This window comes from Pongo pygmaeus, chromosome 1 (genome assembly GCF_028885625.2).
Source record: "Pongo pygmaeus isolate AG05252 chromosome 1, NHGRI_mPonPyg2-v2.0_pri, whole genome shotgun sequence".
NCBI lineage: Eukaryota > Metazoa > Chordata > Mammalia > Primates > Hominidae > Pongo > Pongo pygmaeus.
In genome coordinates, this window is record NC_072373.2 from 36,106,293 (window position 1) to 36,374,558 (window position 268,266).

At 37.7% G+C, this 268,266-nt stretch overlaps 1 protein-coding gene across 7 annotated transcripts; it reads right to left on the minus strand.

Annotated features, from left to right (window-relative positions):
• Positions 1–9,224: 9,224 nt before the first annotated feature.
• Positions 9,225–230,025, minus strand: RPS6KC1 (ribosomal protein S6 kinase C1). 7 transcript variants are annotated; one of them, XM_063672232.1, is made up of 16 exons: positions 229,577–229,659; positions 209,717–209,752; positions 207,764–207,880; positions 202,960–203,080; positions 175,893–176,008; positions 167,230–167,323; positions 154,712–155,074; positions 119,104–119,219; positions 110,568–110,660; positions 51,383–51,430; positions 49,721–49,853; positions 40,135–41,730; positions 39,774–39,863; positions 20,832–20,914; positions 19,657–19,752; positions 9,225–10,168 (listed from the first exon to the last, which is right to left on the minus strand). In XM_063672232.1, the coding sequence occupies exons 7-16, from the start codon at positions 155,001–155,003 to the stop codon at positions 10,058–10,060; spliced, it is 2,658 nt and encodes an 885-aa protein (XP_063528302.1). In that variant the 5' UTR covers positions 155,004–155,074; positions 167,230–167,323; positions 175,893–176,008; positions 202,960–203,080; positions 207,764–207,880; positions 209,717–209,752; positions 229,577–229,659; the 3' UTR covers positions 9,225–10,057. The 7 variants fall into 7 exon arrangements, with proteins under 7 accessions (XP_063528302.1, XP_063528300.1, XP_054335213.1 ...); XM_063672230.1 differs by lacking the exon at positions 229,577–229,659 and adding an exon at positions 210,058–210,075; XM_054479238.2 differs by lacking the exon at positions 207,764–207,880 and having other exon boundaries at positions 229,577–230,025.
• Between the last annotated feature and the right edge of the window lie 38,241 nt (positions 230,026–268,266).

Sequence of the window (268,266 nt, forward strand, 5' to 3'; positions counted from 1 at the left end):
CAGAGCCTCATCAATGATGACAAGAGTTAATATGGCCATGCTTGAGGTCTAGAGAGGCTAGCCTCGGAAAGACCCTTCGCATGGAAGAAATGGCCTTCACTCCAAAAGTCAACCATCAGAAGACATGGAAGAGCTGAGTTTTTAAAATGCATTTTTTATTATTCAGCCTTCAGCAGAAATGTCACCTTTCTAAAGCAAGCTGTTATCATGCACTCCCTGTGCCAAGCAGGCGCCTCTGAGGAGCAGGATTTTATCTCAACATTTTTAGTGATTTGTGTTTCTCTTTCAAGGAGTTCCATGCCTTAAGGCACCTGAAACACTAACAGCACAAGAAGGTAAGGTTACACAAGAAGCCGTCTCCACAACATGAAACAGAAATTTTTGCAAAACAGGTCCAGGATCAGCATCAAAGCTATAGTCCGCAGTCACCCTGCCCAATAATTCATGTCCTCTCCACGCAGCTCATTGTTTTCTGGTGGGCTCCTTGGTTGAAACCATATTCTCAAAGAAACTCTGTTTTGTGACAGGGACCCCATCAGCAGGCTCAGCCACATGACAGGCCTAGGAGCAGCCAGCACAACTGCCGGCAATGCTTGCCAATAAGCCAGATGCTGCCACATATTGGCATCTGGGTCCTGGAATAGCAACCATGTTCTCAGTCTGGCTAGGGATTCTGACCCTAGCTTCGGAAGGAGACAAAGGAAGGAAAGAAAGAGACGGAGCAAGGGGAGGGAGGGCAGACTGTGGAAGAGTCTCTTGGTAATTTCCCTACCATGGATTTAGAGCTTCCACAACAAAAGACTCGTTGGAAAGCTGCTACCAATGCTGCAATGGGCGGGAGAGGTAGAGACGGGAGCATTCTAAACCCAGCGAGTTGTTTTGGCACCTGGGGAGTGGGGGTGGTTGATTCAAAAGGAGACAGCTGCAGCAGGCAGCAACTGCTCTCCCCTCCTTTCCTTCAAACCATGATAGCCCACAGTGGAGATAAGCTACGGGATATAGCTTAAATCTGCAGCAGAGGGACAGAGAGTGGCAACATCAGGATGGCTGTCGCTCCCTGCTCTCTGGGTGCCAAGATTTACCAATGCCAGCAAGGCCAACTAAACGGCAAGGGCGAGATGCAGATCACAGTCTATAATCAGGAAAGGTATGATCAGGGGTGCTCTGATCACAGGAATGGGGTGCAGGCAAAAGGCAGCCCTGTGCCTTGCTGTGACTTCTGCTGGTAAGGAAGTACCTGCCTGACAGAGGCTTCAGGCCCTGCCCTAATCACATTAGGTGGAGGCATGGCCCAGAAAGGGTGGGCTGAACCCCAGTTTAGGGTTTGAAGGAAGAGATGACAATAAAAAGCATGTTCTCAAAATAGCAAATTTTATCCAATGTCCCCTTTCGCCCATATCATGTTTATGAAGAGTTCCTCGGAGCCTTACACTTGAAAGACAGGTATATGCGCAAGTGAGAATAAGAGACAGACTATATGGTGAAAAGCACCCGGGCCTCTGCAGTCTGGAGATGGGGGAAATAGCCCCTTAAGGTCATTTACCAGCTGGAGGGTTGCTTCTCCTAGGGTCAAACTGGCCTCTCTCTGTTCACCAGATACTACATTTCCTAACCAGAAACACGTGAGTGTGCCTCTGGTCATAATCAGTGTGTGTGTGGGTCGGGAGGGGAGGGGAAGGACATTTAGTGGGAATCCCTGCCTACCACTGGAAAAAAGCAGTGCAAAGCCTGTTCTATCAAATGGTGATTTTGGCAATAGTGTCACCTTAAAAAAAGAACAGCACATTATTATTAAGGCTGAGTTCAGGCACAGCATAGAGACAGATGAAGCAACTGCTGACTCTGAAATCCCACCTGTTAAAGACACAAGATTATCTAAACATTTTAAAGGTGCCCATTGAGAGGTCAAAATATACTTTATTAAAAATTTCATCTAATAATCTTGGCCCTTTATAAACAAAAGATCCATAATTTAAAGTGAAAGATAATCACCCACATTCCCCTCACCCCACACATACACACTTAACCTTCAGCAAACATCTAATTTCACTTTACTACTATGAAGTCCATTTTTAAAAGGTAAAACCAAGCCTACCCAGAAACCATCACCTGCTGAGTTCCCCAGTTTTAAAGAAAACACAGAGCAGCTCCGCTACAAGGTCAGAATCCAATGAGAACATTCTGGTATCTTTCCCAAACTTGGTTTTGATTCTTTGCATTCAGATTTTGAACAACACAGGGACTAAATACTGAATTTCCACTGTGGTTTTGCTTAAGCAGCAGCAGAAAACCCAACACTATACAAGTCATCAAAGGAATTATAACTATAATTTGACGTTTATGTCATCTATTTCTGAAATGGATAACAGAAGCTGTCTATAAAGGGTGAGTTATTTGATTATAAGTAACTCTGACAGACTGCCTGAATCTCTTTGGGGGAACTGAACCACTGCCCATCAAGTGCTCTTCATTTTGCCCCCTGATTTTCTCTTTATCCAACTGCCTGATCCCCTTGTCTTTTCCCTTCCTCCTTGTCTTCATTATCTATCTTCTCCCATCACCCTTTCCCACTGACACAAGGACAACTGGGCAAGCTTCCTAGGAAATATGATAAACACTGAAAATGTCTTCAAACTCAAAACATATACCACAGGGTAGGATGCCCATGATCAGGCAAGGCAGAGGCGATAACCTGAATTCAAACAAAGCTAGTAGCTCCCAAACTTGAGCAAGCATCAGAATCATCTGAAAGGGCTTGTTAAAACACAGACTGCTGTGGCAGCCCTCAGAGTTCCAATTCAATAGGTTTGGGATGAAGACAAGAATTTGCATTTCTAACTAATTCTCAGGTAATCCTAATGTTGATGATCTGGGGATCACTTTTTTTTTTTTTCATTTTCTTAAAGCTTTTATTTGGAAATAATTTCAAATTTAAAGAAAAGTTGCAAGAAGAGGAAAAATCATCCATATTCCCTTGACCCAGATTGGGGACCACTTTTTGAGAACCACTGAGCTAAGCTAAATGTATGTCAGAGGTCTGGTACAAAGAGAGAAGTCACCTGGCAGGATGTAATGTCTTCTAAGAGCAAAGATCAGAACACTATCCAAATAGAAAGCAAACCAACTATTTAAAGCAAAATGTGGGAAAAAGTGCCACAAAATGATCAAAGAGTGAGTTGGGACCCAGGGGTTTTAAGCTCTGAATAGTGAATATCATTATCAACCAATGGGGGAAAAAGTGTATAAGCTTTCCTGGTTTGTCTCTCTCTCTGGTGATTCCTTGGGGGTGATTTTACAAACAACAGTCCATAATCTCCTAGTATAAACTGACTTCAAGAAAAAGGGAAAGCAATTATTTGATAGGAACACTCTACCTCTATACACTTGAGAGAAATAGACGAGGATGATTAAGTACCCCCTCATTTATACTCTACCACCTTAACTGCGGACTTTATCTCTTGCCTGAATTTCTGCAATAACTCCAAACTGCTTTCCCTGCCTCTAATCTCTCTTTCTCCAATTTATTCTCCATTCTAACCCTAAAATTATCTCTTTTAACTGTAGGCTGCAATAATGCCAGCTCTCGAAGAAACTTCACTAGTTCCCCACAACCTAGAGAATGAAGTCCAAATGTCTCAGCATGGCATTTAACCTGGCCCCAACCTACCTTTTAAATTCACGTTACCTACGAACCAGCCAAAACAGAATACGCATAGCTTTCCATTTTCCCATCTCCATGCCTTTATACACAACAGTCTTTTTGTCCCCCCGAGAACTTTCCTTCTCTCCAAACAAAATATAAAAAAAAGGAAAAAAAAATCTTATGTTTAAAAATCCTATCTACACTTCAAGGTCCTGCTCCTATACAGGAAGGCTTCCTGCAGCTCCTCAGATCTCTCCTTTGTATGCTGTCCATACTCCAGTTGTACTTTATAACACTTGCCACATTCTGCCCTACTTATTATTTATGCTTCTTTCTTTCCCCTGTGTTTTATAAGATCCTTGAAGGCAGGTGCCATATCTTTTGTTCAGAGACCAGAGAAGCCCATAATGGGAGGGAGGGGTGGATGAAGAGGGGATGAAGAGAGAAAGAAGAATTGAGAGAGCAGTAGAAGCATACAGTTGGGGGAAGAGTTCAATTTTAAAGAAGTTTTCTTAGTCATTTAGAATCCTTTTGCTAAAGACAGACCCTTCAAATATCTAACACATTTTCTTCCTATAACAATCCTGAGAGACTCAAGTGTTCTACAAATTATCTTAAACGTCTTGCAAACATTACCTCTCCTTTTCTTCTTGTTTTCCATTGGATCAATTTTATATGTATATCCCACATAATAAGGGCAACACCACACTTCAGTCATTATATTGGCACTGAAATAGGCTCCAATTCTTCTACAGTCCCCTTTGACATGTCTCTTGGTGGGGTTAATCAAACATCTGTCTTGTGGATTCCTAACCAAATACCCAAACTTTAGGAAGTTTTGTTTTTTGTTTTAAGTCTAGGTCGCAGTCTGTTGCCCAGGATGGAGTACAGTGGTGTGATCATGGTTCACTGCAGCCTTGACCTCCCGGGCTCAAGGAATTCTCCCACCTCAGCCTCCCGAGTAGCTGGGACTATAGGTTCGCGCCACCGTGCCCAAGCTAATTTTTGTATTTTTTGTAGAGACAGGGTCTCTTCACATTGCCCAGGCTGGCCTCAAACTCCTGGACTCAATCAATTCACCCGCCTTGGCCTCTCAAAGTGCTGAGATTACAGGCGTGAGCCACTGCACCCAGCTTTAGGAAGAATTTGATCAACAGAGTTGATATGAAATTTTTGATGTGTTTCAATTTGAGATTTACAAAAGCAAGATGCCAGCAATTCTAAATGTGCCCCAAAGCTGGCTCATTTGTCATTCTTTCCTACCACATTAAGAGGCATTCCTGCCCAAAAGAAATCACAACAGCCCTTTGCAAACACTCATGGCCTCTGCCTTAACTACCAGTTGTACCAGCTGTCTTTAGCAAGGAGATGGAGATAGAACTGACTTAGGATAAGCATGTCAATTAATTCTTTCCTAAAAGGCAGGTTGGCCATCTCTTTTCCTGGGATAGTAGAAATAGTGTCAGTTTTTGCCTCACCCTTCCTTGGGGAAGAACAAAGAATTAGACTTTAAATCCAGATCCACAAAGAAGGCTCTTTATTGCTCCAGGTACCTGGGCCAACATGCCTGCCAAGTGCTCTGCTGCATCTCCCTGGCCCAACTTACTCACTCAGGTTACTTTCTCTCTTACACCGCCACAAATTCTCTCTGCCTCCATTTCTCCCTGAGATGAGACAGCTAGATCAAGGGGGCAAATCATGTGATAGGGACCAAAAATACAAGGCCAAACCATCTGACTACATATCACCACCAAGATCATAAATCTTACCAAAAAGGAAGCCTGCTCTCTGGTTTCCTATTTACTGTCCTTGAGAGAGTAAGTGATGCTGAGTCACAAAAACCTGTAGTACTTTGCTTTCCATTTCCCTGCTGCTATTCTGTTTACAACTTTATTTAGAAATAGCTGACTTCACAGCTTTTGCCATTCAGTAACCCTTCAACATGAGGGCTTAATATGAAATCCTTAAAATGAGCCTAGTGGACATAAAATAATCAAAAATCTAAATTACCCAGACTGGTAGAGGTTAATGTTCTGCACTAAATAGGAACAGAAAGTATCCATTTTTTACTCTGATTATGCCTGCCAAAGGACTGAGTCAAATAAACACACAAAATATGATAGATGAGGGCAACAGGTGTACCAATACCACCATAGTTACTGAGAAAGGTCTAGGAAACAGGCAAATGTAGGTGTGGTCCTAACCTCCTTTCACCTCTATGTACTGCTATCTGGACCTTCAACTCTCCTTTTCCAGTGTAGAACTGAATGAGAAACAACATTTTAATATCTCATTTTAATTGTAATTTTATAACCATATAACCACCAAGGGCTATGCTACTGAGCAGGTGTATGGCAGCAACCCAAGCATCTAGGATTACTAGAAAAACAATAAGAAAACAGTTAAGTACCAATTTAAGATTTTCATTAACCTTGCCTTTCCTATAATGTTGTTTTATCAAATTAGCTCACTCTGAAAAACCGAAAATCCATCATATACTTGTAAAGCTTAGAACTCACCTACCCTTTCATTCTATAGGTAGGGGAACAGGTCCAGGAGAGTGTTGTTTGATTAAGGTTACACGGCTAATTAGTCACAGAGACATGACCAGGACACCACTCTAGACTTTGCATTATTGCACAATTCTCGAAGAAAGAGCTTGAAATACCAGGCTCCATTGCCCAGACCATTTAGATATACCAGAGTTTAAATCAACTCCTCTAAAGAAAAAAGATGATCAGTTTAATGCTTAGGCCTTTACTAGAAAGATATCCCTAAGTGAATCCAATAAATATGCTCTGAGGAGCCCTTGGGAGGCAGAATCTCGGGGCTCTAGTCAGACCTCTTGCTATTTGGATTCCAAACTTGTGGGCAAGTAAATTCAATCAAGGCATACTAGGTGTGGAGCTCTAATATAGTGTTACTGGTTATAGCATGAGTATTATCTATACATTTTATGCTCTTCAGTACATGCACCATTTGAAAGCAAAGATCAATCTTTGTTCACACTGACCTTGAAATAAGTGAAGACAGGAAAAGCATGAAGGTCCAAACACAATAGGTATTGCAGCTGTTTAAAAGACAGGTTTAAATATATTATCAACAGTTCAGTTAATTAATAGAAGTAGAAAGTAAAATGGTGGTTACCAGAGGCTGGGGGCCAGGGGAGAATGAGGTAAGGGGAGACGTTGGTCAAAGGGTAAAAGTTTCAGTTAGACAGGAAGAATAGGTTTTGGCAATCTACTGCATAGCATGGTGACTACAGTTAACGACATATTGTATATTACAAATAGCTAAAGGAGTGGATTTTAAATGTTCTCACCACAAAGAAATGATAAGTATTTCAGGTGATGGATAAGTTAATTAGCCTGATTTGATCATTCTACCATGTATACATGTATAGAAATATCACATTGTACCCCATAAATATACATAACTATTATTTGTCAAATAAAAAAAAAAGTTGTCATTATAACAAGATGAAAAGGTCCATGTCTCAAATAGTATTATTTCATGTCACAGTTAAATGGCTAAAATGACATTCTTTTCACTTTTGGGAAGCCTAACTTATCCATCTTTGACACAGAAACAGTAGATTTTTATATTATATCTTAGGATAAGTGGCAGTGCACCATAATGGCATTTGCAATCTATCTGGAAAAACCCTTCTATAAAGACTGTGGTAGAATAATAGTGAATGATATTGCTAATTTTACATAAAAATAAAACACAAAATTGAATGACAGAAAGCAGACTCAAATATCTGTACATCAATATTCATAATGGCATTATTCACAACAGCCAAAAGGTAGAAACCATCCAAATGTCTATTGACAGATGAATGGCTAAACAAAATGTGGTAATACCTACGATGGAATATTATTCAGCCTTAAAAGGGAGGAAATTCTGATAAATGCTACAGCATGGACGAACCTTGAAAACTTTTTGCTAAGTGAAATAAGCCAGGACAAAAAACAAATATTGTATGATTCTGCTTATATGAAGTACTTAAAATAGTCAGTCAAATTCATAGAGACAGAAAGTAGAATAGTGGTTGCTAGGAGCTGGAGGGTGGGATGGGGAGGAGTTATTGTTTAGTGGGTACAGAGTTTCCATTTGAGGTGATGAAAAAGTCCTGGAGATGGATAGTGGTGATGTCGCACAAAAATGTGAATGTACTTAATGCCACTACTGAAGTGTATATTTTAAAATGGTCAAAATGGTGAATTTTATGTTATGTATATTTTACAATAAAAAAATCAAATGAGAAACACTCATGGCAACTTCTTTTATGATTTTGACCCCATATTCCACTCTTCTGCTTAAACAAAATATAAAAAAAAAAAAAAACCACAAAAATCAGTACCATTCACAGAAGTACAGCTTAAAATATGTACACATCATAAAATAAAAACAGACTCTGGTTTATCACCCCAAAGCCATTTATCCTGTGTTTATTACTAAAATAATTAATGTCCATTCTAATTATGAATGATGTATTTATATTAGGCACAAGCTCCAACCAAACATATAGAGAGAAAAGGGGAGAAACTGAAGCAATGGAATTGTGTCAACAGATTGACATGGCAACCATCTGTTGACATTAATGTCCTTCGAATCCAAGAGACTCAGATCATGTGGTAGGGCAGGGATCTTTACCTTAGTTGTGAAGTCTTACTTTCATGTCACAGGGCACTTCTGGAAGGAAGTTCTGTAATGGCCAGCTCTAAGTACTTGCAGACTTCCTACCAGTCCTACACAGGAAGTCATTCTTGTGTCTCACCTGCATAAGTTCCTGTTATGAGGCCAGGGGACTAGTGAGTTGAAATCTAGTTCCAGGGAGTGATGTCATTTTGACTGAACTATGATCCTGGTGACCTGCTCCCCAACCTGGTGTTGTTGCAGCCTTTCAGCTGGGGTTTGGATTATAAGGGGGCCAAAAAGGAAAAAGGGAAATAGAATAATAGAAAAAGGAAAAATGCTTGCACATTTCCTTTGTTTCACTAGAGCATTTTCTGTTCCATTTAATTTGATGAGAGGACCTGGTCGATGGCAGATGGAAGCTGTACAGATGCTCCTGGAGTGGGGGTGGGCTCTCATACAGATCTCAAAAATACAAAGAAGATTAGAACATATCGAAAATTTCAATTATTTCTGGTGGTTTCTAACTTGGAAATGGTGACTTCTTCTTTGGCTAACGTTTAAAAAAAAACAGATGTTAACACTTTTAAAACATTTGTAAATTTTTGCAACAATGCATAACTACAGGAGCTAGCTTAGCAACAAAAAGAAGTAACAAATACAAATGTTTGGAGATGTGTGAATACTTACATTCTTTCTACATCACGTCAAATAGATTAGCTCAAATCTGAAAATCTCATCACCATAAGTAACAAACTAGGACTGCCATTCAATTCCATTTAGATGAAATCCTTTGCTCCTTAGTATACCAAGCCAAAAAGTAAAACAAAGTCAAGCATGAGAAGCAATGGTAGAAACTGATAATATTTCACAAGGAAAGGAATGGAGGCATTTCTTCAAGGAAAAAAAGGGGGGAGGGTTATTAAATGAAGAAGAGATCTAATGTTTCACCACGTTTATTTGACATCATGATTTCTTAGTCCTTACACAAAGGGAAATAAGCACTCCCTTCCCTTTTTTGTTGCATGTGTGTTAGCAGGAGTCGGAAGAACAGAATATGAGGGAACAAGCAGAGGGTGCAGAAAATGGAAAGATGGGGAAAGAAAGATGCTGTTGAAGACACAGAGTGAGTGTTTATATGAACCCTTCTCTAAATAAGCAGTATCAACAAAGAGTACAAAGCTGACAACATGGAGTGTCTTCTTACAGAAATAATCTGGGACCACATTCAACATACATTAATTATACAGCATCAGGGTACAGGTTTTCCGTCAGAAATTATGTGTATATTCTTTTTTCTCACTTTTAAGTTGCATTGATGACATTGTTCATGTACTTTTAGTGTATTATTAAGCAAATATTAATTTAATCATATAAACCAATCCTGGTCAGCAAAAAGCACTGTTAGCTGCCATGTAAAGGTCCTTCTTTCAAGTAAAACTTCATTCTACACTTCTAGCTTCCTATCAGAGGAATTTCTAGAAGGAACTCTTTCAGTTGGCTTTACAACTCATCTGCAACACCAAATGTGGATTAAATTCAGATCACACCTTGGTTGAAGATATGTATATAACAGCCCCTGGCACAATTAGCTAATATCTTGTAATTATAAACAAATTGTTCTCTTTTAGCCATTTCCCCCCCATTTCCTATAATGGTCTTTATCCAAATGCTTTGGTGCTCCATAAGTAACTGTGAAGCAGAGGTGCCTCAGTGCTGGAGATGCCTGTCACAGAGAAGATCAGAATGTGTGAAGATAACCCTGCATTACGTTCATCTCATCAGTTCTGCCCAATCCACAGGGGTAAAAAATGGATGAGATTTGATATCTTCAACACCAGCAACTCCAGCACCAAGTCGTTCCAGAGGATTGAACTGCAAGAGCTAAAAAAAGACGGACTTAGTGAGTAACAGGAATCCAACTCTCAAATCAAAGGAAAACCAATATTTGAAAAGAAACAACTTCTAAATTCAACCCTGGTAACAAATAGTCTTGATTAATAGCCAAGAGACCATTTTTCTTGAAAGGGAGCTATGTCTAATACCATTCTAGCTGTGGGGTGTGAGAGACACCTGAACTGAGTTTATAGCTTTTCAACTGATGGGAAACATGGCCTTGAGTAACTTACTTTGTTTCCCTCATCCTCATGTAATATAATAGGATAGTTATACCTATCAATTTCCTACCCCAAAAGTACACCATGACATTAATTAGATATTGCACTAGATTGAGATAGCCAGTTACTTCCTTCACGATTAGAAAATTTGGGAAGCACAGTAAATCTTTCCACCACTAATGAACTATGTATGTATTGAGACTAAACTTTACCTAAAGTGTGAATAAGCTGATTAGTATTCCAAAATCACTAGTCTTTGGCATAGTTGACACAAAAGAAATAATTTAATCTAATGAATGAAAAAAGTTTTGGTTTCTTCAGAAATAGGAATCATGTGTAAAATAAGTAAAAAAAATTTTGTGGTTTAATAATGTCAAATTTTTGTGTTAACAATTTTACTGAAGGATAATTTATATCGCATAAAATTCATCCCTTATAAGTGTACAATTTGATGACTTTTAGTAAACTTAAAAGAGTTGTGCAACTAGCAACACAATCCAGTTTTAGAACATTTTGATTACCCTAAAAAGTTTCCTCATGCCATCTACAGTTAATCCGCACCCCCATCCCCAGCCCTCGGCAACCACTGACCTGCCTTTTGTTTCTATAAAGTTGCCCTTTCTGAACATTTCATATAAGTGAAATCATAAAATATGTAGTTTTTTGCTGCTGTCTTCTTTCACTTATCATTATGTTTCTGAGATTCATCCGCATTGTAGCAGGTATCAACAGGCCATTCCTTTTTCTTAGTATTCCATTGTTTGGATGTCCGCATTTCATTAATCCATTCACTAGTTTTTAGACACTTAGACTTTCCAGTTTGGGGCTATAATGAATAATGTTGCTATTAACATTCATGTACATGTCTTTGTGTAGACATATATTTTCATTTTTCTTGATTACATTCCTAGAAGCAGAATTGCTGGGTCACATAATGAGTTTATGTTCAACTTTTTATAAAATTGCCAAATTTTTCTAAAGTAGTTGTACCATTTTACATTCCCACAAACATTTATGTATGAGGATTTCAGTTTCTCTACATCCTCAGCTCTTGGTACTGTCATTTTGATAACAGCCCTTCTCTTGATAGTAGTAGTATCTTGTTATGGTTTTAATTTACATCCCCTAACAACTAATAATGTTGAGCATCTTTTCATGTGCTCGTTAGCCATTCAAATAGCTTTCTTGGTGAAATATCTAACTTTCCGCCCATTTTAAAACGGAATTGTCTGTCTTACTTAATTACAAGAGTTCTTTATATATTCTGAATATAAGTCCCTTATCAGATACATGATTTGCAAATATTTTCTCCCAGTCTGTGACTTGTCTTTTCTTTAAAATTTTTATATTTTTATTATTTATTCATAGAGGCGGGGTCTCACTATGTTGTCAAGGCTAGTCTCAAACTCCTGGGCTCAAGAGGTCCTCCTACCATGGCCTCCCAAAGTACTGGGATTACAGGTATAAGCCACCACACCCACTCTATTGTCTTCATTTTCTTAATAGTGACTTTTGAATGCACAAGTTTTTAATTTTAAGGAAACCTACTTTATCAATTTTTCCTTTTATGGACCATGCTTTTGGTATCACATCTAATACTTCTTTGCCTAACTCAACATCAAAGATTTTCTCCTTTGTTTTCTTCTACAATTTTTATGGCTTTAACTCTTATATACAAATATATGAGCTATTTTGAGTTAACCTTTGCAAAAAGTATGAAGGGTCTAAGTTCATTTTGTTTTTAGCATGTGCATATTCAATTTCCCAGTGCCATTTGTTAGAAAAACACTGTGGTCTTAAAACTATCGTGGTTTTATAGTTAGTGTGGAAATCAGGTAGAGTAAGTCCTCCAACTTTGTTCTCCTGCAAAATTGTTTTGGACATTATAGGTCCTTTCCCTTTTTATGTACAGTTTGGAACCAGCTAAAGGTTTCCCAATTTTGCTGATCTTTGCAAAGAACTACCTTGTGGTTTTATTTTTCTTATTCTTCTGTTTTCTATCTTACTGATTTCTGCTTCCTTTCTTCTGCTTGCTTTGGATTTACTTTGCTTTTTACAGTTTCTTTTCATAGTTTCTTTCTTTTTTAAATTTAGAGACAGGGTCTCACTGTGTTTCCCAGGCTGGTCTTGAACTCCTGGACTCAAGTGATCCTCACGCCTCAGCCTCCCAAGCAGCTGGGACTACAGGAGCACACAACCACATCTAGCTTTGTTTCATAGTTTCTTATGGTGCAAGCTAAGATTCTGATTTGAAACCTTCCTTTTTTTTCTGATATAGGCATTTAAAGCCATAAATTTCCCTCAAAAATTGATTTAGCTGCATCCTATACATTTTGATATATTGTGTTTTCCTTTTCGTTCCATTTAAAACCTTTTTTAGTTTTTCTTGATATTTCTTCTTCTGACCCGTACATAACTTAGAAGTATACTGTTTAATTTTCAAATATTTGTGGATTTAGCAGATCTCCTCCTCTTGTTGATTTCTACTTTGATTGTTATGGTTATTATAATCAGTGTACAATGTAATTCAGAATACAGTGTATGAATTCAATTCCTTTAAATGCTAAAACTTGTTTTATGACCTAGCATGTGATCTATCTTGGAGATTGTTTTGTGTATACTTGATAAGAATGTGTGTTCTGCAGTCACTGGGTGAAGTGTTCTATACATGTCAGTTACAGTTTGTTCAAGTCTTCAATGTCCTTGCTAGTTTTCTATAAATCATGGAGAATGGGGTATTGAACCTCCACTTACTATTACTAAATTGTCTATTTTTTGTTTCCTATATTTTGAAGTCATTATTAGTGCATATACATTTGTAACTGTTACAGCTACCCCTGTACTATCACTATGAAACATGTATCAGACCCTAGTAAATCTATCTTAATATCCATTTTGTCTGATATTTAATATTGCCACTCCAGCTCTTTTGTGGTTACTGTTGGTATGGTTTATCCTTTTCCATCCTTTGTCTTTCAATCTGTTTGTGTTTTTGAATTTAAGGTGTGTCTCTCACACACAGAAGATCCAGCTTAACAGAATCTGCCTTTGGTTTGGCATGTTTAGATATCCACTTTATTGACATGGTGGGTTTATATTTGCTATTTTGCTACTTGTTTTCTAGATTTACTGTCTTATTTGTTCTTCCTTTACTGCCTTCTTTTGTGTTAAATGCTTTTTGCTGTACCATTTTAGTTTCTCTACTAATTTTCATTTAGTATTTAGTTTTTAGGTTTTTTTTTTAAGTGGTTGCTGTATCCCTACAATATGCATCTTATCACTTAATATATCACTTATCTTATAAGATCATTTATCTACTTCAAAACAATAGTAGCTTTAATTTAGCAAAAGGTAGAAACTTTGCTCCACCATAGCCCCCTTCCTTTGTCTATTATTGTCATAAATACTTAGATATTGCTTCTATATATGTTAAACCCAATAGCATGGTTTTATAATTGTTGCTACATGCAATTTTATGTCTTTTAAATAAAATATATATATTTATATATACAATATATAAATAAATATATATAAATAAAATATATATATTTTTTAGTCTTTTCTATGAACTCATATCTACAATTTTCAGTGTTCCTCATTTCCTCCTTAGATTTAAGTTACTACCTGGTGTCATTTCTTTCCAGCCTGAAGGAATTCCTGTGGTATTTCTTGTAAGGCAGTTCTGCTAGCAATAAATCCTCCCAGTCTTCCTATATTTGGTAATGTCTTTATGCACCTTCATTTTTGAAGAATAATTTTGCTGAATTCTTGGTTTACTGCTGCTTCTTGATTTCAGCACTCTGACTGTGTCATTCCAATATCTTCTGACCTCCATGTTTTTGATAATTAGTTAGACATTAATGCTTCCTTCTTTGTAAGTTATTTTCCTTTTACTGTTTCCAAAATTCTCTTGTTTTTATCTTTCAACAATTTGGTTAAGTGTGGATATGTCTAAACATGTCGAAGTGTAGACCTCTTTGTATTTTCCTACATAGGGTCTGTTGAGTTTCTTGGATGCATAAGTTAATGTTTTTAATAAAATTTGGAAAGTTTTTAGCCATTATTTCTTTTTGCTGTCCCTTTCCCTTTCTGCTCTCCTTCTGGGACTATCATTATATGTACACTGGTACATTTGCTATTGTCTTACAGATTTCCATAGTCCTGTTCATTTTTTTCAATTTTTGTGTCCATTTTCCTGATTCAATAATTTCTATTAATTTAAGTTCATTTATTCTTTCTTCTTCTATCTCAAATTTGCTGTTAGCCGCTTCAGTCATTTTTTTTCTAGTGAATTTTTCATGTCAGTCATTGTATTATTCAACTTGTGACTTCTACTTAGTTCTGTTTTTTAAAAATATACTTTCTATCTCCTTATTACAGAATCTCTTTGTTGATTCATTTTTGTCATACTTTCCTTTAATTATTTAAACACAGTTTCATTTAGTTCTTTGGAAATATTTACAATAGCTGCTTTAAGGTCTTTGTAAATCCAGTGTCTGGGTACACTCAGAGACAATTTCTACTGATTTTTTTTTTCTGAATATGGGACATACGTTTTTGTTTTGGTGTATGTCTTACATTACACTTCACAGAAAACAGGACATTTTAGATAGTATATTTTAGCAACTCTAGAGTCTGATTTTTTCCCCATGAAGTTTATCATTGCTGTTGGATTGTTTGTTCTTTGTTTGGTAACTTGTTTCAGTTAGATCTACAAAGCTGCTAAGTCCCCTTCCCACTGCATTGTAATGTGCAGCTGCTGACAACTTTCCACATTTTTTTTTCTTTCTAAAGTTGGCTTTCTCGGGGTCACCCCTGTGTCTGTATAGCTTACGAGTCAACCAGTGACTGAACAGAGGTTGTATTCAAATATCTCAGCCCTTCAAGCTTCTGTTCTCTGCCAATGCATAGCAGAACACATTCAAAGTTTAGGTCACAAAACCACATCTGCCCTAGCTTTTACTTTCTTCTGGGCCCATTCCCTGTCCTGTGCACATTTATGCAGCCTCAGGATCAGTCCTCATGGTTTACCCCACCCTGGCAGAACCTTTGCACCTGACCAAGCAGGAAGGGAAGATTGAAAGCAGCCCTGGGTCAAGAGTCCCACTGTTCTTTCCCAGAGTTCAGCTGTTTTTTGTTTGTTTGTTTGTTTGTTTGAGATGGAGCCTCACTCTGTTGCCCAGGCTGGAGTGCAGTGGCGCGATCTCGGCTCACTGCAACCTCCGCCTCCCAGGTTCAAGCAATTCTCCTGTCTCAGCCTCCCAAGTACGTGGGACAACAGGCGCCCACCACCACGACTGACTAATTTTTGTATTTTTAGTAGAGTCAGGGTTTCATCATATTAGGCTGGTCTCGAACTCCTGACCTCAGGTGATCCACCCGCCTCGGCCTCCCAAAGTGCTGGGATTACAGGCATGAGCCACCGTGCCTGGCCAGTTCAGCTGTTTTTTAAGCATAAACACCTTTCAGATTGTTGTATCCTTTGATCCATTTCCAGAGCACTGAAATGATTGGTTTTTTACCAAATCTGTCTAACTTCATACTTTTTGGGGTAAAGAAACTCTGCCAACTAACTCATGAAGCCACAGCCACTCAAATTTAAGAATACTCACAGTATTTTTTTTCCACAGAAAGTAGTCAAGTGCAACTGAAATATTAAATTATTTATTTACAACATTTGTAGTCCAATACATAGGAAATTCCACTCTTGGATGTTAACCAAAACTTCTATTTCTTCTCTTTCTTTTTCATTATTTCTAATTTTTCTTTCATTCATAATTCAATTATTTGTATAAGTATCAATTGTTTGCCTATTATATGCCAGTCCACTACTTTTTTGGAATTTTGTTGACCTGTGTCAATAGCAGTAGCCTCATTCTTCATTAGCAGCCCTATAATTCCAATACATGCTTCATCAAATTGCAAATTACTGTGTCATGAATGTTTGTCACTGTCCTATCAATAATAGTAACAAAGATATACATGACACTTATCACATGCCAGGTACTATTCTAAGTGCTTATGATAGGTTAACTCATTTAACTCACAACTCTATGAATAGCTACCATTACCTCCATTTTATAGTTGAGAAAATAGAAGCTCAGGGAAATTAAGTAACTTGTTTAAGATCACACAGGTAGTAAGTGGCAAAGATTTGAATTCAAGCATTCTGATTCCAGAATCCATGCCTTAACAACAACATTACACTGCCTCACAAAAGTGAGATCTGCAAATGCTAAGAATCTATTACTTCACTTGGGTATTACCAAATCCATAAGGGGAGTGAAGTATACACCTCAAAAGACTATACTAACAGTCTTTTACTTGAAATTATGTCTAGCACTCAAATTGAACCATACTACACTGTTCATTAAACCTAATTGCTCAAAGACTTTTCATATTAGTAGTTGCTACGATTTGTTAAGAGAAAAGCTATTATTACAAAACAAACATCACAGGAATATCCTACATGTATCAAATCCACTTTCACAATCAGACAATTTATGTCTACTGACTGAAATGTGGAAGGCACCAAACATTTTAATATAAATCTAACATTTCAAATATTTGTAAGAATTAACTGCAATGACAATTATATTTAGTATTTCAGGAAACATATAAACATGTAAGTTCTTTCTTCTTCATTATAAACAACTGGCTTCTTTCTAAAATATTACTTTAAATGTGAAATTCTAAAGGTTCATATTTTGACTTTTACTAAAGTCAATTTAATTAGTTCATGAATTCCTCTATATATCTGCAAGTATAAGTCTACAGGCAAAAGTATAATTGTTTTAACCATGACTATCTTGTTTATTCTGCCATTTTAAAGGCTATAACACACCTCAAGAGAGGTCACACAAAGATTCTACTGCTTAAGAAAATGTCAGCCAGTGGCACATTCAAGTTAATGAATCCAAGACAGCAGCTGCCAACCTCCTTTCTCCTGAAGAACGGGCAACAGAGCTGAGCAATGAGGGCACGAAAATTTGTTTTGGTCTTTTCCTCACATAATTTCTTAAAACTGATTAAGCAACTGCGTCATAATTAACTAATGTACATGCTAAAGCACAAACATACATGCTCTGAAGGATTTTTTTAAGATTGCATTTAAAATATAATTATGTTTACTTTGGCACCATTTACTTGACTTGGACAGATAACTGAACCAGGGGTACAGGGGATTATGAAATCTAAGAACAAAGCAAGGAACTAAAAGACCAAAGAGGAGAAAATTTCCCCCACGTAGAATTATTTCCATATAAATCATTTTGTGATTTTTTTTTTTAAAGTGACCTCTATGACCTGTGAGGTAGTGGAAAAGGAAAGTCAAAATGACAAATTGCTAATCATGCCAAGAGACCCCTTTTCCCTTTCCTGATGATGTTTCCTCAACATGAGTGGTAGTTTCCTTAGGCAGGCCAATGACATAATGCTGATTTACTATATAAGCTATACATATCTGAGTTTGGGGACTTACCATACCTAAAGCCTAGATTCCTTTACAACATAACTTCTAATAAAGACAAAAGCAGAACTTGATAACTTATTATGAGGAATTCTATTTTTAATATTATATAATAATGACTACTTCTTTAAGGAAGAGAAACAAAAAATAGCAGTTGCTAGTCTTCCCTAAATTACTTACTAAAAAATACTTTGAATTTATCTCGTGCCACAACGAATAAGATGAAATCAAATGAATAGCTGTTCTTTTTTTCTCCATTAGAATGAAATGTTTTATGTATCTCTTCATTACCTCTTAATCTAAAGTGCTCTAGGTATTCTCATCTCAGCATTTCCAACCTGATTGTTTCTTTATAGTTTGCATGCTCTGGGCAAATTAATCTTCCTGAAGTACAACTCTAAACTTTTTACTCTTCTCCACAAACTCCAAATCTCAAATTTTAATGAATTAAATATTATCACTTTACTCTTGTGTTTGGGATGATAGAACCCCATAAGAAAACCCCAACTTATTTTTTTATGCTCACCTACTACCCATACCTTTATTTATCTCTCTATTCCAGATAAATCAAACTTTTGTTTCCTAAACTTGGGTCTTTCAGACTCCTTCCTTGCCTTTGTTCACACCATTCATTCCACCGAGACTATTCTCCCCACATCCTTGCCATGCTGAAATTCTAAGGCCCAGCAAAAGTAGCATCCATTCCATAAAAACTTTCCCTAATACTACCACTCCACTGATTATATCCGCCCCCTTCTTTTGACTTGCCACAGTATTTTTTACAACTCTTTAACAGCCTTTATCAATTCCCATGTGGTACGGTTATTTACCTGTCTTAACCTTTGTAGCTTATAGCACTGTGTCTTGTATACAATATTTGTTGAATGAAAGCAAAATCACTCTTCAAGAGAATACTAGTTAATTATCTTCCTAATATATGCTCCCCTGCCCTCTTTTAATTTTTGTTTTCCCTGACTTTTTTTTTTAAAAATCTATGTTTCATTACATAATTTTAGTTCTTGATCTTTTTCAAAGAACTTTTTCCATTATATTTTTCATAAAAGTATAAGGATCCCAAGGCCTTCTTGTTCCTGCTGATGGCCCAGCAATGGGCCTGTCACACCAGAGTACTAACAACCCTCAATATCAGCAAAATTCATTACACGAAACTAGAGGAATAATTTAAGTATGAGGAATCAATCTAAGAAGCTCACTGGAGTTCCAAGCCTGTCTCTGGGATACTGAACTTTAATTATCAATGGTCTCTTTCTTCAAAGCCACCAGAAATGTAATCACTGACACCAATGCCCAAGTTCCACCAATGATGAAGTATCTAACTTGACAAGATTTTCTAATATGTCTCTCCTAAGCAACCTGAGTAGCTTTATAAATAACCTGAGTAAACTTATAAATAAGAATTAAAAATTGAAAATAGCCATTCATATAAGGTTACAAAAGGTAACTGCAAAATTAGAGTAGCCCCAGACAAGCTAAAAGCAATACTCAAATCACAGAGTTACACAAATACACAGAACTGACTAACTGTGAGCCCTAAATTTTGGGAAAAAAAATTAATACCAAGCAGTTTTAACTATACTCTCTAACCCCATCAATACTTTGATGATAGCAAAAGCCTGAAAATATACAGTATTAATTCTGAATGCATCTTTGTTTTAGGTTAAATGGGTTTTTCTTGCTCCAAACTAATCTCTTTTTGAAGTTTTGGAGGTGTGGGCTCTGCTAATCTGCATGGTTGATAAACCTGGCCAATAGGTCAATTAAATTACCTGTTGAATGAGTGAGCGAGCCTCTTCAGAGACACATTCTGGCATGTTCAAAGTAGTGTGAGTATTTATTCCTGCTGGATGGCATTCAACCAGAGTCTGAAACAATCAATCAGGTACACTTCTTATCCCAAATAACATCATATTTTGTTCTATCATAGGATTTATGGACAGCAAGTACAGAGAGCTCAACAACCATTTTAACTGAAGTGTAGTAATCAACACAGTGCCGCCTAAGCAGTTTAGGATGAGGGCTGTGAGCCTATAGAACTTTTAACTGAAATGAAGACAATCACCATGATCACATCATAAGCTTATGCTACTGTCCCGTCGTCCTTAGTTATAAAATTAATGGCTCAGAATATTATAGAAAAGCTTAAATTATACGCAAAACTAAAAAGGGATTTGATACCTTTAAAATGTTTTAATGTTTTAAAAACCCTACAGAGTTTAGAATTTGTTAGTCATAATACTTTACATACATATATAGCACTTTACAGTTTAAATGCATGTAAAGGTGATTTGTAAACTCCCCAGCAATCTTAGGTCAGTATTATCTACACACGTAAGTAGATGACTATTTACAAAAATGTAACTGTTCATTTCCTTCATTTTCTTCATTTTCTTCCCAGGAGGCAATCCGCACAATACTTTATTAAAGTCTACTAACTCAAACATCATACTCAAAAGTCATTCATCTGAGAGTATAATTTCTGTCCTTAAGCTAGAACAGATAGGAAAAATTTATGGTACTGAGAAAAAGATAATGTTAACTTTAATATCTACGTTAATTTTCTTAAATAAGAATTCTCTCCTGGTTTCAGACAATATGTTTAAAACATCCAGAGAATTTTAATACATCCTTACATAAACCTTACAGATTTGACCCTGTTAAAGCTGAATCATGGAAAATTAAAAGAAAAAAGGTTTAGTCATATTTCACTATGAAATGTTATGACATAAAATAACTTTACCATCAATTGATTCAATGTAATGCAATCCAACTTTAAAAAAAAATCTGGACTCTTGATAAACTTGCATTTCTCTACTTGCTTTCGATATCAAAATTTTTCTTGCTTAGTCCCTGACTTAAAAACTAAGGGTGAAGGCTAATGTTCTCAATTTGAAATCAAGGTAGCATCTGAGTAAATTTATTAAATGTCCAGGCCACTGCTTACCTTGCCAGTGAGAAGTTCAAAGAGGACAGCACCCAAACTCCACCAATCACAGGCTTCAGTTTCTTCAGTGATTGCTCCAACCTCTAAATACACCAAAAAAGGTTGATATTAAAATTCCAAAGGTCAATTAAACTTTCAAAATTAACATGTATTAGCAAGGTGACCTTTTAAATGCTGAGAGAGCATACACTAAATACTACTGGGCTTTCAAAATTCCTGAAAGTTACTTATCCCTTTGGTCACCTACTGCGGTTGCATTTTTTTTTTTTTTTTTGATGCAGTCATATATTAAACTCAGACATTTGTTCGTCAGTTGATAGAGGGACACCTTCAAGATGCTTTACTTAAAAGTTACGTGAACCTACTAGATCAGCATTTTGCTTAATTTTTTACATTTGAGAATGTATAGCCAATTCTACCTCATGGGTGATTTTTTTGTTGTAGAAATAAAGACCCTTCAGGTTCTAAAGGAACTTTAAAAATTATCTAAACCAGTATTAATCATCCTTTTACTTGCAGGTTAGAAACCAGAGAGATGAAATGCCTTGTCCAATGTCATATTGTAGCAGAAGAAGACCTAGTTTACAGTATCATCTTCCCTTTCCTATGTAATCTATTGTTTTCAACCAAAGGAGGAGCATGTGAAATGCAAATCCACCCATTTTGCTAAAGTACAGATAGATACATTGTTTTAAGCCACGGCTGAAACTATTGGCTAAGATAAGGGATTTTAGAATATCTACAAATTACACTTTTATCTGTGTTATCCCTATCTCTCACCAGCACAAGTTCCTGAAATGTAATTTGAGTTTTCAGGTGTCACCTTTCAGGTTCCTGCACCAATCAGCAACAACTCCTCATTTCACTTTTTTTTTTTTTTTTTTTTTGAGGCTTTTAGCCCTTACGTTATCTTGTGCTTTCCTAATGGCATTAAATTAGTCCTGAAACCTTGCCAATACCTGCCCTTTCATTTCCAATTGACTGAAAAAAAAAAACCCTACTATTTGACTATAGGTAACCCACAATTCATAACTACTTTCAAGTTTATAAGTAGTTAGGTTGGAACTTGGAAAGTAAAACATGTAAGTGGTACTCAGGTGCCTAGCCTTTTAACCAATGCTTAGTCATTCTACTTGTGTGGGAGAACCCCAAACTTACAAAATAGCTTGAGCAATAGTCTTAAAGCAAAAGTCATATGGACCAGAAAAAGAAAAAGAGCCATTCCTGTGCAAAACACTGAAATTACTCCATTCAGCAACCTTTTTCTACATCCCTTTTCTGAGGTTCAAACAGCCTATATGGAACTCTACGACTTCACAGCCCTTCCCGAGCCCACCCTCTTCCTGAAGTGCTTCATGCCAAATCACAATTTCCATTCTCCAACTAGCTGCTCTCAACTAGGTAGTAAAAAGAAACCAGATATTAACTAATTCAAACTAGTATGTGAATGACTCGAAGTCTCCTAACGTTCTTAGAACTATTTGCATTTATAAAATAGTTGCTTGTTTGAAAAATTGAGAACTACCTAACAATAGAGATTTAATCATATATGTTGTGGCACATCTGTATGATGGATTACTACTACATAACCATTTTAAATAGGGCTGGGTGCGGTGGCTCACACCTGTAATCCCAGCACTTTGGGAGGCTGAGGCAGGTGGATCACCTGAGGTCAGGAGTTCAGGACCAGCCTGGCCAACATGGCGAAACCCCATCTCTATTAAAAATACAAAAATTAGCCATGCATGGTGGCAAGCGCCTGTAATCCCAGCTATTCAGGAGGCTGAGACAGGAGAATCGCTTGAACCCAGGAGGTGGAGGTTGTGGTGAGCTGAGAGCGTGCCACTGCACTCCAGCCTAGACAACAAGAGTGAATACTCCATCTCAAAAAAAAAAATAAAAATAAAACACCTACATATACTTAAGTGAATGTTTGTATATATAAACATATAAAAAGCTATAAAACAATACAATTCTAATTTTAAAAGTACACATTTAGAAAAAAGACTGGTAAGAAAACATGACAAGACATTTTACCGATTTGCCTCTGGGGTGGTGAGTTTTTTTTGAGACAGAATCTCACTCTGTAGCCCAAGCTGGAGTGCAGTGGCGCAATCTTGGCTCACTGCAACTTTCACCTCTGGGGCTGAAGCAATTCTCCTGCCTCAGCCTCCCAAGTAGCTGGGACTACAGGTGCATGCCACCACACCCAGTTAATTTTTTTGTATTTTTAACAGACATGGGGTTTTACCATGTTGCCCTGTGTGGTCTCAAACTCCTGAGCTCAGGCAATCCACCCGCCTTGGCCTCCCAAAGTGCTGGGATTTCAGGCATGAGCCACCGCACCTGGCCAGTGAGATTTTTTTATTACCTACATGAATATGTAATTGACACAAATGTTTAAATTTTTAAAGTACAGCAAGATGATATGAAAACATTCAGGCTTGTTGGAAAAGTTACTCTGGAGCAGGGAAGAAAAACTACGTAAACCAATCCTCCCTTCTGTTCATCTGCATAGTTTTTTCCACAACTTTAATGCATGATAAAGAACAATGAACTAGGAATCAGGAGTCCTGGGTTGAGTCAAGGAATTCACCTGATCTCATCTATAACATGAGGGTTAGAGCTGAAGGGCTCTAGGAACTCTATGATTTGATACTCAAGGATTCTCTAAAATAATGATACTCATGAAGGACATATCCCTGGGTGCTCTCTTTCAAAGTACATATGCTACTCCTCCCAGATTCAAATACATTACCCTCACCCCCATTCCTGTTTCACAGGGAGCCACTATCACCTTTGGAAGTCTACTCTTGGACTTTATAAAGGGTGTGTGTTCTTAGAAATGTTAGCAAAGTAAAAGGGAAATTTATCATAGTTCTATCATAAAATATAACCTTTTGTACATTTCCTTCTAGTCTAAAACAAGCGATGAATGACATCATTTCCCTGCTCAAAATTCTCACTGACCATCAGATAACATTCCAATTTCTTGCTTAATCAGGTATATATATACAATTCGGCTTCCATAATAAGATATCAACCCATCATATTCATTCAACCAACACACATGAAGCAGCACAAATTAGGCACTGTACTAGGCACTATTCCTCCACAGAATTCTATGCTTTGGCCACATTGTTAAATAATGTGAAGCTAAAATCAGTTTTTCCCCTAGTATAGTTAGTGGTTTTATTTCTTAAGTATCTTTTTGTTCAAGAATTTCATTTGCTCCATTTTCTTTAATCATATCACAAGCAGTGTATACTTTTTAGTATTATAAGGATCACCTGAAGTCAGGAGTTCGAGACCAGCCTGGCCAACATGGCGAAACCCCATCTCTACTAAAATACAAAAATGGGCCGGGTGCAGTGGCTCACGCCTGTAATCCCAGCACTTGGGAGGCCGGATCATGAGGTCAGGAGATCGAGACCATCCTGGCTAACACGGTGAAACCCCATCTCTACTAAAAATACAAAAAATTAGCCAGGCGTAGTGGCACGCATCTGTAGTCCCAGCTACTCGGGAGGCCGAGGCAGGGGAATTGCTTGAACCCAGGAGGCAGAGGTTGCAGTGAGCCGAGATCATGCCACTGCATTCCAGCCTGGGCAACAGAGCGAGACTCCATCTCAAAAAAATAAAAAATACCAATACAAAAATTAGCCAGGTGTGGTGGTGTGCACCTGTAGTCCTAACTACTTGGGAAGCTGAGACAGGAGGATCACTTGAACTTAGGAAGCAAGGGTTGCAGTGAGCCAAGATCACACCACTGGACTCCAGCCTGGGCGACAGAGTAAGACTCCATCTCAAAAAAAAAAAAAAAAAAAAATGTTTTACCTGTTTACAATTCAAGATCCAAAGTTATCTGTCAGCCATCAGTTTTGAATGTGCCACCAACCAGCTTTACTTCCCATTTATAATGCTGCTTTGTTCACAGTAGGTACACATTGCAATAATGATAGCAGCAATAATAAAACAGCAGCTACCATTTCCTGGCTGCTCACTACATGTAAGAAACCATGTTTAATACTTTACATGAATTATTTACAATCTCTAAGCAATCTTATGGAAGAACTTATTTGGGTATGGTGACTTTGGGAGAGAATATTGTTATTTATGTGCCCAAGAAGAAGCAGGACATCTGATCCAGTTAACTTAGAGATGTAAAAATTAATGAGATGGTTTATAGGGTCTAATAACATGTGCTAAGGAGCTCTAGACTGAAGCCCCATTCTAAGTCTCTGCTCATGACGTTCCAAGTTAAAACTGAGCAGAGGATTGCCCAGATGGGTCTGTCTAATCAATGGCTAACATATTTATAAAGGTACCTTTTAAATTCAGCAAAAGGTCCAAAGTGCCACCAACAACGTAGCCTAGATCCTCAAAAGCTATACATTATGTTTGTTTTCCACACCACTGCAGGGAACATGCACCCCAGATGAAATGTGTTAGTAGGGAGGCCGAGGGGGAGTGTGTTCTTGAAGCCACAAGATAAGCACAGTCCATATTCCTGAGCCTCAGAGACTTTTGTATGTGGGGAGGGGATGGAGTATTGTTTTACTATTAATATTTTTTAAAATAAATAGATCATTATGGAACACAATGTAAAATTTGCATGGATTTGCAAGATAAAAAGACTTCAAAGAAACCTCAGAATCTTATTTCACTGGTCCCCTGGGATACTCATTTCATATCACTTCTATAGTCAAGTACATAAGCAGAAAAATTTGAGAGGCACTCATGAGACAGACAAGGTGGATTCCTGTATTGGTTTCTGTGAACTTGCTCAACTGCAGCGTCTAAGAACTAGGCTTTACGCTGCTTTGAAATCCCTAAGTAATCTTCTGCCAGGGTCCTTAACAGGTAAATAATGACCAATGTACTGCTCCAAATGTGGATTGCCACAGTGTCTGATGAGCCCCAATCTGAATGGGAGACAACACAAGCAGCAAGAGACCTAAGAATCCCCTAGAGGAAGCCTGTGCAACCCACAGCCTGTGGGCTGAATGCAGCCCAATGCAAATTTGTAAACTTTCTTAAAACATTATGAGATTTTTTTGTGACTTTTTTTTTTTTTTAGCTCATCAGCTATCGTTAGTGTTAGTGTATTTTATGTGGCCCAAGACAATTCTTCCTTCAATGTGGCCCAGGGAAGCCACATGATCGGACACCTCTGCAAAGCTTACTTACATTCCCACTCCTCAGTGGGCTTGCTAGCTAGTCCGAGACACCAAGCGGCACCTGAGATAACTGCTGGAGACACTTTAGCTAAGCTGTCAGCCACAGTCTACCTCTTCCACTCCCCATTTTCCATCTTTCCTGGATCTTCATCTCCTCTCTTCCACGGACAGCCTGCTTCATTTCCTCCCCATTGACTTTCTTTCTTGCCTCCTCTCGGATATGATTAGTTCAGCTTTCTAACACACTTAGGCCTAAAGACACTGCTGGTCCCATCTAAGGAAAACTGCTTTTGAAACTACGAAGGCAGCTAGGCTGAATGTCATCTTTAATCTGACCGGAGTAGTAGAGGAGGATAAGAACTGTAAAAAGGTAAATTGGTTTTTCATGGATACCAGAAAAGAAGACATTGAATAATTTTTAAATCCATCCCCTTAACAATGCAGCTTGAAACTGTTCAAAATGACTTTATATCAAGCAGGGATTCATTAATTAATGTGAAATTGGTATCATGACCGACTGTCCTTGATTTTCATACATGACTCTAAGCTACGATAAAGAGTTCTGTATTTAGGCTGTATTTAGGTAAGATATAAAGAAGAACTTCCTAACAGCTAGGAAGCTTAAATATTAGAACAGGTGAAGGTAAGTAGTTGTAGAATTTCTTTATAGGTATTAAAACAGAAAAAAAAATTCTTTCAATTATCAGAACAAAGGACTTTATTTGGTTGCCCTTTTAACATCCTTAAATATCAGTAATTCTTAGATTAAAAATTTTAAGATACACACTGAAACTGTATTGCCAAAAAGAAGCCTGAGGTTGTGTGGCTGTCAAAGACCACTACTCTAAAACTACTTTACTTGCAAACTCTATATAAAAAATCTAAGCATAAACCAACAACACTGATTTATATATAAGGCAACATGATAGTTACTACAAACATCAGGTATATGTGCCTAAAATCAAAAGTAGAGAATGAAAAGAAATACCATATAAGTCTCTGAGGCTATTTTAAAAGAATAATACAGTGAATTTGAGAAATCCCCTTTAACTCCTACCTCAAATTTGAAAAATCTCTAGAAACAAGTAGAAAAACATTTTGTTTTCCTTTTTTTTTTTTTTAAGGTTCTCATCCTGTCACCTAGGCTGGAGTGCAGTGGCAGGATGATGACTCACTGCAGCCTCGACCTCCTGGGCTCAAGCAATCCTCCCACCTCAGCCTCCTAAGTAGCTGGGACCACAGGCATGCACCACCACACTTGGCTAATTTTTTTATTTCTATTTTTTGTAGACAGAGGATTTCACCATGTTGTTCAGGCTGGTCTCAAACTCCCAGGCTCAAGTAATTCTCCTGCCTTGGCCTCACAAAGTGCTGGAATTACAGGCACGAGCCACCACGCCTGGCCTAGAAAAATATTTTAAAGGATAAATTCTACCACTTATTTTTTTGCCGATTTTCAAAACATTTTTCCTATAAAACACAAGGTGTTAAGTTTCTGGGCATGCCCCATTCCCTATCACTACATTCTATAATTGCAATTTCTAGGCTTGGTAAACAGTATCCTTATTCTCCACAAGTATAGTGGCACACTACAGGCATTAAGAAACATGATCAGAGAAAAACAAACTATTACCTCAGAAAACAATTTCTCAGTTTATTCCCACAAAAACTCAAAAAGAGATGGTGATATCAAAGAATCCTGGATTTTTGTCCTTAAGTCAAACAGATGTATTGCCAGAGCTCTGGTTATGCTGCTGTTTGAGCTTGGCTGAGTATATCACTATGCTTCTCTGAAAATGAGAAGAGCCAGACCTCTAACATTCTTTCAGCCTCTTATAATCTGTAATTTTATGATCCTGAAAGTGTTTTCAAAAGCACTCATGAGCCTTTCTCATAACTTCTTCTCCCTCCATTAACCTAAGATGCCCAAAGAGTGGATTATGCTAAGATGAGCAAGCATTCCTCAATCTTCTTCCTTTTCTCCTTTCTATACATAGCCACTCCTCTCTTTCCCTAAAAGACTAATTACCTGGTGGTAAATGAAATGAATCAGGGTCACTAAATCTAACCATTATCATCTTTTAATGTAATGGAGACACAGAATCAGCTCCTGATTAAATTTCAACTCATCCATAAATTTTTAAGGACATCAAACATGTGCAAACTGTTTAATAAAATTCTAGAAATTTCACTTCAGTATTCTGATATTCTAACTACAATATAGAATCTTACTGATTCACTAATGATTCAAACTATCATATTTCACAAGTGAATAAATAAGATTAAATAAAACAAAGATATCAAAACATAAAATGTGCTTTGCCTACCTTTGCTTTACTCATATTTAACACCTCATAGAACACTCTTCAATAAGCCAAGATATTTTTCAGAATAATAATGCTGTCTTGGTAGCCCATATTGCCAAAGAGCTTGCTAAAACACAGAATAACAAAGTTTTATAGTCCTTATGATATTCAGAGTCTTCCAAGTCTCCCTCTTACAGCCAAAATAATAATGTTTACCCTAAATCCAGAACTGCAACTATAATAAGCTTGGCTCCCAAAAGTAAAGGAGCAAAAAAGCAGAAAGCTTGGACTCAACCATAAGATGTCTATATAGCGATGGGAAAGGAAAGGAAAGAAGAACAGTACACACTCTCAGACTTGAGGAAGTTTGAAAGACATTGGAGAGACTATGTGATTCCAACATACTAAAATCATGATGTAGGCTTCATGATGTATGCTTATCTAAGGGTACAGGACTTGCCTTTTAAGATTATACAATTTAAACTGCATGGATTTGTCAAAGACATGACGCAAAAATAACCAAAGACAGATCTAACATTATACTGGAAATTGAATCGAAAATTGAGAAAACTAGAAACTGCAAGTTAAACTCAAGCTTTAAACGAAAACGTTTCCATAAAGTTTTATAAACAAGAACCATCTTGCATTTTAAGCAATTGCGGGGCCTTCAACATCCCAAATTCAGAATTTATTTTTCTTTAAAAGACATCACTTTTAAAATGCTTAATAAGGGAATCTGATATTCCACATTTACAGATATGTGTTAAGACACACCGTCAGACTGGTGAGGCCATCTGACTCAGTTCCCTGGTTTTTCCACTAAAGGAGCACCACATAGATCATCTCATTCGTCACTTTACCTTTACTAACAATATAGTTACCCATCCCCATTCCAAAAATTCCCAGAGACAAGTCCATAACCTCCTTCTGGCAATATATTCTGTTGTTGCTATCTTCTCTCCCCAAGATACAGCAGGAAATACAATATGTTCAGAATCTTCTTAGAAGAGAATTTCACTTATAGAGAAATTCTATTGTAATTTAGAACTCCTAAACTATTTTTCTTAACTAGGCTTTTTTAAATGAATAGAATCTTAAAAGACTCATTTCTTTTCACTCTCAAAGTTATAGCAACTGTGGAACTGTTATTAAGAAGTCATATAAAATTTAATTAAAAAGCAGCCATCATTGTAAATAAAGTGTTCATGTAATACTCAAAATAAACCAATAGTTAGATGCTGGAAGAATTTATCACATAAGTAACATAATGCTTTATCCAAATATCAGAATGATAGGCCAATTTTAAGGCCACAAGATCCATACAACACATTAAAATGATAATCAGTAGTAAATACACTAGGGAAGAAGGTGAAAGATAAATATAGTTTTCTAATGCCATAGGATTTTTTCTCAAAATAATAAAAAATTTTCACTTTAAATATCTGACCTTAAGGATTCCAAAGTTCTCTTTGGGGGAAAAAAACCATAAGGAACAAAAATATATTAACTTTCAGGATCAAAAAAAGATCTCTGGTAAATAAGACAACATAAGAACAAAGGCAAATTCTTATAAACCTTAAAATTAAGCACAATGTATACCTTTATACTATCAGAAAGGAAGCTGGAATGTCTAAACTTTTTATAAATTCTGTAAGTGTTCAATTAGAAATGCTGTTACAATTGGTCAAGAATTTAACTTTCTTCCAAGGGAGTCAGACTTCATTAATGGATTTAGGAGTAGAGAAAGGTTAAAAAAATCTAATCTGTCATTGGTGACAACTTCAACCAAGGAAAAGAACATCTTTCTTTTTGCAATGAGCATTCCATGTCAGCTAGGGCACAGAAACATTAGTACTGTGTTCCTACACAGACAATCTTTCCCTGCAGCATCTGTTGCTAATTGAAAGGGACTAGAATTACAAAATCCTAGTCAATTTCTCTCACCAGCTCTTGCTGTGTATAAAGATTTTCTATGCAGGGGCTGAGCATTAGTCTTCCACTGCAGCTGATGACTAAAGAGCAAAGAGAAAGAAACACAGAAGAAAGCATTTTTTGTATCCAACAATATATGGAACTAAACTGTGGGAAGGGGGACAGCTAAGCATGTCTTTTGTTAGCTCAGAAAATTATCATTCTATAAATACAACTATTCACCTATAAAGGTCTATTAACATCCTAGTTAACCAATTGTATATTTCTTCTGTTTGGGTAGACTCCTTTTCATGTAAATCTTCAAAAGTAACGTCAATATTATACCAATTATGTCTTTTATTTCTGGCTCCTAGGCACAGTGCCTGGGACACAGGAGGCATTTAATAAATGTTTGTTGAATAAATATATCAATCTTGTATTTTGTAGCACTGTCCATTCAAGGCATTCAAAGTACCTCCAAAGCCCTCATCACATTCATTTTCTTTAAGTTCCATTGAGCATGCAGATCTACATCAAGTCCTTTTGCACTTTTACAAGTTGTAGGCTAAAAAGTTTAAAACATTATCTAAAACATACTCAGTAGCAGGAAGAAACAAAGATTAGAGGGTGAGAGTGGAGGCCAGTCAGCTGACTGCACTATTCCAGGCAAGAGATGAAGGCAGCCTAAACTCAGGTGGTGGAATGGACACCTTCCAGTGCTCCCCATGCAAAGCACAATGACTGCCTCTGGATGGTACAGTTTGCTCTGGCACAGGTGGCGTGTGCTACATCAAGAAAAGAAAGCTGGGCTGGGAACGGTGGCTCACGCCTGTAATCCCAGCACTTTGGGAAGCCCAGGCAGGTGGATGACCTGAGGTCAGGAGTTCAGGACCAGCCTGGCCAACATGGCAAAATTCCGTCTCTACTAAAAATACAAAAAATTAGCTGGGGCATGGTGGTGGCCACCTGTAATCCCAGCTACTTGGGAGACTGGAGCAGGAGAACTGCTTGAACCCAGGAGGTGGAGGTTATAGTGAGCCCAGATCACACCATTGCACTCCAGCCTGGGTGACAGAGCAAAACTCTGTCTCAAAAAAAAAAAAAAGCTGAAAAACCCTGGGGGAATGAAGAAGACAGGACTGGGAGATAACTCAAGGTTTTTTCTATCCCTGTTCAATTAAAGGAATTTAGGCACCTAATTCCATAAAATGTGCCACAAATTTGTAAGCTGGTTCTATTTTGGCTGGTGGGCTGGTGAGATCATTTGTATCAATTAGAAATATTTTTTAAATGTTATCAAAAACAAATTCATTTAAATGTATTGTAGGACAACTACACTACCTAGCCAGGATATTATTTTAAATACAGAGACAATTTTTTTTAAGTTTTTGTATATGACAATAGAAAATGTTACAACCGAAAGCAAAACTAAAAGCCATAGCAACTATGAGAATAAAATTTCATTTTAATTCCAGGTTTGGAATGTTCCTCCAATAGTTATAAACTAAAACATCAAAGTTTAATAGCTTAAAGTTTACAAGTTCAAAGGCACAAAGCTGTTCACAGGGGCCTTGTACTTGAAATGAGTCAAGTCAGACAGAAGAAACCTCCCTATAGTCTCACATTTCTGAGGCAGATCTTCATTCTTACATGATAGACTAACTAGAGCCTGGAATTTTCATTTCCTAGCCCATCCTTTCAAATGGGCATTTTGCTCCTTTTTTCTTATTTTATACTATTTCAGAAAACATTGACTGCCTAATTATCCATTCTATATTCCATAAAGTCCTCCAGCATTGTACTCAATTGCTTATTCAAATGCTGTATTTGTTGAGCAGGGTACATGAACTGTTTGAAAGTTCCTGGAATCACATTACTCTAATTAGCGTATTATCCAGAGAAGACCAATGACAGAGACTGGCACTTTCCAGAGAGAGAAGTCTGCAGCAGCTGGGGCCCCCGCTCTTCTCCCAGTGCTGCAAGGTGACAGGGGATATGTGGTGCTGCTCCACCCTATACACATTCGCTTTTTTGGCTCACCTCCGTCTCTAGCCTCGCTTCCTGCCACCACCTCATCATTTATTCAGTTGGTTTTTAGGTAATTCAATTACCTGAATCCCTGGGCCTGCTGTATTGTGGGGAACTGGATGTGAGTGCAGACCACACTCAGCTAGTTCAGGCTAGGCTTGGCTACATGTCTAATTCCACTTTTCTCCCACTACCTAGCTCTGAATTTCTTGTTGTCGTGGTGACCTGGCAACCATGTTCTGAGCTTTCCTGCAATTACCTGTACAACTTAAGTCAAAACTCCTTAATTTCACTTGATTCGGCACTCCAGAGCCAAGAATTACTTGTTCAAGGGAGTTTATAGGTATCATTACTATACGGTTTTCTTGTGAGATAAAATAAGAAACGAGTAACTACCACATGATTCTGGTTGACTGATTATAATTATAATTCTGAGCTGTAAACAATCTTGCTTACTCTCTCACCCTGTATTTCTAGTAGGAAAAAACCAACAGCATGCCCCATTTTCCATTGATCATATCACAACAACTCCATTCTGAATAGCCATTAGGTGTCACAGTGTTACCCAACCAAAGCCATTACAGTTGATTGATGAGAAAAAGGCTAACTAAAAATTGTGAGAATGACAGGCATAGCTCTCTCGCTTGCTTGCGCTCTCTCTGCTGCTCTGCTGCTGTGTTAGGCAGAGAGCTACACGCACGGCTATTAAAGGAGCTTCAGAAATCCTACTTGCCTTATCCTCACTCATTTTTAAAAACCTTAGCATTTTTAAACATTTATTCAAAGGAAGAATTTGTGAAGAATTGCTTAGAAGGAATAAGACCTGGTAACCTAATGGAGATTAAAATTTACAAAATGTTATGGGATACAGAAACTGATGATTTGATAAAAGTAGTTAGCCAATTGCTCTGGTATATAATATTTAAGACTCAGCATTACATCTTTGTTAAATATCAGAGGCAAAAGACAGTTCACTTCTTTATAATAATGCAGTGGTGAGGCCAATTACTGAATAGTTGACAAAAGTCAATTGAGATATGAAAAATAAAATGCATTACACTGTAGCTAATACTTTAAACTGTAAGTCTCTAGTCTCATGTTCCTCTTCTGAAAAAGAAATTTGCCCAAGATCATCAAGAAAAAAGGTTTGGGGTAAATAAAAGGTTAAGATTAACTTATTTTTAATAATCTGAAGCTTGACATAAACCCTCCACTCCAAATATCAGGTAGTATTATGAAATGTACAGAGATATTGTTTTTCACCTCTTCTGTATCAAAACATCAGTTCATTAAACTTCTCTTGGGATGTGCTAATGTGTCATTTGCTAAGACGCCAAATAACAGGGACTGAATTCTTTGCTCTTACTTTGTCTCATTCTCACCACTAGAGACAAATCACATTCTGGCCTGATAGGAGAATCATGATTTCAGAATAGTCTGTTTCAATATGGAGCAACCTTAACTGAGATGTGATGGTGACTGGCCCATGGATTCCAGCGTTCTAGACCCTCAAGTCCTCCTAAAGTGATCCTTTAATCTTCTTTGCACCACAAGGGCCTTGCCTAGACAAGGTAAGACTTGTGTTAACTTGAAGTCTTTTTTGCTTGTACTCTATACTCACGTTACAAGTTTCATGGATATACAGTGGTGAAGTGTATCAATAAATTTTCTTCAGTGGAAAAGTCTCACTATTCTATGGCAAACTGAAAAATTACCTGGTTCTCCTGAAGAATAAATAGATTTGGTTTTTATGACGATAAGAACTGAGGGCAAAGGACTAAACATACTTGTTAATCATTCAAGGAAAACATTAAAATACTATGTACAAGATAGCTAGCTATTGCTGAAGTTTTGCTTAAGGGTAAATAAAACAGTTACTGTCTGAAACATAATATTTAAATATTAACCATAAATATTTTACTCAAAATTATTCCTATAGTTCCCTCTTGCTGCCACCTTCTTCTGTTTTAGGGAAAAAAGTAGTATCTCCTGGTTATGTCATTATTATTTTGAAATATACATCTGTATTTATTTGCTTTCTCTATCAATCTCACATTCTTAAAATTAGATTTCTCATGTTTGCTGAAATTATCCAGGTCCCATAAATTATCATATCTAAATATTTCTTTCTTATTTAAACAATTTTGTTTGTTGAGAATCTTGACATTCAACTTTCACCCCAAACAAAAGTTGTTTTGGCTTCATTCCTCTAAATGCAAGTATTTTCCATAAATCCCTTATTTCCACATGATATACTTTATATACAAACTCTATAAATGAGTAAAAATATATACTCAGTCATCCTAATGAAATAATTTTTTAACTCTACTAACATTAGATAAGAAATCAATATTTACCCTTGGGGGAAAAATCCTGCGTTAATAAGATAAACTTCAATTTTGAGTACATTTTGTGTAAGGATGATGTCAGATGATCTGACATCTGTGATTTTACTTATATCCAACAAATCTATTTTACTACTGTTAAACTGAGGCCTAGAAAGTCTTAAATAAATTTCCCGAGGTCAAGCAATGAGTTAATACCTGATCTGAGATAATATGCAGGTTTGGTAGTTCTCAATTCCGTCTAAATATTCTAAACCTTAAAAACTTCTGATAGCCTCAAGATATTTTAAACTCCATCCATGGTCTGAGTCCTAGTTTTAATTATCAGATACATAACTATTACATGGAGCTCCAAGCCTAAAAAGAAACAAATGCCATGGAAAGCATGTTTATGGAGAAGGGAAGGGGAAACTATTCCCCAAAATATATTCATCGGTTATTTGATAAAGTCAGGCTAGAAGAGCAAAGAAAGGTAGTCAATAAATGTCATGCTCTAAAACTGAATTTTTACAGATAGTTTTCAGCATGATTTTTCTATGTTTCACTTTTCACCGTCAGCTGTGAGCTGTTTCCAAGTGTGAAATTGCCTAAGAGAGGAAGCAAAGCTGTCATTTGACATCTGGGAGCATGGAGATCGGGCAGCAGTGAAAAGCATTTTGGACTTCTTCAATTTACACACATATGCACCTATAAATTCTCAAGTCTGAAAAGTATTCAATGACAAATATCAATGTAAATTTCAAGCATTTAAAATTAAAGACTCATAATGGGGCAGAAAATAAAAGTGAAGGACACACACTGACAGGATACCATATCAACTTGTTCAAGACTAGAATGGGAAACTTAAGTGACTATATTAGGTTAACTAACACAAATAATTTTATGCACTTGTCTCAGATTGTATATTAAGCTTTCAAATATCATTTTCTTGTATTTTTGTTTAAGAGACAAGGTCTTGCTATGCTGCCCAGGCTGGAGTGCAGTAGCTATTCGCAGGCATGATCATAGCACACTGCAGTCTCATACTCACAGCCTCAAGCAATCCTCCCAGCTCAGACTCAGTTTTGTTTTTTTTTTTGTAATTTATATGCTTAGTAGTACAGGTTCTATCTTCTAGCTGTTTTTGAATGATAAGAGTCAAGAAAAAAAAGTAGTAAAAAAAATACTTTCTTGGCATTTTATTTTTCCTTTATACTTAAAACACTATAAACAAAGGTTTATCCTTTATTATCATAAGTTAATAAATCAAATGATAAAGCACATAAAATCTTTTGGCTAAAACTTTTGTATGTATGTGTATAAAAACAGATATAAAATCAGAGTAACCGGAAGAAAGTCCTCCAGAGAAAAATAACCAATTTACTCCAGTTTTTATTCTGTAATCCTTCACAACAAAAAAACAGAAGAACCTGTGTAAAAGTATCCTAATAAAGTATCTAGAAGTCTCCTAATGTGGAAACCAGACAGTGTTATATTTATATTGTCATGCTATACAATCTGTTCTTACTTTGTGGACTATTTCTTTTGCCTTTTCTCTTCCTGAACTCCATTCTGTGTTTCTGTGGTATGAAAGGAACCCATTTACCATGAATGATGTTTATTTAAAATAAAACCTTTCTAGAGAATCATCCTAGATAATCTAAGGATACAAAGTGAACCTAAAAGGAATGGCTTCTACTTTGAAAACAGGGCTGGGTTTGATCAGTGAATTCGTATTCTCAAGACCCTCTTGATGGGTCTGCAGCTGCAGCCATTTATGTGCTGGCTTTTTCACAGATGTAGACAGAGAAAGCTCCATGGTTTTTGTCTTTTTGTTGTTGGATTTGTTTTCTTTAATATAAAAAAGTGGCAACTTTTTAAAAAGTTCTCAGTTTTGTTATAGAAACTTGTGAATCTCGGGCATCCTTGGGAGTATACATTGTTGAAATAATTATGACTTTTTAAAATCTAGGATCACAAAGTTGGCAGAAACTATACTTAAATAACAGAAGGTGATCATTTGCATTTCAAAATTTATCTGTCTTGCTTTTCCCCTCAATTAGACCAAAACATGTTGATTCACAGGTTTCTGTGTGTGTGTTTTTTCTTTTTTAAACTTATTTATAGAGCAGAATAATGGCCCCCCTGCTAGTTTGGCATTTGCTCAAGTTTCTGTCCATGCAAATCAAATCTGTTACTGGAAATTTTTCTCAAAATATAAAGGCACATCATCCACAAGATAAAAAGATACACTGCTGATATTATAAAGTACAGGGCAGGTGGATAATGTTTTCAGGACAAATATGTGATAAGGATTCCCGGGAGGTGAAGTGGCAGGGTAGAGGGTGCACACTGTTTAAACAGAAGTGAGTTGCTCTCATCATAATCTTGTGACAACTTTTCTTTCTAACCAAACATCAGCTGCTTAACATGCTTTAGAGTTACTTGGACAATAATACTAAGGTTAGACTTGGGAAGTAAGAGGGAGGGGATCACATGAAAGGAAATTACTTCAACCCTTAGTGTTCCTAAGGGTAGATCAAAAGGTGGTTAAACAATATATGCCCCATGTAGTTACTGATTTGTATTTTTAAGCATTGAAATATTAACATATTATCATTGCTTCCATCCTTTGAGGAGAGGAAAACCTATTTGTAGTTTTGATTTATCAGTAGCACTGCCTATGAACTTTTGGGGCAAACTAATTCACAAATTTTTGCTCCAATTTCCCTTGAGTTATAAGTAAGGGGTACGGGCACATAGACTTAACCAAGTTCTATAACTCTCTAGATGTAAGGTCATCTTAATAAGAACACTGGTATTACTTTTCTGTTAAGGCCATTACTTGTTTTGTTTTACCTGGTTGCTAAAATTAACAGGCCCAATGAATGGAAAGCCTTTCCACATTGTTCACAAAGCATGCCATAACACTAGAACACTTTTGCAACTCACAAAGCTTGGAAGTACAATTCTTTTATGCAAATAATGACAACAAAGCACCTCTTCAGACTACAGCTTTTTTCAAATGCTAGTGAAGGACAACCTGGAAGAGGACAGCAAAATCCATTAATGGTAGACTGCCACCTGCTGGTCAACTAAGAGAATTGTAATTTCTGGGACAAGACTTAAAAATTAGAACTTAGAAACTGATCTGTATTAAATTCGGTATTTCAGTATATGAAATTGGAAGTGTGTATCTGTTGATGAATGTAATATGGTTCTGTTCCACATATATTAAAACTCTCAGGATACCAATATGTTATAGATATTAAAGTAAATATGACTGTGCTTGAGAATAAAGAAAAATAATCTGCTAGAATGCTCAAGCACAAATTTACAGATAGTTTCCAATAAGTAACAATATATACACTTACTAGGAACCAGGAGAAAAAAAAGAAAGTAACAACAAAAATAGGAAATAAGAAACTACTTACAAATATTAAACAATATTCCATAAATGTGTGGTTTTGTTTTGTTATATGGTTCCCATTGCACTTCACTTTAGGATGTAACAGGCTTGACTCAGAAAAACTCCCAAATTAAGTTTGATTCTAAAACTTCCAAATTCATTATAATTAACAAATATATTTCTAAGTACACTGGAACCTAAAATGTTATTTCTTATCAAATTAGAAAGTCGGGAGGATCTGTTTTTTTTTTTTAATCGAGTAACTGTAATAAAGTGAATTCAACATGAAATTTTTTATCCTATTAACTAACAGGATTTCAAAACATAACATCACATTATCTATTTGAGAAAAAAAATGTAAGTGTGCTCTATTGTCTCTAACAATAAATAAAAACCAAACAGTCTTAATTTGAAAGAAGAAGGAGGAAAGAAAAGAAAACCCTAATAGTTGCTTTCAGGAACGTTTTAGGAATTTATTTTATAGACTGGAAAACTTTGGTATTCTCTACTGCAGAAATAATTCTTAACAATGAAAGTTGTAACTAGAAACAATCTAGCTCTTTTAATCCTTATTATCATCACTTCCCATTATGCAGAGAAACAAGGTTAGCATCAATATATTAGTTAGCTGTTAAGTATTAAATACTATATTGATCAACACCTAAGCAGATTATGTCAAAAAAAAATCGGCTTGAAACTCCTTTGAAGGCCAATAGGGTGACAGGTGAAGTGACTCTGGCCATCCAAAGAGGCTAAACGGTAAGCAAAAGGTGAACAAACTTTGGATTCATAATACAGCCCTGTCTGCACTGATGACTGAGAAAAACCAACTCAAATGCAATTCATATGCTTATGCTACCTATAATTGTCAATAAAAGATCTAATACCCACAGAATAAATCTCTAATTTTTAAAAAATAAAGACAATACAGAAAAAGCAAGATAAAACTGTTTCGTCTATAAACATTTGTTATAAAATGCCAGGTTGGCACATCACTAAAATCATATTGCGTTTTTAAAACCTCCATTGTGCCAGGCACCATGGCTCATGCCTGTAATCCCAGCTATTCCAGAGGCTGGGGCAGGAGGATTGCTTGAGGCCAGGTGTTCAGGACAAGTCTGAGCAACACAGCAAGGCCCTGTTTCTATTTTAAAAGAAAAAAAAAATTTAAATTAGCCGGGAGTAGTGGCATGCACCTGTAATCCCAGCACCTTGAGCCCAGGAGTTCTAGACCAGCCTGGGCAACACAGAAAGATCTCATCTCTACAAAAAATGCTTTTTAAAAAAATTAGCCAGGCATGGTGGTGCACAAATGTAGTCCCAGCTACTCAGAAGCTGAGGCAACAGGACCGCTTGAGCCCAGGAGTTGGAGGCTGCAGTGAGCCATAACAGCACCACTGCATTCCAGCCTATGTGACAGAGTGAGGTATGTCTCAAAAAAAAAAGAAAGAAAGAAAAAAATCACGCATCTAAAGAGGGTCAGGGTATTTAAAGGTCCTTGTAAACACTAAGAAGTTAAGACATTTCTAAGAATTCACTGCAGTTCTTAGGTATAAACTCATTTAACAACAATAAATATGTGGACACACATATATACATACACATATATACCTATGAATTAATTGGTTTAGCCCCAAATTTTCTTTTTTGAAGGGTTAAACAGATAACCAAATCCAACACATATATAAACTGCTAGTGAACAATACAAAAATACAACTTCTATAAAGAAATGAGAGCTGCCGAACCACTTTTTCGAGGGAAACATTTTAGGAGATTGCTCTAACCTGGGGCACAGTACATTCTCTCTACGGCATCGCTGTCACAGGAATCTTCAACCTCACTCCACCTGCTAAAATACGTTAGCTGAATGTGTCCTAAAAACAAAACGACAGGAGAAATCAAAACATTTTTCTCTTCCATTTTCTGCAGAAGTGAACTGTAATTACTCCTTTTGTAGCTAAAAACAGTATCATTAAGAATAATGGCATCATTAAGTACTAGAAGCTATTACTGGGGGTGAATTTGCTGCACTGATAATGAAGCTCTAGACAGGAAATGAAGATACTAATTACAAGATAAAACGCCTACTCAGTTAATTGGAAGCAACAGCGAATAAAAAGAAATGCATTTGCAAAAGTTCCTGACCTCTATCATTCAATAAGATGTTGTTTGGGTTCAAATCGCGGCACACAATTCCCTCTCTATGTAAAGCATCAAGGGCTACCACCATTTCAGCTGCCCATCTTTGAATGCAGCCCTCTGGGATGTAAAACCTGGAGGTTAGTGCTAATTTTTTATCAAGGTCCTCAAAAATCTGATGTATTTCCTTGTCTCCTTCTAGCGCTAAACCATTTTCTCCCTTAGTCTCAGAGTCTCTCTGGAATAAAGAAGTTGGATCCTCTTTAGCCAAATCATCAGTCTGATCTGTAAACAGCAATACTTCTTCTGTTTTTAAAGTGTCTGTGCTTGCAATATATTCATTAGCACCTGAGAGTGGACTACAAATACGGAATAAGCTTTCTTCTGTGTTTTTTGCAGTTACTGCTGACTCAACCACTCCAAGTCCTTGAAACTTAGGATCTGAGCTGGGTAACAAAGACATATCTCCTGAACTACTATGATCAACAGCTGCTACAAATAACATCCTGGGATCCTCCTGTGCATAGTGTTTCTCTGTTATACTATAGGATTTGGGCCCAGAGGGATCACTCAGTTCCTCTATGCCTTTCTCCTCATGTGCTTGGCATTGTTCAGTACTAAGCCTGAGGCATAAAACATCAGGGGCTTCCAAGAGTTTATTTTCTATTATCCCTATATTAGTTTGTGTAAACTTAGTAGGTCCCATTGCTGCAGCTTCTCTTGTTGACTCCAATTCACCAGGTAAATTTACAAGAAGATCAGGTCTTCCTTCATCAGTACCACTGACATCATCAAAAGCAGCATCTTTAAATGAAATAACTGGCACTGAGTCATCTGAGCCCCTGCTAATGGTGTCCTGAGCTTTAAACTCTACCTTGCTTTCACTAGTATTAAAACTCCTAGAAGCACTGTCTCCATCTGGAAGAGTAAAGAATGGTTTCAAAGGTTCTGATTTTAGACTATACAATTTTTCTCCAAAGTCAAGTCCCAGGAGTTCACTTGCGCTATCCTTACTGTCTATCCTAAAGAATTCCATGGGGCTATTTTTTGATCTACTGAGGGAATCTGATGTTCTTGGAGAACTAACTGCTTCTGGGTCATCGTTGGGGAAGAACTTCAGCTCGTGAGCTCTCAGCTCTGTGCTGGGGCTGTCACTGTCAGCAGCAAGGTGTGCTGGGAAGCTTTTAATAGCTTTAGTATCAACAGCATTCCCTTCAGTCTTCATGAAGGGCTCCTCATTCAAAGACCCTGGTTCAATCTTTTCTTGCCCATATTCATTGCATAATGTTAAATAACTAGTAGTACATTCTTCTTCTGAACTTGAACCAGAATCTGGCCACTTTGGAGAGCTATCTTGGCCATCATCTTCCTGGTTGCTGTCATCTTGAGAACTTGGAGTAAGACTACTCTTCAAAGGCAGAGCTTTAAGCATGCTTCCACCATCACTTCCTCTGGATTCAAAGCTACTGCTGTCCTGAGAACTAGAAGTTGGCTGTTGCAGGTGAACTTTTTCAAGTGTAGGTTTTTTCACTTCCTTGATGTCAAAGCTTTCTTCAGGACTTCTGTTTAGAAATTTACTGATATATGACCACAGTTTGCCACCTGTGAACAAGTATAACAAAACAAACAAAAGTATTAAGATCTCCAAATTGACAGTTATTTAAGCCATTAGAAAAACAAAAACTATCTTAAAAATCAATCAAAACAAGTCAATAATACCCATTAATATCAAGTGTGCCATAAGATAAGCATATTTAATAAAATACTTGTTATTGCTGACTGGTGAGTATGGTTTCAAGTATATCTCCTGATATCAATTTTTTTTAAGTGACAACCTATTTCTTCCTTTGAAGGGAAATTAGTTATAACACATACTAATGTGAAATTTCACAGCTAAAATTCTACTCTAAAGTTAAATATCATTTAGTCTTAGAAACATCTGATTATGTTCTGTTCTGTTTATATAATAATTTTTTCACGCATGGCCCCTTGGTCAAGTGGAAATACATAAATAAGTGCTGTTTAAAATTGTATACTACAATGGCGGGAAAAAATCAACAATATTATTCCATTTTGAAAATGTCCAGTCCAGGAATGGAGGAATTTGGCATGTGGTATATAATTATGCCTTTATAAATGACATATTAATATTTCCCCTTTTATGCCCAGCCTTACATGTAATATGTTATATAAGTAAAGCTATTGAGGAAAATTAATTGGGCAACCATTAATGAAGCAAGCTATGGAAATTCTGACTGTGTATTCTGACATACATCTTTAAAACTAAAATCATAAAAATCACTTTCATGTAAATCAGAGAAATTAAAAAAAATCCAGTATTTTACCAGCAATACTTGTAGTTATTATTTCACCATAGTTTTCTTTCATTTTAACCATTAAAACACCTCAATCCCTTTGTCAATTATAATTTTTACATTAAACAATTATAGCTAAGTACCAAAAACCTGCTATAACAGTAGTGACTAGAAACAGTATTAGAAGAAAGAATAATTAATTAAATTTGATCCAGAAATCTCAAAAGCAGTAACTGCAGAAGTATACTTTGTGGAGACAGAATTGTAGTTGCAAAGAAATGAAAAATTAAGAATAATGTGTTAAAAATAAATCCCTCTATTCATATAAAGAAGACAATTTTTCAGCACATATTTATTGTAATCATTAAGCATCATATGCCTAAACCTTAAGGAAAATAACCACTGACAGTCAATTGCATGTGTAAAAAAGTCAATGGAAACATCAAAAATACCTCTTCCTACTTCACATTTCATTTCAAGAAATTCAATAAATACACATAGCACCTGATGTGGTACCTAGCAAAGAATAAATGCTCAATAAAGGCTAATTGTCATAATATTAATCCTAGGATTCTCATACACCTCTTTGTAGCAGCAATCTAGTTAACCATCTTCCCTATTTTATTTATTTAACTTTTTTTTTTTCTTAGTCTCACTCTGTAGCCCAGACTGGAGTGCAGTGGCGGGATCTCAGCTCACTGAAGCCTCCACCTCCTAGGTTCAAGTTATCCTCCTGCCTCAGTCACCCAAGTAGCTGGGATTACAGGCGTGTGCCACCATACCCAGCTAATTTCTGTATCATCTTCCCCATTTTGATAACAGTTAGTGGTACAGGATATTACGGCATTTAACTTTTTCCTCTCATTTTTTTCTTAGCTAATGCTTTCTGTCCTCTTTAGAGTATACTCAGTGTTTCACATTTCCCCATATTTCAACTGAAGTTTAAAAGGAGCTATGCATTGAGTCTATATTCTTTAGTCTACTGACAATAATACTCACATTCTCTTACCACAAATACCTATATTGTGGCACTCTAACAATGCTTGAACCTAAAACTAAGATTCTTTTATGCAATCCAAATAAAATGATTTGGGTGGTTTTCAATTCTCCTAGATGATGACTACTTTGAGGAAAGGATCAAGTCTTTTTCAACTTTGCATGTCTACTGCCTACACAATGTGCAGGACATAAAAGTCACTGCTTGTTAAATCAGATGATGAGATGTACCGTATAAGCAATCCATAAAGTTCCACTGATCAGCAAGAAATGGTACCTTTTAATAAAGTTCTAAGAAAAGCTTCATTCATTCCTAGGCCAATTCCACCTGAATAAACTACTGAAATCTAAAATTCAATGTACTTAAAGTCTTCTTTTTTAGGGATAATGCTATAACTACAACTAGATCCTTACTTTAAGTCCCTCCTGTATCACTCTACCCTACTAATTGCTGCCTAATTAATCTTCTATTTCAGCACAGATCTTATGCCATTTCTGCATTCAAGAAGCCAAGTTCCCTCCATCTACTGAATCACATACCAACTCTGCATAGGCATTTGAACTCCTGAGTAATACAGTTATCAACCCATGATTTGGTCCTCTCTCCCTACTCAACAAAGAATTCATGATGGGCTTTCCTCATACCATGCTTACACTTGGAATGTTTTTCTCCTAATAGTTTCCCCAGTATCCACTTGTGAAAATCTTACCTATTCTTGAAGGTCCTTCAGAATCTGTTCTCTTTTACCAATTTCTTTGTATCCCTTAACTGGACACAATATATATATTCTCTCAATCCTCTATCATCCACCTTCATACTCCTTATGACATTTACATCATATTAATATTACTTTTATGCTTTTATTATCTCCTTCATGAGACTGTAAAGTCTTAATAGCTGCAGGCAGAGGACTCTATCTAGCATGTAAAACAGGTATTAAATAAATATTTATTAAACTGAGTTATAAAAAGATAACATCTTTACAAATTTTTTGAAAACCTTTCAAGGAAAAGAATCTATGAGTAAGAATCTATAAGGATCTATAAGTATAATGTCGTTTTGGGGGTCATATGTTCTTCCAAAGACATATATTAACCTTAAAAAAAACCTGTTATTGCTAAAGTACATAAAATTTGTCTAATTTTTAACACTCTAAGACTGTAAATGATACTTTTCTAAGTCTTTTTGAAGCACATAAAATTGTAGATATTGAACCATTTTAAGATTTAAAAATTAGAATTCATAATGTTTAATTAAAACTCTTTGTCTCTCCTCAGATTTTAAGTCTATTGTTTTTCTATAAGATTGCAAAGTAAGTTTGTTAATTTGCTTGGTCAGAATTAGGACTTAAATTTCATATGTACGATAAAACACTGCTATCACAGTAATCAAAATCATCTTTTGGCCAAGGAATTCAACTTGAAAAAAATGCAAGCTCAAGGCAATATGTAACACCCATTTAAGTTTTTTAAAAACAGACAGGTAGAGAGTGAATGTTTATAAACATAGAAAGTTATTGGAAGATATATAATTACTGTTAAAAGAGTGCCTATTTCTGGGGAATAGGTCTGGGCAACAAAGTGAATAGGAAGGGATAATTTTTATTTTTACTTTACAGACTTCTATTTTGTTTGAATTTATTTTATAAATTAGTTTTATAATTTTAGAAAACTAATTAATAAAAGGAGAATCATTTTACTCCTTGGGGCCTTAAGTAACTTGGAGAGAAATTCTTTTCTACCTCCTTTCTATTTTGTATATCCACAGTCAGAGACTTTTGCAACTTCTGTCTTTTAATTTGGTCTTTCATCTTTGACTGACCCAGTATTCAACAATTATACACTGAGCACCTTCTAAATACCAAGTATTTTGCTAATTTATCATACATATGATGAATATTACATAATCCCTAATCTTAGAAACTTAAACTCTCATGGCCTTGACTGAATACATTTTGTTTCCCCACCTTTCTCTCTCAAACAGTTTAAGAAAGGGCTTTATTAAAAGGAATAGTAAATATTTTAAACTTCTCCCCTAAAATCCTGACTGATATATCCTAACTGTCTACTCAACATCACCTGAACATTTAATAAGAATCTCAAATTCACATGTCCAAAGTGGAATCCCTGATTTTCCTTCTAAACTTACTTCTCCCACAGCTTAGCAAATGGAAACTCCATTATTTCAATTATTTGAGCCAAAAACTTTGAAATCACGTAAAACAGAATCATGCCCGTTCTACCTTCAAAATACATTCAGACTCTAATAACCATTCTTCACCACCTATGCCAGCAGTTCCCAATCTTTTTGGCACCAGGGACCAGTTTCATGGAAGACAATTTTTCCATGGATGGGGACAGGGGTGGGGGTGGGGGGTGGAAACTGTTTTGGGGTGAAACTGTTCCACCTCAGATCATCAGGCATTAGATTCTCAGAAGGAGTGTGCAACCTAGATCCCTCGCATGTGCAGTTCACAATAGGGTTTGTGCTCCTATGAGAATCTAATGCCACTGCTGATCTGGCAGGAGGCAGAGCTCAGGCAGTAATGTTCACTTGTCTGCCACTCACCTCCAGGTACCTGTCTGTGACCCGGGGATCCCTGACCTACACACTAATACCTTGTCCAAGCCATCAGCATTTTCACCTGGGGTGCTGCAACAATGTCCAAATTGGTCTCCCTGCTTTTCCTTCTGCTCTCCTATGTTCTGTTTTCCACAGAGCAGCCAATGATCCCTATCTCATCACTCCTTTGCTCAGCATGCCCCAATAACATCTTATCTCATTTAGAATAAAAGTCCAGTTCTTAACGTGGCCTACAATGCTATACAGGATCTGCCTGCCTACCTCCTCACTTCTCTAAGCATTCTTCCTACCGCTCTTTCTGTTCTGCTCCAGCCACACTGATCCTGCTGTTTCTTGAACACCAAGCACACCCCTGCCTCTAAGCCTGTGGACCTATTTGTTTTCTCTCACCAAGACATCCTTTCCTTACACATCCACAATGCTCCCTCTCTCGCTTCCTGAAGGTCTCTGGTCAAATGTTCCTTCTCAATAAGATGACCACCCTATATAAAATAGCAAACCACCCCTCTCACCCCTTTGGCATTCCCTTCCCCTTTCCTTTAATTTTTCTCCATGGCAAATTTACCTCCATCTGTCATATATTTACTTAAATATTTGCTTATTGTCTGTTCTGCCTCTATAATGTAATGTAATGTAAGCTCCATGCAGGCAAAGTCTTCTGTTTTGTTCACTGCCAAATTAGAACTATGTTTGTGTCCCAGCAAGCACTCAATACATTTCTAATGAAATGAATTAAAAATGGAAAGAAAGAGTCCAAGAGACTCACATAAATCATGAGTAGTTCTGTAAGCAGTAGAAAGCTAAAGCCACAAATCATAAGTATTCAAAGCATTCATGTTATGGAGAAAACAACTGTTCAAGGTTTGCTATTCACACATATGAAAAGTTACTTTTCTATGACATAGGCCAACTTCCTAATCTACAGAGGTGCCACTGATGTGTAAAAGAAAACACACTGTTCATCACCCAGTTCACTGCATTGCTCAAACCAAATCTGAGAAATTACTGTAGATTTTCCTCTTCCTAATCTCAAATCCATCACAGGTCCCATTGACTCTACTCTCAAACATCTTGACTGGTGCCCCAGAAGGCCAAGCTAGCAGCACCTTTTGACTAGCCTCCTGTATTAGCCTTTTTACTGCTTCTATTCTTGCCTTTCTACAACCCATTCCCCATACAAAAGCCAGTGACCTTTTTAAAATGTAAATCAGATTCTGTCAACCCTTAAGAAATCCAATGGTTTCCCAAAGCACTTGAATAAAAGCCAAAGTCCTTACTCTGCTGTACAAGGCTCCTGCCTACTTCTCCAACAGCCTCATGTACCAACATGTGCCTCACGTTGTCCTCACTCTACTCCATTCCAACCAAAGGATGCCTTTCTTGGTCATCAAACATCCCAAGTTTGTTTTTATACTCATCCCTGTACCTGTATCTTACATTCAAATGATTGTTTCTTTTGCCATTCAGAACTTCTCTTAAATGCCACCTTCTCAGAGAGGGCTCCCTCAACTACTTAATACAACATAGTCCCCCAGTTGTTATCTATTAGATCTCTCTTTGTTAAAGATCTGTATAGTTCCTTTTATTATCCCATGTTCTCTTGCCTTTTGTTTTTCTGTTTGACTTTTCACAACAAGAATTTAAGTTTCAGGCCTGGCGTGGTGGCTCACACCTGCAATTCCAGCATTTTGGGAGGCTGAGGTGGGAGAAACACTTGAGGCCAGGAGTTTAAGACCAACTTGGGCAACACAGAGAGACCCAATCTCCACAAAATATTTTAAAACTTAGCCAGATGTGGTGATGCATGCATGTAATCCCAGCTGAGGTGGGAGATCACTTGAGCCCAAGAGTTCAAGGTTACAGTGAGCTATGATTGTACCATAGCACTCTAACCTAGGAGACAGAGCAAGACCCTGACTACCCCCCAACCAAAAAAAAAAAAAGAATTTTCTTGTCTTGTTCACCTAAAAAGAAGCCTACTATACAGTACATGCTCAATAAATTTGCTGAATATTTAATTAATCCAGAGTCCCTATTTGCACTATAATTTACTATCTTTATATTATAAAACCATCTTAAAATTAAACAATAGACACCTAAAATGAATGGTCAAAAGAGACAAATTTTATGGTCATGTGACCATTCAAAGTCAGCTATGGTCAATAGTAAAGAAGGATCTAAAATAGCAGAAAATTTAAAAGTCATAAGTCTATGATTTTAAGAGATTATAAAAATTTTCTACATTATTCAAGTAAAATCAATTGAAACATCAGTTTCAAGAGGTATATGGGATGGTGAGAAGATGGTAGAAAAAAACTGAAAAATGATTTGGAGAAGGAAGAGGAAGAAGAGGAAGATACAGCTACAAATAACAGAGGTAAGTTAAGATTGAAAATTTTGCCATAGATAATCTCCAACATGAATAATCCACACTGGGTAATAGAATATTGACTATAATTACATTCATCCTACTGACCTTGTTCTAAATTATTATGGATTATTACTACGCAAGTTATTTTGTTCCACACCAGAGGTGGCTGTATTTCGCTATCAGATGACACGACCTCTAATTCAATAATGTCTGTAATGCACTGGTATCCTCAGATAAAAGCTGTCTATAATGTCTGAACAAAGGTGAATTAGTTATCCAATTCACACACACAATTAACTCTCTTAATACCTGAGAGCCCATAGAGCCCCTTCTGAATTTCCTATTAAATACTGCATATGGAGGTCTTCCCTCCATCTGTAGTTATCTTGTGCTGTACTTCCCAATAAACAATATTAATTGTTTATTGCCCACATCAAAAATCTTGCATTCGTTATCATATGAGACCTCATTCCAGAAAGCAGTGACTTCTTTTCCTAAAAAATTGTATTAAATACAAATGTTATGCCTATTAGTAAAGTACGATAGTTACATAAAAATAATAATGCCTTCACAAAATACGGAAAACAATTAAACTTTTTTTTACTATTTTACAAACACCTCTTAAAAGCCAAATGGCAATATGTACTAAATGAATTTATATTTATATGCTGTTTTCAGTCATCCTAAATAAAAGACTATTTATTTAAATTCAGGTATTAAAGGGCAAAAAAAAATCAAAACATAATATTTTTTGTCACCTGTTCCCTCTACAAAGAGCTGAAATTTCATAAATAGTTTGAAGGCAGAGACCTGTGCCTCTGCTTTGTACCCATATGTGATGCCAATGGCTGTATTCATAAAAACTCAGATCAGAATAACTAGGTAATGTCAAATGTTAAGCAAACACCCTTGCCTTCTAAAAGACGGAGGTAATTAATTAATTCTTCAGGGGATGCTTTTCATTTTAGTCATCTAACATAATGTATCCTTTTAGCAGGGAACAAGCGAACAAAATACCACTAAAATAAAATCTAGCTCTTTTAGCACACATTCACATTAAAGTTCTCATTATATTAGGTAAATTCCATGAGAAAGTAAGTAGTGAAGTAAATCTACAAATGGTACCATAGTCCACATGAAATCTGCTGTTCACCTGGGTTTTCATTTTCCCTCACAACTCAAAGTAGGGAGATAGAGCAGAGGAATAAGAAATGGTTTCTTAAACATGTTTCACATATTCTATCTGCTCATGAAATGACAGAGAGAAACTGGAAGCTAACTAGGTGACATTCTTCACTGCATAAACAATCCAAACTACAAACCAACCTTCCGCATGCTGCAGCACAAGAAATACTGACTCCTCAGAGATGATGTACTTATGCAGACACACCATGTTGGGCACACAGCGGGGGATGATGGTCTTTCTGTTCCTGCTGTATTCACTGCTTTTCCTTAGACCCTGACAGAGAACAAAAAGGTCAGTTGTATCCTCAGTTGCCTTTGGAGCCTGCTGTGCTCTGTGTTTATCAACCAAACTAATCTATCCGAGTTACTCTGGGCTTCAGAGAAACCACTCATCTGCTGCTCTATGCCCCCCAGTCCCTGGAGGCTCTGCTGATGGCATCTGGCGTGAATCCAGAGAAGGAAGATGCCACAAAGCTGCCATTAAAATCAATTACGTGGGTCAGTGTTTTTATTAGAGATGCTCTCAAACTAAGTCATCAGGATGACACACAGTTATTTCTCTGTGACCTTTTCTTAAGTTTTATTTTACTTATCTATGTCTTTAAAGCAGTAGACATTGTAAGACCAATGCAAACTCCTGAGACACAAAAGGTATTCTTAGATTTAAGCAGGCAATTTTAAAATCCTATCCCCCAAAAGTACAAACAATATTAAGTCTTCTTACAAGGAATAAGGTTTGTCTATTTTCTGGTGTCATACTCTGCTTTTAAAGAAATGTCAATGATAAAGTATATTCACACACACACACAAAATGTGTTTCAGTATTTGTCAGTGTGACCTACTGCCATGCCTTATCAGTAAAAGAAAAAGCATCAGAAAAAGAAATATAAAATTAATAAATTCACCTTCTGAATGCTGTGGAAATGCTTAAATTAGGATATTTTCAGAATATGTACTATCACAGTCCATTCCAAATACAATTTCAAAATTTCAAAATTGAGGGTTCTTTCTCTCCTTATTCATTTAGTTATAAATTGCATTATGTACAGAGTCAAAATTGAATTTAGATCAAAAAGAGGACCAGGAATGTAGATAACACTTTCCCAAAATACCCGTAACAAGACCTTAAGGCAAAATTTTAGCTCTTAAGAACTGTAGTGATAATCGAAGGTGAGACTGTGTATAGTCCTCACAATTAAACAAAATGTTCTTGAGATGTATTTAAACAACACACTACACATTCAAACAACACAAAATGGTTCTTCAATTTATCCAAATTATTTCCTCCATACTCTGTATCAAAAAAAAGTTGTTAAATACATGCTATCAACCGTGATGAAAGGATAAAAAGAAAAGTAAATAAACATCACCAGAAACAACATAAAAGGACATTCAAAACCTAGGGGGGGAAATATTAACTAAAATATTAACTTTTCTTTCAGAAGCACAATTTGAAATTAAAATTTTAAATTCATTAAACATATAAATTTTACTTACTCTTTTTTTTTTTTTGAGACAGGGTCTCACTCTTGTTGCCCAGGCTGGAGTGCAATGGTGCAATCTTGGTTCACTGCAATCTCTGCCTCCTGGGTTCAAGCGATTCTCCTGCCTAAGCCTCCCGAGTAGCTGGGATTATAGGAGCCCACCATTATATCCGGCTAATTTTTTTATTTTTAGTAGAGACGGGGTTTCACCATGTTGGCCAGGATGGTCTCGAACTCCTGACCTTAGGTGACCTGCCTACCTCAGCCTCCCAAAGTGCTGGAATTATAGGCACCACACCTGGCTACAAATTTTACTTACTTTTAAAATGAAAGTCTGTTCTGTCCTTGTGTCCATTACAAGTAAAACCTACATAAAAGACACAAGTAATAATTTATTAACAATACAATGAAACATTAACTCTTGGCTTTAAACTAAACTGTAAGAGTAGGGCAGGGCTGAAATTTAATCCCCTCCCCAAAATTGTTCATTTCTGAATAAATTTTTTTAAGTCAACAAATTATAGGATCAAAATAATCTTATCCAAAATAGGTTTTATTATGGTTTCCTTTTCTAAAAATGCCATATTTTAGAAACATTACTGTTTCCTAAAGTATTTTCAAATGTATTTCTTAAAAGTAAAGGAAATATTATTTTAAACAGAGTTTTTCCTCTTGGAACATATATGATCAACAGGAAGTGGTTCAAAAAAATTGTTCAAGTCTCAATTTTCTTCCTAACACCTCCTATGTAGCAACTTGCTATAATGTGATCTCAATAACTCAGGCTCTAGCCTAAGGCATCCTTTTGGTATCTCTTCACCCTGGACTCACCTTAACACCCCTTTCCACCACCGGCAAATCCTGTCAGCTCTGTCTTCAAAATGTATCCAGAATCTGAACTCACCTTACCACTTTCACAGTTATTACTCTGATTCAAGCAAAGACCAACTCTTACCTAACTTGTAACTACGGTGTTCCAACTGATCTCCCTGCTTCCATCTTTGCTGCCCTGTGGTCTATCCTCAAAACAGCGGCCAGAGTTTTCTTTTTAAAACATAAGTTAGAACATGGCACTCTTCTTATCTCACTAAGAGAAAAAGCTTAAGCCCATAAAATGACCTCAAGACCCTTCACAACCTCTCACACATTGCCCCCTTAAACTACTCATTCCCACCCCTCATCTTGATGGATAAAATAAATTAACAGAAGTATGAAATTATCCTACCCTATTAAAGCTTTATTATTTTGGAAAAACTACCGTAGCAAAGATTGGCAAACTTTTTCTTTAAAGGGCCAGACTGTAAATATTTCAGGCTCTGCAGGCCTATGCAGTCTCTGTTACAGCTTTTCAACTTTGTCATTATAGAACCAAAGCAGCCACAGACTGAAATTGGCCATGGGAGGAGGATTTGTACTACAGAAATCAGCAAACACTGCAAATGAGCCTTCTTCCCCCTACCAGAGAGCTGACTGTCAAACATTTACCAGCCCACCACTGGGTAAGGAAAGACAGAAATTAAGGATGAAAAAAAAAGATGTTAAGCTTGAAAAAAATAAAAGAATTTTTAAAAGGTGAGAAGAAACAAGGAAGTTGAGATGGGAAACCAGTTCGAGAAGATGGAAAATTCCATTTTAGATATTAAAGTTGAAAAAATAGTGACAACTTCATCTTTGTCTTCTGAGTGTTTGACCTACACTATTTAAATTTCCATTAATTTCAATAAAATATTCTCACAGGTACCTCAAATCCTCTTCCCAAGGCCCTGCCTTCACCAAACAAACAAAGAGCCTGCTGCTCCTCCTATAGTACTAAGTAAGACCATCTTCCATGCATGCTCTGAAACCAAACATGGTCTAAGTTACTCTGAACTGTCTCCTGTCTCCCACCTTCGGAACAAGTGACTGATCCAGCATTCAACAATTATACACTGAGCACCTTCTAAATACCAAGTATTTAGAATCAATTCTAAACCAATCAAATCAATTCTACCTCCTAAGCACTTCTCTTATCCACCCTGTATTCTCTAATCTGCCATGTTTTAAGCATTTACTATGTGCTATACTTTACCCAGGTGTAATCAATATTAATCCTCCCAAAAAGCCAATGATTTATTTTATTTTATTTTGTTTTATTTTTATTGAGACTGGGTCTCACTCTGCTACCCAAGCTAGAGTGCTGTGGTGTGATTTTAGCTCACTGCAGCCTCAACTTCCCAGGTTCAAACGATCCTCCCACTTCAGCCTCCCAAGTAGCTGGTACTACAGGCATGTGCCACCATGCCTGGATAATTTTTTTTTTTTCGTAAGACAGGGGTCTCACTATATTGCCTAGGCTGGTCTTGAACTCCTGGGCTCAAGCGATCCTCCTGCCTTGGCCTCTCAAAGTGCTGAGATTACAGGGATAAGCCACCAGGTCTGGCCCAGGGAAATAATTTTACCATTCCTATTCTACATTAGAAGACATTACAGACATGTCTTCTTATGGACATAAGACATTCTTATTATGTGGAAGCTATAATAGTTGGTAACAGTATCTAACACTTGTGAGGATTTCAGTAAGATAATCTTATAAAACTACAGCCAGTTGCTATTACTGCTATCACTATTATTGCTTCTTTTTCCCTGAAATGTTCCCCCAGGCACTTATCAAACAAGTATGCATCTTTCCATACACAGCACAAATATCACTCTATCTCTCAGTAACACTGACTACTTTCTTCCTTTCTTCTGCTGTCTTACACAGCACCAGCATCTATTATAGCATCTCTAACCCTTCGATTTGGGGGTCTGTCTCCTATTGAGACTTCGAGCTCTTTATGGATATGCCGTAAGGCAGGATAATGGGCCCCAAAGATGTTCATACCCTAAGAATCCCCAACATTTGTGAACATGTTATGTTACTGGCAAAAAGGCCTTTGCAGATGTAATTAAGGTACAGACCTTAAAACAGAGAGATTACACTGGATTATCTGGGTAGGTTCCAAAATATCACATGAATCCATTTCAAAAACAGAGAACTATCTTCTATGAAAAGAAATGCAAAGCACAGAAATGATAAGGCTGAAAGGGAAATCATATTCAAAGCATGAAAGAGATGCAAGGTTGCTGGCTCTCAGGTGCAAAGGCCCACATGCAAGAACTGGAGAGAGGCTTCTAGGATCTTATAGCAAGCCTAAGAAGGAACCTAGGCAACTTCTAGGAGTATAGAGCAGTCCTTGGCTGACAGCCAGCAAAGAAACAGAGTTCAGTCCTACAACTCTACGAAAAGAACAGAATTCAGCCAACAACCTGAATGAGCTTGGAAGCAGATTCCTCTCCTGAGCTTCCAGTAAGGAATATAGTCTTGCCACCATCTTGATTTCAACCCAGCAACTGTGTCAGACTTCTGACCTATAGAACTTTAATAATTTAGTTGTTATAGGCTGCCAACTTTGTGGTAATTTGTTATGACAGCAACAGAAAACCAACAGCATAAAAATTATTCTATCACGTAACACACTGTTCTCACACAGTAAATGTTTAATAAACATATGGTTAGTGAATTCAACTCTAAAAGTTTGTAAGGTAGATGACGACATGGGAATAGAGCTTAGAAAATAAGTCAGTACTAATGATTTATATTTGAGCATTCTCCATAAAGATAAAAACTAAAGACACAAGAATGAATCCCACTGGGACACTTCCTTTATATCAGGCACTGTGCTGGGCTTTAAGGAATTAAATCATGTAATTCTCTCAACAATCCAAAGAGGTAGGTATCTTTTATTAATCAAGTTTACAGATAAGGAAATAAACATAAAACTGATTGTACTCTCTGGAGTGCACTCTGAAACACTGGAACTTCTTTAACCTCAGGACTTTGTCCATACTCACAAAGATAGTAAGTGGTAGAGGGCAGTCTGGCTCCAGGTTTCTTCCTCTTTAACTGCTAAGTTATACTATTTATTTCTGAATTTTGAAAATATACATAGTTGAAATATTGTGAGTAAATAAGACAATAACCAAAAGTGTAGTGAGAAAAGTACAAAGAGAAAACACAGTGGTTCAGATGACAGAGAAAGAGAATGCTTAAGATGAGTGTAATCTATGCTAAACAACAGAGAGAAGCCATGAAGAATGAGGACTGAGAAACCATCACTGGTTAGGGCAGTTAGGAAGTCATGTGTAACTTTCAATACAGCACTGTACAGTTCACTGTACAATGAACTGAGGATAAAAGCCAGATTGCACAGAGTTAATAATGAGTGATAAGAAAATAGAGGTGACATATATAAGCCTTTCAATAGTAAAGTCTGTCAGAAGAAGGAAAAACACTAAAAGGAAATAGTGGGATCATCAGTTGAAACAAAAGGTTTGACTTTTATTATTTTTCAGATAGGATAGACTTATTCTCTCCATAGCTGCCCTTGGAGTTATAATCAACACAAATCTTGAGCCTCCAAAACATGAAAACACATTTGTGAACTTTAAGAGTTAAATCAACATATCAAGAATGTAAAAGGAGGCACCATGGCCCTCCTTCTGCAAAGGAGAGCTCAATAAATATCTGTTGAACATCTGTTGAATCTGTGAAGACATTTAGTGTTCCTTAAGTCTCATTTGTTTTTATATGAGGTGTGACTTTTTTTTTTTTTTTTTTTTTTGAGACGGAGTCTTGCTTTGTTGCCCAGGCTGGAGTGCAGTGGTGCGATCTCGGCTCACTACAAGCTCCGCCTCCCGGGTTCACGCCATTCTCCTGACTCAGCCTCCTGAGTAGCTGGGACTACAGGCGCCCACCACCACGCCCGGCTAATTTTTTGTATTTTTCGTAGAGACAGGGTTTCACCATGTTAGCCAGGATGGTCTCGATCTCCTGACCTCATGATCCGCCTGCCTCGGCATCCCAAAGTGCTGGGATTACAGGCATGAGCCACCACACCCGGCCTATATGAGGTGTGACTTTTAAGTCACTTACCAGAAAGCCAATTCTATTTGAACAAGACATATCTATATGAAGTAGAACACATCTTACTAGGTAAAAGGCATGGAAGCTGTATAACCAAAGGAAAGAACTTCTCCCTATTAAAAGCCCCTTAATTGACTCAACAAAATATACCTGCACAAATCAGGAGTGATACCTCCTTACTGATCTCACTTAGTCATGAAGCATGGAGCAGATCAGATAAAAAGGCCAAACAGGCTGGGTGCAGTGGCTCACACCTGTAATCTCAGCACTTTGGGAGACCAAGGTAGGTAGATCACCTGAGGTCAGGAGTTCAAGACCAGCCTGGCCAACGTGGTGAAACCTCGTCTCTACTAAAAATACAAAAATTAGCCGGGCATGGTGGTGGACACCTTTAATCCCAGCTACTCGGGAGGGTGAGGCATGAGAATCGCTTGAATCAGGAGGCGGAGGTTGCAGTGAGTTGAGATCGCGCCACTCCACACTCCAGCCTGAGCAACAGAGTGAGACTCCATCTCCAAAAAAAAAAAGCAAATTAAGATGGATAAACATGGCTGGGAAACGCTGCTTTGTTTATATTTACTTTCTTCTCCTACGAAGTTTGTGTGCAACTAGACAACGTTCACATTGAGGCAATAAACACAAGAACATATGTGATTTTTTAAAAATGTGCCCTTTGACTGTCAATTTCTCCCAAACAGGTGTTGGCTAAATGATTATAAATTGGCCTCTGGATACACCTCTTCAACTGAGCCGTACAGGGCTGGTGATAATATAATTAGACCCAAAAACATCAGGCTGGTGAATGCTTTCCATCTGTTTGGCAATAATGTTTAGTTAACAATAGTCTTTAAAAGAAGCACCTTCAACTTCAGTTCTTAAAGTTATTTATAGAGCCATTCTTAACACACCAGCACTCCTGCTAACAAGAGCTTTAGCCGCTTGGAAATTATTAGCCATACAGCTGTACACAAAGAGAAACGACTGCATTTAACATCTATATCTTTCCAAATTTACATGCTTCAACCTCATTTAAAGTCATTTCTTAATGAACAGTGCTATGGTGCTGCATTAACATTATAGTTGCATGCACAAAGATAATAAGGAGCCAAACTTTTTTTTTAATGCCAACAGTAGGCCAATCTGTAATGAAACTGTCAGCATAAAGGACAAAATAATAGCTTCTTTAACCCTCAAACAGAATTTGTTCATTTGTAGACCAGAACACATCAATTTAAAAACTGCTCATGGGTTTGATCACCTTTATAAAGACAAAAATCTAATTTGTACTAGCTTGATACAATTGTCTTTCCAATAAAAGGCTCCTAAAACAATCTTTTATTTCATGATAAAACAAGTACTATAACTGTCATGAAATAATTACCTTGGATATCATACCTTATTGAAAGAATACAATTAACATATTTCTCCCTTTCATTTTTCACACTTACTTATCAGCCCTATATTAGCATATGGTCTAACAGAAGAGATTACTTCATCTTTGCCCATACTAATACATGAAATAACTGCTCCTAACTGGGGGAAAAAAAAAGAAAAAGCAGGCAACTTATTCCTTAAGGATTAGCCTCATCTGTTCTTCAATTCCACAAGTTTCACTTTTCCCACTTTTCTGTCATAATAGTAGTAGGAAAAGCTCCAACTGATTACAGGTTTGAGTCTATTTGTTAACTAGAGTTAAGAAAGGACTAATATTTAAGCAGGCAACCATCTTTGCAAAGAAAAGAGGGAGAAGGGATATACCAAAAGTATCAAATGATGATTATTTTTAAGAAAATAAAGAAAAATAATATGGAGAAGAGAAAAGAGATATGCTACTACCAAGACAATATGACTGTGGTGAAGAAGTGTGGAGAGTTCCCTTCAGTGGGGATTCAGTGTCTCCCCATTCATGAATCTTTTTAGATATTTAATTTAAATGTTGACATTGGAAGTCTGGAAGTCCCTGAAAATAACTTCAGCTCCAATTCCTTTTAAAAGAAAGATTACTTGGGTAATTTGAGGGACTGTCTGTCTCTACTTTAGTGCCAGTTACTTCATGGGACTCCAGAACAATTAATACAAGTTAAAATAATGCTTAAGTATACAGAAAATTAGTACAACTACTATGGAAAACAATATGGAGATTCCTTAAAGAACTAAAAGTAGAACTACCATTCGATCCAGCAATCCCACTACTGGGTAGCTACCCAAAGAAAAAGAAGTCATTATATTAAAAAGACACATGCATATACATGTTTATAGCAGCACGATTAGCAACTGCAATGATACCGAACCAACCTAAGTGCCCAGCGACAAATGAGTGGATAAAGAAAATGTGGTGTATATATACTCCATAGAATACTACTCAGCCATAAAAAGAAATGAAATAATGTCTTTTGCAGCAACTTGGATGAAGGTGGAGGCCATTACTCTAAGTGAAGTAACTCAGGAATGGAAAACCAAGTATCATATGTTCTTGTAAGTGGGAGCTAAGCTATGAGGATGCAAAGGCATAAGAGTGATATAATGGACTTTGGGGACTCAGGACGGAAGGCTGGGAGATGGGTGAGGGATAAAATACTACGTATTGGGTACAGTGTACATTGTTCAAGTAATGGATGCACTTAAATCTCAGAAATCACCACTAAAGAACTTATCTGTGTAACCAAAACCACCAGTACCCCAAAAACTATTGAAAAAAAGAAAAAAAGACTACAGGACAAACACAGAGCATCCCTTAATAGTGTCGCGTATAACCTGATTTGTGTTTGCTGCTTATAATCTGAATGAGATATCAACTGTGACTTGCTCCTGGTAATTCACATATACATAATGATAACAGAAAGAATGAGATCAACACAATAAAGAAACTAGAGAAAACAGTACAAGACTGATTTTGCAAATAAGTTTTTTCCAACATACTTTCATGTGAACATGATTGTACTTACTATACTCTCTTTCAAAGATAATCCATACTTGACTAGTATTAGATCTGAATTTTTAACCAGATGGGCAAATTTACAAGAGCTGGTAATGTTATCCTTCTACAGAAATGGATTTGAACAACAAACCTAGAGCATTAAAACTTTGCTTTCCTCCCCTAACACCATGCATAATTATCAAATGTTATTCATATTTTCTGCTAAAATAAATCTCATTTTGTATTCTTAAAACATCCAAAATATGTTTCTACTCTTAATTCCACCCCTTATTCTCATGAGGCATCTTCATAAAAATTCAACTACTAGAAAACAAGGAATAGTACTCGGCAGGCTTTAATATCAACAATTCTCCCAACTGGGGTCTAACTTCTTTTTCTTTGGCATCAGAAGGCCAGCAATGTTCCCTGTACCATTGCCCAGCAACTCCAAAAGCAAAAGATGTTGCACCTACAGCTTTAGTCCATCAGAAGCTGCACCATCAAGAGCATCAGCATGAACAGACCATGCAGAGACGCTTCTCTCATGTTATGCCATGAAACCAATCTGTCCTTGGTTTTGTAAGTTTTCCGCTGATGAAAATTCAAGCATAAAGAGTAAAATTTGACAGGGATACTTATAACTCTAGTCTACAAGATATTTTCAGCTATTACTCTCAAGGATACATTTTCAATTGAGAAAAGTACATAAGGTACCCAAGATTTATGGGTAACAAAGAAAATCCTTTGGAGCCTTACCAATGTTTTATTTGTGCTAGAACTTCCCACATAGCAGATTATCATGAAGTGAACAAATAATCCAAAAAGGTTAGCAATGTACCCTGTACCCACTGCTCAGTAACTCCAAAAGCAAAATATGTTGCGCCTACAGCTTTAGCTCATCAGAAGTCGCTGCATCAATTTCTGCAGAGTTAACAAAGTTAAGAACGGCAGAGTCAAGAATCACCAACTAATTTAGAACAAAAGGAAATATCTCTTTGAGGCAGGTTGAGTCCTTCAGGCTCCTATTTGATCCAGAAATACCTTCAAAGGTAGAAGAAAACAAACCAAACCAGAATTGTATGAAGATTGTACTTAAAATCCACATCTCTTCTCAGTTATTAAAATCCAAAATGCCATAATTCAAAATACTTTGTTTATGCAAACATCCAAGATTCCTAAAAACATCCTATATTTCAATTTATGTAGTTATCTTATTTATCTTAACTACCAACAAACTGGGGTAGAAACAGAGGAAAAAGAACCAGGTTAGGAACAGCAAGTAACGTAAGACTAAACTGGTAAATAACTACTTCTATAAGAACACAACTAATCGTAGATTTCTTTAAATGCCCAGACATTCACAAAGGTTTTAGTATGCTAATTTTTAATTAAAAGATATTTCGGCAGTGAAAGCTCTTTCATATGCACTACTGATTCTTCATCAAACGTTAACTTTCCAACTTAACACCAGTCTAGCCGGTGGCAGCCTGAAGGTTTACCATCTGCTGCTACCCAAAGTCACTGTGGCCACCTTCAGAACATATGCATCAAAGCCCCAAGATAAGAGACTGAAGAAATATTGCCTAAGTCAGCATAAGGGGGATGACGAACCCAGAGGCAGGCAACAGGCAAGCTACCAGAAAATACAGAACATCATGAAGCATCAGTTAGCCTATGGAAAAAGTACCCAAGGTCACAGGGGACTCCAACGGCTGAACAAAAAGACAAGAGAAATACTACTCCTAATGGAATATACTTAAGTCATTATGTGATCTTTCTATTAAAAAAAAAAAAAAGTCTAGTCATATTTAAAATCACCTGTAATTTTATTGAAAATAGGCATTATGGTGAATAAAATGAAACATAAAATGTAAGATGTTTTATTCAGTCTATGGATAATAATAAAGATTGTATTTTTTATGGAGTCATAAAAGTAGAGTATTTTGTTTTGAAAGGCTTGTTTTTCTGGGTACTATCATACCCATACTTCAAACATAACATGAGAAAATAGACTTTGAGACAGATTTAACAAAATCCACGAAATACCACTTTAAAAACCTGATGCCATATATTTAAGGTAATGATCACGTTTACCATAATACTTCATATAAAAACAAAATACTGTGGTGTCTTTTAAAAACAGAATCTCAAGACTCTAACTATATTCAATTCTAATGCTGAATAACTGGCATATATTCATTGTAAAAGAAATATATTCACAGGAAATTTGCTTAGACTTCATTTTTGCTTTCTGCTTTTTAAAATGTATTTTAAATGTAGTTAGAAGAAAATAAGTATAGAAGATATTTTCTAGAAAATTACACAAAAGCATCTTTTAATTCTTAGTTTTAAAATGGCAACAGAATGCCGGGCACAGTGACTCACATCTGCAATCCCAGCACTTTGGGAGACTGAGGCGGGCAGATCGCTGAGGCCAGGAGTTCGAGACCAGCCTGACCAACATGGCGAAACCCTCTTTCTATAAAAATACAAAAATTAGCTGGGTGAGGTGGCACATGCCTGTAACCCCAGTTACTTGGGAGGCTGAGGCACAAGAATTACTTAAACTTAGGAGGCAGAAGTTGCAGTGAGGTGACATCACACCACTGTACTCCACCCTGGGTGACAGAGCAAGACTCCATTTCAAAAACATAAAATAAAATGGCAACAGATGCATTTTTTTTGCGTTAATTCAGATCTTAATTCAGATTTTTAAAGATTCTTCAATGCTTCCACAGAGAATTAGTTATAAACTAATTTAAAGATAGGGGATTATTAAACATTCATGTACCATAAAAACTAGTGTAATAAAGCACATTTATTTTACCCTATATTTAAACTTGATTAATACAAACATAACCTGTTGGAATGTAAATATCAATATTTCTATGATACAATACTGTATTGTGTGTGTATATCCCAACTGAATTAAATTCATACCTATAAATATTTAGTAATTTGGGTAAGTATGATTTTTTTTATTATTATACTTTAAGTTTTAGGGTACATGCGCACAACGTGCAGGTTTGTTACATATGTATACATGTGCCATGTTGGTGTGCTGCACCCATTAACTCATCATTTAACATTAGGTATATCTCCTAATGCTATACTCCCCCTTCCCCCCACCAAAACAGGCCCCAGTGTGTGATGTTCCCCTTCCTGTATCCATGTGTTCTCATTGTTCAATTCCCACCTATGAATGAGAACATGCAGTGTTTGGTTTTTTGTCCTTGCGATAGTTTGCTGAGAATGATGGTTTCCAGCTTCATCCGTGTCTCTACAAAGGACATGAACTCATCCTTTTTTATGGCTGCATAGTATTCCATGGTGTATATGTGCCACATTTTCTTAATTCAGTCTATTATTGTTGGACATTTGGGTTGGTTCCAAGTCTTTGCTATTGTGAATAGTGCTGCAATAAACATACATGTGCATGTGTCTTTATAGCAGCATGTGTTATAATCCTTTGGGTATATACCCAGTAACGGGATGGCTGGGTCAAATGGTATTTCTAGTTCTAGATCCCTGAGGAATCACCACACTGACTTCTACAATGGTTGAACTAGTTTATAGTCCCACCAACAATGTAAAAGTCTTCCTATTTCTCCACATCCTCTCCAGCACCTGTTGTTTCCTGACTTTTTAATGATCACCATTCTAACTGATGTGAGATGGTATCTCATTGTGGTTTTGATTTGCATTTCTCTGATGGCCAGTGATGATGAGCATTTTTTCATGTGTCTTTTGGCTGCATAAATGTCTTCTTTTGAGAAGTATCTGTTCATATCCTTCGCCCACTTGTTGATGGGGTTGTTTTTTTCTTGTAAATTTGTTGGAGTTCATTGTGGATTCTGGATATTAGCCCTTTGTCAGATGAGTAGATTGCAGAAATTTTCTCCCATTCTGTAGGTTGCCTGTTCACTCTGATGGTAGTTTCTTTTGCTGTGCAGAAGCTCTTTAGTTTAATGAGATCCCATTTGTCAATTTTGGCTTTTGTTGCCATTGCTTTTGGTGTTTTAGACATGAAGTCTTTGCCCATGCCTATGTCCTGAATGGTATTGCCTAGGTTTTCTTCTAGGTTTTCTTTGCTTGTATCCACTTCTATTTCATTGAGCAGTGGTTTGTAGTTCTCCTTGAAGAGGTCCTTCACGTCCCTTGTAAGTTGGATTCTTAGATATTTTATTCTCTTTGAAGCAATTGTGAATGGGAGTTCACTCATGATTTGGCTCTCTGTTTGTCTGTTATTGGTGTATAAGAATGCTTGTGATTTTTGCGCATTGATTTTTTATGCTGAGACTTTGCTGAAGTTGCTTATCAGCTTAAGGAGATTTTCAGCTGAGACAATGGGGTTTTCTAGATATACAATCATGTCATCTGCAAACAGGGACAATTTGACTTCCTCTTTTCCTAATTGAATACCCTTGATTTCCTTCTTCTGCCTGATTGCCTTGGCCAGAACTTTCAACACTATGTTGAATAGGAGTGGTGAGAGAGGATATCCCTGTCTTGTGCCAGTTTTCAAAGGGAATGCTTCCAGTTTTTGCCCATTCAGTATGATATTGGCTGTGGGTTTGTCATAGACAGCTCTTATTATTTTGAGATACATCCCATCAATACCTAATTTATTGAGAGTTTTTAGCATGAAGGGTTGTTGAATTTTGTCAAAGGCCTTTTCTGCATCTATTGAGGTAATCATGTGGTTTTTCTCATTGGTTCTGTTTATATGCTGGATTACATTTATTGATTTGCATATGTTGAACCAGCCTGGCATCCCAGGGATGAAGCCCACTTGATCATGGTGGATAAGCTTTTTGATGTGCTGCTGGATTCGGTTTGCCAGTATTTTATTGAGGATTTTTACATCAATGTTCATCAGGGATACTGGTCTAAAATTCTCTTTTTTTGTTGTGTCTCTGTCGGGCTTTGGTATCAGGATGATGCTGGCCTCATAAAATGAGTTAGGGAGGATTCCCTCTTTTTTTATTGATTGGAATAGTTTCAGAGGAATGGCACCAGCTCATCTTTGTACCTCTGGTAGAATTCGGCTGTGAATCCATCTGGTCCTGGACTTTTTTTGGTTGGTAAGCTATTAATTATTGCCTCAATTTCAGAGCCTGTTATTGGTCTATTCAGAGTTTCAACTTCTTCCTGGTTTAGTCTTGGGAGGGTGTATGTGTCGAGGAATTTATCCATTTCTTCTAGATATTCTAGTTTATTTGCATAGAGGTGTTTATAGTATTCTCTGATGGTAGTTTGTATTTCTGTGGGATCGGTGGTGATATCCCCTTTATCATTTTTTATTGCATTTATTTGATTCTTCTCTCTTTTCTTCTTTATTAGTCTTGCTAGCGGTCTATCAATTTTGTTGATCTTTTCAAAAAACCAGCTCCTGGATTCATTGATGTTTTGAAGGGTTTTTTGTGTCTCTATCTCCTTCAGTTCTGCTCTGATCTTAGTTATTTCTTGCCTTCTGCTAGCTTTTGAATGTGTTTGCTCTTGCTTCTCTAGTTCTTTTAATTGTGATATTAGGGTGTCAAATTTAGATCTTTCCTGCTTTCTCTTGTGGGCATTTAGTGCCATAAATTTCCCTCTACACACTGCTTTAAATGTGTCCCAGAGATTCTGGTACGTTGTGTCTTTGCTCTCGTTGGTTTCAAAGAACATCTTTATTTCTGCCTTCATTTCGTTATGTACCCAGTAGTCATTCAGGAGCAGGTTGCTCAGTTTCCATGTAGTTGAGTGGTTTTGAGTACGTTTCTTAATCCTGAGTTCTAGTTTGATTGCACTGTGGTCTGAGAGACAGTTTGTTATAATTTCTGTTCTTTCACATTTGCTGAGGAGAGCTTTACTTCCAACTATGTGGTCAATTTTGGAATAAGTCCGGGGTGGTGCTGAGAAGAATGTATATTCTGTTGATTTGGGGTGGAGAGTTCTGTAGATGTCTATTAGTTCTGCTTGGTGCAGAGCGGAGTTCAATTCCTAGATATCCTTGTTAACTTTCTGTCTCGTTGATCTGTCTAATGTTGACAGTGGGGTGTTAAAGTCTCCCATTATTATTGTGTGGGAGTCTAAGTCTCTTTGTAGGTCTCTAAGGACTTGCTTTATGAATCTGGGTGCTCCTGTATTGGGTGCACATATATTTAAGATAGTTAGTTCTTGTTGAATTGATCCCTTTACCATTATGTAATGGCCCTCTTTGTCTCTTTTGATCTTTGTTGGTTTAAAGTCTGTTTTATCAGAGACTAGGATTGCAACACCTGCCTTTTTTTGTTTTCCATTTGCTTGGTAGGTCTTCCTCCATCCTTTCATTTTGAGCCTATGTGTGTCTCTGCATGTGAGATGGGTTTCCTGAATACAGCACACTGATGGGTCTTGACTCTTTATCCAATTTGCCAGTCTGTGTCTTTTAATTGGAGCTTTTAGTCCATTTACATTTAAGGTTAATATTGTTATGTGTGAATTTGATCCTGTCGTTATGATGTTAGCTGGTTATTTTGCTCGTTAGTTGATGCAGTTTCTTCGTAGCATCAATGGTCTTTACAATTTGGCATGTTTTTGCAGTGGCTGGTACCGGTTGTTCCTTTCCATGTTTAGTGCTTTCTTCAGGAGCTCTTGTAGGGCAGGCCTGGTGGTGACAAAATCTCTCAGCATTTGCTTGTCTGTAAAGTATTTTAATTCTCCTTCACTTATGAAGCTTAGTTTGGCTGGATATGAAATTCTGGGTTGAAAATTCTTTTCTTTAAGAATGTTGAATATTGGCCTCCACTCTCTTCTGGCTTGTAGAGTTTCTGCCGAGAGATCAGCTGTTAGTCTGGTGGGCTTCCCTTTATGGGTAACCCGACCTTTCTCTCTGGCTGCCCTTAACATTTTTTCCTTTATTTCAACTTTGGTGAATCTGACAATTATGTGTCTTGGAGTTGCTCTTCTCAAGGAGTATCTTAGTGACATTCTCTGTATTTCCTGAATTTGAATGTTGGCCTGCCTTGCTAGATTGGGGAAGTTCTCCTGGATTATATCCTGCAGAGTGTTTTCCAACTTGGTTCCATTCTCCCTGTCACTTTCAGGTACACCAATCAGACGTAGATTTGGTCTTTTCACATAGTCCCACATTTCTTGGAGGCTTTGCTCGTTTCTTTTTATTCTTTTTTCTCTAAACTTCTCTTCTCGCTTCATTTCATTCATTTGTTCTTCCATCACTGATACCCTTTCTTCCAGCTGATCGCATCGGCCACTGAAGCTTGTGCATTCGTCATGTAGTTCTCATGCCGTGGTTTTCAGCTCCATCAGGTCCTTTAAAGACTTCTCTGCATTGGTTATTCTAGTTAGCCATTCGTCTAATCTTTTCAAGGTTTTTAACTTCTTTGCGATGCGTTCGAACTTCCTCCTTTAGCTCGGAGTAGTTTGATCATCTGAAGCCTTCTTCTCTCAACTCGTCAAAGTCATTCTCTGTCCAGCTTTGTTCCGTTGCTGGTGAGGAGTTGCGTTCATTTGGAGGAGGACAGGCGCTCTGATTTTTAGAATTTTCAGTTTTTTCTGTTCTGTTTTTTCCCCATCTTTGTGGTTTTATCTACCTTTGGTTTTTGATGGTGGTGATGTACAGATGGGGTTTTGGTGTCAATGTCCTTTCTGTTTGTTAGTTTTCCTTCCAACAGTCAGGACCCTCAGCTGCAGGTCTGTTGGAGTTTGCCGGAGGTCCATTCCAGACCCTGTTTGCCTGGGTATCGGCAGCGGAGGCTGCAGAACAGCGAGTATTGTTGAACAGCAAATGTTGCTGCCTGATCATTCCTCTGGAAGTTTTGTCTCAGAGGAGTACCCGGCCATGTGAGGTGTCAGTCTGCCCCTACTGGGGGGTGCCTCCCAGTTAGGCTACTTGGGGGTCAGGAACCCACTTGAGGAGGCAGTCTGTTCATTCTCAGATCTCAAGCTGCATGCTGGGAGAATCACCACTGTCTTCCAAGGTGTCAGACAGGGACATTTAAGTCTGCAGAGGTTCCTGTTGCCTTTTGTTTGGCTATGTCCTGCCCCCATAGGTGGAGTCTGCAGAGGCAGGCAGGCAGGCTTCCTTGAGCTGCGGTGGGCTCCACCCAGTTCGAGCTTCCCAGCTGCTTTGTTTACCTACTCAAGCCTCAGCAAGGGCGGGCACCCCTCCCCCAGCCTTGCTGCGGGTTTGATCTCAGACTGCTGTGCTAGCAATGAGTGAGGCTCCGTGGGCATAGGACCCTCCGAGCCAGGCACAGGATATAATCTCTTGGTTTGCTGTTTGCTAAGACCATTGGAAAAGCACAGTATTAGGGTAGGAATGACCTGATTTTCCAGGTGCCGTCTGTCATCCCTTTCCTTGGCTATGAAAGGGAATTCCCTGACCCCTTGCGCTTCCCGGGTGAGGCGATGCCTCGCCCTGCTTCAGCTCACGCTCGGTGCGCTGCGCCCATGGTCCTGCACCCACTGTCCGACAATCCCCAGTGAGATGAACCCAGTACCTCAGTTGGAAATGCACAAATCATTCGTCTTCTGCATCGCTCACACTGGGAGCTGTAGACTGGAGCTGTTCCTATTCGGCCATCTTGGAACTGCCCCATTATGATGGTTTTTTAAAAATCATAGTTTGTCATTGTGATAATAGCTGAAAACAGAGCAAATGCTACTAGAGTTAAGTTTATCTTCCAAGATATCAGTAGATTATGAATAATATTAGAAAAAGAAAATAAGCATATTTTGATAGTACTAAAACAGATTTACAAATAAAATTTACTCAAAATTCAAAAGCTAGTCATTCCTACATTGTTTCATTCCTCCAAGGGCCAGTGAAATATGATTGGCAAAGTTTTTCATGGACAGACTAATATCAGAATCATTAAAGATAAAGAAAAATTTTAAATGATTTTCTAGTGGTTATCAATGAACTGATTCTAAACTTCATGTAGAAATGCAAAAGACCCAGAATAGCTAACACAATACTGAAGAACAAAGCTGGAGGACTGATACTACCTGACTCCAAGGCTTCCTATAAAGCCACAGTAATCAAGACAGTGTGGTATTGGCTAAAGAATAGACAAATCAATCAATGCAACAGAACAGAGAGCCCAGAAGGAGACCCACATAAATATACTCAACTCACTTTTGACAAAAGAGCAAAGGGAATACAATGGAGCAAAGAGCCCTTTCAAAAATGGTGCTAGACAGCCACATGCAAAAATGTGAATCTAGAACAGACCTTACACTCTTAACAAAAATTAACAAAATGGATCATAGAACTAAATGTAAAACATAAAATTATTAAAATCCTAGAAGATAACACAGGAGAAAACCTAGATAACTTTGAATATGGTGATGACTTTTTAGATATAATATCAAAGGCAGAACCCACTCGTATGAAACAATTGATAAGATAGACTTCATTAAGATTAAAAACTTATGCTCCATGAAAAACAATGTCGAGAGAATGAGAAAACAAGCCACTACCAGAGAGAAAATATTTATAAATGATACGTCTGATAATGGACCATTAGCCAAAATATACAAAGAACTCTTAATAATTTTAAAAACCTGATTTAAAAATGGGCCAAAGACTAACAGACACCTCACCAAACAAGATATACAGATGGCAAATAAGCATATAAAAAGATACTCAATATTGTATGTCATCAGGAAAGAGCAAATTGAAACAAGATATCACTACATACCTACTAGAATTGCAAAAATCCAGAACACTGACACCTCCAAATGCTGGCAAAGATACAAAGCAACAGAAACTTTCATTCATTGCTGGTGGAAATGCAAAATAACACATCCACTTTGGAAGACAGTTTGGCAGTTTCTTACAAAACTAAACATACTCTCACCATAAATTAACCAGCAATTACACTCCTTCGTGTCTACTCAAAGGAGCTGAAAATGCATGTCCACAAAAACCCCTGCACATGGATGTTTATAGAAGCTTCATTCATAATTGCCAAAACTTGGAAGCAACCAAACATTCTTCAATCGGTGAATGGGTAAACTGGGGTCATCCAGATAACAGAATACCATTGAGCATTAAAAATAAATAAGCTGTCGAGCCATGAAAAGCATGAAGAAACCTTAAATGCATATTACTAAGTGAAGAAAGCCAATCTGAAAAGGCTACATACTGATTCCATACTGATTCCAACTATATGACATTCTGGAAAAGGCAAAACTGTGGAGACAGAAAAAAAAAAGATCAGTGGTTACCACATGTTGGCAGGGAATGAATAGGCAGAGCACAGAGATTTTTAGGGTAGTGAAAATACTCTGTATGATATTATAATGCTGGATACATGTCATTATACATTTGTCCAAACCCACAGAATGTACAACACCAAGAATGATCTTAATATAAACTATGAACTGTAAGTCATTATGATGTGTCAATGAAAGGTCATCAATTGCAATAAATGTACCACTCTGGTGGGGGTTGTTGACAATAGGGGAGGCTATGCATGGGTGGGGTCAAGGGGGCACATGGAAAAACTCTGTCTCTCTCTCAATTTTGCTGTCACCCTAAAACTGCCCTCAAAAAATAGTCTTAAAAAACAAAACGCTTCTCTACTTCCCATCTAAAAATCACTTGGCCAGATCCTTGGATTACACATCTTTACACAAATAACTAAAACGAGTCCTGCACTAAAATGATGCAAAATCCAAGTCATTCTCCAATAAATAAACTACAAACACAAATTTAAAATCTCTCATATTCATATGAGCCAAATGTCAATGAACATGAGCCATTCCTCAATGATGTCTCATACTAAAGTGTGAAGTTAACGATTTAGTGAACAATAAACCTATCAAAGAAATATCTTTTATATGTATGTAAAAAGAATTTTACTTTGTATAATTTTTCAAATTCTAGGCCTATACATCTATTACTTCATAAAACCTGCTTCCAAAGGACTTGGTGTGTCTTTGTAAGGAAAATGGATATAAATATAGCAGAAGGCAGAATATAAAAGACAGAGAAATTGGGTTTAAGACAGAATTGCTAAAGAGCTAGGAAAAACAACCACTTAGGAGGCTCTTCTCAGATCCAAATGCTTTAAAAGCTAGATCTCTCTACACCTTTGTCATTCTCATTTTGATTGTCTGTTTTCTGTTTTTGTGAAGAATCTGCCCAAGGCCATAAAGGGATTATGCTAAAGAGAGGTTAAAACTCTAAAGTTCTGGGTTTATAGGCCCAAGTTCAGCTCATGCCATTCAATCCCATAATGAATCCATTTATTCTATTTCTAGTTTGAATTCTGAAGTTCACCTGGGATGATAACTTGACACTGTTAAATTTAGATGAAAATTAATTCAAAGTATAGTCTATTGTATTTAGCTTTAGTTCCTTATTTGCATTTGCTAGAAAAACCAAATACTCTGATGCTGATGTAAACTATTTCACTGTCCATTCATACCCTAGTTTAATATTTTCTGTCTGCTGCTAGATGTGCTCTATAAATACACTTAAAATAAGTCCCTAAAAAGCACCAAATACATCCACATAGTTCTCGTTTATAGAATCAAGGCAGTATGTAGTCACACAGTTAATAAATGTTCTCTCATAATGATAACAGACACAGAAGCAACATTCTCAAGTCGATCAATACATATCCAACTAAGCTGCCAATGTCAAAGGTAGCCTGATTCCAATTCAGAAGAAAATGCCTCAAGGGCAAGGAAGCTTTAAATGCTATTATTTTAAAATGTGTTTAGTGAGTTTGTACTTTCATAGCAGATGGAGCCAAACTTCTGGTATTGATTAAAATTTAACAGTATTTTTAAATGACCTAGAAAATTTATTGAGTATAAGAACACAATGTGTTCATGTTCTGAAAAATTCCAAAATGTTTTAAAGCACATATGAAACACAAAGGCACAATACTCATTCTCAAATTGACAAGTTCATTGACTCCAACAAAGTACTCTGTCAACAGTCTACAGGTATACTCTGTGAGAAAAGGTGGAAACAGGAGAAGTAGGAATGTTTGGATGGTTTTCAGTTTGTAATGTCCTCTTGCTCTGATGCTTCAAGTGTAATATATTTTGAGGCACAGATTTACAGATTATTTGAAATGTTAAGACACGATTTTGTCTCTTTTTGTTACCTTCAAACTTACTCAACAAGTATACTTGGTCAAGTACACTTCAGAAATCTGAAGACTTATTGGAAAAGGCACAGAAATAACATCAAAAACTACTGTATAATATAGATAAATATTATTGTCAGGTGTTCAAACCAGAGCAACTCCACCTTGAACAGGGGTTGGGTAAAAATGAGGCAGACTCCTGCTGGGCTGCATCCTCAGGAGGTCAGGCATTCTTAGTCACAGATGAGATAGGAGGTTGGTACAACATACAGGTCACAGAACCCCCACTAATAAAACATGATGAAGTAAAGAGGACAACCAAAACCCACCAAAACCAATATAACAACAAAAGTCACCTCTGGTCGTCCTCACTGCTCACTGCACACTAATTATAATGCATTAGCGTGCTAAAAGACACTCCCACCAGCACCATGACAGTTTACAAATGCCATGGCAATGCCTGCAGGTTGTCCTATATAGTCTAAAAAGGGTAGGAACATTCTGTTCTGGGAAATTCACACCCCTTTCCCAAAAAACTCACAAATAGCCCACCCCTTGTTCAGTTTCTACAATCAAGAAATAACCGTAAGTATCCTTAGTCAAGCAGCCCATGCTCCTACTCTGCCTACAGAGTGACATTCTTCTATTCCTTTTTTTTTTTTTTTTTTGAGATGGAGTTTTGCTCTTGTCGCCCAGACAGGAGTGCAGTGGCATGATCTCGGCTCACTGCAACCTCCACCTCCCAGGTTCAAGCCATTCTCCTGCCTCAGCCTGCTAAGTAGCTGGGATTACAGGCATGCGCCACCACACCAAGCTAATTTTGTATTTTTAGTAGAAATGGGATTTCACCATGTTGGCCAGGCTGGTCTTGAACTCCTGACCTCAGGTGATCCACCCACCTCAGACTACCAAAGAGCTGGGATTACAGGCGTGAGCCACCACACCTGGCCTCCTTTATGTTCTTAATAAACTCGCTTTCACTTTAATCTGTGGACTCACCAGGAATTCTTTCTTGCGTGAAATCCAAGAATCCTCTCTTGGGGTTTGGATCAATATACCTTTCTGGTAACACTACCAAAGATAAGTTTGAGGTGGTAAAAGAATACAGGTAAAAGATATTTAAATCAGACAGTAGATGAAAGTGAGGGGGGCTACTGAGAGAAAACAACAATTAACAATAAGAAATTGTGGAAGAAAATGAAAAGAAGGCACTCCAGGTAGAGGGGTACATCACGTGTGAAATGTGATGCATTTGTATCCCTCCAAGTTCAACGGGCTGTAGCCAACATAGTATGTTGTGGTGTGGTCTTAGTTCATCCAGAAGGGGAAGAACCAAATTAAGAACCAACAGAGAAAGGAAGGACTAGATCACAAAGAACTTTATAGGCTTAGCTTGAAGTTTAAACTTTACCCTTAAAACTGTGAAAAGGTTTTAGATTTTAAGTATATTCTGAAATTATCTCCTAAAAACAGGAGGACGTGAAAAAAGTATATATACTCTATGCCACTGCACAGCCAGCGAGATAGCCACCCTTTTCCACACAAGCAGAAGACTAAAGGTTCAACCTCTGAAGATGTGGAATGAGACAGATACTACAAACAGCTAAAGGTGGGACTGAAGAGTGGTACTGAAAACAGAGGCATTATGTGAAAACCTGCACACCAAATGGTGAGGACATCATTCCTGCTTCCACCACTGGACTCCCACAATGATGCTGGTCTTAAACTAACTCCCTGAGCAGCTTATGAGGTTCTTCTCTAAGAAAACCAATTGGCCCAAGAGATAAAACATACAGATACTGACATTTGTTTGATCTCCCAACAAAACATCTAGATTGTTACCCAAATGGAAAAAAGATAAGCAAAGACACAGCTCAAAAAATGAAAAAGATTTCCACACCACAACATCACTGTGAAATTATAGAACATCAGGGACAAAAAGAAAATCCTACAGGCCTCCAAAGAGAAAGGCAGAGGAGGAGAAAAACAAGTCACATACAAAGAATCAGGAATTGAAAAGTAATACAGAAGACTGGTGAAGAGATTCCCAGAATAACAAAAAGTGGAAGTATAAAGAGGAGAGCTAGGTAGTATGCCAAGAGAGGAAACCAACGCAGACTTGAGCAGAATAATGAAAGAATCCAGAAGAGGAGGTTCTGAGGAAACCACATATCTGATGGATTATTTGAGGTGTTTGTACTTGATAGATATTGTAAAATTCCATCAGAAGGTTGGGAGATAGAGATAGATACATATAAGAATACGCAAATGGGGGAAAAGGTAACGTATAAGAGCAAAGGAAATTTTAATTCCTCCCCCTTCTGAAGGTTTGATAATTTGAGTCTATAAAACAAACTGACAATAGACAGATTAGCAGAAGAAAAGGTATTCAAGGCCGGGTACGGTGGCTCGCGCCTGTAATCCCAGCACTTTGGGAGGCTGAGGCAGGCAGATCACTTGAGGTATGGAGTTCAAGACCAGCCTGGCCAACATGGTGAAACTCTGTCTCTACTAAAAATACAAAAATTAGCCAGCATGGAGGTGGGCACCTGTAATCCCAGCTACTTGGGAGGCTGAGGCAGGAGAATCACTTGAACTCAGGAGGCGGGGGTTGCAGTGAGCTGAGATCACGCCACTGCACTCCAGCCTGGGCAACAGAGTGACACAGTGTCTCAAAACAAACAAACAAAAAAAAAGGTATACAAATTTATAAACATGCACATGTGCAGGGGAGCCACACAAAATATGAGACTCTAAGAAAGGACAAATGACTGAAGTTTTTATACCATACAGAAAATACAGAAAAGAGTGATGGGCTTGGAGCTTCAGGGTGGGGGAAGATAGCTTACAGGTTGTGGAAGGGTGAGGGAAGGAAATGCAAGCTGAACAAAAGCTATTTTGTATTGCAAATGAAATCTCTCAGGTAGCAGCCCTCAGAAAGAATAGATGGTAGCCTGTTGAAAAAGTTTCTCTGTCACACCTTTAACAGTGTCAGACCTTCAGTCTCTTTTTTCCTGAGAGTTAGTTTTTTCCTAAATCCAAATAAGGCAGATAAGGGATTCTCAAAGAAAGTCCATTTCTGTCTGCTGTTTACTTTCCTAGTGTGGATTTCTACCAGAGATGCAAATCTCCCCCACAAATGGACAGCTTTTCAGAGCTATTCCTCTTTCTGTAGCTTTTCTGAACAGCCATCTCAAAATATGCCAAAGCAGTATATTTTGGGGTGGCATATTTATTCCGCAGAAGCTATATATATATATAGTGAGTCTCACTCTGATGCCCAGACTGGATTGCAGTGTTGCGATCTCAGCTCACTGCAACCTCCGCCTCCCAGAGTTGTGATTCTCCTACCTCAGCCTGCCTAGTAGCTGGGATTACAGGTGCACAGCAGCATGCCCGGCTAATTTTTGTATTTTCGGTAGAGACAGGGGTTTCACCATGCTGGCCAGGCTGGTCTCAAACTCCTGACCTCGTGATCCGCCTGCCTTGGCCTCCCAAAGTGCTGGGGTTACAGGTGTGAGCCACCACACCTGGCCCTAGAAACACTATATGAACCCCAAGAGAAAAATTTTGTACAAGGAAGATCCAAAAATATTTAACAAATTGTAATTTAGGCCAATTTTAAGCAAGATAAAATTTTAAAGAAATTAACATACAAACAATACCAATCAGAAATATAACAACTATCTTGAAATAACTGAAAGATGATCACTGGAGAAGGGCGGTATTTAGACCTAAAGAAGCAGTATTTGGCTCAAGAGAAAAAAGGACTTTCTAAGACTTTGACCTGTGTAAAATGAAATGACTTTGTGACATTAAGTGGCTCTGTCTTTTTTCATACTTTTTTATGGCCTCTTCTGTGCTGCTTTACAATTTATGTATTTACTTATGTCTTTCCAACTAGACTAAAAAGTTAAGAACCATGTCTGATATACTGTAATATGTCCAGCACCTAGCACAGTGCCTGCCCCAGGGCAGCATTCAAAAGGTATTTGTTAAATTGATAAATAAAAGGCCCTGAAGCGGAAGAGCCATTTAATGGGGCACTGTAGACAGACCACAAGATCTGTAATGCACTGGGTCAGATAACCTTAAAGCCCTTTCTAATCCTAAGATTATAAAACCCAAGCCCTAGGAGGTAAAAGGAAACTAGTCCTTTTATTTCAAAATTACTTAAAGGTTGTCCTATTATAAAAGTGTCCATACAATGCTATCTCTAAAAATGTTAGGAAACCATGCTTTAAATACTAAGGGAATTTGAGCTCTTTGGACTAAAAACACCCATAAATCCAAATATAGTATCCAAATGCAAGTATAGAATGCACTGTATATACAAGTTGAGCATCCCAAACCTAAAAATCCAAAATCCGAAATGTTCTAAAATCTAAAACTTTTGAGCACCAACATGATGTTCAAAGGAAATGCTCATCGGAGCATTTCAGATTTGGGATTTTTGGATTTGGGATGCTCAACTGGTAAATATAATGCAAATATTCCAAAATAAAGAAAAAACACACCAAAATCTGAAACACTTCTGGTCCCAAGCATTTCGAATAAGAGATATTTAACTTGTATACTCTTAATTTTAAATAATATATACATTTAACTGATAGGGATACAGAATAAAATATCAAAGCATTGAATTGAAGAAAAATAACTATAATTTATGTCAAAAATATATGGTTGCATCTTATTTTCAAAATAAGTATACTAGATGAAGTCCTTAAGATGTTATCATTAATTATAATCAAATACTACGCTGATTCTATATATAAAACCTATAGGACTGCTACATTCTTTTGAAATATATACATATAAATTAGTTTGTTGTTATTAACATTATCTGCATAATCTGGTGGTATAAGTAACTATTCCTTAGGTTCTTGGTCATTCTTAAAGCTTTGATTAAGAGGGCTACCTCCCACTATCCACATCACAGTGACTCAAACTGCTTCATTCATTACCTTATCACTTTCTTCACATCACAATGACTGATGTTCCATGGGACTCTTAAAAGCATGACTTATCTTTATCTAGCTTGCTGTCCTTCCAGAATCACAATATGTAACAATTGTCTTCAGCAGAACATCTCAAGTGTCTCACCATGGCTGTGTACTAATGAATCAGTAGAGTAGATTAAAAAGTAGAAAGTACATTGTGATAGCAACTTTCTTCTGGTGATCCTCAAACAGACAGGTAAAAATTTAATGGATTAAGCAAGGTATACAACACAATTCTACTTAGAGCATGGATCCAAAGAGAGGTATCCTATACTATAACATACCATAAGCAGCCTGAGAGTAGTAAAATGCTCACAATGCCCAAAAATACTTTGGCCACTAATCAAAATGAGATGTATTCATGTGCTAAATGCTAGGGTACTTTTAAAATAATCAAACTGATTTAAGTCTATTATAAAAAGTGAGGCCAGGCATCGTGGTTCATGCTTGTAATCCCAGTACTTTGGGAAGCCAAGTGGAAGAATCTCCTTGAGCCCAGGAGACTGAGACTACCCTGGACAACAAAGCGAGATGCCATCTCTATAAAAAATAAAATTAAAAAATTAGCCAGGCATGCTGGCATACACCTGTGGTCCTAGCTACACAGGAGGCTGAAGTAGGATGATTCCTTGAGCCAAGAGGTCGGGGCTGCAGTAAGCCGTAATCATGCCACTGCACTCCAGCCTGGGTGACAGAGTGATACCCTGCCTCAAAAAAAAAAAAAAGTGACAATTAAATTAGAAATTGTTTAATGGCAAATTATTTAAAAATGTTTTCTTTACAGCATGTGCAGATTTAGGCTGCTATAAGTGAGAGTTTAGAGGTATTTATATTGTCTATTCCAGCATACTCTAACAATACTAAAATGAGATTTTTCAGGAATACCAACATGGAAGACAAACTTTATTGTACTACAAATAAAGAATACAAAAAGTTATCTTTCTGGTTATTAAAAAGAAACTAATTAATAGCACCAAAGGCAAACCGTAAAGGAAAAGCATAAAAAGATAAAAGAAAAGAAATTGACATCATACATATACTTGGACGTATGATGGGAAAGTGTGCAAATAGGAAGGTGTCTAACTCTCCAATAGAGTATTAAAATTCAACAAAAGTCAATTCAACACATATTTACTGAATGCCTGCTATGTACACACAGATATCAGACATAAAGAAAAACCATGAACACAGCAGATAGGGTCTGTGCTCTACAAGAGCTGAAAGTTTAGCATGGAGGAGAGGCAATTAAAAACAGTTTAAGAAGTGCTATGCTGAAGAATTATAGGTGCAACTGGAACAAAGAAGAGGGGTGTCTAATTCAGACATGGACCATCAGGAAACTTCTGGAGGACTGGAAAATGGCAGAAGAATAGGAGCTTCCAGCAGACACACATTCATTCTCAAACTTATTTGAGACCATACTCTCAGAAATACTTCCGGGATGGGAGAGGTAGAAAAGGACATCCCACTAATTAACAGGTAAAAGCTACCAAGTCTTTATAATTTATATGTTAATGTCATTATGACCTTAAGTGAAAACACAGGCTAATGGGGCCCTTAACAGCGTATATATGTGCAGAAAGAATACAGCAGGAGTATAAATCAAAATGTAAAAATAATTTTCAGTAGGTAGCAGGGTTATAGGTGAATTATATCTTTTTTTAGCTTGTTTGATTTTTCTACAATGAACATGTAAGAAACAGAAAATTTTTGTCTTGAAGGAAAATACCCCTGTATATTCAAGACAAAAGTTTACATATTCTTATAAAGAGAGCTTCCGAAAATTCAGTAAGAACATATAAACCTCTAATAAAAAAATTTAGGATAAGGACTTAAAACAGGCATTTCATAAAAGAAGAAACACAGTCAATAAAAAATTTTAAAAATACATCCTATTAACAATTAAAATTGTACATTAAAATGATAGTGAAATCCAAATTTTCATCAGCAAATGGCAGATGTTGTCAGTAAGGATATGAGGAAGTAAACCTTCTCACATACAGGTTGATCATCCCAAATCTGAAAATGCAAAATCCAAAATGTTCCAAAATCGGAAACTTTTTGAGAACTGACATGACACTCAAAGGAAATGCTCATTGTAGCATTTCGAATTTCAAATTTTTTGATTTGGAATTCTCAACCAGTAAATATATATAAATACAAATATCCCCAAGTCTGAAAAACTTCAAAATCTGAATCACCTCTGGTCCCAAGCATGTCAGATAAAGGAAACTCAATCTGTACTACTAGTAGGAGTTTAAAATAGTGTAATATTTCTAGAGAGGTTAAAATATGCATATATACTGTTTGACCCATAATCTCCAACTCCGAAAAAATATACTAAAGAAAACATAATAGAAGATGACTGACCTCTAAGAATATTAATCACAGGCAGAAAAAAATAGGAAAACAACATAAAGAGAATGAATTAAATAAACCACAGTACATAGTAGAAAACTATGAGACCATTAAAGAGCATTTAGAATAGCGTAATAATGTTATATGTTTCCCATTTTTAATTTTTTAATCAATAAATACAATCATAATAAAAATATTTTTGTCTTTTAAAATGGTTTGAAAGCATCGAGGTATTTATAAAACACGCAATGATGGTGTCTAGTAAGGATAAAATAAGACCCTAACTCAGCCATTCAATTAACCCTATTTGTCACTGTAAGGGGTTTTGACTGCTGTCTTTTTTGGTTTGTTTTTTGGTTTTGTTTGTTTGTTTGTTTTTTGTCTTTGAGACTGAGTCTCACCCTATCGCCCAGGCTGGAGTGCAGTGGAGCAATCTTGGCTCACTACAGCCTTCACCTCCTGAGTTCAAGTGATTCTCCTGCCTCAGACTCCTGAATAGCTGGGATTACAGGCACCCGCCACCACACCTGGCTAATTTCTGTATATTTAGTACAGACAAGGTTGCACTATGTTGCCCAGGATGGTCTTGAACTCCTGATCTCAAGTGATCCACCTGCCTCAGTCTCCCAAAGTGCTGGGATTACAGGAATGAGCCACCACACCCAGCTGCTGTAGTTTTTTTAAATGCTATTATTCATATTGTAAATTCATTAATTAGGGCACACTGATTTTTTAAAGGAAGTTTAATGAATAATGATACTGTAATACAGTAAGTTGAGAAGGAATATAAATGTTATAATCATCACAGAAATTCAGTTCTGAATAATGATAAAGAGCTATAGTTTTGGAAAGAGACCTGAGTTCAAACCCTTGATCTATAACTTAGTGTGTTTATACAAAACACTTAAGTTCTCTGGCTTCAGGTTTTTTATCTGCAAACTGTCTGAGAGCATTAAATAATTTATGTAGAGAGCTTAGAATTCTGCGTGGTGTACACATAATATGTAATCCTAAGACTTTGACCCCAAGCAAACTAAAAACCACCTAGAAACACAGTGGTCTGTCCCACATCTGGAATAGCTAGCCAGCTGTCTGGGACACTCAGCTCAAATTTCTCCTATATCTCTTAAAATTTTAACATCAACTACAGTATCACAATTTTAGATGAAGGCACACTATTGAAGGTACCACATGCCTTTCACCAAACATGGTAGTGACTGTATTGATTTTTCTCCTTTTAAACAGACTTCATTTTTTAGAACAATTTTAGATTCATACAAATGTTGAGCAGAAAATAAAAAGTTCCTTTGGCCTCAAACACGCACAACCTCCACAACTAAGAACATTCTGTACCAGAGTGGCACATGTGTTGCAACTGATGAACCTACACCAACGACTCATTATCATCTGGAGTACACAGTTTCTATTAGGGATCTATCTTGCTGTAGTATATTCTACAGATTTGGACAATCCACCATTCTAGTATACAGAATAGTTACACTGCCTTAAAAATCCTCTGCACTCCACCACTCATCCCTACCTCCTGCCCAATATCTGGTAACCACTAAACTTTTTACTGTCTCCATGGGTTTGCCTTTTCCAGAATGTCACACAATTGGAATTATATAATATAAAGCTTCTTCATGCTGTCATCTTTCAATTAGTAATATGCATTAAGGTTTCTCCATGTCTTAAGGCTTGATAGCTATTTTTTTTCTACCAGTGAGTAACATTCCATTGTCTAAATGTACCACAGTTGATTTACCCATTCACCTAGTGAAGAACAACTTGGTTGTTTCCACATTTTGGCAATTATGAATAAAGTGGCTATAAACATCCTTGTGCAGGATATTGTATGAACATAAATTTGTTTTTTTAAAGTTCAGGGGTACTTGTGCAGGTTTGTTACATAGGCAAACTTGTGTCAAGGGGGTTTGTTGTACAGATTATTTCACCACCCAGGTATTAAGCCTAGTACCCATTAGTTATTTTTCCTGAACCTATTCCTCCTCCCACTCCCCACCTTCTGACAGGCCCCAGTGTCTGTAGTTCCGCTCTATGTGTCTGAGTGTTCTCATCATTTAGCTCCCACTTATAAGTAGGAACATGCAGTATGTGGTCTCCTGTTCCTGCATAAGATGGTTGGCTGCATGTATGTCTTCTTTTAAAAAGTGTCTGTTCATGCCCTTTGCCCACTTTTTAATGGGGCTGTTTTTTTCTTCTTGTAAATTTTAGTTCCTTATAGATGCTGGATATTAGACCTTCGTTGGATGCGTAGTTTCCAAAATTTTCTTCCATTCTGTTTGTTGATAGTTTCTTTTGCTGTTTAAAGTTTGCTCTTTAGTTTAAATAGATCCCATTTGTCAATTTTTGTTTTTTTGCCATTGCTTTTGGCATCTTTGACATAAAATCATTGCCAGTGCCTATGTCCTTAATGGTATTACCTAGGTTGTCTTCGAGGGTTTTTATAGTTTTGTATTTTACATTTAAGTCTTTAATCCATCTTGAGTTAATTTTTGAAAATGGTGTAAGGAAGGAGTCTAGTTTCTATCTTCTGCATGTGGCTAGCCAGTTATCCCAGCACCATTTACTGAATAGGGAATCCTTTCCCCATTGCTTGTTTTTGTCAGGTCTGTTGAAGATCAGATAGTTGTGGGTATGCAGTCTTATTTCTGGGTTCTCTATTCTGTTCCATTGGTCTATGTATCTGTTTTTATGCCAGTATCATGCTGTTTTGGTTACTGTAGCCTTGTAGTATAGGTTGAAGTCATGTAGCACGATGCCTACAGCTTTGTTCTTTTCGCTTAGGATTACCTTAGCTATTCAGGCTCCTTTTTGGTTCCATATGAATTTTAAAATAGTTTTTTCTAGTTCTGTGAAGAATCTCAATGGTAGTTTAATAGAAATAGCATTATCTATAAACTGCTTTGGGCAGTATGGCCATTTTAACAATATTGATTCTTCCTATCCATGAGCATGGAATGTTTTCCCATTTGTTTGCATCACCTCTGACTTATTTGAGCAATGGTTTACAGTTCTCCTTGTAGAGATCTTTCACCTCCCTAGCTAGCTTTATTCCTAGGTATTTTATTCTTCTTGTGGGAATTATGAATGGGATTACATTCTGGATTCGGCTCGTGGCTTGACTGTTGTTGGTGTATAGGAATGCTAGTGATTTTTGCACATTGATTTTGTATCCTGCGACTTTGCTGAAGTTGTTTATTGGCTTAAGAAGCTTTTGGGCTGAGACTATGGGGTTTTCTAGATATAGCACTGTGCAAACAGGGATAGTTTGACTTTCTCTCTTCCTATTTGAATGCCCTTTATTTCTTTCTCTTGCCTGATTACCCTGGCCAAGACTTCCAATACTATGTTGAGTAAGAGTGGCAAGGGAGGGCATCCTTGTCTTGTGCCAGTTTTCAAGGGAAATGCTGCCAGCTATTGCCCATTCAGTACGAGGTTGGCTGTGTCATGGATGGCTCATATTATTTTGAGGTATTTCCTTCAATACCTAGTTTATTGAGAGTTTTTAGCCTGAGGAAATGTTGAATTTTATCAAAAGCATTTTCTGCGTGTATTGAGATAACCATGTGGTTTTTGTCCTTTAGTTCTGTTTATGTGATGAATCAATCATGTTTATTCATTTGCATATGTTGAACCAACCTTATATCCCAGGAATAAAGCCTACTTGATCGTGGTAGATAAGCTTTTTAATGTGGTGCTGGATTCGGTTTGCCGGTATTTTGTTGAGGAATTTGCCTTGATATTCATCAAAAATAATGGCCTGAAGTTCTCCTTTTTTGTTGTATCTCTGCCAGGTTTTGGTATAAGAGTGATGCTGACCTCATAAAATGAGTTACAAAAGAGTCCCTCCTCCTCAATTTTGTGGAATAGTTTCAGTGGGAATTATATCAGCTCTTCTTTGTACATCTGTAGAATTTAGCTGTGAATCTGTCTGGTCCTGGGCTTTTTTTGATGGGGAGGTGTGGTAGGCTATTTATTACAGCCTCAATTTCAGGACCTGTTACTGGTCTGTTCATGGATTCAACTTCTTCATGGTTCAGTCTTGGGTGGATGTATGTTGAGGGGACTGAAGTTTTAATTTTATTTGGGTCAATTTAAAAACTGGTAATAGAATAATGCTGGCCTCATATAATGAGTTAGAAGTATTCTCTCTACTTCTGTCTTCTAGAAGAGATTGTAGATAACTGATATAATTTATTCTGTAAACATTTGGTAAAATTCAACAGTAAAACCATCTGGTCCTGGTGCTTTCTATTTTGGAAGGTTATTAATTACTGATTCAGTTTCTTGAAAAGATACACACTTACTCAGTAGTCTATTCTTCCCGTTTGAGTTTTGACATTTTGTATCTTTTCTTCCTTCCTCCCTCCTACTCTCTCTGGCATTCCTAAGAAGAGAAATCTAAAAGTTTGGAAAAGTTATTTTAGGGAATAATCCAGGAAAACTTCCCCGGGCTTGCCAGAGATCTAGACATCTAAACACAAGACGCTCAAAGAACACCTGGGAAATTGGTTGCAAAAGATCATCACCTAAGGCACATAGTCATCAGGTTATCTAAAGTCAAGACAAAGGAAACAATATTAAGAGCTGTGAGGCAAAAGCATCAAGTAACCTATAAAAGAAAACCTATCAGATTAAAAGCAGATAGCTCAGCAGAAATTCTATTAGCCAGAAGGAATTGGGGTCCTATTTTTAGCCTTGTTGAACAAAATAATTATCAGCCAAGAATTCTGTATCCAGCAAAACTAAGCTTCATAAATGAAGGAGAGATAAAGTATTTTTCAGACAAACAAATGCTAAGAGAATGTGCCACTACCAAGCCAGCACTACAAGAAATGCTAAAAGGAGTTCTAAATCTTAAAACAAAACATCGAAATACACCAAAATACACCTTCTTAAAGCATAAATCTCACAGGGCCTATAAAACCATAACACAATGAAAAAAAAGGCCATGGTTTTCAGGCAACAACTAGCATCAGGAATAGAACAATACCTCATATCTCAATACTAACATTGAATGTAAATGGCCTAAATGCTCCATGTAAAAGATACAGAATGGCAGAATGAATAAAAATCCACCAAGTATCTGTTGTCTTCAAGAGACTCACCTAACACATACGGACTCACATAAATTTAAGGAAAAGGAATGGAAAAAAGTATTCCCTGCAAATGAAAGCCAAAAGTAAACAGGAGTAACTACTCATATAGCAGACAAAACAGACAGATCATATACCTAGAAAACCCTAAAGACTCATCCAAAAAGCTCTTAGATCTGATAAATGAATTCAATAAAGTTTCAGGATACAAAATCAATGTACACAAATCAGCAGCACTTACACCAACAGTGACCAAGCTGAGAATCAAATCAAGAATGCAACACCTTTTGCAACAACTACAAAAAATAAATACATACATACATACATACTTAGGAATACACCTAACCAAGGAGGTAAAAGAGCTCTACAAGGAAAACTACAAAACACTGCTGAAAGAAATCACAGATGACACAAACAAATGGAAACACATCCTATCCTGATGGATGGGTAGAATGAATATTGTGAATATGACCATATTGCCAAAAGCAATCTATAAATTCTGTGCAATGCCCATCAAAATGCCATAATCATTCTTCACAGAACTAGAAAAAAAGAGTCCTAAAATTCATATGGAACCAAAAAAGAGCTTGCATAGCCAAAACAAGACTAAGCAAAGAGAATAAATCTGGAGGCATCACATTACCCAACTTCAAACTGTACTACAAGGCTATAGTTACCAAAGCAGGATAATACTGGTATAAAAACAGGCATGTAGAGCCCGGGCATGGTGGCTCATGCCTGTAATCCCAACACTTTGGGAGGCTGAGGCGGGCGGATTACCTGAGATCAAGAGTTTGAGACCAGCCTGACCAACATGGAGAAATCCTGTCTCTACTAAAAACAGAAAAACTAGCCAGGCATGGTGGCACATGCCCGTAATCCCAGCTACTCGGGAGGCTGAGGCAGAATTGCTTGAACCCAGGAGGCAGAAGTTGCAGTGAGCCGAGATCGCGCCATTGCACCCCAGCCTGGGCAACGAGAGCAAAATTCTGTCTCAAAAAAAAAAAAAAAGAGGCATGTAGACCAGTGGAACTTAGAAATAAAGCCAAATATTTACAGCCAACTGATCTTCAACAAAGCAAACAAAAACATGAAGTGGGTAAAGGACACCCTAGTCAACAAATGGTGCTGGGATAATTGACAAACCACATGTAGAAGAATGAAACCGGATCCTCATCTCTCACCTTATGCAAAAGTCAACTCAAGATGCATCAAAGACTTAAATCTAAGACCCAAAACCATAAAAATTCTACAAGATAACATCAGAAAAACTCTTCTAGACATTAGCTTAGGCAAAGAGTTCACGACCAAGTACCCAAAAGCAAATGTAATAAAAACAAAGATAAATAGATGGGATGTAGTTAAACTAAAAATTTCTGCACAGCAATAGAAATAATCAGGAGAGTAAACAGACAACCCACAGAGGGGGAGAATATATTTGCAAACTCTGCAACCCACAAAGGACTAATATGGAGAATCTACAAGGAAGTCAAACAAATCAGCAAGAAAAAAACAAATAATCCCATCAAAAAGTGGGCTAAGGACATGAATAGACAATTCTCAAAAAAAGATATTCAAATGGCCAACAAACATATGAAAAAATGGTCAACATCACAAATTATCAGGGAAATGCAAATGAAAACCACAATGCAATACCACCTTACTCCTGAAAGAATAACCATAATTGAAAAATCAAAAAAAAATAATTTTTTGGTGTGGATGTGGTGAAAAGGGAACACTTCTACACTGCTAGTGGAAATGTAAACTAGTATAACCATTATGGAAAACAGCATGGAGATTCTTTGAAGAACTAAAAGTAGAACTAACATTTGATCCAGCAACCTGAGTACTGGGTATCTACCCAGAGGAAAAGAAGTCATTATATGAAAAAGACACTTGCACACACGTTTATAGCAGCACAATTTGCAATTGCAAAAATACGAAGCCAGCCTACATGCCCATTACCAACAAGTAGATAAAGAAAATATGGTGTGTATATATATACACACACACACACACGCCATGGAATACTACTCAGCCATAAACATAATAAAATAATGGCATTCACAGCAACCTGGATGGAGTTGGAGACCATTATTCTAAGTGAAGTAACTCAGGAATAGAAAACCAAACACCATACGTTCTCACTTATAAGTAGGAGCTACGTTACGAAGACGCAAAGGTATAAGTATGATATAATGACCTCCGAGGACTCGGGAGAAAGGCTGGAAGGGCAGTGAGGGAGAAAAGACTATACAATGGGTACAGTATACAGTGCTCAGGTGATAGATGCACCAAAATCTCAGAAATCACCACTAAAGAACTTATTCATGTAACCAAACACGACCTGTTCTCCAAAAACTATTGAAATAATTTTAAAAGACAGACCAATAAACACATTGCAAATTTTTAAAACTTTTTATTTCAGAAATAATTGTAGAGTCACTAGAAAGTTGCAAAGATTGTACAGAAAATTCCCATGTACCTTCCATTAAGTTTTCTCTAAGGGCTACATCATATGTATCTACAGTATACTATTATAGGCAGAAAATTGACACTGGTATTATGTGTGTACATATTAATAGTTCTATGTCATCTTATCAATTGTATACATTCTCATAACCACAAGCACAATCAAGACCCAGAAGTGTCCCACCAGGATGCTCACTCTGTGATTCTCCTGTTAAATAAATGTGTTTGCCTTTTCTCCAAAAGGAACAAAAACAAAAAACTAGAAAATTAAAAAACAAGTGTTGCACCACCACAAACCTCTCCCTGATGCTAACCCTTGAAAATCACCCCCCAACACACACACACACCCTTCTCTGCTCCACCATCTCTAATCTAAACACTGGCATCCATAGATCTGTTCTCCATTTCCATAATTTTGTCATTTTAAGAATGTTATATAAACCAGCAGTCACCAACCTTTTTGGCATCAGGGACCAGTTTCATGGAAGACAACTTTTCCACAGACTAGTGGGGGTGATGGTTTTAGGATGAAACTGTTCCACCTCAGACAATTTCTCTTGGGGGCAGGGGGTACATGTAGGGCATGGTTTTGAGATGAAACTGTTCTACCTCAGATTATCAGGCATTAGAGTCTCATAAGCAGCACGCAATCTAGATCCCTCGCATTCACAGTTCACAATAGGGTTTGCGCTCCTATGAGAATCTAATGCTACCACTAATCTGACAGGAGGCAGAGCTCAGGTGGTAAATGCTCACTTGCCTGCTGTTCACCTCCTACTGTGAGGCCCGGTTCCTAACAGGCGATAGAGTGACACATGTCTGTGGCCCAGGGATGGGGGACCCCTGGGTTATAAGGCAGTACTTGCAAGCTTCCTGGTAACTTCAAATCAAAAAACTTACAATGGATACACAAAAAATAAGAAGCAAGAAATTAAATCATACCACCACAGAAAAATCATGTTCACTAACAGGAATACAGGAAGGAAGGAAAAAAGGAAAGACCACAAAATCACCAGAAAACAAAATGGCAGAAGTATGTCCTAAACTATCAATAATAACATTGAACATAAACAGATTAAACTCTCCAATGAGAAGACACAGAGTGGCTGAATGGATTTTAAAAAACCCAATGATGCTTTGCCTACAAGAAACCCACTTCACCTATAAAGACACACAGGCAGAAAATAAAGAGATGGAAAAAGATACTCCATGCCAATGGAAACCATGCAGAGCAGAAGTAGCTATATTTACATCAGACAAAACAGATTTCAAGACAAAACTATAAGACACAAAGGTAATTATATAATGATAAAGGGGTCAATCCAGCAAGAGGATGTAATAATTGTAAATATATATGCACCCAGCACTAGAGCACCCAGATATATAAAGCAAGTATTATTAGAGCTGAAGAAATAGACCCCAAAACAATAATAACTATAGGCTGGGCATGGTGGCTCACTCCTCCAATCCCAGCACATTTGGAGGCTGAGATGGGCAGATCACTTGAATCCAGGAGTTTGAGACTAGCCTGGGCAACATGGCAAAACCCCCATCTACAAAAAATGCAAAACTAGCTAGGCATGGTAGTGCGCACCTATCTATAGTCCCAGCTATTCAGGAGGCTGAGGTGGGAGGATCGTTTAAGCGTGGAGGCTGCAGTAAGCCGAGATCTTGCCACCGCACTCCAGCCTGGGCGACGTAGTGAGACTCCATCAGAAAAAATAAAAATAAAAACTAAAAAAAACTATATACTTCAATACCCCACTTTCAGCATCAGACAAATATTTCAGACAGAAAATCAACAAAGAGGCCAGGCATGGTGGCTCATGCCTGTAAGCCCAGCACTTTGGGTGGCCAAGGTGGGTGGATCACTTGAGTTCAGGAGTTCAAGGCCAGCCTGACCAATGTGGTAAAACCTCATTTCTACTAAAAATACAAAATTAATTAACCAGGCATGGTGGCATGTGCCTGTAATCCCAACTACTCATGAGACCAAGGCAGGACAATCGCTTGAACCCAGAAGGCAGAGGTTGCAGTGAGCCAAGATCGTGCAACTGCACTGCTGCCTGGGCAACAGAGCGAGTCTCTGACTCAAAAAAAAGAAAAAAGAAAATCAAAAAAGAAACATCAAATGTAATCTGTGTTATAGACCAAATGGACCTAACAGATATTTACAGAACACTCCTTCCAATGGCTATAGAAAATACATTCTTGGAGGAGCCAAGATGGCCGAATAGGAACAGCTCTGGTCTACAGCTCCCAGCGCGAGTGACGCAGAAGACGGGTGATTTCTGCATTTCCATCTGAGCTTTGAGGAGAGCAGTGGTTCTCCCAGCATGCAACTGGAGATCTGAGAACGGGCTGACTGCCTCCTCAAGTGGGTCCCTGACCCCTGACCCCCGAGCAGCCTAACTGGGAGGCACCCCCCAGCAGGGGCAGACTGACACCTCACACGGCTGGCCAGGTACTCCAACAGACCTGCAGCTGAGGGTCCTGTCTGTTAGAAGGAAAACTAACAGAAAGGACATCCACACCAAAAACCCATCTGTACATCACCATCATCAAAGACCAAAAGTAGATAAAACCACAAAGATGGGGAAAAAACAGAGCAGAAAAACTAGAAACTCTAAAAAGCAGAGTACCTCTCCTCCTCCAAAGGAACACAGTTCCTCACCAGCAACGGAACAAAGCTGGATGGAGAATGACTTTGACGAGCTGAGAGAAGAAGGCTTCAGACGATCAAATTACTCCGAGCTACGGGAGGATATTCAAACCAAAGGCAAAGAAGTTGAAAACTTTGAAAAAAATTTAGAAGAATGTATAACTAGAATAACCAATACAGAGAAGTGCTTAAAGGAGCTGATGGAGCTGAAAACCAAGGCTCGAGAACTACGTGAAGAATGCAGAAGCCTCAGGAGCCGATGCGATCAAATGGAAGAAAGGGTATCAACCCTGGAAGATGAAATGAATGAAATGAAGCGAGAAGGGAAGTTTAGAGAAAAAAGAATAAAAAGAAACGAGCAAAGCCTCCAAGAAATGTGGGACTATGTGAAAAGACCAAATCTATGTCTGATTGGTGTACCTGAAAGTGACGGGGAGAATGGAAACAAGTTGGAAAGCACTCTGCAGGATATTATCCAGGAGAACTTCCCCAATCTAGCAAGGCAGGCCAACATTCAGATTCAGGAAATACAGAGAACGCCACAAAGATACTCCTCGAGAAGAGCAACTCCAAGACACATAATTGTCAGATTCACCAAAGTTGAAATGAAGGAAAAAATGTTAAGGGCAGCCAGAGAGAAAGGTCGGGTTACCATCAAAGGGAAGCCCATCAGACTAACAGCGGATCTCTCAGCAGAAACTCTACAAGCCAGAAGAGAGTGGGGGTCAATATTCAACATTCTTAAAGAAAAGAATTTTCAACCCAGAATTACATATCCTGCCAAACTAAGCTTCATAAGTGAAGGAGAAATAAAATACTTTATAGACAAGCAAATGCTGAGAGATTTTGTCACCACCAGGCCTGCCCTAAAAGAGCTCCTGAAGGAAGCGCTAAACATGGAAAGGCACAACCGGTACCAGCCACTGCAAAATCATACCGAAATGTAAAGACCATCGAGACTAGGAAGAGACTGCATCAACTAACGAGCAAAATAACCAGCTAACATCATAATGACAGGATCAGATTCACACATAACAATATTAACTTTAAATGTAAATGGACTAAATGCTCCAATTAAAAGACACAGACTGGCAAATTGGATAAAGAGTCAAGACCCATCAGTGTGCTGTATTCAGGAAACCCATCTCACGTGCAGAGACACATATAGGCTCAAAATAAAAGGATGGAGGAAGATCTACCAAGCAAATGGAAAACAAAAAAAGGCAGGGGTTGCAATCCTAGTCTCTGATAAAACAGACTTTAAACCAACAAAGATCAAAAGAGACAAAGAAGGCCATTACATAACGGTAAAGGGATTAATTCAACAAGAAGAGCTAACTATCCTAAATATATATGCACCCAATACAGGAGCACCCAGATTCATAAAGCAAGTCCTGAGTGACCTACAAAGAGACTTAGACTCCCACACATTAATAATGGGAGACTTTAACACCCCACTGTCAACATTAGACAGATCAACGAAACAGAAAGTCAACAAGGATACCCAGGAATTGAACTCAGCTCTGCACCAAGCCGACCTAATAGACATCGACAGAACTCTCCACCCCAAATCAACAGAATATACATTTTTTCCAGCACCACACCACACCTATTCCAAAATTGACCATATACTTGGAAGTAAAGCTCTCTTCAATAAATGTAAAAGAACAGAAATTATAACAAACTATCTCTCAGATCACAGTGCAATCAAGCTAGAACTCAGGATTAAGAATCTCACTCAAAACCGCTCAACTACGTGGAAACTGAACAACCTGCTCCTGAATGACTACTGGGTACATAACGAAATGAAGGCAGAAATAAAGATGTTCTTTGAAACCAACGAGAACCAAGACACAACATACCAGAATCTCTGGGATGCATTCAAAGCAGTGTGTAGAGGCAAATTTATAGCACTAAATGCCCACAAGAGAAAGCAGGAAAGATCCAAAATTGACACCCTAACATCACAATTAAAAGAACTAGAAAAGCAAGAGCAAACACATTCAAAAGCTAGCAGAAGGCAAGAAATAACTAAAATCAGAGCAGAACTGAAGGAAATAGAGACACAAAAAATCCTTCAAAAAATAAATGAATGCAGGAGCTGGTTTTTTGAAAGGATCAACAAAATTGATAGACCACTAGCAAGATTAATAAAGAAAAAAAGAGAGAAGAATCAAATAGATGCAATAAAAAATGATAAAGGGGATATCACTACCGATCCCACAGAAATACAAACTAACATCAGAGAATATTACAAACACCTCTACGCAAACAAACTAGAAAATCTAGAAGAAATGGATAAATTCCTCAACACATACACCCTCCCAAGACTAAACCAGGAAGAAGTTGAATCTCTGAATAGACCAATAACAGGAGCTGAAATTGTGGCAATAATCAATAGCTTACCAACCAAAAAAAGTCCAGGACCAGATGGGTTCACAGCCGAATTCTACCAGAAGTACAAGGAGGAGCTGGTACCATTCCTTCTGAAACTATTCCAATCAATAGAAAAAGAAGGAATCCTCCCTAACTCATTTTATGAGGCCAGCATCATCCTGATACCAAAGCCTGGCAGAGATACAACCAAAAAAGAGAATTTTAGACCAATATCCTTGATGAACATTGATGCAAAAATCCTCAATAAAATACTGGCAAACAGAATCCAGCAGCACATCAAAAAGCTTATCCACCATGATCAAGTGGGCTTCATCCCTGGGATGCAAGGCTGGTTCAATATACGCAAATCAATAAATGTAATCCAGCATATAAGCAGAACCAAAGTCAAAAACCACATGATTATCTCAATAGATGCAGAAAAGGCCTTTGACAAAATTCAACAACCCTTCATGCTAAAAACTCTCAATAAATTAGGTATTGATGGGACGTATCTCAAAATAATAAGAGCTATTTATGACAAACCCACAGCCAATATCATACTGAATGGGCAAAAACTGGAAGCATTCCCTTTGAAAACTGGCACAAGACAGGGATGCCCTCTCTCACCACTTCTATTCAACATAGTGTTGGAAGTTCTGGCCAGGGCAATTAGGCAAGAGAAGGAAATCAAGGGTATTCAATTAGGAAAAGAGGAAGTCAAATTGTCCCTGTTTGCTGATGACATGATAGTATATCTAGAAAACCCCACTGTCTCAGCCCAAAATCTCCTTAAGCTGATAAGCAACTTCAGCAAAGTCTCAGGATACAAAATCAATGTACAAAAATCACAAGCATTCTTATACATCAATAACAGACAAACAGAGAGCCAAATCATGAGTGAACTCCCATTCACAATTGCTTCAAAGAGAATAAAATACCTAGGAATCCAACTTACAAGGGATGTGAAGGACCTCTTCAAGGAGAACTACAAACCACTGCTCAAGGAAATAAAAGAGGATACAAACAAATGGAAGAACATTCCATGCTCATGGGTAGGAAGAATCAATATCATGAAAATGGCCATCCTTCCCAAGGTAATTTACAGATTCAATGCCATCCCCATCAAGTTACCAATGACTTTCTTCACAGAATTGGAAAAAACTACTTTAAAGTTCATATGGAACCAAAAAAGAGCCCGCATCGCCAAGTCAATCCTAAGCCAAAAGAACAAAGCTGGAGGCATCACGCTACCTGACTTCAAACTATACTACAAGGCTACAGTAACCAAAACAGCATGGTACTGGTACCAAAACAGAGATATAGATCAATGGAACAGAACAGAGCCCTCAGAAATAATGCCACATATCTACAACTATCTGATCTTTGACAAACCTGACAAAAACAAGAAATGGGGAAAGGATTCCCTATTTAATAAATGGTGCTGGGAAAACTGGCTAGCCATATGGAGAAAGCTGAAACTGGATCCCTTCCTTACACCTTATACAAAAATTAATTCAAGATGGATTAAAGACTTACATGTTAGACCTAAAACCATAAAAACCCTAGAAGAAAACCTAGGCAATACCATTCAGGACACAGGCATGGGCAACAACTTCATGTCTAAAACACCAAAAGCAATGGCAACAAAAGCCAAAATTGACAAATGGGATCTGATTAAACTAAAGAGCTTCTGCACAGCAAAGGAAACTACCATCAGAGTGAACAGGCAACCTACAAAATGGGAGAAAATTTTCGCAACCTACTCATCTGACAAAGGGCTAATATCCAGAATCTACAATGAACTCAAACAAATTTACAAGAAAAAAACAAACAACCCCATCAAAAAGTGGGCGAAGGACATGAACAGACTCTTCTCAAAAGAAGACATTTATGCAGCCAAAAAACACATGAAAAAATGCTCACCATCACTGGCCATCAGAGAAATGCAAATCAAAACCACAATGAGATACCATCTCACACCAGTTAGAATGGCAATCATTAAAAAGTCAGGAAACAACAGGTGCTGGAGAGGATATGGAGAAATAGGAACACTTTTACACTGTTGGTGGGACTGTAAACTAGTTCAACCCTTGTGGAAGTCAGTGTGGCGATTCCTCAGGGATCTAGAACTAGAAATTCCATTCGACCCAGCCATCCCATTACTGGGTATATACCCAAAGGACTATAAATCATGCTGCTATAAAGACACATGCACACGTATGTTTATTGCGGCATTATTCACAATAGCAAAGACTTGGAACCAACCCAAATGTCCAACGATAGACTGGATTAAGAAAATGTGGCACATATACACCATGGAATACTATGCAGCCATAAAAAAAGATGAGTTCACGTCCTTTGTAGGGACATGGATGAAATTGGAAATCATCATTCTCAGTAAACTATCGCAAGAACAAAAAACCAAACACCGCATATTCTCACTCATAGGTGGGAATTGAACAATGAGAACACATGGACACAGGAAGGGGAACATCACACTTCGGGGACTGTTGTGGGGTGGGGGGAGGGGGGAGGGATGGCATTGGGAGATATACCTAACGCTAGATGACGAGTTGGTGGGTGCAGCGCACCAGCATGGCACATGTATACATATGTAACTTACCTGCACGTTGCGCACATGTACCATAGAGCCTAAAGTATAATAATAATAATAATAATAATAAAAAGAAAAAAAAAAGAAAATACATTCTTTGCCTCAGCACATGGATCATTTTCAAGGACAGACCATATGGTAGGTCACAAAACAAGTCTTAAAACAGTTTAAAAAAAAAATTGGAATAATATGAAGCATCTTTTCTGATCACAATGGAATAAAACTAGAAATCAGTAACAAGAGAAATTTCTGGAAACTACAAAAATATATGGAAATTAAGAAATATGCTTCTGAATGACCAGTGGGTCCACAAAGAAACTGAGGAAAAAAACTGAAAAATTTCTTGAAACAAATAATGGAAACACAACATCCCAAAATCTATGGGATACGGCAAATGCGGTACTGAGGTCAGTTTACACCTGGAAGTGTCTACAACAAAAATAAAAGAAAAATGTAAAATAAACCACCTAATGATGCATCTTAACCAGAAAAGAGCAAACCAAACCCATAATTAAAAGAAAAGAAATAATAAAGATTAGAGCAGAAATAAACTTGAAATGAGAAAAACAATACAAGAGATCAACAAAACAAAAAGTTGGTGTTCTGAAAAGGTAAACAAAATTGACAAACCTCCTAGAGACATACAACCTACCAAGACTGAACCATAAAGAAATCCAAAACCTGAAGAGATCAATAACAAGTAATAAGACTGAAAGCATAATAAAAAGTCTCCTAGCAAGAGAAGCCCAGGTCCCAATGGCTTCACTGCTGAATTATCCCAAACATTTAAAGAACACCAGTCCTACTGAAACTACTCTGAAAAACAGAGGTGGGAATACTTCCAAACTCAGTCTATGAGGCTAGTATTACCCCAATATGAAAACCAAAGATACATCAAAAAAAAAGAAAACCATAGAACAACATGTCTGATGAATACTGATGGAAAAATCCTCAACAAAATACTACCAAAGTAAATTCAACACATTAAAAAGATCATTCATCATGACCAAGTGGGATTTATCCCAGGGAAGCAAGGATGATTCAACTTATGCAAATAAATTAATGTCATACATCATACCAACAGAATGAAAGACAAAACTCATATCATTTCAACTGATGCTGAAAATGCATTTTACAAAATTCAACATCCCTTCATGATAAAAACCCTCAAAAAGCTGGGGATAGAAGAAACTTACCTCAGCTGGGTGCAGTGGCTCACACCTGTAATCCCAGCACTTTGGGAGGCTGAATCGGGCAGATCTACAAAAATACAAAAATAAGCTGGGCATGGTGACACGTGCCTGTAGTCCCAGCTACTTGGGAGGCTGAGGCAGGAGAATCGCACGAACCTGGGAGGCGGAGGTTGCAGTGAGCTGAGATCATGCCACTGCACTCCAGCCCAGGTGACAGAGCAAGACTCCGTCTCAAAAAATAGACGAAGAAACTTACCTCAACATAATAAAAACCATATACGACAGACCCATATCTAGTATCACACTGAATGGGGGGAAAACTGAAAGCCTTTCCTCTAAGATCAAGAATATAACAAGGATGCCCATTTTCACCACTGTTATTCAATATTGTACCGGAAGTCTTTGCTAGAGCAATCAGACAAGAGAAAGAAATAAAGGGCATCTAAATTGAAAAGGAAGACGTCAAATTATCCTTGTTTACAGAGGATATGATTTTACATTTGAAAAAATCTAAAGATTCCCTTAAAAAACTACTACAACTGACAAACAAATTCAGTACAATTGCAGGATACAAAATCAACATACAAAAATTAGTAGCATTTCTATATGCCAACAGCAAACAATCTGAAAAAGAAATCAAGAAAGTAATCCCATTTACAACAGCTACAAATAAAATTAAACACCTAGGAATTAACCAAAGAAGTGAAAGATCTCTACAATGAAAACTATAAAACATTGATGCAATAAAATTGAAGACACACAAAAAAAGGGAAAGATATTCCATGTTCATGAATTAAAAGAATCAATATTGTTAAAATAACCACACTAAAGGAATCTACAGATTTAATGCAATCTTTATCAAAATACTAATGGCATTCCTCACAGAAACAGAAAAGGCAATCCTAAAATTTATATGTAACCACAAAGACCCAGAATAGCCAATGCAATCCTAAGCAAAAACAACAAAACTGGAAGAATCACATTACATTACTTTAAATTATACTAAAGAGCTATAGTAACCAAAATGGCATGGTACTGGCATAAACACAGACACAAAGATCATGGAACAGAATAGAGAACCCAGAGATAAAGTCATATATCTACAGTGAACTTATTTTTGACAAAGGTGCCGAGAAAATACACTGGAGAAAGGACAACCTCTTCAATACACAGTGCTAGGAAAACCGAATATCCATATGCAAAAGAGTGAAACTGAATCTCTATCTCTCACCATATACAAAAATCAAATCAAAATTGATTATTAAAGACTTTAATCCCTCAAGCTATGAAACTAAAAGAAAACACTGGCGAAACTCTCCAGGACATTGGAATGGGCAAAAATTTCTTGAGCAATATGCTACAAGTGCAGGCAACCAAAGCAAAAATGGACAAATAGGATCATATCAAGCAAAAAGCTTTTGCACAGCAAAGAAAACAATCAAAAAAGTGAAGGGACAATCCACAGAATGAAAGAAAATATTTGCAAACTACCCATCTCATAGGGGATGAATAACCAGAATATATAAGGAGCTCAAACATCTCTATAGGAAAAAATCTAAGTCTAATTTAAAACATGGACAAAGGATGTGAACGGACATTTCTAAAAAGAAGACATAAAAGTGGCAAATAGGCATATAAAAAGCTGTTCAACATCATTGATCATCAGAGAAATGCAAATCAAAACTATAATTAGACATCATCTCACCCCAGTTAAAATGGCCTTTATCCAAAAGTCAAGCAATAGTAAATGCTGGCAAGGATGTGGACAAAAGGGAGCCCTCGTACTCTTGGTGGAAATCTAAATTAGTACAACCACCATGGAGAACAGTTTGGAGGCTCCACAAAAACCTAAAAATAGAGCTACCTTACCATGCAGCAATCCCACTCTTAGGTATATACCCAAAAGAAAGGAAATCAATAAATCAAAGAAATACTTGCACTCCCATGTTTACTGCAGCACTATTCACAATAGCCAAGATTTGAAGCAATCTAAGTGCCCATCAATAGATGAACGGATTTTTAAAATGTGGTATATATACAAAATGAAGTACTATTCAGGCATAAAAAAGAATGAGATTCAGTCATTTGCAACAACATGGATAGAAGCTGAGGTCAAATTACATTAAGTGAAATAAGTCAGGCACAAAAAGACAAACTTTGCATGTACTCACTTATTTATGGGAGTTAAAAATTAAAATAATTGAACTCACGGAGACAGAGAGTAGAAGGATGGTTACCAGAGGCTGGAAAGGATAGTGTAGGGTTCGGAAGGGGAAGTGGGAAGGGACAATGGGTACAAAAAATAGAATTAATAATAACTAGAATTTGATAAAACAACAGAATGACTATAGTCAATAACAACTTAATTGCAGATTTTTAAATAACTAAAAGAATATAACTGGATTATTTGTAACACAAAGAATAAATGCTTGAGGGCATGGATACCCATCTCCCTTGATGTGATTATTACACATTGCATCCCTGTATCAAAATATCTCATATAACCCATAAATTCATACACCTACTATGTACCCACAAAAATTAAAAATAAAAAAAATTTAAGAAGTGTGAGGATATGTCAACATACACTTTTTTTTTTTTTTTTTTTTTTTTTTCCTCCAACAAAGGCTCACTCTGTCACCCAGGCTGTAGTGCACTGGCATGATCTCGGCTCACTGCAACCTCTGCCTCCTGGGTTCAAGCAATTATCTTGCCTCAGCCTCCGGAGTAGCTGGAATTACAAGCACCCACCACCACGCCTGGCTAATTTTTGTATTTTTAGTAGAGACAGGGTTTCACCATGTTGGCCAGGCTGGTCTCGAACTCCTGACCTCAAGTGATCCACCCACTTCGGCCTCTCAAAGTGCTGGGATTTCAGACATAAGTCACCATGCCTGGCCAAGGTACACTTTTATTGCTAGAGAATACCCAATTACTCTAGCAATATCTGTTGGAAATATTAACCTTCCTACATTATACTGATTTGAACCTATGTCAAAAATCAATTAGCCATATTTGTGGGACTATGTCTACATTTGGTATGCTGTTCTCTATGTGTGTGTCTCTACACCAGCACCACACAATCTTGATTACTGTAAAGTCATGAAATCAAACAGAGTGACTCTCCCACCTTACTCTTTTTTGAAAACTATTTTAGCTATTATAGTTCCTATAACTTCCCAAATAAGTTTTAGAATAATCGGGTCTATATTTACATTTAAAAAAAAAAAAAACCTTGCTGAAAATTTGATAGAAACTGTGTTTAAAACTGTGTATCAATTTGGAAAGAATTTACATCTATGGTGAGTCTGCTAATAAATACATTTCTCCAATAATTCAGACCTCTGATTTCTTTCATCAGTGCTATGAAGTTTACAGCATAAAAGCTCGTATGTCTTGTTATATTTACATCTAGTAATTCAATATTATTATAAAGGTATTGTATTTTTAATTCCAGTTTTTATGTGTGCATTGTTCATACATAGAAATATAACTGCAAGCTGTTTTCACTCCCCCCTCTCCAATAGAAAAACAAACAAACAAACAAATATATAAGTGCCAAGATTTTTACCAGTAACAACGTGGAACTCAAATATGAGAATGAGATAATTCCTGGGGCCATGGAGAAGTAAGAAAACAAACAAACAAACAAACAAAAAACAACTCTGAACAGATGGTAAGGGAATCAGACCTCCACATATGTGACACCCCTCCCCCTCCATTCTGCCTGGCACCAAGCAGAAAATCTCGCCCTCCCTCCACCCAACTCACATTTCTATATTGGAAAAGGTAAGACTGAGGGGGTCATCCAGGTTCCCCAACATCTTGGGTTCCCAAGCAGGAGACCTGTCCCCACCTTAATCCATTGGAAGCATCGTGACTGCCTAAAGGGAGAAATATTCCTGAGGACAGGCAGAGACAAAGACAGGAGGTGGAACTATCACCCCCAACCCTGGAAAGTCTGCTCTGCTACTCAGCAAACAGAGATGCCCAATCTGAGTGGCTGCTCAGCAGAAGAGGTATGGACTTCCGGGCACAAACCTCTAGCTAGCCTTAACATACTGCCAGCCTAATCCCTTTGGGACCTCTCACCTTCAGAGCAGGCATCACTCTGATCATTTACCAGAGCCGAGGTCAACCCAAGATTAAGGTACCTCCTAGATCTAAAAAGAGGCAGTTACCTAGATGTAAAGATTCACTAAGCAAATATATCCAGTAGAAACCGAAACAAGATGGACAGAAAAAAAACTAGAATAAATAACTATTCTATAAATATCTATCAATAACTATCCTTCAATGCAAAGACATAAAATACACCCGCAAGAAACAACAGCAAACAGGGAACCATGACCTCCCCAAAAGGACAAAACAAAAATCCAGCAACTGATCCTAACAAGAAAGCAATTTGTGAGTTCTCTAACCACAAATTCAAAATAGTAGTTATAAGGAAAGTCAGTGACCTCCAAGATAACATACAAAAGCAACTCAAAAATTTATCAAAGAAATTTTAAAAAGAAATTAGGCCAGGCACGGTGGCTCATGCCTATAATTCCAATACTTTGGGAGGCCGAGGCAGGTGGATCACTTGAGGCCAGGAGTTCAAGACCAGCCAGGCCAACATGGTGAAACCCCATCTCTACTAAAAATGCCAAAAATTATCCAGGCATAGTGGCGCATGTCTGTAGCCTCAGCTACTTGGGAGGCTGAGGCACGAGAATCACCTTAACCTGGGAGGTGGAGGCAGCAGTGAGCCAAGAACCACTGCACTCTAGCCTGGGTGACAGAGTGAGATCCTGTCTCAAAAAAAAAAAAAAAAAAAAAGAAAAAAATTTTAAAAAAAGAAATTGAAATAATCTTTTAAAATCAAACAGAGGCTAGGCATGGTATAATCCCAGCACTTTGGGAAACCAAGGCAGGAGAACTGTTTGAACCCAGGAGTTCAAGACCAGTCTGGGCAACATAGGAAGACCCCCATCTCTACAAAAAAATTAGCCAGGTATGGTGGCACAAGCCTGTGGTCCCAGTTACTCCGGAGGCTAAGATGAGAGAATCACTGATCCTAGGCAATAGAGGATGAAATGAGCCACGATTGTGCCACTGCAGTCAAGCCTAGGCAATATGGTGAGACACTGTCTCAAAAACAAAAAATCAAACAGAAGTCTTGGAACTGAGAAACACATTTGCTGAACTGAAGAACTTCCTGGAGGCTCTCAAAGCAGATGAATGAAGCAGAGGAAAGAACTGGAAAGCTCAAAGACTGGCTATCTGAAAATACATGATCAGAAGAGAAAAAAGAAGAATGGAAAAGAATGAAGCTGCCTATAAGATATTAAAAATTATCTCAAAAGACCAAAGCTAAGAATTATTAGTGTTCAAGAGGGAGCTGAACAACACCAAGGGCTAGAATGCTTACTCAAAGAAATAACAGAAATTTTTCCAAAAGATACACAAAAATTTTTCCAAAAGATATATCCAGATACAAAAAAATCTCAGAACACAAAATAGGTTCAACCCAAGTAAGACTACCTCAAGGCATATAATAATTAAACCCTCAAAGGTCAAGGGCAAAGAGAGGATCCTAAAAACAACAAGAGAAAAGAAGCAAATAACATATAAAGGACCTCCACATTGTCCGACAAGACTTCTCAACAGAAACCACACAGACAAGAGTGAAACAACATTTTCAAAGTGCTTAAAAAACAAACCAAAAATAAAACTGCCATCCGGGAATACTGTATTCAGCAAAATTATACTTCAGATATGAAGGAGAGAGAAACTATTTCTCAAACTAAAGCTGAAAGAATTCACCACCATCAGATCTACATTATAAGAAATGCTAAAGGGAGTTCTTCAATTTGAAGGGAAAAAAAAAAGGTTTTAAAAAAAAAAAGAAAAAACGCTGGTGAAATTAAGTATATAAACAAACCCAGGATCCTATACTACTGTAACAGTGATGCAAAATCCACTGATTTTATCAAATCAGGTAATATAGAAAATGTAAAGTGAGACAACTAAAAGTCAAAATGTGGGGGTGATGATGTTAAACTGCAGATTATTTTTGTGTAGTTTTTTTTTTTGCCTTTGTTTCTATTCTTATTATTTGTGGCCTAAGATGAACTGTATCTTGTTATATTTGTAAGATATTTTTTGTAAGCCTCATGGTAACTGGCAACCACAGCACAAAACCTGTAAGACGCTCACTAAAATAAAAAGCAGCAAATTAAAACATACTACCAGAGAAAAGTACTTACCCTCAAAGACAGACAGAACCACAAAGGAAGACAAGAAAAAAGACAGGAGTGTCAAAATAACCAGAAAATAAGCAGGAAAAAAAAAAGATTGTTAAAGTAAGTCCTTACTTATCAATAATAACAATAATACTGAATTTAATTTTTTTTTTTTGAGACAGAGTCTTGCTTTGTCACCCAGGCTGGATGGAGTGCAGTGGCGCAATCCCGGCTGACTGCAACCTCTGCCTCCTGGGTTCAAGAGACTCTCCTGCCTCGGCCTCACAAGTAGCTGGGATTACAGGCACAGACCACCATGCCTGGCTAATTTTTGTATTTTTTAGTAGAGATGGGGTTTCACCATGTTGGCCAGGCTGGTCTCAAATTCCTGACCTCAGGTGATCCTGCCCACCTTGGCCTCCCAAAGTGGTGGGATTACAGGCATAAGACACTGTGCCAGGCCTTAATTCTCTAATTAAAAGGCACAGAGTGGCTGAATAAAGAAATAAGACCCAAATATATGCTGTCTTCAAGAAACCTACCCTACCTATAAAGACACATAGACTGAAAGTGAAGGGGTGGAAAAAGATATTCTATGCAACTGGAAAACAAAAAAGCACAGGAGTAGCTCTACTTAGATAAAACAGACTACAAATCTAAGATTGTAAAACCAAGCATATAAAATAAACATAATAGATCTAATAAAGAAAAGACAGAATGCAATACAATAATAGTAGGAGACTCTAACTGCCACTCTCAGTAATGGACAGATCATCCAGCGGCAAATCAACAAAGAAACCAGAGTTAAACTACACACTAAATCTAATAGGCCTACTGACATTTTCAGAATATTTCACCCAACAGTTAGAAAATACACATTCTTCTCATCAGCACATTGTACATTCTGTAGAACAGACCACAAAACAGGCCATAAAACAAGTATGAACGAATTTTTTAAAAAATCATGTCAAGCATCTTTTCTGACCACAATGGGATAAAACACAAAATCAATAACAAAAGGAACGTCAGAAATACAGAAACACATGGAAATTAAACAATATGCTCCCGACTGACCAATGGGTCAATGAAGAAATTGAGAAAATTAAAAAACTTCTTGAAACAAATGAAAATGGAAATACAACATACCAAAATCTGTGGGCTATGGCAAAATCAGCACTAAGAGAAAAGTTTATAGCAATAAATGCCCATATTTTTTAAAAAAAGAAAAATTTCAAATAATTTAATGATGTACTTCAAGGATCTAGAAAGTAAGAACAAACCAAACCTCAAATTTGTAGAAGAAAATAAAGATCAGAGCAGAAATAAATCAAATTGAGGCAAAAAAAGTACAAAAGATCAATGAAATGAAAAGTTGGTTTTCTTGAAAAGATAAATATGAATTTAACGAAATTAATGAATTTAAATGAATTTAAATAATAAATTCATGGTATAGAATTAATTTTAGATTTTGTTGCTATTTTCTAATATTTTGTTGAAGATTTCTATACCTACACTTATGAGAATATTGGTCTATAGTTTTCTTTCTTCTAATGTCTTGATATCAGAGTAATACTGGTCTCATAAAATGAACTGGAAACTGTTTCCCTTTCTTCCATTTTCAGGAAGAAAATGTGTAGAACCAGTGTTGACTTTTCTTTAAAAGTTTGGTAGAATTCTCTGGTGAAACTATCTGGGCCTCAAGATTTTATCTTAGTAGTATTTTAATTATAAATTCAGTTCCCTTAATAGTTAAAGAGCCATTCAAATTATCTATTTATTTTAGGTGGTAGTTCGTATTTTTCTATGAATTGGTCCATTCCATCTAAATTATCAAATTTACATGTATAGGGCTGTTTGTAGTATTCCCTTGTTATCCTTTTGATGTAGGCAAGATCCATACCTGTTTCATTCCTGACAGTAATAATTGGTGTATTCTCTTTTCTTGTCTCTCTTGTTAGAGGTTTGTCAATTTTATTGATCTTTGAAAAGAACCAGCTTTACGTTTCAATAATTTTTGTCTATGGTTTTTTATTTTCAATTTCATTGATTCCTGCTCTTTACATTCCTCCTGCTTGCTTTAGGTTTATTTTGTTCTTTTTCTAGTTCTTTTGAGTTAGGAACCTAGATTTGACTTTTCCTGTTTTCTGATATAATCATTTAGTGCTATAAGTTTCTCTCTGAACACTGGCTTAGCTGTGTCCCATAAATTCTGGTATGTTCTGCTTTTGTTTTCATTCAACTATATGCGTTTTTTTTAATACCCTTTGAGTTTCTTCTCTAACCCATGAATTACTTAGTAGTATAACTGTTTGTTTCTAGGTATTCGGAGAGTTTCCTGTTATCATTCTGTTACTGATTAATAATTTGATTCAGACATGGTCAGAGAACACACTCAGTATGATTTCAATACTTCCAAATTTGTTGAGGTTTTTCGGCCCTAGAAATGGTCTGTTCCATGGGCACTGAAAAAGAATGTGTAGTCTGCTGTTCTTAGGTAGAGTGTTCTATAAAAGTCAGTTACATTTTGTTGGCTGATGGTATTACGGAGTTCTTCTGTATTGTTGCTGATTTTCTGTCTAACCGTTTTATCAGTTTTTGAGACAGTTGAAGTCTCCACCTGTAACTGCCTATTTCTCCTTTCACTTTCTATCAGCTTTTGCTTCATATATTTTACAGTTCTGATGTCTGGTATATACATTTGTAGGATTGCTATTTCTTCTTGGTAGATTGTCCTTTTATCATTATCTAATGTCCTCTCTGTCTCTCATAATTTTCTTTGGTATGAAGCATATTTTATCTTGTATTAATATAGCCACTCCTGTTTTCTTTAATGTATGCATGATATGTCATTTCCATCCTTTTACTTTTTACATATATATATATCATGATATATAAGAAACTTCAAACATAATGATATATATATCATGATATATATGTATATATGTCATATATATGCATCATATATATGATATATATATCATGATATATAAATCATTATATATATCATGATATATAAATATCATATTTAAATATTTATATATCATGATATATAAATATATCATGATATGTAAATCATATATAAATCATTATATATCCTATGTAAATCATGATATATACTATATATCATGATAGATATGTAAATCATGATATATACTATATATCATGATATGTAAATCATGGTATATAAGAAACTCACTTCAAACATAATATGATATATAAAATATGTATATATCATATATATATCACGATACATATGTATCATGATATATGTGTATATATCATATATATATCTCATTATATTATGTTTGAAGTGAGTTTCTTATAAATACCATAAAGTTGGGTCATATCTTTAATCCAATATCAATCTCTGTTTTTTAACTGGTATATTTATAATGTATTAGGGCTTAAGTTTGCATGTTATATTTTGCATTCTGTTTGTTCTCTCTGTTTCCATTTTCCTGAATTTTTGTGGGCTATTTGAACATTTTTTAGAATTCCATTTTGGTTTATCTATAGTATTTTTTGTTTGTTTGTTTGAGATGGAGTCTCACTCTGTTGCCCAGGCTGGAGTGTGGTGGCGTGATCTCAGTTCACTATAACCTTTGCCTCCCAGATTCAAGCGATTCTCATGCCTCAGCCTCCTGAGTAGCTGGGACTACAGTCATCCACCACTATGCTGGTTCATTTTTGTATTTTTAGTAGAGACAGGTTTTCACCATGTTGGCCAGGTGGTCTCAAATTCCTAACCTCAGGTGATCCATCCACCTCGGTTTCCCAAAGTGCTGGAATTACAGGTGTGAGCCACTGCACCCAGCCTATATAGCATTTTTTAATGTATACTTTAAAAAGCTTTTTAGTGGTTGCTCTAGTTATATTATATATACATAACTCATTGCAATCTACTGGTGTCATCATTTTACCATTTCAAGCTAAGCATAAAAACCTTACCTTCCTTTATGTCCCTTTACTCTCCCTCATTTATAATTGCCTTAAATATTTTCTCTGCATAAACTTAGAACTACATCAGAGAGTGTTAGAATTTTTGCTTCAACCATAAAAGATAATCTCCAAAACTAAAGAGAAAGAAAATCCATTGTATTTACTTGTATTTTACCCTTTCCAATGTTCTTTCCTTCTTCCTAACGTGACAAGATTCTTGCATGTATTGTTTCCACTTTGTTTAGAGAATGCACTTTATTCTTTTAGGGTAGGCTGGTCAGCAACAAATTCTCTTTGCATTTCTTCATCTGAGAATACCTTTATTTTCCCTTAACTCTTGAAAGGTATTTTCACAGGATATAGAATTCTGCATTGATAGTTCTTTCCTTTTAGCACTTAAAAAATGTTGTGCTATGCCCTTTTGATTTAATCCAGTTCAATCCAGTGTTCCCTTAATGAGCAAATACCCGAATATTGATGCTTCTGTGTTCCAAATACACATTTTTCCACATATTATCCGAGAAGATATTACTTAGGTATCCTAAAAAATAAGTACCAATCTTTCAACAGCTACTCAATTTGAGCAATTTCCACACATTTTCTCAATTATATTTTAGCTACAAAATAGAAATGCCTACATTTTTCCAATGGCAAGTCAACTTAAGAATTCTGCCTGGCAGGCATCAGATAAAGTTAGGAAGCTATCTTGATTACAAAATGTGAAGGCATCTGACCTAGTAAATAGTCTAGACTTACAAAGTGTGTGTCATCTCTTATAACAATGACTTGCAAAGCATATTTAAGTTGTTTTTCAGTGACAATAAATTTGAGCGATCCAGATATACGATCTTCACCGATCTTCCTTGTGAATACCATACACACATGTACACACAGAATGACTCAGGCTACACACAAACCAGAAGAGTCAACTGGCCATGAGGGAATCAAATCTTAGTGTACCCTGGGTTTCAAGTCATCAATTTTCCCCTTACCCTTTTCTTGTTTTAACTCACATGAGGCTGCAGTACAAACAGTCTCGTGTGCCCTTCACCCAGCTTCCCTCAGTGGTGGCACCTTATATAGTTCTAATTCAATATCAAAACCAGGAAAGTAACATTGGTACATTACTGTATACTAAACTATGGGCTCCTTTATACTTTTTATAGAGAAGTTATACAACAGTGACCTTTCTCAGAAACTCTCTTAGCACTTGGGCATTCTACTACCAAACTACCAATCTAGACTCTTTTAACCCAATTACAAATTACCATATATAAACAATCTTTATACACATACAAATATAAGCACATCCCGTATATTCGTACCACACAAATACAACACAAAGAATTGCACCCATGTCTATAAAAACTTATATTAAAATAATAGTAATGCATCCTCCTCATCCCATCATAGTTTTTTTTCCACTAATTTCTACTCTCCCCTGCTATTGCTACACAAAGACTATGTAAATAAACCTGCAGGATCAAAGAAATATTTAAAAGTTATCTAATGTAAAATTCCATCCAGTTCATTCTACAGCATCCCAACGATCAATCTTTCAGCCTTCACTTGAATGTCTCAAATGACAAGAAATTCATAAGAGCTAAAGGAATCTAGCATACCTTTGGTCAATATGCTAATTCTCAAAAGGTATTTCTTATCATGAGCAACATTTTGTTTCTCTTGAATTTGTACTAATTTGGTTCTAGTTATATCCTATGAGGATATTAACATGCAAGTCTCTTCCCTAACTACCTTTTTCACAGAGAAACCAGACTTCCTGCTTTATCTGAGATGATTTTAGTTTGCACCTGTTGCTCTGACACAATTAATAGCCCTTTTCACCCTCAAGATTAGAGAAAACATTATATAGTTCCCCTATTCAAGACAACCCTCAACTATTTGAAGACTACACATTTTTTTAAATCAGGTTAAACATTTCCTTGTTTTCTGGCTATTCTTCATATACAATTTTTGTGTATCTATGTTAATGAGGGATTTTATAATCCCAATTGAAGAAGAGAAAGTCATTTACTTCTCTTTGAATACTAAATCAACATACAGCTATGGAATTACTATCCCTCTGGGTAAACACTTTGAGTTGTCACCTCATATAATCGTACCAGGTAGCAGTCTCATATTGTACCAGTAGGTGTCATTCTATATATATTTAAAATTAATTAAGTTTCAATTCATTTATTCAACAAATATCTACTGAGCATCCATTATGTGCCAAGCGATTCTAGGTACTGAGAACATAGTGGTGACGAAGAAAGACACAATTTTGTTTTCACAGAGCTTACAGTCTAGATATTAATAAAAAATCTGCCTTATTTTTTTCTACATAAAAGTTTGTGAAATCCTAATCCTAATGCAGTTCAATTCAGAACTGTATTTTTCCTAGGTTAATAGATAACACTCAAAATAACTCATAAAAAACAAATACTGTAATGAAACAGAATCAGAGAAACTGTGTTCTGTAGGACTAGATCAATATATCCTGGCTATTTTCTAACCTTTTGAATTTATTCAACATTTATTTTCCATACTTCAAGTTTCTAAAACCCAAATTTTAGGTAGTCCTCAGTACAATGGAAAGTAACTTATCTTTAAAAAACAGTTCAACTTTCAACAACATACCTGCTTTTTTTTTTTTTTCCTGTTTTTTTGAGACAGGGTCTGGCTCTGTTGCCCAGGCTGGAATGCAGTGGTGCAATCTCGGCTCACTGCAACCTCCACCTCCCAGGTTCACACAATTCTCCTGCCTCAGCCTCCCGAGTAGCTGGGATTACAGGTGCCCACCGCCATGCCCAGCTAATTTCTGTATTTCTAGTAGAGACGGGGTTTCCCCATGTTGGCTAGGCTAGTCTTGAACTCCTGACCTCAGGTGATCTGCCCGCCTCGGCCTCCCAAAGTGCTGGGATTACAGGCATGAGCCACAGCTCCCGGCCTATACCTACTTTTGTTTTCACAGGAATATGTTACAAATTTTAAAGACTTATTAATTCCCAAAGCTTCTTAATTCCCCAAATACATATTCCCTTATCTCTACTAAGAAAAGTTAGGCCAGGCACCATGGCTCACACCTGTAATCCCAGCACTTTCAGAGGCTGAGGCGAGTGGATCATCTGAGGTCAGGAGTTCGAAACCAGCCTGGCCAACATGGTGCAACCCTGTCTCTACTAAAAATACAAAAAACTATTAGCCAGGCATGGTGGTGTGTGCCTGTAAATCCCAGCTACTCAGGAGGCTGAGACAGAAGAATTGTTTGAGCCCACGAGGTGGAGGCTGCAGTGAGCCAAGATTGTGCCACTGCACTCCAGCCTGGGCAAGAGAATGAGATTCTGTCAATTAAAAAAAAAAAAAAAGGTTAAATGTCACCTTCTAAACACCAAACACTTTTCCCAGCTAAACAAAGTAAGTAAAGACAGTATCAAATTATCCCTCAGCAGAACTTAGGAATTCTTCTACTGTCAAAAGTCCTTCTATTTTCTTTCTTTCTTTCCTGTTTTGTTGTGTTTGTTTGTTTGTTTGTTTGAGACAGAGTCTCAGTCTGTCGCCCAGGCTGCAGTACAGTGGCACAATCTCGGCTCACTGTAACCTCTGCCTCCCAGGGTCAAGTGATTCTCCTGCCTCAGCCTCCAGAGGAGCTGAGATTACAGGTGTGTGCCACCATGCCCAGCTAATTTTTTGTATTTTTGGTAGAGATGGGGTTTCACCATGTTGCCCAGGCTGGTCTCGAACTCCTGGTCTCAAGGGATCCACCGGCCTCAGCCTCCCAGAGTGCTGAGATTACAGGCGTGAGCCACCACACCTGGCTTTTTTCTTTTTTTTAAAAGATTTGATTTTTTTTTTTTTTTTTTTTTTAATTTATTTTTTTTTTTGAGACAGAGTCTCACTCTGTCACCCAGGCTGGAGTGCAGAGGCATGACCACGGCTCACAGCAGCCTCAAACTCCCCAGGCTCAGGGGATCCTTTCCCCTCAGCCTCCCAAGTAGCTGGGACTACATGCTCAGCTACTTTTTCTATTTTTTTATAGAGGCAGGGTCTCACCATGTTGCCCAGATAGTCTCAAACTCCTAGGCTGAAGTGATCTGCCCACCTCGGCCTCCCAAAGTGCTGGGATTACAGGTGCAAACTACAGCACCCAGCCAAAAGCCCTTATTTAAACAAACCTGTGAGACTAATAGCTATTACTAGGACTTCAAGGTAACTTACTCGCACTTATAGCATAGCAATGAAAGGCCATACTTTGTCAAAGAAATAGACCTAAGAGAGGGGGCAAACACTGTACCTCAAGAAGGTATACTTGCCTGCAAAGAAATCTGAGAACCTAGAAACTACTCAATTACTATATTGTCTTCATCTACTCTCAAACTGAATGTTTTCCAAACTGGAAAAGCCACAGAAAACACGGTTATGAAAATATTTCAGGCTCTTAAAAAAAGAAAAATCCTACTGTTTAGAATTTTTTAAGTTCAAAATTCAGTAATATGAATTTGAGAAAAATGATCCTTGCCAGAACTTAAGACACGGACAGCTTTATGTAATATCCAACTTAATGTTCCCTTTGGAATGCTTCAAACTTTTACTGTCTAAATTGCTAGAGAATACTACATATTGCTCAATTTTAGCATGGAATCATACGCATACTTTACAAATAATGTATAGTAAGTTAAAAATGAACATTAAGGTGCTTCATAAAAAATGGTTAATGGTGAAAAATTATCTATATTAACCTATCCCTTAATATTAAATAGAGCATTTTATTTACTTTGAATGGTAAAGCGGTGGTTGAGCAAATATACTTAAAACATGGTTTGTTGTCTGTGGCTTTTAAATTACACTTGTAAACCATCTGACAGCAACAGTACTGTTAATATTTGGTGTGAGATGTCACCAAATTTGCACATACACAATGGCAGATATCTCTGTGAGGCCAGTATTTTTACCCCTAAAATTAAAATGCATGTGGGTGTGAAGTGAGGGGTTAGTGTACTAGAAAAAGTACAGCTTTTGAGTCTCAAAAATTAATGTTCAAATCCCAGCACCATCCTAAATTAGCTATGTGACTTTGGGCCAAGTTATTTAATCTGCTCTAAACATCACTTTTCCACCAAGATGCAAATAAAATTGTAAGAAAGATTAAGTTGTTTCACATAAAATGCCTAACATAGGGTCTGACACATAGTAGGTGCTCAATAAATGGTAATTATAAGGGGATTCCACTTTTTTGACCATTACAATGACTGTATTAATTAATGTTGAACAACTACTGGCTCACAATTGTAATTAACACAAAGTACATCTTTACTCTGCTATAACACTTTTATAAAACCAAACCCCTTACTCAACTGAATGCCAACAAATATGCACCTTCTCCTTTAGCTCAAATATATTTTGCATGACCTTACATGAATTGCTCAGATAAAAGCTTTTTCTCTTCTGCTTTTGTTATTTTAAAGTGCAGATGCATTTGAGTCATTTTCTCCTTTTGTTTCATATCCTTAAGATCCAAAGCTTCAAAGACAGAATGTCAGCATGCAGTCGATTTATGACTGAACTCTTGAAGAGACACTGAAGAATTACCTTGTCAATCACCCCAAGGACTCTGAAGGCCTTCAGCTCCTCGGCAGGGCTCCTTAGGTTCCAAGGGGGCCTTGAACTTAGTGATCCTGGAGGCTAATGGAAGATATCAAAGATTATACATCAATCAGGGAGGTACTTGAAGGAAGGCTGCCTGCTGAAGCAAATGCCAGGCCAAAGGAAAGTAAATTCATCATAAATCAGAGAATGGAAAGATGAAAGGAAGAAGTTTCTGTTTGTCTGTAATATAAAATTTTTAAAAATAAAAACTAAAGAAAATCAAAAAGAAAAAGCAAGAAAAAAAGTTGCAAGTAAATAAATCATAATATTGAAAAAAATTTTAAAAAGAAAAATTAATGAGCTGATACAGTTTCTAGAGCAATAATTCAATTCAGACCATACAGCTATCATAAAACTTTGTAACAAATGGATAACTGGGCCAACAATCAATCCCAGTCTTATATTTACCCCAGATACCTCAAGAGTAATTTGGAAGTCGGGGAACTAAAAAACAATATAATAATAAGCACACATGGGGAGGGAGGGGCACAAGCCATTCTCTCTCATCATAAAGCTACAGTTCTATAATTGTTACACTATGTATTATGTGTTTTCAGAGGGACTGGTCCATTCAAATTCAACCAGAAAAATTACCAATAATGGTGAAAAATCAAGAAGCTTCATCATATAACCAATAATTACTAAAACTGAGCCTACTTAAGAGATGATTTGTAAGAGAAAGAAATTTTTCTTCAAATATTTGAATATCTGTGATGTGGAAAACAGTCTGTTAGCTACAAAAAAAAAAAGATTTAAAAAATCAGTAAACATAGGAAGGAAGACTTAAATTCTGCACACAATTTTAAAATAATCCCAACTTCCATTTATTAGTTTTAGTTTTTCCCTATCAGTAATATAAGCCATTAAATTAGATGAATTCTAAGGGCACCTCCATACGACATTTACAACTATAAAGTACTGCTACATTGATCCTGTATTAAAATGGTGATGCTGCAGAGGACAACAGGAGACACAAAACCTTATTACATACTTAGAGCAGACCTTATTGCTATCAAAAATCTATTAGAATACAGTGGAAACATTCTGACCCTATGAATGGAAGATAAAATATCCTGATCAAACACCATGGTAAGGGAATTACTGAGATACCATTTTTGATACTTTAAGTCCCTGTACAGACCAACATCACCAGACAGGCAGCTCCTTGAGAATAGAAAATGCACCTTATTCATGTCTACATTCACAGTGCCTAGCATATTGCTAGTATTTAGTTAGTTGGAAAATGTGAGGGAAAGCAAAAATGAGGAGAGGAGGGAGAAAGGAGGGAATCTAGGGAGGGAGGTTACTTGGAAAATTAGGTTTCATTTACAACTGGGAAAACTACCACTTGTGAATTTTTCTAAAAGCAGCAATTCTAATTGTTTTCAATTTTTTTTGTTTTGTTTTCAGATTTAGCAAGCAAATAATAATTTAACTGTACCTGAAATGATGTTTAAGTTTTAAAAGAGACTTTTTATTTCTAAAGATGCTTGAGAAAGTTGGTGATAGTGACAATTAGACTAGATAATAATCTTTAAATTGATTTAATTTACGCTTCTTAGATACATTTCAAAAATATTTATTTAATGTCTCAATTTATGAGGTGCTGAGCTAGGTACCACAAAAAAAACGGATACATTTCTGCCTCCCTATAAGCTTAAAAACTAAGGGGACACTTTTGAGGGATATAAAAACATTTAGCAAGGTATTTTAGTGTTATAATATGTAAACAGACATGTAACAGCAATAGCCTCTTGTTGCCCAGGCTGGAGTGCAGCGGCTCGAGCTTGGCTCACTGCAACCTCTGCCTCCCGGGTTCAAGCAATTCTCCTGCCTCAGCCTCCTGAGTAGCTGGGATTATAGGCGCCTACCACCATACCCGGCTAATTTTTGTATTTTTAGTAGAGACAGAGTTTCATCATGTTGGTGAGGCTGGTTTCGAACTCCTGACCTCAGGTGATCCACCCACCTCGTCCTCTGAAAGTGCTGGGACTGAAGGCATAAGCCACCACACCCGGCCAGTAGAAACAGTCTTTTCTATCTTCATTTATATTGTTTCATCTCTATTCTTCACCCATATTGTTTCATCTCTATTCTTCACCCCATACCAGGTGATGTACTTACAGGAAGTTGGTATTATATAATTCCCATTTTACAGATGAATAAAGGGATTCTCAGAATGCTGGAGTGTTTGTCTGTGGTCAGGAAGAGAGACAGTGGAAGAACTCCAACTACTATTCTAAAGCTTCCAGTCCTTTTACTAACGAACACATTCTGAAAATTAAAAATTCTTTTCTGCTGCTGCCTCTTGCTACAAGAACAAGAACTGCTTGTGATTTTGGCAAAAGGAATGCTAAGGAAAAGTCATAAGGAGGGAAAAAAGAATACTTTAAGTGATATTTAATCTCTTACATTTGTCCTAGAAAATATGGCCAAGTATCTCCAACATCCCTATCTCCTATTTATACCTCCTTATTCACAGATGTCACTGTTTCTTTCAGTTTCCAAAGAAAGTTATTGGTTCACTTTGGCAATTTAAAGAGCAAAGAAAGCAAACTATGAAATCCCTATTGCATCTTTCAACAAATAATTACTGTGTACCCACTATGTGCATGATAACTGAAAGGGCTATAAATTATCAAAAGGCTCAGTCTAACCTCAAGAAGTTCACCATTTATTTGAGGAGATAAGACAAATACATGAACAGTTAAATAACAACAAAACACTCTCTTAAAAATACGGGACTACATAGATAAATCATTAGTGTATGAAAAACTGTGGTCTCAGAAAGATGTGGGACTAAAGGTGATTTTAAATGCTATGTGGAAATTAGATTAGGAAAACGTTATTCTGTACTGTATACAATTGGAAAGCATTAGCCTGGTGGGGAAAAGTTGTTCAAATTGGAGAACAGAGGAAAATAAAATTATATACTTAGGGTCAGTTATATACAGGCCTTGAATGCCGAGAAGAAAAGTCTTGACTATACAGTCTCCGAAGTCTAGACAACAAGTCTTTCTATGAGAAATAACCCAATGAAAACAGTGATTTAGTAAGGTTATTCTTGCAAAGACAAGAATGGGGAAATTGAAGGGGAAATGACCAAAGGCAAAGTGATCATTAAAGTTCTCTTTTTACTTTAACCATCTATAAAAGTTTGAGATCACAGAAACGAACAAAGAAAGACCATGAAATAAAATCATCAATAAAAAAATTGTATTTCTCATATGTAGTGCTTAAATTGGGTAGAATCCTATAGATCTACTCCTTTCTTCAGATGGCAAAAGGACATACAAATCCACAGAATTTTAAGAGCAGAAAGAGACCTTAGAGATCAAGTCCAACTTTTTTTTTTTAGATGAGAAAACTGAGACGCAGCAAGGTTAGCAAAAGTAGGTAATAGATAAGAGGGGATTAAATCTTACTTATGAAATAATAGAATGTTGTTGGGGAAACTTGGCCCATTGTGCTATGAAGCGCGATGGGAGAAGCAATGTATTTCTAGGTAATATGATTGAGTTCCTTGATGGAAAAGTAAGATTTTCACTTATATTTATTAGCGATTATAGCAGAAGATGCCAAGAGAGGCAAAGAATAGTTGTATTCATCTATACCAGGACTAAAGACAAGTGAAGAGAGGCAAGAATACATGATGACCCAACAATCTTCAAAAGCAGAGGTGGCAACCACATATCACTCAACCGGTCAAGTCCATGGCAGGCATCTCTGTTAATCCCATAGTCTCATAACTCTTCTCAATACAATGCTCCTGGCAGCCACTACTCATGGGTTAGAATTGGCACACTAGTTAAAACCTACTTAATATTGTTGTTCTCGCTCTGTCACCGAGGCTGGAGTGCAGTGACACGATCTCGGCTCACTGCAAGCTCGACCTCCCAGGCTCAAACGATAACCTTGTGCCTCAGCCTCCTGAGTAGCTGGGGTTACTGGCATGTGCCACCACACCTGGCTAATTTTTTTATTTTTTTATTTTTATTGTTTTTGTATTTTTAGTAGAGACGCGGTTTCACCATGTTGGCCAGGCTTGTCTCGAACGCCTGGCCTCAAGTGATCCACCTGCCTCAGCCTTCCAAAGTGCTGGGATTACAGGCCTGTTGTACATTCTTTAAAAGGCTTTGTTTCTGTTTGGGGATTTGTTTTTGAAGTTGGTGTTCAGCCTGCCCACTGTCTTTTTCACTTGATATTATTTCCTGTTCTCAATGAGATCTCTCTCACTATTCTTCCCAATCTGTTGGTGCAGTACTTCTTAAATTTTATGTGCATCACCTGATGATCTTGTTAAAGACGATTCTGATTCAGTAGGTCTGATATTCTGCATTTCCACCTAGCTCTCAGGTGATGCTGATGCTGCTGTTTCACCAACCACATTTAGAATAGGGTTACTTACTCCTCAAATAACCTGAGAGAGAGTAACCATTATTGCGGGAAAATAAGCAATCAAGGGCAAGAGGAAAGCACCACAAAGAATGTATCAAGAAACCACACTCTGAACTCTAATGTCTAATTATGACAAAGCTCCTGAATTTGGCTTCATCCCTGAATTTTTGGCTTTGCAAAGACTTTCACGGGCAATCTACCAACCCTAATACCCAGTCTCCTGAGCCGCGCACTAGGTCACATTTCAAGCCTGACACTAAATTGCAGACCTATTACTGACTTAAGCAAATGTCTCACTGAGGGCAAATTTAAAATATTTTCTAGGGAATAATGGAATAATATCAATTAATAATGCAAGTAAACAAAATGCACAATAGAAAAATACTTTCAATATTACATCAGTTGTATTCAAAATCTACAAATATTCAGGAAAGGCATACATTCTACATATTAATTTTCATTCACACCTTGTAACTGCATAAAAACATATTCACACTTTAGAAACTACACAATATTTTATGTGCTAAATTTAGATCATTTATTGTCTTTTTCTAAATTTGATCTTTAGTTTCAAATTCCTATAGCTAAAAAAAGCAAAAAAAACTATTCTAAATCTTTTCCAGGGAGAGTCTCTTTTAACATTAATTCTGAAATCATTCAATGTTGTCTACGATTTAAAAAAAAAAAAAAAGAAAGAAATCTGTCTCCTTCAGTTAAGATTCAACCTTTACTTCAAAAAAAACCTCATTTCCTTTTTATCTGAAACCTGCTCCTAAATTTTCTTGGAGCCTTTTAGTAATGAAGCAATGAAGAAAAAGAGTAAGAGAGTGCTTTTTTTCCTTTCTGTGCTTTTGCGAAAAGGATATTAACATGAATGACTGGGAAACTTAGAACTTTTATATTTACTATATAAAGATCTCTAAAGTTCAATAAAGCAAACACTTAAAACATCACAGAAAACCTGGGTGGAAGAAGTCATGACAGACTGTACCAAAGGAGAAAACAATAATTAACAAAAATTTAAAAAGCCAAAAAGGGTTCCTTTATTGTCTTAATCAACCAGGCTAGAAAGAAATGTTTGCACACTGATTCCAGAGAGAAATAATATCTGCTTTGCATCGAATTTGAGCTAAAGGGGCCTTAGAAATCATTTATACAAATCCTCTCCTCTCATCATGTTGGCTGAAATTCAGACCCAAAGATGGTTAAAGAAGTGAAATAATAAATGCACCAATCTAATCACAATCCTCTGGAAGACTTTTAACTTAAATTATACATAAGAAAATAATCAAGGATGCTCTTGGCCAAAAAGGGCCAGGCTTAACAAAATAACATACAAAAGGAAAATTTAAAAAGCAAATGTTTACCATAAAAGAAAAATACTGTGCCTACTCTTCTCTAGCCTCCTTGCCTAAGAACTGAAAAAATCCTACATGTCAAATCGGATTCAGAAGGCACCCCTTTTCATCCTTTCTGATAGAATTTCCCATTAGGATGGATCTTACCAGTGTAACTTTGTTTGCTCAACTATGTACATATATGGGTCCTCAACTATGCTACAGGATTTGCAAGAGAAGGCTGTGTCATCATCTTTTGTATAACTCCAAAGTTTATCTAGTTTGATTCTATATACAGTCTTAAAAGATGCTTAATGAATTACTGTATAATCAAATGTAATCAGCTTTCCTATATTAGATCTCTTCTGTTTTATTCTCTTTAGAAGTTATACTTGAAGAAATTCTGACTGATATACTTCATGGTTCTATTCTTCTAGTTAAAACTGTACAGGAGGCTCAACATACTTATTTACCTAAGAAATTATTGCTTCATAGACATGCCTATAGGAAACTAACAGGGATGCAAAAGTAGGAGGATTACATGAATAAGTATAGGTAGACCATTCAAATTTAATGTTATAAGAATGAATAGAATACTGGTAATTTTAAGTCCCTAAAACTTTTAGAATACTTGCCAGGCGCGGTGGCTCATGCCTGTAATCCCAAGCACTTTGCGAGGCCAAAGTGGGTGGATCACCTGAGGTCAGGAGTTCAAGACCAGCCTAGCCAACATGGCGAAACCCCATCTCTACTAAAAATACAAAAATTAGCCAGGCATAGTGGCATGCGCCTGTAGTCCCAGCTACTCGGGAGGCTGAGGCAGGAGAATCGCCTGAACCCGGGAAGCTGAGGTTACAGTGAGCTGAGATCACGCCACTGCACTCCAGCCTGGGAGACAGAGCGAGACTCCATCTCAAAAAAAAAAAACCTAAAACTTTAAAAATTTAAAAAAAACTTTTACAATATTTATATACAAGATGGATTTAGTAAAGCAAATTCACAGGGAATTATGTTAATGCTTTCATCAATGCCCCCCCAAAATGAAACTGAGTATATACACATTAGTACTGCACAGGAGGAAGGTTGCCAATCCCATGGAAAATGGGAATTGAATCAAAGTAACGTTTACATAAATATTCCACTTAAAAAGATAAAATTCAATGGTGAAAAAGTAAAGGAAATAAATTTAGTAATATAATTAAAAGAACAATGATAGAGAATAGGATAAGATTAGCAAACAGAATACAGACTAGAAGAGTCGCAGTAATTCACAATCTGAAAATGAATCAGCAGAATAATGTCATTTAAAACACAATCATTATGTTAGAGCAACATAAGTATATTGCTTGCAAGCTGAAACAATCTTTTTGTTTTATAAGAAATGGTCAAACACTTAACATCAGAAATTCTCCGAATGTCTTACACTGATTAGTACAGTTTTGACAACTGCTATCTTACCATTTTCAAAAAGTATACAAAGCATAAAAATGTGTGGGAAAAAGTATATAAGCCGGTATATGAAGGGGAAATGAAGAATGAGGCTAAAACTTAGTCTTTGGCTTATGGGCTGATCTTCGTGCTAGAGAGGCACTTGATTTATGTGTGTATGTGTAATCCACATAAGTTATTTCTTTTTTTACTTCGTTTAATCCTAGTAACTACCCAGCAAAAAATTACTATATCCTCATTATTCAGATATAGGAACTGACATGCAGAAGTGGGATTAAGTATCTTGTCCAATCTTCTATGACTTCGAGTGGCATAGTTGGATATGAACAAGCCTGCCTGACTCTTAGATCAATTAAGAAAATAAAACTATTTGGGAGGCCGAGGTGGGCGGATCACGAGGTCAGGAGATCGAGACCATCCTGGCTAACACGGTGAAACCCTGTCTCTACTAAAAATACAAAAAACTTAGCCGGGCATGGTGGTGGGTGCCTGTAGTCCCAGCTACTTGGGAGGCTGAGGCAGGAGAACGGCGTGAATCCGGGAGGCAGAGCTTGCAGTGAGTCTAGATTGTGCCACTGCACTCCAGTCGGGGGGACAGAGCGAGACTCCGTTTCAAAAAAAAAAAAAAAAGAAAAGAAACTAAACCCTTTTTCCCATTTCCAGAAGACACAATTCTTAAATTGCATCAGAATAACTTAGTTTGATATAAAGAAAAAAATAACAGAAAAGTTTCCTCCAGAAATCTGCCAAATCCAAGTTGATACAGCATAAAAACAATAATAACCTGCAATGTTTCTAACGTTTTCAGCATTCATCTGCGTTTTAGACAAGTCTAGGGGAAGTCCCAAATAACCTAACTATCTCTGCTAGAATTATGCTTTTATAATTCCAGGTGACCAATAGCATATCCTTGTATAACTTATGCTTAAAATGAATAGTTTTAACATGAATCAATAAAACTGGAGAACAATTATACAAGAATCACAATCTAACTTTAAAATGTCCAAATACAAATAGATATCATAACAGTATAAATTACTGTCAATCTACAGATGAGGAGATTAAGGGTACAGTAAGAAACTAATAAAAGACCAAGAAAAGGAGAAAGCAAGTCTCATTTTATTCCACTTTTGGTGGTTTGCTATAATGCTTTTCTTTCTACCAACAACCTTTATGAAAATTATTAATAAAATTCAAAAAATCAAAATCCTATAACATTCTAATTAGAAATAAAGCAGAGAGACCAGACAGCAAAAAATCACTGAAGAAAATACACAACAAAATATGAGACATACCTGAGATACATCATCAAGCTGAGGTTTCCCAAAAAGACTAGAGATACTTTCTGCCCGCATGAGGTACTCAGCTGTTCTTCTCTTCACAGCTTCTCGACGGGTAGGGCTTGACTCTCCTAAAAAAAAAGTCTGAACATGTAAAAATAAATTTTCCTCAGTTCAACCTGAAAATTAACTTCCTTCTACCCAATATGCTGATTGTTCACATTTCTAACTGAAAAGAAGAGATATTCAAAATTGGAAAAGACATGAAAGTTATTAGTATCAACCAAGTCTAACTATTACCCCCCATTGATTTCATTTATTCAAATTCTAACATTCTCCTATTTAAATATGTATTGATAATTTGATGTATTTTTGTAGGAGTCAAATATATAGAAATGTCTATTTGTAAAAAGCTCTGAAGACAAAAAGACTAGCCCTAGTCCAGATATTATACAACTAAGCAACTCAACAAATAGGACCAAATGCAACAGCTGTTTTGTGTGTGTGTGTGTTTCAACCTTGGTTTTTTTCTAAAAACCAAATCCTACAAAATAATGTTTCCTGGTTTGCTGAACTGAAGTGAACTGAATTATAATAAAGAGATAATTTCCCCCAAAAGACTACTAGTAGAACCCTCTTCTTATTTCTGCCTGGAACAGCATCTTCTCCTGCTTCTGGGAAATGTCCCTTTCTTCTTCCCATCATACTCTTCTACCCCTTCCCCTCAACACTAACCAGGTGGTTTGAATGAAAGCTGCTTTCTTGTTTCAGATGTCAGTCCCTCTAATCACCAAGGTCCATTTAGCCAAGGATGGGCCCCCCTAGTTACGAGCTGAGACAATCATAGAACCCTATCCTCCTGGCCACAGTTGAAGAAGGGAGGAATTGGCACAACCAAACTGGACTGTCTCTGTTATTCGAGCTGTAAATAAGAGGAGTAGGAACTGCCAACAGCCGGTTTCTGCCAATGCAAAAAAAGGCCAATGTGAAAGAACAAACTTGACTCAGAAAGCAGATATAGGAGACTTAAAAGAAAAAATAGAAAGAAATCCCAGTGTTTTCAGGTGAACCTACATTCCTCTAATGTAACTGGCATCCCTGATTTCAGGCGAAGCTACATTCCTGCCCTTCTTTCCCTGAGGTAGTTCAAATTTGGATTTCCGCACATGCAAACCAAAGAATCCTGACTAAATACAGATCTCAACGAAAAGCTGCAACAAAGCTGGGATTGCAATTTCGCTAAATAACTTTCATTTCACACCTTTTACATTACTATTCCACCTCTTCTTTCCTTCATGAGGAATTCACAAATATAACTGGTCTTGGTGGGGTAAAAAATTCTATTGCTTTTTAACTGTGGAACCATCTACATTTATTTATTAACTCTCCAACTCCTCAACCCGCAATTAAAATGTCAGTGTACTTCTGTCTCTACCCTTACAATCTGCTTACTTCCTAAATGCAAGGTTTTAGAGGGCTTTTCTACTCAGTTGAAAAATGAGTATTCTGTGAAAATCACTTAAATAACTATAACATACTTTGAAGATAAAACATGCCACACAATAAAAGCTATCTATTCACTATTTCTACACAATGCTAGTCCTTTGGTTTAGGGTTTACTGTGTCTGGAGTCTGCTATTTCCATTGTCATTAGCTCTTCTCATTTCAGATTATATAATGCCTTCCAAGCCCTAATTTAAATCTGCATTTAAGATTTTTGATTCACCTTAGGCTCCAATAAAATGAAAACTATGGCAATTTACTTTTTAATTCAGTGTGTTTAAGCTTTAATAAAGTTTCAAAATTTGCTTCATAAAAAAAACTCACAAAATAATTTGGAATTCGAAAATGTCAAGATATGGAACAACTAGTTAAAGCTAGAATTAAAGCCATATTTTATAATCAAATTACTATTTTTTAAACTTTTGGTTTTTCTGCCACTTTCTAGGCAGTCTCCATAGTAACAGAGAAACAAGAACCAGAAGCCAGAAGTTGAAATGGACTCCTGCTGAATACGGTGGTTCCACTTCTAAGGAAACTACAATGATGTGATGGAAATACTGAAAGGCTTTTTAAATGTAGCCTTATATATAGGCCAGGTGCGGTGGCTCATGCCTATAATCCCAACACTTTGGGAGGCTGAGGCAGGCAGATCACCTGGGGTCAGGAGTTTGAGACCAGCCCGGCCCATATGGCAAAACCCCATCTCTACTAAAAACACAAAACTGGCCGGGAGCAGTGGCTCATGCCTGTAATCCCAGCACTTTGGGAGGCCAAGGTGGGCAGATCACGAGGTCAGGAGCTCGAGACCATCCTGGCTAACATGGTGAAACCCCATCTCTACTAAAAATACAAAAAATTAGCCGGGCGTGGTGGTGGGCACCTGTAGTCCCAGCTACTCAGGAGGCTGAGGCAGGAGAATGGTGTGAACCCGGGAGGCGGAGCTTGCAGTGAGCTGAGATAGCACCACTGCACTCCAGCCTGGGCGACAGTGCAAGACTCCATCTCAAAAAAACAAAAACAAAAACAACAACAAAAAAAAACACACAAAATTAGCCAGGCATGGTGGCGGGCACCTGTAATACCAGCTACTCACGAGGCTGAGGCAGGAGAATCACTTGAACCCAGGAGGCAGAGGTTGCACTGAGCTGAGATCACGCCACTGCACTCCAGCCTGGGCAACAGAGCAAGACTCAAAAAAGTAACCTTATACATAAATACTATGTTCCTTCCTTATCAGTCCCTTAAAAAGAGGTCATAATCATTGCTGATCAATTGCAGCATCCAAGAATAAAAACTATCTCTTGAAGATTTCTGCTCCTGAATGCTTATTCAGGTTTGTCAGTACCAGAAAAAAAAAGATGACTCTATAGATTTCTGGGATATTTCTAACTAGTCAAATTATTGACAAATGTGACTTTAAACAGATTTTAATTGACTAAAAAATGTTTAATTAACTCTAACCTGCTTGATTTCTTGTTCTCCCTTTTAAAACACACACACACAGTCTGCAATGATTATCTGTTAATCATTCAGCTACAGCAAGAATTTCCACCAGGCTTAGGCATTCAAAAAAGAAAAACTAGGCTATGGCTCACTCCTATAATCCCAGCACTTTGGGAGGCCAAGGTGAGAGAACTGCTTGATCCCAGGAGTTCAACACAAGCCTGGGCAACATAGCAAGACCCCATGTCTGTCTCTGCTGAAAACACAAGTCAGCCAGGCGTGTTGGTGCACACCTGTGGTTCCAACTACTGGGGAGGCTGAGGTGGGAGGATCACACGAACCTGGGAAATCATGGCTGCGGTGAGCCACGCTCATGCCACTGCATGAACCACTGCACCCCCACCTGGGGAACAGAGCAAGACTCTGTCTTTAAAGAAAAAAGAAAGAAAAATTGTTCCCATTATTTAATAACCTTTGTGTTAAAAAGTTCTGGTGTATCCTAAGAGATGTCTTAATGTGGATTGTGACAACCTGTGTTTCTTCACCTTCTCAATTTCTGATCATACAGGGTGATTACAGTGTGTGATCTCTGATAGGGAGTAGCTGAGTAGATATGAGGAGAAAATCCAAAGTTGTTGATGAAATTTACAGAAACACTCAATTACCCATGCTGTGTTTCTCAGTGCACCATCTCTGACTTCAGTCACTAAGAAAAGTTTATAGAAGGCATGGTATATAGATAACGGAATCCAGAAATTCTAACTTATCCAAGAAGCCATCACCATTTGGCACCCTTCATTATACCATATTCTATTTATAAGAAATATATCTCTTCTCTTTTATAAGAAAATTAAGTCTCAGGAATGTGAAATGTCTTTCTCAGTTACACAGTTACTATAAGAGCCTGAACCTAAACCATGTCTTACACCATACTTCAGGGTACTTGCCACTATCCTAAGCTACCTTTCAATGTAAAGTACCGTAACTGAATTTGAATTTGATTATTCTACTGTTTCTGAGTAGAACAAGAAAAATACAGAGCACGGGAGAAGTACAGGTGAGTATGGAAACAAAGATACAGGGAAATAAACATAAGAATTTGAGAAAGGTGCCTGTCAGGCAACAAAGCAAAGTAGTATCAGAATGGAGAGACAACCAAGACAACAGACAAACATACAGGAAAACTGGAGCTACAAAGAGGTATATGTTATACCATGTAAAAGAGAACAGGCCTTTCTGAGAAAAACTGATCTCTTGAACATCTTTATTACCCAAATATTTATTTGGATAACAATGGCCTTTTCTCATTTGCCCATTAAAAAAAAAAATCAAGAGGCATTTTTACTCATGGAACTAATAAAATTCAGTTTTGCAACCTAGAATAAAAAATAGTTCTTTCAATTCTACCCTTAGTCATTAAAAAGAATATAACTAACAGCCTCATCATTTGTTCAACAAAAGAAAAGCCGTGCTGGAGGAAGAACAAGCCAATTTAAACATCTTGAAAGACAGTATGTCTATATCTGTGTTTCATGGGAAATTTTAAGGGGTTATTAAGAGTATTTTGACTCTATTTGACTTCTGCCACATGCACAGAACTTAATCCCCACATAAGACTCTACTTAGTCACATTTTATTATATTCTTACGTTTATTTCTCTACACCACAAATACTCTCCCAACGGGCCCTGTGCTTAGTCAAGTATGCTTAATTTCATTCATTTATCACAATAGAAAGAACATCCAAATCAAACTGGGTTTGAGTTTTTGTTTGTTGCTGCTTTTTTGCTTTCTTTTTTTTTTTTGTTAACAACTTTAGTCACATAAAAGAAAACTCACGCTTCAGATGGCCTTGGTAGTTATAGTTAGTTTTTTTTTTAAGTGCTGATTTATTATGTTTAATGGTGTTTTGTTCTTTTCAGGTACAGCCTACCATTTCTGCCTTATGCTAAGTGTTCTGACAACAAAAGGCAACCTTGAGAAGAACAGCAATTTATAGTTCTACACATCTACCACAACTCTGAAGCCATCAGCCTTTCCACGTATAACGTGAACCAGTCAGGGAATCTGATTTCCATTTGCATTTAGTCAACCCCCTATGAATGTTTTTTCAAAACCAATTTCATGTGACCCCTAGAAATTCAGAGAGTCACCAAAGAATAGTAAAAGCAAAAGTCATAACATCGATACCCAGGCAATGCCTCAATTATGATTGTTTTCAATTTTGTTTAGCAGTTTTTCTGCTATCAGTAACACTAACTGAAAACAAATATTATACATCATTATATCATAGAGTGTTAAATACCTACAGAGACAGTGTTCTTAGATTCAACAATTTCTTTCTGCTCCCTAACCTATTTTTCCTTGTTATGCAATTTTAAAGAGAGAATCCAAAGACTTATTTACTCCCTTCAAAATAACATTGCTGGCCAAGTATGGTGACTCACGCCTGTAATCTCAGCACTTTGAGAGGCTGAGGCAGGAAGATGGCTTGAGCCCAGGAGTTTGAGACCAGCTGGGGCAACATAGTGGGACCCCATCTTTACAAAAAATTTTTTTTAAGTCGCCAGGCCTGGTGGTACACACCTGTAGTCCCAGCTACTGGGGAGGCTGAGATGGGAAGATTGCTTGAGCCCAGGGGTTCAAGGCTGCAATGAGCTGTGACGGCACCACTGCACTCCAGCCTGGGCAACAGACAGAGATACTGGCCAGGCAATAAAAACGGCCAGTCTCTTAGTGATGAGAAACTCTTGTCCAAATAATAATTTGCAGTCCAAACTCTTGTCCAAATAATAATAATAGCAGTCCCTTAAGTTTCTCTTATGTTCTAAAGTCAAATGGCTTATAAAAAATTAAGATTAAAACATCACAAAGACCTAATGACAGACACCAAAGGAAAAAGAAAGAGTCAAAACTAAAACTAAAATTTTTCCTTATGAGAAGGAATAAAAATATAATCAGAGAAAATCTGGAAATGAAACTCCACATAAACTATGAATTTTTAATGTGGTAAACATGGAAAGTCTCCTGACCCCCAAAAAGGATTTTCCTCATTCTTTCACTGGCCATAAGACACACATCTTAAGAGAAGTAGAAAATCTATGGAAGAATCTAGAGTCCAATAATTGTTTTCTTGATGCCATGATATTAATTCCCATATTTTTCCTTTGAAATGATCTAAAGTAATCAAGACAATTACTGATAGCAAGCAGTTTATTATTCTCAACCCAGAAGTTTCAGACTCCTTTAATGCATCTCTACCTTAAAAATTAAATTGACTTAGTGTATTAATACATCAGAATTAGAACAGACTCCATTTCATCTTTTTTCAAATGGCTGTTAACACAAACAGACATATCTCCATATTTAAACGATTCAAAGAATGAGGGCAGGTGCAGTGGGTCACACCTGTAATCCCAGCACTTTGAGAGGCCGAAGCAGGTGGATCATCTGAGGTCAGGAATTCAAGACCAGCCTGGCCAACGTGGTGAAACCCCATCTCTATTAAAAATACAAAAATTAGCTGGGCATGGTGGTGCACACCTGTAATCCCAGTTACTCAGGTGGTTGAGGCAGAATCATTTGAACCTGGGAGGCAGAAGCTGCAGTAAGCCGAGATGGTGCCCCTGCACTCCACCCTGGGTGACAGAGCGAGACTGTCACCAAAAAAAAAAAAAAGAATGAGTCAAGTAATACTCTCAGACTATATCACATTTGAAAACAATTTCAGAGTAACAGAGAAAATCCTCCCTAACAATTAACTTTCTTTATATAAACCACCAGAGTGAAAATGTTCTTCTCTCTCATTTATTCCTGCCCCTCCTATCCCCTTTAAAAGATGCCTAATAGTTTCTGAGTTATCTACTATGTTCCAGGCACATGGTCATCTCAATGTTTATAGTCATCTCAGCACTGTCATAGAACATTACATGTAGAAGACCTTCAATAAAATTTTGTTAAACAAATGAATGGATAAGTATATAAATTACTTGCCACCACCATTTTTTTTTTATTATACTTTAAGTTCTAGGGTACATGTGGCACAATGTGCAGGTCTGTTACATATGTATACATGTGCCATGTTGGTTTGCTGCACCCATTAATTCGTCATTTATGTTAGATATTCTCCTAATGCTATCCCTCCCCCATCCCCCCACCCCACAACAGGCCCCAGTGTGTGATGTTCCCTGCCCTGTGTCCAAGTGTTCTCATTGTTCAACTCTCACCTATGAGTGAGAATATGTGGTGTTTGGTTTTGTGTCCTTGCGATAGTTTGCTCAGAATTATTGTTTCCGGCTTCATCCATGTCCCTACAAAGGACATGAACTCATCCTTTTTTATGGCTGCATAGTATTCCATGGTGCATATGACTTGCCACCACTATTATAAGGTCTGATAACAATACCTTCATGCCTACTGACGTCTCAATTACCTCTTTCTATAACTTAGTGCCTTTCTCTAACTTAAACAATAGTTACATAAAATGCATGTCGGGGAACGTATCTTTAATTATGGTCTTCAGCATCCATGTAGCTGAAATGCAAACAAAAGGAATACAGGTGAACATAGTCCAAAAGAAGCATGATTGGACTAGAAGGAGAATCTATATTTTGATTTAATTTTATGAAAAATTGTAATAACATGAGAAAAATATAGCACAGATATTCTAAGTAATTATAAACCACTGTGTAAACAGAATGATGTCTACAAAGCTATCTTTTTATTATTTGACAGTTATAATTTTGAATGATGTGTTCCTTAATATTTTGTAAACGTAAAATATCTCTGTATAATGACCTGGCTATTTTTCATATGAAACCCATTTTGAGAACACTAACGGCAACACAGTATGCTTCTGAGAAAAAGCAGATTTACAGTTTTAATACTTCATAAGCGAGAACAAATAAGCTGAACTGTGTAATTTACACATGACAAAGTTTAATTATAAAGATATAATAAGCTATAAGTAATATAAAACTGCATAACTCAAGTAATTACAAAATAATGATTAACTCTTTCTCAAGGTGCCTAATAACCTGTCAGAACTAAAATAATAGATTTTCATTTAGGGTTTTTTGGGTTTCATTTGGTTTACTTTAAAATAATCGTAGATATCCACATTTCTTCTGATCAGAATCAAAGATTTTTGAGTAATCACAGGGAATAAACCAGCCCTCTCAAATGTTTTTAAACTGTATTGCTACAGATATAAAAATGTGGTGATACTGATGACAGAGATCGGCTAATAAAAAACACTTGGAGAATCCTCATCTATCTCTCTGCTTTTGCTATAGAGCAGCTGTGCCTCACAGATTCACATGAATGAAAATATTTAGACGAGAAACCACCCACTTAGTTTATTTTCCATATGACTTTCCTGTAATTATTTTGTAAACTGTTCACACAACAATACATAAAAACATCTGCAAAAACAGGTAATTAATGTGTCAAGCCAAACTAATGCATTTTTTATGGTGTCCATGCTTCAACTGTAATTATAACTCTTTTTTAAGCAAATGATGATGTGTTTGTTGCAACGTGCAAGTGGTTATTTTAGATGCTCTGTTTACTGTTCATACAATCTGAATATAAAACTCCACAGCTACTTTACCCCACATCAATGCTTTACCTAGCTTTCTACTGAAGCAGGAAAGTGGCTGTCTTTTCCAAGCTATAATTTCCAGTAAACATTTTTGTCATTAAAACATGAAACTCTCAACATAAAATTTGACACCAAAATAGCCAACAATTCAAGAAGCATATGCCAGGAAACTACTCGTCCAGACTTTCTTCTTTCAGTGGAAACCCTGGGGAAAATTCAGCACTTTATGCTAATAGGCTATAGTATGCTAAGCCTCCTGAGTATCAACAGAAGTTTAAGGGTTCATTGTTTTTTTAATGATACAAAATCCATTCCATCTAGATCCACCAAACATGTATTTGAAATGACAAATGAAGAAGCAAAACATACTGTTTTGCATACGAACTTTGTCCTTCTTGAGTTCTCACTACATGAGAGATCATCATAACCATTATTATTACTACTACTATTATATAATAAGTAATAGTGTATACCAATAATCATTCCCAGACATTCCTGAAGGCTCCGGGTAAGTAATCTCTAAAGTTCTATGTTTCCAGAGCAAATTAAATCTAAGATTAAGAAGAACTACAAGCCTATACTAGTTTTCTAGGGTTCCTTCTCTTCCTTAAAAAAGGAGGGCAATTTTTTACATATCTGTGACTACTAATTTTAGCACAGAAAAAACTTGGTAATAAACAACTCTCAGGGAACATGCCTTTCTGTCCGAATGTTTTCAAAAAAAGTTTAAAAAAAAATACTGGAGAAGTAGCCCTATGTGTCCAAGCTTATTTAACTCTTTATTTCGATACAAATCATTCTAAACTGGGCTACTCCATTTGTAAGTAGAATAAATTAAAATTAATTAAACTTTGCTTTCCCTGAATATTAGCCACTGTGATATGTTATGGGTATCTGTCTATCCCCACCTTGTTCCCACAAAGATCAGAAAAGTATTATAACAACTTAAATGAGAGTTTCCCAGCTGCCAAGCCTGAGTTTTAGGTCAAATGGTTATTTTGAGGAACCTGTAGGTGGGTCTGATCAAAACTGAACAGAGCCCTAGTTTCAAGGGTGCTGGAATAGCAAGCACATTGCCAAGACAAGGCAAGAGAACAAGATAGATCTTACCTGTTAAGGCTAGTAATCAAACACAGGGTGAGAGTAGCAAGAAGTCACAATACTGATTTACCTGGCTTACACAGCTACAAATGTATTTAACTAGTGCCATTTCAAATGGCTGAATTCTATACACTGTCAAACATTAAGTGTACATAAATTAAACATGTTAATCAAAAGCAGAGATTATTTCTAAGACTGGATTAAAAAAAAACTATACAGGATCTAACTATATCCTGTCTATAGAAGATACACATTGATTCAAAGAAGCAACCAGGTTGTAAATAAAAAAATGGAAACATACTGTGCAAAAAGTAATCATAAGAGAGAACAGCTATACCAATATCTGACAAAATCTATTCTAAGAAAGAAAAGTTACCACAGACAATAATAGACATTTTATAATGTTAAAAGGTTATATTAATCAGGAAACTATAACTATAAACACGCCTGCATCTACTAACAGATCTCCAAAACAGATGAAACAAAAAATGACAGAAATAAGGAAACAGACAATTCAACAATATTCATCAGATATGTCTCAATAATCGCTAGAAGAGACAGAAAATCAGTAATAATACAGAAAACTTGAGCAGTATTATCAACCAACCTGAATTCTGAATCTACAGAATACTCCATACAAAAACAGCAGAATATATGCTTCTTATAAGCACACACAGAACATTCTCCAGGACAGACCATGTACTTGGCCACAAAACAAGTCTCAATAAATGTAAAATAATTTAAATCATGCAAACTATATTCACCAACCATAACAATTAACTAGAAATCAACAATTAAAGGCCAGGCGCAGTGGCTCACGCCTGTAATCCCAGCACTTTGGGAGGCTGAGACGGGTGGATCACAAGGTCAGGAGATTGAGACCATCCTGGCTAACACAGTGAAACCCCATCTCTACTAAAAAAATTAAAAAATTCACCGGACGTGGTGGCGGGCACCTGTAGTCCCAGCTACTCAGGAGGCTGAGGCAGGAGATGGCATGAACCCGGGAGGTGGAGCCTGCAGTGAGCCGAGATCATGCCACTGCACTCCAGTCTGGGCGACAGGGCAAGACTCTGTCTCAAAAAAAAAAAAAAAATTAAGAATTGGAAAATTCACATATATTTGAAAACTAAAGAATGCATATCTTAAAAATACATGAATCAAAGAAGAAACAAAGATAACTGGAAATTATTTCAAGCTGAGTGAAAATGAAAGCAATATATCTAAATTTATGGGATGTGAAAGCAGTGCTTAGAGGGACACTAATAGCTTTAAACACCAACATTGAAAACAAGATATCAAATTGATAACCTAAGCTTTTACCTCTTAAGATAAATTCTAAAAAATAAAAAGCAAACCATATAAAAGAAAACAGTGAAAGGAGAAAAAAAATGAAACAGAAAACAGAAGAAATATACAGAAAACAAATGAAATTTAAAAAATTAATTCTTCAAAAAGATCAACAAAATTGGCAAACTTTCAGGTAGACTGACCAAGAAAATCAAAGAGAAAACAGAACATACTCATCACTCCCAAACAATTCCTTATTTTGCCTATATTTTTAAAGATATTTTCACTGGGTATAGAAATCTCAGTTGACAGGTTTCTTTTCCACCTTTTTCTCTCCTCAGATATATGGATCAATTGTCATCTCTCTTACATTGTTTTCAACACGAAATCTGATGACATTCATATCTCTGTTCATACATGAATTGTCTTTTTTCTTCTGCCTGCTGTTAATCTCAAGGTTTTCCCTTTATCACTGGTTTCCAGCAATTTGATTATCATGTGACTTGGTGTAGTATTCATGTTTCTTTGCTTGGGGTTTATTGGACTTCTTGGACTTGTGAATTGTTTTTATTAAATGTGGAAAGCTTGCAGGCATTATGTCTTCAAATATTTTGTTTCCCCCTCTCCATTTTCACACGTCCCAGTTCCACATACAGAAATAGTTCTACAGTTCAGTGAAGTCCTTTTTTTTAATTTTTAAAAATACTTTTATCTCACTGTTTCATTTTGGATAGTTTCTATTACTATGTCCTCAAGTTCATTAATCTTTCCTTCTGGAAAATCTAATCTGCCACAGATCACAACCTTTGTATTCATTTCTGACACTGTGGATGCTACCTATAGAAGTTCAGTTTGGTCTTTTGTAATTCTTCCATGTCTCCACTTAACTTTTTCAAGATAGTAAACAAAGTTACAACAACACTTAAAGCCCTTATCTGATCATTCTAACATCTCTGTCAATTCCTGGTAGGATTAGATTGATTAATTTTCGCTCAATTAAGGGGGTATTTTTCCTGCTTCTATGCATGAATGGTAACATTTTGAATTTTACCATGTTGGGTGGTGGGTGTTTTTCTAACTACTATCAATATTTTTGAGCTTTGTTCTAGGATACAGAAATGGTTCTTGAATATAGTTTGATCCTTTTAGGTCTTGCTTTTACGATTTGAGAGAGTGGGGACGGTGGAACAAGATAGCAGAATAGAAAGCTCCACCAATCATCCCCAAGCCCACAAGAACACCAAGTTAACAACTATCTACACAGAAAAAAACATCTTCATAAGAACCAAAAATCAGGTGAGTACTCATAGTACCTGGTTTTAACTTCATATTACTGAAAGGGGCACTGAAAAGATACAAAAAAAAAGCAGTCCTGAATTGCTGATGCCACCCCCTGCCACCCCCAGCAGTAGCAGCATGATACAGAGAGTGTCTATGAGAGCATCTGGGGAGGGAGAACACAGCAACTGTGAGGTACTGAACAGCAACTGCTGTCCTCTTAGAGCAAAAAGGAAAACTGGACCAAACTCAGCCAACGCCCACCCAACATGGGAGCATTTAAACCAACTCTAGCCAGAGGGGAATCACTGATCCTAGTGGTCAGAAATTGACTGCCTGCAAACCTCGCCAACAGGGGCTACAGCACTCTGTGTCTCCAAGTAAATTTGAAAGGCATTTGAGGCCATAAGGATTGCAACTTGTAGGCAAGTCCTAGTACCGAACTAGGCCCAGAGACAGTGGACAGGAGGACACACGGCATACTGAGATACCAGCTGAGGCAGTCAAGGGAGGGCTGGCATCACCACTCCCTTAACCCCAGGCTGCACAGCTCATAGCTCCAAAAGAGATGCCATTCCTCCACTTGAGGAAAGGAGAGGGAAGTGGGGAGGACTTTGTCTTGCATCTTGGAAACCACTTCAGCCACAGCAAGATAGGGCACTGGTCAGAGTTGTGCAGTCCCTATTCCAGGTCCTAGTTCCCAGACATTTCTAGACACACCCTGAGCCAGAAGGGAACCTGCTGCCTTGAAAGAAAGGACTTTGTGCTGGCAGCATTCATCACCTGCTAACTAAAGAGCCCTTGGACCCTGAATAATCAGCAACGATACCCAGGTACTACACTGATGGCTTCAGGCGAGCCTGTGAGACTTGCAGACTTTAAGTGAGACTCAGCACATTACCAATTGTGGTGACTACAGAGTAAAACTCCTTCTGCTTGAGAAAAGCAGAGGGAAAAGTAAAGGGGACTTTGTCTTGTACCTTAGATACCAGCAAAGGCCACAGAAGGGTAGAGCACCAAGCGGGCACTTAAGGTGTTCCAATTCCAGGCCTTGACTATTGGACAGCATTTCCGGACCCGCCCTGGGCCAGTGGGGAACCCACTACCCTCAAGGGTGAGTCCCAGTCCAGGCAGCATTTACAACAAGCTGAGTTAAGAGATCCTGGGACTTAAGAGAATGCCAGCAGTATTCTGGCAGTAGTCCTATGGTCTGGGGTGAGTGGCTATGGGGTGAGGCTTCTCTGCCTTCAGAAAAGGGAGGGAAGAGTGGGAAGAACTGCATCTTGTGGTCTGAGTGCCCCAAGAGTGCAATACAAGATAACACCGGGTAGACTTCCAAGGTTTTTGATTCTAGTCCCTGACTCCCTGACAGCACTTCTGTATCCACGAAGGGACTGGGAGACTTCATCACCAGGAAGGGAAGGACACAGGCCCGGCTGGCTTTGCTGCCTGCTGACTGCAGAGTCCCAGGGCCTTCAGCAAACACAGGCAGTAGCCAGGGAGTGGCTATAACAGGCCTTGGACAAGACCCAGCACTGTGCCAGCTTCAGGTCTGATGCAGAGCAGTCATAGTGGTGGCGGCCCCAGGGGTGCTTATGTCACTCCACCTCCAGCTTTAGGTGGCTTAGAAGAGAAAGAGAGATTTTTTATATGTTTGGGAGAAGTAAGGAAACAACAAGAGCCTCTGATGGGTAATCAAGAGAATTCTCCCTGATCTTGTCCAAGACCATCAAGGTGGCTGGTACCTCTAAGAGTCTGCAAGAACCATAACATTACCAGGCTTGTGGTGAGCCCTAAGGCAGAAACAGCTTAGATCACAACACACAAGTCCTTTCAAATGTCTAGAAAGCCTTCCCAAGAATTACATATTTAACATGCTGAAGAAAAAAAAACGTTTACCCTAGAAGAGTATATCCAGCAAAAGTATCCTTCAAACATGAAGGAAAAATAAACACCTTCCCAGACAAACAAAAGCTAACAGATTTCAATACCAGACCTGTCCTACAAGAAGTGCTAAAGGGAGTACTTCAATCAGAAAGAAAAGGACATTAATGAGCAATAAATGACCACCTGAAGGTACAAAACTCACTGGTAATAGTAAGCACACAGAAAAACACCAAGTATTATAACACTGTAATGTGGTGTGTAAACTACTCTTATCCTAAGTAGGAAGTTTGAATGATGAACCAATGAAAAATAATAACTTTTCAAGACTTAGGCAGCACAATAAGATAGAAACAACAAAATGTTTAAAAGCTGGGGGACAAAGTTAAGGTGTAGAGTTTTTATTATTCTTCCTTTTGCTTGTCTGTTTATACAAGTGTTAAGTTGTTATCAAGTTAAAATAATGGGTTATAAGATATATTTGCAAGCCTCATGGTAACCTCAAACAAAAAAACATATAATGTACATACAAAAAAATAAAAAGCAAGAAACTAAATCCTATCGCCTTCACTAGAGGAAGACAGGAAGAAAAGAAAGAAGACCACTAAACCACCAGAAAAAAAAATAACAAAATGGTGTAAGTCCTTACTTATAAATAATAACATTGAATGCAAATGGACTAAACTACAATCAAGACATAGACTGGCTGAATGGATGAAAAAACAAGACCCATTAGTCTGTTGCCTACAAGAAACACACTTCACCTATAAAGACACAAACAGACTGAAAATAAAGGGATAGAAAAAGGTATTCCACACCAATGGAAACTAAAAAATATTTTTTCTGATATATTTGTATCAGACAAAATAGATTTCAAAACAGAAACTGTAAGAAGAGACAAACAAGGTCACTATATAATGATAAAGGGGTCAATTCAGTGAGAGAATATAACAATTTTAAATATATTTGCACCCAACCCTGGGACACCCATATATTATAAAGCAAATATTATTAGCGCTAACGAGAGAAATAGGCCCCAATATAATAATAGCTGGAGACTTCACCCCACTTTCTGCATTGGACAGATCTTCCAGACAGAAAAAGCAACAAAGAAACATCAGGCTTCATCTACACTACAGACCAAATGGATCTAATAGATATTTACAGGACATTTCATCCAAGGGCTGCAAAATCCACATTCTTTGCCTCACTACATGGATCATTTCCAAGGACAGACCATATGTCAGGTCACAAAACAAGTTTTAAAGCATTCAACAAAAATTAAAATTGTTTCAAGGACCTGCTCTGACCACAACAGAACAAAACTGGAAATTAATGACAACAGGAATTTTGGAAACTACAGAAATACATGGAAATTAAACAATATGTTCCTGAATGACCAGTGAGTAAATGAAGAAGTAAAAAAAAGAACTGAAAATTTCTTAAAACAAATCATAATGGAAACACAAAATCCCAAAACCTATGGGATACAGCAAAAGCAATACTGAGAGGGAAGTTTAGAACTACAAGTGCCTACATCAAAAAAGAGGAAAAACTTCAAATGAGCATCTTACAGAACTAGAAAAGCAAGAGCAAACCGAACCCAAAATGAGTAGAAAAAAATAATAAAGATCAGAGTAGCAATGAATGAACTGAAATGAAATAATACAAAAGACGAGTGAAACAAAAAGTTGGATTTTTGAAAACGTAAGCAAAATTGACAAACCTTTAGCCAAACTAAGAAAAAAAAGAATATACAAATAAATAAAATCAGAAATGTAAAAGCAGACAAAGCAGACATTATAACTGTTACTGCAGAAATTCAAAGGATCATTAGTAGCTAATATGTGCAACTATGTGTCAATAAATTGGAAAGTCTAGAAGAAATGGACAAATTCCTACTTACATACAACCTACCAAGACTGAACCAGGAAAAAACACAAAACCTGAACAGACCAATAACAGATAATGAGATTGAAGCTATGGTAAAAAATTTCTCAGTAAAGAAAAGCCCAGGACTGACGGCTTCACTGCTGAATACCACCAAAAATTTAAGGAAGAAATGATACCACTCCTACTCAAACTATTCTGAAAAATAGAGGAGGGAATACTTATAAACTTGTTCTATGAGGCCAGTATTACCCTGATATCAAAACCAGACAAAGACACATCAAAAAAAAAAGAAAGCCATAGGCCAATATCTCTGATAAATATTGATGCAAAAATCCTCAACAAAATACTAACAAACTGAATTCAACAATACATTATAAAGATCACACATCATGACCAAGCGGATTTACCCCTTGAGATGCAAAGATGGCTCAACATATGCAAATCAATCAATGTGATACATCATATCAACAGAATGAAAGATAAAAACCAAATAATTATTTCAACGGATGCTGAAAAAGCATTTGATAAAATTCAATGTCCCTTCATGATAAAACCCCTCAAAAACTGGATATATAAGGAACACACCTCAACCTAATAAAAGCCATATATGACAGACACAAAGATAGTATACTGAATGCAGAAAAACTGAAGCCTTTCCTCTTAGATCAGGAACATGACAAGGATGCCCACTTTTACCACTGTTATTCAACACAGTACTAGAAGCAATCAGACAAGAGAAAGATATAAAGGGCATCTAAACTGGAAAGGAAGAAGTCAAATTATCCTTGTCTGCAGATGATATGACCGTGTGTGTATTTGGAAAAACTTAAAGATTCCACAAGAAAATTATTAGAACTGATTGATAACAAATTCAGTAAAGTTGCAGGATACAAAATCAATGTACAAAAATCAGTAGCATTTCTATATGCCAACAGTGAACAATCTGAGAAATAAATTTAAAAAGTAATCCCATTTACAACAGTCACAAATAAAACTGAATATCTAAGAATTAACTTAACCAAAAACATGAAAGAGCTCTACAATGAAAACTATAAAACACTGATGAAAAAAAATTGAAGAGGACATCAAAATATGGAAAAATATTCCATGTTCATGGATTGGTAGAATCAATATTGTTAAAATGTCCATATGACCCACAGCAATCTACAGATCCAATGGAATCCTGATCAAAATATCAATGACATTCTTCACAGAAATAGAAAAACAACCCTAAAATTTATATGGAACCACAAAAGATCCAGAATAGCCCAAGTGATCCTAAGCAAAAAGAAAAAAACTGGAGGAATCACATAACCTGACTTCAAATTATGCTACAGAGCCATTGTAACCAAAACAGCAAGCTACTGGCATCAAAACAGACACATAGATGAGTGGAACAGAATAGAGAACTCAGAAACAAATCCACACACCTACAGTGAACTCATTTTCGACAAAGGTGCCAAGAACATACACTGAAGAAAAGACAGTTTCTTCAATAAATGGTACTGGGAAAACTGAATACCCATATGCAGAAGAATGAAATTACACTCCTATCTCTTGCCATACACAAAAATCAAATCAAAATGGATTAAAGACTTAAAGTCTAAGAACTCAAACTATAAAACCACTACAACAAAACATTGGGGAAAATCTCCAGGATATTGGTTTGGGAAAAGATTTTTTGAGTTATACCCCACAAGCACCAGCAACCAAAGCAACAAATGGACAAATGGGATCACATCAAGTTAAAAAGCTTCTGCACAGTAAATGATACAATCAAAAAAGTGAAGAGACAGCCCATAGAATGAGAGGAAATATTTACAAACTATCCATCTCACAAGGGATTAACAGAATATATAAGATGCTCAAACAACTCTATAGGGAAAAAATCTAATAATCCGATCAAAAAATGGGCATAAGATATGAACAGACATTTCTCAAAAGACATACACATGGCAAACAAACATAAGAAAAGGTGCTCAACATCACTGATCATCAGAGAAATGCAAATCAAAACTACAATGAGATATTATCCCCGCCCAGTTAAAATGGCTTATATCCAAAAGACGGGCAACAACAAATACCGGTGAGGATGTGAAGAAAAGGGAACCCTGGTACACTGTTGGTGGGAACGTAAATTAGTACAAGCACTATGTTGTACATAGTTCAACAGTTTGGAGGTTCCTCAAAAAAAATAAAAATTGCAATCCCACGGCCGGGCACGGTGGCTCACACCTGTAATCCCAGCACTTTGGGAGGCCGAGGTGGGCGGATCACAAGGTCAGGAGATCGAGACCATCCTGGCTGACACGGAGAAACCCCGTCTCTACTAAAAATACAAAAAATTACCCGGGCATGGTGGCGGGCGCCTGTAATCAATCCCAGCTACTCAGGAGGATGAGCAGCAGAATTGCTTGAACCCAGGAGATGGAGGCTGCAGTGACCCGAGATCGTGCCACTGCACTCCTGCCTGGGTGACAGAGCAAGACTCTGTCTCAAAAAAAAAAATTGCAATCCCACTGCTAGGTATATACTCCAAAGAAAGGAAATCAGTGTATCAAAGAGATATCTGCACTCCCATGTTTACTGCAGCACTATTTACAATAGCCAAGATTTGGAAGCAACCTACGTGTCCATTGAGAGATGAACAGATAAAGAAAAAATGGTACATATACACAATATGGTACTATTGAGCCATTAAAAAGAATGAGATCCTGTCATTTGCAACACCATGGATGGAACTGAAAATCATTGTGTTAAGTGAAATAATCCAGGCACAGAAAGACAAACATTGCATGTTCTCACTTATTTGTGGGATCTAAATATTTTTTTTAAAAAAATGATTTCATGAGCACAGAGAGTAAAAGAATGGTTACCAGAGTCTGGGAAGGGTAGTGGGGGGTTACAGGGAGGTGGGATGGTTAACATATACCAAAAAAAAAAAAAACAGAATGAATGAATAGACCTACTATTTGATAGTACAACAGGGTGACTATAGTCAATAATAACTTAATTGTACATTTTTTAAAAACATAGAGTGTAATTGGATTGTTCATAACTCAAAGGATAAATGCTTGACGGGATGGATACCCCATTCTCCATGATGTACTTATTTGACAATGCATGCCTGTATCAAAACATCTCATGCACCCCATAAATATATACACCTACTATGTACCTACCAAAAAATTGAAAAAAACAAAAATTATGTATTTTTTAAAAGACTTGTGGGAGTGGGCCTAATTATTATTCCACAGTATTATTATTCCTTCTAAGTATTCTACCTAATGCCACATGATTGAGGTTTCTGAGACTACTTCTTAGGAAGACACTATTCCCAGCCCTGTGTGAGCAACCAGAATTGTGTCTCGTAATCCTTTTGGGATATCTTTTTTGGTCTTGAAAAGTTTCCCCACATGCATACACTAATGAGTACTCTGTGTATATTCCAGGAGACACTACCAATCTCTGTACCATTATCTCTCCTCTAGACAAGACACTGGACATCAGGCAATAATTCTAAATATCGTATCCTGCAAGCTCTAACTACAAACTCTAACTTCATTCTTCCTAGCCTCTCAACTTCATCTTCTTAACTCAGAGGTTCTGCCAGGATCCAAATGTTTTCCTTCTCCCTGCACCACAACCTAGAAATTCAAGACAGCAATCTGGGACAATCATGAGCCTAACTTCATTTGTTTCCTCTCAGAAATCACTGTCTTTCATTACCTGATGCCCAGTGTCTCAAAAATCATTGTTAAATACATTGTCTGGTATTTTTAGTTGCTTCAGGAAAGACTGTTACCTATCTTGGTCAGCAGTATAAATCTTTTTTTAGATGGGAGTCTTGCTCTGTCACCCAGGCTGGAGTGCAGTGGTGCGATCTCAGCTCACTGCAACCTCTGCCTCCCGGGTTCAAGTGATTCTCCTGCCTCAGTCTCCTGAGTAGGTGGGATTACAGGCGCCCACCACCATGCCCAGCTAATTTTTGTATTTTTAGTAGAGATGGGTTTTCACCATGTTGGCCAGGATGATCTCGATCTCCTGACCTCACGATCCGCCTGCCTCAGCCTCCCAAAATGCTGGGATTACAGGCGTGAACCTCTGCACTGGTCCTGAATTTTTTTTTTAATGTGACTACTAGAAAATTCGAGATTACATATGTGTTGATATGATATTGCTACTGTACACTGCTGTTGTAGACAGTTATTAAAGTATGTAATCCTGAAATCATCTAAGGAGAATAGGGTAAAGAGCCTAAGAAGGTTGATAACCAAGTCACGATGAATCTCAGCATTTAAAGATCAAGTGGGGAAGAACAAGCTGGTAAAGTAGACTTAGAAAGGTCAAGAAAGGGGACCAGGCGCAGTGGCTCACACCTATAAGCCCAGCACTGTGGGAGGCTAGGGCTGGAGTACTTCTTGAGGACGGGAGTTCAAGACCAGCCTAGGCAACATAGTGAGATTCCCATTTCTATGAATTTTTTCACAGCTGTAATCCCAGCTACTCTGAAGGCTAAGGTGGGAGGATCACTTGAGTTCAGGAGTGTGATGCTGCAGTGACCTATGATCATGCCACTGTACTCCAGCCTGAGCGACAAGGCAAGACCCTGTCTCTAAAAAATAAAAAACTAAAGAACTCCAACTGCCAGAAAATTAAACAATATGCGTATGCTATTTATGACATACTTCTAAGTAATTCACAGGTACAGGAGGCAAAATAATGAGGGGACTCTTGAAGACGTTCATGCCCTAAGCCCAGAACCTGTGTCTATGTTATTTTATGTGGCTAAAGAAACTTTACAAATGTGATTAAGGTTAGGGGTTTTGATACAGGGCAATTATACTAGATTATTCACATGAGCCCAATCCAATCATATAGCTCCTTAAAACCAGATAACCTTTCCTGGCTGAGGATCACTGTGAAATGTAACTATGAAAGAATGGTCAGAGCGATGCAAAACTGCTGGCTTTGAGATGGACAAAGGGGACCATAAGCAAAGGCAGGCAGGTGGCCACCAGAAGCTAGAAAAGACAAGAAAACAGTTATTTTTATGTGCAGTTTCCAGGAAAAAAAAAAAAGGTGCTGCTCACACCTTGATTTTTGCCCAGTGTGGTTCACGTCAGATTTCTAACCTACAAAACAATAAAATTAAAAACTTGTTTTGAAAATCATTAAGTTTATGTTAAGTAGTTATAGCACTAATAGAAAACTAATAAAATGAGATTTAAAAACCAAAACAAAAAATGAAAAATATTTTGAACTGATAATAACTAAGGTTTGACATATCAAAATCTATAGGAGGTAGCTAAACAAATACTTAATGGAAAATTTAATAATCCTAAATGTATATTGAAAAAACGGCTGAAACTCAAAGATGTAATCTTCTAACTCAAAAATAAAAAGAATATTCAGACTTCATGTAAGCAGAATGACAGAAAGGAATACAAATCTATAAAATAGAAAACACAGAACAGCAAAATAAAAGTTAAAAGTTAATTCTTTTGAACATTAAAAAACTGATAAAATGCTAACAGGAGTGACTAAGAAAAAAAATACGTAACAAATAACCAAAATCCAGAAAAACCCAACAGACATCCAAAAGATTAGGAGACACTATAAACACTTCTACAATTAAATTTCACCTTTTATGTGAAACAGACAAATTTCTTGAAAAATAGAACTTGCTGAGTTTCACAAAAGAAGAAATATATAAAACAGTTGAATATCTACTAAAGAAATTCAATCTACTATTAAAATCCTTCCCATAGAATATGTTAAGTATGATAAATATATTGTGGATATAAAGAAGAATGACCCTATATTCTAGAGATATAAACTACACAACGGTAGTAAAGGCCACGATGTCTTTAATTTACTTTTAAATTTGCTAAATATACCTAATCTATGAAAAATAAAAATACATATACAGGCATATCTTTGGAGATACTGTAGGTTCTGATCCAGACCACTGCAAAAAAGTGAATTTGATAATAAAGAAAGTCACACATTCTGTTTCCCGGTGCATATAATAATTACGTTTACACCATTCGTAGTGTACTATGAGTGCAATAGCATTATGTCTTTAAAAACAATGTACATACCTTAATTTAAAAATATTGCTAAAAAATGCTAATGATCATCCGAGCCTTCAGTAAGTGGCAACCTTTTTGCTATTAGAGGGAATACTGCTTTTATGTTGCTGGCTGCCAAACTGATCAGGGTAGTGGTTGCTTAATCGCCATCTACTGGATGGCAGCCCAAACTTCAACATCAAAAATACTTTGCAACCCTGTGAAACCAATGCCAAGAATTCAGCCACAAGCAAAGACCCTTTACAAACTTTCATCCACCGGAAAACATCCAGAAATAAAGCCAACTGACTATACTCAAATTACACCACAGTTAAAGGAAGATCAGCCCACACAGATGAGAAAGAACCAGTGCAAGAACTCTGGCAACTCTAGGAGCCAGAGTGTCTCCTTACATCCAAAAGACCGTACTAGCTCCCCAGTAATGGTTCTTAACCAGAAGAACATAAACAGATTAAATGCCCCAATTAAAAGGCACAGAGTGGCAAGTTGGATAAACAGCAAGACCCAACTATATCCTATCTTCAAGAGACCCATGTCACATGCAATAACACCCACAGGCTCAAAGTAAAGGAATGAAGAAAGATCTATCAAGCAAACGGAAAACAAAAAAGAGTAGGGTTCCCATTCTCATTCCAGAAAAAAACTGATTTTAAATCAACAATGATCAAAAAGGACAAGGAAAGGCATTACATAATGATAAAGGGTTCGATTCAACAAGAAAACTTGACTATCCTAAATATATATGCACCCAACAATGGAGCACCCAGATTCTCGAAACAAGTTCATAGAGACCTATAAAGAGACTTAGATAATCACACAGTAATACTGAGACACTTCAACATTCCACTGACAGAACTAGACAGATAATTGAGGCAGAATATCAGCAAATATAATCACAACCAAAACTCAACGTTTGACCAAACAGACCTAACAGACATCTACAGAACACTCCACCCAACAAAACTAATGAAAAAAAAAAAAAAAAAGATACAACATACCAGAATTTCTGGGACATAGCTAAAGCAGTGTTAAGAGTAAAGTTAACAGTGCTAAACATCCACATTAAAAAGTCAGATCTCAAATTAGCAACCTAATGTCACACCTAGAGAAACCTGAAAAACAAGAGCTAACCAATCCCAAAGGTAGCAAAAGAAAAGAAATAACCCAAATCAGAGCAGAACTGAATGAAATGGAGATGAGAAAAACCATACAAATGATTTTTTTAAGTTGGTTCTTTGAAAGAACAAATAAGATTCACAGACTTCTAGCTAGACTAAAAAAGAAAAAAAGGGAAAAGATCCAAATAAACACAATCAGAAATGACCAAAAGGACATTACTACTGACCCCACAAAAATTCAAAAAATAAAAATAAAAAAACCTTCAGAGACTATTACCAACACCTCTAGGCACACAAACTTAGAAAACCTAGAAGAAATGGGTAAACTCCTGGAAACATACCACCTCCCAAGACTGAACCAGGAAGAAACTGAATATCTGAACAGATCAATAATAAGTTGCAAAATTGAATCAGTAATTAAAAACCTACCAAACAGAAGGCCCTGGACAAAATTAATTCATAGCCAAATTCTGTCATATATATAAAAAAGAAGGGGTGGCCAAGCACGGTGGCTCATGCCTGTAATCCCAACACTTTGGGAGGCTAAGGCGGACAGATCACCTGACGTCAGGAGTTTGAGACCAGCCTGGCCAACATGATGAAACCCTGTCTCTACTAAAAATACAAAAATTAGCCAGGCATGGTGATGGGCACCTGTAATCCCAGCTACTTGGGAGGTTGAGGCAAGAGAATCACTTGAACCCGGGAGGGGGAGGTTGCAGTGAGCCAGGATCACGCCATTGCACTCCCACCTGGGCAATGAGTGAAACTCTGTTTCAAAAAAAAAAAGAGGAGGTACCAATCCTACTGAAACTATTCAAAAAAAAAAAAAAAATCAAGGGATTCCTCCCTCATTCTATGAGGCCTGCATAATTCTGATACCAAAACATTTCAAACCACTATCCTTGATGAATATAAGATGCAGAAATCCTCAATAAAATACTAGCAAACAGAATCCAGGAGCACATCAAAAAGCTAATCTACCATGATGAAGTAGGATTTATTTCTGGGATGTAAGGTTGGTTCAACATATGCAAATCAATAAATGTGATCATCACATAAATAGAACTAAAAATGAAAACTACATGATCACCTCAATAGACACAGAAAAGGCTGTCGATAAAATTCAACATCGCTTTGTGTTAAAAATCCTCAACGAACTACTTATCGAAGGTACATACCTCAAAATAATAAGAGTCATCCATGACAAACCCACAGCCAACATCATACTGAATGGACAAATGCTGAACGCATTCCCCTTGAGAACCAGAACAAGACAAGGATGCCATCTCTCACCCCTCCTATTCAACATAGTACTGGAAGTCCCAGCCAGAACAATCAGGCAAGACAAAGAAATAAAAAGCATCCAAATAAGAAGAGAGGAAGTCAAATCATCTTTCTTCGCAAGATACTATACCTAGAAAACCCCATAGTCTCTTCTCAAAGGCTCCTAGATCTTATGAACAACTTCAGCAAAGTTTCAGAATACAAAAATCAATGCACAAAAATTAGTAGCATTTCTATACATCAATCACGTCTAAGCTGAGAGCCAAATCAAGAATGCAGTCCCATTCACAACAGCCACAAAAATAATAAAATACCTAGGAATACAGCTAACCAGGGAGGTAAACGATCTCTACAATGAGAATTACAAAACACGCTGAAAGAAATCAGATATGACACAAACAAATAGAAAAGCATTCCATGCTCATGGATAGAAGAGTCAGTATTATTAAAATTAAAATACTCCCCAAAGCTACTTACAGATTCAATGCTATTCCTATCAAACTATTAATGACACTTTTTCACAGAATAAGAAAAAAAATTCTAAAATTCATTTAGAATAAGAAAAGAGCCTGAATAGCCAAAGCAATCACAAGCAAAAAGAACAAACCTGGAGGCATCACACTACCCAACTTCAAATATACTACAAGGCTACAGTAACAAAAACAGCATGGTACTGGTACAAAAACAGATACACAGACCAATGAAACCCTTCTTTATTTCTGGGTTATAGAACCCAGAACACCTATAACTGTCTGATTTTCGACAAAGCCAACAATAGCAAGCAATGGGGAAAGGACTGCCTATTCAAAAAATGGTGCTGGTATAACTGGCTACCATATGCACAAGATTGAAAATGGACTCCTACTTTTTACCATATATAAAAATCAACTAAAGATGGACTAAAGACTTAAAAGTAAAACCTAAAACTATAAAGACCCTAGAAGAAAACCTATGAAATACCATTCCACACATCAGCCCAGGCAAAGACTTCATGACAAAGACTCCAAAAAAATTTGCAACAAAAACACTGACAACTGGGCCTAATTAAACTAAAGAGTTTCTGCACAGAAAAACAAACTATCAACAGAACAAACAGACAACCCATAGAACAGGATAAAATATTTGCAAACTATGTATCTGACAAAGGTCTAATATTCAGAATCTATAAGGAACTGAAATCAACAAGTAAAAAACAACCCCATTAAAAAATGGGCAAGGACATGAACAGGCACTTCTCAAAAGAAGACATACAAGCAGCCAACAAACATATGAAAACATGCTCAATATAACTAATCAGTAGAGAAATGCAAATCAAAACTACAATGAGACAGCATCTCATACCAGTCAGAATGGCTGTTATTACAAAGTCAAAAAATAACACATGCCAGTGACATTGCAGAAAAAATGGAATGCTTATACACTGCTGGTGGGAATGTAATTTAGTTCAGCCACTGTGGAAAGCAGTCTAGAGATTTCTCAAAGAACTGAAAATAGAACTACCATTCAATCCAACAACTCCATTACTGGGTATATGCCCAAAGATATAAATTATTCTACCATAAAGACACATGCACACATGTTTATCACAATACTATTTACAATAACAAAAACAGGGAATCAAGCTAGATGCCCATCAACGGTGAACTGGATAAAGAAAATATGATACAGATATACTATAGAATACTAAGCGGCTATTAAAAAAAAATGAGGTCATGGCCTTTGCAGCAACAAACGATGGAACTGAAGGCCATAATCTCAGTAAATTAATACAGGAGCAGAAAACCAAACACCACATGTTCTCACTTATAAGTGGAAGTTAAACATTCAGTACACATGGACACAGAAGGGAACAATAGACACTGGGGCCTCTTTGAGGGTAGAGGGTGGGAGGAGGGTGAGGACTGGAAAGCTACCTACCAAATATTACACCGATTACCTGGGTGACAAAACTATCTGCACACCAACCCCTGTGACACACAATTTACCCATGTAACGAACCTGCACATGTACCCCTTGAACCTAAAATGAAAGTTGTGAAGAAAAAAAAGAAAATGGCCCCAAAAGACTTGCTCAATACAGTGTTGCCACAAAACTTCTATTTGGCTTTTAAAAAAAAAAATCTGCAAAGTGCTATATAGTACAACAAAACAAGGTAAGCCTGTACATAAATGAATAAATATTAGCAATTAAATCCAATGATATATAAAAAGGATAATGCATATCACAACCAAGTAAAGTTTATTTTAGGCATACAAAAGTTGTTGAACATTCTGAAATCGATCTGTGTGAACTCTTGGGCCTAGAGGACAACAGTGGCCACCAAATTTCAAATGTCTCCACATAACCTCTCAAGAAACAAACAAAAAACCAAGAGCACAAATAAATCCACATATGACTCACATTTTCAGCACCACTAGGAAACAAAGATACCATGACCTTTGGATTATCTGTAAATAGAAAAACCAACCAAATTACAACAGCACTCCCAGGGCCCCCCCATTATAAGCCAATGGATGTGGTGACCAGAGGAAGAAAAGCTTAAGAGATTCCTTGGTGGGGGTGGGGGGAAGGAAAATATATATATATATATATATAGACAGAGAGAGAGCAAACTGGACTTAAATTAAAGCACAGGAAAAAACAAACAAAAACAGAAAAAGGAAGCCCAACTAAATGCCAAACACAGGTTGGCATCTGATAGTTAAAGAACAGGCTTTGGCAAGGCACGGTGGCTCACGCCTGTAATCCTGGCGCTTTGGGAGGCCAAGGTGGGCAGATCACCTGAGGACAGGAGTTTGAGACCAGCCTGACCAACATGGAGAAACACCGTTTCTACTAAAAAAACAAAATTGGCCAGGCGTGGTGGCACATGCCTGTAATCTCAGCTACTCGGGAGGCTGAGGCAGGAGAATCCCTTGAACCTGGGAGGCGGAGGTTGTGGTGAGCCAAGATTGCGCCATTGCACTCCAGCCTGGGCAACAAGAGTGAAACTCCATCTCAAAAAATATATATAAATATAAATAAAATTTAAAAATTAAAAAAAACAGGCTTTATAGGCTCGAAAGTGAAGAAAATAAAAAGTGAGAGCCTTGGTAAAGCCTTCCTACTGGGGAAGAATCAGATATATAGAAAATGAGTGATACCCCCTCAAGGTGTGGCAGTGAAAGGCCAAAGGGAAAGAAGAAAATGAGAGAAAGGTCAGGATTCTACAGAAATAAAAGAGAAACAAGACCCCAACCCATTCCCCATCATCATCCATAATGGAAATTGCAGAGAAGAGGGTGGAAACAACAGAAAGCAGGCTCTCAAAACTGGAACCCTGCCCTTGTAAGGAATGGGAATAGAAAAAAGCAGACCTGAGCCAGGTGCCATGGCTCACAATGAAGTCCTGGCTTTTTGGGAGGCTGAGGCAGGAGGATTGCCTGAGACCAGTTCAAGAAAGTCTGGGCAACATAGCAAGACTCCTTCTCCAAAATATTTCTTTTTTTTTTTTTTAATTTTTTATTTTATTATTATTATTATTATTATTATTATTATACTTTAGGCTCTATGGTACATGTGCGCAATGTGCAGGTAAGTTACATATGTATACATGTGCCATGCTGGTGCGCTGCACCCACCAACTCGTCATCTAGCATTAGGTATATCTCCCAATGCTATCCCTCCCCCCTCCCCCCACCCCACAACAGTCCCCAGAGTGTGATGTTCCCCTTCCTGTGTCCATGTGTTCTCATTGTTCAATTCCCACCTATGAGTGAGAATATGCGGTGTTTGGTTTTTTGTTCTTGCGACAGTTTACTGAGAATGATGATTTCCAATTTCATCCATGTCCCTACAAAGGACGTGAACTCATCATTTTTTATGGCTGCATAGTATGCCATGGTGTATATGTGCCACATTTTCTTAATCCAGTCTATCATTGTTGGACATTTGGGTTGGTTCCAAGTCTTTGCTATTGTGAATAATGCCGCAATAAACATACGTGTGCATGTGTCTTTATAGCAGCATGATTTATAGTCCTTTGGGTATATACCCAGTAATGGGATGGCTGGGTCGAATGGAATTTCTAGTTCTAGATCCCTGAGGAATCGCCACACTGACTTCCACAAGGGTTGAACTAGTTTACAGTCCCACCAACAGTGTAAAAGTGTTCCTATTTCTCTTAAAAGAAAAAGCAGACCTCTTGCACTCAACACTGTTAAAGGATCAAAATAATAATTTCCTTTGAAGAGGGGAGATGAGGAAGCTTCTAGGGTGCTGGCCAAATTCTGCTCCTTGATCTGGATGCCAGTCACATGGGAGTGTCCCATGTGTGAAAATACATTCAGTTATATGATTATGATATTTACTTTTCTGTATATATAATATACTTCCGTTAAAAGTTTAAAAAAAGTAGATACCATGCCGGTTCTCTAGAGAATTATCATCTAAGAAACATGTAAGAGAATACACATGAACAACCAAAACAATCATTTTTGTTTTTTAAGGCCAGGGGAGAAAGGATAATAAACGGCACTGTTGGGCCATGACAGATAAGCAGAAGATAACATTTCAATGTGTTTTTTTTGTTTCTGCCTAACATCCCTTCCTCATTTTGATCCACTCCTTCCACATTCCATGGTTATGCTGTTCAGTTCATGCAGTGCATCAGGGATAGCTCTGTCCACCTTCCCAGGGATGACCAAATAACCTATGCCTAATCAGGTTACAAAGACAGAGGTGAAAGCTATGTGATGCATGCCAGGCCAATCCTCCCTGGGGCTTTTATTGGAGCTATGAGGGAAAATACCCTCTTCCTCCAGGATCCTGAGGACAAAGTCTTTGTAAACCTGGAGCTAGTCGGGGGTTATCTTTCATGCCATGAAGATAAAATCAAATAAGAGAAAGGGGATAGCAAGTACAGGGTATGAACAGAGACAGGCAAATAAAAAGACAGAGACCTGTTGGCATTTCTTGAACATCTGAATTGAGCTATATGTAATCATTTACGTGGAATAAAACACTCTTTTTCAGATGGACTAAAACAATGTTTTCTATGTGAGCCTCTTTGAGTTGGTTAGGATTTTGCTACCTGGAGCTGAAAATCTAGTCTTAACACCAAACCTGTAAGAGAATTACCTGAGTATAGGATAATTTAAAAAGCAACTCTCTTTTCATTTGTGAATATTGAGAACAGAGAATCTAAAGTCTTCTCTCTGAACCTATGAAATAGTTCCTTCTGAGTTCACTGCATTAGTAACTGCTTACTCCTATTGGCAGACACTTCCTGGATCAACTAAAGAAAGGAAAAAACAGAATGCTGAAGAGGAGGGAAGACAGAAGACTAAGTGGCATATTTAAATCATTTCAAATCTCTATTTTTAAAAATCTTAATTAGACTGTTTTAAAATGCTTCCTTCTAGCCAGTTTCAAAACAGTTAAGATCTGAAAAATTCTCAACTAAGGCAATTTATTAAATCATAGTGAAAAGTACACATTTTATTTTAAACAGAAAAAGCTGTGGAAAATTTTCATGACATTCAGGTCACAGGTCAAAACTGAAGGAAAAAATAAAATAAAATAAGAAATATTCTGTATTTGTTTAATACTCCTCCCTATTGAAAAATAAGATCTCAACTTCCAGACGGAGATGGATAGAAGGCTCATACCTCAATAAGCAGTCCCTCCTTTCCAACTATATTACAATGATAAACAAAATACACAAGAGATACCAAAAGGCACAACTGGGTTCAAACTTAATATAAAAATCTCTGTGGCAAGAGGGATTTATCCTAGGAATTCCAGAGTGGTTCAATATAAGAAAATCAATGTAATATACCACATTAATAGAACAAAGAAGAAAAAAAGCACGATTGTTTCAAGTGATGCAGAAAAAGCATTTGTCAGAATCCAACACCCTTGCAAGAGAACATACAGAAAACTAGGAATAGAATAGAACTTCTTCAACATGATAAAGGGCGTCTACGAAAAACCAACAACTAACATCATATTCCATGGTAAGACTGAAATCTTTCCCCCTAAGATATCAGGAACAAGACAAGAATGCCTGCTTTCCCAATGTTCTTGTACATTGTACTGGAAGTTCTAGCCAGAGCATTAGGTGAGAAACAGAAATAAAAGCCATCCAAATTGAAAAGAAAGAAGGAAAACTACCTCTGTTCTCAGAATTATAATCTTATACAGTTGCTCTTCAGTATCCACAGGGGACTGGTTCTAAGATCCCCTAAATACCAAAATCACATGACTTGCTTCCCTTTATCAAACCTAAACTTACTACCTTTTTCATATTATCTATCTATTTCCAAAGCCAAAAACTTTATCCTTTGGGTTTCTAAATATTTGAGTAACCCTTATTCATGGAATAAATCAATGGTCCAAGCTCCATACAAGGTCATGGTGTTTGAAATATGTCTGGACATCCCTGATAGCCTAGCACACATCTACCCAAGAATAAACTATAAAAAATGGTTCAGTACTGCTTATTATACCATTTACCAGAATGAAAATGTTTGCATCTCTTATCTGAGTACAAACATTAAAAATAGTCTCACTGGTCAAAAATATCAACAAAATCTTCAAAGAAAAATTGGATATCAACAATATCCAGAAATATATTATGAAATGTCACTCATAATGTATGCAAGAGAAGAGAAGAGGAGAGGAAAGGAGGTAAAAGGGAAGGAGAGGAGAAGGAAGAAAACGAGAGAGGAAGAAAAGAAAAAGAGTGAGAAGGGCAGGGGGAAATAATGGGGTATTTTTTAAATGTGGCATCAACATCAAGTTAAGTGAAAAGCAACAGGTATGACTATGGCAGCAAATCTACCAGATATTTTCAACAAGATATACACTACAAAATCATGGGTCATATTAGCATGCTATTAAGTTGACAGAAACATCTCATCTTGAAGGGCCATTGCTCAATTTTATTTTATATTTTTAGAAAATGACCATTTTATATTCCCTATTACAGGGCCTGGTACATACAAGAAATAAATGCTTGTTGAATGATCAACTAGATGAATAGATGGCTGAGTGAAAACAAACAAATGGATAGAAGGAAAAATGACAAATACTCAAAATAAGAAAGTTTTCAAATATTCGAAAATGGAGAGGATTTCCCACTTCTCCATCTTAAAATGCTAATCTAATTAGGAGGAACATGTGAGAGGTAGCATAGCACAATATGAAGAAAACACGATTGAGGCTCAGAAAGACCTAGATTAAAATCCTAGCTCAACTTTTACTGGCTTGTGTCCTTGAGCAAATTGCTTAATTTATGTAAGTCTTAGTTTTCTCCACCTATAAAACAGGGATCACAATATCTACCTTACAAAGACATCAAACCAGTACTTTTGGCACCTGGAACAAACAACACAAAACCAGCTCTCAAATCAACTCTGTAATTCATAATGTAGCCCACAGATGGGTGTTACTAACAATGCTCGCCATCTGGTAGCTTCCTGTTTTAAATAATTATTCTTGCTAACTAGGTGCCAAGCTTTTAGAATCATTATATTAAATGTTTGCACCCTCTAAATTTTGGTATCCTTAGACAAAGTCCAGTATGGCCAGTCATAGTTCAACTTATAGGGCTCCTTTGAAGATTAAAAATAATGTAAGAAAAATACCTTGTACAGTGACAGGCATGTAATAAATTACTTAAACATTTTATTAATACCTTTATGTAATCCATTTACCACTCTATATTACCACAACCACTCCAATAAGCCCACACATAGATTAATCATATCCGCCACTTTCAGTAATATATAAACAAGATGGACAGGAAAGTATGATATATATTGCAACATCCTTTTCAAAAATTCAAGTTGATTCCTTCAACTCTGACTTTTGGATTTTCTCTCTTAAATCCATAAAGACCTGAGAATTTAGAAGAGTAGACAGTACTTTCATTCCAAGAACCATTTCTAAAAGAGAGTAAGTGAAGTGTCAGGTTCAAAGAGAATTCAAAGTTACCACTATCAGGGTATACTTATTCTCTGCCGGATGGGCAAAGAGAGCCGTTACTATTGTGTTTTGCATGTGGTCTCAGCTGTGCAAATACCAGTTAAATAAGAAAAACGTCAAGCCATCTTTATCAGACCTACTAACAACCCAGATAAACTTCTTTAGGATGAATAGTTTAGTAACAAAATAACAAAATTTGCCAACCCGCAAGAATCTTTGTATAAAGCACTACTTAGCTCTGAAAGATTATTTTCTCTGTATTACCAGACATCCAGAAATACTTATTTTATTATAAGGCATGCCAATCCACGCCAATAAAGGTCACAAGAACAAATATTATGAAGAGTTCAATTTAAATGATTCATACGTTTTACTGGCTATAAAGATATTTCACTAATAGTTTTGTCACCCTAGAACAAACTACCCAAGGAAACATCTCTTCTGAAAATGAAGGTCAAATCAAGCTCACAACTAGAGCCCCCAGTTTCCCCAGAAATTGAAGGACAATGTCCATATGTCTGTTAGGTGGTAACTAGTATGCTAGTACAGAATCCATGGACTGGAAGCACTGTCCTGATCTTACATTTGACACAGGGTCAAATGTGTAACTAGGAGGACTGAAACAAAGGTTCTTTTATATACTGGTTAAAAATTAGAATTCCATGATTGTGGTTCCCATAGTTTTTCTGAACAAAAATTGATCACATTATGAATAAACAATAAAAGACTAAAATCAATTTAGTCAGTTATTAACTTCTGGAATTGTGGCATATTAACAACAGAAACCAATCCAGAGCAGGAATGGATATTGTGCTTTCAAAAAGACAAACATGCATTAAATAGGAGATATATGTTTAAATGGTAATGTTCCTTAAGATAGCAGTCTAGTAGGTTTGGTATCAAGTTCTAGTGGAGAAATAATTCACCACCATAATCAGCAAAGTAACTAACCAAATGACACATTGTTATTTTCTGACATGCATCTATAATTCTCATTTTGAAGCACAGATTTTTATTTTTCTGGTGCCATCAAGTGGTAACATTATGAAATGGTCTAAGATTAAATGCAAATAACTTAAAAAAATGTCACACTGACCACATTGATGTGTTTTACTTGTGTCAATTAAACACCAGTGATGTTTTAGCACATAATTATCTGAAAAGAAATGGAAAAAATGTCAGAGCAGATTTTTTTATAACTCATACCCATTTTAAACTCCCAACCCAAAATGAGAGTTAAAGCAAATAATAAAAATGAATAGATCTTTAAGACCAGAATGCTCCACTAGCAAACAAAAAACCCAATAGATGGCCTGGTGCAGTGGCTCACACCTGTAATCCCAGCACTGTGGGAGGCCAAGGCAGGCAGATCACCTAAGGTCAGTAGTTCGAGACCAGCCTGGCAAACATGGTGAAACCCCATCTCTGCTAAAAACACAAAAATTAGTTGGGCATGATGGCACACACCTGTAGTCCCAGCTACTAGGGAGGCTGAGGCAGGAGAATCACTTGAACCCCGGAGGCAAAGGTTGCAGCAAGCTGAGATCATACCACTGCCCTCCAGCCTGGGTGACAGAATGAAACTCTATCTCAAAAAAAAAAACCTAACATTATAAAACCATTTGAAAAATAAAATTAGGGTGAAAATGATCTTTCCATCAAAGCAAGAAAACAAGTAACTTCAAAATTAGATTATCAATTAGAAACCTTAAAAGTGATAGCTAATATTAATCATACCAAGATAACAAAATTAATGAGAAATGAATTAAGAATCAATTATGTGAAACTGTGTTAACAGGTTCCAAATGGTTATATAAGCAACTTCAGTAAGACAATAACTAGTGAAAAAAGAAACAAGACTCCAGCTCCTCTTATTGCTATACACACAAAACATTAATAGCTGTTTGATCCTCAGGCCCACCGAAATTAAGTAACAATTGTGAAATCTGAATTCCCAGTTGAAGATGGCAAATTGAACACATTTCTTTAGCTATTCTCCCTCCAGAAACTCTATTAACATGGCAGTCAAAAATTTCTTTAAGACAAAACCCCACAAGAACAAAGAAACTGAGAAGGTAACAGCAACAAAATTTTAGAATATAAAAGCTGCCATGGAATATAATTTTTTTAAAAAAAGGTAGATGGATGAGAGGTTACTAAAAGGAAATCAAGAAAGTTGCCTGATTTACGTGGCGTGGTAAAACTCTCCAAAAATTCAGGAATTGGTGGCATTAGGAAGTGGGAGTGAAACCTAAAAGCAAGAGAAATGGTCAAAATCCTGGTTAAGAAGCAGTTAGGATCCTCCATATACAGGTAGGTACACATTTTATAAAACTGAAAGTTTATACTCCAGAAATAACAAAAGGCTTCTGGACTACAGGATACTAGGCATAGTGAGAAGTACTGTAGTAAAAAGTGTTAGTAATACAGGAGACTGGTAATCTGAATAGTACCGACAAACCCAAGACCACAGAACAATGAAAATGATGATCTTCTGTAAATGAAACCACTGGAAGAATGTCAATATCAATCTTTGATTACTGCATCCAAAAGGTCATGTAACGAAATGCAGAATGTTTCATTCTGCTTTTATAAGGAAAAATTTAAGGGTTAAAACAATAGCTGATACTTCAAAAAAGTAAGTTCTATATACAGACATTCAGTTACATTCAGCTCTACATGTCCCACATCACCTCGATTAATTAAATGAGAATTTACTACAACTACAAAGAACAGAATAGTCGGCAAACCCAAGAATCTTTTATGCTCTTAGTTTAAAAATCCATTTCATTTTGTCTCTTCAGGTCATCAAGAATCTCTGTGAATTACTCCTGAGAGAGATGAAGGCCAGTAAAACACTGCCTTTTCAAGTCAGAAAAGAAAGATTATTATTCATACAAGAGACTTCGAGACATGCTGACTTTTTTTTAAATCCTGTTTTTGTGGATTAATTGATTAAAAGTAGAGGGTTAAGTACCTCCGATAATGTCTAACATCTCAAGGAACTTAAAGTATATATCCATATATAGGTCTTTTAAGCTTCAATAATTTCTCATTTTCAGTATTATATCCGTAAGACTATACAGAAGATATATGTATGTACTTTTTTTCCCACATACCAACAAAAGAGCATGCCAAAACATAATATACATAAAACCATACCTTGAACACCTTCTAGGAGTAAATCAACTCCCTTCCTATAAAAATCAGAAGCAGCTTCATAGTCGTCTTCTTCTTCCTTTTTTAAAGCCAGCTTTATTAATTCTCCTGCTTTCTCCAAATAATCTCTCTTGCCAAGCTTCGGTTTTAAACTGCCAGGAAAGAGGCTACGACTTTCCCGTTCTTCTTCTGTTTTGCTCTGTTCACTGTCAGAAGCAACAGCCCCTAGTGCTGAAGAATCCGAAGGAAGATTGAGACCAAAAGTTCTAATGGGAGAATTTTGATTGGAAGCCATTCCATCATCTAACTCAGCAAGAGAATCCACATCAACAGTAAGAGATACCAGATCACTGTCACTGGAGAAGCCTAGAAATATGATCACAATAGTAAACAGATATTAAATTGAGAATCAGCCAAACGAATACAAATCATGCTAATTATTCATTTTTCATATTATCCAAGTCAATTTGGAAGGCTGTAATTTACTGATGGAAGTCAGTGTCTAGCAATTTGTTTAGGCTTAGTCCATTCACTTTACTGTCTCTCTATAACTCTGGAAGACAACTTCTTGCCTTAATCATCAAACTAAAATTGAAGACAAATCTTTATCTAGTTTGGTTGCCAAAAAGAGCCTTTACCACAAGATCCTGTAAGCTATTTACAGAAAACTGTTGCCTGTACACACAGTTGCTATAAATAATAGCATTTTAATAAAGGAAAAAGTACTTGAATCTCAGCTCTCTCTTTTTTTGTTTTTGTTTTTGTTTTTGTTTTTGTTTTTGAGGACAGCATCTTGCTATGTTGTCCAGCTGCACTCCAACTCCTGGGCTCAAGCAATCCTCCCACTTCAGCCTCCCGAGTAGCTTAGATGGCATGAGCCACCAAGCACAGCGCCAGCTCTTAAAACTTACTGTGTGAACAACAGCAGGTTACTTAATAGTATTACTTATTATGCAAGTCTTTAAATGAGGAATAGAGTTAATGCATACAAAGCATAATAGACTATCATTATATTATAACTTTTATAACAATTATATAAACAGGTTGAATATCCTTCATCTGAAATGCTCGGGACAGAAGTGTTTCAGATTTCAGATTTTCAGATTAGGGATACTCAACCTGTAACTATATAACAACTATACAACGCGTCCTCAGAATTGTGCTTTCAGGTAACCATCCGTAACTGGAAAATGTATGCTATTTAGCATTTTTTAAAAACTGAATTTTTAGACATTTTCATCTCAGCCTCTTCTACAAGCTTCTGGAAAGGTATATTTCCACCTCAGTTTTCAGACAAAAAAGAGGTAATAGGTGCTACTAAATTATTTAGCAGTGAAAATTCCTTCTCCTAGTTCATATAACTGGCATCATGGTAAATGAGCATGATCCACAATACATATCAGACTTTCTGCTCCCAGGACTGCCTTTTATATTCTTCAAAATGATTGTGGACTCTAAAAAGCTTTTGTTCATGTGAATTGTATCTCTGAATACTTATTAAATACCAACATTGATATTTACAAAAGAAGTCTAGAAATGTATACAGCATTAAAGCCCCATTACATGTTAACATAATTTTTATGAAAAATAACTATATTTTCCAAAACAAAAAAAGTTAGTGAAAGAAGTGGCATTGTTTTACATTTTTTCACTGTTTTACACTGTTTTACATTTTTGTTAATGTCTGGATTAACAGAAGATAGCTAGACTCTCATATCTGATTCTGCTCACAATCTGTCATCATATGTTGTTTTGGATGAAAGATATGAAGGAAATGCCACATAGATAATGTAACTGAAAAAGAAACAAGTATTAGCCTTTTCAAATAATTATGAATATTGTTCTTTGATACTACACCAAAACTCAACAAGTGATAGTTTTTTAAAGCTTAGTTGTAATGTGGAATATAAAATCCTATGAATGAAATTTCTGTTTCTGTTACATTCAAATCCATTGGTCTGTCTTGCACCCTGAATGGATCTTTTATCTGTGCATGAATTTATAACATCACACATTGGTCATCCTGAAAATACTGGTTCTCTTAGTTATAAAGATCTTCGAAATGTCGACAGCACATTTCATTATCCCAAAAAATCATATGTTAACATTTCCTTATCTACCAATCTCATCAGAAAATTATTTAAGTATTGGGAAACTGTCAAACCCAAAGTGGCAGACAGAGGTTATCTGAAAATCCTAATTTTCAATTGAAAACTCCAATTTTATGATTGGCAACAAATAATATCAGTTGTTTTCCTTAAAGTGTCAGCTTACTTCGCTCCCTTACAAGAAAAAAAGTGCCAAATACACAAGTCTGAATAATGACAGTTTGTCAATTGTTCTTTCAAGCAAAATGGTGTCCCATGAAAAAAGCAGCTAGTTCAGCTAATGGCTCAAACAACTGCATAAGTGCTTTTCCTCAAGACGACCATGGTAGTTCAGTATGCAGAGTGCTTTATGTATAATTCTCATTTTTTCACACAGCATATTAAAAAGACAAGTGACAAGGGTTAAGATTTAATAAAATGTAACAGTTTCTACTACTTAGGAAAAATTAGCATTGGTTTTATAAGTATGTGCAATGAGTACTGTTACAGTTTGGTGACACTGCCTTGATTCATGCCCAAGCACAGCAGTTTCACCTACCACGGCTTTTGCATCATCAGGGCAAATGTCAACATGATGAAAAGACAAAGAATGTCCTGGCATTATTATCAAAACAGTTTTGCTTTATGAACTCCCTGAAAATATCTCAGAAACACCCAGAGATCTGAAGATTACATTTGAGAGCCAGTGATCTATACCATTAAATAAGACTGACAACAGAGTTATATAAAAACTAGTTTGGAAATAAATATGAGATCTGCATTCACCACTGAACATTATCTGCCAAGTTTCTCAGAAAAAAAAAAAATTAAAAAGAAAATGATTTCTTCAGGATTATATACTAAATCAAAATTAAAAGTGGATTAGACTATACAGTTATAGATCAGGGATCAGCAAGCTTTTTCTATAAAGGGCCAGAAAGTAAATATTTTAGGCTTTGCAGGCCATATGTGGTCTCTGTCACCACTCAACACTGCCGTTGTAGTGCAAAAGCAGCCACAGACAATATATAAATGAATAAGCATGGCTGTATTCCAGTAAAACTTTATTTACAGACATTGAAGTGTGAATTCCTTATAATTTTCCCATCACAAAACCACAAAATCATCTTCTTTTAATTTTTTTAACTATTTAAAAATGCAAAAACCATTCTTGGTTTTCAGGCCATACAAAAACAGGTGGCAGGCCAGATTCAGCCCATAGAACATAGTTTTGCCAACCCCTATTTTAAATTCAAATTGCCTGCTTCATATCAAATAAAGTAAGTTAGGGTAAAAACATGTTACTGGCCACTAAGCTCAAATTTCTAATCAGCTTTAGATGCTGCTTTGGCACCCTGTCAATATATATCCTCATTTTCAACTTTTTTTCAAGTCCTTAGAATGTCCAAAAAGAACAAATTCTATTCCCAAAAAGCAACAGATTTCATTAAACTGACAATTTCAAATGAGATTCACTGAGCCTAGTGAAAATCTTTTCAGTTCTCTGACATTTCAGCCATACAGACAGTAACAGTACTTCATAATAAGAATCTTTAATAGCAATCTACAGTTATTTATCTACTATCCTAAGAAATATATGTAAATTTTATGAGATTTTTCTTAAGTCATTTAAAAATATTTTATGTATTTCGATGTAAATTTATGTCCTTAAATGATGCCAATATATAATCTAGCCCATTGAAACTGATAAATAGATAAGGTTGAAAAAAGTTCTGGTTTATATAGCTAATCACAAAAGAAAGGAAATGCTGTATTAGAGATCTCTTTTGTCTGTTCTCTGGTATCTTGTCACTATAACCTTCACACCATCTATCACATTGTTCTGTTTCATGTTTTGCCCCATTTTTCCTTTTAACAATAACAATAACACCAAAGGGCAAGAGGGCAAAGTTATGTATACTCTGTTTCTTGGCTTTTGACCACAAAAAACTGGTACCATAGTCATATTTCCTCTTACCTTTCAAATCATATTTTATTAGCAATGAGAATCATGATTAAATGAGATTAGATCAAAAAAGTAAGACCATTAAAATACCTAGAGAGAAAGATAGTAAGATTAAGTAAATAAACATTCTATACAAAGTGTTCCTTTTCAAATTCTGAATAATTTCTTAATTCAGCATCTTTAAAAGCAAGCAAACACACACACACAGACACACACACACAACCCAGCAGATAAAAAAGAGAAATTTATATAGCCAAACCAGAAGAAGCAAAGAGAAATAAAAAGACATCTACTTTAACCTTTTTAGAGGACAATTTGCCAATGCGTATCAAAAGCGCAAAATTGCTTCTATCTTTCACCCAGAAATTCAGCAATTTATACCAAAACCTATCAGAGGTGTACAAAAAAGATCTACATACAAGAATGTCCATCTGTCCATCACAAAAATTAGTAAAAATGTGGCAATAACAAATTCCTAACAATAGATTATATCTCCTTATGATAAAATATTATACAGCTATTAAAATCATTTTATAGAACATTTAATGCTAAAGTGTCTTATGATATATTACGCAAAAACAACAAACTACAAATGAGTATGTATACTATAATTCTACTTTAAAAACAAACACACACAGAAAAAAGGCTAGAAACATACACTAACTATTAACAGTGATTTTCTGTGTATGGTAAGATTATAGGTAATTCTATAATATAGAATTTAATAATATACTTTGTGTATGGTAAGCCCTTAAGCTCAGTAACTGAAAGATATCAAAAGAGATGCATCAAGGGCCAATATTGGGAATTTATTTGAGTAAAAGAAAGTTATACAGGCATTATTTGTGAAATATAAACCTCTATGGATCAACCAGCAGCTAGCGCCAAGAATTCCAAACTTAAAAAAGGAGTTAGACATGAGTACAAAGACAGATCTGTTTAAAGCAGGCAAACCCCTGACACCTCTTCCTTGCCCACCTTATTCCTTTAATTCTCCTCTTGAAGTTGCACCTTACCATGCCTGAAAAGCCTAACCCTACCATATCTCCTCGACCACACAATGCAACCAACCACCTTCTAGTACTCACTGATATCTTTCTCTTCCATATTTAAGCAGTTTCTAAATTCCCTTCTTCTCAATGACGTATTCTCCGGCCAGCTCGAGGAAGATAACATTTAAAAACTCCTTTCACCACCACAGCAATGAATCTTATTTATAAACATATTATATATAAATATTCGATGCCTAGTTTATTTATATTATATACTTAACACATCTGCTTAATACAGTGCTTGTTCAACTCCTAGAAATCACACTACGATTCAACTTATTTCATACAAAACTATATATAAATATCATACGAAACGCAAACTAGCTCCCTAAAGCCCAGAAAGTTAACAAGAAAGATACAGGGAGCAACAAGCAAGTGACAGGTTCTCAGTCTAGGTAAGGACATTGTGGATAAGGCAGGGCAACCACTGACATTTGACATAATACAGAGACTATTTGTCAAAAGTTAAACCAACCTGAAGTCAACCCCATACTTAAAGAGGCCCTCTGGGCCATCGCAAGAGTAAAAGGTGCATCCTTCACCAACACCATCAAGGCAAAAACCTAAGCTTTTTTTGGAAGTGATACAAGGGGAAAAAGTCAAAGGTTCTATGAAAGCGTTCTGCCTCCAGGTTCATATCACGGAAATTCAAGTCTCAGGGCTATTAGAGGGCCCCAGGTGACTTGTTAAAAAGCAGCTACAGACATAGGCGTTTATTTAGCATCCCAGTTCACCTACCTACCCTTACCTCTGTGCTTTGAACTGCTCAGAGTAGGGCAGTATAGTGAAATCTGTCTAGGACATCATCTCTGAAAGACAGGCCCCAGGGGAACAGGTTGAGTTGCCATAGAATAAATCTTTATACTATAAACTATCAGAAATCTGTATTTGAAGACCATCTGTAAAAAGAGATCAGTTTCCTTTAGAACAACAGGTGGTCTCTCATGGGTGACTATATATAAAATACATGGCCTCATTATTATTAGCTGATAGCTTTCACTGAGCCCTGAGGTTCAAATATTGCCATAGTCAACAAAAAGGAATTTCTATTTTTCCTAGTAGCAATGACTCATGCTCCATGCACAAAGCAAGTTATCTAGCCAGCAGAACAAAGGTTACCCTAAGGTAGAAGACATACATATCAGTTTCCATTAAGAAACAAGCTCTTATAAATATGATTTTAAGTGAATACCTAAATCTAAAGCTTAATGCTAGTTAAGATTCCTGTATGTGATTCCCTATTCATCATTTAGTAATAGCTATTGTTACAAAAAAGAACCTTTCCTTTGAAGTTTCACATTTTTATAACGTTCTTGGGTCATGTCTATTATGCTTCATCCTTGAAAACGTACGAAAAGAGCATCAGAATACCTTGTACAGATTTGGTAAAACAACAAAATAAGCCTAGAAAACAACACAGCAATCTTAATTACAACCCTAATACTGCTATCTTATCATAATAAAGATCCATCACTTGGCTTCATTTTTTGCCAAATGAACTTTATACTCTGCTACTCTCCATAACTTTCTCTAGCCTCCAGGACATCAAGCCCATTACCAGTATGCAAGTAGCTCATACTGAGTTTTCCATACCAAATATGTCTTCTCCCCGCCTCCCCTCCATAAAATGAAATCTCTTCATTTCAAAATATAGTTCTGTGAGTGCTATCAAATACCTGGAGTATCTTAGGCACATGGCTAAACTTCTCTGAAATTCAAACTCTGTAATTGTGAAATAAGACATTTAAGTATATCATTTCTAATGATTCCCATGGCATACCATGAATTTTCTGTTATTTGTCCCACCCAACCCCTAAACTCCTAATATCCAATATTATCCTCAATAGCCCTAGAATTTGTAAAAGTCAATATTTATCATCAGTGTCATGTGTATCATTTACACACACTGGTACATTCTCATTTGTGGTTATCTTGGGGAAAAAAAATGACCTGTTCTTTTTTGTCAAGCTCCACTACCAAGGAAAATTCATTTGGGGGCAGGGAATAAAAATAAGTTGGGTAAATAAGCACATAACAGAAAAAAGAATCTCTTCAAGCTGAGTATGCAAGAGATATTCTAACATACATAACACCAAAGGGCCTAGAAAAATACCAGTAACAAGATTCAGAGTTCTCATGGTGCCACCTAGTGGACATTTGCACTTAATTTTACTTTAAATTACTTGCACTTTCTATAAATTTACATTTAAATTAATATTTAATACTTTTTGTATTTTGTCATCTCACACTATACTATGTAGTAAATAGACTTTAAGTTTGTCTTGAAAATAGATTTAGGTTATTAAGTAACCAATCACGTGACAAATATTCCTATTTTAAATGATCTTGCCTCAAAGTGTCAAGTTTAAATCTATTAAATGAAAATAACACAAATAATAAGACAAAATAAATGGTATTTCGATACAGAATATTTTTTTCAAACTTAAATAACTATACACCTTTCCAATTAGACCAACCAGTGCTCTAAATATAATCAACACCATTCAATTTAACACAGTTTAATCACAATCTTCATGTCTGTCTACACACCGTAAAGAATTATTAGGTGATTGTAACCACAAAGACAAACTGAGTGATCAGCTTATTGTATGTAGCAGATCTTAAGAACTAATATTCTTAAATGTCTCCTGGAACAACAAAATCTACCCCCACCTGCCATCAAATAAACATACAAATCTTGAGCTTAATGTCATTTAAGGGATCCGTTACAAAGACGAGCAATAGGTCTGTCCTCAAAATGTACATTTCATTTACTTTAAAATAGTTAATTCAAGACAGTTTAATAGATCCTTTCGTGTCTCTACAATTGTTACAATAAGAACTTGAGGAGTTCTTAATTCACAATTTCCAGCCAAAAAAACGTGGGGGTAGATTTTGTTATTCCAGAAGACATTTAAGCATATTCATTCTTAAGATCTGCTACATACAATAAGCTGATCATTCCATTTTTCTTTGTGGTTGCAATTACCTAATTATTTTCTCTCATTTGCTGCATGAACCAGAAAAAACGTCCCTCCCCAAACTGAAAAGTGATGTATTAGGAAGAGGAAATGACACAGGTTACCAGATGAGACTATACCAACATCCAAGTCTCTGATATCAAGGCCAGCATGGCAGTAAAGCAATCTATACCCTTCAAAAAGGCCAACAGGTGAGAGAAATATGTCAAGGAGCTCAACTAATATGCACCGATTTGGGCAGGTTTCCACAAATGTCCTAGTAACTTCACGGCTAAATTTAATTCAAGGAAAAGACATAAGTTGAAATAGACATAATGGAAATAAGATGTTAGCAACCAATTACATCTTCTTTCATCTTTGAAAAAATATAGTTTAACTTCTTTGAACAAAGGAGATAAAGAGTAACCAGGATTTCATTTTTAAAATGTAAAACAATATTTTGTTTAAAAACCTACTAAATAATTTCTTAATTTTCAATTTCATATTAAACAAAATATATTTTCCAGTTCATCACCAAATTATTTTTTACAAAACCTTAAAGGGGTTTCTTTAATTTCTATCCCATGCTACTACAAAGTAACTGTAATTTTAAAAAACAGGCCAGGCACAGTGGCTCACACCCATAATGCGAGCATTTTGGGAGGCCAAGGCAGGAGAATCACTTGCGTCTAAGAGTTCGAGACCTGCCTGGGCAGCATAGTGAGACCCCATTTCTACAAAAAATTTAAAAAGAAAAATTAGCCAGGCATGGTTGTGCCTGCCTGTAGTCCCAGCTACTCAGGAGGCTGAGGAAGGAGAATCACTTGAGCCCAGGACATGAAGGCTGCACTAAGCCTGGGTAACACAGTGAGACCCTATCACAAAACAAATAAACAGACATCCAGATCTTCATGTTTTCCTCAGAAAACTTTCATTTCAAAGTATATTACGATCTGTTGACTGCATTTTAAGGTATTAACAAAAATAATGATCACTTCACCTCTACCTCTGTTCTCTGAAAAGTGATCAACTTGCCATGTCACTCTAACTGTAACTAAAGAACACTGAAACAGCAGACTATATATTAAGATTTACCCCCTCTGCCTCACTCCACCAGCTAGCTAATTCACAAATATGAAAAATGACAATCCACCTTTAAAACATGGCTTAAAATAGTACATTTAGAGAAGTTTTCATGGGGTGAATCACTTCCTCACATTTTAGCTCTAAATCCAAAACACAAGCATTTGTCACCACCACCCCTCTAACAACCCTCCATTTTGCTGCATACCTGTGGGGCTTGGCTGGCTGCTGGCTTTCCTGCCCTTCTGCTACTAGATGTTCCTCTTCCTGGTTGTCTGCAGAGTTTGCAGACCTTTTGGCATGAAGTAAATCTTCCACTTTGCCACTATGCCAAACAATCTCAGGATATTTAAAAGCTATTTTCCCTCTCAAATAACAATGAATTTGCAAGCTGTCTGACACTTTGATCTATCTGTATTTATCAACCTAATATCTTTCAGCAGGATTAATTTGCCAGACATGCAACTTTTAAAGGGAGGGGAGAAAAACAACATAACCATTAACAGCATTTCCAGTTCCATGGTTTTCATTCTTCACGGATCACAGTGTGTTTCAGAGATGGTAACGTAGTTGAAAAACTAAACCGCACTGACAGGATAAAATGTCAATATTCCTTTTAGATGTCATAAGTCATTTTCCGTGTTTTTGACAGAAATGTTAGCCCCAATTTCTCTCATAAAAGCACATTCCTAAAAGATAAATCCTTCCAAAGAAAACACATCTTTTTGAAACTTCAGAGGTAAACTCTGAAACAACTGCTTTAGGAAGGGTCACCCTTACAGCTCAGTTTGCCTGAGGCTGTCCTGTGTCATGTTTGTGGTCTTGGTATAATTATTAATAGCACTGTCTATAATTCTCAGAAGTGTCCCAGTTTGGACAATAAACTACATGCTCACCCTAGCTTTAGGTTGTGTCTCCTTTAGCATTAATACAGCCATCTGTTCACCTTGAACAGCCATCAGTATTTTAGAATACCATCCCAAGAAAACTCATTCCTAATAATCATGCTTCTCCCCTTCTGGCCTAGACTATAGCAAAGAACAGAAAGATCTCTGCAGAGCTTGCATCCATGATTGCCTTATACTAAAATAGGCTCCTAAGATACCATTCTTTCACCATGGTTGACTCCCACCTAGTAACAGAAGCTTATTATAGATATCAGAATATAACTACTCCCATATCACAGAATCTTTGATTCTTGTATCAAAAAAATAGAGAAAAGAAACATTCTGCATTTCCGACTACTGTACTCCTCATTGAATACTCCCATATATATATATATATATATATATATATATATATATATATATATATATACTTTTTTTTTTTTTTGAGATGGAGTCTCACTCTGTTGCCCAGGCTGGAGTGCAGTGGCATGATCTTGGCTCACTGCAACCTCCACCCCCATGGTTCAGGCAATTCTCATGCCTCAGCCTCCCGAGTAGCTGGGATTACAGGCACTAGCCACCTTGTCTGGCTAATTTTTGTATTTTTAGTAGAGACAGGGTTTCACAATATTGGACAGGCTGGTCTCAAATTCCTGACCTCAAGTGATCTGCCTGCCTTGGCCTCCCAAAAGTGCTAGGATTACAAGCGTGAGCCACCATGCCCAGCCTCTCCTACAAATATTTCTAACTCTCCTGCTTGTTCTCACAGAATCAGTATGGAATCGGGTGGAAAATGTGCACTCCCCTTTCTCAGGAGTAGGGAAACTAAGGCAACAGCCAGCTTAGGTTATACAGAAAAGTCACCTTCCAAGGAAACTAGTTCTATTAGAATCACATTGGGATCCCAAGCAGGGACTAGATTTTCCAAACCTTCGCAAGGATCTCTGATTAAAATAGGTCACAAAGAACAGATATTTTACCACCACCGCCCCCGACACACACAAAAAAAAACATAATAGATTATAAAGTAAAATTACTGTCAACAATGTTTTTCTATGACCCTGGCAGAATCAGGGTGGAGTCAAAGGTATTGAGAACTCAGTGAAGACCCCTGGGCATGTGGCCCCCATGCATTACACAGAACACTAAGTTTAAATAAATAGATGCTAAGTCAATGGAAAGTACAATGAGAAAGAATAAAAGCTAACCACTTCTCAATATGGTAGTACCAAAAGAAAAAAAAAACAAGTGCATCAGCCCACATAATAAATAAGAACATGTTGCTCTTACCAAATCACGATGGAAATTTATTGCAAGAGATTTACGTTGATTTACGTTAGTGTGGCTGCTGCTGTACGACACGAGTACATACCCTCACAAAAACAACACTACAATGAGATGATGGCTACCTCATCCTAATAAAGCATCCTCCTCCACCATAAACTCTTACTCACGAAAGAGATAAGAAATATTATTTAGTCTATTATTTTACCTTTAATAAACCAAACCTAAACCACCTAAAACAAATCTAATTATCTATTTTGATTTTTAAAATCCCTCCTACCCCTGCCCCCAAATCTTTTTTCTTTCCGTAACCTTCCCTGAAAAAAAACTAGTTACAGAAATGCAAAGGCTGAAATGTATAAATTCAAGTGTACCTTAATAGAAGAATAAAACAAGAGATAAAGCATTCTTGAATGAAAGTGATTAAAACTTGATTTAGACTCATTTTATTTAAAAACGTATCAAAAACACTAAAACTGCCTTAGGGTTTATTCTTTGTGGCTAAATGACTAAATCTCTAAAGCCAGTCTTGAAATTGATTCTCTAAAAGTCAGATGTGCTAAAGAAATGAGTAAGGCTTTTTTTTTTTTTTTGAGACAAAGTCTTGCTTGTTGTCCAGGCTGGAGTGGAGTGGCACAGTTTCAGCTCACTGCAAACTCCACCTCCCAGGTTCAAACGATTCTTGTGCCTCAGCCTCCCTAGTAGCTAGGATTACAGACACCCACCACCACACCCAGCTAATTTTTCTGTTTTAGTAGAGACAGGGTTTCACCATGTTGGCTAGGCTGGTCTCAAACTCCTGACCTCAGGTGATTCACCCACCTCAGCCTCCCAAAGTGTGGGGATTACAGGCATGAGCTACCATGCCTGGCCGAGTAAGGCCTTCTTACACTAGACAATACAAATTCTGAACTACTCATTATACCATATTTCATCAATTCTAAGATCCCATTAATTGGAGGATGAATCATTATTTTATATACCACTATGAAAAAAAAAGCTGCCAATTCAATATGAGATATCACTGACCCAATATCATGCACCCAACATCAGTGATAGTAAAATGTGAAGAAAAAAAGTATCTTAGAATCAGTGAAATACCCTCAAATTCCTATATACATCTGTCTTTTTGCAATGCAGATATGATTTATAGTCTTCTGTAATCAAAACCTTTGAAATGCAAAAAAATTAAAATCTCTTACCTTCTGTACTACACTCAGGAAAGGTATCAATGAGGGAATCTGAGTGAGCTTCAGCAGGACCAATTAATTCAGAACTATCATTAATTATTCCACCCTAAAGAGATAAGAGCAATTGTGTTTCATTAGCATTAAGAGCATAAACAATACTAAATAAAAAATAGTTATCCCAATTAAGTATGTGTAAAGATGTACTGAAACAACTATACTAATCTATTAAACTAGATGACAAGTGTTTTCAAAAAAATCAATAGGTATATCAATATTGGTTCATCGACTGTAACAAATGTACTACACCAACCCAAGATATTTAATGGCAGAAACTGGGGGCTGGGGGGGAAGAAGAGATATATGAGAAAACTCTGTACTTTCTGTACAATTTTTCTATAAACCTAAACTGCTCTAGAAATAGACTATTATTTTAAAATTCAATAGGAATATTATCTTTATAATAATATGTGGTTTTTTATAAAAGTATATTATTTTAATTCTACACAAGTACTCACTAAGCAAATACAGAAGAAGAAAAAAAAAACATGAACTGAAGAATATTGTTCAGTATCCTTGGGGACTGGTCATTTTAATTAGTGATAAATGATGGCCCATCAGGAATTCATTGAATTTTATCAAATTATACCCTACAACATATCACACAGCACCTCAGGTGATCTGAGAAGCCATTTAAAGTTTGAGAACCACTTGTATACAATATAGGTAAAACTAAAAAAATTAAGGTACTTTTAGTAGAGGTATTTTTTAAAGATATAAAAAATAAATATAAAATTGATTTCTCTACGTGGCCATCATTTTAATTCCCTATTTAGGTTTGCAAATTCACACCTCAGAAGGTTATCTTACTCTACATGCAGCTAGAGAATATGATATCACCAGACAAGTAGTGGTGGTATGATGCTGTGCTATGGCTTTATGAATGCTCCAATCACAATATAAGAGCTTATGATCCTTAAATAATTAAAACAATAGCTCTTCTGCTCCCTAATACCTTCCCCTCTACCTTCTACCAACAGTTCTATGCCTCCAAACACTACTAACAGAATAATAAAGCTCAAAAGAATTACAAGCCCCCATTTCCTCTCTACTGCAGCACAAAAAAAACTCAATGACTATCTTTACCTAATCAGAAGTCCCTTCTCTGTCAGCTTATTTTTAAGGAACAGAAATTTCAAATGGTCCCTCTCAAATTACCAAATTTTACTTCCCTGAGTGTTATGTGAACTAAAACCTTAAAAATGATTATTCTCTTTAGGAGCAACAATTTGTATTACTTTATTCTACTCTTTATTACAATATTCAGATTACAGCTTATATCTGAACTTTTCTCCAAAAAGAATATCTATTCTAGACTAAGCCATCTTTTAAACAACATCCAAACCAAATCGAGATTTTCAAGTATTCTAGAGAATGTTAAAGGATAAAGTTAATTTTAAAAGAAAATATCTTTCAACTATTAACTACCTCTTCTACCACTAGGTGTGCGATTTAAGTTACCTACCTATAAAATGTCTTCTAACTAAGACATTATTTTATTTTACATATTTCATGCAAAATAAAAAATACACACAAAGTATTTAGAACAATGTAGGCACTCAATAAATGTTTATTATTAGTTGACATAAGATCTTCTTGTAAGATAAAATTTAAAATGCAAAATGTTTTAGCTCATAATCCTAAATATTTTATTTACCTAGTTTAACAAACACATAAAAAATAAATAGTAAAGAACAAATATTTAATGAAACACAACAAAAACTGTTATACAGGAACTAGAGGGATACAGCAGTAAAATCATGCCACAATCCTAATTTTAAATTTCTAATTCAAAAATAACCTTTTGGGTGTTCCTGAGTATGCAGTAAAAAAAATTCATAGAAATTTTGGGGTATATAGTATCTCAAAGTTTTTTTGTTAATGAAGAGTCTAGCAGGAAAGGACTTCTGGTATAGTTAAGTGAGGAGATCCAGCAAATGCTTTCCCCAAAAGGCAATTATAAATCTGGAGAAATCTGTCAAAACCACCATTGAGGGCTCTGGAAATTGACTAAAAGCATAAAGTAAATGAAAGAGTGGTTACCGAGAAACCACGGAACCACAGGTAAGAACTATGGACGTCAGTGATGTTCTTGCCTCAGTTCCTCCTAACCCCCATCCCAGTAATTATATAAAGGCATAAGTAATTATATAAGTAATTATATAAGTGGTCACAGTAATTATATAAGGACAAGGCAAGTCTTGAAAACCAGCAGGTTCACTTTTGAGGAGGCTAATGGGATTTGGATTGAAGCACAGAAAAAAAAAAATCCACCCCAAATATTGTCAATAATAGTAGCAATCTCAGGGCCAAATATATGGCAAGGAAAAGTGATGGCTCAGCACACCTGAAGCTGCAGTCGGGAAAAGACCAGACAGCAGGGAGATCCAGAAAATAACACAGCCATAGGGAGTCTTCATAAAGCTCACTACCCATCTATGTAGAGACCAGACAGGGGTCAAGCTATCCACGAATACCTGGCAAACCATGAGACAGTGCACAGGCACAGAGGAAATTCAAGACTTCAGAGGAAAGTAAAAGCCAGGGCAAATTTTAAAACAGCTGAGACTTTGAAAACACATTAAAAAATCATCAGCATTAAAAGGAAAGCATATAATGGCACAGGTGTTTAAGCACAAGCAATGACCGAGCACTGGCTGACCACAAAGCTATGCTGACACAGGTCTAACCCCTACATAGCCTGGCTTAAAAATAAAATTAGAATTAAATATTGGGCAGAGATATCAGCAGTCACACACTTCACAGGAAATGGACTCCACAGATTTACTACGGACTAAACACACTAACAAAAAGTATTAGTTACTAAACACACTAACATACAATGGCAAGAATCCTCAGGGAGAAAAAAACATCAGAACTTAGAGTTCTATAGTATATTATCCAAAATATAGATTTTCCAACAAAAAAAAATTACAGGACATACAAAGACACAGGAAAGTATGTGACCCAAACATGTGAGGTAACCAGTCAATCGAAACTATCTGTGAGGGGACAAAGATGTTGGACTTAGCAAAAACTTCAAAGCAGCTATTAAAAATATGTTCATATTATCAAGGGAAAACATGATTAAAGAATTAAAAGGACTATGACTCATGAAATAGCAAATATAAATAAATCAAAATTATAAAAAAAGATCAAATGAAGCATTTTTCATAACAGCCATAAGCAAAAACAATCTGAATGTCTATCAACTAATGAATGGATAAGCAAAATGTGGTATATTCATATCCATTCAATGAAATATTATTTAGCCATAATAAGGAATGAACTACTGATACATGCTACAACCTGGATGAACCTTAAAAACATAAATATATATACACACATACACACCTTCTAAATCTCTAATAAAAAAAAAACTTCCCACCTAAATTCCACTCCTAGGTATACCTAAGAGAAACAAAAATACACGTCTGCACAAGAACTTGTATGTCAATATTCATAACAGCACCATTCATAATAGCCAAAAGGGGAACAACCCAAATATGCACCAACACACACGTAGATAAACAAAACATGGTATATCCATAGCGACACAAAGGAATATTACACAATCACAAAAAGGGATGAAGTACTGATGCACGCTACAACATGAATGAACCATTAAAGCATAATACTACATGGAAAAAAACACAGTTTCATTCAAAACAGCATCATAAGATTAAAATGCTTACAAATAAATTTAAGGCAAGAAGCTCCAGACCCTGAAAATTACAAAACATTGCTTAAAGAAATTACAGAATATCGGGCCGGGTGCAGTTGCTCATGCCTGTAATCCCAGCACTTTGGGAGGCCGAGGCAGGTGGATCACGAGGTCAGGAGATTGAGACCATCCTGGCTAACATGGTGAAACCCCGTCTCTACCAAAAATACAAAAAAATTAGCCAGGTGTGGTGGCGGGCGCCTGTAGTCCCAGCTAATCAGGAGGCTGAAACAGGAGAATGGCATGAACCTGGGAGGCGGAGCTTGCAGTGAGCCGAGATGGCACCACTGCACTCCAGCCTGAGCAACAGAGCGAGACTCTGTCTCAAAAAGAAATTACACAATATCCAAATAAATACAGAGTCATTTCATTTCATGGATTGCAAGATAATATTGTTAAAATGACAATTTTCCCTAAACTGAACTACAGATTCAATACAATTCCAATCAGAATTCTGAGGAGCAAGTCAAAATAGCTCAGTTGGGAGAGCATCAAACTGGAGGATTTTAGCAGGTGTTTCCAATACCTTTGGCCAGGTGTGGTGACTCACACCTGTATTCTCAGCACTTTGGGAGGCTGAGGCAAGAGAATTACTTAAGGCTAGGAGTTCAAGACCAGCCTGGGCAACACAGTGAGAACCTGTCTCTACAAAAAATTTAAAAATAAGCTGGGTGTGGTGGTGCATGTCCCAGTTACTTGGGAGGCTGAGGTGTGAGGATCCCTTAAGCCCAAGAGTTTGAGGTTAAAGTGAGCTATTATTGTGCCATTGCATCCCAGCCTAGGTGAAAAAAGTGAGACCCCAATTCTTAAAAAAAAAAAAGTAAAATAATAAAATAATTTTAAAATTCTATGAGAATTTTTTGTTCACATGGATAAGCTGCCACTAAAAATTTTTATGGAAGTTCAAAGAACTCAAAATTGCCATAACAATTTTGAAAAAGTAAAGTGGGCAAACTTACACTAGCTGACTTCAATACTTAAAAAGCTACAGTAATCAAGACAGTATGGTTCTAGGATAAGAACAGGCATATAGATTAATAGAACTTATCAACAGTCCAGAAATAAGCCATCATATTTACAGTCAATTTATTTTCAGCAAGAGTCCCAAGGTGATTCGATGAGGATAGTCTTTTCAACAAATGATGCTCAGAATATTAGATATACACACACCAGAAGATGAATTTAGACTGTTCCTTCACACCGTATATAAAATGAACTAAAAATGAATCATAGACCTGTAACATTAAAACTTCTAAAAGTAAACACAGACGAAAATCTTCATGATCTTGGGATACTCGAAAAGTTCCTGGGTATGACAGGCATAACTCAAAAAAGGAAAAAGTATATATAAATTATACATCATATCAAAGCTAAAAGCTTTTGCGCTTCAAATGACACCATTAAGAAAACTAAAAGGCTACAGACTGGGGAGAAAATATTTACAAATCACTTATCTGATAAGACTGTTTATACAGAATATATTCAGAACTCTTACAACTCAATGACAACCCAATCAAAAAAATGGGTAGATTTTAATGGACATTTCACCAAAGATATGTGAAAAAAGCAGAGGAAAACATGCTCAACATCATTAGCCATTAGGAAACTGAAATTAATACTATGGTGAAATGCCACTGCACACCTGCTAGAATGGCTACAGTTAAAAAATCAGACAATACCAAGTGTTGATGAGGTTGTGGAACAACTGGTAAGTTCAAACATTATTGGCTGTTTTCCTTTTGGAAAATAGTTTGGCAGTTTCTTAAAAACATGAACTTACCATAAGACCCAGCAATTCCTCTCCTCAGGAATCACCCAAGAAAAATGAAAACATATATCCACACAAAGATTTGTATGCAAATATTCACAGCAGCATTAGTCATAACAGCCAAAACGTAGAAACATCCAAACATGTCCATCAATTTATCAATGAATGAAGAAAATGTGGTATTATCTATACAATGAAATACATTTCAGCAACATAAAAGAACAAAATGCTGATACATAACATGAATGAAGCTCAAAAGCATTATGCTAAGTGAAAGAAACCTATATACATATGTTGTGAAGAAAACGCCACATATATTGTGTAATTCCATGTATTTGAAATGATGGGGAAAGACAAATCTATAGACAGAACAAGGTGGTTGTCCCAGGCTGGGGATGGAAAAGGGGATCACCATAGCAAGCAGACACAGAGGTGCAGTAATGGAAATGATCTAAAATTGGATGTTGGCCAGGCACAGTAGCTCACACCTGTAATCCCAGCACTTTGGGAGGCTGAGGCAGGCGGATCACTTGAGGTCAGGAGTTCAAAACCAGCCTGGCCAACATTGTGAAACCCTGTCTCTACTAAAAATACAAAAATTTGCCAGGTGTGGTGGCACACACCTGTAGTCCCAACTACTCGGGAGACCGAGGCAGAAGAATAGCTTGAACCCAGGAGGCAAGAGGTTGCAGTTAGCCGAGATCATGCCACTGCACTCTAGCCTGGGCAACAGAGTGAGATTCTGTCTCAAAAAAAAAAAAAAAGAATAAAATAAAATAAAATTGGATGTTGGTGATAGGTGCAAAACTCTATAAATTTACTGAAGATCAGTGAATTGTACAATTATAATTAGTAACTGTACTAATACTAATAAATAAACAACCAACCAGTGAAGAGTATGGGATGGAAAGGTATAGATAAAACAAGTTTGGCAATATACTGATAATTTCTGAAACCAGGCCATGGGTCATAGAAGTTCATTATACTATTCATTCTACTCTTATGTATGTGGTTTTTTAAAGTCAATGTAAGCAAGTGGCTATATGGTCATTTGCATGTGGCATCATCAATGTCTCTAAAGAGAAAAATAATCTATGATACTATAGCACACCCTGTGAATTAGCTACCCCAAAACCTTCTCCGCAGCCTTCATCCATGATTAGAACTAGAAAGCTAAGAGTCACCTTCCCAGACTCCTTCAAATTAAGGATGGGCATGTGACCCAGTTCTGGCCAATGAGATGTAAGAAGGACTATCTCTAGATCATGTTTCTGGGAAAGCTTTTAAAAACTGCCATGTTTCTTTTGGCCTTTTACCTTTCACACCTAAACCCAGAAACCTATGTCATTGATGACATTACTGAGCTCTATACCGGTCCTGGACTACCTTCCTCATTCATACTTCTTGTCATATGAAAAATAAATACCTTTTTTTTGTTCAAGCTAATGGAATGAGTTTTTTTTTTCTTGCTTGATTATCTCTATTTAAAATGACTGAATACCACTGTTCTGATATTCCCAAATCAGTATCCTGTTCCTGCCTAGCACACTGTTAAAGATAGTTCTAAGATACTTTCCAAGATTAGTTTGACTTCTCTTAAACTGTTCAATCTTTCACAAACTCTGAAAATGACAGTCTCATTTCCCAGTGACTTCCAGCAACAATTACAATCAGGAATTCCCATATCCAGAAGAAATACAATGAACAGGTAACTTTTACTTAAATTGTTTAAAGTCTTTAATAGGACTTCCATAATCCCTAATTTTTTTTAGCCATATGGCACGTGGTAATTTGCAAGACACAATTTCTATAAAGCAATATTCTTGTTTAATAATAAAGTCTTTTTCCATAAAAAACAGACTCCCTGACACATAGAAACAATTATAACAAAGAACAGCAAAGAGCTAAATACTCTTATCAATTTGACTTGGCCTTTATCCTAAAGATCTGCATAGGGCCATATGCAGAAACCACATTTATTATCTTAGCCTAATTTGCAGAATGGTGAAAAATTAAGCAACACGGTCAATCATCAGGAATGTTATTGTTACTACAAACTCTTCTATTACTATCATTATCTCTATTACTGTAAATTTGCAATATCTTTCAAAAGAACTTTCTTCAGTGGATAAAACAGATCATAAAAAATAAATTCCTGGGTGACGAAGCACTGGCAGAAAAAAATAAATAAATAAATAATCTGTGTAGATCCACTAAAATCAGAAAAATTAAATATCCCACTTTCATACATATCACTGGTTATATAGTCTAAGAAATTTAACTTATACAAGTGAGTAGATTTTAAAGAAGTAAAAACAATTAGGGCACAATCATTTAGATTTTTTTTTTTTTAGAAGGCTAACTCAGTGCAACAGGGAAAATGTGATAATTAAATACAACGATATCAACTGACAACATATACCGATTCAGTTCAAAATAAATTAGAAAATTATTATTAAAAATAGTAAAAAAAAAAAAAAACTTGAAAACATTACCTGTCTAGGAACTTAAAACACTAATATCCAATGATCTCCAGTAATATAATTCACACTGGCCTGCTCTCTAAAACTGTGCAGTTTTATAATTTTGTTATATCTTTATACAAGTCAATATAATAACAAATTTAATATAGAGTTACAGTGGCTTATATTCCAAGAGTAATCTGCCACTGAAAGACACTTCAAAAAGTGAAGGTAAGTACTGGAGTTTCATGATGCTTCATTTTTTTTAATGTATTTCAATTATGACAGAGAGAGTTAAATAATCTCCAAGCTCTTTGCATCAATTTTTTAAGATCCATGAATCAAAAATACTCAGGAGTCTGAGGCAATAGGAGGCTTGAGCCCAGGAACTCAAGGCTATAGTACGCCATGATCACACCTGTCAATGGCCACTGAACAGCAGTCTAACCAACAGAGCAGAACCAGTTCCTTTAAAAAAAAAAAAAGCATAAATTTCTATACTAAAAATAGGAAATATGCCATAAACATTATTATAGAGCTATTAATTTCTACTTTTATAGTGAATAACGAAATTCAGAAGTGGTATTTTTTATTTTACTTTACTACGAATTACAAAACAAAAGTATTTAATAAGATATAAAATATTCCAGAAAGACTACCAAACCTTGAAAAAGTCTTCAAGCTGTTTACTATTGTAAAGAGCAGGAATATTGGCAGAGAACTGTAGCAGGTCTTCAGCACATTGTCTTCTCTCTTCGATAACAGTTTCATCAAATCGCCCTACAATTAAATAAGAATCAACACTTAAGGGAAGAATGATCAAACACTGGTTTATGATAGTTTATGTCCACAGATCAGAAAGCAGCAGGAGGCCTATCACTTAGTTGCTTTGCTTACTATGCAAACTTCTGAAGTCAAATCTAATCTCTACAATAAGAATCAGCAGTACTCTCAGTAGAAAGGAAAATGTTTCTGATAAAACAAGAGACAAAGGTGTCAACTGATAAATAAATGGTACATTCATAATTTAGAGCCTGTCAATTTAAGAAAGTTAACATTTAAGAAGCTGGTGATTCGAAACTAAAGTTGAAAAGAGAATTTTAAAGAAGTGAAATGGTTTTCTATAGTAATCTAATACTGTAATTACTCCTATAATTTTCCCTTTTCTACTCTTTTTGATTTATAAAGAGGCTGAAGAGAGGAAATTATGAGAACATCTGTATTATCAGTGGGGTCAAAAACCTCAGCTTGAAGCAAAAAGCTTTTATGCTAAATTCCATGTGTGATGCTGTCAGCGTACATAACAGCATGCTTGTGAGAAAAAAGAACACACATACGGCACCAGTGAGTTCTGCTTTACACGGTGATCAAAAGGTGCTTTCCATAGAATTTTTAAATGATATGTACAATTTGAATGCTGATAAGACATTTTCAAATATGATCATTTTGTAGTACTCTTAGATTAGATTACCAGTTGACATTTATCATATGCCATGTACCATACTGATTGCAATAAAAAAATACACAATCAGAAAAGTAGCATCATCACATAAACATTTTAAGTGCCTTTGCAGAGTATTAACAGAAAACTGAGGCACAAAGAGATCCTAGTTATATAGGCAAGGCAAGTGCCTATACGACTGGCAAGTGAAACTGAACCACTAAAATACCCTCTGCCTAGTGTGTCTCATGCTTATGGTGAAGTGTCTATTTCACGATAACTAAAAGGACCTGAGTTCAAATACTACCTCTATCATTCACTAGCTATAAAATCTTAGGCAGATTATTTCCTCATTTTTAAAATGTAGGAAATGAATAATGTACTTAAGGTTCCCAGTTCCATGCCAGGCACACAGTAAGCACTTAATAGAATATCATGGTTCTTTGAATCTTCAAGTTCTATTATACTGACTAAAATACAGAGCATGCTAGCAAGCTTTTATTGACTGTGTGAGTGAATAACAAAAACTTTTAAAAGCCATGTAAAAATAAATAAATGTCTTACAGTGAAACGTTATCACAGATAATCTTTTTTTTTTTTTTTTTTTTGAGACAGGGTCTTACTCTGTCACCCAGAGTGATCACAACCTCACTGCAGCCTCAACCTCCCAGGCTCAAGCAATCCTCCTACTTCAGCCTCCCAAGGAGCTGGGACTACAGGCACATGCCACCACAGCCAGCTAATTATTTTGTAGAGAGAGGGTCTCACTACGCTGCCCAAGCTAATGTCGAATTCCTGGATGCAAGTGATCCTCCCATATAGGCCTCCCAAAGTGCTGGGATTGTACTGCAGGCATGAGCCACTGTACCCAGCCTATAACAGGAAATCTTAACAGTGGATCCACACACAACCTCTTAGGCAATGGTTCATGGATGGGCTCCAGAGACAATAATACCACAGAATTCCATGCATATATATATACACAGGTACATTTTTCTAAGGATAGGGTCTATAACTTTTATCAGTATCTTGATAGAGCCTAGGACCAAATAAAGGTCAGCAGGCAAGTAGCAGTCAATTAGAGGATTCCTAACATTCTGTATACTGCTTTACTTACTATGGAATAGGCTGTCCGCTGCTATCCAAATATTTGTTCTTGCTTTCTTCCTCAATTTTTATTCAAAGGGGTACGTGACAGCCCAGGAAAAAAAAAATTGTAATTGCCAGCTTGCTTTGCAGTTAGGCATAGACATAAACCAAATTCTGGCAAATAGCATATAAACAAATTATACTGTAGCTTCCCAGAAATCTTTTTAAAAGACAAATGACAAACAACCTCTCTCCCTTTCCTCTTTGTCCCTTCCCCCTTTCAAGAAGAACCAAGAAGTGGAAGGTTAAAAATGACACAAACAGGGTACAGTGGTGCAAACCTATAATCCCAGCTTCTCAGGAGGCTGAGGCCAGAAGGATCACTTGAGCCTAGGAGCTCAACTCAGCCTGGGCAACATAGCGAGACTACATCTCATTAAAAAATGACAGAGCAACAAGACAGGAGCTTGGATTCCAGATCACTGTGCAGCTGCCATGCTTGAGGCTATCTCCAAATCTTTTGCCATGAGGAAGAAATGGACTATCTTGAGTTTTCTCACAAATAACCAAACCCAACATAATCCATTATGCCACATTTGTTTTTGTTAGTTCTCAGTTCAAGTGCTCTCAGTTCAAGTGCAACAATTAAACTCAACCCTCCCAATAACAATACCAAATCTAAAATGACACTACTCGCTTACCTATCACTAATATTATCTAGAAACAAATCTGCAAGAACCCTAATAGGTAAAACCAATTCTCTGGCTTGAAAACAATCTAAATGACTTAATCTTAGGAAAAAATCTACTGGCCAACTAGATTAAATGCTCATTATTCCTTATTTTGCCTAAATAAGAAAGTATGAATCAGTGCTTATGATTATAGTCCAATATAGTTATCTCTTAAAGAAAAAAGTAAATTCAAGTGCCTATAAATTAATATTAGTAATTGTGTAAACATCTAAAAGCTTAGAACAATAACCTAGAAAATGCAAACATTATTTTATGCTTTGACCCACTATAGTACCTGAGAATATCTTTAAATGCATTAACTACTTGTTGAGAAATCTTAATGGAAGTCTTCTTAATATTTAATAGTACTCTAAAAAGATCTTATTTCTATCTGAAACAAATAGAAAAAAAATTGGAGGCTTTAATCTTCCCCATTAAGCTAAAGTAAAACACTTAAGCAATGGAATAAATGTCAAAAGCATATCTTCTTGTACTTCTATTGATTTATTGTTTCTATTCCACTAAACTTTGATAAGCAGATATGAATTGAGACATTTTTTTCAGAGTAGTGCACAACCAAAAATAAAGGGTTATGCATTAAACAAGCTTCAATTACTTTGAATCCTATTATCAGAACAAATACAATAAAGGAACATGCTCATTTCTTTGTTCCTAAAATACTTCAGAATAACAACAGAAGAATGGTATTAAGTGGGCAAAGGACATGAACAGACAGACACTTCTCAAAAGAAGATACAGTCAACAAACATGAAAATATGCTCAACATCACTGACCATTAGAAAACTGCAAATCAAAACCATAATGAGACACCACCTCACGCCAGTCAGAATGGCTATTATTAAAAAGTCAAAAAATAACAGATGCTGGCGAGGTTGCACAGAATAGGGAATGCTCATAAACTGTTGGTGGGAGTGTAAATTAGTTCAGTCCCTGTGGAAGGCATGTTTGAGATTTCTCAAAGAACTAAAATAAAATTACCATTTGACCCAGCCATCCCATTACTGGGTATATACCCAAAGGAAAACGAATCATTCTACCAAAAAGACACCTGCACTCTCATGTTTATCGTAGCGCTATTCACAATAGTAAAGACGTGGAATCAACCTAGGTGCCCATCAACAGTGAACTGGATAAAGAAAATGTGGTACATATACACCATGGAATACTACAAAGCCATAAAAACGAATGAAATAATGTCCTCTGCAGCAACATGGATGCAGGTGGAGGCCATTAACTTAAGTGAATTAACACAGGAACAGAAAACCAAATACCACATGTTCTCACTTATAAGTGGGAGCTAAATACTGGGTACACATGGACACAGAGATGGGCACAACAGATATTGAGAACTCCAAAAGTGGGGATGGAAAGAAAGAGATAACTGTTAAGAAACTATCTATTGGGTACTATATTCATTATTTGGGTGGTAAGTTCATTTGAAGCCCAGATCTCAACACCACACAATATACCCAGGTAACAAACCTGCACATGTACCTGCTGAATCTAAAATAAACTAATGTTTTCCCATTTCCTGATAATAATAAAATTTTTAAGAGACCATTAACACATGAATAGACAAACAACTGACTGGGAGAAAACATTTGCAAAACATCAAACTACTGGTGTCTAAGATATACAAAGAACTCCAGCCCCACAAAATAGGCAAAAGATGTAAACAGATACTTCAAAAAAAAAAGATATATGAGTGGCTAATAAGCATGTGAAAAAATCTTTAGCCTATTAGTCATCAGGAACTGAAAGTTAAAACCACAATAAGATACCATTACACATGCCCCAGAATGGCTAAAATTAAAAAGGCTGATAATGCCCAATGTTGGTAAGAGTGTGAAGCAGCCAGAAATTTCATACATCGTTGATGGGAATATCAAATGATACAAGCACTTTTGAAAAGTCTCTTAGTTCCTTATAAAATAAAACATACACCTATCTTATGATCCAGAAATTATATTCCTAGGTATTTACCCAAGAGAAACATATGTCCATATAAAGATGTTTATTGTAGATTTACTTAAAATTGCCCCAAACTGGAAACATTCGAGGTGCCCATTGGCAGGACAGTGGATAAACAGAGTGTGGTACATTTAAACTAAACAGCAATAACAAGGAATGAACCTCTGATGAACACAATAGTATGGATGAATCCCAAAAACATGCTGCAGGAGGGAAGCCAGACATGAAAAGTTTGTATAGCGTGATTCCATTTAAAATCCAGGATGTACAAAACTAATATATAGTAGAAAAAGTTCCTTCTGGGTAGCTTGAGGGCAGGGATTGACAGGGAAGGGGCAATAAGCAAACTTTTAGGTGTTGGTAATGCCCTATATCTTGATAGGGGTTTGGGTTATACAGGTATATGTTTGTCACACATACAATGGGATACTTAAGATTTGTGCATTTAACTGTGTGTAAACTTATCTAAACAAAATGCAAACAAATACTGAACTCTTATTAATGACAATATGTTAAAATATGTATGGGTGAAAGACACTGGTATCTGCACTTTATGCTGAAATGCATAAAAACAAGACAGATTATGGAAGGATGTATGATAAGGAAAATATAGCAGAATGTCACTGTCCACATCTTTCAACTTGTCTATATGCTTGAAAATTTTCACAATAAAATGTTGCGTAAAGTCTACTACAAAGAAAAAAATAGTACTCGTAGCATAAATGAAAAAACACAGATGAATTTTAATGAAATAACTTCTAGAACTAATATATTTAATAAAGACAACCTAACTTGAAAATTTTCAAAAAAGTAGCAGCAAGATTCCACAGTCATCCTAATGGCAGACAATAACCTTGCAACCATTCTCTACTTGTGTATCCTTCAACATAATCAAAATTTCACTTGAAAGGCTGTAACAACATGAGAAATCATAATCAGGTGCTTCTCCTACTACAGCTTTGAATTTCCATTCGTAGTACCAATGTTTATTTTCCTGTGAACAGAGTAGAAAAATTATAGACATAGAAACATAGAAAACGCAAAACAAATTTTTCCCGAGGTTTACAGTGCAGTATTATATACCTCATCTTATTGAATTTTGATTTACTGCTCTTCACAGATACTGCATTTTTTTACAAATTTAAGATTTGTGGCAACATTTTTCCAACAGCATGTGCTTACTTTATGTCTCTGTGTCACATTTTGGTAAATGTCACAATCAAACTTTTTCATTATTATTATATCTGTTGTAGTGATCTATGATCAGTAATCTTTGGTACTGGCATTTGCAATACAATAACATTGTTCTGAGGCACCACAAACCACAAGAATATAAAACGCAAACTTAGTTGATAGATGTTGTGTGTGTTCTGACTGCTCCACCAACCAGGTGTACCCAATCTCCCTTTCCTCAGGCCTCTGTGTTCTCTGAGACACAACAATATTGAAAGTACGCCAATTAACCTCTACAATGGCCTCTAAGTGTTCAAGTGAAAGGAAGAGTTACAGGTGTCTCACTTTAAATCAAAAGCTGGAAATAAGGCAGGGTGCAGTGGCTTACACCTGTAATCCCAATACTCTGAGAGGCTGAGGCGGGCTGATCAGTTGAGCCCAGAAGTTTGAGACCAGCCTAAGTAACATGGTGAAACCCTGTCTCTACAAAAAAAAAAAAAAAAAAAAAAAAATTAGCCGGGCATGGTGGCACATGCCTGTAAGTATGCCTGTTAGTCCCCTGTAGTCCCAGATATTCAGGAGGCTGAGGAGGGAGGACTGCTTGAGTCCCAAAGTTCAAGACTGCAGTGAGCCATGATCGCATCACTACACTCCAGCCTCACAAATAGAGCAAGACTCGGTAAGGAAGGCGTAACACAAACCAAGAAATGTTGAAAGTTAGGCCTCTTGCACCAGTTAGCCAAGTCGTGAATACAAAAAACAAGTTATTGAAAGAAATTAAAAGTGTTACTCCAGTGAACACATGAATGATAAGAAAGTGAAGCAGCCTTATTGCTGATATGGAGAAAGTAAACCAGCCCCAACATTCCCTTAAACCAAAGCATACTCCAGAGCAAGGCCCTAACTCTCTAATTCTATGAAGGCTGAGAGAGGTGAAGAAGCTGCAAAAGAAAAGTTGGAAGCTAGCAGAGGTTGGTACACGAGGTTTAAGGAATGAAGCCATCACCGTAACATAGAAGTGCAAGGTGAAGCAGCAAGGGCTGATCTGTAGAGGCTGCTTCAAGTTATACAGAAGATCTAGCGAAGATCATTGATAAAGATGGCTACACTAAAGAACAGATTTTTAATGGAGACAAAACAGCCTTCTTTTGGAAGAAAATGCTATCCAACACTTTCATACCTAGAGAGGAGAAGTCATGCTTGTTTTCCACACTTCGAAGCACAGGCTGACTCTTCTGTTAGAAGCTAATGCAGCTGGTGACTTTAAGTTGAAGCCAATGCTTACTGACCATTCCGAAAATCCTAGGGCCTTTAAGAATTAGGCTAAATCACTCTGCCTGTGTTCCATCAACAGAAAAAGCCTCGATGACAGTACATCTGTTAATAGCATGGTCTACCGAATATTTTAAAACCACTGTTGAGATCTATTCCACATAAAAAAAGATTCCTTTCAAAAAAAATTTTTTTGAGACAGAGTCTCACTCCATCCCAGGCTGGAGTGCAGTGGCGCAATCTCAGCTCACTGCAGCCTCCACCTCCCGGATTCAAGTGATTCTCCTGTCTCAGCCTCCTGAGTAGCCGGGATTACAGGTACACACCACCATGCCTGGCTAACTTTTGTATTTCTAGTAGAGACGGGGTTTCACCATGTTGGCCAGGCTGGTCTTGAACTCCTGACCTCGTGATCCACCCGCCTTGGCCTCCCAAAGTGCTGGAATTACAGGTGTGAGCCACTGCACCCTGCCCTTTCAAAATATTATTGCTCACTGACAATGAATCTGGTTCACTCGAAGCTCTGGTGGAGATGTACCAGGAGATTAATGATGTTTTCATGCCAGCTAACACAACATCAATTCTGCAGTCCATGGGATCAAGGAGTAATTTTGTACTTCCAATCCTCCTTATTTACCTATATATTTCTGTGTGTATATAATATATATAAGCCACTCCCTCACCCCCAATTACCCAACAATGGTTTATTATTTATTATTTATTTAAGAAATACATTTCATAGGCTATAGATGACATACAAGTGATTCCTCTCACAGATCTAAGCAAAATAAGTTGAAAACCTTCTGGAAAGGATTCACCATCCTAGATGCCATTGACAACATTTGAGAGAAGGTAAAACTATCAACTTTTTTTTTTTCTTTGATACAGTGTCTCGTGCTGTCACTCAGGCTGGCGTGCAGTAGCGCAATCTCAAATCACTGCAACCTCTGCCTCCCGGGTTCAAGCAATTCTCCTGCCTCAGCCTCCCGAGTAGCTGGAATTATAGGCGTGTGCCACCATGTCCGGCTAATTTTTCACCATGTTTGCCAGGCTGGTCTCGAACTCCTGACCTCAAGTGATCTACCCACTCTGCCCTCCCAAAGTGTTGGGACTATAGGCATGAGCCACCACGCCCGGCCAACATTAATAAGATTTTAGAAGTTGATTCTAACCCTCCTGGATGACTTTGAGGAGTTCAAGACTTCAGTGGAGGAAGTAACTGCAGATGTGGTAGAAATAGCAAGAGAATGAAAACTGGAAGAGGAGCCTGAAGATGTGACTGAATTGTTGCAATCTCATGATAAAAGTTAAATGAACGAAGAGTTGCTTCTTATGGACGAGCAGAGAAAGTGGTTTCTTGAGAAGGAGTCTACTCCTGGTGAAGATGCTGTGAACATTGTTGAAACGACAACAAAGGATTCTGAATGTCACATACACTTAGTTGATAAAGCAGTCACAGGATTTGAGAGGACTGACTCCAATTTTGAAAGAAGTTCTACTGTAGGTAAAATGTTATCAAACACCATCACATGTTACAGAGAAATCTTTTGTGAAAGGAAGAGTCAATGGATACAGCAAATCTCATTGTTGTCTTATTTTAAGAAATTGCCACAACTACCCCAACCTTCAGCAACCACCACCCTGATCAGTTGGCAGCCATCAATATGGAGACAAGATGCACCACGAGCAAAAAGACTACCACATACTGAAGGCTCAGATGAAAATTAGCATTTTTAGCAACATAGTATTTCTTAATTAAGGTATGTACATTTTTAAAGACATAGTGCTACTACACACTTAATAGACTACAGTACGGTATAAACACAACTTTTATACATACTAGGAAACCAAAATATTCTGTGTGACTCACTTTATTGCGATGGTCTGAAACCAAATCTGCAATATCTCTGAGGTATACCTATATATTTCTGTGTGTGTATAATATATATAAGCCACTCTCCCACCCCCAATCACCGAACAATGGTTTATTAAAAGCTGTGGAGGGGAGGGAATTAAATCCAAACATTCTAACTAAGCTCATTAATCACTAAAAATAAAGCCTCTCTGTTTGATTTATAAGCTGTCTTTGGAATCTTCCCTATGTTGTTTTTATTATTTAGAAGAACTCCTAAATAGCAGAGTTTACAACTTTTTTAAATGCACATGTTAGTCATCAAAAGCTAGTTCATAGAACTAAAACTTATCCTTGACCAATATGAAATTATCTAGAAAAGCTTAATGTTGATGATTCTTAACTATATCAAAAGTTCATTCACAGAGTGAAAAGAAAGAGAGAGGTCAAGATTCTCTGGATTAAATTCTCTCTAGCCAAACAGCACCAGGAACACACTTGTAGTTAAACAAGCTGAATTTATTACTTCTTACAACTAAGGAGAATACATACCATTGGGAACACTGGGGCATTTCACCAAGAGGGTATCAGAAAGGACTTACAGGGCTTTGGCTTGTGTTAGGGAAGGGTTCAAGGAAATGGGGTTCTGCCCTGGATTGGACACTGTCAGGAAGTGGAGGTAATTCTATGATTCTCTCAATTCTAATTCTATGATTCTATAATTTTTTAATATATCTTACTATGAAGCAGGAAAAATGAAGCAAGGCTAAGGTTATGATTTATAAAGAAGCAGTAGTCATTCATTGTAACCAGAATGAGCATATCTGATCATTTTTGTGACTTGAACAATGTTTATGTTTTTGTCTGTGTTCAGACATGACTACAGGATGGTCTTGTTTTTGTCGTCATCCAAGGACATGGAGTGATCTTGTCTAATGTTCATGTTCTATGAAATTGTTTATGTTCAATAGGAGAACAACACAGCCTAATTGTGAATTCCAGGCCAACTCTAAGAAACAGCAAGGTCAAACCAATATAGTGCCTGGCCAGTTCTTAGCTATTGGGAGCTGCCTGTCTCTTTCTCACAGGAAGTCATACTCTGATGACAGATATAACAAAACAAACAACAAACAATGATCTATTCATGAGAAAACAATCAGACAGATATAGCTTGTGAAACCGACAAAACTATTGTTCTACGCTCTTTAAAAATGTCAGTGTTATGAAAAACCAAAAAGAAAAAAAATAAGAACCATTCTAAAGAAACCAAGAGAGGCATGATTATGAATCAAAAAAAAAGCTAAAAAGGACATTTCAAGGACAACTACAGAAATCTGAAGATGGACTGCCTATTTTATAATATTGCATCAATGTTAAATTTCATAGGTGCAATATGGTATTATGATCATAGCAGAAATATAGGGAGTAGAGATGAAATATCATGATGTCTGCATTTTATTCTCAAATGGTTCAGGAAAAAATGAGACACACACACATAGAGACAGAAATGCAGAAAATGTGGCAAAATGTTAACAATCCATGAATTTGGAAAAAAAAGGTATATATATGTGTTCACTATACTATTCTCTTGGTGGGGGGGAGCATAAATTTGAAATTTTGTCAATTTAAATAAAATGGAGAAAAATACATGAGTTAAGTGCTATACTGATGAGATGAATAACCAGGAAGGGTAAACAGCTAACTCAGCTGAAAAGAAGCACGGCAAACTTCCTAGAAGAGATATCTTCTGAAAGGCTAACCAGAAACTTCACAATGGAGCAACACAAAACTAAAGAAGACACAAGAGAGTAAGGTATGTTAGAGGAATGGTAAACTCACTGAGAAACAGATAATAGCTAACACTAGCTGACATGCATCTAGCATGGAGCTAAATATTATACAGATATAATTGTCTGAACAGTAAGGTATTATCCTTACCTTACCATTAAGAAAACTAGACTCAGATGTCAATTTGTATAAAATCACACTGGTAGTAAATAGTTAACAGAAGATATGGGTCTAAATCTATCTGACTGCAAAAAATAAGTACTTCTCACCATACCATTAGAACAATAACTACATCAGCTCGATGATATGTAAAATTACAAGAGGACTCCTTTGCTGCTGAAGTTTACTTACTAATATAAGAGGACCTATAAAAAGGTAGATGATTGGCTGCGTGCAGTGGCTCACACCTGTAATCCCAGGACTTTGGGAGGCTGAGGCGGGCAGATCACCTGAGGTCAGGAGTTTGAAACCAGACTGGCCAACATGGTGAAACCCCGTCTCTACTAAACTACAAAAATTAGCTGGGCATGGTGGCAGGCACCTATAATCCTAGCTACTCAGAAGGCTGAGGCAGGAGAATCTCTTGAACCCGGGAGGTGGAGGTTTCAGTGAGCCAAGATGGCGCCACTGCACTCCAGCCTGGGTGACAGAGCAAGACTCCACCTCATTAAAAAAAAAAAAAAAAAGTAGATTATTAACCAACAATTCCTTCCACACAACCACAGCTGCTGCCTACAAGGTTCATTACAGTTATCAAATATTACAAATGGACTGTACCATTTATTAAAAGAGATAAATTGCTTACTTATTAAGATTAATATGAAACTTTCATTCTATAATATAGAAGGATGTGGAGAAAAGTTTAAGATAATCCATTAGCAGCTGATAATAACAGCTAAGAACTTCAACCAATTTAAAAGCCACTCTCTTTCACCCAGTGACAAGCTTCTTTTTTAAGAAGCCAGCTATGTATCCTCCAACATTAAAGATAAATGTGTTAAATTCCACAGTATAGAAAGTGCAATGCAAAAAGTAAAAATATCCCTCCTACCACTCCCTCAGAGGTTTACATACACTATACAAATGTGTATAGGTATGATTCATCCATGTTTATTTACAGATACACAGGATCTTACTAAACATCATCATATTCAACGTTTGTTTTGTTTAGCTTAAAAACATATCTTGGACATTGTTCCATACAAGTATATTTCTTTTTTTTTTTGAGATGGAGTCTTGCTCTGTCGCCCAGGCTGGAGTGCAGTGGCGCAATCTGGGCTCACTGCAAGCTCCGCCTCCCTGGTTCAAGCAATTCTCCTGCCTCAGCCTCCTAAGTAGCTGGGACTACAGGTGCCCGCCACCACGCCTGGCTAATTTTTCGTATTTTTAATAGAGATGGGGTTTCACCATGTTAGCCAGGATGGTCTCAATCTCCTGACCTTGTGATCCACCTGCCTCGGCCTCCCAAAATGCTGGGATTACAGGCATGAGCCACCGGCCTAGCCCATACAAGTGTATTTCAAACAGCCCCGGAATCCTATTACTTGGCTAAATTATGGCACATCCATACAATCACAGATTGAGAAACATTCAATTTTCAGTTTTCTTCTACTGAATATAATGCTGCAATGAACACCCTGTGTATATGTACACATGTGTGCACGCGTGTTCTCTATGAATCATCCACAGACTGCAGGTGGTCCCTGCAGGGCCTTTCAGGCAATCAGCAAGGTCAAACCATTTTCATAATAATACTACAAAAGCAGTTGCATTTTTTTACTGCACTAACATTTGCACTGATGATCTAAAAGCAATGGTAATAAAACTGCTGACCTCTTAGCATGAAATCAAGGCAACAGCACCAAACTATACTTAATCGTAATCATTATATTCCTTACTGCCACTCACTCATATTTAAAAAAAAAAAAAAGAAATGTAATGCCAGTTTCACTTAGAATGTCCTTGATAAAGCAGTAAAAATTATTAACTTTATTAAATCTCAACCCTTGAGAACATCAATTTTTTAAATTCTGTGAAATGAAACAAACCATAACTATTCAGATTTGGATATTTGACAGACATTTTCTCAAACATAAACAACTGGGCCTAACAATTCAAGGAAAATAACCAACAGTATTGTTATCAGTGATAAAATTCAGGCTGTCAAACCACTGTGAGCTTGACAGCTTCCCAATACTTTAAAATTTTTTCCTTAGAAATCTGTGATGATATTAACGATTTTTAACACTGTATAATAAAATGGGTAAGCGTTTACAAAATCTGCATAATTCAGGAAATCAATATTTTTCTTTTATTTATTTATTTATTTATTTATTCCTTATTATTATTATTATTATTATTATTATTATTATTATTATACTTTAGGTTTTATGGTACATGTGCGCAATGTGCAGGTAAGTTACATATGTATACATGTGCCATGCTGGTGCGCTGCACCCACCAACTCGTCATCTAGCATTAGGTATATCTCCCAATGCTATCCCTCCCCCCTCCCCCCACCCCACAACAGTCTCCGAAGTGTGATGTTCCCCTTCCTGTGTCTATGTGTTCTCATTGTTCAATTCCCACCTATGAGTGAGAATATGTGGTGTTTGGAAAACCAATATTTTTCAAATGACCAATACATGATGTTACAAACTCATGCCCAGGTAAAAGATATATTCAAATCTAAGACAGACCAATGGATTATAATGTAACAAAGTACAAAAGGTTCATTTATAGGGTTCTGATTCCACAATGCAACTAGCCTTTATGAAATTACCACACATCAAGTTTTGGTGTATCAAAGAATACCTTTAATTATCTGAAAAAGGTATTAAAACACTCCACCCAGGCCGGGAACAGTGGCTCACCCCTGTAATCCCCAGAACTTTGGGAGGCTGAGGCAGGCAGATCATGAGGTCAGGAGATCGAGATCATCCTGGCTAACACGGTGAAACCCTGTCTCTACTAAACATACAAAAAAAAATTAGCCGGGCATGATGGCTGGCAACTGTAGTCCCAGCTACTTGGGAGGCTGAGGCAGGAGAATGGCATGAATCCAGGAGGCAGAGCTTGCAGTGAGCCGAGATCGCACCACTGCACTCCAGCCTGGACAACAGAGCAAGACTCTGTCTCAAAAAAAAAACACTCCTCCCTTTTTCAACTGCATTATCTTTGTGACCCTGAATTTTACTCAAATACTTCAACCAAAACAACATATCTCAACAGGCTGAATACAGAAACAGCTATAAGAATCCAGCTATCTCCTCTTAAGCCAGACATTAGAGATTTGTAAAAACATAAACCAACACTACTCTTCTTGCTATTTCTTTTTTGCTTTGGAAGAATCATTTTTCACAAAAACGTCCTTTTATGTTAAAATGTAGTGTTTTTTTTATTTTTATTTAATACAATTTTTAAAATTTCTAGTATGGTAAATATTAATAGCTATAACCTACATAAACAACAGTCCTTTGAAGTCCTCAATAATTTTTAAGAATATAAAGATGAATCTAAGACCAAAACATCTAATATTCATTGATATATATCTCCCACATAGACATGAGAATAGATGTGCAGGAAAATTAATTAAAAACAGAATAGAAAAGGTTTATTTCAAATTGCCCTCCAAAGAAACTGTATGAATTTATACTCTTCCTGTTGTATATCTATTGCTCCATACTAGGTATAATCAAACATTTTAATTTTGGCTTTGGTATTGATTTTCGATGACATCATCACCTATAACTACTCTACCTTTTAAATCTTAACTTGTACTTTTATTTTGCTCAATTTATTTTTCAAGTATTTATATGTCAGGCACACTCCTACATGCTGAAGCTACATTCATAACACCGAAGCAGTCTCTGGATCATGCAGCTTAGGGTCTTGTCAAGGAATCACAAAGAGAAAGAGAGAAAATTATAATTAAAGGGCAAGGGAGGGTTCTTACTTCCAGAACACAAGAAAACAATACTGGCTGTAGGTTTAGAAGCATGATTTTTAAAACTCCTCAGACTGATGACTTCTTAAAATTATCTTCATCTTCATATTTAGAGTGCCACAAGTCTTAAAAACTTGATGGTGAGGATACCATATCCTGAAACAGTTCTCTTTCTCAACTCTGGATCCTAATGCTCACTTCTTCAACCATAAGACTCTAAGTTTCTTAGAGGGGCTGTTTGCATCATGATATCCTCAGTGCCAATTTTTAGAAAGCTTCTTGAATTAAATGTGCCCATAAAATGTCTAGATAATTGATAGCTGGACTGAAATTAGTCAAAGAAGATTATTAATAGCTACATGATCCAGAGACTGCTTCGGTCTCTGGAAGATACATTCGTATCTTCAGCATGTAGGACCGTGCCTGACATATAAATACTTGAAAAATAAGCTGAGCAAAATAACAGTATGAGGTAATAGATTTTTGGCATGTAAACATGCTTGCCAGGCACTTTAACAGCAAAATGGGGCTGGGCGTGGTGGCTCACACCTGTAATCCCAGCACTTTGGGAGGGTGAGGCAGGTGGATCGCCTGAGGTCAGGAGTTCGAGACCAGCCTGGCCAACATGGTGAAACCCTGTCTCTACTAAAAATACAAAAATTAGCCAGGTGTGGTGGCACATGCCTGTAATCCCAGCTACTCGGGAGGCTGAGGCAGGAGAACCGCTTGAACCCAGGAGGTGGAGGTTGCAGTGAGCCAAGATTGCGCCACTGCACTCCAGCCTGGGCGACAAGGGCGAAACTCCATCTTAAAAAAAAAAACAGCAAAATGGTGGTCAAAAGAGGTAGTAGTTGCAATGGTAAAGGGCACACACATACATCTTTAAATGGGAAAGGTATCAAGAAAAAAAGTAAGGAACCATTGATATTGGATAGTAACTGTAAAGAGAAAACAACAGAAATGTGAAGCACCATGGAATATAAGATCAAAGGCCAAAAGCAGGCAGTCACATGCTAACAGCCTACAACAGTAAGAGTTCATGAATTCCCTAATGCTTGGTAGGAGAACAGAATGGATTGAAGACCCATCATCAGAACTAATGGTTCTATTGCTATTGATCTGTTGCCCACATCCCTCAATTGCTTTCACATAAGAAAATATAAATGCTTTTCTTTTTATTATGTGCCCAAGTTACTTCTATTACATATATCTCAAGATATTAAAAAATCATAAATTGTTACTATTAAATATTTGTTAAAATTAAAGAATAGCAGCAATAAGCTTTTAATGATCACTTCATTCTGGCACAAATGCCACTGATGTTGCTATACTATGTGAGATTCTCTATATCTTGCCCCCAAATCTCAAGGAGGTGTGAAACGTAAAACATTCTGAGGAAGCAAGTGTCAAGTTCAGTGAATACTGTAATCCTATAATCAGCCTGGAGAAACCCCTGTTCCATGTAGACTACCAGCCAATGGAAACAGGTCATTCAGAATCACTTCACATCATTCAGAACTCTTCCTAAATCAGAGTATCAATATAGGGTTCAATCAAGAGACAGAAACCACACAGTAATTTCAACAGGGAAAAGTTTAATATAAAAAAAATTAGCCATGAGGCCAGGCACAGTGGCTCATGCCTGTAATACCAGCACAGCACTTTGGGAAGCCGAGGTGGACAGATCATTTTGTGCTCAGGAGTTCGAGACCAGCCTGAGCAACATGGCGAAACCCCGTCTCTACTAAAAATACAAAAATTAGTTGGGCATGGTAGCCTGTAATCCCAGCTACTCGGGAGGCTGAAGCCGGAGAATCATTTGAACCCGGAGGTGGAGGCTGCAGTGAGCCATGATCACACCACTGTACTCCAGCCTGGGCGACAGAGCAAGACTCCATCTCAAAAAAAAAAAAAAAAAAAAAAAATATTAGCCATGAGAGTGGAGTAACAATAAAGGTAAAAAGAGAACTCTGAAGAATATCCCAGGGTGAGGGAGAATACCCAAAGAAGGAACAACTTAGAAAGGGGAACTCTTCTCCAAGGCTGGGATTCGGATCTCTGTAGAGAAGGTGTGGTTGCAGCCACTGGATGGAAAAAAAGTTTGCTAGGTTCCGTGGGCCATCGTTGAACCACAGTTGCCGGAAAAACAGGAAAGACTCCTCCAGAATTCAAGCATGCCAAGGCTGGCAGGTGAGCACACAGTCATGGTGTTAGGAACCAACTCACCAGCAAGGTAATAAAAGTCCTGGGGTACCTAGTATCTGCAGTGGGAAGACCATAGGAAACAACTTTCTGGGGTTAAAGCAGGCCAAGGCTAGCAGACAGGCTTGTAGAAGGAGAGGAGGTTATTAGGAGCCCACTCTCCAGAAGGGCAACCAGGTCTAGAGTCCAAATGTGTTGGCAGGGAGGGGGAACAGGCGACACAGGAAACAACTCTGCAGGGTGCTCGCAGGCCAAAGCTGAGGGACAGATACACAGACAAATTCCGGGTACACAGAAGGAGTCAGAGAGTTAGAAACTCAGTCTCCAATAGGACTGTGGCACCTTGGTGTCCTTAGCTAGGTGATCACCAAACTGGCTGAGCCTGTTAGCTTATCAAGAGATTGTGTGGCCAAGGCAGAATGGCTCTGGCAACAATGCAAAAAGAGCAAGAAAAAACAAAATCCACAGGATACTGGAAGAAGAAAGACAAGCCCCCTATACTCCTGCAATGGAGTGCCCTCCGTTGCTAAGCTTTACAGTGTATTCACCATAAAGAAAAAATACTGAAAGAATCCTGCCCATTAACTAAGCAGGAAATGAAGAGATTTGAAGCTAAGAAGCAATAAAGGGATAACTGGCACAGCCTCTTAGAACCAAGAATTATCACGTAAGAGCCCCAAGAACTCGAGGCTGATCTTGAAAGGCAATAATTTCCCCAATGTTGATGAGAAATACAGCTGGTATTAGCTATCAGAACATACTCTGTAAAGCCACTGCACAAAAATCAATGTGATATAGACATAGGTATTTACATAAGAATAGACAAATAAATGCCACAAAAGAGAAAATCCTTAATTAGTGAAAACTTATATGAAGTCTATACATAACAAAGATAATAGTTCAACTTCATTGAGAAAAAGGTGGATTATCTAACAAGTGATCTTAGAAGTCCATTTCATCTGTAAAAAAAAAAAAGTGAAACATCATCTGACATCCTGTTCAAATATAAATTCCTCAAGAATTATTTTTTTTAACTTTTTTTTTAACTATTACTATAATAATCATCTTGTAAAACATGTAGGCATTAGGAGACAATTCTAGTCAAGACCAGAAACCCAAAACCAGGAGGTGGGAGGAGAGTACAAAGAGAACTAAATATATAATTGAACATATAAAATTTTGTTTCACTAAAGGTATTATAAACAATTCTAAAATATATGTATGTCTATATAATACACGTGCACATATACATATATATGCAGGTTTGCAAATGATTACAGGTATGTATAAATGTGTGCATTATACCTATGCGTATAGATAAATGTATTACATTTCCTATCTCTGGCTGTTGAAAAAAGCTTAGACACAAGTTGCAAGAAGCATACCTACTGTCCAGATAGTGATCTCTGTAGCAGCCAGGGTCTGGACAGAAAATGAAATCCATACAGTAATTTGAATAGGGAGTCTTATAAAGAATTATTAACTATTTACACAGTATTAACTACTAAGAAGAAATAAAAGACAACTCTTAGGAATGCCTAGGTTGAGGAGGAAAACCAAAGGAAATACCTGAAAGAGGTGCCTCCTCCCCAAGGCTGGAATTCAGATCTCATTGGAGGCAATGTGGCTGTAAACCACTGGTTGTCCCTGACATAGCTGTTCTAATATGATAGCAGGAGGGTCAAACTTCATGGGCAAGGAACTACAGGCCGAGACTGGCAAGCAGGAAACTCTGTTGTGGTGCCAGCAGATCCAGGCTGGAAGGCAAGGAGCCGCAGGCAGTAACTGACAACAAAATTTCCTAGGGGATGAGTACCACTAGGCATCCCACACATGCCACTGGCAGCACAGAGCAAATAGGAACGGAAGCACACCAAAACCCTACTTCCTATAGTGTCCTTCCAACACCTTCTACTGACTAAGCTCATCCATACCAGCTGGAAAAGGAGATCTGACAAAGCAATGAAGGATGGATTTGGAGCTAAAATACAATAAACTGAGAAGCGGCATAGTCTTTAACACCATTATCCACAAAAAGCAACTAGGGTTCCTTGAAGAAATGGTAGATTTCAGGGCAGCAGCAGAATAAACTCAAGATGAGCACTGAACATCTTGTTATGCCTAAAAATAACAAGTGCTGAAATAAAAAAAAAAAGAAAATAGGATGAGAGGAAGTTACAAGGACACAGAATCCAGCTTAAAAGGGCTCCTACTGATCAAAGCTGGGACAACTTGTGCATCAAAATAATTAAATGTATTAATGAATTCTAAACTACTAGAAAAAAAGACATGTGAGTCCAGATCAATTAGGGATAAATGGATAGATTCATGGATACAATATATAGATATACAGACACAGATACACAGCTGTATAGATACACAGAGAAACACAGATGCACAAACACAGAAACACAGATAAAGTGAGAAGGAAGGGTAATAGCAAAGGTGGAGCAGTACAGGAATTGGAAAATCATTATTTTGTAACTATTATATAAACATTGAGTCAGGCAAGAATCATCAATGGATGCTAAATCCAGGGGATAATTTTGTTTTCATGATCTTACAAGTATCTCCCCAAAGGTTACTTATTAGCTTCAAGAAAGAAAAAAAAATGAATATACATTGTGTAGTAGTCTGAAAAACGGTTCCCCAAAGCTAATCCCTGGAACCTGTAAATATTACCTTATTTAGAAAAAGAGTTTTTGCAGATATGATGAAGGATCTCAAGATGGGGATATTATCCTGGATTATCTGGATGGGCACTAAATGCTTCACAAGTGTCCTTATAAGAGAGTCAGAGGGAAATTTCACAAAGAGGGAAATATGAAGATGGAACAGAGGGAGGTTTGAAGTTGAGGACCCTGAAGACTAAAGTAATGCTGCCACAAGCCAAGGAATATAGGCAGCTATGAAAACCTGAAAGAGGCAAGGAATAGTGTCTCTCCTCTGAAAAGAGAGCATCCCTGCCAACACCTTGATTTCAGCCCAGTGATACCAATTTCAGACTTCTGGCCTCCATAACTGTGAGAAAATATATTTCCATTGTTTTACGCCACCAAGTGTATGGTAACGTTATGGCAGCCCCAGGAAACTAACACAGTGGAAAAGCTTGATAATACCTTGACCAGGTGACACAAATTCATATCACTAATGAGGGGCAGACAGACATCACGTGCCTTCAGATGAGATACTCTGAGGACACCTATGCAGTATCCAGCCAGGAAGAATTCATAACCTGGAACTAAACAGGAGAAAACATCAGAGAACCTAAAATGAGAATCGTTATCTTTAAAAAGGGGGAAAGGGATATGGATAGAGAGGCAGAAGGTATTCTTCAAAAATGCCAATATAATGAAAACAAAAAACGGCTATATTAACATTCCAGTGACTAAATAAAATACCAATCCTAGAATGGATCCTATCCCAGAGAGAAGAAAAATGACATTAAAAGGTCAACTAACAAAAGTGGAATACAGATGGTAGATTATATCAAAGTATTGTATCAATATTAAATTTACTCAAATTGATAACTGAACTCCACTGATGTAATAGAATATCCCTATTCTTAGTGAAGAACTGAAGTGCTTAGGAGTAAAGGGACATGAAATTTGGAATATAATTTGGAATAGCTTATTAAAAAATTACGGCCAGGTGTGGTGGCTCACACCTGTAATCCCAGCACTTAGGGAGGCTAAAGTGGGAGGATCACTTCAGTCTGGGAAGTCGAGGTTTCAGTGAGCCATGACTGTGACATTGCACTCCAGCCTGGACAACAAAGTGAGACCCTGTCTCAAAAAAGTTAGAAAAGAAAGAAAGTTAAGAAATTAAAACTTAAAATAATGTAAAATTATGTGCATATATTTTATATGTGTGTGCCGGGGGAGAAAGGGGAAGAGGGAGAGAGAGGAGATAAAGACAGGGAAAGGGAGAGAGGGAAGGAGAAAGAGTGAGAGAGACACCAGCAAATGATAAAGTAAATGGGATAAAAGCTTAACAATAAGTGAATCTGGTTGGAAAGTATAGAGGTGTTCTTGTACTATTCTTCTTCTTGCAACTTTCTGTAAGTTTGAAACATCCCTCATCTCCACAGGCTGCCTGAGTGTTCTCACCATACAACAACCAGTTTCCCCAAAACATGTAACGACACATGGAGGAGAGGTGGGAGCATGAGCACACAAGATGGAAGCTACAGTCTTTTTTTATAACCTAATCCTGGAAGTGATATACCATCCCTTCTGCATACGCTACCAGTCATACAGACTAATCCTGGTTCACTGTGGGAGGGGACTTCACAAGAACATAAATACCAGGAGACAGGGACCACTGGGGGCCACCTTGGAAGCTGGCCAACACAGACCTCTCTTCGGCCTCAAAGATTCACACCCCTCCCACATACAAGATCTCCTCACCCTCCTCCCAAGGTCCCCAAAAGTCTCATCCCATTATGGCAGCAATTTAAAGTCTAAAATCTCATCATCTAAGTCACATCCATGTGTGATTGAGGTTCTTCAGGTGTCATTCCCTAAGTGTAGCTCCTTAAGCACAATCTTCCTAACCTGTGAAACTATAGACAAGTTACCTCCCCTCTACCCACTCAATACACAATAGTAGGAAAGGCATGGAATAACTGCTATAGACATTCCTGTACAAAAAGGGGAGTAAATGCGAGCCCCAAAGAAGTCAATGGGTCCATAGTAATTCTGAAATCCAGCAGGGCAAATGTTGGAAGTTTCTGATTAAGGCTCACAGGCTGGGAATAAATTCTCCAAGGCTATGTATGGCTCTGCCCTCTGAGCTACTGGTTCCACCCTCTGAGTCATACCTCCTTTTCGGTGAAAAACAGCAAGGTGTGTGGCTTCATGGTTGTTTTTAGCCTTCCTGCCAGTAAAATTTGGGGGAGACAAAAGTCTCTTTTCACTTTGTACTGCTTTTCTGCTTGTCAGTCCAAGCTAACAATGTTTCTGCATATATAATTACTTATAACTTTTTTGTGGGGGGTCACCTTTGACTCTTATTGGGGTTTACTCAATTAAACAAAAGTGATAGCCACAAATCTCAAGTTAAACCCTTCCGTAGCTTTGGCTTCTGCTGAGTTGGCAGAGGCTTACACTTCCACGAAGCCCTACTATTTGAGAGGATCTGTAAGGCACAACCTGAATCTTTATTGAGAGCATTTGGTCTGACTGAATCTTTCTGAGGTCTTAAGAAACATTTTAGTTCATACTGGGCTTCATCTTTAGGCCATATTTGCTCAGAAGTCATTTCTTAATTTTAGTACTCTCTGCTATCCAGAAAGACAGCATTTTCAAAACAAGTCCTAGGACCTTTTTGTTTAACAATCCTTCCTTTAGTTTCTCTCTCTCCTTTCACATTTTACTATGAGCAGCAAGAAGCACCATACTGTAAACACTCTGGGTGGAAATCTCTTCAGCTAGCTTACCCAGTTCATTTGCAAAGTACATTTTCAACATTCCACATAACTGTAGGCAACAGTGTTGCTAAACTTCCTGCAACTACATAAGAGGGATCTTCCCTCCAGTTTCCAGTAACACTTACCTAACTTCTTTGGGAAACCTCACTTGCAGTCTTACCGAATACCATGAGGCTCCAATTAATCACTACTTTTTTTTATTATTTATTTTTTTGAGACGGAGTCTCGCTCTGTCGCCCAGGCTAGAGTGCAGTGACATGATCTCAGCTCACTGCAAACTCTGCCTCCCAGGTTCATGCCATTCTCCTGCCTCAGCCGCCTGAATAGCTGGGACTACAGGCACCTGCCACCACGCCTGGCTAATATTTTTTTCTTTTTTGTATTTTTAGTAGAGACGGGGTTTCACCGTGTTAGCCAGGATGGTTTCGATCTCCTGACCTCGTGATCTGCCCGACTCGGCCTCCCAAAGTGCTGGGATTACAGGCATGAGCCACCGTGCCCGGCCCAATTAATCACTTCTTCAAGGCACTTCAGGCACTCACCAACACTCCTCAAAGCCCATAGCTCATTTCAAAACCACTCCACATTTTCAGTTTTGTTACAAACTCTATTAAGTAGTTATTGCTGGGTAACAAATTATCCCAAAACATGGTAGCTTACAAGAAACATTTACTATCTCACTCAGTCTCTGAGGGTCAGGAATTCAAAAGTGGCTTGGCTGGGTGGCTCCAGCTCAGGCCCCTCATGAAATTGCTCTTAACTGTCAGTCAACGCTGCAGTCATCTCAAAGTTCAGCTGGGACTGGAGAATCTGCTCCTAAGTTCATTCACATGGCTGTGGCAGGCTTCATGCTTACTAGCTTTTGGCTGGATGCCCCTGTTCCTCACCATGTGGGCCTCTTCATAGGCTACCAGAATGTTCTTAACCATAGGAAAAGCTGGTATCCCTCAGGGCAAGTTATGAGAAAGAGAAAGGAAAAAAAAAAAAAAAACCTTAAGAGAGATGCCACAGTCTTTTATAAATAAATCTCAGGAATGAGATATACCATCACTTTTGTTATTGGTCACACAGACCAACCCTGGTACAATCTGGGAAGGTGCTATGGTTTGGATATGGTGTGTCTGACCCCACCAAGTCTCATGTTGAAATTTGATCCCCAATGTTCAAGGTGAGGCCTGGTGTGAGGTGTTTGGATCATGGGAATGGATGTCTCAAGAGTGGCTTGCTGGTTCTCACTCTTAGTTCCCGTGAACTAAACCTGTTGGAAAAAGCCTGGCACCTCCTCCTCTCTCTCGTTTCCTTCTCTCATCATGTGGTGGCCTCTCATTTCCCTTCTGCCATGAGTGGAAGCAATCTGAGGTCCTTCCTAGATGCAGATGGCGGCCCCATGCATCTTTTATCTCCTGTAAAATCATGAGCCAAATAAACCTCTTTTCTTTATAAGTTACCCAGCCCCGGGTATTCCTTTGTAGCAACACTACACAGACTAAGACAGAAGGGAAGACACAAAGGTGTGAATACCAGGAGAAAAGAATTATAGGAGGCTATCTTGGAGGCTGGCTATCACAACAGGCATGGTCCAAATATTTAGCAAACTAAAATGTGGCATGATTTCAATTCCCTGATGTAGTATAAGGAAAACAGAGACTTCACTTACACATTTTTCTTATGTTAGAACAGTAACAATTGAACCTTGCAGAACAAAATGTAATTGTGGTATACTACCTGACGTTATAATGAACAATACTTGCTCTGCCATAATAACGTTATAAGGTGGGGTGTGGTGGCTCACGCTTATAACCCCAGCACTTAGGAAGGCTGAGGCAGGAGGATTGACTGAGCACAGGTGTTAAAGACCAGCCTGGGCAAAATGGTGAAAACATGTTGCTACAAAAATTACAAAAATTAGACTGGCATGGTGGCACGTGCCTGTAGTCCCAGCCACTCGGGGGGCTGACGTGGGAGGATGGCTTGAGCCCAGGAGATGGAGGCTGTGTGATCGCACCACTGCACTCCACCCAGGGTGACAGAGTAAGACTCTGTCTCAAAAAATAATAATGTTATAAATGATGTTTATTAAATTCTAGCTTTGAGAATTATTCTATACATTACAAGCTTAATCATGACTATTAAAGAGAATATAAATATTACCACCTTTGACAAATGTTAAAATATAAGTACAGATTTCAAATGTTAAGTGGTGAAGAGAGCTGAAGAGGTAGGAGGAAGATCAAAAATGCTATTAGAATCATCTTAGACAAATGATATTGTCCACACTTACGGAACGAGAAATAAAGTCAACCGAAGAACTAAAAATATTATGTAATAACACAGAGAAACAGGGTAAACAAGCTAAATCCTTACCCACCAGAGTAGTGAGTCAATAGATATGTAAAAGTTGTTAAATCAAGAAAAAATGGGCCAGGCGCAGTGGCTCACGCCTGTAATCCCAGCACTTTGGGAGGCCAACAAGGCCAGATCACCTGAGGTCAGGAGTTCGAGACCAGCCTGCCCAACATGGCAAAACTCTGTCTCTACTAAAAATACAAAAAATTAGCTAGGCGTGGTGGCAGGTGCCTGTAATTCCAGCTACTCCGGAGGCTGAGGCAGGAGAATCACTTGAACGCAGGAGGCAGAGGTTGTAGTGAGCTGAGATCACGCCACTGCACTCCAGTCTGGGCGACAAGAGTGAAATTTCATCTCAAAAAAAAAAAAGAAACAAAGAAAAAACGGTATAAGCTTATTACAGATACAGATATAAGTACTTGAAAAAAAAAGGATTAAAATTCAGTTATGTCTAGAAGCAAAACTAGGTGGAGGGAAGGAGCAGGAAACTTGTTTTTATCGTACATTCTTTAATACTACCTTTGTGTTTTGTTTTTATTTTACTTAGCCACATGCCTCTTTAAAAGTTATCTGCCAGGCGCGGTGGATGACAACTGTAATCCCAGGACTTTGGGAGGCTGAGGTAGGCAGATCACTTAAGCCCAGGAGTTCAAGACCAGCCTGGGAAATGTGGTGAAACCCCATTTCTACAAAAAATAGAAAAATTAGCCAGGCATGGTGGTGTGCACCTATAGTCCCAGCTACCTTGGAAGCCAAGGTAGGAGAATCACCTGAGCCCAGGAAGTCAAGGCTACGGTGAGCAAGATCACACCACTGTACTCCAGCCCAGGTGACAGAGTGATACTCTGTCTCAAAAAATAATAATAATAATTTAAAAGTTATTACAATGTATAAAGGACAATGATGTTACAATTATTTAAAACAATGAGGCAATATGCATCAAAAGTCTCAAAAATATGCAGACCCCTTGACTGAGTAATTCTCCTCCCAGGAATTCACCCTACTGTACACCTGCACAGTAATGTATGAATAAGAATAGTAATTGCAGTGTTATTTGTAACAGCAAAAGGCCAAAAGTAATATACCAGTAAAAGATTGGTTAATAAATCAGTTCAAAAACTGGAATACTATGTACATATTAAAATTAGTAATGTAGATCTTTTTATTGACATGAAAAGACAATCATAATATACTGTCATATAAAAAATAAAGAAAAAATATATATACTGTTATATAAAACCAGGTTACAAAATCATACATAGCAAGATTCCATTTTTGAGGTTTCTATACATAGATGGGTAAAAAGGCACACACATATTCATAAGCACAAAAATACACCATACACACACACTGATACAGAATCTAGAATAATATGCCAAAATATTATACTATCTAGGAGATGGTATTATTGCTGAATTTCTCTTTATGTTTTAAGTATTTTTCTGTACCATCTGAGTTATTTGCATATACTACTTTCATAACCTGAAAAAAAATTGTCTAGTTTGAAAAATAAATGTGCATATACCTTGACTCTGCAATTACATATGCAGAAATTGGTTGCAAAAAGTAATAGGATAAAATGTTCTGGCCGGGCACAGTGGCTCATGCCTGTAATCCCAGCACTTCGAGAGGTCAAGGCAGGCGGACCACTTGAGGTCAGTAGTTCGAGACCAGCCTGGCCAACATGGTGAAACCTCATCTCTACTAAAAATACAAAAATTAGCCAGGTGTGGTGGCAGACGCCTGTAATCCCAACTACTCGGGAGGCTGAGGCAGGAGAATCACTTGAACCCAGGAGGTGGAGGTTGCAGTAAGCCAAGATCGTGCCACTACACTCCAGCCTAGGTGACAGAATGAGACTCCATTTCAAAAAAATTCTGTCTGTATAAGAACATTTACGCTAGAGTTATAGAAAAAAAAACATGAATATTCTATACTTCCAGTCAAAATCCAGACAGGGGACAGAAACTACACCAATTATTTTGACATAGAAAATTTAATATAAAAAACTGTTACCTAGGTATTTGAAAACTGACGAGGCAAAAAAAAGAATACTAAGGTATCAAAAAGAAGTTGCAAGAAGCAAATACTAGAAAACCACACCATTCATACCATAAGCAAGGTGTCAGGGAATCGTACAAAATGAGACTTAATTTAAAAAAAGAAAGAATTTTAAAACTATAAGAATAATTGAATATCACCTTTTCTTATGTTCCTACAGGGTTTTTTATTTGGTTGGTTGGAACTGAAGTTGTTTTGTTTCATAGATAGGAAGAGTAAATATATTCTGGGTACACAAAACTATAACAAGAACAAGAAAAGACAATTTCAAGTGCTTGTTGAACAATATGAATTATCTCAATAAGTAAAAGGGCCTCTGACTTCATAGTGTAGTTATGTTAGAGTTCAGTATATATACAAAATTAATTATCACTTTTTTAAATTACAATTTCAAAATAATCACTTACCAAACACTATTCCTTTAGCAAATGGAGGAAACAACTCTGAATGTCGGAATAAGTTTTTGTGAATTTGCCATAGTTCTTTGTGTAGTTTCTTAAAATCACTGTATCTCTTCCATACAATTATCTAAAGAGAGGAAAAAATTAAACATGTATCTCATAACCATTTAGGTTCAGATATCTGAACAACAAATAATCTTTTCATTAAAGTGTTCAAAATTGTCATGCAAAGGCAAACACATGTCCTAACCAATATGATTAACTGACTGAAATTAACTAATAATATTTGCTTTAAAAATATAAGGCAGATTCCTGCTGACCAGGGGTACAAAAAAAATAAAGTAAAAATATATTACATATAAAGCAGCAATTCTTCCTCAAACTATTCTGTTTTGGTTTCAAATTTTCATTTTAAACAAGTATGGTTTTATTCATACTGGAAAAACATTCAACCCAGTATGGAGAAGATTTATACTATATAAAATGTCACTTCATCTGTTCAAAAACCAATTACAATTGGCCTGCAAATGAGTTAGATGTCAAAACACGTATTCTGTCTCAAAATAATATATTTATAAAGACAAAATAATTAATTTAGGCAATTTTTAAACGAAAGTACATACTCAGTATTTGCCTAAAAGGATAAACTGGCCAGGCGCAGTGGTTCACGCCTGTAATCCCAGCACTTTGGGACGCCGAGGCAGGTGGATCACCTGAGCTCAGGAGTTCAAGACCAGCCTGGCCAACATGGTGAAACCCCGTCTCTCTACTGAAAATATAAAAACTAGCAGGGTGTGGTGGTGGACGCCTGTAATCCCAGCTACTCGGGAGGCTGAGGCAGGAGAATTGCTTAAAGCCAGGAGATAGAGGTTGCAGTGAGCCGACACAGTGCCACTGCACTCCAGCCTCAGTGACAGAGTAAGACTCTGTCTCAAAAAAAAAAAAAAAAAGGATAAACTGAGTAACACTGAAGAAATAGCTACGCAGCAAGCAATTAACATGGACTTTCATGTCATAAATCTTAATTTACACTAGTAATAAGATGTCTGCAGGCAAGCTGAATCCTGACCAGAACATCATTAAAATTAGTATATTTTTAAAAAACAAAATAACAATCATCTAGATTAGATGACATGTAAAAGTGTGTTTTCCTTCATTAGTCTGAATTATTTAACCTTACTCAGATTATATCTTAAAAAAAAACCACTTTGTAAAGAAAAAGGATTTGAAACATGGCCTTGATATCACAGATTCAGACCCTCAATCTCTAGAAAATAGGGTAAAATTGAGTTTTAAATCCCATTACTTCAGATACTGGGGTCTTTACTTCTGAAAAGCTTAATCATCTCAGTTCTAACAAAGTTTTCTAACAAGTTTTTCACATACAATAGAGTATAATGCTAATGAGCAAATAATAGGTCAAGCAGGTAACCAGGTGTGATTTAAGAGATTCCTGCCAAAAAACTTACTCTCTGCATGTATAAAATTCTTCAGCAAACTTTTTCATGCTGCCAAAAATTATACCTTAATTAATGTTTATTGTTTTTAATACAGTTATAATCCTAGGAGGCTAGGCAGACTACAATATGAATTAATTTTTAAAAACTGCTTCCTCCTGATGCTTCCCTTGTATTCATTTACTCAACAACAAAAAGAGTCACCAAACAAATATTTCTATGGCCCTACTTTCCACTAAGCATCATATTGTCACAAAGTATGAAGAGAAGGGACATACAGGCCCTGCCTTCAAAGAGTTCACAGTCTAGTTAGGAAGAATAAGCCAACACATCATAAGACAACAACATCATAAGACAGCTTGAAAAATACTGAGAGGGCCAGTCCAAGAGTGCTGTAGATGTAGTACCTAAATCAGCCTTGTATGTCTGAGAAACCTTCACAAAAAGTACTACCTTAGAGAGTCTTGAAGGGAAGTGGTCAGTAGACTGACAAAAATAAAATAAAAGGGGAGGGAACTGGGAGTGAAGTTTCTAAAAGGAGAGTGAGATGCCAAGTATATATTACTAAATGAAGACAATTAATTTAGGCAATTTTGAAACAAAAATACATACTCAATATTTGCCTAATATGATAAATAAACTGAAGAACACTGAAGAATAAATAGCTGTGTAGCAAGTTTTGCTACAGAATGGTGGTGCCATGCCCTGAAGTGAACAGCAAGGAAGAAGCAGCAGTTCCGAGGCAAGAAAGAGGTTCAATTTTCAACATATTTGACTTAGGAGCTCGTGAGGGAGCTGCTTGGAGCTGTTCAATGAGATAGACAGGTTTAGGGTTGAAGAGCAAAAACTGAGCAGGATCTATGAGCCTGTAGATTAAAAGATCAGCAGCAGATAAGCAGTAATCACTCAAGAAAGGTTTCTCAGCATGTGCAATGAGATGTGAGGATTCTAACAATGAAATGATGGGAACAAAAAATTGTTATTTTTATATTTTAAAAATATATCAAATTACAATTGTACGACATTGCCAAGGAATTAAAGGAGAAATGGTTGATGGACTTATGTAAGCAGTACCTTATATAAGGTAAATGTCATTATAAACTGGACATTACATAAGGTTAAGGTCATTATGACCTGGACATGAAAGTTATTCAAAAGACTGTAGCTCATGGGAACAATTAGATTTGCAGATAAAACTTTTATTCTAGACCGGGCGTGGTGGCTCACGCCTGTAATCCCAGCACTTTGGGAGGCCGAGGCAGGCAGATCACGAGGTCAGGAGATTGAGACCATCCTGGCTAACATGGTGAAACCCCATCTCTACTAAAAATACAAAAAATTAGCTGGGCGTGGTGGCGGGTGCCTGTAGTCCCAGCTACTCAGGAGGCTGAGGCAGGAGAATGGCATGACCCCGGGAGGCGGAGTTTGCAGTGAGCCAAGATAGCACCACTGCACTCCAGCCTGGGCAATAGAGTGAGACTCCGTCTCAATAAAAAAAAAAAAAAAAAAATTTATTCTAGTTAAAGTCATTTTTAAATACTGCAAGAGAAACTTGAGGAGCAAAATTTAACAATTTAATCATAATAATTATTAAACTACCATGGTATATGAACCAGTAGATAGTCTCTCAGAGCAAGAATTAGAACCCCCAAGGTGAGAATCTGTGTTTCTTCACCATGCCCTAATTTATTCACTCTCATATTCCTTCTTCTCAACCCTAGGGCTGCAGAACCAAAATACCTAACAGCATTGCAAAATGTCACATCCACTGCCTCCTTTTCTTCTTACTCCTTCTAAGTTTTGAGGTTTCCAGAAATCTTCAAAATACAAAAGTGAACAAAGGTATACTTCCACTACAACAGCAAGTACTGATGTTCATATCTGGACTACACAAAGTCCTCAGAGACACATACAGAAATTATTTTCTCTAATTAATGCTCAATACTTTCCCATTGAAAAAATAGGTCTATAACACCTATTTCTTTATTGAACCAAGTCTTCATAAGTTTCTTATTTATTAAAGTCACTCTGAAGAAAATGTCTCAATGAAATATTAATTCAGTGACAACCATATAAAAACATACAAATAAAAGCTTAATTTTAAAAACATTCCCTTAAATATTTTTTAGATAAATGTTTCCTTTTCAGATAATTACACTTAATAAAACCAAAAACTTTTTAGATTCCTGTATTTTACAGAACCACCAATTGAATTAACTTTGTCCTTTTCACTCTCACATAGTTTTAATATTTAAAATTTGCTGGATTATCTCTTCTTACAACCAACATCACTACCACACTATCTGCTTACGGATTTTATTTTCCCTCTTTTCAAGAGCCTTTCCTTTCCCCTGATATATTTCTGAGTGTGTACCTATTTTCTAAAACGATTTTTTCTGACGCTTGTAATCACAGCATTTTGGGAGGCCGAGATGGGCAGATCACCTGAGGTCAGGAGTTTGAGACCAGCCTGGCCAAAATGGTAAAACCCCATCTCTACTAAAAATACAAAAATCAGCCAGGCGTGGTGGCGGGCGCCTGTAGTCCCAGCTATTCAGGAGGCTGAGGCAGGAGAATCACTTGAGCCCGAGAGGCAGAGGTTGCAGTGAGCCGAGATCACGCCACTGCACTCCAGCCTGGGTGACACAGTGAGACTCCATCTCAAGAAATAAATAAATAATAAAACTATTTTTTAAAAAAAGGATTTAAAAGTTAGAGATTTCTGACATAATACATAGAAAGTCCTGTTTCAGTTCTTTTCCTTCCCCAAATTTCACCAGTGAAATACCCTACCTGTAGAGAGAAACAGGTATAGGTTAATTTGTTTAAAAAAGGGTGAGGGGGAGCAAAACCATCTCTTCTTCACTTTTCTGCTGTCTATTCATGTTCTACACAATCTACTGAAAGAGAGGCCACAGATCTTTTAGCATTCTTAGGAAGAAAACACTGATATGTGGTGGCATGTGCCAAGCTATATATAAAAGAAAAACAACAAAATTTCTCCTATTTTATAAGGCTAGCGTATTACTAGCCCTACATTTTGTTGGACTATCAGTACATCTAGTCCTCAATAGCCCTTGTGAAGCCTTACTATATAGTCTAAAGCAGTAACAAATGAATAAGTTAATGGAGAGGGAAAGTGAAAGAAAGTGAAAAACAAACTCTAAGTGGTGAATTCCTCTCCCAAATAAGAATTCCAATGTTTAAATACACTAAATGGGAAACTAAAAAAAGTACTGTTATAATTTCAAGATTATTCTATATTTTAAGAAGCCAACTAAATAGAAGACTTTTAAAAATATATACCACTTCTAACAAAGAACCATGCAATTGTCTAACTAAAAGACACTTACAAGAGTTTTCTGATGAATGGTTCACCAACAGTTGTTATTATAAAAGAGTTTTCCCGAAAAAAGGACTAAGAAAATGGCAGAGAGTATGTTCATGGATAGGTTGGTTCAGGATTCTCCCTGGAAAATGGGAACATCAAGCTACAAACTACAGCACAGCAATCAGACAATGCATTCAAAGGAAATACACCCATTTTCAATTTTAAGAGTTGTAAACTAGAAATCTAAAGAATAGTTCACACTCATCAATTGATACAAGTAAAGACAGAAAAGTACTTTAATCAATGGTGCAAATTACTTTCACTGATACATATATATGTATGTATATATTTTTTTCTTTCAAAATAACAATATTACAATATTCTTTCTGTTTCCTGGTAGGGAAGGAATTGTCTTAAAACCCATCAGGAAAATAGTATTAAATCTGTTTTTGTTTTTTTTTTTTTGAGACAGAGTCTCGCGCTCTGTCGCTCAGGCTGGAGTGCAGTGGTGCGATCTCAGCTCACTGCAACCTCTGCCTCCCAGGTTCAAGCAATTCTCCTGCCTCAGCCTCCCAAGTAGATGGGATTACAGGTGCCTGCCACCATGCCCAGCTAATTTTTGTATAAAAAATATATCTGTTTTAAATCATAGGACAAAAACAACTATGAAATCAGACACAGCCAGAAATGATAATGTATAAAATTTAAATATTACCTAAACCTGGGGCCATACACTCATACCAACCAGTACCAACCAGTCACCTTAAATGTATGAATCATGCCAGGTATTTTCTGTAGAGCAGTGGGACCTGTAGCTAAACAGAAAAAACCTACCACCCAAAGACATTCATATTTAATTGTGGGGAAAAAAAAAAACAACACTGTTGCAGAATCAGGACTCCAAACTTAAAATATCTGTTTTAAACACATTAGGGAGGGGGAAGAAATCCTGATATATGTCCTTCTAGTCTTAGTGAAAATGAGCAGGGACTAAAATGAAAGTAAATCAAGAAACATTCAAAGCAACAAGCTTCTCAGTAAGGATTCCTAAAGATATACAACAAGCACAGAGTAAATACAAATAGAGAATTCCACAATTTTAAGCAAAACATAACTGGCTGGTACCATTACAGAAAGAAGGAAAAAAAGGAAAAAATGCACAGAATAATCTGCAAATGAATTTACTAACTTAAAAAGTTTAAAAAAAAGAAACATCTATGCCTAAAGCAGTTTTCCAAGATGTCAACATGTCAATTCAATATAAAAGTGAAAGTAGGTGGAGACCCATAATTTACTGTTAGAATCTTTAAAATAAATATTAGTTACCAAATACTTTTTATTACACAGGCATTATGATCTTGAAATGGGTAAATAGGGGCCCTTAAGTGATATTGAAATCTTGTAAACACTAGTTACCAGAACAATTATCACTTAGTAAACAGCACCATAATTCATTAAATTCTTATTTATATAATTTAACACCTACTAAAACTTAACAATTATTTAGTAGGTCTCAAATAGGACACTTCAGCTACTGTTTTGTGAAATGAAGACAATCTTCACGCAAACATATAAACACTGATGTACAGGCCGGGCACAGTGGCTCACATCTGTAATCCCAGCACTTTGGGAGGCCGAGGCGGGTGGATCACCTGAGGTCAGGAGTTCGAGACCAGCCTGGCCAACATGGTGAAACCCTGTCTCTACTAAAAATACAAAAATAGCTGGGCGTGGTGGCAGATGCCTGTAATCCCAGCTACTCAGGAGGCAGAGGCAGGAGAATCACTTGAACCCGGGAGGCGGAGGTTGCAGTGAGCCGAGATCGTACCACTGCACTCCAGCCTGAGCAACAAGAGCGAAACTCCGTCTCAAAAAAAAGAGATTGATGTACAAATGATTCAGGCGATTTCCTCAAAAAAGCACTTAGTTAAATTTTTATCAAATACATAAAATAAAGTCTTCATATAAATGTTACCTCCTGGACATCCTCTGGATTTCTTCGTGAAACAACCTAAAACAAAACATACACAGAAATCTCTAATCATTATCAAAATTTAAGATTTCATATTTGTATAATTAACTTTCAATAGTATTTGTACAAAAAATTCAATTTGCTTAAAAAAAAAAACACTATATCATTTATCCAAAACTCAGCTATATAATAACTTCACTATCTGAAATACATACTGTTAAATCAAGTTTAACCTAAAGTTACCTCCCTTAGGCTACATATTTTAAGTTTGGCCTAAAAGTTTCTCTGTACATAACGAACAGAGAAATAGATATGTAAATAGATGTGTAAAGACTGTAACCTACTACAGCGCCAATCACCAAGTTTTGGCCAAAGAGAGCCAACTGTTCAAACGGTGTTCAAATAAGGCAAATGCTTAGCTGGAACCAATACAGCTGTTTCAGTTTCCTTTTCTGTACATCACTTTCCTTTTTCTGTCCATACATCTTCCACCACGTGGCTGTGCTGGAGTCTCTCTGGACCTACACTGGCTGAGGAGGCTGACCAATTTGTGAATCCTTCTTTGCTCAATTAAACTCTGTTAAATTTAATTTGGCTAAAAATGTTATTTTAACAATACTAAAAATTAAGCAAAAAAGCAGCTAAAAGTAAGTCCACATGCTAAAGTTCATATATTCACTACATTCTTAAGAAAAAGCATCTGCCCTTTACTCTTACTTAATTAACATAATTCTAACAAGCTTGTTTACACCTCCCCTTCCCAGCAAGCCTACATACAAATCGGAAGCATAAAAAGCAGCTGCACTTGGGCAAAGTGTACAAGGGATCGCTCTACATTATTTCCTGCAACTGTATATGAATCTACAATTAGCACAATAAAACTTTCAATTAAAAAAAAGCAGCTACAATGCTCAGACACACCATGTGAGAAGTATAAGAAGTAATCACTGGCTGCCTAATGATAAAGAAAACAAAAGTAATATAAATCATTTACAAACATTCAGGGACAAATAATCCTTCTATCAATACTCCCTAAGCAAAGAAGAAAAGGGGAGATTCTTTCAAACTTCTCTGATGACAAAGGCCAAAAAGTCTAACACCAGGTGAAAAGATTTTTTTCACAAAACTTTTGAAAAGCTAGGTGTTTACATCATCAAACAGCATCCTAAATTAGGAAAATCTCACATTAGATTACATAATACAGTACCATCCATGCAAGTGTCAAATTAATAGTTTTGAAGCTACAATGGTGTATGTTGCAAAAATAAACAAAAAGATAAATCAGGCTGTTCTGCCTATGGAGTAGCCATTCTTTATTCCCTTACTTTCTTAATAAACTTGCTTTCACTTCAAAAAAATTTTAAAAAAAAAAGATAAATCAAACACACATTAAAATGGTTGCCTATGAGTGTGAGGAAGAAAAGGGTCTTTGATATCCAATGACAATACACCATGAACTAGGGATTATAATCCATTCAGCACCACCCCTAAAGTCCAAAACAAGAACAAAAAAACAGAGGATGTAAAGTCAGACAAACCTTGGTTCAAATTACAGTTCCTCCACTTACAGGTTTGATCTCATCGACAAAACGAAGATAATACTAACTGCCTGGCCTGGCTGTTGTGAACAACAAATAAGAACACAGCAAGAACTCTATAATTTAAAAGTTTCCTCTGTCCCCTACCAGACAGGTTAACCATCGTGAAAGGTCCCACCTAAGAATTCCAGAGAACAAATATCTTGCACTCTATTCTCCAACTTTCAGAATATATAAACTTGGTGAAATCTTGTAGCAATTTTCATTAATTTATACAACAGTGCTATGCAATAGAACTTTCTGTGATAACAGAAAAAAAGGTTCTCTATTTGCAGTGTTCAACACAGCCACCACTAGCCACATGTGTGTGGCTACTGAGCCACTGAAATATGGCTACTTTGAGAAACTACATTAATTTTATTTCATTTAAATTAATTCAAAAAAATTTTTGTTTTAAAGAGACAGGGTCTCACTCTGTCACCCAGGCTAGAGTGCCATGGCATGATCATAGCTCACTGCAGCCTCAAACTCCTGGACTCAACTGATCCTCCCACCTCAGCCTCTTGTGTAGCTGGAACTATAGGCACACAACACCACAGTCGGCATATATATACACATACACAGACACACACACACACACACATATATATATACACTTTTTTTTTTTTTGGTAGAGATGGGGGTCTCCCTACGTTGCCCAGGCTGGTCTCAAATTCCTGAGATCAAGCAATCCTCCCACCTCAGCCTCCCACAGTGCTAGGATTATAAGTGTGAGCCACTGCAGGCCTTAATTTAAATTTAAATCAAAATAGCTACATGTGGTTAATGGCTACCAAATTAGACAACACAGATTTAGTATAAGAGACTATAACAGGTAACTAACAACTACACATTATTAAAATCTTTGATTTTAGCTATTACTTTCAAATACCAGTATTTCACATAGTATGACGAATTTTGATTCTTATAAGTGTTTCTTGTTTTTTGCTTTTTTCTTTTTTTTTTTTTTTGAGATAGAGTCTTGCTCTGTCACCCAAGCTGGAGTGCAGTGGCGCGATCTTGGCTCACTGCAACCTCCGCCTCCTGTGTTCAAGTGATTCTCCTGCCTCAGCCTCCCAAGTACCCGGGACTGCAGGCATGTGCCACCACGCCCAGCTAATTTTTGTATTTTTAGTAGAGACAAGGTTTCACCATGTTGGCCAGGATGGTCTCAATCTCTTGACCTCGTGATCCGCCTGTTTCAGCCTCCCAAAGTGCTGGGATTACATGTGTGAGCCACTGCACCCCACCGTTCTTACATTTTTATGAAATGTATTGAGAAGAAAAGTCATGGATAACCAATCCACTAATAATCCACCCCCCAAAAATAGCACATGATCATTCACAGCAAGGTCTATTCAAATGTACTTTAAATTTCACAATTTATGTTTTTCTCAGTTTAATACATTTCCTGAATTTATGAATATATTAAGGTATCTTAAGTATTTTAAATAATCTTCCTTAATATAAGCAAATGATCTTTTTGAGACAGAAGAACTTATTTCTTAGTTTGGTGTACATATTCTGGATGTTCTTCAGATAAGCCAGTCCTGGAAATCAAATACATGTGTACTGCATAAACAAAAACACATTAGCCATCCCCTAACAATAGCCACAATATTAAAACCATCTTATCAGAAATAACCAATTTGATTATTATTTCTCAGCCGTCCTTAGTGGTTTACATACATCTATGTGCCGGATTACAATAGTGAGCAAGTCCCTTTCTTCCTGGAGCTCATAGTCTAGCGGTACACAGTGGTGGGGTGGGAAGGGAGTACAGAGTGGAGGAGGGTGTATTTCCCAAACATATTTCCATACCTCAGATAACAGTAGCGTGCTAAGCAAAAGATTGGGAAACACTTCATCCTAGATCCTTCCCATGACACTGAATCCTCGCTGTGCAGAGCAAAGTGGCATCCCAAAAGCAGTCAACCAGTCATGGTTTAGTGATGTAAGACTCTTAATGTCTTCATGATGCCGGGCGCAGTGGCTCACGCCTGTAATCCCAGCACTTCGGGAGGCCGAGGCAGGCGGATCACGAGGTCAGGAGATCGAGACCATCCTGGCTAACACGGTGAAACCCCGTCTCCACTAAAAATACAAAAAATTCTCCGGGCGTGGTGGCGGGCGCCTGTAGTCCCAGCTACTCGGGAGCCTGAGGCAGGAGAATGGCGTGAGCCCGGGAGGCGGAGCTTGCAGTGAGCGGAGATTGCGCCACTGCACTCCAGCCTGGGCGACAGAGCGAGACTCTGTCTCAAAAAAAAAAAAAGTCTTCATGATAATAAAAGTGAAACTGACCCGATAGTCCTACGGACAGTTTTTTTGGATAAACATGGAAACTGACCCTTCTGGTATTAAAGCTTGAAGCTTAACATTTGTTTTATCAGAGTTCCTTCAGGAAAGGGCCCTCAGGCCTCTTAAAAAGTATTAATATTGTGAACCCCGAATATCTGAGACAGGTCTTAGTTACTTTAGAAAGTTTATTTTGCTAAGATTGAGGATCCACGCCCGTAACACAGCCTCAGGAGATCCTGACAACATGTGCCCAAGGTGGTAGGGGCACAGATTGATTTTATACATTTTAGGGAGACATAAGACATGAATAAATATGTGTAAGATGTACACTGGTTCAGTCCAGAAAGGTGGGACAACTCAACATGGGGAGGGGGCTTTCAGGTCACAGGTAGATAAAAGACAAATGGCTGTATCCTTCTGAGTTTCTGATTCGCTTCTCCAAATGAGGCAATCTGGTATGTATTAATGGTTATCTCAGTCAGCCGAGGGGTGACTTTGAAGAGAATGGGAGGCAGGTTGGCCCTAAGCAGTTCCCAACTTGACTTTTACCTTTAGCTTAGTGATTTGGGGGCCTCAAGATTTATTTTCCTTTTACAATATCAAATGAACTGAAATTCACCAGATCACTGCATCCAAACAATGAGATGCCAGACCTCTCATCCGTCACAATTGCTTCCTTAACCCTCTGTAGTACCTGTTTTCCCGTAGATAATCACATTTCCTCCCTGCTATATAAACTCCTAATTTTAGTCAGTCAGGGAAATGGATCTGAGACATCTCCTTGGCTGCAGCACCTGATTAAAGCTGGCTTCCTTAGCAATACTCATTGTCTCAGAGATTGCTTTCTGTGTGACAAGCAGCAGGACCTAGATGGAACCCCTGGTGTTTTGGTAACAACAGTAACTCATGATTATTATGCAATATACAGAAAATCAAAGTTGAAGTATACTTACACTACCTAAGTGAAGGTCTTTAATTTTAGGCTTACAGAAGGAACTACCCTGTGCCCACCAAATACTTCACAGTGAAGGAGGAAATTTAGACAGGGTTTGGAAAATCAAATCAAAAGCTACTTAGGTATTACCTGACAAGCCTAAAGCTTAGTGAAAACTGTGTCTTAAAAGTACAGGGTTATACTTCCCTGATTCTCTTTCCTCTTTGGTGCTTCTGCTTCTCTTTTGTAGGTTATTCTTCATCCTTCTGCCCCCTAGTATTCTGTGAGCACTCCAAGAATCAGTTTTAAACTCTTGTTTTTTAGCTTCCTTTTTATTATTAACAGTCTATATCTGTGCTAATACTGTTCAAGGCACTGTGCTAGGCATAGGGAAAATTTGACTTTGTACATTTACATTTGCGAATAATTTTATATTAATGAATCACTTCATTTTCTCAACAACCTATGAGTTAGGCAGAGTAGCTATTATGACTTCCCCTTTTACAGATAAGAAAATAAGGTGGTTCAGAGTCCTGTCTAAAGCCACATGGCTATTCACCTTCAAATTTAGAATGAGATCCTCGACTGTCTGACTCCTGGTCTACTGCTCTTTCCACTCTATTACACTGCCTCCTTCTATTTATCTGTGGTATTTTCAGCAATAATGAAGTTTACTTATTTCCATAAAATTCCATCGCCATTAGGTTTTTGTTTATTTCACCTATTCATTCAACACATATTAGTGCCTACTCTGCTGCCAGGTACTGCAGTACAATGGAGAATATACTAGGTCTGATTCCTACACAACTGCATTATAAAAATACAATCACTTCCCGAATACATTACCAACTTCAACCACTTGGTACCCCACTATTAGGGATTCAGTATTCCCAAATATGTCATCTCATTTAAATACTTTACAAATATGTCCCCCAAAACGGAAACAAAAACCACAAAATGGCTAGGATAATGTGAATTGAGTATAAAAATCCATGAGTAACAATTGTTTCTGTGTAATTATCTTCCATGACTGAAAAGTTAATGAAAAATAAGAGTATCAATCAGAAATCTGAGGGAAGAATATAACCATACTGACAATGAATAAAACTGAGCTAGCAACTCAGTAATTTTTCTCTGGATAAATTTCAAGAGAGTTTGTCACAAAGTTCAACCAATAAATTCCACAAAAGTTGGAATTTAAAACAGTGACAGTTTTCATTAAAAGTTCACAAAGGGCCGGGTGTGGTGGTTCAAGCCTGTAATCCCAGCACTTTGGGAGGCTGAAGAGGGTGGATCACAAGGTCAGGAGTTCGAGACCAGCCTGGCCAAGATGGTGAAATCCCATCTCTACTAAAAATACAAAACTTAGTCGGGCATGGTGGCAGGCATCTGTAATCCCAGCTACTCGGGAGGCTGAGGCAGGAGAATCACTTGAACCCAGGAGACAGAGGTTGCAGTGAGCCGAGATCGCGCCACTGCATTCCAACCTGGGCAACAGAGCGAGACTCTGTCTCAAAAAAAAAAAAAAAAGGCTGGGCACGGTGGCTCACGCCTGTAATACCAGGACTTTGGGCAGCCGAGGCGGGCGGATCACAAGGTCAGGAGATCAAGACCATCCTGGCTAACACAGTGAAACCCTGTCTCTACTAAAAATACAAAAAGTTAGCCAGGCGTGGTGGCAGGTGCCTGTAGTCCCAGCTACTCAGGAGGCTGAGGCAGGAGAATGGCATGAACCCAGGAGGCAGAGCTTGCACTGAGCCGAGATCACGCCACTGCACTCCAGCCTGGGCAATAGAGAGATACTCCATCTCAAAAAAAAAAAAAAAAAAAAAACAGGTCACAAAGGCCAGACACAGTGGCTCACGCCTGTAATCTCAGCACTTTGGGAGGCCAAGGTGGGAGGATCACCTGAGGTCAGGAGTTCGAGAACAGCCTGACCAACATGGTGAAACCCCGTCTCTACTAAAAATACAAAAATTAGCTAGGCGTTGTGGCATCCGCCTATAATCCCAGCTACTAGGGAGACTGAGGCAGGAGAATCACTTCAACTCGGGAGGTGGAGGTTGCAGTGAGCTGAGATTGCGCCACTGCACTCCAGCCTGGGCAACAAGAATGAAACTCCCTCTCAAAAAAAAACACTTCACAAATTTGGCCGGGCCCGGTGGCTCACGCCTATAACCCCAACACTTTGGGAGGCCAAGGCAGGTGGAACACCTGAGATCACAAGTTCAAGACTAGCCTGGCCAACACGGTGAAACCCTGCCTCTACCAAAAATACAAAAATGAGCCGGATGTGGTGGCATGTGCCTGTAGTCCCAACTACTCAAGAGGCTGAGGCACTAGAACAGTTCGAAACAGAGAGGCGGAGGTTGCAGAGAGCCAAGATCACGCCATTGCACTCCAGCCTGGATGACCAAGTGAAACTCCGTCTCAAAATAAATAAATAAAAATAAAAATAAAGTTCACAAATTTCCACTGCAAGCATTAACTGCCACTGACTCAGTTAGTACTACCTATATATCTTGAAATGCTTCTTGCTTTTTAGAAATTTATCACCAACTCATCTTAAAAAGTATTAGCTTACACTCTACTAAAAATACAAAAAAAAAAAGTATTACCCTACAGCAGCAGTGCTTCACAAAACATGTTACATGTAATACCAGTATTCTTTAAAATCAGTGATCTCACAGGAAGAGCTTAATAATCAATTCAGTTTACCTCTGTTTAAGAAGGGAATGTTGTTTACAGCAGAATTCTTCAAACCCTTTAATACATTAATATGCCTAGTAAATCCCCAAAAGGAAGATACATAGTATTTCCCAAAGACATCTAGCCACTCAACTTTTTATTTTTATGTTATTATTATCATCCTCATTATTTATTTAGTACAACACCTACTAAAATCTGAAGCACTAGAGAAATACTACCACAATTTTTGTAGTCTATCTGCCTCTGTTCATGAACAGCAAGTTATGAATTCAGAAAAACAATGTCTCACAGCAAAAGTAACTATCTCTTATTGTGCTAAGAAATTAAATACTCTACTTCATTCAGTAATCACTACAACCATGCTTGGTAAGATGAGATAACCAAAGACCTAGAAAATAGACTCAATCAAATAACAGAGGCAGGACCAGATCTCACAACTCCATGACTCCAAAGTGCTCTCTCCAGGACATAAGTCAATTGGCCCTCTTCAAGATTAAAATTCCAAGTATTCAGGTAATATTCCTGACAAAATATCTCTGACAAAATGCTTATAGGCATTACAGTTAGGTAAACCCTTTGTCTTATAAGTCAACTAAAATACAGAAATTGAAGAACCACTTTGGAAAAGCAGGAAAAAAAACAAGGGGCTTGGAACTAAAAAGAATGGGGTCTGAATAATGGTGTTGGCACTGCCCATGAACTGCTTTTTCTGCCAGTTCAGTACTAAAACAAAGTAAAAACAAAGCAAAGACCCAAAGTTAGCCCCCTTGCCTATTCTGAAAACAAAGATCAGGCTGTGAGGCTTGGCCTAGGTCAGTTCCATAATAATCAACAGGTCACATTGCCACTGGGTCCCTGAAATCCTTTCCAGTATGCTAACTTATTCTATCTACTTCTTAATAAATATTACCACGTTTCCTTAAAAGTCAGGTCAAAAGCACTGTCTTGCCCGGATGCGATGGTTCACGCCTGTAATCCCAGCACCTTGGGAGGCCGAGGCTGGAGGATCACAAGGTCAAGATCGAGACCATCCTGACCAACATGGTGAAACTCTGTCTCTACTAAAAATACAAAAATTAGCTGGGTGTGGTGGGGCGCACCTGTAGTCCCAGCTGCTCGGGAGGCTGAGGCAGGAGAATCCCTTGAACCCGGGAGGCAGAGGTTGCAGTGAGCCAAGATCGCACCACTGTACTCCAGCCTGGCGACAGAGCGACACTCTGTCCAAAAAAAAAAATTCAAAAGCACTCTCTTATCTGATTATCACCATAATGATGATTAGAAATCACTCTGTTAACTCAGACATATACAAAAAGCTGTATTCTTTGTTAAGATTAACAAAGAGTAGCTACAGGTGGAATATCCTTTTTCCAAAATGCATGAAACAAGAAGTGTTTCAGATTTTGGATTTTTTTTGGATTTTGGAATATTTGCACATACATGAAATATATTGGGGATATGACCCAAGGCTAAACACAAAATTCATTTGTTTCATATATACGTTTATATACATAGCCTGAAAGTAATTTTATACAGTATTTTTAATAATTGTCTGCATGACTGCAACCTATCACATGAGGTCAAGTGTGAAATTTTACACTTGAAGCATCATTTTGACACTCAGAAAGTTTCAGATTTTGGAGCATTTTGGATTTCAAACTTCAGAATAGGGATGCTAACCTGTACTAGAAAACAAAACTACAAAAATTATTCAAACTTATAATATTTCCTAGGTAAAAAAAAAAAGATAAAATAAGTCCCTTTAGAAGCCAGTATTGATAAGAAGTTAAATATAAAATTTAAGAAGCTAGTTTTATGAGCAAAGTATTGTAATCAAGTCTTCTGAGGGCTACTTCACTATCACTGTTCAGCTGCTAGTTTAGAGTAGCAGAGCTAAGAAGAAAAATTAACAAAATTAATTCTAGTAATTACACTAAGTGTCAAAGTACAAATAATCAAACATGGAAAACATGTCCATTCTTCTCATTTTTCAAAGATATGAATCTCTGAATGTGGGACAGGAATAATACAATATGCAGAAATGGAAGGCTACACTATTCTGAACAGTTCTCCTTGTGGTGACTAGGTATACCAAGTGGCACATTCATCAATATAATGCATGCAGTCCTGATTTTCAGACATTAACTTTCATAAAATCCATACTTTCATGTAAATATACTGTCATATTTAAACTGTACTTCATACATACAAAAAAAAAACACCCAAGTCTTGCAGGAAAAGTAGGTCAAAGCACCCAGCTCACATAGGCAATTGTTACCTTACCAAACTCAACCTCCCTTTCACAACCACCTGCATCTGAGTTCCTCTCTCCTGCTCTTCCCTGCAGAGCCACAGGTGGCACTGGTTGGCAAGAATATTAGGGCTGGTTATCACCCACCAGCCAGGCAGTCTGGACCCAAGAGGCAACACCTGCACAAACCATAATTAGACATTTTATAATTTTTAGTTCTCTGGAGTGAAAGAACTCCCATATAAAATAGACAAGTCAATGGGACAAATTTTAGACATTCAACTTTCTAACAAGTTTTCACAAAAGCATTATGTCAAAAGTACTACAGACTGAATGTTTGTGTTTCCCCTAAAATTCACACTGAATTTCATGTTGAAACTCTAATCCCCAAGGTGATGGATCTGGCTGTGAGGCCTTCCAGAGGTAATCAGGTAATCAGGGAACTTCAAGATGGGATTACTGCGCTTACAAGAAAAAGACAATGATCTCTCTCAGCCATGAGACCATACAGCAAGAAGGCAGCTGTATGTAAATCAGGAAGCGGGCCCTCATCAGGTATTAAATCTGCTGGCATCTTGGTCTTGGACTTCCCAGCCTGCAGCCTTCAGAACTGTGGGAAAGAAATGTCTATTGTTGAAGCCATCTAGTCTATAATATCTTGTTACAAAAATCCAAACTGACAAAGACAGTAAGGAGTTGTGGCTTTCTATATTATTAAAATCCGAAAATCTCAGGGAGAGTAAAGAAGCTAAAACTGCAAGTTATCTCTAGATACTCAGTAAATGTTTGCTAAAGTTATTTTTCTCACCTCAAATTTTACCAGTTATAGCAATATGCTAAACTATTTTCCAATCAAGGTTCAAGGAAAATCAAAATCCTTAATGTTAAAGAAAGTTTTCAGTTTAACATAAAATCTTAATATCTGAGATCAAGTTGTCAACAAACAAGATGAAATCAGGAATGGCTTACATTTTTTAAGTTCCATTTATGAAATTTTTGGTATATTAGAAAGTTTTCTACTAAACAATATTACAAGTCAAAAACAAAGGAACAGTAGAATAAAACTAGACTCTAGAAAACACAAGACACCTTGAGAGCCATTTTTCAAAAATTTTAAGCATAAATATATTTTACAACAAACTAATTGCCCTCCCTATCCCTATGATTATTTTGTTTGTTGAAAATATCTCCAGATTAAGCCAAAACTAAGTATTTATTCAAGAAATCTTCAAGAAGCTACTGATTCAACAACTGAAATCTAACAACTCCCACTGCTTTAATATCAGACATTTGTTAATAATCCTAACAGGTTAAGGATTTAAAATTTAGTAGGTTCTTTTTTTTTCCTTTAAAGTGACTCATATTATTGCTTGAAATGTGTATGACTACAGATTACTTCAAAATTTAAAAGCTAACAAAACTAAAAAGTAAAACATGCAGCTGGGCGCGGTGGTTCACGCCTGTAATCCCAGCACTTTGGGAGGCTGAGGTGGGCAGATTACCTGAGGCCAGGAGTTCGAGACCAGCCTGGCCAACATGGCAAAACCCTGTCTCAACTAAAAATACAAAAAAATTAGCCAGGTGTGGCCGGGTGCAGTGGCTCACGCCTGTACTCCCAGCACTTTGGGAGGCCAAGGCAGGCGGATCACAAGGTCAAGAGATCGAGACCATCCTGGCCAACATGATGAAACCCCATCTCTATTAAAAGTATAAAAATTAGCTGGGCACAGTGCAGGGTGCCTGTAGTCCCACCTACTCGGGAGGCTGAGGCAGGAGAATCGCTTGAACCTGGGAGGCAGAGGTTGCAGTGAGCCGAGATCATGCCATTGCACTCCAGCCTGGGTGACATTGTGAGATGCGTCTCAAAAAAACAAATTAGCTAGGTGTGGTAGCACATGCCTGTAATCCCAGCTACTCGGGAGGCTGAGGCAGGAGAATCACTTGAACCCAGAAGGCAGAGGCTGCAGTGAGCTGAGATCGTGCCACTGCATTCCAGCCTGGATGATAAGCGAGACTCTGTCTCAAAATATATATATATAAATAAATAAAACATGCAGCCTCCCATACACAAAAACTCTACCGTGAAAATTATACTAGAGGATAAAAGACTGAATGCTTTCCTCCTAATATCAGGAACAAGGCAAGGAAGTCTACTCTCACCACTTCTATTCAAGACTGTGGACTACAAGTCATAGCCAGTGTAATAAAGCAAGAAAAAGAAATAAAAGACATACATTTTGGAAAGAATAAATAAAACTATGCCTTTTGGCAGACAACACAGATTGTCTATGCAGGAAAAAAACAAGAATTCTACTAAGAAGTCTTAGAACTAATAAGTCAGTTTGAAAGGTCACATGATACACCAACATGGCACATGTATACATATGTAACTAACGTGCACGTTGTGCACATGTACCCTAAAACTTAAAGTATAATAAAAAAAAAAGAAAGGTCACATGATATAAGGACAACACAAAGATGAACCAAATTTCTATATACTAGCAAAGAAAAGCTGAAAACCAAAATTTTTAAAAATACTATTGACAATAGCTACAAAAATACGAAATAGTGAGGAATAAATCTAACAAAACATGCAGAGAAGTAATTTGCTCAAAACCACAAAATGCTGATAGAAGAGATCAGAGAACACAAATAAATTGCAAGACATACTGTGTTCATGGATTTGAAGATTCAACATAGAAAAGATGTCCATTTTTCCCTAAAGTGATCTACAGATTTAATGCACTCCTAATCAAATCCCAAAAGGATTTTTTGTAGCTATAGATAAACTGATTCTAAAATATATATGAAAAAGCAAAGGAACTAGGGTAGTCAAAATAATTTTGAAAAAGAATAAAATTGGAGAAACAATATTGCCTAATTTTAAGATTTAGTATAAAGCTATAATAAGATAGTATGGCATGGAACAAAATAAGAGAATCCAGAAACAGCTTTACACATATATAGTCAATTGACTTTTGGCAAAGGAGAAAAGGCAATTCAACGAAGAAAGGTTAGTCTCTTGAACAAATGGTGTTTTGTTGCAATGGGACAACCAGAGGCAAAAACAGAACCTTCACCCAAACCTTACACCTTATTAAAAAAACAAAACAAACAAACAAAAAAAAAAACTCAAAATGGATCATAGAGCAAAATATAAAATGCAAAGAAATAAGTTATCTAGAAGAAAACATTGGGAAAAATATTTGTAACCTGAGGTTAGGCAGAGATTTTAGGTATGACACTAAAAGCATGGTTCATAAAATAAAGAACTGATAAACTGGACTTCACCAAAATTACAAATTGTGCTTTGCAAAAGACACTGTCTGGGTGCAGTGGCATACCTGTAGTCCTAGCTACTTGGAAGGCTGAGGTGGGTATCACTTGAGCCTAGGAGGTCGAGGCTGTAGCACACTATGATCACACCTGCGAATAAGCACTGCATTCCAGCCCTGGCAACACAGCAAGACCCCATCTCTAAAACAAATAAATAAATAAATAAATAAAAAAGGCCAGGCGCACGTCTGTAATCCCAGCACTTTGGAAGGCCAAGACAGGCATATTGCTTGAGACCAGGAGTTTGACACCAACCTGGGCAACATGGTGAAACTGGGTCTCTATTTAAAAAATACAAAAATTAGCTGGGCACAGTGGCACGTTCCTGTAGTCCCAGCCACTCAGGAGGCTGAGAGGTGGGAGAATTGCTTGAGCTCAGGAGGTCAAGGCTACAGTGAGCCATGATTACGCCACTGCACTCCAGCCTGGACAACAGAGGGAGACTCTGTCTCAAAGGAAAAAAAAAAAAAAAAAAAAAAAACAGTTACTTAAGAGAATTAAAAGATATGATCTAGATCAGGAGAAAATATTTACAAATGTCATATCTGACCCCGAAAAAAAGATACCCAGAACATAAAGAACCCAGAACATAAAGAACTCTCAAAACTCAAGAGTAAGAAAACAAACAACCCAAAGAAAAAAATAGGCAAATTATCAGTCTACAAGGCTAAATACTGTATGACTCTATTTATATGACATTCTCAAAAAGACAAAAGTATAGTTGTAGAGATAGATCACTGCTTGCCAGGGTATAAGGAGTAGGGGGAAGGGTGTGAAAAAGAGATAGCATGAAGGAGTTTTTTTGGGATGATGAAACTTCTGTTTCTTGATTATGGTGGTAGATAAATGAATTTATACTCATGTTAAGATTCAAAGAATTATACAAAAGAATAAGTCAATTTCATTGTATGTTAATTTAAAAATCAACACTTGAAAAGCAAAGCGCTGCCTCCTTCCAGCCTACTCTGAAATCCCTACTATAGTCCAAGCTCTGTGCTAGGCACCAAGAATATAGTTAAAAAGACAGAGTCGGCCGGGCATGGTGGCTCACGCCTGTAATCCCAGCACTTTGGGAGGCCAAGGTGGGTGGATCGCTTGAGCTCAGGAGTTCAAGATCAGCCTGGGCAACATGGTGAAACCCTGTCTCTTAAAAAAAAAATACAAAAATTAGTCAGGCAGGGTGGCATGTTCCTGTAGTTCCAGCTACTAGGGAGGCTGAGGTGGGAGGATTGCTTGAGCCTGTGAAGTCAAGGCTAGAGTGAGCCATGATCGTTCCACTATACTCCAGCCTGGGTGACAGAGTGAGACTCTCAAAAAAGAATAGAGTCTGCTATCAGAAGAGGTGTCAAACAAGTACATTATGATAATGGAGGAGATACAAGACATATAGAGAGCAACGCCTAAAAAAAAAAAAAGCTTCCCGGAACACAGGGTATAGCTGACACCTGAGATGAGCAGAGATTGCCAAGACAAAAGGAAAGAGTATTCCAGACAGAGAAAATAGCATCTAACAGAGAGATATGGAAGAATGTAGTGTTCTAACCTAATTTGGAAACTACAAATAATTCCGTTCCCAGGCACAAGCAAACTGCTCAAGAATATGGTCAGGAAATGAGGACAGGTTCCCTCCAAGCAATATAAATAGTGCTTCGATTTGAAGCTTTGGAAATGGTAATTTTTCAGACTTAAGTGAAGCTCAGTACTTCCCATTAATTCCCTTACTCCCCTTTGTTCACATCATCACAGTTACTTATTATTCATGTATCCATCACTTTTGCCAAACTACAGTAATGCCCTTGTGGGGACACATAGGTGTCCCCATATGCACACTCACAGCACCTAATGAAAAATGTTTTATAATACAGGTATTCAGCAGCATAGCATTGGGATTAAAAGCACTGTGATGGGGACCAGTCTACCTGGGTTCAAATGTAGACTCTACCACTTGCTGGCTATATGACCCTGGACAAGTTACTAAACGTCTCTGTGCCTCAATTTCCTCATCGAAAATGTGGAAATGATAATGGTACCTACTCACCGGGCCCCTGTGACAAATGTGTTAATTTAATATAAACTGCTTGACTCAGTAAGCACCATGTAAGTGTTTGCTGTTATTACTCAACAAACACTAGCTACGTATAATAAAACTAGGATTTATACATTCTCCTGGTTTCAAAATAAACCCAAACTACTTTAAATATGTGCAAAGCCAATGAGGTAGCTTGTGCCCACAATCCCAGGCAATAGGCTGAGGAGGGAGTAACACTTGAACCCAAGAGTTCAACCTGCAGTAAGCTATGATTGCGTCACTGCACTTGAGCCTGGGTGATACAGTGAAACCCCATCTCTGAAAAAGATCAATAAATAAAAATAAACATGTGCAAGACTGTATCCTGAGAATTACAAAGCACTGCTCATGCGGAAGAGCTAAATAAATGGGGAGATATATATGTTCATAGATCAGAGACAATATTGTTAAGATATCAATTCTTCTGAAATTCATCTACATTCTCAATATAATCCCAATCAAAATCTGGACAGGCATTTTTATAGAAACCAGACAAGCTGATTCTAAATTTTATACACAAATGCAAACAATCTAGAATAGCCAAAACAATTTTGAGAAAGAGTACTTAGACTACCTGATTTCAAAACTTAGTATAAAGCTACATAAACAAAGCCATGTGGTATCATGAGAAATAAAACCATATGTCCATACAAAGACTTGTATATGAATGTTCATAATAGCTGTATTCATAATATCCAAAAACTGGAAACAACCCAAATATCCATCACCAGGTGAACAGATAAAATGCAGTATAACCACACAATGGAATATGAGTCAGCAATAAAAGGGAATGAAATACATGACAACATGGATAAATCTCAAATAATCATACTGAGTGGAAGAAGCCAGACCAAAAAAAAAAAGTGCATACTATATGATTACTTGTATACAAAATTCTAGACAATGCAACCCAATCTATAATGGCAGAAAGCAAACCAGTGGTTGCCTAGAGATAGGGGATGAGGGGGAGTGACTGACTGCAAAGGAACATGAGGGAACTTGAGCAGTGATGAACATGGGTAGTTACACAACTGTATACATTTGTCAAAACTCATCAAATTGGACACTTACAATGGGTGAATTTTACTGTATGTAAATTATGACTCAATGTAAACTAAGTAAGTTATAATGCAGCACTGTCTTTTGAGAATAAAAACATACCTTTTATACTCATGGAAAGAATACAGGCAAGAACTGCCATTCACCTACTGTTGCTGAGAAATCTATATCACAATATGAGAATTTTGTAAACTTAGCATGATGAAATAACTAAAAACACTGATGATGGTTCTCTTATACTTGTGTCTCCTTCAACTAAAGAATCAAAGGGAACTTATGAAAGAATTTTCCAATTCTGAATAGAGGTACTTATTCTAGATAAAAATTAAGAAATAACACAGAGTTTAACTGCAGAATCTGTTAGTATGCTTGCAACTGGCCTCAAAATCATCTAAGCTTGCCAGATTTCAGAGAACTGCAGAAAAGCACAAAGGAGATTTAAGAAGATGAAAAAGCTCTTTTGCTATCCAAAATTTAACATTGGTACTACCAATGATTAAAACTCTACTCCTACAGAAATAACCCTGCAAGGATCAAAAATATAGAAAATTGTTCCTTGAAGCTAGAAGTAAATCAGTAGTAAAAAATATACAGAAGACATTCTTAATTTTTATCTCATGAAGTTCTCTCAGGAGAGCACTATTTACCCGGTTAATTATCCTGAAAAAAGGTGTTTTTCTCCTTAACTCTCAAGAAATATTTTATAATACTAAGCACAGTTATTTTAAAAGTATGTCTCCATGTTGACTCTCAGATCTTACATTTTAAAAACAAAATCTGTAACATAAGCAATAAATGAAGACATAAACATTTACGGGAAGAAAAAAGGCAGTCTATGCAATTTTCAAGTTCAAATAACCACAGCAATATATAACATGCATATATATAAATTTGGTTAGTTCCAAGGCAATGTGCTACTTTATCTTCTAGTTTATATTGTCGAAACTTAGCTCAGTAAATAGGTCACAGCTTCAGATATTTAAGATCTGAATTTGGCCAGTGCGGTGGCTCATGCCTGTAATCCCAGCACTTTGGGAGGCTGAGGTGGGTGGATCACCTGAGGTCAGGAGTTCGAAACCAGACTGGCCAACATGGCGAAACCTTGTCTCTGCAAAAAATGGAAACATTAGCCGGGTATGGTGGCGGGCACCTGTAATCCCAGCTACTTGAGTGGCTGAGACAGGAGAATCGCTTGAACCCAGGAGGCGAGGTTACTGTAAGCCAAGATCGCGCCACTGCACTCCAGCCTGGGCAAGAGAGCGAGACTACGCCTTGGGAAAAAAAAAAATTCTGAATTTGGTTAACCTTTCCTTTTGTAAAGTAACAATACAAATAATTATACTCAGTGCTTCCAATTCCAGTTCCACACACATTCATACCTCCAGGTCTTTATGGACTCTACCCCTTCAACTGTCTACCTTTTCATACCCTCTCCTTTTCTGGATTCTTCCCCTCTTTCAACTATTTTGATTGGTACATATTCCCTAATCTCTTGATCCAGAAGCAATCTGTCTTCCCACAGCCCTTTTCTGTAGTGTCTGCTGGAACTTCCTGTGTTATATCACGCTTCTTTAAGTACACTAAACTGTCTTCTACTATGAGTATCCTTGAAAGGAATAAAGATCCCTGCTTTATTCAGCCTTATGTCCCTCACAGTATTTAGTGCCTGGATCTAAACATTTATTGGGTGTGCTGCGTACAATGAAGAGGAAAACATTTAACAATGTTTTTCAGGCACTGTGTGCCATGCACATGCAGGTTCTTTTATCTATTATTTGATATAAGCGGAAACAAATGCCAATGATAGAGAACTGCTCTAAATCCACTAAGAGACATAGACATGCAACTAAATTAATACAATATAACTTTCTTGTTAAATTAAGGGATAAGTAGGATGCTGTGAGAGAAACATTATGTATGTTGAAAACTGTTCTGATTCCATACACTATGTGTTAGGAAACTAAGTCTAGATTTTCAAAGGGCCCAATGACTAGAAAGGTTTCAAGAGTGGTATAATAAGGGCCCCTCAATCTCACAAAATTTCTTACACAACCTGAAACTAACATTCCACCCATGTAACAACCTCACATGCAAGCAGGGAGCAACAAACATCCCTCTATTCTCCGAACAGCAATCGGCAATAGCAGGTCAGGTCTTCTCATTATCTTTATACAGACATGTTCATCTGTCCCTCCTTCTCACATTTATCTGAATTGTGCACCATTTCCACACACCACGTGCCACTCCCATGCCCCAAACTGATCTATTTAACCTTTAAGATTCTTCTCAGGCTGGGTGTGGTGGCTCATGCCTGTAATCCCAGCACTTTGGGAGGGCGAGGTGGGCGGATCACCTGAAGTCAGGACGTCGAGATGAGCCGGAGCAACATGCAGAAACCCCATCTCTAGTAAAAATACAAAAAATTAGCAAGGCATGGTGGCACATGCCTGTAATCCCAGCTACTCGGGAGGCTGAGGCAGGAGAATCGCTTGAACTCAGGAGGCAGAGGTTGCGGGGGGCAGACATCATGCCATTGCACTCCAGCCTGGGCAACAAGAGCGAAACTCCGTCTCAAAAAAAAAAAAAAAAAAAAATTCTTCTGAAGGCCTGCTTTACATCCTCCAAATGTATATTGAACTACTGTTACTTAATCTGTACCTCTCTTCTTTAAAAATTGATAAAGTTAATTATTAACATTTTATATAACTTGGAGTTAGGCAAAACTGGTTTCAGATCCCAGACAGACCTGCTACTGCCTTGCAATGTAAAGTTGGGCAAGTTACTAAACTTGCTTTAATCTGTTTCTTCCTCATTAAAATGAGAATTAAATTGGGTGATGTGTACAAAATGCCTACTATACACATATATTCATGCACACATACGTCACATACATATATAGTTATTTAATTTTAATTTATTCTTACTTTCCTAGAAGAAGATGCAGACTCTCTTTAAAACTCAAGGCAAAAGCAATGAAACATAAAGTGGGTACTAAAAATTGGACCAGTTAGTTGATGTAAAGGAGCCTCCCAACTTTAAAATGTGCCCTCATGGTAGCTCACACAAGCCACCCTCAGCAGATTTTTTTCACGTCTCCTACAGAAAAACATGAAAAACTCAAGGGTTTGACAAAGCCCGGATCCACAGTTCCTAGGCTGGTGGCCTAACACTGACATCTGTCCCAAGAATCTGTCTTCTTCACAGCAAACCTGATAAAGGTCAAGAGAAAAAATAACTTATATTACATAAGCCAAACAATACATAAATTAACACTTTTGAATCTGCATTATCTTCCTGGAGCAAGCAAAACCACTTCTGCAAATTGCAAACTCAGAAGAGAAAGTCCAAACGGGATGGGAACTGAGTCATCAATTTAAAACCATCAACCACTGACTGCCCCACCCCCAGAAAGAGGACTCTACCACAACCTACTACAAGTGAAGCCCTGGGCATATCACACTCAGCCACTACTCTAAAAATCCCAACCTCCGACACCCAAGTCCCGCCAGTAGGAGCAGCACCCAGTCCCACCCTCGGCTCTGAGCCAGAGGCAGGTACCCTGACACCAGGGTCCCCACCCCAGATCCTCAGGTCCCAATCCAAGCTCCTATCCCAGCCCGACACCAGCACTCACCCGGGCGGTGACCTTATATACTGTGTAGCCCCTCGGGTGTCGTTGGGGCTCGGTGACAGTGTAGAAACGGGCCAGGTCGGCACTCCGCTCCCGGTAAGAGGTCATCCTCCCGCCGCCTCTGCCGCCGCCGCCGCCGCCCGCCCGGGAGCATGAAGGCAACCCGGCGCCGCCGCGGTCCAGGTTCCCCACGCAGCGGCGAAGCGGCGAGGGGGCGGTGGCTCCAAGGCGGCTCCACGGCGGCGCCTCCGCTGCACCGCTCTGCTTCCGGGTCAGCAAAGAAGCTTCCGGGCCAGGCTGTCTCCCGCTTCTAGGGAGAGGGGAGACTCCCCCCTAGATTCTAGCCCCTTTGGGGCACTTGGGACTGGCCTGTAGTTGAGGACTAAGGGGTCGCACTGCCACCCCCGTCACTGCGGAGACCTCAGGCCTCTCCACTAAAGACGACCTCTTGTACGCCAGCTCCGTCACCTTCTAGATTTTGTGAGAGTTGGTATAGCCACGTCACACCGGGAGAGCGTGGTCCTCCCTGCCTCCGCCCCGCCGTAGTACAAACTTAGTGGAGTGTTGAAGGGATGGAGAGATACCATAGCCTAGCACCTTCTTTCCTTACCTATTCACGGTCTATCATTTTAAATACCCACAGCAACATCTCATACTCATACTCTGAGACATATCCCTTACTTCTTTCTAAGACGAATTTCCTTCCATTGAGTGCCTTTCCGTAACACATCTGCACAGCAAGCCCCCAAACCCAAAAAAGCTCCCAAGCCAATATCAATCTTTTAAAAATCCCCTCAGGTTCGAAAATCTGGAGTCCGCCTCTGGCTAGAAGAAAGAAATATGTCACTCGACCTCTCCGAGCCACTCACTACAGTTTCCAATTTCAGCTAAGGTTGTTATCAACGCTTGGCAGTTCCTTTATCTTTTTGTGATCAAGGTTCCTTTTCATTCCACAAAATATTCATTCCAAGTCTTTGCTATTATCCTAAAGACTCTGTTCCTCTTCCTTTTGCCTCCCTACTCTCTGCACCATCCCTCTTCTTTACAGGGAAAAAAGAAGAGGAAGAAGCAGCTATGGCCCTTAGTACCAATTCCTTCATCTTCTCACATTTCCATGCCAGTCTGAAACGTACACATACCACTTGGTCATTTTTACAGCTAATGACTCCACATGTGATCTGAATCCCATCCTCTTTGGCAGACCTTAAGACACTGTTTCAATGACATTCCAAATCTCCTTTCTGTATGTTTAATCTCTTTCTCACCACTGGCTCTTTCTTTTCAACCTACATATATCTAAGTCTATTAGTCATTCATTAAACCTCAATTCACCACCTACTATGTGCCAGACATGATGCCAATTTGGCATTGGAGTTACAAAGATAGTCACTGCTCTCCGACCAGGCGCAGTGGCTCACGCCTGTAATCCCAACACTTTGGGAGGGCGAGGCGGGCAGATTACCTAAGGTCAGGAGTTCGAGACCAGCCTGGCCAACATGGTGAAACCCCGTCTCTACTAAAAATACAAAAAATTAGCCAGGCGTGGTGGCAGGCGCCTGCAATCCCAGGTACTTGGGAGGCTGAGGCAAAAAAAGTCGTTTGAACCCGGGAGGTTGAGGTTGCGGTGAGCCGAGATCACACCACTGCACTTCAGCCTGGGGTACAAGAGCAAGACTTCTCTCAAAAAAAAAAAAAAAAAAAAAAAGGTAGGTAGTCCCTGTTCTCAAGTACCATCCAGTAGGAAAAATAAAGACACAAAATATATTGTGATAAGTACCATGGTGAATGTATATATGGAGTACTAAAGAGCACATCAATTCAGAATGGAAGATCGCCTAAGGCTTTCTGACAGAAGACTGAATCTTGGAAGAGAGATGGGAGTTAGCCAGGAGAGAAGGGAGTAAAGGGCATTATTCATTTTGCCTTCTTTTCTTCCTTTCTTTCTCCTTCCACTCACCGTCAAAGTTGTTTAAGTTGATTTTAAAGTAATCTACATCAATATTGCATCATCACCCATTTATTCCCATGTCCAATTCAATCTGGTTTCATCTCTATATTGCTACTCTGAAACTGCTCTGAAAACAGTTTCCAGTGACCTCAATTTGCCCAATATTTCTGGATTTTGAAAGTCTCTGACCATTTCTACCTTTTTAAAACTTTTCTATGTTCTTAGCATATGAGTCAGCATTATTTCTCTTTTCTCTTTTATACTCAGATGACTTGCTCTTTTTTCAGTCTCCTTTGCTGATTTCTCTTCCTTCCAAGAACTTTTATTATCTTGTTTCTCAAGATTTTGCCTTTGATACTTTGTTCTTTATTCCCATTGACTTGCAAATGTCTATCTCCCAGCATATCTCTCTTCCAGGACTTGACTCACTTTACCTACATCTTTATTATATATCTAACACTGGAAACAGAACAAATCAAAATCTCAACATTTTTTCCCCTCATATGCCTATTTCTATCTCCATGACTGGTTTTACTCTCCATTTAATTACATTAGTTAGGTATTTGAGATCATCCTTAGCAACTTCCTCTCCATGTTCTCTGAGTTTCTTTGATTTACCAGATACTATTGATTAAAAATTTAAAAAGTGGAAAAACATGTGCCACGAAAACACTACTAGAAATACTTAAGACAAAGAAATATGATCAGGAATAAAGAAGGACAAAACTTGAAGAATTCAATTCATAAAGAAGACAGAGCAATTCTAAATGTGTAACAAAACTAAAAATGTAAAAAGCAAAAACCATTAGAACTAAAAGAAGAAATAGACAAATCCACAATTACAGTTAAAATTTCAACACTCAGGCCGGGCATGGTGGCACATGCCTGTAATCCTAGCACTTTAGAAGGCTGAAGTGGGTAGGTCACTTGAGGCCAGGAGTTCAAGACCAGCCTGGCCAACATGGCGAAACTTCATCTCTACTAAAAATACAAAAATTAGCCGGGCGTGGTGGCACATTCCTGTAACCCCAGTCACTTGGGAGGCTGAAGCACAAGAATCACTTGAACCAGGGAGGTGGAGGTTGCAGTGAGCCAAGATCATGCAACTGCACTCTAGCATGGGCAATAGAGCGAGAATCTGTCTCAAAAAAAAACAAAAAAGATTTCAACGCTCCTCTCTCGGTAATTGACAAAACACGTAAACAAATAAATAAATAAGGATACAGAAAACCTGAAAAGCTCTAACAGCCAACTCTACCTGATAGACATTTATAGAACACGCCACTCAATAGTAGCAGAAAATGTTTGTTTCAAGTGTACAGAAAACATTCAACAAGTCAGGCCATATCCTGGGCTATAAAATAAATGTTAACAGGCTGGGTGCAGTGGCTCATGCCTGTAATCTCAGCACTTTGGGAGGCCAAGGTGGGCGGATAGCCTGAGGTTGGGAGTTGGAGACCAGTCTGACCAACGTGGAAAACCAGGTCTCTACTAAAAATACAAAATTAGCCAGGCATGGTGGCACATGCCTGTAATCCCAGCTATTCAGGAGGCTGAGGCAGGAGAATCACTTGAACCCGGGAGGCGGAGGTTGCAGTGAGCTGAGATCGCACCATTGCACTCCAGCCTGGGCAACAAGAGTGAAACTCCATCTCAGTAAATAAATAAATAAATGTTAACAAATTTTTTTAAAACCAATGTAAATTGGACTTGCTCTGTGACCTCAGGGAATTAAACTAGAAGTTAATAATAGAAAGTTACCCATAAAATTCATGAATATTTGGAAAGTAAATACAATTCTTAAAGATGCCTGGATCAAAAATAAGTGACAAAAAACTTTTAAACATATTTGGAATTGAATGAAAATGGAAGCATATCACAGTGTGTGGGACACAGCTAATGCAGTGCTTAGAGGGAAATGTATAACCTTGATGGCTTATAGTAGACAAGAAGAAGGGTCATGAACTAAGCTTCTACTTTAAGAAGCTAGAAAAAAAAATATTGAAACCTAGAGCAAGAATAAGGAATAAAACATAAAGAAAAGAGTAATAACTCAATGAAATTTTTTTCAAAAGAGAAAAACAATGAAATAGAAAAAGAGAAAAGCAATAAAGAAAAACCAATGAAACCAAAAACTGATTCTTTGTTAGGGGGAACTCCAAAAGTTCACTGCTCCACATAAACTATGAAAAAACTAACAAAAACTCTCAGTATTAACTCTTTGAGAACTCTGGAAACTAACCAAAAGCTTACAGCCACCCAGGAACACTTATTTAAGAAAATAGGCTGAATCTCAGCTGGGCACAGTGGCTCATACCTATAATCCCAACACTTGGGGAGGCCAAGGCGGGCGGATCATGAGGTCAGGGGTTCAAGACCAGCCTGGCCAACATGGTAAAACCTCGTCTCTACTAAATATACAAAAAATTAGTCAGGTGTGGTGGTGGGCACTTGTAGTTCCAGCTACTCAGGAGACTGAGGCAGGAGAATTGCTTGAACCTGGGAGGCGGAGGTTGCAATGAATTGAGATCATGCCACTGCACTCCAGCCTGGGCGACAGAGCGAGACTCTGTCTCAAAAAAGAAAAAAAAAAGAAAGAAAAAGAGAAAGAAAATAGGCTGAATCTCTAAGAACAGCAAACTTTCTGGCATTTTAACTAACCCTAGGCCCATCCCCTGCTCCTCAACTCAGGGATATCCTTGAAAATAACAGCCAACATTCCTACAACTAGTTCTGAGGGAGAAGAGACCTCATTTTTATAGAATAGTAATTATTACTATAAATAAAAAAATATTTGGTCTTATTTGTCTAGTGGCTTTCAGAAGACCAACTCAAAAGGCTTATCTTCACCTTGTCCCAACGCTAAAGCCATTAACCGGGGACATGTTTCCACAATATTTATAAGTAAATGTGTTTGTCTTTGCTGCCTGAAGTAATGGATAACAGCTGAGCAAACAGTCGACTGCCCAAGAAGCTTGAGAGAAAAGGCTGGAGAATGAGAAGCTTTGGAAGAATAAGGGCCTTGAAAAGTTCCAATATATTCTTGAGAATCTAGAAGAACATGCACGTGACCAGAGCTACGCAGATGCTCAGGAAAGACTTGAGAAGGCTTTAAGCTTTCACATCTGGCCAACCTTGAAGCTCTGTACAAGCAAGAAGACTAAGGCAGGGTTGTAAACTACCTGGCTGAGTGTTGAAGATGTACACCTGCATAAAAACAGGGCCTCTGCTGGGTGCAGTGGCTTACACCTATAATCCCAGCACTTTGAGAGGCTGAGGCAGGTGGATCACTTGAGCCCAGGAGTTCGAGACCAGCCTGGGAAACACAGTGAGGCCCCATCTCTACAAGAAAATGCAAAAAAAAAAAAAAAAAAACCAAAAAAAAAAAGCAGGGCATAGTGGTGTTGGGAAAAGGACTTGTGGACTGCCTGTATAAACTGACCATAAAAATATGGACAATAGGTTGTGGAAAGCCACAAGATGCCTCTGAGGAGGAAAACCTCCTAATTGCCATCATGTTCCCATGCTCAGAGAGAGACCCGCTCTCTTATCTGTAAACACTGTGTTCAGGGAGAAAGACACTCCTTTAAAACACTGGAACGTGGACAGACATGCAGGCTCCTAGTTAAGCTCGCTCCCACTAGCTGCTCTCTGATAAGTTAAAGATATGCTGTTTGAGCACAAAGGAGATTCATTTAGACCACTATTGCTATAAATTACGCCTATGACACACGGCAACCCTTTCACTGTTTCGCCTTGAACATGTGCTTCTTAGATCTAAGTGACTGTACTCAATAAATAGTGTGGAGACCAGAGCTCTGAGCTTTTTGCAGCCTCCATTTTGCAACTGGCCCCCTGGCTCCTACCTTTATAAACTCTCAACCTGTCTCTTCTCATTCGGGAAAAGGGCTTGTGGGGTGCCTGTATCAACTGGCCATAAAAATATGGGACATTAAGTTGTGGAAAGCCGCAAGAGGCCTCTGAGGAGGAAAGCCTCCTAATTGCCATCATGTTCCCATGCTCAGAACTAGACCCGCTCTCTTATCTGTAAACACTGTGTTCAAGGAGAAAGACACTCCTTTAAAACACTGAAATGTAGACAGACATGCAGGCTCCTAGTTAAGCCGCTCCCACTAGCTACTCTTGGATGAGTTAAAGATATGCTGTTTGAGCACAAAGGAGATTCATTTAAACCGCTATTGCTATAAATTACACCTATGACACACTGCCACCCTTTCACTGTTTCGCCCTAAACATCTGCTTCTTAAATCTAAGTAAATGTACTCAATAAATAGTATAGAGACCAGAGCTCTAAACCTTTTGCAGCCTCCATTTTGCAACTGGCCCCCTGGCTCCCACCTTTATAAACTCTTAACCTGTCTCTTCTCATTCCTTTGTCGCCACCAGACTTCGAGTACCCTACGGGTGGTGTTGAGGCTGGTCCCCAACATAGTGGTGTACACCTGTAGTCCCAGCTACTCAGGAAGCTGAAACAAGAGAATTGCTGGAGCCTGGGAGGCAGAGGTTGTGGTGGGTTAAGATCATGCCACTGCATGCCAACCTGGATGATAGAGCAAGACGGTGTCTCAAAATAAATAAGTAAATAAAAATAAAAAATAAAATAAGGCCAGGCGTGGTGGCTCATGCCCATAATCCCAGCACTTTGGAGGCTAAGGTAAGTGGATCCCTTGAGCCCAGGAGTCTGAGACTAGCCTGGGCAATATAGTGAGACCCTGTTGCTATAAAAAATAAAAATAAATAAAGTAAAAACAGGGCCTCTCTGCAAAGACTGGGAGCTATTTTTTTGGTTCCAGCACCTAAGGAAATCACTGTCCAATCATTTGCTGTCCAATCTCTGCCTAATTAATAAGCTAACGGAACAGAGACTTTAGTGGTCACACACAACAAATAACAGACTTAACAAAATTAGTTCAGAAAACTAAATAAACAACTACTACAATAAGCACTAACAATGAACTCTAGGAAGGAGAGATAATCTGACTTTCAGAGTTGTCATATTAGAATATTTAAAATAATTAATTTTTCAATAAAAATTTATGAAGCATTATAAAAACAAAAAGTATGACCCATACACAGATAAAAAAGCAATCAATTAAAAACTATGTCCATGAGGAAGCTCAGATGTTGGTCTTACTAGACATAAATTTTAAATTGGCTACTTTAAATACATCCAAAAAGCTAAAGAAAACCACATCTAAAGGAACAAAAGACAAAGCCAAAACTGACTCAAGAAGACAAAAATGTCAGAATAGACCAGTAAAGACATTAAGTCTGTATCAAAAAATGTCAACAAACAAAAAGCCTGGGATTAGGAGCTTTTTCCAATGAATTCAGTGAAACTGAATATTAAAGAAGAATTAACGTCAATCTTTCTCAAACTCTGTCAAATAAAAGAAGAAAAGAGAATACTTTCCAACTCATTTTATGAGGCCAGTATTACCCAGGTACCACAGCCAAATAATCACAAGAAAAAAAATTTCCTTGTGAATATCCTCAACTGAAAACTCACAGACCAAATTGAGCAGCACAGTAAAAGGATTATGTAACATGACCATGTGGGATTTATCTCCAAAATGCAAAGTTGGTTCAATATACGAAAGTAAATCAGTGTAATACGCCATATTGATAGTATAAAGGGAAAAAATACAGGATCATCTCAATAGATGCAGAAAAGACATTTGACAAAATCCAACATCCTTTCATGTTAAGAATGCGCAACCAACTAGGAATAGAAGGGGAACTTCCTCAAACTGAAAAAGGGCACTGATGAAAAACCCACAGCTAACATTATTCTCAATGGTGAAAAACTGAAAGATTTCCCCCTAAGCAGGAGCAAGACAAGGATGTCCGCTCTTCCACATCCATTCAATATTGTATTGGTAGTTCTGGCAGAGGCAATTAGACAAGAAAAAGAAATAAAAATCATCCAGGTTGGAAAGGTAGAGGTGAAACAATCTTTATTGTCAGATGATATGATTTTTTTTTAATTGAGACAGGGCCTCATTCTGTCACCCAGGCTGGAGTGCAGTGGCGCAATCTTGACTCATTACAGCATCGACATCCCAGGCTCAAGTGATCCTCTCACCTCAGCCTCCAAAGTAGCTAAGATTACAGGTGTGCACCACCATGCCCAGCTAATTTTTGTATTTTTTGTGGAGATGGAGTCTCACCATGTTGCCCAGGCTGGTCTTGAACTCCTGGACTCAAGCAATCTGCCTGCCTTGGCCTCTCAAAGTGCTGGAACTACAGGTATGAGCCACAGCATCCAGCCAAAGTTGTTTGTTTTTAGGTTTTGTTGTTGTTGTTTGTCTTTTTAAAATCATGGCTCACTGCAGCCTCAACCCACCTCCTCACCTCCCCCAACCCTCTCCCTCTGCTTCACGTGATCCTCCCACCTCGGCCTCCCCAGTAGCTGGGTCTACAGGTACGCACCACCATGCCCGACTAATTTTCGTATTTTTTGTAGAGATGTAGTTTTGCCATGTTGCCCAGCGAGGTCTCAAACTCCTGGGCTCAAGTGATCCACCCACCTCAACTTCCCAAAGTGCTGGGATTACAAGTGTGAACCACCAAACCCAGCCAACATGATCTTATATATAGAAAACTGTAAAGAATCTACACACACTCTCAAAAAGCTTTTAGAGCCAAAGAATAAGTTTAGCAAAGTTGAAAGATACAAAGCCCCTATATAAAAATTAATTGTATTTGTATACACTAACAATGAACAATCCAAAAATGAAATTAAAAAAATAATTCTACTTACAATACTGTCAAAAATAATAAAGTATTTGGAAATAAATTTATTTATTTATTTTATTTATTTTTGAGACAGAGTCTTGCTCTGTCATCCAGGCTGGAGTGCAGTGGTACAATCTGAGCTCACTGCAATCTCTTCCTCCCAGGTTCAAGCGATTATCCTGCCTCAGCTTCCCAAGTAGCTGGGACTACAGGCATGCACCACCACACCTGGCTAATGGGAATAAATTTAACAAAGGAAAAGTAATGCTTGTACACCTAAAACAATAAAATATTGAGAGAAAGTCATTAAGATGGCAATACTCCCCAAATTTAATACATATTCAGTGCAATCCCTATTAAAATTTCAACTTTTTTTTAACAGAAAGGAACAAGCTGATCTTAAAATTCATATGGAAATGCAAAGGACTCTGAATAGCAAAACAATCTTAATAAAGATTGGAGAATTCACATGTCCTGATTTCAAAACTCACTACAAATCTATAGTAATCAAGGCAGTGTGATACTGGTATAAAGGTAACTGTATAGATAATGGCATAGAGTTGTGAGTTCAGACATGCATCCATATCTTTACAGCCAAGCGATTTTCAACAAAAAGCAATCAATAGGAAGGAGAGATGGGGAGAGCAGAGAAATAGTCTTCAACAAATGGTGCTGGGAAAACTAGATATTCACATGTAAAATAATGAATTTAGACCCCTCCTAACACCACATACTAAAATTAACTCAAAATAGACTAAAGATGGAAATGTAAGAGGTAAAAGCATAAAGCTCTTAGAAGGAAACAGAAGTGTGTATCTTCATGGCCTTGTAACAGGAAATGGTTTGCTATGACACCAAAAAGCACAAGCAGGCAAAGTAAAAATAGATAAGCTGGAATTCATCAAAATTAAAAGCTTTTGTGTGTCAAAGAACACTATCAAAGTGAAAAGAGAATCCACAGAATGGGAGAAAATATATGCAAATCATGTATCTGACAAGAGTCTAGTATCCAGAATATATAAAGAACTCTTTCAACCCAACAATAGAAGGATAAATAATTCAATTTTAAAATAGGCAAATGATCTGAAAATGTTTCTCCAAAGAATCCATACCAATGGCCAATAAGCACATGAAAAGATGTAGCATTAGTCATCAGGGAAATGCACATCAAAACCACAATGAGCTACAAATTCACATTCCATTCATTAGGATGGTGTTATGGGCTGAACTGTGTCCCTGCAGAATTCATATACTGAGAAGTTCTGCCTGCAGTACCTCAGAATGTGATTGTATTTAAAGATAGAGCCTTTAAAGAGGCAATCAAGGTAAAATGAAATTATATGGATGAGCCCTAGTCCAATATGACTTATGTCCTTACAAGAAGAGGAAACTAGGACACAGAGGAAAGACCATTTGAAGACACAGATGATAGGCATCTATGGGCATGTTGTATCCCAATTAGTATTAGTAAGTTAGTATTAGTAAATTTAAAAGCCAGGAAGAGAAGCCCTCAGAAGAAAACAACTCTGCTGACACCTTGATCTTGAACTTCTTTTTTTTTTTTTTTTTTTTGAGGTGGACTCTGACACTGTCACCCAGGCTGGAGTGCAGTGGCACCATCTCGGCTCACTGCAATCTCCACCTCCCGGGTTCAAGCCATTCTCCTGCCTCAGCCTCCTGAGTAGCTGGGATTACAGGTGCTCACCACAACGTGCAGCTAATTTCTTTTTTCTTTTTTCTTTTTTCTCCCTCTGTCACCCAGGCTGGAGTGCAGTGGCCCGATCTGATGAGCTCACTGCAACCTCCACTTCCCGGGTTCAAGCGATTCTCCTGCCTCCAAGTAGCTGGGATTACAGGCGCCTGCCTCTGTGTCTCACCTGACTGACACAGCCGAGCCTAACTCTTCTCCTAGTCAGGGCTCTCCTAGAAAGTGGCTCTCATGATAGGAATAAACTGGACACAGGTCAATCATGGAGCCACATGGGCATCTGCAATATAAACAAGTTTCCTTTCAGAGGGACACATTGCAGATCAGGCATTTAGGTGTTAGGCGGCATTCCAGGATAAAGAAGTATCCCATGAAAGGCATACTGTAAATATCCATGACCAAATCTCTTGGCTTTCCACCAGGACAGGGCTAGAATTCATAGCCACTCTACAGAGACAACCTCAAGACCAAATTAGAGGAAAATACATCAAATCCAGATTTAGCAGAAATGGATGCTTTGTCACTCAGGTGAGTTTTTGATACATTTGGACCTAAAAGCTACTCCACAGCCTCAATGACACTAATCTTTGTTAACAGGCAACATGCTCACTCTAAGCTCTTTTTTTTTTTTTTGAGAGGGAGTCTCACTCTGTTGCCCAGGTTGGCATGCAGTGGCGCAATCTTGGCTCACTGCAACCTCCACCTCCCGGGTTCAAGCGATTCTTCTGCCTCAGCCTCCTGAGTAGCTGGGACTACAGGCATGCACCACCAAACCCAGCTAATTTTTGTATTTTTAGTAGAGACAGGGTTTCTCCATGTTGGCCAGGCTGGTCTCGAACTCCTGACCTCATGATCCGCCCACCTCGGCCTCCCGAAGTGCTGGGATTACAAGCATGAGCCACTGCACCTGGCCCAAGCATGCAGTTTTAAAACATAGACTTACTAGTCAAACAAGTTTTATCTCCTGGTTAAGGTCATAAAACTATAAATCCAACCTAGGAGCCGAATACACGATGAAAATAAATTGGTTAATGCATGTCATTAATTAAACAGAGGGAAAAATCATACTTAACTTTTTCATTTCTTTGCTTCTGTGATATTTTTGATACTTGCCTGACTTGTTAAAAAGTAACTTCAGATGATGGCAAACCTTGTTTGCCATGAGCAATTCAAACATAATTGTTAAGAATGAGTAAGTTAGGCTAATGTAATAATTACAGAATTCTTTTTCATAACTTGAAATCTTAGCTATATTATATAAGAGATAGATGTTCATGACATGTCTGAGTCATTTCTGAGTAAGTTAAAATACCAAAACATTAATTGTTGAACTTAATTTAAAAATATATATATGCATCTTGGTTTTGTACAGTATAAATAAGCTAAATATATTGGGATCTGTTAATTAACATGGAAAACGGAGGAAACATATTTCTAGAAATTATGAAATGGTGAATGCTGATATAAGACAGTTTACAACTGTTAAATGAAAACTATAGAAGGCCATGGGAAGTTGATGACTTCATGCTTTGGACAGCTTTTCCCAAGACATCAGAACAGACTCCCCATCGTAATGAGACTCTTCCCTCTCTTAATTTTTCTTTGCTTATACCTACCTCTTTCACTTGTCAGGATAATGCTATAATTAGAATTTCACAATCAGTAGCTTCTGCAGGCAACTTGAAGTGTTAGATCCATCATGTCAAACCTGAATCTTTACATGTCTTTAAAGATCCGTTAGTTCACCCATTAGCTAACTTTAGCAACATCCGTAATGCCACTGTTTTTTTCAAATTGTACTCATGGTCTCTATTATAGAGTTAAACTTCTAGATCCACTTGTTCTCATTCCCTGTTTTAATTTAACCCCGTCATGGGATGCTAGATTATCTGCTAACTGAATAGGATGAGTCTGTGCAGTTGCTGACATTTCTTGTTGCCCATGGATAAATACATCAGATATTGTAGAGCCTCGTTTGCAAAAATTAACAAACAGGCTACTTGGTTAAAATGAGTAGACTCCTCATCTGGCTCTCTCTGTGATCTAATCAATTTTAGTTGGTTTGGTTCATGGGGATCCTGGCTCAAGAGTATACTCCAAACTTTTGGATTACTCTTCTGATAGTCATAATAGAAGTCTCTCTGGTATGCTGTATTCTCTCAAAAGCTTTAAATGTTTGCATGCAGTCATCCATCAAATGTCAAATAATCTCTCTTTGGCTGGAACAAAGAAATGTATTATCATGAGGACACTGTAACCTATGAATGGTGTATTGAGACTGGAAACCCAGAGTGGTGGTAACTGAGAGTAGCACTAACACTCTCAGAGTTTTGGTCACACTCCCACCTAGGAGAGAGCCTGACCAAAAAGGGAAGAATTGTTGAACAAGATTATGAAAGGTCATTGTTTGAACTGAGCTCCTGCAATGGGCCCAAAACAAACCAAACCAAAATGGAGTTACTCATCCTAAACGCCACCTAACCAAACTGAAACTTTAAGGAAGTAGATAGGTTCCAAATAATACCAGTTTCTTTTCTGAAAACAAGAGATTCTAGTCTAACTGAGTCATCGTAAGGAAGTCTCTTCTGCATTATCCTTTACGAAAAAGTAACCCAATGTTAACCAATTAGGTTTTTTCTTTCCCCCCGAGATGGAGTTTCATTCTTGTTGCCCAGGCTGGAGTACAAGGGCGTGATCTCGGCTCACTGCAACCTCCACCTCCCAGGTTCAGGTGATTCTCCTGTCTCAGCTTCCCGAGTAGCTGGGATTATAGGTGTGCACCACCATGCCTGGCTAATTTTTGCATTTTTAGTAGACAAGGGGTTTCACCATGTTGGCCAGGCTGGTCTCGAACTCCTGACCTCAGGTGATCCACCCACGCCGGCCTCCCAAAATGCTGGGATTACAGGCCAGGTTTTTTTTTCTTTTTTTCTATTGTTCTGTTTCCTTGCTCCCATCTTACAAAACCCATTTTTCTGTTATTGGCCAATGGAAGTTCTTTTCTTTCTTTTCTTTTCTTTTTTCTATTTTTTTTTTTTTTTTTTTTTTTTTTTTTTTTTGAGACAGAGTCTTGCTCTGTCATCCCAGCTGGAGTGCAATGGTGCTATCTCAGCTCACTGCAACCTCCGCCTCCCGGGTTCAAGTGGTTCTTCTGCCTCAGCCTCCTGAATAGCTGGGACTACAGGCGTGCGCCACTACGCCCAGCTAATTTTTGTATTTTTTGTAGAGACAGGGTTTCATCATGTTGGTTGGTCAGGATGGTCTCAATCTCTTGACCTCATGATCTGCCTGCCTTGGCCTCCCAAAGTGCTGGGATTACAGGCGTGAGCCACCATGCCTGGCCGGAAGTTCTAATTCTATTTTGTAGAATGGAGGCTGTCCAGTATAATTAATCACAAATAAAAGGCAATTAATGTATAACTAAATTAAATATATTAAATATTAATATAACAACAATAATATCTTTTTTTATCTTTGCCAATTGAAGTCATTGACAGATCTGAGCTTCTGACCAAAATAACAAATCTTACTATATTAAACTTATATATTATCAATCAAAAACAAAAACACAAGGTTTTGGTGAACTTTCGCTTTATGGCTGTGAATTTTTCTTCAATTTTTATTAGATTTTTTTCAAAATATTATAATAGCTCAGAGTCCCTTAAATCATTTTTTTAACCTCCAGTATTCCAGACCCCCAAGGTTTAGATATCAATAAACCAAACATTCATTAAAAGGAACAAAAGGATACATACCTTACTCCTTGATGTTAATCATCCTTAAGAACATACACTACTTCCAGATCAATATCTAGCTTTGGCATGGGCAGAGGCAGAATACGTGACCACCAAATAGCCATTTATTTATTCATTATTTAACAAACAATAGACATGGTTTCTGTCCTCAAATGGATATCAGACAATCACAGAAAGCACTTTTGCTCTTTCTTACATGCAGCTTTCTCATTTCTCCTCTGACTTTCCATTGCTCAGCCTCTTCATTCTTTCCTGGGTCTAAGAAGCCCCTTAGATTGGCTCTTGCTTCTTAATACCTTCCGAGAAAAACCATTTTAGGAACCCTAAAATGAACCAGGCCAGGCACTAAGGTCATCTGCTAGAGATGAGCTCAATTACATAACATCCACAAGTCTCTGTAGTATAAGTTCTAACAAATCTGCAAAGCCCTTTTCTGGGGCTGAGAGGTAGAAATCAGAAAGGGCTGGCCAGGTGCGGTGGCTCACGCCTGTAATCCCAGCACTTTGGGAGGCTGAGGCGGGCATATCACGAGGTCAGGAGTTTGAGATCAGCCTGGCCAACATGGTGAAACCCTATCTCTATTAAAAATACAAAAATTAGCCGGACGTGGTGCCACACGCCTGTAGTCCCAGCTACTCAAGAGGCTGAGGCAGGAGAATCACTTGAACCAGGGAGGCGGAAGTTGCAGTGAGCCAAGACTGCACCACTGCACTCCAGCCTGGGTGACAAAAAAAAAAAGGATTTAGGGATGGAGGAAAGAGAAGGGCTGACTTAAATTTTATATCCTGACTACCAAATTCGTATCATTGTTCTTCTGTTTTAAAAGCCTGGACATCAAAAGTTCTTAGTCTACACATGTTAGAGAAAGAAATTAGAAATTCTAGCAAGGGCTAAGTGCTATGATGTTTTCATCAAGGACCACTGCAGAACACATACTCATGGAGTGCCCTATCAGTGTTATAGACTGACTTACTGATGACTATAAGACCATTGGTTAAATCTGCCCTGCTTCAAATTAAATCTATAATTTGCTACCACTTCAGCAAGCCTAGATATAATATTCAGCTGGAAAAATAAGAAATAGTACCAAAAAGAAAGAATTCCAAAACCATAAAAAATTAGGAAACTACCATACCAGACTATAAGGTTCTGTACGGGAAAAACTATGTCACCATGACAACCTGGGATATTTTTATTGAAAGAGTTGGTAGGTTATACAGAAACATTTTCCAGGATTTGGAGGCCGAGAGTGAAGTACAAGTACATGTGTGGGAGTTGAGAGACATTCTGAATGGGCTTTTCATCCTCATTTTTTAGCTTTTCCTCGCAATCTACATTTTGCCAAATTCTGTTTTATAAGAGGTACTATGGGTTTGACTTTGACCCCTCCAAAACTCATGTGAAATTTGATTCCCATGGCCGGGCATGGTGGCTCACAAATCCCAGCACTTTGGGAGACCAAGGCAGGTGGATGGCTTGAGCTCAGGAGTTTGAGACCCACTTGGGCAACATGGTGAAATCCATTCTCTACAAAAAATACAATTAGCATGGCCTGGTAGTGTATGCCTATAGTCCCAGCTACTTGAGGGGCTGAGGCAAGAAAATCACTTGAGCCCAGGAGGTGGAGGTTGCAGTGAGCCAAGATCATGCCATTTCACTGCAGCCTGGGCAACGGGAGTGAAACGCTGTCTCAAAAAATAAATAATTAATTAAGAAATAAAAAAAAGAGAAAAGAAATTTGATTCTCAATGTGGTGGTATTAGAAGGCGGGTCCCAGTGGGAGGTGTTTGGGTTATGGGGGCAGATCCTTCATGAATGGCTTGGTGCAGTTCTTGCAGTAGTAAGTGAGTTCTCAGTCTTACAAGACTGGATTAATTTTTGTGGGAAGGTCCCATGGGAGTGAATTGCTGTAAAGCCAGGTCCCATGGGAGTGAATTGCTGTAAAGCCAGGTCCCATGGGAGTGAATTGCTGTAAAGCCAGTATGTCCCTCAGATTTCACATGTTCCCTTCCCCTTTGACCTTCTCTGCCATGTCTTGAGCCAACATAAAAGCCCTCACCACAAGCTGAGCAGATGCTGGGGTGCCATGCTTTTTGAACTGAGCCTGCAGAACTGTGAGCTAAATAAACCTCTATTCTTTATAAACTACCCATAGGTATTCTGTTACAGCAATACAAAACAGACTAAGACAGAAGAAAAGGGCAAAGTAATTTTTATACCCTAGAATTATATATACATGTTATCAGCATGTATGTATGATTATGTAACTACTAATTAGGGAGATTTTTATTTAACAAAGGATATTCATTTTCCTGATGGACAGGAAGATTAACATCAATCTTCCAAAGGAGTATGCTAATGTACAATAACCAAAATAGATACTTTTTTAGAAAAATCTGAAAGTATCCAACAGATACTTCTCTTATGTATTGAATCTATATGATATTAGTTCTCATTTTATATAATTTTTGTCTTCTGTTTTTAATTTTTCTCTGTACTATTTTCCAAAGGAACAGAACAGCACAAAGTTCTGTTATATGTATATTATCCACCCAGTATATGCTACTTTCTTTTTCTTTTCTTTTTTTTTTTTTTGAGATGTTGTCTCTTGTCACCCATGCTGGAGTGCAGTGGCGCGATCTCGGCTCACTGCAAGCTCCACCTCCTGGTTTCATGCCATTCTCCTGCCTCAGCCTCCCGAGTAGCTGAGACTACAGGCATGCGCCACCATGCCCAGCTAATTTTGTGTTTTTAGTAGAGATGGGGTTTCTCCATTTTGGTCAGGCTGGTCTCAAACTCATGACCTCAGGTGATCCACACGCCTTGCCCTCCCAAAGTACTGGGATTACAGGCATGAGCCACTGCCCCCGGCTATGCTACTTTATTAATCAAGTTTATGTGATGAAAAAATGTGCATATAAATGTGATGAAAAAACAAAATATTTCTGCCCCCTGTATCTTTTGACAGGTACTTTACATCTATCATTTTATTTATCTTCATTTTTATTTATTTATTTATTTATTTTGAGACAGAGTCTTACTCTGTTGCCAGGCTGGAGTGCCGTGGCGCAATCTCAGCTCACTGCAACCTCCGTCTCCTGGGTTCAAGCAATTCTCCTTCCTCAGCCTCCCGAGTAGCTGGGACTACAGGCACATGCTACCACGCCTGGCTAACTTTTGTATTTTTAGTAGAGACAGGGTTTCACCATGTTGGCCATGATGGTCTTGATCTCTTGACCTTGTGATCTGCCCGCCTTGACTTCCCAAAGTGCTGGGATTACAGGCGTGAGCCACTGTGCCCAGCCATCTTCATAATATTTTGTAAGTACTATTATCCCCATTTTGCAGATAACTGTGACCAAAGAGGTGATATGTTTGCCCAATGCCACAACTGAGAAGTGTCAGAGTCTGTGTTAAAACCCGGGTCTATTTGATTCAAGCGTCTTCCAGCCAACTGCAGTGGCTCACACCTGTAATCCCAGCACTTTAGGAGGTTGAGGTGGAAGGCATGAGCCCAGGAGTCCAAGACCAGCCTGGGCAATATAGCAAGACACTGTCTCTACAAAAAATAGAAAATTAGCCAAGAATGGTGGTGCTCAGCTACTTGGGAGGTTGAAACAGGAAGAACACTTTAGCATAGAAGGTTAAGGCTGCAGTGAGCTGAGATCACACCACTGGCACTCCAGCTTTGAGACTCTGTCTCAAAAAAGAAAAAAAAGTTTTCCCATTTTACTGTGCTACACTACATCTCAATAATTCTTGAGGAACAAACTTTCAGCTTATAAAGATATTTTTTTCTGAATATTACATAATATTGTATATTTGTACTTCTAGTGAAGATACTAGATTCGGCTGCTCAGGATATAGTGTTGCAGTTATTAGCTTTCGACAATGCTAATCCCGATTGCTAGGCTGCTCTGTGACCTATCAGAGGGAAAGGTGATGGTATCGAAGGTAGTCTGCATACAGCTACTCTGCTAGCACAGGCAATGGCAGGACTGAGAGTGGATAAAGGAAATACTCCATTCCCTGGAGTTTGTTTTAACTGTAGGAAGCATGGCCATACTAAAAAAAAAAAAAAAAAATGTAGAAAAAATCAGCAAGTCAGGCCGCCAGACAGGGGAAAAAAGAAAACTGCTGATCCTGAAATATGTCCAAAATGTAAAAAAGGAAAACATTGGGCTAATCAGTGTCACTCTAAGTTTGATAAAGAAGAGAACCCGATTTTGGGAAACGCCACGAGGGGCCCTTCCTGGGTCCCATTCTAAACTGGGACATTTCCAGCTCAGGCCATTCCCTCACCCCTGTACAATGTCTATCCCCTGCCACAGCTGATAGTGCCACAGTAGATTTATGCTGCACAAAAGCTGTGAGCCTTCTGCGTGGGGAACCCCTGCAAAAGGTCCCAACAGGAGTCTGTGGACCCTTGCCAGCGGGGACAATAGGATTACCTTTAGGAAGGTCTAGTTTAGGTTTAAAAGGGGTACAAATACATACAGGAGTCATTGATTCAGAGTACAATGGGGAAATTCAAATTGTTATATCTACTTCTGTTCCCTGGAAAGCAGAGCCAGGACAGCGTATAGCACAGCTCCTGATTGTGCCATATGTGGGAATGGGAAAAAGTGAAATTAAATGAACAGGAGGATTTGGAAGCACAAATAAACAAGGCAAAGCAGTGTATTGGGTAAGTCAAATTACTAATAAATGCCCTACCTGTGAAATAACTATTCAGGGAGAGAAATTTAAAGGTTTGGTAGATACAGAGGCGGACATTTCAGTCATTTCTCTACAGCACTGGCCGCCCATGTGGCCAATTCAACCCTCTCAATTTAACATAGTTGGAACTGGTAAAGCCCCGAAGTATATCAAAGTAGTTATATTTTGCATTGTGAAGGACCTGATGGACAACCTGGGACTATTCAATCAATTATAACTTCTGTACCTATAAATTTATGGGGAAGAGATTTATTACAACAATGGGGACCACAAGTTCTAATTCCAGAACAATTATATAGCCCTCAAAGTCAACATACAATGCATGAAATGGAGTATGTCCCTGGTATGGGACTAGAAAAAAATTTGCAAGGTTTGAAAAAAACCACTTCAAGTGGAAAGACAAAGTTCCCGCCAAAGATTAGGATATCATTTTTGCTGGTGGCCATTGTTAAGCCTCCAGAACCTATACCTTTAAAATGGTTAACAGATAAGCCAATTTGGATAGAACAAAGACCGCTAAGTAAAGAGAAACTGGAGGCTTTAGAGACATTAGTTACTGAACAATTAGAAAATGGGCACATAGCTCCAACATTTTCCCCTTGGAATTCTCCAGTTTTCGTAATTAAGAAAAATTCAGGTAAATGGAGAATGTTAACTGACTTAGGAGCTATCAATTCAGTTATACAACCTATGGGAGCATTACAGCCAGGATTGCCTTCTCCTGCTATAATTCCAAAAAAAAATGGCCTTTAATAATCTTAGATTTAAAAGACTGTTTCTTTACTATCCCTTTGGCTGAGCAAGACTGTGAAAGGTTTGCATTTACAATTCCTGCAGTAAACAATCTGCAGCCTGCTAAGCATTATCATTCGAAAGTGTTGCCACAGGGCATGTTAAACAGTCCCACAATTTGCCAGACCTATGTGGGGCAAGCAATTGAACCTACTTGTAAAAAATTTTCAGTGTGACATTATTCACTATATGGATGATATACTTTGTGCTGCCCCTACTCGAGAAATATTACTCCAATGTCATGATCACTTGCAAAATTCAATTTCTCACACTGGTTTAATTCTAGCTCCTGACAAAATTCAGACTACTACTCCTTACTCCTACTTGGGAACCTTAGTAAATGACACTACCATTGTGCCACAGAAAGTAACCATATGTAGGGATCAACTAAAAACATTAAATGACTTTCCAAAATTGCTAGGGGGTATTAATTGGATACGACCTGCTCTAGGCATTCCTACCTATGCCATGAGTAATCTGTTTTCTATCCTTAGAGGAAATCCTAGTCTCACTAGCCCTCGGCAATTAACAAAGGAGGCTGAGGCAGAGTTACAGCTGATTGAGAAGCAAGTCCATAAAGCTCAAATAAATAGAATAGATCCAGAGAAGACTCTAGATTTGCTAATTTTTTCAACTCAACATTCACCTACTGGTGCTATTGTCCAAGAACAGGACTTAGCAGAGTGGCTTTTTCTTCCACATACTAATTCATGGACTCTAACTCCTTATTTAGATCAAATCGCTACTATGATAGGGATTGGGAGAACTCGGATTGTTAAATTACATGGATATGATCCTGGAAAAATTATTATCCCACTCATGATGGCACAAATACAGCAAGCTTTTATAAATAGTCTTACTTGGCAAACCCATTTAGCTGACTTTGTAGGTATTCTTGACAATCATTTTCCTAAAGCGAAGCTGTTTCAGTTTTTGAAATTAACTAATTAGATTCTCCCCAAAATAACTAAATTTAAACCAATTGAAGGTGCTGAGAATGTTTTTACAGATAGGCCTAGTGATGGTAAAACTTCTTATTTTGGCTCAAAAAGTAAAGTTTTCCAGATGTCCTACACTTCAGCTCAAAAAGTGGACCTTGTAGCAGTAATTGAGGTATTGACTGCTTCTGATATGCCTATTAATGTGATTTCTGATTCTTCATACGTGGTTCATTCCACACAGTTAATTGAAAATGCTCAGTTATGATTTCATACAGATGAAAAACTGATGACTTTATTTACCCAATTGCAAAGAGCAGTTAGAAGTAGAATGCACCCTTTTTACATCACTCACATTAGGGCTCATACACCTCTTCCAGGACCTTTGACTGAAGGGAATCAAATGGCTGATCACCTAGTTGCTAATGCAATATCTAATGCTAGATATTTTCACAATTTAACCCATGTTAATACCTCTGGTCCCAAATGCAGAAACAGCATTAACTGGAAAGAAGCTAAAGCTATTATCCAGCGATGCACAACTTGCCAAATGGTACATTCCTCATCTTTTACAGGAGGAGTTAATCCTCGAAGATTGGAACCAAACTCTCTTTGGCAAATGGATGTCACACATGTTCCCTCATTTGGGAGACTAGCTTATGTACATGTATGTGTGGACACCTTTTCTCACTTTGTCTGGACTACATGCCAAACAGGAGAGTCTTCTGCCTGTGTTAAACGTCATCTTTTGCACTGTTTTGCAGTGATGGGCATTCCAGCTTCTATTAAAACAGATAATTCCCCAGGCTGTACTAGCCAAGCTCTAGCTACATTTTTCTCTATGTGGAATATTAAACACATTACTGGTATCCCATACAATTCTCAAGGGGACAAGCCATAGTGGAAAGAATAAATCTCTCCCTAAAACAGCAGTTGCAAAAGCAGAAAGGGGGAGACAGAGATATGGAACCCCACAAATGCAACTGAATCTAACATTATTAACTTTAAATTTTTTGAGCCTGCCCAAAGGCCAGATGTTATCAGCAGCTGAACAGCATCTACAGAAACCAGCTGAAAGACAGAAGCAGAACAACTGATTTGGTGGAGAGATCCAATTACAAAAAGTTGGGAAATAGGTAAAATAATAACTTGGGGTAGAGGTTATGCTTGTGTTTCTCCAGGCCAAAATCAACAGCCGATTTGGATACCATCAAGACACCTGAAACCTTATCATGAACTAGATGCCGAGGAAGAGATTCCAGGAGGATCCCAAGGACCCCTTGGTTGCAGCCATGTGGAGACTGACGCTGAGGAGGACCCCAACTGTCATGAGCAACACCCGTCGAACACAGCCACCCACCAGGGGACAGATCAAGAAGCTGTCACAGGTGGTGGAGGAAAACCTGAGGAAAGCATGACAACCAGTCACAATGAGTAATTTAATGGTATCTATGATAGCAGTTATCACCACTGCTGTGAGTATTCCTTCAACAAGGGCTGACACAGAGAACAATTATACTTATTAGGCATATTTATCAATCTTGGCTGGTAATAATGCCTGGATGCAATCACTCTATGACACAGTTACACATGCTTTCTGATCTCAGTATTTACTATAAGAAATCTGCTCCTATAATTGAGGCATACCGCCCTCAAAAATCTTTTTGTAAATAGGATTGAACCCAGTTAGAAAAAATGAATGTACTTGTTTAGGAAGATTGCTTTGCAGAACAGGCAGAGGTGCTGCACAACGATTCCTATGGTATCATTATTAATTGGTCCCCTAAGGGGATGTTTAGCTTAAATTGCACCTCTCAGTCTGCATGCCATAGCCACACTATGTTCAGCTGATCTGAACAAAATGGTCAGATGGTAGATATAAGAAGTACGGCAAGAGTTCCTATTATCTGGAACCATGGCGGTATAGTGGCACCTCAACTTCATGATATAGCCTGCTCTAGGAGCTAAACACAAGGATTTGTGGAAACTATTAATAACTCTTAATAAGATCAAAATTTGGGAAAGAATAAAAAAGCATCTAGAAGGACACTCTACAAACTTGTTTTTGGATATAGCAAAATTAAAGAACAAATATTTAAAGCATCCCAGGCACACCTGACCTTAATGCCAGGAACTGGAGTGCTTAAAGGAAATGGATAAAAACACTTGGAAGCTCTGTGATTTCAGTGATGATTGTGCTTTTGATTTGTGTTGTTTGTCTTTGTATAGTCTGCAGATGTGGATCCTGACTCCTGCAAGAAGTAGCTCACAGTGACAAAGCTGCCTTTGCTTTTATCGCTTTGCAAATCAAAGAAGGGGGACATGTTGGGAGCAAGCCCCCCAAAATCTGGCCATAAACCGGCCCCAAAACTGGCTATAAACAAAATCTCTGCAGCACTGTAACATGTTCATAATGGCCCTAACACCCATGCTGGAAGGTTGTGGGTTTACGGGAATGAGGGCAAGGAACACCTGGCCCACCCAGGGTGGAAAACCGCTTAAAGGCATCCTTAAGCCACAAACAATAGCATGAGCAATCTGTGCCTTAAGGACATGCTCCTGCTGCAGTTAACTAGCCCAACCTATTCCTTTAATTCAGCCTATCCCTTCGTTTCCCATAAGGGATACTTTTAGTTAATTTAATATCTATAGAAAGAATGCTAATGACTGGTTTGCTGTTAATAAATATGTGGGTAAATCTCTGTTCAGGGCTCTCAGCTCTGAAGGCTGTGAGACCCCTGATTTCCCATTTCACACCTCTACATTTCTGTGTGTGTGTCTTTAATTCCTCTAGCACCGCTGGGTTAGGGTCTCCCTGACTGAGCTGGTCTCGGCACTCTCACCTAGGCTGGAGTGCAGTGGTGTGATCTCGGCTCACTGCAACCTCCACCTCCCAGGTTCAAGCGATTCTCCTGCCTCAGCCTCCCGAGTAGCTGGGATTACAGGTGCGCACCACCATGCCGGCTAATTTTTTGTACCTTTAGTAGAGACGGGGTTTCACCATGTTGGCCAGGCTGTACTTGAACTTCTGACCTCGTGATCCGCCCACCTTGGCCTCCCAAAATGCTGGGATTACCGGCATGAGACACTGCACTAGGCCAAGAATAAGGAATTATAAAAGAGCAAGCAAAAATTAAACAAAAAAGGAGATGCAGAAAAAATCAACAAAGAAATTCTGGAAATAAAAAAACATATAGCAGTTGAAATAAATACTGAATAGACAAAACACAGTATAGACTGGTCTCAGTTAAAGAAAAAATTAGTAAATTAGTAGAACTAAGGAATTCATCAAGCTCTCAGCATAGAGAGCATGAGGAGGAGGAGAAATACTAAATGTATATCAGCAGAATAAAGGATTAATAAATTGTGATTTGTATTTGGAATATAGTAGTGAAAAATCAATTAACCAGAATTGCAGGTATAAGCGTGGTTAAATCTTAAAACATAATGTTGAGACTGAAAAGTTGGAGAAAGATACAGAGTATGATACCATCTACATGTAGTTCTAAAATATGCTATATAAAATTATTATATATTGTCTATAATACTTACACATATAAAAATATATAATGGCACACATGAGAATGAAAAGCACTAAATTTAGGATGGTAGTTTCATCTTGGGAGATGGAGAGAAAAGGGTTTGCAGATGGGATGCCAGGGCTTCAACTGTATTTGTAATATTTTATCTCTTAAACCAGGTGTGGAGATAAATAAATAAATGAATGAGTGAATGAATTTTGAATTTGCAAATGTCATTGGCATCCATCTGGTATAGAGATAGAACTTTAATAGTATCTGGAAAGATTTTTTAAATTGGAATTTAACAAATTGCAAAGTGCTATGCTCTTGTTATGGTTTTTCTGTTGAGGAGAGAGAGCAGGGACGGGGTCTTACTTTGTCACCCAGGCTGGAGTGAAGTGGCATGATCATAGCTCACTGCAGCCTCGACCTCCCAGGCTCAAGTGACCCTCTTGCTTTAGACTCCTGAGTAGCTGGGACCACAGGTGTGCACTACCATGCGCAGCTAATTTTTATTTACTTTTTATTTTTTTAAAGACAGTGTCCCACTATGTTGCTCAGGCTCATCTTGAACTCCTGGGCTCAAGGGATCCTCCCACTTGTCCTCCCAAAGTGCTGGGATTATAGGCATGAGGCACTGTACCCAGCCTCTTGTTGCGCTATTAACTTGTGATTCTTGCCCTCTAGAAACTAATGAAGGCCTTATATAGGCATGTCAAAATAAAATATTTCTTTTCTAGTCTGTTCTGGATTTTTCCTCCATCATAACCCTGGCTCTGCCTTGTCTTCTGAGCCAATCTGGATATTCTAGACCAGATAGCTGAAATGGTCACTCTCCTGCTCAGGGATCTGAAAAACAATCAATTTTCAGATAATTCTAAGGGTCTCTGCTATTTGCTGAAAATTCATATGCTGAGTTTCTTCCTCTGTCACATTTCAGTAGCTCTAGCCTTCTCAATTTCTAGTTGTACAGTCCTCAATGAGATTCCCTGTATCTCGGTCACACTCTGAAAGTACCTCTACTAGTGACTTATACCTCAGGACGGGAAACACACTGACTTCATTACACTGTACCTCTCAATCCTCCTCTCTTTTCTGTAATCAGATCTGGCAATACCAGTAGAAGAGAGGACAGTTTTACCTACTTTAGTTTTTGCCAGGGAGAACAACTCCCAGTGAGTGTCCAAGCTCTCTCCATTTCATAGAAATGTGAGTTCTGAAGTACTTCCATTTTCTTTCAAACCTCAGTCCTTCTGAGTGAGGTTTAACTCATACTTTTGCCATATTGGCTACCCACACCCCAGCCAATTCAAGTTCCTGAATTTCATCCATAGTAGATGAATCTCCGTGTGCTTGTCCAAAATACTTGGCTTCTCTTTAGCAGAGACCTTGGTCTCTGAGGTTTTTTTGCCCACCCTTCTTCATTGTCTCAATCCCTGACTAGGTATGCAATTATGGTTGGATGGTATTCTAAAAATCAATCAATGTTTCTCCCTACCCAATTCTTACTAACATTAAACTACTTCAAAAAAAGAAATCACCTTTCACTACAGATTGACCTTAATGATGTAAGCTTGAATTCTTAAAATATTTCTGAGTTAGTTTCTATATATATTTTTTTCTTTTTCTTTTCTTTTTTTTTTTTTTTTTTTTTAGATGGAGTCTCGCTCTCCCACCCAGGCTGGAGTGCAGTGGCACGATCTTGGCTCACTGCAACCTCTGCCTCCCAGGTTCAAGCAATGATCCTGCCTCAGCCTCCTGAGTAGCTGGGCCACAGGCACGAGCCACCATGCCTGGCTAGTTTTTTGCATTTTTAGTAGAGACGGGGTTTCACCGTCTTAGCCAGGATGGTCTCGATCTCCTGACCTTGTGATCCGCCCACCTCGGCCTCCCAAAGTGTTGGGATTAGAGGCGTGAGCCACCATGCCCAGCCGTCTATTTTTCTTTACAGTATATTACATTTGGAATGCCTTGATTTACTTATTTTCAGGTAATTTTAGGAATTAAACTTATGTAAGTGCTTATTTATCTCTATAAGCCAATCAGAGCAGAGATCCTTTGATAAAAATAAACTAGATTTTAATTAGTAATACCTTACAGAGGCAGGACAATATCTTATACTCACATAGTGAGGTATAAAGACGTTTATAAATTACAGACACACAGACAGATATATGGAGAATGTATGGCTTCAATTCTCCCATTTCAACCATGGGTCAAGAGTAAACATACGAACACAAAAACTCACCAGTCCAGGTACAAATGAGCGTTCTCCTTCCAGTGGGCACAAAATTCTTGAGTTGAACTCAAAATAGGCAAATAGACAAATAAATAAAAAGAACATACAAGGTTTTCTGTTGTCTCTCACTCAACAGAAATTATATCTCTGTAAACCACTAGTCCTTTTATACAGATCACCAAATGGTTAGACCATGTAACCAAACTCTTAATCATTGCTCCCAACAGAGGGAAATAACTTATTGGCCATGTACAGGCACATCTCAAAGATATTGTGGGTTTGGGGAGGAGCCAAGATGGCCGAATAGGAACAGCTCCGGTCTACAGCTCCCAGCGCGAGCGATGCAGAAGACGGGTGATTTCTGCATTTCCATCTGAGGTACCGTGTTCATCTCACTAGGGAGTGCCAGACAGTGGGCGCAGGTCAGTGGGTGAGAGCACCGTGCGCCAGCCGAAGCAGGGGCGAGGCATTGCCTCACTCGGGAAGCGCAAGGGGTCAGGGAGTTCCCCTTCTAGGGGTGACAGACGGCACCTGGAAAATCGGGCCACTCCCACCCGAATACTGTGCTTTTCCGACGGGCTTAGGAAACGGTGCCCCAGGAGAGTATAGCCCGCACCTGGCTCAGAGGGTCCTACGCCCACGGAGTCTCGCTGATTGCTAGCACAGCAGTCTGAGATCAAACAGCAAGTCGGCAGCCAGGCTGGGGGAGGGGCGCCCGCCATTGCCCAGCTCGCTTAGGTAAACAAAGCAGCCTGGAAGCTTGAACTGGGTGGAGCCCACCACAGCTCAAGGAGGCCTGCCTGCCTCTGTAGGCTCCACCTCTGGGGGCAGGACACAGACAAACAAAAAGACAGCAGCAACCTCTGCAGACTTAAATGTCCCTGTCTGACAGCTGTGAGGAGAGCAGTGGTTCTCCCAGCACACAGCTGGAGATCTGAGAACGGGCTGACTGCCTCCTCAAGTGGGTCCCTGACCCCTGACCCCCGAGCAGCCTAACTGGGAGGCACCCCCCAGCAGGGGCAGACTGACACCTCACACGGCCGGCCAGCTACTCCAACAGACCTGCAGCTGAGGGTTCTGTCTGTTAGAAGGAAAACTAACAGAAAGGACATCCACACCAAAAACCCATCTGTACATCACCATCATCAAAGACCAAAAGTAGATAAAACCACAAAGATGGGGAAAAAACAGAGCAGAAAAACTGGAAACTCTAAAAACCAGAGTACCTCTCCTCCTCCAAAGGAACGCAGTTCCTCACCAGCAACGGAACAAAGCTGGACGGAGAATGACTTTGACGAGCTGAGAGAAGAAGGCTTCAGACGATCAAATTACTCCGAGCTACGGGAGGATATTCAAACCAAAGGCAAAGAAGTTGAAAACTTTGAAAAAAATTTAGAAGAATGTATAACTAGAATAACCAATACAGAGAAGTGCTTAAAGGAGCTGATGGAGCTGAAAACCAAGGCTCGAGAACTACGTGAAGAATGCAGAAGCCTCAGGAGCCGATGCGATCAAATGGAAGAAAGGGTATCAGCCCTGGAAGATGAAATGAATGAAATGAAGCGAGAAGGGAAGTTTAGAGAAAAAAGAATAAAAAGAAACGAGCAAAGCCTCCAAGAAATGTGGGACTATGTGAAAAGACCAAATCTACGTCTGATTGGTGTACCTGAAAGTGACGGGGAGAATGGAAACAAGTTGGAAAACACTCTGCAGGATATTATCCAGGAGAACTTCCCCAATCTAGCAAGGCAGGCCAACATTCAGATTCAGGAAATACAGAGAACGCCAAAAAGATACTCCTCGAGAAGAGCAACTCCAAGACACATAATTGTCAGATTCACCAAAGTTGAAATGAAGGAAAAAATGTTAAGGGCAGCCAGAGAGAAAGGTCGGGTTACCATCAAAGGGAAGCCCATCAGACTAACAGCGGATCTCTCGGCAGAAACCCTACAAGCCAGAAGAGAGTGGGGGCCAATATTCAACATTCTTAAAGAAAAGAATTTTCAACCCAGAATTTCATATCCTGCCAAACTAAGCTTCATAAGTGAAGGAGAAATAAAATACTTTACAGACAAGCAAATGCTGAGAGATTTTGTCACCACCAGGCCTGCCCTAAAAGAGCTCCTGAAGGAAGCGCTAAACATGGAAAGGCACAACCGGTACCAGCCACTGCAAAATCATACCGAAATGTAAAGAACATCGAGACTAGGAAGAGACTGCATCAACTAACGAGCAAAATATCCAGCTAACATCATAATGACAGGATCAAATTCACACATAACAATATTAACCTTAAATGTAAATGGACTAAATGCTCCAATTAAAAGACACAGACTGGCAAACTGGATAAAGAGTCAAGACCCATCAGTGTGCTGTATTCAGGAAACCCATCTCACGTGCAGAGACACAAATAGGCTCAAAGTAAAAGGATGGAGGAAGATCTACCAAGCAAATGGAAAACAAAAAAAGGCAGGGGTTGCAATCCTAGTCTCTGATAAAACAGACTTTAAACCAACAAAGATCAAAAGAGACAAAGAAGGCCATTACATAATGGTAAAGGGATTAATTCAACAAGAAGAGCTAACTATCCTAAATATATATGCACCCAATACAGGAGCACCCAGATTCATAAAGCAAGTCCTGAGTGACCTACAAAGAGACTTAGACTCCCACACATTAATAATGGGAGACTTTAACACCCCACTATCAACATTAGACAGATCAACGAGACAGAAAGTCAACAAGGATACCCAGGAATTGAACTCAGCTCTGCACCAAGCGGACCTAATAGACATCTACAGAACTCTCCACCCCAAATCAACAGAATATACATTTTTTTCAGCACCACACCACACCTATTCCAAAATTGACCATATACTTGGAAGTAAAGCTCTCCTCAATAAATGTAAAAGAACAGAAATTGTAACAAACTGTCTCTCAGATCACAGTGCAATCAAGCTAGAACTCAGGATTAAGAAACTCACTCAAAACCGCTCAACTACGTGGAAACTGAACAACCTGCTCCTGAATGACTACTGGGTACATAACGAAATGAAGGCAGAAATAAAGATGTTCTTTGAAACCAACGAGAACCAAGACACAACATACCAGAATCTCTGGGATGCATTCAAAGCAGTGTGTAGAGGGAAATTTATAGCACTAAATGCCCACAAGAGAAAGCAGGAAAGATCCAAAATTGACACCCTAACATCACAATTAAAAGAACTAGAAAAGCAAGAGCAAACACATTCAAAAGCTAGCAGAAGGCAAGAAATAACTAAAATCAGAGCAGAACTGAAGGAAATAGAGACACAAAAAACCCTTCAAAAAATAAATGAATCCAGGAGCTGGTTTTTTGAAAGGATCAACAAAATTGATAGACCGCTAGCAAGATTAATAAAGAAAAAAAGAGAGAAGAATCAAATAGATGCAATAAAAAATGATAAAGGGGATATCACCACCGATCCCACAGAAATACAAACTACCATCAGAGAATATTACAAACACCTCTATGCAAATAAACTAGAAAATCTGGAAGAAATGGATAAATTCCTCAACACATACACCCTCCCAAGACTAAACCAGGAAGAAGTCGAATCTCTGAATAGACCAATAACAGGAGCTGAAATTGTGGCAATAATCAATAGCTTACCAACCAAAAAAAGTCCAGGACCAGATGGGTTCACAGCCGAATTCTACCAGAGGTACAAGGAGGAGCTGGTACCATTCCTTCTGAAACTATTCCAATCAATAGAAAAAGAGGGAATCCTCCCTAACTCATTTTATGAGGCCAGCATCATCCTGATACCAAAGCCTGGCAGAGACACAACAAAAAAAGAGAATTTTAGACCAATATCCTTGATGAACATTGATGCAAAAATCCTCAATAAAATACTGGCAAACAGAATCCAGCAGCACATCAAAAAGCTTATCCACCATGATCAAGTGGGCTTCATCCCTGGGATGCAAGGCTGGTTCAATATACGCAAATCAATAAATGTAATCCAGCATATAAACAGAACGAAAGACAAAAACCACATGATTATCTCAATAGATGCAGAAAAGGCCTTTGACAAAATTCAACAACCCTTCATGCTAAAAACTCTCAATAAATTAGGAATTGATGGGTCGTATCTCAAAATAATAAGAGCTATTTATGACAAACCCACAGCCAATATCATACTGAATGGGCAAAAACTGGAAGCATTCCCTTTGAAAACTGGCACAAGACAGGGATGCCCTCTCTCGCCACTTCTATTCAACATAGTGTTGGAAGTTCTGGCCAGGGCAATTAGGCAGGAGAAGGAAATCAAGGGTATTCAATTAGGAAAAGAGGAAGTCAAATTGTCCCTGTTTGCAGATGACATGATAGTATATCTAGAAAACCCCATTGTCTCAGCCCAAAATCTCCTTAAGCTGATAAGCAACTTCAGCAAAGTCTCAGGATACAAAATCAATGTGCAAAAATCACAAGCATTCTTATACATCAATAACAGACAAACAGAGAGCCAAATCATGAGTGAACTCCCATTCACAATTGCTTCAAAGAGAATAAAATACCTAGGAATCCAACTTACAAGGGATGTGAAAGACCTCTTCAAGGAGAACTACAAACCACTGCTCAAGGAAATAAAAGAGGATACAAACAAATGGAAGAACATTCCATGCTCATGGGTAGGAAGAATCAATATCATGAAAATGGCCATCCTTCCCAAGGTAATTTACAGATTCAATGCCATCCCCATCAAGCTACCAATGACTTTCTTCACAGAATTGGAAAAAACTACTCTAAAGTTCATATGGAACCAAAAAAGAGCCCGCATCGCCAAGTCAATCCTAAGCCAAAAGAACAAAGCTGGAGGCATCACACTACCTAACTTCAAACTATACTACAAGGCTACAGTAACCAAAACAGCATGGTACTGGTACCAAAACAGAGATATAGATCAATGGAACAGAACAGAGCCGTCAGAAATAATGCCACATATCTACAAGTATCTGATCTTTGACAAACCTGACAAAAACAAGAAATGGGGAAAGGATTCCCTATTTAATAAATGGTGCTGGGAAAACTGGCTAGCCATATGTAGAAAGCTGAAACTGGATCCCTTCCTTACACCTTATACAAAAATCAATTCAAGATGGATTAAAGACTTAAATGTTAGACCTAAAACCATAAAAACCCTAGAAGAAAACCTAGGCATTACCATTCAGGACATAGGCATGGGCAAGGACTTCATGTCTAAAACACCAAAAGCAATGGCAACAAAAGCCAAAATTGACAAATGGGATCTAATTAAACTCAAGAGCTTCTGCACAGCAAAAGAAACTACCATCAGAGTGAACAGGCAACCTACAAAATGGGAGAAAATTTTTGCAACCTACTCATCTGACAAAGGGCTAATATCCAGAATCTACAATGAACTCCAACAAATTTACAAGAAAAAAACAAACAACCCCATCAAAAAGTGGGCGAAGGACATGAACAGACACTTCTCAAAAGAAGACATTTATGCAGCCAAAAATCACATGAAAAAATGCTCACCATCACTGGCCATCAGAGAAATGCAAATCAAAACCACAATGAGATACCATCTCACACCAGTTAGAATGGCAATCATTAAAAAGTCAGGAAACAACAGGTGCTGGAGAGGATGTGGAGAAATAGGAACACTTTTACACTGTTGGTGGGACTGTAAACTAGTTCAACCCTTGTGGAGGTCAGTGTGGCGATTCCTCGGGGATCTAGAACTACAAATTCCATTCGACCCAGCCATCCCATTACTGGGTATATACCCAAGGGACTATAAATCATGCTGCTATAAAGACACATGCACACGTATGTTTATTGCGGCATTATTCACAATAGCAAAGACTTGGAACCAACCCAAATGTCCAACAATGATAGACTGGATTAAGAAAATGTGGCACATATACACCATGGAATACTATGCAGCCATAAAAAATGATGAGTTCACGTCCTTTGTAGGGACATGGATGAAATTGGAAATTATCATTCTCAGTAAACTATCGCAAGAACAAAAAACCAAACACCGCATATTCTCACTCATAGGTGGGAATTGAACAATGAGAACACATGGACACAGGAAGGGGAACATCACACTCTGGGGACTGTTGTGGGGTGGGGGGAGGGGGGAGGGATAGCATTGGGAGATATACCTAATGCGAGATGACGAGTTGGTGGGTGCAGCGCACCAGCATGGCACATGTATACATATGTAACTTACCTGCACATTGCGCACATGTACCATAAAACCTAAAGTATAATAATAATAATAATAATAATAAAAGAAAAGAAAAAAAAAAAAAAAAAAAAAAAAGATATTGTGGGTTTGGTTCCAGACCACTGCAATAAACCAAATATTGCAATAAAGTAAGTCATGCACATTTGTTGGTTTCCAAGTGCATACAAAAGTTATGTTCACACTATACTGTAGTCTATTCAGTGTGCAATAACATCGTGTCTAAAAACAAAGTATGTATCTTTTTTTTTTTTTTTTTGAGACAGAGTTTCACTCTTGTTGCCTAGGCTGGAGTGCAATGGCGCGATCTGGGCTCACTGCAACCTTTGCCTCCCAGGTTCAAGCGATTCCCCTGTCTCAGCCACCCGAGTGGCTGGGATTACAAGCGCATACCACCACACCCGCTAATTTTTGTATTTTTAGTAGAAACAGGGTTTCATCATATTGGTCAAGCTGGTTTTGAACTCCTTACCTCAAGTGATCCACTCGCCTTGGCCTCCCAAAGTGCTGGGATCACAGGTGTGAACGACTGCTCCCGGCCTAAAGTATGTATCTTAATTAAAAAGTACTTTCCTGCTAAAAATTGCAATCAACTAAGCCTTTAGCAAGCCATAATATTTTTTGCTGGTGGAGGGTCTTGCCCTTATGTTAATGGCTACTGACTGATCAGATTGGTGGTTGCTGAAGGTTGGGATGGTTGTGGAAATTTCTTAGAAAAAAATGAAGTTCGCTGCATAGATTGACTCTTCCGTTCATGAAAGATGTCTCTGTACATGTGATGCTGTTTGATAACATTTTATACACAGTAGAAAATGTCTTTCAAAATTGGAGTCAATTCTCTGAAATACTCATTCCACTTTATCAACAAAGTTTATATAATATTCTAAACCCATCGTTGTCATTTCAACAATGTTCAGAGCATCTATACCAAGAGTAGATTCTATTTTAGGAAACCACTTTCTTTGCTCATCCGTAAGAAGCAACTCCTCATTTGTTCAAATTTTATCATGCGATTGTAGCAATCCAATCAACTCTTCAAGCTCTAATTCTAGTTCTCTTGCTATTTCTACTACATCTGTTGTTACTTCCCCCACTGAAGTCTTGAACCCCTCAAAGCCAACCATGAGGGCTGGAATCAACTTCTCTCAAGCTCCTGTTAATGTGGAAATTTTGACCTCCTTCCATGAATCAAAATGTTCTGAAAGGCATCTAACATGGAAAATCTTTTCCAGAAGATTTGCATCAAAGATGGTGACTCCTTTCTAGAAGGTTTTTAATTTACTTTCCCCAGATCCTTCTGTGGCAGCTATAACCTTAGAAAATGTATTTCTTAAATGAAGGGACTTGAAAGTGAAAATTATTCCCTGATCCCATGGGCTGTAGAATGGATGTTGTGTTAGCAGGGATAAAATAACATTCAACTCAGAGCTCTTGGGTGACCAGGTGTATTGTTAATGAGCAGTAACGTTTTGAAAAGAGTCTTTTTTTCTAAGCACAAAAGTGTGCTTAAAATATTCAGTAGACCATGGTATAAACTGATGTGCTGTTGTCCAGGCTTTGTCTTCCATTGATAGAGGACAGGCAGAGTAGATTTAACAGAATTCTTAAGGGTGCTAGGATTTTCAGAATGATCAATGAGCATTGGCTTCTACTAAAAGCCACCAGCTCCATTAGCTGCTAACAAGAGACTCAGCTGTCCTTTGAAGCATTGAAGCCAGGCATTGACTTCTTTCTAGCTATGAAAGTCCTAGATGGCATCTTCTTCCAACAGAGGCTGTTTCATCTGCACAGAAAATCTGTTGTGTATTGTAACCACCTTCATCAGTAATCAAAGCTGGATCTTCTAGATAACTTGCCGCAGCTTCTCCAACAGTACTTTCTGCTTCCGCATGCACTTTTATGTTATGGAGACAGCTTCTTTCCTTAAACCTCATGAAGCAACTTCTGCTAACTTCCAACTTGTCTTCTGCAGCTTCCTCACTTCTCTCAGCCTTCATAGAATTGAAGAGAGTTAGGTCCTTACTCCGGATAAGGCTTTGATTTAAGGGAATGTTGTAGCTGGTTTGATCTTCTATATAGACCACTCAGATTTTCTCCATATCAGCAATAAGGCTGTTTTTCTTTCTTATCATGCCTTCATACACTGGAGTAGCATTTTTAATTTCCTTCAAGAACTTTTCCTTTGCATTCACAATTTGGTTAACTGTTTGGTGCAAGATGCCTGTCTTTGGGCCTATCTCAGCTTTTGTCGTCCCTTCATTAAGCTTAATAATTTCTAGCTTTTGATTTAAAGATGTGTAACTCTTCCTTTCACTTGAACACTTAGGCACCATCGTAGGGTTATTAATTGGCCTAATTTCAATATTGTGTAGGGGACATGGAGGCCTGAGGAGAGGGAGAGAGACAGGGAATGGTTGGTCAGTCAGCAGAGCAGTCAGAACACACACAACATTTGTTAAGTTTGCCATCTTGAATGGGTGCAGTTTGTGGTGCCCCAAAACAATTACAATAGTAACATCAATGACCACTGATCACAGATCACCATAATAGATATAACAATGATGAAAATGTTTGAAATATGTGAGAATAACCAAAATGTTATACAGAGAAAGAAAGTGAGCACACGCTGTTGGAAAAATCGTTATCAATAGAATTGCAAAAGGGAGGGTTGCCACAAATCTTCAATTTGCAAAAGACAGAATATCTGTGAAGCATAATAAAGTGAAGCACAATAACACAAGATATGCTTCTACAAACCAAAGAAAAACACACAATTAGTGGAGAAGAAAATAAAAATTAGAAAAATAAAGACTCAGCAACATGCTTTTGCCGTTTTAGATTTATCTCTGGGAGCAAGAAAATTGCCAGGACTCAGGCAATCCATGAAGTGTACTTTTACAGTGATAAAATTCACCTGCCTCTGTCAGATGAATACATTGGGCATCTTGGTGGGAACTATTGAACTTTTAAAAGATAATTTTCCAAAAAAAAAAAAAAAGGTAAAACCATGACTCTCAAACAGATATAATACGAACACGTCAGTCATTTTATTTTATTTATTTTTATTTATTTATTTTGAAACGGAGTCTCACTCTGTCACCCAAGGTGGAGTGCAGTGGTGCGATCTTGACTCACTGCAACTTCCGCCTTCCGTATTTGAGCGATTCTCATGCCTCAGCCTCCCAAGGAGCTGGGATTACAGGCATGAGCCACCACACCCGGCTAATTTTTGTCTATTTTTAGTAGAGACGGGGTTTCACCATGTTGGCCAGGCTGGTCTTGAACTCCTAATCTCAAGTGATCCGCCTGCCTTGGACTCCCAAAGCGCTGGGATTACAGGCGTGAGCCCCTGCACCCAGCCATTTTATTTAACTCATTAAATAGGTGAACCAGACAGATGTTATCACCTGTTCAAAGGAGAATCCAAACAGCAGACATGTTTATAGATCAGAAATATTGAACTTGCAAATGGTGCAAAACTGGCTTTTTTGTTGTTGTTGTTTAATTTATTATTATTATTATTATTTGCGATGAAGTCTCGCTCTGTCGCCCAGGCTGGAGAGCAGTGGCGTGATCTCGGCTCACTACAACCTCCATCTCCCGGGTTCAAGCGATTCTCCCGCCTCAGCCTCCTGAGTAGCTGAGATTACAGGCGTGCCACCACACCTGCTAATTTTTGTATTTTTAGTAGAGACCGGGTTTTACCATGTTGGTCAGGCTGGTCTCGAACTTCTGACCTCGTGATCCTCCCGCCTCAGCCTCTCAAAGTGCTAGGATTACAGGTGTGAGCCACTGCAGGCGGCCAAAACTGGCTTTTCCATAGAGGTGGAGAGTTCTCCCCCCAACAAGGTAGAATTATTTTACAAGTCCATAGACAAAAATCATTTGCACTGCCATGAGCGCCCTGCAAGTTAACTTTAATCTTTTCAATAGTCTAGGCCCAGATAAAGGCAAATATCTTTTTAGGATCAGATAAACCCCCAAACTCCAACACTGCATGAAAAGATATCTATTAATTTCTTTTACTTATTTAAAAATGTTACATTTCTCCTTACCTTTTAGGGTGTGCTAAAGGAAAAAGCTTCTGGTCATTCACAAGTCCTAAGTTCTGGCCCACTGTTAACCATTCATTCAAAAATATTTTTACTACTATATATTGTGTACTTAGCACAGCACTAGGTCAAGTAAATTTTGGAAATAATGAGTCATGGTCTTTCCTCAGAAGTTATTTACAATCTCATTATAGAGACAAGATATACAGTAAACTACTAGTCAATTTAATGAACTACAAAATTGTGAGTACAACTAGAAAATAGGGCAGTATAAAACAGAAATACAGTCTTTCTCCATTATTTGTGGATTCCATATTTGCAAATTTGCCTACTTGCTAAAATTGATCTGTAACCTCCATGTATTCTTGGACATATACAGAGCAGGGAAAATTTTTAATTGCCCAAAGTGCACATTCCCAGCTGAGGCTGAACACGGCATCCTCTGCCTTTTTGTTTCAGCTCTCATGCTACACCATAAATAGTGTCCCCTGTTGCCCGCGCTGGAGTACAGTGACACTATCTTGGTTCACTGCAGCCTCACCCTCTCGGGCGAAAGTAATCCTCTCACCTCAAATTCTGCAGTAGCTGGGACTACAGACGAGAGCCACCATGCCCGGCTAATTTTTGTATTCTTTGTAGGGAGGGGGTTTCGCCATGTTGTCCAGTGTGGTCTTGAATTCCCCGGCTGAAGCGATCCAGCCGCCTTGGCCTCCCAAATTGCTGGGATTACAGGCGTGAGCCATCAGGACCAAGTGTCCTTTTCACATTCCATTTAGTGATATGTTTTTCATGTTTTTGTACTTTTTGTTGACGTTGCTGTTTAAAATGGTCCCCAAGCGTTGTGCTGTATAGTGCTCCTAAGCACAAGAAGGCTGTCATGAGCCTTGCAGAGAAAATAGCCGTGTTAGATAAGCTTTGTTGAGGTATGAATTATAGTGCTCTTGACTGAGTTCAATGTTAATGAATCAACAATATATATTGAATAAGATGTCTTATTAAGACATCTTATTAAGCGGAAACACACATACAACAAAACTATGTATTGATTAAGTTGATGAAAATGCGACCAGAGGCTTACAGGATCCTAATCCTGTAGCAATGATTCAGTATTTACTAATTCAGTGTTTCCAGCAACTTTACAGAACCTAACTACTGCAAATAACGAGAATCAATTACATACTGAGGGAAAGCGTTTTTTTCAAATACACTTTATTTCCTTTTAAGCACCAGGGATAAGAAAAGCCTTCCCAAGAAATTACCACTGTTTGAAAGAGCCTATAAAAGCAGTGCTCTTGCCTTCTAGTATCCTTTTCCCCTCTACTCTCCACACTTTATTCTTTCTCGGTTTCTCTCTGTTTCTTCCAGGGTCTCCACTTAAATAATGTCTTCCGACAATCTACAGTCCTATACTACATTTAATAAAGGTGGACACACAAGACAAACACGTACTTTTTTTTTTTTTTTTTTTTTTTGAGACGGAGTCTTGCTCTGTCGCCCAGGCTGGAGTGCAGTGGCGCGATCTCTGCTCACTGCCAAGCTCCTCCTCCCAGGTTCACGCCATTCTCCTGCCTCAGGCTCCCGAGCAGCTGGGACTACAGGCGCCCGCCACCACGCCCGGCTAATTTTTTGTATGTTTAGTAGAGACGGGGTTTCACCGTGTTAGCCAGGATGGTCTCGATCTCCTGACCTCGTGATCCGCCCGCCTTGGCCTCCCAGAGTGCTGGGATTACAGGCGTGAGCCACCGCGCCTGGCCCATACACGTACATTTTAAAGTGAGAGCTATGGCTGTGCTTCCGCAAAATTAATTGCAAAATTCTGTGGTACCTCAGTTCCATGGGCACCCAGAGGATGCGTTGTTCAGCCTCAGCTGGGAATCTGCACTTTGGGCAATTAAAAATTTTCACTGCTCTGTTTATTTCTGCCGGGCGCGGTAGCTCACTCCTGTAATCCCAGCACTTTGGGAGGCCGAGGCGGGCGGATCACTTGAGGTCAGGAGTT

What these genes read in the sequence shown, in the direction of transcription:
- RPS6KC1 (XM_054479238.2), bottom strand. Translation starts at nt 229,681, where the DNA reads ATGACCTCTTACCGGGAGCGGAGTGCCGACCTGGCCCGTTTCTACACT. An exon ending in ACTCCTAGAAGGTGTTCAAG is followed by an intron (nt 119,220 to 154,711) that starts GTATGGTTTTAT and finishes CTTTTTTTTTAG; the next exon opens with GAGAGTCAAGCCCTACCCGT. An exon ending in AGCTTGATGATGTATCTCAG is followed by an intron (nt 110,661 to 119,103) that starts GTATGTCTCATA and finishes ATCTTCCATTAG; the next exon opens with CCTCCAGGATCACTAAGTTC.